This window comes from Capricornis sumatraensis, chromosome 10, assembly GCF_032405125.1.
Source record: "Capricornis sumatraensis isolate serow.1 chromosome 10, serow.2, whole genome shotgun sequence".
NCBI lineage: Eukaryota > Metazoa > Chordata > Mammalia > Artiodactyla > Bovidae > Capricornis > Capricornis sumatraensis.
The window spans coordinates 55,968,060-56,246,619 of record NC_091078.1 but is presented as its reverse complement, the minus strand read 5'-3'; the positions used below and the strand labels follow the sequence as shown (position 1 = coordinate 56,246,619).

At 43.1% G+C, this 278,560-nt stretch overlaps 3 protein-coding genes across 8 annotated transcripts; 1 reads left to right on the top strand and 2 right to left on the bottom strand.

Annotated features, from left to right (window-relative positions):
• Positions 1-60,624: 60,624 nt before the first annotated feature.
• EPM2AIP1 (EPM2A interacting protein 1) lies at positions 60,625-62,605 on the bottom strand. The gene has a single exon (XM_068982990.1). The coding sequence runs from the start codon at positions 62,603-62,605 to the stop codon at positions 60,779-60,781; it is 1,827 nt and encodes a 608-aa protein (XP_068839091.1). The 3' UTR covers positions 60,625-60,778.
• Positions 62,606-63,023: 418 nt separating this feature from the next.
• MLH1 (mutL homolog 1) lies at positions 63,024-147,375 on the top strand. Of its 6 annotated transcripts, XM_068982032.1 has the most exons (19): positions 63,024-63,207; positions 65,497-65,587; positions 67,664-67,762; positions 71,103-71,176; positions 72,763-72,835; positions 73,931-74,022; positions 75,621-75,663; positions 75,793-75,881; positions 78,086-78,198; positions 80,269-80,362; positions 81,453-81,606; positions 85,488-85,876; positions 88,326-88,474; positions 139,983-140,091; positions 141,949-142,012; positions 144,956-145,120; positions 145,390-145,482; positions 145,773-145,886; positions 147,126-147,375. In XM_068982032.1, the coding sequence occupies exons 1-19, from the start codon at positions 63,092-63,094 to the stop codon at positions 147,291-147,293; spliced, it is 2,289 nt and encodes a 762-aa protein (XP_068838133.1). In that variant the 5' UTR covers positions 63,024-63,091; the 3' UTR covers positions 147,294-147,375. The 6 variants fall into 6 exon arrangements, with proteins under 6 accessions (XP_068838133.1, XP_068838135.1, XP_068838136.1 ...); XM_068982034.1 differs by lacking the exon at positions 67,664-67,762; XM_068982035.1 differs by lacking the exon at positions 144,956-145,120.
• A 1,028-nt stretch (positions 147,376-148,403) lies between these two features.
• Positions 148,404-257,091, bottom strand: LRRFIP2 (LRR binding FLII interacting protein 2). The gene is made up of 28 exons (XM_068981625.1): positions 256,992-257,091; positions 233,613-233,756; positions 214,174-214,260; positions 212,890-212,940; positions 207,329-207,385; positions 207,188-207,232; positions 202,032-202,073; positions 200,582-200,647; positions 198,501-198,575; positions 196,982-197,032; positions 196,856-196,900; positions 195,969-196,016; positions 195,449-195,505; positions 193,161-193,229; positions 190,833-190,922; positions 184,388-184,432; positions 182,911-183,027; positions 179,919-179,990; positions 175,200-175,370; positions 166,557-166,649; positions 164,045-164,137; positions 158,925-159,026; positions 158,546-158,678; positions 156,916-156,965; positions 152,222-152,342; positions 150,698-150,777; positions 150,013-150,117; positions 148,404-149,611 (listed from the first exon to the last, which is right to left on the bottom strand). Exons 2-28 carry the CDS (start codon positions 233,700-233,702, stop codon positions 149,501-149,503), a joined length of 2,166 nt encoding a protein of 721 aa, XP_068837726.1. The 5' UTR covers positions 233,703-233,756; positions 256,992-257,091; the 3' UTR covers positions 148,404-149,500.
• Between the last annotated feature and the right edge of the window lie 21,469 nt (positions 257,092-278,560).

Below are 278,560 nucleotides of genomic sequence, written 5' to 3'. Positions count from 1 at the left end.
GCCTTGCAGTGGGGAACCCGTGCGCTGCAACCAGAGCAGCGGCCCCCACCCCGCATGCACAGCAGTGAAGACCCAGTGCAGCAACGAAGACCCAAGGCAGCCAAAATAAAGAATGAACAAAATCTTTTTTAAAAAGACGACATGAAGCTGGGCAGGTGGTGTGCGCTAGATAAGTGGCAGCTCTTCCCACAACCGCAACAAGCGTTACTCTCATTTACCCATCGCAGCAGCTCAGAAGGAGGCACCATTTTCACTGTTCAGATGAGGAAAACTCAGGCTCAAGAAGTTCAAGTCACTTGCTTAAGGATGGGCTAATGGGTGTCCCCAGTTCCGACCCCAGTTCCAAGTTTCTGCCCTTGACCCTGTACTGCATCGCCTACTCATCCAAGGAGTTGAGAGTCCTTCCACTGTCTCCAAAGGTCCTAAAAGCCTCGAAGTATTTTGTCCCTGAGATTGCTATTGCCCACTTACCTGTCTGCGTCCCCTGGGAAGCCCTTACCTCTTTCCTGACTCCTGTTTCATTCATTTGGTAGCCCTAGCACAGAATGGGTACTTAAATATTTGCTGTGTAATGAATTAGAATGCCAGTCCCAGAGAGGCTGCTTGTTACCGATTCTCTCTGGTGTGGCCTGGAGCCCTGCCCACCTGATGGGGCTTCAGAAGTGTTTGCTACACCAAGGTAGTGGACAGGAGAGGCCTCGCAGAGCCTCGAGAAGCAGCTGCCAAGGAGGCAGGGAAAAGGTGGGGGTCAGGGACTTCTTTGGTGGTCCAGTGGTTAAGACTGCTTCCCCTGCAGGAGGCATGGGTTTGATCCTTGTTCAGGGAACTAAGATCCTGCATGCCACACGCTATGGCCAAAAGAAAAGTGGGGATCAGAAGAGATGTCCTTTAGAATTTTCTCTTCTCAAGATGGCAGCAGGAAAAGGAAGGCAGTGGGAAAAGTCTTAAAAAATGAGGACACTTCAGGTGGCTGCATAGGCCCTGCACCTGTGGGGTAGTACAATCTATCAAAAGCCTTCTTGACCAGCACAATCATTGTACAGAGAATAATCCCTGTTGGTTTGTATCATTTCAAACCTTGGCAAGGGGTTTGGGGGCTAGGGAAGCCAACCCAAGCAGATAGAAGGGGTGGCTTATTTTACTTTTAAAATATTTATTTGTCTGTGCTAGGTCTCAGTTGTGTCGTGTGGGATCTAGTATCTCCAGCCAGGGATCAAAACCGGGCCCACTGCATTGGGAGCACCGAGTCCTTGCCACTTGACCACCAGGGAAGGGGAAGTCCCAGTGGCTTATTTTAAGCCCATGAGCTAACTGGACTTTTGAACTGCATTCCTGCACTCACCACGCAGAGCTATTCCAGAATGAGGCATGTTATTGCTAAACAAGTCACAATTAAAAATTCCACCTAGACTTTGCATTAAATAATCTTTAAATTCTATAACTCACATTTATACAGAGATGACAGAGGAGACCGTGAGAAAAAGTTTATATAATTGGTTAGAGAATAAAAACATGTGTTTCTCCTTCAAATACTGCCAGCCAGGTGTCAAATAAATAATTTTAAAGTGGCCATTTTTGGACAACTGGAAACAGGAAACGTCTGTAACAACTGACAAAGGGTTAATCTCTCTCCCCCTCTTTTTTTTTCCTTTGGCTGCACCATGTAGCTTGTTGGATCTTAGTTCCTCAACTATGGATTGAACCCAGGCCCACAGCCACGAAAGCACAGTTTTAGCCACTGGACCACTAGGGAATTTCTGGTACCCCTCTTTTATAAATACCTTTTCACTGCAAGAAAGGGTCAATCTGATCAAAATGTGTAAGGCCACAGACAGAAAATTCACAAAGGAATACAAGTATCTAGGATCACCATCACTAGTAGGCAAAAGGATGAAGAATTAAAATAGTAAAGGGTCACTAGGAAATATTTAAGAGTGACCCCAAATGGTGGGAGCTGTCATATACGGCTTACAGGAGAAATATATTAGATCGCTGATATACTTAGCCTCATAGATGTTCACCACAGTGAAAAACCAGAAATAACCCTAAATATTCCATAATGTGTAACGGATTTGAATCAGTCATAAAACACCCATATGGTGGAACACCACACGGTTATTTTTAAAGTCATGTTGTAAAAGAACATTTAATGATAGGCTACGTTACTAAATGAAAGATACAAGCTACATAAAAAGGCACATAATCCCAAATTAAATTTTAAACACACCTAATGTACTGAAGACATGTCAGAATGTTAACAGCCTCACCACTGGAATTAGGTAGGGTTTTAATTTCCTTCCTTGAGCTCTTCTGACTTTCCAATTGCTAGAAAATGTGCCACCTTCATAATCAGACCATAAATGTTATTAAAATGAGACTCTTTAAGGGCTTAATTTAAGAATTCAAACACAAAACGTTTCCACTGTACTTACAAATACAATAAAAACGATTCACATCTGATTTTTCTCTAGAAATTAAGTGAGCTCTAAATGTCATGAGTAGACATCCAGTGTTTGCATCATCTTACATCTTGGCTTCTTCTTGGTACGGTCACGCAACAAGGGAAAGGGGGATTGCCAACCACAAAGAAAGTCTTTTGCTTCTCAACAGGACTTATTGACAGTTACACCTTCATTACAGGGAAGAATGCTTTATATCGCTGCCTTAGAATGCTTAGAGCTCTGCTGTCGAGTCTTTTTTTTTTAAACAAGTGAGCAGTCTATATAAATAGATGAAACTGTTAAACACAGTGGTAATAATGTACTGTAATGACAGTACTCCTGAGAATGAATCTGTAATGAGCACCTACTATGTGTTTTACATCATCATGTCATTTCCTTCTTACCAGAAGCCCCAGGAGGTAGGCTTGATTGTGTCCCCATTTGACAAATAGGGAAACTGAGGCAAGGAGAGCTAAGGGCCTTGCCATAGTCCCAGGGACAGGGGCGGTGCTGGAATCCAAACCTAGGTGGACTGGCTTCGGGGGCGAGACTCCACTCTGAAGAAACCAGGCGGAGGCTAAACAGTCAGCGGCACTGGCAGGCCTGGATCCATCACAGTCTGTACTTTCAGCTTTTCTGTTTGTTTTGATGTGGACCGTTTTTTAAAGTTTTTATTGAATTTGTGACAATATTGCTTTTGGTTTATGTTTTGTTTTTGGCTTGGAAGCATGCGTAGTCCTGTCCAACCCTTTGCTACGCTATGGACCATAAACCTCCAGGTTCCTCTATGAGACTTCCCAAGCGAGACTACTGGAGTGGGTTGCCATTTCCTCCTCCAGGGGATCTTCCCGGACCCAGGATCGAACCTGCATCTCTTACTTCTCCTGCATTGGAGGGCAGATTCTTTACCACTAGTACCCCCTTGCTCCCTGACCAGGGATCAAACCAGCACTGCCTACACTGGAAGGTGAAGTCAACCACTGGATGGCCAGGAAAGGCTCCTGCACTTTCAGTTTTGTCAGCAGGGCTAACGCTAAAAGATCAGAAGGTAAAGACAGTTTCACAGGGGCAGAGTCTGCTTTTGCTCAGTTCCACTGTATCCCTAGGAGGATTCAAGGTCCAGTTGCTGGGAGGTGGCCAGGGCTGCTTGGCAACAACAGAGGAAGCAGACGTAAGAAAAATGCAAATGTGCTGGCGAGGTTCTGAAACCAGCAAGTTGAAAACAAGGCAGACACTGGTTGCTGTCGTTTTGTGTGTGTGTGTGTCTTTATTCTGCTTTGTCTTTTATTGAAGGACAGTTGATTGTTACAGTGCTGTGTTAGTTTCGGGTATACTGCAGAGTGATTCGGTTATACATGTATATATCTATATTCTTTTTTTTTTTTTAATTCTTCTCCATTATAGTTGCATTGTGTGTATACACATGAAGAGTTCTATAACTGACTTACAGGAGCCAGACCGCAAACAGGGTGGGCTCCGGGCAGCTGAAAGGGACAGAGAGAGAGGCTTTTCCTCTGTCCCTTATCTGGGTACAACATAACAACTTAACAGCAAATTTGTTTACTTTTTTTGTTTCTTGGTGGTGGGTTTTTTTGTTGTTGTTGTTTGTTTGTTTTTGTTTTTTAATTGAAATCCTTTCAAAACATCCTCAAAGTAGTGAACAATCCAAGATCATCTCTGGAAAGCTGGGGATACAGACAACTGCAAAAACGGAGGGCAGAGACAGTGATTTTTAAAACCGACTCCTTCCTGCTCCCACAGGAAGGTGGGCACAGACAGCATGGGCTAAGAATCCAAAGTCAGAACTCATACTCAACTGACTTTGAGGACTACGATGTGCTTACTACTAACAACACCTGTGCGTGTTCAGTCGCTCAGTCGTGTCTTGTGACCCTGTGAACTGTAGCCCACCAGGCTCCTCTGTCCATGGGATTTTCCAGGCAAGAACACTGGAGTGGGTTGTCACTTCCTTCTCCAGAGGAGCCCTTATCTAGGTGAGCCCAATCTAATTATATTAACCCTCTAAAGCAGAAAACCTTATCTGGCTAGAGTCAGAAAGATGCTGGAGAAGATGCTGGAGAAGGCGAGGGAGATGCAGAAGCAGACGTGAAACCTGAAAAAGACTAACCCCATCGGTTTGTGCCTAGAAGACGGAGGGGGAGCAAAGGGGAGGAACGTAGGTGGCCTTGGAAAGAGAGAGAGGCTCCTGGGTGACAGTCTAGTAACAGGAACCTCAGCCCTACAGCTGCAAGCAACTGGATCTTGCCAACAACACGAATGAGCTTAGAAAAGGATTCTGGGCAGACCCTCCTAGCCAGGCAACATCTTGATTTCAACCTAGTGAAACCTGCCACAGGAACCAGACTTCTCACCAACAAACTGTGAGATGATCAGTCTGCATGGTTTTAAGCCACTAAGTTTGTGGACATTTGTTACAGCAGCTATAGAAAACAAATACACATCATACACCAGAATTCCTTCTAAGTCAATGGAAAAAAAAAAAAATGCTAGTGTCAAAAAGACACCAGGGCAGTGAAAAGCAACTGCTGGCACACACAGCAATGGAAAGAACCTCAAGAACATTATACTAAGCAAGAGAAGCCAGACTCAGAAGACTATAGACTGTGGGATTCTATTTGGCTGATGCTCTAGAACTGGCAAATCTGAGAAAGCAGAAGAGCGGTTACCCGGGAAGGAGGGAGGGTTACCGAGTGGAAAGAGGGATAAGAGCACTTTCTGAGAGATGGAATGTTCTCTACGGTGATTGGGGTGGGGTCACACAGGCATATACACTCATCAAAACTCACTGAACAGGATCCTTAAAATCTGTGCCTTTGCTTAGATGCAAATCTCTCATTTTTTAAAAAGCGTTGAGAAAAAAAAAAAAAGCCCTAAGAGAAAATACAGCCACAGGTTTCAAATCATCTTCAACTGCTCTAGGAGGAAACTTGGTCAGATCTAATCAAGTGCCACACACAAAGGGCCTTTGCCCCAGTAGTTCCACTTCTGGGAATCAACGTTGCAAACTGATTGCACACACAGGAAATGGTATGACATTATTCACTGTCTAATTGTTTATAATAATAAAAGACTGGGACCAGCTTGAATGGCCATCAACAGAGGACTGGTTTAATAAATTATAGTGCAGCTGCCCCCACAATGAAGTAGGCACTTTCTTTAAAAAGAAAGGAAAAAAAAAAAAAGGGTGACGATGCTTTGTATTTACTGATCTGGGTTAACCTGCAAAATATATTTGCACAAAGCAAGTGCAAGATAGTGTATACATTACACTCCATTTTGTGCAAAATTTTAAAAGACAGAGGGGAGAGCTAAATAAGAATATATATATTTACATTTGCTTATATATGAATAAAGAAATTCTGGAAGGATGCATGAGAAATAAAATTACCTTTATTGGGGTACGGTGGAGGAGGGAGACCTAATCCACCTTTTCATTGTAACCTTTCTGTATTTTTGATTCTCAAATTACATAAATTTGAAGAGGCTTTAATGCAATAAAAAATTGTAAGTAATCTTCACATTTGAGAAGGCCATTCTAATGATACCAAAAGCAGAAACCACACAGTGATAGCCATGAATTCATTCACTCAACGTTTAAAACTTCTGTACATCAAAAACCCCAGAAAGTAGTTTAATAACACCCTATGCAGCAAGATTATGGATGGAGAATCACTCTCACACACAGCTGATGACAAGACTTAAGTGGTACAGCTTCTCTCTACAGAAATACACTAGCTTTTCACACAGCTGCTCGGAATTTATTCTACAGACATATTTCATTCAAGGACATGAGGATATTAATTGCCACACTGTCTGTCAAAGCAAAAAGGATATAAATCCAAGAGCCCAACAAGTGGAGACATTTATATAAAGAATGTACCACTCAGAATAGAACACTATCATTGTGAACAATAAATAGGGCAGATCCAAAGGAAGAGATGTCAAAATATGCAACGAAGGTGAATAAAGCCAGTTGGAGAACAATTTGTAGAACTTGGAGGGTCTGAGGACAGGTTAGTGTACGTGTATATATTTGATTTGATCTCTTGGAAGAAGACACTAGAGAGACACCTAAGAGAGGAATAAGTGGAGATCTCTGGGGAAATCTGAAAAAAATGGGGAGAAGGCTCCTGAACCATGGGAGAATAGCTTTCTGTTAAATCACCCAGTTTGTGGTCATACAATTTCTTACTGCAGACCTAGGAACGTAATACAATACCTCTCTGAATATGTTCTCAGAATTACTAAAATAGAAAGGATTTCAGAAAGGGAGATGATTGGGCTAAAATTTTCAGAGCAAGGGAAATGTTCTAAGCCAAATCTCCCTAGACTCAGAGATTTGGGGGGCCTGGCCATGGTCACACCGGGGTGAGTACCAGGGGTGAGATCCGGGCTGATTCCTGCCTCCACCCAGCATCCTGGTCTACAGCACCTGTGGGTGGGCAGAGAAGCCAGGGCTAGAACCCACTGTTGCCCGAAATCCAGGAAGGTTCAGGTTAGTGGTACAGGCCATGGCGATCTCCATTATTTCTGTGTGATCCTTGTAATATTTACAGAACCTTTGCTTTGTTTACCCAGCAAAGAGAAAACATTTTGTTAAAAAACACAGCCCTGAGGTTATACAGAGTGAAGTAAGTCAGACATAGAAGCACAAATATTGTATGGTGTCGCTTACATGTGGAATTTTAAAAAAGGTACAAATTAGTTTATTTACAAAACAGAAACAGAGTTACAGATGTAGAAAACAATCTTACGGTTACGGGGGGGGGGGGCGGGGGGGTAGGGAGGGAGAGGGATAAATTGGGAGATTGGGATTAACATATACAGACTGCTATGCATAAACCAGTAGTGACTGGAAAAGCTCAGTTTTCATTCCAATCCCGAAGAAAGGCAATGCCAAAGAATGCTCAAACTACCGCACAATTGCACTCATCTCACACGCTGGCAAAGTAATGCTCAAAATTCTCCAAGCCAGGCTTCAGCAATACCTGAACCGTGAACTTCCAGATGTTCAAGCTCGTTTTAGAAAAGGCAGAGGAACCAGAGATCAAATTGCCAACATCCGCTGGATCATGGAAAAAGCAAGAGAGTTCCAGAAAAACATCTATTTCTGCTTTACTGACTATGCCAAAGCCATTGACTGTGTGGATCACAATAAACTGTGGAAAATTCTGAAAGAGATGGGAATACCAGACCGCCTGACCTGCCTCTTGAGAAACCTGTATGCAGGTCAGGAAGCAACAGTTAGAACTGGACATGGAACAACAGACTGGTTCCAAATTGGAAAAGGAGTACGTCAAGGCTGTATATTGTCACCCTGCTTATTTAAGTTCTATGCCGAGTACATCATGAGAAACGCTGGGCTGGAGGAAGTACAAGTTGGAATCAAGATTGCTGGGAGAAATATCAATAACCTCAGATATGCAGATGACACCACCCTTATGGCAGAAAGTGAAGAGGAACTAAAAAGCCTCTTGATGAAAGTGAAAGAGGAGAGTGAAAAAGTTGGCTTAAAGCTCAACATTCAGAAAACGAAGATCATGGCATCTGGTCCCATCACTTCATGGCAAATAGATGGGGAAACAGTGGATGCAGTGTCAGACTATTTTTTTGGGCTCCAAAAATCACTGCAGATGGTGACTGCAGCCATGAAATTAAAAGACGCTTACTCCTTGGAAGGAAAGTTATGACCAACCTAGATAACATATTCAAAAGCTGAGACATTACTTTGCCAACAAAGGTCCGTCTAGTCAAGGCTATGGTTTTTCCAGTGGTCATGTATGGATGTGAGAGTCGGACCGTGAAGAAAGCTGAGCGCCGAAGAATTGATGCTTTTGAACTGTGGTGTTGGAGAAGACTATTGAGAGTCCCTTGGACTGCAAGGAGATCCGAGCAGTCCATTCTGAAGGAGATCAGCCCTGGGATTTCTTTGGAGGGAATGATGCTAAAGCTGAAACTCCAGTACTTTGGCCACCTCATGCGAAGAGTTGACTCACTGGAAAAGACTCTGATGCTGGGAGGGATTGGGGGCAGGAGGAGAAGAGGACAACAGAGGATGAGATGACTGGATGGCATCACTGACTCAATGGACGTGAGTCTGAGTGAACTCCGGGAGATGGTGATGGACAGGGAGGCCTGGCGTGCTGTGATTCATGGGGTCGCAGAGTCGGACACGACTGAGCGACTGAACTGAACTGATACACAAAATGGGGCTTCCCCAGTGGCTTATTGATAAAGAATCCACCTGCAATGCAGGAGACGCAGGAGACCTGGGTTTGATCTCTGGGTCGGGAAGATCCCTTGGAGGAGGGCACGGCAGCCCACTCCACTGTTCTTGCCTGGAGCATCCCATGGACAGAGGAGCCTGGCGGGCTACAGTCCACAGGGTCCACAAAGAGTTGGACACGACTGAAGTGACTGAGCACGCACACGCACATGAAACAGATAACTAATAATGACCTTCTGTATAGCACGGGGAACTCGACTCAACACACTGTAATGATGATATGGGAAAAGGCTAAAAAAAAGAGTGGATACGTGTATGTGTATAACTGATTCACTATGCTGTACACCAAAACCTAACAATTTTGTGCATCAACTATACGTCAATAAGAATTAAAAAAAAAAATCTCTGAGGGGAGGGAGGAAAAGACCATAGCCCTACGATCTGTCTGTTTTCACAGGGGTTCTCTGAAATTACAAGTCAGTTAAGCAGCTGAGAAAAATCTGTGAATGAAGGCCTTGAATGAAGAGTGCAAGGGGTCAGTGCTGTCAAGTATTGAAATGGACCCAAATCCTTCTCTCCTGCAATTGTTCCTTTGAGTGGAAGGCCAAGGTGCATGCAGCGGGGTCCAGGATCTCGCACGGGCTCTGGGTGCCAGCCCTGCAGGCCCGAGAGTCCCCCTCCCTGGGGGTTTTGGACTGGAACTTTGGGAAAGGTTCCCTGCTCAGGTAGGCAGCTCCAGAGGGGCGCAGCCTTACCCCCCACCCCAACCCTGAGAAGAAAATCCTCTCGGTGAGAGATGACAGTACCTTCACCCACAGAAAGGAGGGGCAGAAGGAGGGCCTTCTGGTGCCCTACAACCCCACATTTCCCTGCCTGAGGCCCACAAGCTCCTTGCCCCTTCCCTGGTTGCCAAAGACAGTAGCAGCCTTCCAGAATCTTCCACCTTTTGCCCAAGTCCTTGGCAATTTTTCTTTCATTGACTAGAAATGAAGGAAGTAAGAGGACTTGCCTATTTCACCCCTCTCTACAACTTCACGTTAGACACAGGTCCCTATCAGGGGTTCTGCCTCCCCCAACCCACCCACCCAACCTTCTGATCACAGTATTCCTTCCTGCATGGCCTGATGAGGCTTCAGAATCCCTTCTGCATCATTCTTTCTAGGTGGCCACACATTCACACCCCAGATGAGTCCTGTGTGCCATTCCCAGTTTGCATAACAAAGACTTGAGCCAGAATGAATTTGTGCATCCAAGCATGAACACTTAAAGTGCCCTACAGCAGCCCGATGCAAGTCACCTGTTCCCCACTTCACCCTCAGCTCTGTCTCCCCTAAGAGGCACGCAGGCCCCAGAACAGCCATCCCCAAGCTGGGTTCACACACCCGCTCTGGACGCATCCTCCCCATCTTTGTTGTTAGCTCTCCCTGCCCCAGACTAAGGGGCTTCCCAGGTCGAGCAGTGGTAAAGAATCCACTTGCTGATGCAGGAGACGCAGGAGAACGAGGTTCAATCCCTGGGTCAGAAAGATCCCCTGGAGAAGGCAATGGCAACCCACTCCAGTACTCTTGCCTGGGAAATCCCATGGACGGAGGAGCCTAGTGGGCTACACCCTATGGGGTCGCAAAAGAGCTGGACAAGACTGAGTGAGTGAGCGCGCACACACACACCTCAGAGTCACCCAGCTCCTGCTCAACTTCTTTATCACCATCAGTGAGACATCCCTGGATCCATCAGATCACAGGCTGTGCCCAGGTTACAAAAGCCCTCCAGGGTCCTAAGGCCCCACCCCCACCTCCTCTCAAGCACGATTTCCATAAAAGTTCCAAAGGACTTTCAGACCTGTGGTCCTCCTCCCCCACAGACACTCTGAACCCCAGCAAACCTGTCACCTGCCGTGCTCACCCCAGCTAAAGTCAACGCTGCTGTTGTGAACATTTCTGCCCAGGCCCTGTGTGTGTAGCTTTTAAAACCGCTTAGGGCCCTGAGTTAGGACCTAACCAGTTTCAACATATTAAATATATTTCCCCCATAGTCCCAGTATTTCAGGCCCTGTGCTAGGTCTCAAAAGCTCCATGCTAGACACTTTTTCTGCTTTTCCTTGTAGACTGAACTCTGAAAGCACAAACTAAATTTTACAACAGTGGTTCCTTTGGACACAAATGTTAAGAAAAGCCAGCCACACAAAGTACAAATCAAAAACAACCAAGATCGTACTGCCAAAGCTGCTGGTTATTGGGGAAAACCAAGGAGAGAGATGTCGACCCAGATTTATAAGCACCTGTTGAAAATCCAAAAGTCAGCAAACAGGGCCAAATGTCACCTGTGATATGACAGTGCCAGGGATTGACAAATGCTAACAGCAAAGAATAATCCTATAAATCAGTGACTCCTAGATTATTTTTTTTTTGACAAACAGCAACCTTTGCACACACACGAAAGAAATCAAAGGGAGCCTAAATAAGGTTGCCAACTCCTTGATTTGCCAAATCAGAATTTTTTCTTAAGTGTACCATCTTAAAAAATAAATAAATGTGTACCATCTGCTGTCTGCATAATTTCACAAGAGACGGAATCTTTTAACTCAAAAAAAAAAAAAAAGACAAGAAAGAATGTAAACTCAGATTAAAGAACTTCATTCTCTAAGGAAGGACAAGCTAAGAGCTTTCGGGCACATTTTAGTCTTGGACAGTATGCAGGTGGTTTGGACCCTGAAAGGCAAATGTTCCAAGTTTCTAAAACCACCAGGGCCCTGGAAGATACTCAAGAAATACTGCTTAAGGGCTGAGAAGGATACATCTCAACTCCTGGCTCAGAAGTGGAGTCTTAATCACTTGACCCCCAAAGAGAAAGGCCATAAGGAGACCCCCCACACCTCCCCGTGGTGGCCAGAGGTGGGCACAATTTCTCCTGTGTGTGCCACAGACTGGCCTGTTTGCACTGTCCTATCTGAATGAGAGCAGTCCTGGGTAGCTGCATGATAACAGGTAAAATTCACCATGCACTTACTACATGCCAGGCCCTGTGCTAAGCTCCTCTCAGACATTTTATCATCAAATTGTTCCGAACAGTGCCAGAGAGGGAGGTGTAATTATGATCCCAGTTTTACGGATCCAGAAACAGGTTTAGTTAAAGAAAAGTGACTTCTCTAAACAAGGCACAAACCTAAGTCTGATAACAAAATCTGTGTTCACAACACCCTGAGAGGTGAAGTGAAGAAAGGGTCGGGGGACTGGGGCAAACAGAAAGGGTGGCCTTGAAAATGAAAATCAAACGCCCAAAACAGTGACTCTGAAAAGCTGGCATTCCAGACTCTGCCTGTAGACAAATGAGGACGTTCCAGAGGGGCGCACACAGGCTGCTCAAAAGTCTTGACTCAGCACCTGTGCTAAATCCAGGCGGCCCAACTACTGCCACAGTCCCTGTATTTAGGCTTCCCACTCTCCCTCAGAGCACCTGGGAGCTATAGATGGTTGTGAAGTGGGAGCAGCCCCAAGGAGGGCACAGCCCCACCTCCACCCCATGACAGCCCAAGGACAAAGGTGCTTTCTCACCTAGCGCAGAACTCGAGTTGGATAACAGCAGCCCAAGCGGGCTCGGCTCCTCATCCCTTCCCACGCCCCTCTGTAATATTTTGCTGCTGCTGCTCTTCATTTGCAAAGTGGTGTCCAATTTTTGCAACCCCCTGGACTGTCACCCTCCACGCCACTCTGTGGAATTTCCCGACCCAAGGATCAAACCCACGTCTCCTCTCCGGTAGGTGGATTCTTTACCGCTGAGCCATCTGAGAAGACCCTGTAATATTTCAGATGCAGATTAACAGCCTCTGTTCCTCCTCCCACCCTTAAGATCACAGCAGTTTTTCTTCCCCATGTCTGAAAAGCAAGACAAACCCACTGGAGAGCCTGAAACACCATCTGCTGGGGCCTGGGAAGGGTCCAGAGGTGCCCAGGAGCTCCCCTAAATAAGAGTCTCACCCAGACAGGGTCCCTGAAAGGCACCTCCTCAAAGGGAGGTACCTTAGCAATGCTGGGGAGATCTGAGTCGCTCTGAAGTTCTGGTACCAGCTGACAGTTTTCTGAAACACAGGGCTTTGCACTTGGTCTTGAAAAAAGTGTGAACTTTGGCCAGGCTGAAAAGACAGCCATCCACTTTCCCAACCTTAAACACACACACACATCCTTCAACTTTCCTTTTCAGCCTTCTCCCTGTTGTAACCACATGATCCCAAATTCATCCGGCCCCTTCCCTGTCACACACCTTTGCAGTCACAAGGCTGGGGCCAGCCCCACAGGGAGGACAAGCGTGCCTCCTCCTTGCAAAAGACCAAGTCCACAAACCTGGGATTCAGTCCCACTGGGCCTATTCCAGGCCTGGGGTCAGGCAGCCAATTCCCTAACCCTCACCTTCAGTTTCCTTAATGCTAAACAGGGTCAGAGTCACCTCTATGACTGGACTTCCTCTTTCCTCAGCTAGTCAGCAAGTATCGAGGACCTTCTGTGTGCCAGGCCCTCTGCCAGATGCCAGGACATGTGCATCAAGAATGACCCAAATCTCTGCCGCCCTCATGAAGCTCACATTCAAGGGCAGAGAGACCTGTAAAACGGGGATTGCTTACAGTACTTCTCTGAGGAATAAATAATACATGAAATGCATTTAACATAGAGCCAGGCTCAACTAATGGTAGCATGCATGAGGGCTAAGTCACTTCAGTCGTGTCTAACTCTTTGCGACCCTACGGACTGTGGCTCGCCAGGCTCCTCTGTCCTTGGGATTCCCCAGGCAAGAATACTGGAGTGGGTTACCATGCCCTCCTCCAAGGGATCTTCCCAACAAAGGGATCGAACTCGCGTCTCCTGCATCTCCAGCACTGCAGGTAGGTTCTTCACTCACTGAGCCCCATGGGAAGCCCATATGGGTAGCATACAAGGTAGCATATTATATTGGTTTAGCACACAAGACTTTTTGCTCACCATTTTTTTTTTCCTTTTTTATAAAACAATATTGTTTAAATATAATTGATGTATAACCTTTTGTAAGTTTAAGGTGTGCAGCGTGTTGATTTTTTTTTTTAAGTGTTTTTACTCTTTTGGCTTAGCCTTGCTGCATGTGGGAACCTTACCTCCCCAACCAAGGATCAAACCCATATCCCCTGCATTGAAAGCCGGAGTCCCAACCACTGGACCACCAGGGAAGTCCCCAAGGTGTTGATTTTATATTTATCTGTTTCAATATGCTTGCCACCTTAGCATTAGCTAATACCTCTATGATGACAAACAAGTATAATTTCTTTTTTGTAATGGGAAAAATTAAGATCTAGTCTCTTGGCAACATTGCAGTTTATAATACAATGTTGTTGGCTATTATCATTATGCTGTGCGTTAACTAGATCTCTAAAACTTATTTATCTGGGAGTTGTTAAAAAAGACATTTGCCCACCTCCTTCCTCATGGCCTCCTGCACATGCCCAGTCCAAGAGGACAATTCCAGGTGGGGTGAACCAGCGGCTACACTCACCTAGAAGAACCTCTACACACGTCCTTGTGGCATGTTTGTATATAAGGAAATGGTGCTCGTCATTATTCTTCATAACACGTGCCCCCTTTACCTGGAATGACCCTCTCTTCTCCGGTGCCCCTCAGTCCGGCCTGCTGGAAGTACCCTCCATTCGTCTGGGCGTAGCACAAAGCTTACCTCCCAGACTTTGTCCAGGGACGGAGGATTCAGGAGCTGGGGAACCCTTCTGGAAGGCTTGTCTGCATGTCCACTCACCCTTTCTCCCTGGGCTGCCTGGCACCGACTCTGTTCTGCCCCTGTTAGCAGTGCCTAGGTCTCACGTGCTTAAATCCTCCATCGGCCAGTATATGAGGTCTACTGGCCCTCAGGGATGTGAGCAGCACAGCTGCCTTGGAAAGCGAAAAAGCAAAAAGAGGTGAGGCCAGGTAAGACGCTGTCAGGAGAACAAAGCGTATATTAGAGACAAAATCTGAGTCCGTATTACAGAGACCTTTAGTACCTGATTCCAGACGCCTGTGAGCCTTCGAAGTTACCAATTTTTGAGCCTCGAGGTAGAGTGGACCCTGATGGACAATGGATGAGGTGATCCAAGGGTGACCATAGGCGAGAACCCTGGGGACTGCAGCTGGACACGAAGCTCACCCCAGTTGACACTTGTGATCCAAGTATTTTCCACAGTAAATAAACTACTCAGTAGTGTGTGGTAATTCTCTATATTTTCTGTTGTGCAGCTTTCCCCCAAATGGCCTGGTTTCCTCTGAACATGCTACCCTATAATGTGCCACTCTGGCATAGTGATTATTATTTTGTATCAAAGGTATTTGAGAAACAGTTGGTGCAGAAAGGACACTCTGACCCTCCTTCCCCCTCTGAAAGCAAAAAATAAAATTTCCCATGGGAAAGGCACCCTCTCTGTACCAGAAGGGTAAGAGGCATCCTTATCAGCAGAGATAGGGAATTTAGGGCGAGAGAGCTGTGTAAACAAACCTTGTTATTTTTTCACCAGTTTATTACCCCAAGCCCAAGCCCCTTTGTCAATGGTCGTTGTTTCTTTGCCTAAAAGGCAGGCATAAAAGCTTCCTGTATCAGTTAGACTTCTTTGAGTCTCATATTTTTACGGCGCACCCATATGCAGGAAATTAAATTTGCTTTTCTCCTGTTAATCCCTTGTGTCAATTTAATTAATAGAGCCAGACAAAGAACATAAAAGGAAAGAAGGGAACACTTTTCTATCCCTGCACCTTCAAAAGGTCATCACTGTTTTCTAAGGTTAGCAATCTTTCTTTTCATTGACAGGAGGACTCAGCACTTACAAGATAAAAACATCTCAATCTAGATGTCATCAGAACTTCAAGCAGAAATAGCTAAATCCAGACTCGGCTTGTCTCCGACCAACACACAGGAGGTCCTACCAGCTCACCAGGCTCAAAGAAGCCAAGACAATGTGCTACGGGGACGCAGGTGGGCACTGATGCTGATGTTCAATGCCCAGGCAAAAGACGGAATTGATTCAGGTAAACCGGGTCAGGGGGTTACAGGTAAGGCTCAGTCACACTTTCAGATTTTCCGCAAAATCAAGGAAACAAAGCAATGCTTACTTAGGAAATCTGAGACAAAGAAAAATGTCTGATCAGGCAAAATGGACAACCTTAGCGACCAAAGGGAAGAATACTAATCTTGGTTTGGGCACTGTGACATTTTGGGGTTTGAAAGATGTCTGTTTACCTGCTTCAATACCTTTTTTTACAGTTTCTTATTTTGCCTTTTTTAAATTTTGTATTGAGATATAGCCTATGAACAGTGTTGGAACAGTTTCAGGTGAACAGCAAAGGGATTCAGCAATCCACATCGCTTCTCCCCCAAACTCCCCTCCCACCCAGGCTGCCACATAACATTGAGCAGAGTTCCTTGTCCTTGTTGGTTATCCATTTTCACTATAGCAGTGTGTAGTTCCCCAGGGGACCAGTGGTTAGGACTCTATATGCTTTCACTGCTGAGGGTGCGGGTTCATTTCCTGGTCAGGGAGCTAAGACCCTGCAAGTGGCACGGTGAAGCCAAAAATTTAAAAAATAAAGTTTAAAACCAAATGTTCTCTCCACCCTTGCCACTGTCCCACCATAGATCTCAGTGGTAACATAAAGAGTCATCTTTGCTAAAGAGACTGTCCATTTCCCCCTAGTTCTTCCTTCTTATAAAGATTTGTCCAAACAAAGATTTCTGGGCCTTAAGAAACTCAGGATACACTTCAAGGAAACTTGTTACAAAAGTCATGAGACACAGTCAGCTGTGTCAGTGACTGGAAACCCAGAGGCAGGGTGCCAATCGGTCAGCTCCACTTTTCTGTCTGGAAAGGCAATGAAAATGTTCTTGGAGGCCAAGGAAAGCACTACCACACCCATGAAAATGACCAGAGGCCCAAAACCCAACCCCGATTCAGTTTTTAAGAGCATCCTCAGGGTCACTTACCTTTCCCACCTAGACAGAGGCTTGCATGCTCTATTTTGCCCACTAACAGAATCTTCATCCCAAGAAGCAAAAATAAAATACTAAGAGGGCACACAGCATAGCAATGGGCCTTTGGTAGCAAGTGTAGGAAAAAAGAACCGATCAACAAAGAGATGTTGAAGAATTCCATCAAGTCTCTTCGGTTCCTGAGAGAGTGGGTGTCTAACGTCAGATCTACTAATTAGCTGTAATGACTACCAGGTGATGAGCCTCAGCTTCTTCATCTATAAAATGTTCACTGCCCTGCTGCTGACCCGGCTGTGAAATTCTGTGCAGAGACTTACAAGAGTCCCCTTTGGAATGTATGAATACAGAGCTCCTGGCAGCCTTTCAGCATTCTCCTTCCTGCTTACTCAAAAAAAAAAAAAAAAAAAAAGACAATGGCAAGAAGCCATTACTCTGCTACCTCCCCAGCACTCACAGGAGGCCCCACCCATTCACTGGGCTCCTGGCAGGCAGGCAGCCTGGTGGGGCCAGACAGATGGAACCAGAGGAACCAGAAGCATCCTTCAGCCTGCCTTTGCAGCCACAACCTCTAGTACTCTCCTTACTCAAGTCTGAATCTCAGCTTCCTTCATGTCTCCTAAACCCATTCATCCCTTCCAGAGTTAGTTCCCAGGGAAATATGAATACTCTCCTCCATCTCTCTGGGGGTGCCCCAAAGAAAGCTTGCACTTGCCACCTCGGACTGATTAGTCAGTGATCAAACCAAGTTAACGGATTATGACTAGGTTTAAAAAAAAAAACAGAATATGGAATAGAATAGAAAATATCACTGTCCTCACTCGGTAGAGTGTAAATATCCTGTGAGGCTCTTCTTGGGGGCTTCCCAGGTGGCACTAGTGGTAAAAATAAGAGACTCCGTTGGATCCCTGAGCGGGGAAAATCCCCTGGAGAAGGGCACGGCAACCTACTCCAGCCAGTATTCTTGCCTGGAAAATCCCATGGTCAGAGGACCCTGGCAGGCTACAGTCCATAGGTTCACAGAGAGTCCCACATGAGTAAATCGACTTAGCACTCACGGCGCTCTTCTTGCAGTTTTATACTGATATATGTATGTGCCTGAGTGCGGTTCTCTATCGTGGATCTTGGTCAGGAAAAGACAGAAAGAAGCTGGAAGCAGTGGGATCTGACCCTCGGGACAGATGCCCCCACACACCCATCCCCGCCTCCATCTCCTGTGGAGGATACAAAGGCCGGCACAGGGTACTCAGAGCTCATGCATCCATCCTGCAATTGTACAAAACAGAGATGACTGCAAAACAATTGAAACAAACTTCTGACTCTCCTCCAGGGTAGTACTTCCTATAAAGCACAAAACAGGATAATCCACAGAAGACCAAGCAATCCGGGTAACAGTCTTGCCTCAGAAAGGTGCCTGGCACTTGGGAAGCTCAGCGCCAGGCAGGGGCAGAACCTGGGTGCTGAAGGCCCTGGGCTCCCTGCTTTCCTCCGACGTAAAGACTGACTAGGTCAACAACAACTGGACTGGGGACTAGAAACCTCAGAGCCCACCCCTTTCTCGCTCCTCTTAAAAAAAAAAAAATTTTTTTTTTTTTCAAATTGTACATCTCCCGATAAATTTTGCCTAGTATGAACCAAAGCTTGCAGCCTCCTAGAATCGCCCCTAGCCGGGAATCCGGCTGAAGAAAGGCAGTTTCAGCCAGGTGGCTAATGCTCCGGGATCCCAGTAGGCGTGCGGCGAGGGAACGAAGTGCATCTCCCAGGCTCCAGGCTCTGAGCCCGCTTTTGCAAACGCTCGAAAGCAGAAGCCTGGGTTTTTGGGAGTCCGCCTCTGAACCCCGGGCCCTAAGTGCTATCCCCTCCTTCCGACTCTTCTGGCCGAGGACGGTGGGCCTGAGGCAAGCCCAGCTCACGATCGGGCGGGCTGGGGAAGAGGCCTGCTCGGGGCTGGATTCGCCAACCTCCTCCAGCCAGGAAGCGGCCAGCACTCCCCTAAATTCCCGGCAAATCCCGCCCCGCGCCCGGGAGCCTGCCAGTCCGAGGAGTGCCCCGCGGGCGCGTCCGCTGGTCTTAACATTCGCGGCCCCTGGGGTCTACCGGAGGAAGCGGGAGGCGGGCCCCGGAGCCGCAGATTTGGTGCCGGGGTGGGGACGTGGCAGGCCGCGCGCCGCCGCAGTCCTGTCGCAACGCGCGCCCCTTCCCCAGGCGCCAGGAACCTGGGAGCCGCCCCCCTACCTCCACCTCCACCCCCACCCCCACCCCGCGCCGGACCCCGCGCAACAGGCCCGCGCCTGCACCTAGAAGAGCGCAGGGACCGCCTACCCCAGCGCGCGGCTGCCTCCCCTCCGCCCGGGAGAGGCACGGCTGAAGGCCGGAGGCGCCCCCCGCGCATCCTGCGCCTCTACGCACCTAGTTACCCGTGCGTCCCACATGGCCTGCGCCGCCGCTGCCGCCTCGGGAGCCGCTTCCCCGGGGACAGACTCAGCGGGCGGGGTCGCCTGCTCGCGGTAGCTCGGCCCCCTCCGCTGCGACGAGCGGGGCGGGGGCGCGGAGACCCCGGCGCGCGGCTGTATGCAGCCGCAGACCTATTCCAAGTTTCCACGTAGTTGCAAGGGCCCGAAAACTGTCACGTGCACGTCGCCGCTGGGTGGGAGGGGGTGTTTGTCACCGTGTGTTTTAAAGAGGCGTTTCGATGTCTCCCATCTCGCGGACGAGCGCTCCAATGGGGTGGCTCTCGGCCACCTTTGGAACGAGTGCTTCGAGCCGTGCACCTCGAGGGACCGGGCGCGCGCACACCCCCCTCCGACAGGTTTTGGTCTCGGTGACTTTTCACATGAAATGGTCAGCCAATGGCCTTGAGCCCCGCCCCCGGACCTCTCGTCCCCTCCAACAAAGAAACTAGGGGGACAAGCCCCGGGTAGATGCGCCTCGTGCCCATCAGCTCCCACTTACTACCTGCCCCGATTGAGTCTTATCTTGGACATGGAGTACTTCTTGTGTGCTCGGCCTTCCATTCTGGGGGTGCTGGTGGAAAGAAGCCGGCAAGGCCCCGACATCTTGGCGCCGGTGGAGGAGTAACCCTCTCACTGCAGGAGGGAATAGAAAGGAACCTCCTGGAAGGGCAGTGGTCCCCGAAGGAGTTGGGGGGGCGGTTAGGACGACCTCAGACTGCATTTCCCTGGCGCAACAAGCTGCACAGCCTCCTACCCATCGCCTCTGCTTGGTCCTCAACTTCTCGGGGACTGGGATCCCTTTCCTCCACGCTGGGGATTTGGCCCAGAGAGCGGAGCCTGCAGCCCTCCCTTGAGCCTACTGGGGCCTACACTGCCTCTTGGTGATTCTCACACCCGTCTGGGGGAGCACTACAACCGAGGGGCTTGAACCAGAGGAACGGTAGAGTTTTCAGTGAGATAAGGAAGATTTGGTGACCCATGGACCCACCTATGGATGTGAGAGTTGGACTGTAAAGAAAGCAGAGCCCAGAAGAATTGATGCTTTTGAACTGTGGTGTTGGAGAAGACTCTTGATAGTCTCTTAGACAGCATGGAGATCCAACCTGTCAATCCTGAAGGAAATCAGTCCTGAATATTCATTGGAAGGACTGATACTGAAGCTGAAACTCCAATGCTTTGGCCACCTGATGCAAAGAACTGACTCACTGGAAAACGCCCAGAGGATGAGATGGCTGGATGGTATCACCGAAGCGATGGACATGAGTTTGAGTAGGCTCCAAGAATTGGTGATGAACAGGGAAGCCTGGCGTGCTGAAGTCATGGGGTCACAAAGAGCCGGACACAAGTGAACGACTGAGCTGAACTGGGCACACCTAAGGCACACAGCCTATGGTACTTCTCTGCAGCACTTCTTCTGAGTCAAAAAGTAGCCTGTCAGTCTAGCCAGTGTTCTCTGTGCTTCTGTAATCTTACCTCCTCCCATTTCTTCTGCGCATTAATCTCCCCAGACACCGAATCACATCACATACAGTTCAAAAACTGTCAATGGCACCTCTATTGCCCTTTAGTAGCTGGGCACTTGAGACCTTCACAATTTTACCCTACCCTTCCAGGCTTAGCCTCCTCATACACACTCTACCCCAGTGGTTCCATGAGTTGACTGCACACTGGAATCATCTGAGGGTCTTTCAAAACTACTGGTGTCAGGGAATTCCCTGGCAGTCCAGTGGGTAGGACTCTGAACTTTCACTACAGAGGGCCTGGGTTGGAAAACTAAGATCCTGCAGGCCTGTCATGGGAGGGGTGAGTGGAGGGCAAAATAAAAGAAATTACTGATGTCTGGCCCCTTCTCCTACTTAATCTGATTTAATTGGTACGGGGTATGATATGAGCCTGGGATTTTTAAAAGCTCACCTGGTGACTATGGTGGTGGTGGTTTAGTCGCCAAGTGCTGTCCAACTCTTTGGCGACCACATGGACTGTAGCCTGCCAGGCTATCCATGGGATTTCCCAGGCAAGCATACTGGAATGGGTTGCCATTTTCTTCTCCAGAGGATCTTCCCGACCCAGGGGTTGAACTTGAGTCTCCTGCATTGCAAGTAGATTCTTTACTCCTGAGCCACCAGGGAAGCCCCCTGGTGACTATAACATGGGGCAAATTTGGGAAACAATGTTAGTCTCCAAATCATTGAAGCTGTTTGCCATTTCCCAGACATCATTGGTCCTTTCACTTTTAAGAAATTTGACATATCCTTTCTTCATTTCCCCAACATCTCCCAGTTCTGCAGTTAGGAAAGGCCCATGAAACTTCTTCCAGCATATCTCTCTGTCTCTGATGTGGGTTTTTTTTTTTTTGCCAACTGCAGGGAATCACTTTTTCCCAGGAGGCCTAGCCAAGTTCTTACAACAAGGAGGGCAAGCCAGGAGATTGGTGAGTGCAGAGAGTTTAAAAGATGCCTCTAAATTTTGATGCTTTGACCAGTTTCTATAGCATCTCAGAATCTTTTTGTCATACTTCTTCTGTTTCTTTTACCATAGTCTTCAAAACAGTCACATCAACTTTGTTCTCAAGAGTTGCCTTCCTTTTAAAAATTGTTTATCTCTCCCTACTATTTTTATGTCTTTGTCAAAATTATTCATTCTCACAGTTAAAAGGGTAGTCCCCCCTTCCACCTGACCTATCCCCCTGGGGGCCACAAACCACTTTTACCTCTGTCAGTCATTTTGATGGCTGTGTTCATGTCCTGAAAAATGCTCCATTTCTTGTTGTTGTGCCTGTTTTTTTTTTTTTTTTCCAGTTTTGTTCATCATCAAATAATTTTTTTTTAAGATTGTACTTGTCTGAAAACCTTCACTCTCAATATCGTTTGGCTGGGTATAGAATTCTAGGTTGGAAATCATTTTCCTTCAGGACTTCAAAGCTATTATTCCAATGACCACTAGCTCTCACTATTGCTGTTGGAAATTCTGAAAGCATACAGTTACCCAATTTATGTGACCTCTTTTTCTTTTAATTTTATGAAACACTCAAAATCTTTGTATCCCAGTGCTTTGAAATTGCACACTGATATTCTGTGATGTGGGCCTGTTCTTCCATCCACTGAATACTGAGTAAGTTCTTTCAGTATTTCAGGCTCTTTGATTCTTGGAAATTATCTTAAATAATTTTGTTATTTCTTCTCCTTCATTTTCCCTATTCTCTCTTTTGGGGAACCCTATTATTCAAATATTGGACTTCCAGGGTTGATCCCTATCATGCTGCTGCTGCTAAGTCACTTCAATCGTGTCTGACTCTGTGCGACCCCATAGACGGCAGCCCACCAGGCAAGGACACTGGAGTGGGTTGCCATTTCCTTCTCCAGTGCGTGAAAGTGAAGTTGCTCAGTCGTGTCCAACTCTTCACGACCCCATGGACTGCAGCCTATCAGTCTCCTCCATCCATGGGACTTTCCAGGCAAGAGTACTAGAGTGGGGTGCCATTGCCTTCTCCGGATCCCTATCATAAAGTCCCCTAATTTTCAAGCCACTTCTCGCCTATTTTCCATCTTCCTGGGGTTTCTATTTTTTTTTTTTCTCTAACCTCTGAGAGAGTTCTTCTGATCTTTCTAAATGAGGTTTTTGTTTTTTAATTTCTGATACCACATTTGATTTTTCCGAGAGCTCTCTCTTATTCTGCAAGCATTCTTTTAGTGGTCCCCATTCTCTTTTCCATGATTACATACCTTTTCTAATTTCCCTGCAGATATGGTAGCTTTTGTTTTCTCTGCATAGGCTCTGTTCCCTGAGTTCCTTTTTCTGTTTCTGCTTTTTGTTTTGTTCTCCTTGTTATGGATTTTCCTCAGATGGTTATCAGTTCAGGATTAAGAATGAGGGAACTAGATGTGCATTAACAGAGAACAACTGAATAAACCATGATATACTCACGCCATAGAGAACTATGTATGCTTTTGAGTCATCAGGAGGATCACTATTAAACACTATGGGGTAGTGGGCAGGAAATACTAAGTGGGGAAGAGTAATAAGGGGAGGTCAATATTTTAGTGCATGAGCTTATATTTTCAAAACAATGGAAGGAAAATAAAAAACTAAGACAAAAGATTACCTATAAGGGGAAACAGAGTAGAGGGGAAAGACAGGGAACCTAGGCTTCTTTAAATATACCTTGTTTTATAGTTTTGGCTTAGAAACCAAAGGAACCTTGAATATCATTGAAAATTTAAACCTAATTTCTGAAAAGTAGTTTCTAAAATTGAAACCATACTGTAACAAATTAATGTATATCAAGTGGGTAGCACCACCAAACAAAAATTATTTCAAATGACTTTAAAACAGACTTGTTTTCCCTAAGGGAAAAAAGAACCAGCGGAGAAATCTTGACTTTCATAGTCTTACATCCTTATTAAGTAATATTGGTATGTTTTACAAAAATTCTTAAAAGCATTTATTTAGAGACATTGCTTGGAAATATCTTTATTACCCAGTAGTGTGTATAAATTAGAATAAGCAAATAGTCAATTACAATCAATTTCATTCAGAATCAAGATTTTCAGTGTAAGAGAAAAGAAATACAAACATAAAATCAAAGAAGTTAGGGAAAGTTGTATAAACTGAAAACTAAAATGGAAATATCAGAATGAATTTGAAGTTTATTGTCTGACTCTGTACATTCTCTTCATCTTTGATGTGATGCATTATTGCTGGGCTTAATAATAGCAGGCATCCCTGACACACAGGGATAGTCAAAGCTATGGTTTTTCCAATAGTCATGTATGGATGTGACAGCTGGACCATAAAGAAGGCTGAGCACCAAAGAACTGATGCTTCTGAACTGTGGTGCTGGAGAAGACTACTCCCTTAGATTGCAAGGATATCAAACCAGTCAATCCTAAAGGAAATCAACCCTGAATATTCACTGGGAGGACTGTTGCTGAAACTGCAGTTCCACTACTTTGATCGCCTGATGCAAAGAGCTGATTTATTGGAAAAGACCCTGATGCTAGAAATAATTGAAGGCAGGAGAAGAAGGGGGCAACAGTGAATTAGATGATTAAATAGCATCACTGACTCAATGGACATGAATTTGAGCAAACTCTGGGAGACAGTGAAGGACAGGGAAGCCTGGTGTGCTGCAGCCCATGGGGTCACAAAGAATCAAACACGACTTAGCAACTGAACAACTGGCACCCAGGAGGCACTCTCTAAACACCATTTCTTTCTACAAGGAACCAGGACTCTTTAAAGAAAATCATTGATTCCAGGATGGAGAATGAAATGTACAAGTTGAACCTGGTATGTTTTGTTGTTCCACAAAGCAAAGAAGCTATCAGAGAGAATGAAAATGAAGAAAGCTTATGTGAATTATAGGATCATTGTTGTTTAGTCACTAAATCCTGTTTGACTCTTTGCAGCCCCATGGACTGTAGCCTGCCAGGCTCCTCTGTTATGGGATTTCCCAGGCAAGAATACTGGAGTGGGTTGTCATTTCCTTCTCCAGGGAATCTTCCCAGAAAGAGGTTGAACATGAGTCTCCTGCATTGGCAGGTGGATTTTTTACCACCAAGCTACCAGGGAAACCTGAATTATAGCATACTATCAGACAAAACGCTGGACTGGAAGAAACACAAGCTGGAATCAAGATTGCCGGGAGAAATATCAATAACTTCAGATATGCAGATGACACTACCCTTATGGCAGAAAGTGAAGAGGAACTAAAAAGCCTCTTGATGAAAGTGAAAGTGGAGAGTGAAAAAGTTGGTTTAAAGCTCAACATTCAGAAAACAAAGATCATGGCATGCAGTCCCATCACTTCATGGTGTGTCAGACTTTATTTTTTGGGGCTCCAAAATCACTGCAGATGGTGACTGCAGCCATGAAATTAAAAGATGCTTACTCCTTGGAAGAAAAGTTATGACCAACCTAGAAGCAGAGACTACTTTGCTGACTAAGGTCCGTCTAGCCGAGGCTATGGTTTTTCCTCTGGTCATGTATGGATGCGAGAGTTGGACTGTGAAGAAGGCTGAGCGCCAAAGAATTGATGCTTTTGAACTGTGGTGTTGGAGAAGACTCTTGTGAGTCCCTTGGACTGCAAGGAGATCCAACCAGTCCATTCTGAAGGAGATCAGCCCTGGGATTTCTTTGGAAGGAATGATGGTAAAGCTGAAACTCCAGTACTTTGGCCACCTCATGCGAAGAGTTGACTCATTGAAAAAGACTTTGATGCTGGGAGGGATTGGGGGCAGGAGGAGAAGGGGACAACAGAGGATGAGATGGCTGGATGGCATCACTGACTCGATGGACGTTAGTCTGAGTGAACTCCGGGAGTTGGTGATGGGCAGGGAGGCCTGGCGTGCTGCGATTCATGGGGTCGCAAAGAGTCGGACACAACTGAGCGACTGAACTGAACTGATCAGACAAAGCAACATGTTATTGGAGTCCTTGAAGGAGAATCAATGGAGAAAGGAGCAGAAAGCTTATTTAAATAATGACTGAGAACTTCCCAAATCTAGGGAGAGATTTAGATATCCAAGTTTATGAAACTCATAGGTCCCTAAACAGATTCGGCCCAAAGAGATCTTCTCCAAGATATTAAAATAAAACTGTCTAAACTCAAAGACAAAGAGAATATTTAGAGTAGCAACATAAAAAATTCTCACATACAAAGGAACCCTCAACAAGCTATCAGTGAAACTTTGCAGTCCAGGAGAGAGTGGATGATATATTAAAAGTGCTGAAAGAGAAACTGCCAACCAAGAACACTTTACCCTGCAAAGCTGTCTATTCTTCAGCAACAAAGGAGAGATAAACTCTTTACCAGGCACACAAAAGTTAAGGGAGTTCTTTACCAATAGATCTGCCTTACAAGAAATGCCAAATGGTGTTTCTCAAGCTGAAATGAAATGATGCTAAATAGGAATATGAACATATAAAATAAAGGTAAGTATATAATCAAATCCGGAATACTTTAGTACCATAACACAATGGTGTTAATAACTTAATTCTAGTATAAATGTTAAGGGCTTCTCTTGTGGCTCAGAGGGTAAAGCATCTGCCTGCAATGTGGGAGACCCAGGTTTGATCCCTGGGCTGTGAAGATACCCTGGAGAAGGAAATGGCAACCCACTCTGGTACTCTTGCCTGGAAAATCCCATGGATGGAGAAGCCTGGTAGGCTACAGTCCATGGGGTTACAAAGAGTCGGACATGACTGAGTGACTTCACTTTCACTTTCATAAAGGTTAAAGAACAAAAGTATTAAAAATAACGGAAAGATTGAGGGCAGGAGGAGAAGGGGATGACAGAGGATGAGACGGTTGGATGGCATCACCGACTCGATGGACATGGGTTTAGGTGAACTCTGTGAGTTGGTGATGGACAGGAAGCCCTGGCATGCTGTGGTTCATGGGGTCACAAAGAGTCGGACACGACTGAGCGACTGAACTGCTTGACAGTTGACCCCTAACAGTGAAGGTATTAGGGGCACCAACCTTGCACATAGTCAAAAATCCACATATAAGTTAAGTTGGCTCTCATATCTAAGGTTCCTCTTTATCTGAAATTATGCCTCCACATATTCAACCAACTGCAGATTGTGTAGTAGTACTTACTATTGAAAAAAGCCATGTACAATTGGGCAGCAGGTACATGAAAATGTGCTTAATGTCACTAATCATGAATGAAATGCAAATCAAAGTTACAGTGAGATATCACTCCTCACTGGTTTCTGTTAGAATAGCTGTCATCAGAAAGACAAGAGACAAGTATTGGTGAGGATGTGAGAAAAGGGAACACTTCTGGACTGTTGGTGGGAATGTAAACAGTATGTAGCTTCCTCAAAAAACATAAAAGGAGAACTGTATGATCCAGCAATCCCACTTCTTGATATTTATCCAAAGGGAATGAAATCAGTATATTGTAGAGATATTGTATGCTCATATTCACTGTAGCATTATTCACAATAGCCAACATAGGATATGGATAAAGAAAATGTGGTAGATAGATAGATAATGTATAATGAAATATTATTCAGCCATAAGAAAGGTCACTGCGGATGGTGACTGCAGCCGTGAAATTAAAAGACACTTGCTTCTTGGAGGAAAAACTATAATCAACCTAGACAGCATATTAAAAAGCAGTGACATTACTTTGCTGACAAAGGTCCATCTAGTCAAAGCTATGGTTTTCCAGTAGTCAGGTACAGATGTGAGAGTTGGTCCATAAAGAAGGCTGAGCACCAAAAAATCAATGCTTTCGAACTGTGGTGTTGGAGAAGACTCTTGAGAGTCCCTTGGACTGCAAGGAGATCAAACCAGTCAATCCTAAAGTAAATCAATCGTGAATATTCATAGGAAGGACTGATGCTGAAGCTGAAGCTGCAATACTTTGGTCACTTGATGTGAAGAGCCTACTCATTGGAAAAGACCCTGATGCTGGGAAAGATTGAAGTCAGGAGGAAAAGGGGACAACAGAAGATGAGATGGTTGGATGGCATCATTGACTTGATGGACATGAGTTTGAGCAAGCTCTGGGAGATGGTAAAGGATAGGGAAGCCTGGCGTGCTGCAGTCCATGGGTTCGCAGAGTTGGACACGACTGAGCAATTGAACAACAACAACATAAGAAAGAAGGAAATCTTACCATTTGCAAAAACACAGATGAACCTAGAGGACATTATTTCTGTGAAATAAATTGCACAGAAAAAAACAGATACTGTATGATCTTAGTTATATGTGGAATCAAAACAAACAAACAAACAAAACCCAAACCCATAGAAATAGAGAGTAGAATGGTGGTTAGTAGGAGGAAATGGGGACATACTGGTCAACTCTTTCAGTTACAAGTTCTGGTGATATAACACACACCAAGGTGACTCGAGCTAACAATACTGTATTGAACGCTTGAGGGAATTCCGTGGTGGTCCTGTGGTTAGGACTCTGAGCTTTCACTGCCAAGGGCTCAGATTCAATCCCTAGTTGAGAAACTAAGATTCTGTTAGCTGTTCAGGATGGCCAAAAAAAAAAAAGAAAGAAAAGAAACCCACAATAAACACTTGAAATTTGCTAAGCGAATAGATCTTACACATTTTCACCACACACTCACATACACATAGTAGCTACATAAGGTAATGAATGTGTTCATTCTGGTAATCACTTCACAAAGTATACGTATATCATGTACATCATGTTGTACACTTTAAATATGAACAGTTTTATCTACCAACTGTACTCCAACAGAGTTGGAAGAATATTAATTTGAAGGAGCAGAAAAGTCACCTGGCAAGAGCACCCGTGTACCTCTCTCATCCGAGTCTGTAGTTTGTCCCTTATTTTAGTGTTTTCAGGGCCAGAGCCTTGAGCCACATAGCTTTCTGCTTTTCACATGTGGTTGGTTGGATTTTTGATTGGTTCGGTTGATTGAAAGAATATAAGCTCTTTTTTCTTGAAAGTGTCCAAAAGCTCACTTCCGTGACCTTGAAAAACTGAAAATTGATGGGCAAACTGGGGAATTAGGCCAGAATCATCACTGTCAAAAATATCGTGAACACAAATGACAATTGAGTGCCTAGGAGCCACAGTGGCCACTAAACCAAATCAAGACACAGACCCAACACAAATAACTAACCAAGCAAGAAAGACAAATACTTAGATAAATTATCAGGAACATAGAGTACACTAATAAGTGTCAGCTGATTTTTTTTTTATAAGAGAAGAGCTTACCTAATGAGGAAGTACCATTTATTTTCACTCAATATTTATCAGCATTTATATTTTTTAAGTCTTTATGATAATTAAGTTGTTGTCAAGAGAGTCTGCCAATTAAGTCTGATATTATTAGCTCCATTTTACAAAACGAGAAACTAAAGAAATAAAAGGGCTTCCCTGATGGCTCAGTAGGTAAAGAATCTGCCTGCAATGCAGGAGATCCCAGTTCGATTCCTGAGTTGGGAAGATCCTCTGGAGAAAGGATAGGCTACCTACTCCAGTATTCTTGGGCTTCCCTTGTGGCTCAGCTGGTAAAGAATCCACCTGCAATAAGGGAGACCCTGGTTCAATCCCTGGGTTGGGAAGATCCCCTGGAGAAGGAAACAGCTACCCACTCCAGTATTTTGGTCTGGAGAATTCCATGGAATCCATGGGCTCGCAAAGAGTCAGACACGACTGAGTGACTTTCACTTCACTTCACTTCAAAGAAATAAAAGGTTAAATGGTTTATTAGACAACCAGTTTGTCAAAGGGCTAAGACTAGAGAACACAGATGAATTCAGAATGGACTTGGCTATGCTTTTTGGACTCTGAGTTCTGTCCACCCTGGAATCTGGTGCTGAAGTATGATGTCATTGAAGACCATTGGGGTTATCACTCATTCATTACACATACTGTGTAATGTCTTTTTTTTGGCCATGTAGTACAGCTTGCAGAATCTTAGTTCCCTGACCAGGGATCGAACCAGTGTTTTCTGCAGTTAAAGTGCAGAGTCCTAACCACTCGACCACCAGGAAATTCCTAAAATTGTTTTTCATTTCAGCTTTACTAGAGCTGAGTCTTAGTGTTCTGAAAGTACCAATTAAGTGTCATATATGTCACTAATTTATCTTGCTGACATAGGAGGAGGGGCAGTGTGGACTATGTACAGTCCAACCTTGAAACACACAGATATCTATAGCCACACACAGATACCTACACCCACACTGAGAATTGTACCTTCTCAGAAATGTGTACACAATGAGTAAACCAAATAACATGCTCGATCAAATCCATGCAGCTACACACACAGACACACACACACACACACACAGACAGCATGCTCTGTTTTCATTTCCCCATCTTGAGCACAGCTATTCACATCTGATGGAGAAGGAAGTGGCAACCCATTCCAGTGTTCTTGCCTGGAAAATCCCATGGACAGAGGAGACTGGCAGGCCTCCCTCTGTGGAGTCAGAGAGAGTCAAACACAGCTGAGCATATATACACATTCACTTGTGAGCCCACCAATGCTCCATTCAAAACCCTGACCAGCAGGAGCCACCCTCTCAGTCTCTGAGCCAGCTCTGCAGAGGCCGGCATTTAATCTGGAGGCTTCATGCTCACATTCCTGACCACTGATGACATCGACCTTGAAGGGTCAATCCTGGAGCCTCCTGTCCCCTTAGAACCGTGGTTTTCAACCAGGCATGAGTTTTCTCCCAGGAGACGTTGTGCTTATCATTACTCAGTGGGGGACAGAGGAAGGGTCCTGCTGGCATCTACTGTGTAGAGCCTGGGATCCTGCTAAACATTCTACAATGCACAAGTCAGCCCCTTATGGGGCAAGACTGAGAAACCTTGCCTTGAAGAATCAGGGGACAACTGTCCTGGCCTCAGCAACTTGCTAATAAATCGCTTGGGGCTGATTCCTCTGTGACAGCTGGCCATGGTTTGTGCCACAGGGTCCCACCCCTGGACACAACTGTTGTAGGAAGGGGGAGACCCCCTACAGGGCCCCAAGAGCAGGCTCTTTTCTAACACTCGGAAAAGAATTGTCCGAGGAGACATGTGCTGACAAAGCAAGAGATTTTATTGGGAAAGGGCACCCAGGTGGAGAGCCGTAGGGTAAGGGTACCCAGGAGAACTGCTCTGCTGCGTGGCTTGCAGTCTCGGGTTTTATGGTGATGGGATTAGTTTCCAGGTGGTCTTTGGCCAATCACTCTAATTCAGAGTCTTTCCTGGTGGCGCACGTTATCACTCAGCCAAGATGGATGCTAGCGAGAGGGATTCTGAGAAGTGGACGGACACGCAGTGTCTCCTTTCGACCTTTCCCGAACTCTTCCGGTTGGTGGTGGCTTATTAGTTCCGTTTCCCTTCCCAGGATCTCCTGTGATAAAACAACTCACGCAGATGGTTACTATGGTGCCTGGCCAGGGTGCTTCCCCTGACACGACCACCTGGACTAGACTGGGCAGACATCTGTGGCAACAGCAGCCATGGCCGACTAGCCGGGTCCCAGTGAGCCCAGCTGGTGCGAAAGGGGCTCCGACAGGGACCACAGTGATACTCTGAGCCAGGCCGTTTCTCAGTTGCTGTGAATGAACTCTAGCCTCCAGTTCCCAGTAACTGAGACAACGGTTGAGTAGGGGCTTCCCCAGCGGCTCAGCGGGCAAAGAACCTGCCTGCAATGCAGGAGACACAGGAGACTCAGATTCAGTCCCTGGGTTGGGAAGATTCCCCTGGAGAAGAAAGTGGCAACCCACTCCAGTATTCTCGCCTGAAAAAAATCCATGGACAGTGGAGCCTAGGGGGCGTCAGTCTATGGGGTCGCAAAGAGTCTGACACGACTGAGTGACTACACACGCACAGAGCTAGAGCGGACACCCCGGGCAACTGATAATGGAGAGAAAGCAGCAATACGGGTCAGACAGATCAACCACGTTTATTGTCACTGATAAAACTAAACGTCTATGCCAGATCCAGTTGGCAATGGGAGGGAGCAGGGAGCGCCTCAAAGGGTGGTTTGCCCTGACCTCCTGAACTCCAGGTAGCATGAAGAAATAACGTTGTTTACACAGGCTGTTTTTGCAGCCTGATAATGGCCTTGCTGCCCTCTTCCATGTGGTAAATTCCGAAAGTCTCTGGATGACTCATCTCCATCCTTACCTCCCTTGTAAACCCGGGCTGACCATCCACCAGCCCCGCCTCCCCCTCTTCACCACTTCCTGCTCAGTACTCAGTTACAGCGCCTACCACAATTTACTTGTCATCTACCCCAGACAGCATCCAAATCTAGGATTTTCTTATCTTGTTGGTTCCGTACTCCCAGCTCCCTGGCGCTTAGCTGACACAATGCTTGCGGAATTAACGAGCAAATAAAACGTTATCCGTGAGAAAACTCAGGTCTCCTGGAAACTGCTGGCTGGGGTGGTGGGTCGGGGGAGGAGGGGTATTCGGCAGGATTTTGCCAAGAAATTTGCATTTGAACTTCGCGAAACCGATTTTCACGGGGCGGGGGTGGTGGGGAGGGAGGAGCAAAAGAACAATACAGAAACGAAACCGAAAGCTTTTAAAAGGACCGAAAACCCTGCTGGGTTTTGAGGGTGACGATAGAAGAGGGCGCTGGGAAGACTGCAAGTGAAAGTCATTGGTGCGGGTTGTGTAAGGACGACGGAGGTGGCGCTTCCAGCGCCCTAACGACGGCCACCGCACTTAGGAAGGGCTTTACTTCCTCCCCAGCTAGCGGCGCCCTTGCTGCTTTGGAAATGCGCCACCGTGAGGCCGAGCGTACAGCTATAGCCGGGGACGGGCTGGGGATTTACCTCCACCAGCAGAAACCGGTCCCATCACGTCCTGGCAAATAGTTAGGGGGAAGATGGAAACAGTGACAGACTTTATTTTCTTGGGCTTCAGAATCACTGCGGACGGTGATTGCAGCCATGAAATTAAGACTCTTGGTCCTTGGAAGAAAAGCTATGACAAAACCGAGACAGTGTATTAGAAAGCAGAGGTGTTACTTTCCCTACAAAGGCCCGTATAGTCAAAGCAATGTTTTTTCCAGTAGTCACGTAAGAATGAGAGAGCTGGACCATAAAGAAGACTGAGTGCCAAAGAATTGATGCTTTTGAAGTGGAGAAAACTCTTGAGAGTCCCTTGGATAGCAAGAAGATCAAACCAGTCAATCCTAAAGGAAATCAATCAATCCTAAATACTCATTGGAAGGACTGATGCTGAAGCTGAAGCTCCAATACTTTGGCCACCTGATGTGAAGAGCTGACTCATTGGAAAAGACCCTGATGCTGGGAAAGGAAGAGGAGAAGGGGACGACAGAGGATGAGATGTTGGATAGCATCATCGGCTCAGTGGATGTGAGTTTGAGCAATTCTGGGAGATGGTGAAGGACAGGGAAGCCTGGTGTGCTGCAGTCCGTGGCGTCACAAAGAGTCGAATACAACTGACTGAACGACTGAACTACAACAATGAGCAGAAACCACTCTGGCTCAGCGCTTCAGGGATGCGACTTCAGTGGCCTCTAAATAGAAACACAGATTTCTCTTACAGCAGCTGAGGACAAGCAGAAGGAAGACCACGTGCCACTCATCTCACAATCCGTCATGCCTGCCTCGAGGCTGACTGCTTGTCTCCAGTCTTCCTTCTAACTAGTCTGTAGACACTTTAGAGACAGAGATTTACTCATCTTTGCTTTCCTACAGGGCCTTACACTCTGTGTTTTTTTTTTTAAAAAGCTCTTTTTAGTGCATGTATATGAAGATGATGTCTTAAGCAAATTTGTTTAAAGCTCCTAAAACAAGTCAAATAAGCCAGGCCCCCAAAGGACAAAGACTGTATGATTCCACTTGTGTGAGATACCTAGAACACTCAAATTCATAAAGAAAAAGAAGAATAGTGGTTACCAGAGACCAAAGGGAAAGGAGGAGAAGCAGTTGTTGGTTAATGCTTATAGACGTGATTGGAATGACGAAAACGTTCTGAAATGATACAGAAGGGATTGTGAATGTACTTTATGCTACTGACTTCTACATTTTTACATTATGTATATTTTACCACAACTTTAAAAATGAAAGAAAGGAAGTCTAGCTTTATTAACATCACATAAAACAGAATTTAGGTCAAAAAGCATTGGATAGAGTCACTTCACTCTGACAAAAGTTTCAAGTCATTGAGAAGAATGACTAATTATAAATATGTGTATACCAAATAACAACTTCCATATATGCAAAGCAAAAGTTGTCACACTATTTCTTCAATGAGAAAGTTACATGATCGTGGGAAGTTTTATCAACGCTATATAAGTAACCCGAAAAAAATTCTCCTACACATCTCTAAGGCATGTAAAAAAATGTTTTACAGCAGCATTATACACAATAGCAAAAACTAAAAACAACCTAATATCCATTAGTGGTTTCTGTTGTTTACTCGGTGAGTCCTGTCCCACTCCTTTGCGACCCCATGGACTGTAGCCTACCAGGCATTTTCCAGACAAGAATACTGGAGTGGGTTGCCATTTCCTTCTCCAGTCTATCAGCAGAAGGGATGAACATATTAAAGGAATACTACACAGCAATGAAAATGAATGAGCTGCAGCCTCAGGTAAAAAACATACGGGAACTTTAAAATGTAATGATTTTAAAGTTTTTCTTCCTTTTTCAGCTGGAGCAAGGTTTTATTTAATTTTATATTATTTTATTGAAGTATAGTTGATATAAAGTGCTGTATTAGTTTCACATGTACAACAAAGTGATTCACTTATATATGTACATAATGTGCATTTTTTTTTTCAGATTCTCTTCTCATGTAGATCATCACAGCATGTTGAGTAGAATTCCCTGTGCCATACACTGCGTCCTTGTTGGTTGCCTACATTATATATAGGAATATATAAGATAGATATATACTTACATATAGAAGTATATGTATGTTAATCACAAATCTTGATTTATCTCTTCCCATCACATTTCCATTAGGCTAACCATAAGCTGGTTTTCAAAGCCTGGGAGTATGTTTCTGCTTTGTAAGGTAATACAGTTCGTATCAGTTTTTTGATTCCACCTATAACTGATCACATATGATATTTGACTTTCTGTGTCTGACTTGCTTCACAAGAGATGGTGATGTCTAGGTCCATGCTTGTTGCTGCAAGTAGTAATATTCCATTCTTTTTATGACTGAATAACATTGCATTGTGTACAGGTACAACCTGTTCTTTATCCATTCATCTGTAGATGGATGCTTTGGTGACTTCCAGGTCCTAGCTACTGTCAGTGGTGCTGCAGTGAAGGTTGGGGTGCACTTGTGTTTTCAAATGAGGGTTTTCTCTAGATATATGCCAGTGAATGAGATCGCCCGGGTCCTATGGTGTTTCTGTATTTCGTTTTCTATGTAACCTTCATAATGCCTGTCAGCAATTTACTTTCCCACCTAAGCAGAGGAGGGAGGGCTTCCTTTTCTCCAGTCCCCTCAAAATTGATTTTGCATAGACTTTTTGCTGATGGCCATTCTGAGTGGTGTGAGGTGATACCTCGTTGTGAGTTAGATTTTCATTTTTTTTTAAAATAATGACCGATATGGAACATGCTTTACTGTGATTTTCTGTATTTGAGTGTGAGTAGATTTCCCTCTGAAATTGGATTCTTGAAAGTCTGGCCTGTTTTGCATTGTTTTTCAATGCCCTCTCCCAGGATATTTCTTGAAGGCCCATGTCATTTATAGGCCCTCAACCTCTGTGAAATGCCCCAAAGCGCATCTCCTAAAGTTGTTGTTGAGAGAAACGTCCACACGGGGGCAGCACCTCCTCCTGCCCACCCCTCTGATAACTCAGTCAAGCAGAGTCCCAGAGACTCCTGTGCCTGGGTTGGAAATGAGAATGGCACATACCAGAACAGTACCCAAGGACTCATGTTCCAGTATTTTTACTCCTTAATTTTCACCCCCAGAAAAATCCCAACCCCTGCCAAGCCGAGGTATTGGGGGTATACCACTCGGTTCCTGGTGCATCTCTAAGGAAGGAGGCTGGAAGTGGGAACCCCACCATCTGGATGCATGGAGATCTGGTGACTTTTGAAACCTCTTCTACCCACAGGGCCAGCATCCTTTAGCTACACTAGGCTCCTTTACCTTCAGAAGCCCCCTTCCCCTGGCTTGAGATTGTAAAGTTACTGTTGCCAGAAATGTTGTTACCAGAATTTTTGTCCAGAGGGTACCAGGCACTAGAGGTCCACGGAGGTGCTGTCTGCTGGCACATTCTCTGCAGCTGCCTCTGTCCCTGATACTCCTTTTGGGAAACCAGGACCCTCAGGGTTAACAGAGGTGACGGCATTGCAGGTCACCGAGGTCTCAGTGGAATACAGTAGGCAGTCTGTATGGGTTTTTCTTTCTTTCTTTCTGTTTTAGTTTCTTCTCTCTTTCCTTCTTTTTCTCTTTGTTTTAAATTTTATTTCTTACCTTATATTGGAGTACAGTTGATTTACAGTGTGGCATTTGTTTCTGTTGTATAGCAAACTGTTGCAGTTTTACATATGCATATAGAGTCGGACACGACTGAGCGACTGAACTGAACTGATATTTATTTTAAAACTTAACCTATTTATGTATTTTTGGCTGTGCTGGCTCTTCACTGCTGCTCATGGGCTTTCTCTGGTTGTGGTGCACCGGCTTCTCATTGAGGTGTCGTCTCTTATTGCAGAGCATGAGGCTCTAGGGCACCAGTATTGAGTAGTTGTGGTCACAGGCTTAGTTACCTCACAGCACCTGGGATCTTCCCAGTCCAGAGATAGAATTTGTGTCCCCTACATTGGACAGGCAGATTCTTATCCACTGGACCACCAGGAAGTCCTGTTTTTATTATTATTATCATATAGGTTATTGTCGCGTATGTTGTAGAATTTCCTGTGCTGTTCAGTAGATCCTACTTGATTATCTGTTTCAAACATGTGTATGTATATATATATTTATGTGCACCTGTTAACCTGAGTCTCCTAATTTATTCCTCTCCCCCCAGCTTTCCACTGTGATAAGCATAAGCTTTTTTCTAATCCTGGGACTCTCTTTCTGCTTTGTAAAGTAATTCAACATATATTGGTTTTTCCATGCAACCTGTAAGTGATCACATGTGATATTTGCCTTTCTCTCTCTATCGTACTTCACATGGTATGACGATGTCTAGGTCCATGCTTGTTGCTGCAGTTGGTATGATTTCCTTCTTTTTATGGCCGAGTAATATTGTATGGTGTATACCTACCACCTCTTCTTTATGCACTATCTGTCGATAGACCCTTATCTCACTTCTGTGTCCTCTCAGGTGATAATAGTACTGCAGTGAACTTGTGTCTTTTCCAGTGAGGGTTTTATCCAGTTACAGGTCCAGGGGAGGGATTGCTGGATCCTATGGTGGCTCTGCTTTTTTTTTTTTTCTATGGAACCTTCATAATACATGTCAGCCATATGCTTTCCCATCCACAGCAGAGGAGAGAAGGTTCCTTTCAGCATTGACTGTGGGTAGACCTTTTGTAGATGGCCATTCTTAGTAATACGATGTGGTATCTCGTTTGGGGTTACATTTGTATTTTTAATAATGAGTGATGAGGAGCATGTTTTTCTGTGTTTTTTTGTTAAATCTTATGAGTAGCATTTCCCTCTTGAAATGGATTCTCTAAAGTCTATCCTCTTTTACATAGCTTTTCGATGCCCTGCTCCAGAACATCCTAAACGATGATGCTGTGAAAGTGCTGCACTCAATATGCCAGCAAATTTGGAAAACTCAGCAGTGGCCACATGACTGGAAAAGGTCAGTTTCCATTCCAATCCCAAAGAATGCTCAAACTACTGCACAATTGGACTCATCTCACATGCTAGTAAAGTCGTGCTCAAAATTCTCCAAGCCAGGCTTCAACAGTACGTGAACCATGAACTTTCACATGTTCAAGCTGGTTTTAGAAAAGGCAGAGGAACCAGAGATCAAATTGTCAACATCTGCTGGATCATGGAAAAAGCAAAGGAGTTCCAGAAAAATATCTGCTTTATTGCCTATGCCAAAGCCTTTGACTGTGTGGACCACAACAAACTCTGGAAAATTCTGAAAGAGATGGGAACACCAGACCACCTGACCTGCCTCCTGAGAAATCTGTATCCAGGTCAGGAAGCAACAGTTAGAACTGGACATGGAACAACAGACTGGTTCCAAATAGGAAAAGGAGTACATCAAGACTGTATATTGTCACCCTGCTTACTTAACTTCTATGCCGAGTACATCATGAGAAACGCTGGACTGGAAGAAGCACAAGCTGGACTCAAGATTGCCGGGAGAAATATCAATAACCTCAGATATGCAGATGACACCACCCTTATGGCAGAAAGTGAAGAACTAAAGAGCCTCTTGATGAAAGTGAAAGAGGAGAGTGAAAAAATTGGCTTAAAGCTCAACATTCAGAAAACGAAGATCATGGCATCTGGTCCCATCACTTCATGGGAAATAGATGGGGAAACAGTGGACGCAGTGTCAGATTTTAGTTTTTGGGGCTCCAAAATCACTTTGGATGGTGACTGCAGCCATGAAATTAAAAGATGCATGCTCCTTGGAGGAAAAGTGATGACCAACCTAGACAGCATATTAAAAAGCAGAGACATTACTTTGCCAACGAAGGTCCATCTAGTCAAAGCTATGGTTTTTCCAGTGGTCATGTATGGATGTGAGAGTTGGACTATAAAGAAAGCTGAGTGCTGAAGAATTGATGCTTTTGAACTGTGGTGTTGGAGAAAACTCTTGAGAGTCCCTTGGACTGCAAGGAGATCCAACCAGTCCATCTTAAAGGAGATCAGTGCTGGGTGTTCATTGGCAGGATTGATGTTGAAGCTGAAACTCCAATACTTTGGCCACCTCATTCGGAGAGCTGACTCATTTGAAAAGGGCCTGATGCTGGAAAAGATTGAAGGCGGGAGGAGAAGGGGATGACAGAGAATGAGATGGTTAGATGGCATCACCGACTCAATGGACATGAGTTTGAGTAAACTCCAGAAGTTGGTGATGGACAGGGAGGCCTGGTGTTGTTGGAGTCCATGGGGTCGCAAAGAGTCCCGTACGACTGAGTGACTGATCTGAACTGACTGACTCCACAACGTTTCTTGAAGACCTGTCATTTACAGCTGTTGTTACCGGATATGTCCACAGGGCGGCAGCACTTCCTCTGATAACCTCAGGCAAGCAGAGCACTAGCGATAGTCCTGTGTGGGTTGTATACGAGCGTGGAATGTGCCAGAACAAGACCCAAGGATTTGTGTTCCCGTATTTTTACCCCTTAATTTTCACCCCCAGAAAACCCCAAACCCTGCCAAGCTGATGTACTGGGGTGGACTCAGTTCCTCATGCATCTCTAAGGAAGGAGGCTGAGGTGGGAACCCCACCGCTTGGATGCATGGATGCATACAGGGGACTTTTGAAACACCCTTTACCTGGGGAAGTCCCCTTTCCAGGTCTGGAGATTGCGTTTTTGCCCAAAGGGGACCAGGTGCCCCGGAGGTGCTAATTGCTGGCACATTCTCTGAAGTTCTCTCTGCCCAGGATACTCCTGCCAGGAAACCCAGGACCCTCAGGGTCAATGGAAGTGAGACCATTGCAGGTCACCAAGGCCTCAGGGGGATACAGTAGGCATTTCTTTTTTTTTTTTCATCTTTCTCTCTATTTGGTTTCTTCTTTCTTCTTTTTAAAATTTTCTTCTTGCTTTCTACTGAAGTATAGTTGGTTTACAGTGTTGTGTTTGTTTTAGGTTTAAAGCAGACTAATTCAGGTACACATGTATCTGTTCTTTTCTGGATCTTTTTCATATAGGTTATTGTCAAGTGTGGTGTAGAATTCTCTGTGCTGGTCATTAGATCCTATTTGATTATCTGTTTCAAACGTGTACATGTATGTGTACTTGTTAATGCACACTTGGGTGCTGAGTCGTTTTAGTCGTGTCCAACTCTTTGAGCAACACTGTGGGCGGTAACCTGCCAGGCTCCTCTGTCCATGGGGATTCTTTGGGCCAGAATACTGGAGTTGTTGTAGCCACGCGTTCCGGGAAACAAACTCACTCAGAAGGACAATGCAGACAGTGGAGTGCAGTTTATTACCCCGGCGGCCCCAAGGCAGAGTCTCCTCCTAGCCCAGGACCCTGACCAGCATTTGTGAAAATCTTTTATACCTCATGTGCACGTGTCCACCACCCCAAACTCCTTGAGACTTACATAAACCAAGGAAAATACAATCCCAGTAACCCCATCATTCATGTGCTATAAACAGTCAAACAATTAGCCAATAGTCAATAAGCCCGAGGTTACACTCCGATAGATACAGAAAAGTTTATGGCCTGTCTGGAGGAAAGGGTGATTAGTGTATGTTTTCTTTTAGGCAATGAGTAACCTAGATACGATCTTCAAGGTTCCCCTGTCTCGGAGCGGTGTGTGTGTGTGGGGGGTCTTATCCTTCTGTTGTTTTCATAGGCACTAAACACAGTTCAGAGTCCATTGGAAAGGTGGCCAAGCATGATCAGCCTGAACAGGACCAAGATGGAGTTCAGGCCCTATGAATTCCTTCTTTAGAGTGAGTTGCCATGCTCTCCTCCAGGGACTCTTGTCAACCCAGGGATCGAACCTGCGTCTCCTGCATTGCAGGCAGGTTCTTTACCCACTGAACCACCCACTTGCTGATGGGACCCTCGTAATTTACTCCTCCACCCCTTTCTTTCCACTGTGGTAACCATAAGTTTGTTTTCTAAGTCTGGGAGTCTGTTTTGTTTTGTTAGAAGAGTTCAGTTAGTATCAGTATTTCCATTCCAGCTGTAGGTGAGCAAACATACTTGCCTTTCTCTGTCTGACTTAATACACTTGGTATGATGATGTCTAGGTCCATGCTTGTTGCTGCAAATGGCGTTGTTTCGTTCCTTATCTGACTGGATAATATTGCACGATGTATACCGACCCCCTCTTCCTTATGCACTCATCTGTCGATGGACCTTTTTACACTTCTGTGTCCTCGCTGCTGATAATAGTACTGCAGTGAACATTGGGATGCACGTGTCTTTTGGAGTGAGGGTTTTATCTGGGTATACATCTAGGACAGTAATCCAAGTCTATGCCCCAGCCAGTAACGCTGCAGAAGCTGAAGTTGAACGGTTCTATGAAGACCTACAAGACCTTTTAGAACTAACACCCATAAAAAATGTCCTTTTCATTATAGGGGACTGGAATGCAAAAGTAGGAAGTCAAGAAACACCTGGAGTAACAGGCAAATTTGGCCTTGGAATGCGGAATGAAGCAGGGCAAAGACTAATAGAGTTTTGCCAAGAAAATGCACTGGTCATAGCAAACACCCTCTTCCAACAACACAAGAGAAGACTCTACACATGGACATCACCAGATGGTCAACACCGAAATCAGATTGATTATATTCTCTGCAGCAAAAGATGGAGAAGATCTATACAGTCAGCAAAAACAAGACCAGGAGCTGACTGTGGCTCAGATCATGAACTCCTTATTGCCAAATTCAGGCTGAAATTGAAGAAAGCAGGGAAAACCACTAGACCATTCAGGTATGACCTAAATCAAATCCCTTATGATTATACAGTGGAAGTGAGAAATAGATTTAAGGGCCTAGATCTGATAGATAGAGTGCCTGATGAACTATGGAATGAGGTTCATGACATTGTACAGGAGACAGGGATCAAGACCATCCCCATGGAAAAGAAATGCAAAAAAGCAAAATGGCTGTCTTGGGAGGCCTTACAAATAGCTGTAAAAAGAAGAGAGGCGAAAAGCAAAGGAGAAAAGGAAAGATATAAGCATCTGAATGGAGAGTTCCAAAGAATAGCAAGAAGAGATAAGAAAGCCTTCTTCAGCGATCAATGCAAAGAAATAGAGGAAAAGAACAGAATGGGAAAGACTAGAGATCTCTTCAAGAAAATTAGAGATACCAAGGGAATTTCATGCAAAGATGGGCTCTGTAAAGGACTGAAATGGTCTGGACCTAACAGAAGCAGAAGATATTAAGAAGAGATGGCAAGAATACACAGAAGAACTGTACAAAAAAGATCTTCACGACCCAGATAATCAAGATGGTGTGATCACTCCTCTAGAGCCAGACATCCTGGAATGTGAAGTGGGCCTTGGAAAGCATCACTACGAACAAAGCTAGTGGAGGTAATGGAATTCCAGTAGAGCTCTGTCAAATCCTAAAAGATGATGCTGTGAAAGTGCTGCACTCAATATGCCAGCAAATTTGGAAAACTCAGCAGTGGCCACAGGACTGGAAAAGGTCAGTTTTCATTCCAATCCCAAAGAAAGGCAATGCCAGAGAATGCTCAAACTACTGCACAATTGCACTCATCTCACATGCTAGTAATGTCATGCTCAAAATTCTCCAAGCCAGGCTTTAGCAATATGTGAACCGTGAACTTCCTGATGTTCAAGCTGGTTTTCAAAAAGGCAGAGGAACCAGAGATCAAATTGCCAACATCTGCTGGATCATGGAAAAAGCAAAGGAGTTCCAGAAAAACATCTATTTCTGCTTTATTGACCATGTCAAAGCCTTTGACTGTGTGGATCACAATAAACTGTGGAAAATTCTGAGAGAGATGGGAATCCCAGACCACCTGACCTGCCTCTTGAGAAATCTGTATGCAGTCCAGGAAGCAACAGTTAGAACTGGACATGGAACAACAGACTGGTTCCAAATAGGAAAAGGAGTACATCAAGGCTGTATATTGTCACTCTGCTTATTTAACTTCTATGCCGAGTACATCATGAGAAACGCTGGCCTGGAAGAAACACAAGCTGGAATCAAGATTGCCGGGAGAAATATCAATAACCTCAGATATGCAGATGACACCACCCTTATGGCAGAAAGTGAAGAGGAACTAAAAAGCCACTTGATGAAAGTGAAAGAGGAGAGTGAAAAAGTTGGCTTAAAGCTCAACATTCAGAAAACGAAGATCATGGCATCTGGTTCCATCACTCCATGGGAAATAGATGGGGAAATGCTGGAAACAGTGTCAGACTTTATTATTGGGGGCCCTAAAATCACTGCAGATGGTGATTGCAGCCATGAAATTAAAAGACGCTTACTCCTTGGAAGGAAAGTTATGACCAACCTAGATAGCATATTCAAAAGCAGAGACATTACTTTGCCGACTAAAGTCCATCTAGTCAAGGCTATGGTTTTTCCTGTGGTCATATATGGATGTGAGAGTTGGACTGTGAAGAAGGCTGAGCACCGAAGAATTGATGCTTTTGAACTGTGGTGTTGGAGAAGACTCTTGAGAGTCCCTTGGACTGGAACGAGATCCAACCAGTCCATTCTGAAGGAGATCAACCCTGGGATTTCTTTGGAAGGAATGATGCTAAAGCGAAACTCCAGTACTTTGGCCACCTCATGTGAAGGGTTGACTCGTTGGGAAAGACTCTGATGCTGGGAGGGATTGGGGACAGGAGGAGAAGGGGACGACCGAGGATGAGATGGCTGGATGGCATCACCGACTTGATGGACGTGAGTCTGAGTGAACTCCGGGAGTTGGTGATGGACAGGGAGGCCTGGCGTGCTGTGATTCATGGGGTGGCAAAGAGTCGGACACGACTGAGTGACTGAACTGACTGAACTGAGTGGTGGCTCCATCCTCGTTTTTTTATGGCTCCTTCATAGTTCCCGTCAGCAATCTACTTTCCCAGCTACAGCAGAGGAGGGACTGCTTGCTTGTCTCCAGTCCACCTGGCATTGACTGTAGACTCTGTGCTGATGGCCATTCTGAATGGTGCTAGGTGATACCTTGTTGCTGTTTAGATTTGCATGTATTTAATAATGAGGGCAAATTTGGAAAATGCCAGCAAATCTGGAAAACTCAGCAATGGCCATGGGATTGGAAAAGGTCAGTTTTCATTCCAATCCTGAAGAAAGGCAATGCCAAAGAATGTTCACACTACCGCACAATTGCACTCATCTCACACGCTAGCAAAGTCATGCTCAAAATTCTCCAAGCGAGGCTTCAACAGTATGTGAACTGTGAACTTCCAGATGTTCAAGCTGGATTTAGGAAAGGCAGAGGAACCAGAGATCAAATTGCCAACATCCGTTGGATCATAGAAAAATCAAGAGAATTCCAGAAAAATATCTACTTCTGCTTTATTGACTAGCCTTTGACTGTGTGGATCACAACAAACTGTGGAAAATTCTTAGAGATGAGCATACCACACAACCTTACCTGCCTCCTAAGAAACCTGTATGCAGGTCAGGAAGCAACAGTGAGAACTGGACATGGAACAACAGACTAGTTCCAAATTGGAAAAGGAGTACGTCAAGGCTGTATATTGTCACTCTGCTTATTTAACTTATATGCAGAGTACATCATGTGAAATGCTGGCCTGGATGAAGCACAAGCTGGTATAAAGATTGCTGGGAGAAATATCAATAACCTCAGATATGCAGATTACACCACCCTTATGGCAGAAAGTGAAGAGGAACTAAAAAGCCTCTTGATGAAAGTGAAAGAGGAGAGTGAAAAAGCTGGCTTTAAACTCAACATTCAGAAAATGAAGATCATGGCATCTGGTCCCATCACTTCATGGCAAATAGATGGAGAAACGATGGAAACAGTGTCAGACTTTTTTTCCTCGGCTCTAAAATCACTTTGGATGGTGACTGCAGCCATGAAATCAAAAGATGCTTGCTCCTTGGAAGAAAAGTTATGACCAACCTAGACAGCATATTAAAAGGCAGAGACATTACTTGGTCAACAAAGGTCCGTCTATTCAAAGCTATGGTTTTTCCAGTGGTCGTGTATGGATGTGAGAGTTGGACTATGAAGAAAGCTGAGCACCGAAGAATTCATGCTTTTGAACTGTGATGTTGGAGAAGACTCTTGAGAGTCCCTTGGACTGCTAGGAAATCAAACCAGTCCATCCTGAAGGAAATCAGTCCTGAATATTTATTGGAGGGACTGATGCTGAACCTGAAACCCCAATCCTTTGGCCACCTGATGACTCATTGGAAAAGACCCTGATGCTGGGAAAGATTGAGGGCAGGAGGAGAAGGGGACGACTGAGGATGAGATTGTTGGATGGCATCACCGATTCGATGGACATGAGTTTGAGTAAGCTCCAGGAGATGGTGAAGGACAGACAAGGAAGCCTGGTGTGCTGCAGTCCATGGCGTCACAAAGAGTCAGACACAACTGAACAGCACCAACAACAACCCAGGGGGTCAGCATCCTTAGCTGCCCGAGCTCCCTTACCTGCTGAGCTCCCACCCTCTGTCCGGAGATTGTGGCTTTGTGCAGAGGGGACCAGGCACCAGAAGTCCATGGAGGAGCTGATTGCTGGCACATTCTCTGCAGCTCCTGCTGCCCAGACACTCCTTCCAGGAAGCCCAGGACCCTTGGGGTCAGTGGAAGTGACACCATTGCAGGTCACCAGGGTCTCCGCGGAAGACGTTATACAGTCTATTTTTTATACTTTCTTTCTCTTTTATTTTCTTCTTTCTTTCCTTCTCTCTCTTTTTTTTTTAAACTTCCTTCTTCCCTTATGTGGAATATAATTGATTTGCAATGCTTTGTTTTAGTTGTACAGCAAATTGTTGCCATTATGGAGATACATACATCTATTTTTTTCTAAATTATTTTTCCATGTAGGTTATTGTTGTATAGTTGTAGAATTCCCTGTGCTGTTCAGTAGATCCTACTTGATTATTTATTTCAAAAATATGTATATATATGTATATTTATGTGTACTTGTTAATGCAAACTTCCTAATTTTTTCCTCCGCTTGCGTCTTTCCACTGTGGTAAGCATAGGTTTGTTTTCTAAATCTGGGAGTCTGTTTCTTCTTTGTAAAGTAATTCAACTTGTGTTGGTTTTCAATTCCATGTGTTGGTGATGCCACATGATATTTGCCTTTTTCTGTCTGAGTTACTTCACTTGGTAGGTTGACGTCTAGGTCCAGGCTTGTTGATACAGCTGGCATTATTTCCATCTTTTATGACTGAGTAATATCGCGTGGTGTAAACTTACTATCTCTTCTTTATCCATTCATCTCTTGATGGACATTTTCCACGCTTCTGTGTCCTTGATGGTTATAGTCGTGCTGCAGTGGACACTGAGTTCCATGTGTCTTTTTAAAGGAGAGTTTTATCTGGGTAGAGGTCTGGGAGTGGGGTTCCCGGGTGGCTCTGTTTTTCATTTTCTATAGCACTTTCTTCGTGCCCTTCAGCAATTTCGTTTCCCACCCACAGCAGAGGAGGGAGGGCTTCATTTCCTTCAGTCTCCTCCGTCACTGAGTGTGTGTAGCCCTTTTGCTGATGGCCATTCTGAGGAACGCTTTGTGACACCTTGTTGTGTGTTAGATTTGCTTTGTTAATAATGAGCGATGTGGAGCGTGTTTCCCTGTGGTTTTTTCTGTTAAGGAGGATGACTAGCGTTTCCCTCTTGAAATTGGACTTTTGAGAGTCTGTCCTGCTTTGCATTGCTGTTGGATGCCTTACTCCAGGACATTACATCAAGGCCTACGTCATTTACTGCTCACACCCTCCTCTTAGTTCAGTTCAGTTGCTCACTTGTGTCCGACTCTTTGCGACCCCATGAATCGCAGCACGCCAGGCCTCCCTGCCCATCACCAACTCCCAGAGTTCACTCAGACTCACGTTCATCGAGTCAGTGATGCCATCCAGCTAACTCATCCTCTGTCGTCCCCTTCTCCTCCTGCCCCCAATCCCTCCCAGCATCAGAGTCTTTTCCAATGAGTCAACTCTTTGCATGAGGTGGCCAAAGTACTGGAGTTTCAGCTTTAGCATCATTCCTTCCAAAGAAATCCCAGGGCTGATCTCCTTCAGAATGGACTGGTTGGATCTCCTTGCAGTCCAAGGGACCCTCGAGGGTCTTCTCCAACACCACAGTTCAAAAGCATCAATTCTTCGGCGCTCAGCCTTCTTCACAGTCCAACTCTCATATCCATACATGACCACAGGAAAAACCATAGCCTTAACTAGACGGACCTTAGTCGGCAAAGTAATGTCTCTGCCTTTCTTTCTTTTTTTTTTTTTTAAATATCTCTTCTTTTGAATATGCTATCTAGGTTGGTCATAACTTTTCTTCCAAGGAGCAAGTGTCTTTTAATTTCATGGCTGCAGTCACCATCTGCAGTGATTTTGGAGCCCAGAAAAATAAAATTAGCCACTGTTTCCTCATCTATTTGCCATGAAGTGATGGGACCGGATGCCATGATCTTCGTTTTCTGAATGTTGAGCTTTAAGCCAACTTTTTCACTCTCCACTTTCACTTTCATCAAGAGGCTTTTTAGTTTCTCTTCACTTTCTGTCATAAGGGTGGTGTCATCTGCATATCTGAGGTTATTGATATTTCTCCCGGCAATCTTGATTCCAGCTTGTGCTTCTTCCAGCCCAGTGTTTCTCATGATGTACTCTGCATAGAAGTTAAATAAGCAGGGTGACAATATACAGCCTTGATGTACTCCTTTTCCTATTTGGAACCAGTCTGTTGTTCCATGTCCAGTTCTAACTGTTGCCTCCTGACCTGCATACAGGTTTCTCAAGAGGCAGGTCAGGTGGTCTGGTATTCCCATCTCTTTCAGAATTTTCCACAGTTTATTGTGATCCACACAGTCAAAAGCTTTGGCATAGTCAATAAAGCAGAAATAGATGTTTTTCTGGAACTCCTTTGCTTTTTCCATAATCCAGCGGATGTTGGCAATTTGATCTCTGGTTCCTCTGCCTTTTCTAAAACCAGTTTGAACATCTGGAAGTTCGCGGTTCAGGTATTGCTGAAGCCTGGCTTGGAGAATTTTGAGCATGACTTTACTAGCGTGTGAGATGAGTGCAATTGTGCAGTAGTTTGAGCATTCTTTGGCATTGCCTTTCTTTGAGAGGGGCTTCCCTGGTGGCTCAGAGGTTAAAGTGTCTGTCTACCTGGAATGCAGGAGACCCTGGTTCGATCCCTGGGTTCGGGAAGATCCCCTGGAGAAGGAAATGGCAACCCACTGCAGTACTCTTGCCAGGAGAATCCCATGGAGAGAGGAGCCTGGTAGGCTAAAGTCCATGGGATCACAAAGAGTCGGACAGGACTGAGCGACTTCACTTTCACTTTTTTTTCTTTGAGATTGGAAGGAAAACTGAGCCTCCTCTTAAGCCCCTCTCATAAAGCTGTAGTTAGCAGAAGTGTCCACAAGGCGGCAGCACTTCCGCATGCCCACCCCTCTGATAACTCAGGCACGCAGAGCCCTAGAGACAGTTCTGTGCCTGGGCTGTAAATGAGAGGGGAGAGAGTCAGAAGAGCACCCAAGGACTCGCGTCCAGTGTTTTTACTCCTTAGATTTTCATCCCCGGAAAAAGCCCAGACCCTGCCAAGTCCCTATACTGGGCATGCAGTATTCTGTTCCTGTTGCCTCTCTTAAGGAAGAGGCTGGAGGTGGGAACCCTACCACCTGGATGCGTGGAGATTAGGTGACTTTTGAAACATACTTTTGCTGCACTAGGCTCCTTAACCTGCAGAAGATTCCTTCCCTGGTCTGGAGATTGTGGTTTTGTCCAGAGGGGACCAGGCACTAGAGGTCCACAGAGGTGCTGATTGCGGGCACATTACTCTGCCAGCTTCCTCTGCCCAGGATACTCCTGCTGGGAAATCAGGTTCCTCAGGGTCAATGGAGGTGACACCATTGCAGCTCACCAAAACCTCAGTGGAATACAGCAGGCAGTCTTTTTTTCCCTTTCTGTTTTATTTTCTTCTTTCCTTCTTTTTCTCTTTGTTTTAAAATTTCTTAGCTTATATGGGAGTATAGTTGATTTACAATATTGTGTTTGTTTTATTTGTACAGCAAACTGTTGCACTTTCACAGATGCATATATATATTTAAAGTGAATTAATTTATGTATTTTTGGCTGTGCTGGATCTTGACTGCTGCTCAAGGGCTTCCTCTAGTTGTAGTGAGTGGAGTCCACTCTCTAGCTGCCGTGCACAGGTTTCTCATTAGTCTGGAGCATGTGGGTTCAGTAGTTATGGCGTAGAGGCTTAGTTGCCTCATGGCACGTGGGATCTTCCCAGACCAGGGATAGAACCTGAATCCCCTGCACTGGCAGGCAGATTCTTATCCACTGGACCAGCAGGAAAGTCCTCTCTCTTTTTGGATTCTTTTCCTGTATAGGTTATTGTCAAGTGTGTTGTAGAATTCGCTGTGCCGTAATAGATCCCCGGAGAAGGCGATGGCACCCCACTCCAGTACTCTTGGCTGGAAAATCCCATGGATGGAGGAGCCTGGTGGTCTGCAGTCCATGGGGTTGCTAAGAGTCGGACACGACTGAGCGACTTCACTTTCACTTTTCACTTTCATGCATTGGAGAAGGAAATGGCAACCCACTCCAGTGTTCTTGCCTGGGGGATCCCAGGGACGGGGGAGCCTGGTGGGCTGCCGTCTATGGAGTCACACAGAGTCGGACACGACTGAAGCGACTTAGTAGCAGCAGCAGCATGTATGTATGTATTTATGTGTACCTGTTAATGTGAACCTCCTAATGAATTCCTCCCCCCTAATCTTTCCAACGTGGTAAGCATAAGCTTTTTTTTTTCTTAGCCTGGGACTCAGTTTCTGCTTTGTAAAGTAATTCAACTTGTATGAGGTTTGCGATTCCACCTATAAGTGACCACATATGATATTTCCCTTTCTCTGACTTACTTCACATGGTTTAACGATATCTAGGTCCGTGCTTGTTGCTGTAATTGGTATTATTCCATTCTTTTATGACTTAGTACTATTATATGATGTATACCTACCACCTCTTCTTTGGATAAAGAAGATAAGTGGATGAATGTTCATCTGTCGATGGGCCTTTTTCTCACTTCTGCGTCCTCATTGGTGATAACAGTGCTTGAGTGAACTTTGGGGTGCACCTGTCTTTTTGAGTGAAGGTTTTATCTGGATATAGGCCTGGGAGTGGGATTGCCGGATCCTGTGGTGGCTCCATTCCTTGCTCCTGCTCCCTTCCTGACTAGGACTTTCCTAGTAACTTAGTCATGTTTGGCTCTTTGCAACCCCATGGACTGCAGCACGCCAGGCTTCCCTGTCCATCACCAACTCCCGGAGCTTGCTCACACTCATGTCCATTGAGTCAGTGATGCCATCCAACCATCTCATCCTCTGTCGTTCCCTTCTCTTCCCACCTTTGATCTTTCTCAGCATCAGGGTCTTTTCCAATGAGTCAGGTCTTCGCATCAGGTGGTCAAAGGATTGGAGTTTCAGGTTTAGCATCAATCCTTCCAGTGAATATTCAGGACTGATTTCTTTTACGATTGACTGGTTTGATTTCCTTGCAGTCAAAGGGACTCTCAAGAGTCTTCTCCAACAACATAGTTCAAAAGCATCAGTTCTTCAGTGCTCAGCTTTCTTTTTAATACAAAACCATAGCTTTGACGAGACGGACCTTTGTTGGCAAAGTAATGTCTCTGCTTTTTTTTCTTTTTTTCCAATTGTCTTTTATTTTTGCTTTTTAATATGCTGTCTAGGTTGGTCATAGCTTTTCTTCCAAGGGGCAAAGGTCTTTTAATTTCATGACTGCAGTCACCATCTGCAGTGATTTTGGATTTTCCTAGTTCCTGTCAGCAATTTACTTTCCCACCCATGGCAGAGGAGGGAGGGTTTCCTTTTCTCCAGTCCCTTCTCGTATTGGTTGTACACCCTTTGCTGATGGCCATTCTAAGTGGTGTGAGCTGTACCTCGTTGCGGTTAAGATTTGCATGTATTCAATAATGAACGCTGTGGAGCTTGTTTTTCTGTGGTTTTCTGTTAAAGAGTGTGACAAGACTTTTTATCTTAAAATTCGAATTTTGAAAATTTACTCTAGGTTTATTTTTTGATTCCTTACCGCAGGACATTTCTGAAGACTTTGTGTTATTTACAGCCCCCAAACCTCTGTATATGAAGTGCCCTTCAACGCTTCTTGTGAAGTTGTTGTTACCAGAAATGGCCGCAAGGCGACAGCACTTCCTCACGACCACCCCTCTATTATAAACTCAGGCAAGCAGAGCCCTCCAGACAGTGGTATTCCTGGGTTGTAAATGAGGGTGGAATGTGCCAGAACAGCACCCAAGGTCTTGTGTTCCACTGTTTCACCCCTCACTTTTCAACTCCAGGAAAACCGCAAACCCTGCCAAGCCGCCGTACTGAGCATGTGGTACTCCCTGGTGCACCTTTAAGGAAGAGGGCTGGAGGTGGGAACCCCACCCCCTGGGTGCCTGGAGATCAGCTGACTTTTGAAAACTCTTCCACCCAGAGGGCCAGCATCCTTTAGCTGCACTAGGCTCCTTTACCTGCAGAAGCCCCCTTCCACCGTCTTGGATTGTGTTTTGTCCAGAGGGGACCAGGCACTAGAGGTCCACGGAGGTGCTGGTTGCTGGCACATTCTCGGCAGCTCCCTCTGCCCAGGATACTCCGCTGGGAAATACAGGATCCTCAGGGTTAATGGCGGAGAAGGCGACGGCAGCCCACTCCAGGACTCGCCTGGAAAATCCCATGGACGGAGGAGCCTGGTAGGCTGCAGTCCATGGGGTCGCGAAAAGTCGGACACGACTGAGCGACTTCACTTTCACGCATTGGAGAAGGAAATGGCAACCCACTCCAGTGTTCTGGCCTGAAGAATCCCAGGGACGGGGGAGCCTGGTGGGCTGCCGTCTATGGGGTCACACAGAGTCGAACACGACTGAAGTGACTTAGCAGCTTAGCAGCAGCAGGGTTAATAGAGGTAACATCATTGCAGCTCACCAAGGCCTCAGGGGAATACGTTAGGTTTTTTTTTTTTTTTCTTTCTCTCTATTTAGTTTCTTTTTGTTTTTTCTTTTTAAATTTTCTCCTTGCTTTATATTGGGTTATAGTTGATTTGCAACGTTGTGTTTATGTTAGCTGTAAAACAGACTGATTCAGCTATCCATATATCTGTTCTTTCTTGGATTTTTACCCATATAGGTTATTGCCAAGTGTTGCATAGGATTTTCTGTGCTGTTCTTTAGATCCTATTTGATTATCTATTTCAAACTTGTATGTATGTGTGTGTGTATATATATATATTTTATGTTAACCTCCTAACTTTTTCCTCCTCCGCCATCTTTGCATTGTGGTTACCACAAGTTTGTTTTCTAAGCCTGGGAGTCTGTTTCTGGTTTGTAAAATTGTTCAATTTGTAGCAGTTTTTCCATTCCACTTGTAAGTGATCAAATATAATTTCCTTTCTCTGACATACTTCACTTGGTATGATGTCTAGGTCCATGCTTGTTGCTGCAAATGGCATTGTTTCATTCTTTTGATGACTGAGAAATATGCGTTGTGTATACCTGCCACCTCTTCTTTATGCGCCTGTCTGTCGATGGGCCTTTCTCTCACTTCCGTGTCTTTGCTGGTGATAATAGTACTGCAGGGAACATTGGGGTGCAAGTGTCTTTTCGAAATCGGGTTTTATCCAGATGTGGGTTCAGGGCGGGACCGCCAGATCCCATGGACAGAGATGCGTGGCAGGCCTCAGTCCATGGGGTTGCAGAGTGGGACACGACTAGGCGCCTAACGCACACCTGGTGGCTCCATTCCCCGTTTTCCTTGGAAACTCCATGGTTCCTGTCAGCAGTTGACTTTCCCACCCACAGCGAAGGAGGTAGGGTTTCCTTTTCTCCAGTCCCTTCTGACATTGACTGCTTATAGACCCTTTGCTGATGGCCCTTCTGAGTGATGCGAGGTGATACCTTGTTGCAGTTTAGATTTGCATGTGTTTAATAATGAGACTTCCCTGGTGGCTCAGACGGTAAAGCATCTGCCTACAATGCGGGAGACCCGGGTTCAGTCCCTGGGTTGGGAAGATCTCCTGGAGAAAGAAATGGCACCCACTCCAGTATTCTTGCCTGGAGAATTCCATGGACAGAGGAACCTGGTTAGGCTACAGTCCATGGGGTTACAAAGAGTCGGACACGACTGACCAACTTCACTTTAACTTTCAATAACGAGGAAGATGTGGAGCTTGTTTTCTTGCGGTTTTTTGTTTTCTAATGAGTGTGACTAAAGTTTTTCTCTTAAAATTTGATTCTGGAAAGTTTACCCTGTATTTAAACTATTTTTTTGGTCCACTACCCCAGGACATTTCTTGAAGACCTGTGTCTTTTTTCTGCCTGCAGTGCGGGAGATGTAGGTTCAATCCCTGTGTCGGGAAGATCCCCTGGGGAAGGAAATGGCAACTCACTCCAGTATTCTTGCCTGGAGAATCCCATGGACGGAGGAACCTAGCAGGCCACAGTCCATGGGGTCGCAGAGTCAAACACGTCTTCACTTTAACTTTGTGTCTTTTTTCAGCCCGGCAGCCTAACTGTATTAAGTGCCCTTAAGCGGCTCTTGTAAAGTTGTTGTTACCAGGAATGTCCACACGGCGGCAGCACTTCCTCATGCCCACCCCTCTGATAACTCAGCCAAGCAGAGCCCTAGAGACAGTCCTGTGCCTGGGTTGGAAATGAGAGTGGTATGTGCCTGAACAGCACCAAGACTTGTGTTCCAGCATTTTTTACCCCTTACTTTTCATCCCCGGGAAAACCCCAGACCCTCCCAAGCCGCTCTCATAGGAGTGCAGTACTCTGTTCGAGGTCTGTCTCTAAGGAGGCTGGAGGTGGGAACTTTTGAAACATCTACCCAGAAGGCCAGCATCCTTTAGCTGCTCTAGACTCCTTTACCTGCAGAAACTCTCTTACCCTGTCTCGAGATGTTGGTTTTCTCCAGAGGGGACCAGGCCCTGGAGCTCCATGGAGCTGTTGAGTGCTGGTACATTCTCTGTAGCTCCCTCTGCTCAGGATACTCCTTCTTGGAAACCCAGGACCCTCAGGGTTATGGAGGTGACGCCACTGCAGGTCACTAAAGCCTCAGTGAAATACAGTGGATAGGGCTTCCCCCCTCCAGCCCCTTTTCTTGTAAGAACAAGTTAAATATCATACTTTACATGCAGTTGCGGAGTGAGTGGGTGTTAGTCGCTCAGTTGTGTCTGACTCTTTGCGACCCCGTGGACTGTAAGCCTGCCATGGGATTCTCCAGGCAGGAATCCTGGAGTGGGTACCCCTTTCCTTCTCCAGGGCATCTTCCCAACTCAGGGAGGATTCTTTACCGTCCAAGCCACCAAGGAAGCCTGCAGTTTAGTGTTTCTTAATCACCTATAACATCAGCAAAGTTATATAAAAAAGTGGTGTTTGACTTCTTTCAGTTATTTTTAATATAAAGTACAATGTACCAATAATGGTACATTTAAAGAAGCCCTTTATTATGAGTGCTTTTGCATGTGTGCGTGCTAAGTCACTTCAGTTGTGTCTCTTTGTGACCCTATAGACTGTAGCCCGCCAGCCTCCATTGTCCATGGGATTCTCCAGGCAAGAATACTGGAGAGGGTTGCCATGCGCTCCTCCAGGGGATCTTCCCCACCCAGGCATCAAACCCACGCATCTCTTGTCTCCTGTATTGACAGGTGTGTTTTTTACCACTAGCACCATCTAGGAAGTGTAAGTGCCTTTGGGTTATGCTTAGTATTAGCACTTATTCCAATGCCCTCTCACCCCTCTTCGCCCATCAGTACCTAGCTATTAGCATGTAACAGTAAATTTTAACAGTGTAATCAAATTGGTGAACAGTAATTCATAATCAGGGGAAGTATAAACAGGACCTTACAGATTTCTTGAATTTATCAAGTAGGATTTACTTTTTTAATCTCTAAATCCCTTTCAGGGGTTTAAAGATTGCTATGTTTCAGTAATTATTTTACGCATAGGGCATATTTGCCTCTTATTCCACATACAACAGTAACTGACTTAACGTAAACCGGTGTCATGGCTTGTTACAATGATCTGTGTAGATTGAGTTACTTTCCTCGTGGTCCAGTCATTAGGGCTCTGGGCTTTCACTGCAGGGTTGTGGGTTGAACCCCTGGTCGGGGAATTAAGGTCCCATAGAACCTGTGGCACGGAAAAAAAAAAAATTGTCTACGAAGATTACAACCGCTCTAAGGATGGGGTCAAATAATCTTCAATTTGCCAGCAGTTTGTACTTCAGAGTAGAGTGCACTGGGGGAGGGGAAGGGATAAAGGACATGATGCAAGACAAGGTAGGAAAGAAAAGGGTTGTATGGGTACAGAGCCTGCAGGTGGGCCCCGATGAGGACCTTGGAGCTTCTTCTGTGACAGTGAGCCACCGGAGCATGCTGAGCAGACAACTGGCATGCTCTGATCTACATTTTAAAATACGATTAGTTCGTTGCTGTGTGAATCATTATGAAAGGAGTATGGAGCAGGGCATACACCAGAGAACAGTGGGAAACACGGGCGCACACATCCAGTGAAAGACAGACACCAGAATGTTCGTAGGAACTTTATTCATAACAACTACAAACTGGAAACAACCCAAATTTCCACCAACAGTAGAATGGATTCATAAACTGTGGTCTAAGTCACACGAAAGAACACTACAGAGAACTATTAATAAACGAATCACAATATGGATAACTCACAGATACAATGTTGAACAAGAGTACACAGAATTATTTACATGAAGCTTCAAAACAAATATAATCTCTGGTGATAATGGTCAGAATAGTGGTTATCTGTGGCAGGCTGGGGGTGTGCCTAGGCGGGCAGCAACCAGGGTGCTGGAAGCGTTGATGGGTTCTAGGGTGTACACAAAAACCCACAAAGTGTGCAGTAAGTCTTTGCATTTTACTAACCGTTAAACTTCACCGCAATTAAGAAAAAATACTTTCAAAGAAATTTTGTAGAGAGAGAAATACAGCTATGTGTTAGTTGGTAGTATCATCTTCCAAATATTTTTGCTTTTCTTCCAACACAGGCGGAAGGATCACACTCCTTGGACTTGGTATGGCCATGGGATCTGTCCTGGCCAGTCAGAGTGCTTAAAAGACCTGTAAGTGACTTGTCCTACTTTTTCATTTCCCTAAATGAGCAGCCACACCCTAGGTGATATCCGTTCGGTCAGCTCGAGCCCCAGAATGAGGACCATTTAGAGCATGGATCAGTGAACACTCTCTCTGAAGGCTCACATAGTGAATACTTTACATTTTGTGGGCTGGACACTTTCCTCTGTAAATCCACAACTCTGCCAGGGTAGAGGAAAAGCAGTCATAGATAAGGCAGAAACAAACGGGTAAGGCTGTCTCCTAAAGAAACTGTGTTTAGACGAACAGGCTGTAGGGCACACCTTGCCCATGGCCTTCAACCCCTGACTTAAGAGCACCAGCCCTCGCCAGACCACCAGAGAACAGCTGGGAATTGTGGCTGTTACCGCATGGCAACCTAGCCCACTGATACAGAAATAGGTTCTGTTTTCAAAAAATCTAGAGTACTGAACACTGACTTAGTTGGCAGGTATTCTGGAAGTTGCTGCTGGAGAATGGAAGAAGTGATTTCTGCAGGGTAATGCCTGTTATGGAATGGAAGAATTCCCTGGAGAGAATCTGGAAGGCAGAGAATCTATCTTTAAGACAAGGAAACAAAATACTTTATGGTAGCTGTTGGTCCCATTTGACAAAACAGACAGGAAAGAGATGAACTCAGAAAAGAGTTCATCAGTTTGCAAGCAGAAATACAAGGGGATAAAGAGAGTTCACAAACTCAAGTACTTATTGGGTAGGAAGAGGCTACGTCTCAATTACAGAGAGAGATAAAAATGAGAACTCCTTTATGCCAAAGGTTGAGTAAAAACCAGTTTTGCAGCAAGGATCAAATCACTGGATGACAATCACATTCACTGTTAAAATCTCTGAATTAGTTAATGGGCCTCAGGCTAAAAGTCGAATTAAGAGGGTAACACCAGTTCATCCCTTAAAACTGGAAAAAATGGCTCATGGATAAAAGAGACGAAGGGTATGGCTCTTTCACAACACCTGTAAGCCCAGGTGACCCAGCAAAGAAGTTCAGAGAGGCATGAGACCAAGGAAGCGAAGGAACAGAGCAACTCTCAGCAGCATACAGTGAGCAAACAGCACTTCCGGGTTACCTTCCTAGGGGAGGTGATGCGTGATGAGGACATTCTGCAAGTAGGAAAGCATGTGAGCTGAGTACCTAGTGATCAGAAGGGCTGACTGGGTCCTTCTTCTAGTATTTTGTGAAATTTACTTACTTTAAAATCCCAGAAGAGCCAGAAACCATCTGTAAAGGAAAAGAGCAGGTGATTTTCTCCCAGAGTTGATGCTTACAGAAGGAAAACAGATATCAACTCTTAAGCAGGTATTATCTTTTTCTGGAACCGAATGCAACTGAAGTATTGTTTTAGTCCACTACCAAGTTGTCCAATCTTTCTCATCCAGGTTCCTTTGTAAGCCTGCCTTTAGAAATTAGAAAGAAAGAAAAAATGAAGACTTCTATTATCAAGGAGGTAAAGACAGTACTGCATGGTGGATTATATGAGTATACTTCATTTGCTACTTCAAGTTTACAAGGGCCAATTATAGTGTTTCCTCAACAACATTCACACAGTAAATATTTGAGCCACATGCCACGCACTGAACTCAATTCTAGGAATACAATTCCCTAGTCAGAAAGAACTTAGTTTCATTTTTTAATTGGCAATAGGTTGATAAGTTACCAAGCAAGCAGGTCATGGCAGAACTAGAGAAGGTCAAAGACTACGAAAGGGCTGCAAAGAGTAGAACAAATATTTACTCATCCAAATATTTACTGAAAAGCTAGGCATTGTGCTAAGCATTAGACGGAACAGTGAGCAGGCATATACATGGGCCCCAGGCTTGCAAAGCTCACAGTGTAGCAAGGATCAACAAGGAGGATCAATGAAGTGTGCTAAGTATGTGGCTGGGGAGAAACAGGGTATTTAGCGATGCATAGTAGGGGCACTTAGTCTAGAGGGAATGGATGAAGGCTTCCTGGAGGAAGTGGCATATAAACTGCACCTTTTCCTAAGAGCAGTGGGTGAAGCAGAGGAGTGATGCGGCCAGACTTCTGGAGCAGTCTGGCTGCAGCGTGACAAGGGATCACGACCAGACAAGGGGAGATTGAGGGGCCACTGCTGTAGTTTAGGTAGGCTGATGGCCTGAACCAGGAGAGTACACTGGAGAACTGACGAATGTTTAGGCAACAGACCTCACAGAAAGGTGTGTGTGAGTGGATGTGACGGATGAAGAGGGAAAGGTCAGAGACCTGAGTCTGGGGCTCGGGCTGTGCCAACTGGATGGCTGGCAGTGGTGGTGCCATTTACAGACAGAGGGACCAGGAGAGGAGGAGCAGGTTTGGGGGACAAGGTCAAGGACATGTGTGATGCCTATAAGACAGCAAAGTGGACTTGAGTTAGCAATCAGATACGGGAACCAGGGAAGGTCAAGAAAGGAGACGTTACGTTGGAGTCATTTGTGTACAGTTGGTAACTGAAGGGATGAAAGAAAACAAAAGATCAGCCGAGGAGATGATGTAAACAAGATAGCTTAAAAACAAATGAAAAAATCCCAAGGACACAGATGTTTAAGGGAAAGAGGTGCCTGCAAAGAAGATGGAGAATGCGTACTTGGAGATGGTCTCTCCCCAAAACCAAACTAAGCAAGCATTTCGAGGAGGGTGGTCAGTGGTGGGAAGAGGGTAGGCATACTGACAAGGACTTGGGAAACTTGGTAGAGTGATCAGAGCACAATACGGGACAGCGGGAATACAAATATTTGAAGAAAAACAGTAGGAATGGGAGATATTGGGACACAGAAGAGTTTTTTTAAAAAATAGTACTTACTCTAACTATATTCACTGATATGACAGGACCAGTAACAGCTATTTTATAAAACATAACTTGTAAAGACTGCCATGCAGTTACAGAATTACTTAGTACAGAAAACAGTAAAATACACATTTTCTTTTTACAAACAAGGCTAACTTACATAGCAAATTCTCTATTGTTCAGGGTTAATTTAAAATTCTGGGCTTATATCTCCCCCACAGTCAGTGACTACAGAACTAATTTTATGATCACCCTAAGCAAAACGTATAATGGAACTTCACAAAATGTACAAAACTTCAGTATTTGAGGAACTGGAGTTAGAAAGCCGAAGCAGCTTCCAGGTCTTCTAACTATCCTTTCCATAACGCGCCTGCCAAGTGAATACTCCAAACTGCTGGAAAATTACCGGCAGATGTTTTTGTTCTTTTTTTTTGGTTTTTTAATCTGTTTCTCCAGATGTTTAAGCTTACTCCCTGTTAACCCAAATCTTAACTTGACCATTCTCGCTAAGTATCTTAGTAATATAGAACACTTTCTTTTCTGCCCTAATGTGTGTAATAAGACATATATGGAATTATGTGTAATAGAACAGAGCCCTTTAATCTGGCCCAGTGCCAACTGTTGATTTATAAATGCTACTGTGAGCTACCAGAATCTATCAGGGCCTTGACTGTATCTTACCAGCCAAATCTGGAATGCTGGAATTCATTTCTGCCATCAAATGTTATCAATTAGCCTAACTTGCCCTTCTAATTCTGCTTCTACCGGTAATTTGCCTTCTCCTTCAAAATCAGAATGTACTCAGGTGGGGGGCGGTCTGCTGGAACTTTGGGAGGAGTAAGTTTCTACTGTACTGTGCTATCCTATGCCCCCATGGGGAGGGTGTCATTCATGCTTCCATGCCAGCAGAACTTCCTCCTAATGAATGTCATAATTAAAACCAGTCTCCATTTCCCCCTACCTTCTAAAGGAGGCGATACTGTCTGATTGAGAACCACTGGCAAGATTTTGGTTCTATTTTGATTGCTCAGGGTTCAATTCCTTCTAAATTTGTTTATTCTGGTTCCTTGAATTTGCTGAATTAGTGACCATAGAGACACACACTCCAAGAGTTACGACAGGACTTGAGCACACGTTTTCAAATTGTACTTGAGCAGATCTCTAAGTTGGGTCCTGTCCTTAAATCATTTCACATATTTGGCTTTACCGTAAGATTTTTTAATGGCTAACATAAATTTAAAAATGACTGTTTTAGTCCAAAGCAGGTGTCTCACTAAAAAGTATGGAACTGCTACAATCAGTAAATAAAGCTGCTTCTGGAGAGTTAAAATATTTCCCCTTGTGCAGTCTTAAATACACAATGTGTGAGACAATGGCAGGTTGATAATAAATCCATTTAAAGTCACAAACAACATTTGATACATCACGTTAAAATAAAGGATTGCCTTTTAGCAGATCTCTTTATAAAGCCGTAGCACCCAGGCCGATGGGACAAATAAGCTAAAATAGCTCACACCTCCTGATCCTGCGATGCAAACATCTTCTCTTTCTCATCCTTTTTGACAGGGCTAAACTGTCTAGAGTACAAAAAAGAATGACTAGTGGGCAGCCCCTAAGAGTCTATACTTACCATAGTCTTCTACAGGCAAGCTCATAAAAACGGCACCCGACTGTGAAGCATTCAGGGGAAACTGCCAAAAATTGGTTAGTCTGATCTCCAAACTGTAAAAGCCTCTTAAACCAGCAATTTAAAACAATTCTTGCTCCTCTGACTAAAACTTTACTCAAACTGAGTAAAATCTCCTATCATTATCGCTACCATGGGGCAGGGGAAGGTGAGAGAGAGGAAATATGTCTAAAGTAAGTAAATATATTTACTTTAGATTCAGAAACATGTCTAAAAAAAAAAGTCTCCAACATTTTGATAATTAGACAAAACACCTCTACTGTATGTACGTTCCTCCTTTGCAGAAGCTTCTGCAGTTGCTGTGTGAGTTTCTGCAAACTGGCTCAAACATATATTTAAGAAGCTGATACTTTCAGACTATACGCATCAGAATTTTAACACTTTTTTGGTTAAAATAAGAGCAAAAGCTTCTTCGAGACACCTTAAAAACAGACTTCTGATTCAACTCACATTTTAGTACTAAACTTTTAAAAAAACAATTATATCATAAAAGCAAAAGATAATGACTTTGCCATGAAATTCAGTTTTAGAAAAAAAAGGTATCTGCAGGTGTCAGTCCCACGCTGCCTCGAGATGGGGGAAAAAAAATCTGTCTAAAGCGTGTCAATTGTGATCAATTTTGATGAAGAACATGATGCCTTCCCACAATCCAAATTAGCACACTTGAAAATCAAACAGATGTTTGCTTTTAGAATTGGATTCTTGTTGAGTATTTCAATGTTGTACTACAACAGTTTATGGATTGGATTCATTTCTTCCTCTCACAAGATCATCCCAGCGCGGCTCTATTTCAGTGGTGGCAATCCGAAACAGGGCGTGGAGGTGTTCGTCTGTCAAAGGCTGGCTCAAAGTGTGTTGGTTTCGAGTCAAATATGAAAAAGCCTTTTCACAGATTTTGCTGCTATCAAACAAGGATGCCACCTTACAGGCAACCCCTTTGATAATCGGGTAAGATTCCGCAGACAGTCCAGCATAGAACTGCCCTAAATCTTTGGTTCTGTATTCCTCCCAAAGGTTAGCACTTGCCTGAAGTTTTGTGAGTTCCACCCTTACTGAAATAGGTGCATATTCAGGTTTAAAGCTAAATGGATTAGCAAAAAGCTCTAAGTCCTTCTTAATGAACTTGAGGTCCTTGAAATGTCGCTCAAACTCTTTCTGTAGGCGACAGATCACCCCTCGATACCTCTCAAGATCGAGTATTTTTTCATCTTCTTGAAGATTCTCTTTAAGCTCATCAACCACTTGGCTCAAGGCAGCAAAATGGGTCAGATTTTTTTCTTCGACTTGTCTCTGAAGTAAATTCAGCTTCACCTCAAAGGCACAGATATGGTCAAAGGCAGCGGCAGCGAAGACTTTGTTCACTCTCAGTAGTTCGCTGATTTCTCCAAGGTGGTCCATAATATCCACCAGGAAGCCGAAGTCACAGAGCCATTCCTTGTCTGTGAAATGGACCGTCGTGGCTCCTATCGAGACCAAGAATGTTTCTATCTCTTTTCTTAAGGAAAATATTAGTTTCAAAGTCTTCCCTTTCCTAAGCCAGTTGTTTAGACAGCGTCCGTTAACCCTTTCACCGTGCTCTGATTCAGATTCAGTCAGTAAAGCCTGAAATTCCGGCCGCCTCACGCCTCTGGTCTTAATCAAAACTATCCATTCAGATACGGCATTTATGATCTGATTAACATCCACATCGTAAGAGCTCAACAGTTCCAAGTGAAGAAATCCCGAATAATGGATCACATTCCAACAGTTGGGGCTTACAGCCTTTTCTCTCATGTATGACACCAGTCCTGAGTTCTCACCAATCATCCTCAGAGTGTGGGTCGTGGTCAGTCCAACCATGCGCTGCAGGCTAAGCCCGGCCGTCTGCAGGGCCTCAAGGATTGCCGCCATGAGGGCGCCAACACTGAAGTGATGAGTCAAGTTGATTATGGTCAGAAGCTCTTCGTGCACTTCCAAATCGTGGCCGACGCCGCGGACAAAGACCAGCAGGTAGTTCTCATAGGCCACAAAAGCTTGGTCGTCCAAGGCAAGGGAATAGGCTTTAAAGTCCTTGGCTCGGTTAAAAAGTTGACTGCGTAGATTCTGGTGAATGTCCAGGACCCTCTGCCGCGTGGTCTCTGGAGATAAATCGATGCCATCCATAACGCCTACGTGGTCGGGCAGCACGTCTCTCAGCATCACCGCCATGCACCGGTGCACAAAGTCCCCCTCGCCCCAGCCGCAACCCTTCAAGGCCAAGAGGCGGGCGAGTCCCAGGCCTGCACGAGCTATTCTCTGCTCCGGAGTGAGCGGGGCGGCCTCCGGCAAGTCGCCCCGACGCAGACGCTCCACCAGCGCCGCGCGCTCGTCCTCCGCTACATACCGCTCGTAGTACTCGTGCTCGGCCTCGTAGTGCTGCTTGACGTCGGGTTCGCCCGCTGCTGCGACCAGGCGGCGACAGACCAGGCACAGGGCGCCCTCGCCCTCCGGAGGCTCCACCACCAGGTACCGCTGGGTCCACTCGGCTCGGAACGCCCGAGACTCGTCGATTTCCATTTTGCTCCTCTTGGGCGTCATCCACATTTCACGGAGGCCACAGGAGATGGGCCGACCTCTGGGAGGCCGCAAGCAAAGGGGAAGGAGGAGCAGAAGAGGGGCCCCAAGCACCTCCTCCGCTCTGCGCCAGATCACCCCAGCGGCGGACACCAACCTGGGGCACCCGCGCGTCCTTTCTTATTGGCTGGAGATTTCGTATCCCCTAGCCCCAGGCAGGAGCCAATAGAAAGAGCAGACAGCGACTGCAAACGCGCAGGCGCACATCCTTCTAGCTGCGAGGCGAACGGAAGCCGTGTTAGGGCGGGACTAAGAAACCGGAATCACGGACTTCACGGGCATTAGAGCTGCCCAATCAGTAGCTTCCTGGTCCGGAAGTGACGCTACCGCCCGAGGGTTAGTCTGGATTTCGTCAACAGGATTGAGGGAAGGACGTGGGCAAGAAACTGTATGGAGATTGGCTGGAGGTACTTCCAGTGAGCTTCACGCCGTGATCCGGGATCGTCTGGCGCCAAAATGTCGCTTGTAGCGGGGGTTATCCGGAGGCTGGACGAGACAGTGGTGAACCGCATCGCGGCAGGGGAAGTTATCCAGCGGCCAGCTAATGCCATCAAGGAAATGATTGAGAACTGGTACGAAGGGAGTCAAGGCTTTCTCCAAGGCCACTACATAACGGACCGCTGCTACGGATGGCGCGGACACGCCTCCCTGCCCTGAACCCTAGAATGTGTGGTTGCGGCGGCGGAGGCTCAGGCTGCTGTCTGCTCTCCTCACGTGTCCTCGAGCGTTGTCGCGAGACTTTAGGGTTGTTGGGGGAGCAAGGACAGTAAACCAGTATTGTTTTAATGATGCTATTAACTAAGAAACCCTTTAAAAACTATATATGCAGAAGGTGCAAGTTTTTGAATGTCTAAAAGTTTTATAATTTAAATTCCTTTCTTCTTTCAAACGGTACCATTGGTTATCAGTTTCTTGCTTATTCCTGAAGTCATCCATCTACGTTCAACAGTACAATTCACTTTGAGTTATATTCAAACTTAATTGCTGGGATTTTAGGCGAGAACAGTGAACTTAGGGTTTAATTTGTGATTTTCCTATTATTGCCAGGTTAGTTCACTTTCACTTTTCACTTTCATGCATTGGAGAAGGAAATGGCAACCCACTCCAGTGTTCTTGCCTGGAGAATCCCAGGGACGAGGAGCCTGGTGGGCTGCTGTCTGTGGGGTCGCACAGAGTCGGACACGACTGAAGCGACTTAGCAGCAGCAGCAGCAGCAGTCCCCATTTAGGATTTTTAAAATTAATTTATTTTAATTAGAGGCTAATTACTTTACAGTATTGTAGTGGTTTTGCCATACATTGACATGAATCAGCCATGGGTGTACATGTGTTCCCCATCCTGAATCCCCCTCCCACCTCCCTCCCCATCCCATCCCTCTGGGTCATCCCAGTGCACCAGCCCTGAGCACCCTGTCTCATGCATTGAACCTGGATTGGTGATCTGTTTCACGTATGATAATATACATGTTTCAGTGCTATTCTTTCCAATCACCCACTTAGGATTTTCCTACCCTTTTTGCAGAGTCACTTTGAAGATCCCTTATCTTTTGGGGGTATTCCAGGAATTCTGAAGTTTAGAACTGTCACACAACCATTGTGGAGGGAAGAGGTTAAAAACGTGGAAAGAAGGTTAGGTGTAAACTAAACTTCAAAAAGGACAGAGACTCGTAGTATACCTAAATGTGTCGGATCCTTTGTGTTGAAATGCATTGATGTGGGGCTTTCCCGGTGGTCCAGTGGCTAAGATTCCGACCTCCCAATGCAGAGGGCTGGGGTTCAGTCCCTGGCCAGGGAACTAGATCCCACATGCTGCAACTAAAGATCCTGTATGCTGCAAGCTAAGACCTGATGCAGCCAAATATTTAAAAAAAATGCATTGATGTTAATACAATCCATACGTTAAAGGGGAAAGAAAATGTTCCAGTTGGAAGGTTTGTAAAGGGATTCTTCTGAAAAGATAAACAACCGTGGGGGTAATGAAAGAACAGTGGGTCAGAAAGGACCACCAGAAGAAAGGAAGAGAATTAGAAGGTGGACAAAAGAAGAAGCAGGGAACCTGAGCATTGTCTCTCCTTTTGACTTTACTTACATAGTTGGCAAAGGCTGGCTTTTGTTTCTCCAATTTTAGAATTAACTAACAGCAATTTAAGTGTGTTGAGGTACCGTTCAGGAACACTACACACTGGCTTACACTTCTCTTAAGAAATTTTATATGGAGTCTAGCTCTGCTGTTTTTAATACACAAGTTGAGGTGGCTAAATGAAACTTCAGGGACTCCTGAGTAAGTTCTTTGGTATTTAAGTAACTTATTATCTTATTTCTGAATGAATAATTGTCTTCCTAAGGAGGAGGTAACTTCTCTTTCTCATGTAGCCCCAGGCTGATTTATTTTCTCTTGCTCTATGCTTGTAGGCTATTCTTTGAAGGGGTAATAAGGTGTATTTAATTTTCTGCAGCATCATTTTTTTTTTTCTCCTAACATATCTTTTCATAAAGAGGCTAGTGGAGAAAAACTTACAGAATTTTTTACTTAGTGACATTTTATAAGGGTCATGTAGGATCCTGGGGCTGAATAAAGTTTGAGTAACAGATGGTAATTAGTTTAGAACTAGAGGAGCAGAAATATCGCTGAATGTCCTATTGAAAGTGATGGTTGCCCCCTCTCCCCTTCTCTTCTTCCCCTCCCTCTCTCACAACATGTAAGCTGATAACATTGTGGTCTCAGAGCCTTTAAGACAAAAACACATTCATCAGTCTTGTATTTGTCTGAAATTTGTTCTTATGCCTTGATTCATTTTAAAATATGTGCATTGGAGAGTAACTGCAGACTGATAAATTACTATTTTTTGTTTGATTTGCCAGTTTAGATGCAAAATCCACAAGTATTCAAGTGGTTGTTAAAGAGGGAGGCCTGAAGTTGATTCAGATTCAAGACAATGGCACTGGGATCAGGGTGAGTAAAACCTCAGGGCAGCAGGATGTTTGTGTGCTTCTTGTGTTGCATCTGCAGGAAGTGGTGGAACTTTGCCCTGTTCTGGAAACTTCAGGCTTTTATGGATGGGATTGTTTGAGAACTTCAACACCAACAATAAATATTTATTGAATACCTATTCCATGCCAGGCAGTGTTTAGGAGAGTAAGGAGGTCAGGGATCGAGTCATGAGGCCGTTTAAAGGTTGAGTGTTCTGAGCAGAGAGAACGATACACACAAAAACGGCAAAATGGGAGCTTGCCTGACATGCTGAAGGACTAGCAAGGAGCTTGGGGTGCCTAGAACAGGGTGGTGGGGGGAGTGCAAGAGTAGCAGGAGAGGAGGTCTGAAGGGGAAGCAGGCTGAGCATGCAGGAACTTGTGGGACCTTCTGCAATCTTTGGCTTTTACTCTGGATGAGGAGGGATATGATTAGAACATTTTGAGCCAAGAGGTAACATGGTTTGACAAGTTGTATAAGAACTCCTCTCTGCAGTGTGGAAAATAGACTGTAGCAGGACAGGACAGAAGCAGTGATATTCTTTGTTGGTGATGATGAACAAAGCTCTCAGAATTTGCTGGTGTAGGGAGTAAGAGAGAGGAGTCAAGAATGACTTCAAGGTTTTGGCCTGTGCAAATAGAAAAAGAAGCTGCCATTTACTGATGGGAAGGCTATGAAACAGGCGGATTTGGGAAGATCAGAAATTCATCTGGGGGTGTGTTAAATTTAAGATGCCTGTTAGCTGGATCCATGTGTGAGTTTGAAGTGCAAAGTAGAGGTTTGCGCTGGAGATAAAAATTTGGTGTATTTGCATTTAATGGTATTAAAAGCCATGAGACTCACACGAAGAGAAACTTGACATGATTAGTCATTAGGGAAATAGAAATAAAAACTTCAGTGAGATCCCACTTGACATCAGTTAGGATGGTTGTTATAATTGATTAATTAATAAAAACATTGTCACCATATCCTGCCTGCCATGTGCTTCATACAGTGGGGTGTCACTCCCGGACCTTTCTTCAGATGTGTAAGCTCCCTCATCCATTAAACCTTTGGTGTCTCAAAAAGGAAATATTGGCAAGGATGTTGAGACATTGGAGCTCTTGTACATTGCTGGTGGGAGTATCAAATAGTGCAGCCACTGTGGAAGAAAATTAAACAGTTGCCATATGATCCAGCAATTCCACTTCTGGGTTTATACCCCAAAGAGTTGAAAGCAAGGTCTTAAAGAGATTTGCACACTCATGTTCATAGCAACATATTCATGATATTCCAAAGGTGGAGGCAACAGATGAGTGGATAAGCAATATATGATAAATACATAGAATGGAATGTTATTCATCCTTAGAAAGGAGTGAATTTTTGACAAACGCTATTACATGGATGAACCCTAAAGACAGGATGCTAAGTGGAATTAGCCAGTCACAAAAGGACATATACTATTTGTTTCCACTTACATGGCATACCTAGTGTAGTTAAATCTTTAGAATCAGAAAGTAGAATGGTGGTTCCCAGGGGCTTGGGGGAGGGGGAATGGAGAGGTTTTGTTTAATGGGTACATTTTCCATTTGGGGAGATTTCAGAGTTCTGGACATGGAAGTTGGTGATGGTTGCACAATATTGTGAATGTACTTCATACACCTAGAGAGGGTTAAAGTGGTAAATTTTGTTAATTTTTTTTTACTGCAATTAAATATATCTAAATTTTTAATAAAGGAGTTTCCTAATACAGTAATAATTTTGTACAATCTGTGAGCCTGCATGAGATCATCAAGAGAATGAGTGTGGACAGAGCAGAGGTCTAGGGATGGAATTGTGGATTATCTGCTGTCAGGGGAGCTGAGACAGAAGCAGCAGGCCAGGCTGAGAACCAGGTGAGTGAAGAGGAGGGAGTGCCAGGGCCTCGTAATTCTGGAGCCCAGAGAGGAGGCTCCTGCTGAGTTAGAACTCTTCTCCCAAGAGCATTTTCTTCCTGGAGTCAGTCAAGAAAAGGGAAATTCAGAAAGATTGGGAAAAACGAGTAACATAATCATTTACTTGTTTCTTTGCACCTTGTAGAAAGAAGATCTTGAGATTGTGTGTGAGAGGTTCACCACAAGTAAACTGCAGTCCTTTGAGGATTTAGCTCATATTTCTACCTATGGCTTTCGAGGTGAGGTAAGCTGAGGATTGAAGCAGAGTATAAATATCCTCCTGTGATAACATTTCTGCCATTTGTCAGCCTATGTTTCTCAACAGGTCAGTAAGATATCATACTCTTTACTTGTTCAGTTCAGTTCAGTCGCTCAGTCATGTCCAACTCTTTGCAACCCCACGGACTGCAGCACGCCAGGCTTCCCTGTCCATCACCAACTCCTGGAGTTTGCTCAAATTCATGTCCATTGAGTCGGTGATGCCATCCAACCATCTCATCCTCTGTCATCCCCTTCTCTTCCTGCCTTCAATCTTTCTCAGTATCAGTGTAGTTTCAAATGAGTCAGCTCTTCACATCAGGTGGCCAGAGTACTGGAGCTTCAGCCTCAGCATCAGTCCCTCTGATGAACACCCAGGACTGATTTCCTTTAGGATGGACTGGTTTGATCTTGCAGTCCAAGGGACTCTCAAGAGTCTTCTCCAGCACCACAGGTCAAAGCATCAGTTCTTTGGCGCTCAGCCTTCTTTATGGTCCAGCTGGGACCATGACAGCTGGGAAAACCATAGCTTTGACTAGATGGACCTTTGTTGGCAAAGGAACGTCTCTGTTTTTTAATATTATGTATCTCCAGAGACACCCAAGTCTCCTGATGGAAGAAGACCATACCACCTACCAAGTTTTCTTGTCCCAAATCAGATGTGAATCTCAGGCAATAGTTAGATCTAAGTACCAGTATACCAAAAGTACAGAGAGTGAGGGAGCATGGTACAGGGGGCTGAGACTGGGAAATCACGTGATAAAAAACTTGTTTCCTATAAAGTAAACTGCACAGGGGTAGAAAGGCAAAGAAGGGAGCAAGAATCAAGAGGTTAGGGGGATTTAAGAGGCATATGAGCCAGCTCCAACGTGTAGATATTACTTGGATCCTGATTTGCATAAACTAAAATTTTTTTGAGACATAATTGAACTCAGATTGATTATTTGATTTTATTGAAAAATTACTGTTAATTTTCTTGATATAAAAAGTTTTATGGGGTTTTAATTTTTTGAATCCTAATCTTTTAAATTATATTCTGATATATCTATAAATGAAATTATACGGCCTATCATGGGGACTTATGACATAGAAAATGGATAAAGATACTTTTAAGACTAAAATAACTTATATTTTTATGACAATACTCTGGATATAAAGATATCGTTCAGTATATGTAGGACTACATAAATTATAATGGGTACTTACTGTTCTATTACTCATATGTACTGTAGTCTATTTAAAGGTTTCCTGTTGAACATTTATGTTCTTTGCCATTTTTTTCATGCCTAATGCTCTGGTGAACATTCACATGTTTTGTTCAGTTAATTTTCTTAGGATAAGTTTATAGATATAATGTTTGTGAGTAAAAATATGCATATATTTCCAGTAACTTGTATTAGCTTCCTATTGGTGCTCCCCCAAATGACCACAATCTTAGTGGTTTAAAACAACACACATTTGTTATCTTATGGTTCTGGAGGTAGGGGACATGGGTATCACTGTGCTAAAATCCAGGTGTTGGTCAGGCAGTGTTCCGGCTGTATTCTGGGGGCTTTGGGGTACCAGAGAAACTGTTGGGGGTAGTTATTTGGGGGGATGAGAGGGAAAGAAAGGGAAGGGAATGGAGCCAATTATTTTTGATTTTAGGCCTTTTTGTAGTTTTTAAATTTTTTATCATGTGAATGTATTTTTACTTTGATTTTTTTTCTTTTTTTAATTAAAAGGCAGCTTTTTATGACCCAGTTGCCACAATTCTGATCAAATCCAGGTGGTCTGAAGCACCCGCCAGCTCACAGTGATCCCCAAGTTGTTCAGGAAGGAGTAGCATCAGACTGTGAACCGTGAGGTTCCCCTGACTTCAAGTAGGTCTCAGGTCAGCCCTGGCAAAGCAGTTTTGTTCTGACCTTGCAGCTTCCTGAGTCAGTTCCTAAGCCCAGGGCCTTCTGCAGCCTTAGCCTAGTTGTAGGATATCTTTGGGGTTGTGATTAAACAGGGAAGATTTACTGAGGGATTGCTATGTGCCATCCATGGTTCTCAGCCCTTTGTATGTATTAACCCTTTCGCACTTGACAACTCTGAAAGAGTAGGTTCTGTTATTATTGCCCTGTTTGACATATTGGGAAACTGACACTCAGACTTTAAGAAGTGTGGCTGGAGTGCACAGCTGGAAAGTGGCAGAATGGGGAACTGAGCCCTGGCAGTTTGACTCCAGAGTCTGTGCTGTTATCCTCTTCCCCCAGTGCCTGTACAAAGGCCCCTGAAGCAGCTGGATCATCTGCCAGTGGCTTGCTTTCTTCATGGTGTTGGGTAGTGTTGTAGTATTGGATGTATTTCATGTCTTTCCTTATCAGAATCTCAAAATCATTAAAAAAAAATCAAGTCTCAAAATGGTTTACACATTTAATAATGAAAATTAGGACTTCTCTATAACTTAGATGGTAAAGAACCTGCCTGCAATGCAGGAGACCTGGGTTTGATCCCTGGGTCAGGAAGATTCTCGAGAAGGGAATGGCAACCTACTGCAGTATTCTTGCCTGGAGAATCCCGTGGACAGAGGAGCCTGGTGGGCTATAGTCCTTGGGGTCGCAAAGAGTCAGACTGAACTGGGTGGAAATTAGCTCATCACAATTCACCAGGGAAACCCAGCTAGGACCTGGTAATCTCTGAGCCTGAGCCATGGTCCTTGTTAATGAACTGAAGCTGCCACCACTGTATTTACTGTTTGCTCAGATGTAGTCACATATCACAATGCTTAGGTTGTGTTTTTTAATGCTGTGATGTCCTGTGAAAGGAGATACAGGTTCCAAAGGGCCAGTGAATCAATCTTGATTTTCAGGGGGAAAAATAGTCATTAAAAAAAAAATTTGTTTCATCTTAATTGAATAATTAAAAATTTTTATTTCTAAACATTAAATTGCTTACAGAAAACAGTTTTGAATACAGTTTACAACATGGCCAATTTGGAGTGGTTCCATTATCCTATTTCTGAAGGCAGCTTTAAAAGTGTTAGAAGAAGAAAAAAAAAAAAAGTGTTAGAAGACAAGTCATTGAGAATATTAAATATGCCTATAATTCTACACCTGAACACAGTTGCTGTTAACATTAATTCTTGGTTGTGTTTTCTTTTTGGACTTATATATGTATATATTTTTTCCCCTCTTGTTCTAGTAATTATGCTGCAGATTCCGTTTGATAGCTTCCTTTTTTTTTTTTAACGTGTGAGTTAAAAAACAAAAGAGCCGATTTAGGTAACTTCTCCCTTAATGCAAGATGGGGGTGACCCAGGAGTGGGCGTTTCTTTCACTCCATGTCCTTTCCTTTCTTAGGCTTTGGCCAGCATAAGCCACGTGGCTCACGTCACCATTACAACCAAAACAGCTGACGGGAAGTGTGCGTACAGGTATAGTGCTGGCCTCTGCTTAGCATATAGATTCATCCCGAAACATGCTTTTGGCCTGCAACTCAACGTAATCCTGTCTGAACAAGAATGTTACCTTTTTTTGCCTAGATCTTGGGTACATTTTCTGTCCTCCTTTTGTATTAGTTGATAATCCAAAGGGGTGGTTGTAAGTAATAATTTTCCTTCATGAACTTGTGAAAGGTATGCTGTAACAGATTACAAGTGCCTAGCACCGGGTCTGTTACGCCGAGGAGGGCTGAGTCTTTGGGAGCTGGGATGTCACTCTGCCCCTTGGCCCTTCAGCAGGGCATGGCTTTGGCCTGATTACGCGGCTGTGGGGGGTGCCAGAGGATTGTGACTCCTTAGCTGTCTCTGATCCCCAGCCGCACATGAGTGCCCCTGTGGATTCCTTCCCACAGGTGCCCACTGGCTGTCTCTTGTACTGGCACAGAACAGGAAGGGGATTCAAGGAATCAAAATCATACCTTTGCTCTCATAACCATTGGCCAGTACTACTGAAAGATGGGTATTCAAATCTAATTCCTGCCAAAAAGACTTTTTTGCTTATCATACAGAGTGTTAGTTTATATAGAAAACAGCTTCAGCAGAGGGCAGTTCTGTCTGTTTCTCAGCCCTCTCCCACAGATGATTGTGTGCCGTCATGGATGATGGAGCATTTCAGTCTGCAGCACTTGGTGCTGAAGGGGGTTGACTAGATGCAGATTGCAGCAGCCCTAGGACCTGGCTGGGCTGATACGATTAGAATCTCTTCTCACAAATAGGGGAGGCGCTTGTGAGTGAATGTCTTCTGAAATAGCCTGGGGCACAGGCTCCATTTCTTTGCCTCTGGAGTGTTATGCCCCTGCTTGGAACCTCTCATAGCTCCCCCTGTGTGGCAGGATGAAATCCAGACTCTTCGTCATAGCAGCTCTTGCACTCCCCAGGTGCTCAATCCATCTTCCCAGCCTGTCCCCACAGCTGTGCTGCTACGTATTCTAAAGCTTCTGTGTTTTGTCTATCTTTTCCCTTCCTGGATGGACTTCCTTGTCCTCTCCACTTGAGAAGACAGCAGTCTAGGACCCAGGTGAAGTGTCATCTCTTCTGAGACACTTCCTCCCATCCTACCCCAGGCTCAATGTTTTCCTTCTCTGGACCACTTGGCACCTTGTCCCACACTTCAGGGAACAATCTGTCCCCTCACGAAATCAAGAACCTCCCAAGGCCTGTCTCTGTTTCAGGGTGTTTATAGGCTTGATACATGATAGCCCTTCAATAAATGATTGCATAATTATTGAAAAAATGTTACTGTCATCTTAGGCAGTGTCATAACTTTTGTTTGTAGCCCAGAACTCAGAAACTAAAAATGCAGTAGTTGGTAAACAAACAAAAAAATAGGGATCTTTTCCCCCCTTCTTTGGTACCCATTTAGGATGGTTATGGAAGTAGAAAAAGGGAGGAAGCTGGTAACTCGGACAACATATAACATGGCTATATTTTAATCTGTTGTTGATGTAACTTACTCTTTTACTCTTTGGAGAAGTATCTATTCTCTGTTAGCTACCAGTATCTCTTATGTTTTGTGATAGAGCTCATTACTCAGATGGAAAGCTGAAAGCGCCTCCTAAACCATGTGCAGGCAATCAAGGGACCCAGATCACGGTAAGAATGGCACACAGGACGTGACATTGTTGAGAAAGAGCTTTGTATAAATACTGAAATAAAAGGCAAAATTGTCTCTGAGTTCTCAAAGGATTGATATAATGAATATTTACCAGTTAATAGAAGCCTCAAGATATCACCCTGTAAGAAAGAGAAATGATGATTGATTTTTGTGACATGACAGCCTGCCCACAGCCTCTTTTTTTTTAAGAGGCTGGGAGATTCTTCTATTGAGATGGCAGAAATTGGTGGCAGGATAGCTGCCATTGAAAGAACCTTAAACATGACTCCAGAAGACAAGTCCAGAGTCCTAACCTTGCCACTCAGCGGCAGTGTGTCCAGAGGCAAGTCATTTAATGGCTGTTCATCTTACTTTGCTCCTCTATCAAAGAAAGATGGTACGAGGAATATCTGACCACTCATTCAAAGGGCACTTGAGTGACACAATTGTGTCATTAATCAGGAGAAAGGCTGTTAAGCTGCCTTATTCCTGTGGTGCCATGTTTGGTGTGCTTCTCCTCCAGGATCCCATAAGTCACCCCTCTATCACATTACACGTCCCACCCCTGCACCCCCAGCCCCAGCCAGGGCACATCTGCTTGAAGGCCCCAAGCCCTGGGCTTGATGAGGCAGGTCGGGGGCACAGCAATGAGGAAATGAACATGTACTTTGCATCTCATGTTAAGCGGGATCTTGTACCTGGGACCACCGTATGATTTCCAAGAAGCCCCCAAAGATCTAATAATTATTTCTAGTTTGCAAAAATTTCATACCATGTGGTGTCACAATGGTTTATAAGTTTATCTTTGCCCCACTAAATCCTGTGCTGTTTTGGGCAGGACTGTGTATTTTATTGGTTGTCTTATTCCCAGCACAAGGCAGAGAGCCTGACGTGGAAGTGGACCCCAGTGCCTATCTGAGAAGTCAGTGAGTTAAGTGGGAGGCTTGCTTTCTCTTAAGGCAGCCCTGTCTCCTGCCCCGTCTTCTAACACGTAGAACTGTGCTGGTGGTGAACGTAGTTGGAGTCTCTGCCTCAAGACCATGCTGTATTTCCATATACTGCTGTGAATTTACAAAAATCAACCTTCTGTTCAGGTGGAGGACCTTTTTTACAACATATCCACGAGGAGGAAAGCTTTAAAAAACCCAAGCGAAGAGTATGGAAAAATTTTGGAAGTTGTCGGCAGGTACAGTCCACAACCTGGGCGTGGGTCTCTGAGTCATTCTGTCACCAGAGCAGTGTGTTCTGGTGCTTAGAAATGGAGAAGAGTTGCAGCGCTAAATGGTGAGCAGCAATACCAGCCCGTAAATGGTTTCTGGTCAAAGGTTAGGTCAAGGTTATTCTCTCTCTTTCTCTCTCTGAAAGAGAATAACAGTGCAGGAGGTGTTCAGGCTACATTCTCAAGATGTCTTTAAGACAGCCTAAATGTTTTGAGTTTGTGAAAATAAAACTATAGGCAAGGAGGAGAAAATGAATTCTGGGTTTTCTGTCATGTCCCCAGGAGAGAGCAGTTGTTTGCTGTATCTGTGAAGGGTCTTTGGTGGCAGGCAAAACAGACTGTAGCTAACCTAGGCCCAAAAGAAATTCATTGAAAGGCTAGGAGTGACTCAGCAAGTAGAAGAAAATGTAGACAGCTGCTTCTTGAAGAGGTCAAGAAGCAAGGTGGCTTCAGGGGTTTAATGTAGTGTCTGCGTCCCAAGTCTTTTCATTCCTCTCCTGAGTCTGCTCAAGGGTGTCTTCTGGGAGAGTGCATCTGATTGGCATAGCCTGGGTCCCCCCGTTGTGTGCCCACATCTGTGGGGAGGTGATTTCTCAATTGACATTCTGAGAAAGGATATACAGGTGGAAGGGGGAGAGGTGGTGTCCCAAAGGAAAGAGTAGGGGCTGTTAACAGGGAGAAGGGACCCAGGGCAGGTGAAAACAGTGTCATGTCCAGGATTGACTTAACCTGCGAGTACAGTGGCTGCAGCGTGGCTCCTTGAGCCTGCGAGTCCTTGAGTTGCAACAGAGGTGTGTTACCTATTTCTCAGTATTGCTACAAAATCTAAAGTCAGTAAAACATGTCCCTCTAATAAGGTGGAATGGACTTTGTTAGATAAAGTCCACTTTGTTAATAAAGTGGAATGGACTTCCACATCAAGTTTCTTTGCTTTTTCCCCTGGAGTCATATGAATCAGTATCAGAATGTTAATTAGCTCCTGGAAATAGAGGCATTCTGGATGACTGTTTTGGTTCTAGGTGTGGTAAGTGAACTGTTACTGAATAAGCGCATTTTGCTAGGCACAATCCTTCAGTTCCTGGGGCCCATGGAGGGAGGAGAAGTAAATGGGAGCCAGTGGAGAAAAGGCTGAGAGATCCTGAAGCGGGACCTCGTGGGGAGGAAGACATGGGTGAAGAGGGGGCTGTGTTAGGGTCTTAGAGAGAACAGTACAGGGGGTGTTCAGGCTACATTCTCAAGAAGGTTTTGAGGCCACTCAGATGAGTTTGAAGATAAAACTAGGCAAGGAGGAGATTGTATTGAAATACCCTGGAGTCTAGTCAGCAATGCATGGAAGCAAAAGGGAAACCTATTTTTTGTTCATTTCTGCCACATTTAGCAATGAGATCTTCATGCAGTCTCTGCTGGTTTATTTTCATGTGGGCAAAACATGATATTTGAAGATATTTTTGTATGTACGTATCTTTGTTTAGATTAGTTAACTCCACTGATTTAACTGCAGGGGACTCTTCCTCGTATGGTGCATTTGGCTTCTCTTTTTTACTATTTTGTTTTTTCTCTGCCAGGTATGCAATACACAATTCAGGCATTGGTTTCTCAGTTAAAAAAGTAAGTTCTTAATTTATAAAGGATGGTTATGTATTATAAAAGAAGAAGGATTGGTTTTTGTTTTTTTTTTAAGAGTTGGCTGTGGAGACAAGGTCATGGTATTTCAGTCAGCCCTGTTCTGTTTATCAGCAAGGTGAAACAGTAGCTGACGTCAGGACCCTGCCAAATGCCACCACCGTGGACAACATTCGCTCCATCTTTGGAAATGCTGTTAGCCGGTATGCTGATAACTTGCATTTTTTAAAATCTTCTGTGTTCTGTCACATTATTTTGGAATCTGTTTACATTTGCCTGAAGAGTTTTCTTTAACCAAGTACAGGCTTGTTTTTATGCTTCAGGCTTGTTGTCGTGCTTCAGATTATTTCGTATAATCAGTGCTTCTTGGGTGCACGTCATCTCCTAGGTGGTCTGGCTGCAGATTGTGTGTTCTTTTTAGGTCTCTGTCTTCAGAACATCTCTGGTGTAGAAGAATTCTGTCCTCGGTTGTTCCCGCTTGTCCTGTATTTTCATAATTGTCACTTGGATTGCACGTATTACCACTCAGCATTTATTGATTGCCTCCCATATTCTGGGCTTTGTGCCAGAAGTTAAAGATATAAAGACAAGTAAAATGTTTCTGCCCTTGAAGACTTCCCTTTCTGGTGGCAAGCAGTGTTGTGTCCCTAGATCTTCATGGTCAAAGCCTCAGCAGGAAAATTGCTTGTATTCTCGATTTCTCATGGCACTCCCCTTGATGGGTGAAAGCTGCTGTTTTCAATACATATCCGTAGCTTAATCTCAGGGCTTTGCAAAGCCCAAAGTGTCTGCATCATAATCTGAGGGGACAGTACTAAGCGCCTTCTGTATGCCAGGCAGGCCCCGGAAGCTGGAGGTACACAGATGAATGAGACTGCCCCTGACTTCGCCTTTTCCAACAATCTTAAAAGCGGGAGCAGTAGTCCCATGACTGTTTTCTACTCCAAAGGGGACAAATTACTCACCCTTTGAACAAAACCAGGTTCCTAACTAGAGAACAGTCAATTTGCTTTTAATTACCCTTTTGTTACTAATCAAGTGTTAAAGAATTATTTTTCCAGTGTGCTGCCAGAGCAAACAGAGAGTTCTGTTGACCAAATTTTAAGACCCAGTGAAACTTTTAAGAGCTCCTTGGCCAGATTCTAAGATTCAGAATTAGTTGTTATGAAACTCTTAGAGAGTATAAGAAACTGGAAATCCCACGGAGGAGCAGCTCCCAAAAGAGGTTTCCAGAAAACCAGCCTCTTTTTTGGGGAGAGAGGGCCTGCTGGTTCGCTGTGTGGGGAAGCATGGGAAGCTGTGCTCTGCGCAGACTTGGAGTACACACACTGCCTGTGGAGCATCAGCCATCCTTCTAGCAAGTGTGTAATGAGCTTCTGCTCCTTGCTGGCCACTGTGCTGTGGGGTAGAGATGGGGAGGAGGGAATAAAGCAGGAAGGATTCTTGCCCCTCAGACGACTCATACTCTAATTGGAAAGACACAGGAAATAATTACTCCATTCATTAGTGACTGTGCTCAGTGGCTTAAAGGAAAAGTAAAAGGTGGGGTGTCTCCTGAGATCAGGGAGAGAGATTGTCATGGAAGGCTCTTTGAGGAGGTGATGCCTAGATACGGTGGGTAAGGAGGAATTAACTAGCCGGTGTGTGTGCCAAGTCGCTTCGGTCGTGTTTGTGCGAGCCCATGCACTGTAGCCCTCGGGGCTCCTCTGTCCACAGGATTCCCCAGGCAAGAATACTGGAGTGGGTTGCCATTCCTACTCCAGGAGATCTTCCTGACCCAGGGATTAAACCGGTGTCTCTTATGTGTCCTGCTTTGGCAGGCAGGTTCTTTACTACTAATCGCCACCTGGGAGGCCACGCCAGCAGAGGGAACGTTCCAGCTGGAGGGGCTAGCACTTGGGAGGTCCTCAGGCAGAAATGAGTGTGGCTCATGGGGGGACCTTGTTTCATCTTAATAGGTGCCCCTGCTCCCCGTAAACACACTCTGGGGGGCACCACACAGGAGGCTGTCATGTTCCCCATCAGCAAAGTAAGAGATTCTCAGCAGAGATGATTTCTTTGGAATCTCGTCTTTGGGACTGAGTTACTAAGGTACATAAAAGTTTCAGCAAAATAACATCTCAGAACTTGACTTGCCATGTCCCAACAGTGACAGTGACGATTGACATATCATAAATGCTTGAAAATAGTAGCTAGGTGGGTGAACGGATGGCTACATGGGTGGATGAGAGGTTGGCTAGACGGATGGATGGGTGGGCCTGGACGATCTTAATGAACCAAGTCTCTGGGATCCTTGGCAGAGTCAGTTTATGGGAAGGAGCCCTGATTTTTCCAACTCTGATTCTTTAGAGTGTTTGAATTTTCCAGTTTTTTGAAAAGCCTCAAAATTTCTCTCTTTTCCAACCAGAGAATTGATAGAAGTTGGATGTGAGGATAAAACCCTTGCCTTCAAAATGAATGGCTACATATCCAATGCAAACTATTCAGTGAAGAAGTGCATCTTCTTACTCTTCATCAACCGTAAGTGAGAAAGAGCTATGTGGAGAAATGTCTCCACAGGGAACTTTAAGGGGCCATGGAGGAAATTCTTATCCACAGGTTTGATTACACCCAGGGAAACCTTATGCAGAAATGTGGTTTAATTAGGAAGTAGTTACAGTTTCTGCTCTGAGTCTCCTCTGTCCTCTCACACATGCTCAGGGTTGGCTGCCAGTTGTGGAGTCTGGTTCTTGCCTCTGAAAGGATGCCCGAGAGAGGGCATCCCAGTCCCTGTGAGCCAGTGCAGCCTCCTCCCTGCTGGCCTCAGAGCCTTACCAGCAGGCCCAGGGCAGACCTTTGTTCTCTTCTTACATCAAGACCCACTGTTGGAAATTGCCCAGCAGGGCACAGGGAGGGGGTATTTTAGGTGCAGGCAGTGTTTTTTCCTTTTTTTAATTGAAGTATAGTTGATTTACAGTATTGTATTAGTTTTAGGTATACAGCGAAGTGAATCAGTTATACACTTACGTATATATTTTCAGATTCTTTTCCATTATAGGTTATTGCAAAATATTGAATATAGTTCCCTGTGCTATACAGTAAATCTTTGTTGTCTGTTTAACATACAGTGGTGTGAATTGGTTAATCCGATGCTCCTAATTTATCCCTCTTCCTCCTTTCTCCATTGGTATCCATAAGTTTGTTTTCTATGTCTGTGAGTCTGTTTCTGTTTTGTAAGTAAGTTCAATTATAGTAGTTTTTACATTCCACACAAAAGTGATACAATAATTTGTCTTTGATTTATTTCATTTACTATATTGCTGCAAATGGCAATATTTCATTCTTTTTTATGGCTAATATTCCCACTGTGATATATATATATATATATATATATGCACACATAAACGCTTACAAAAATATACACCACATCTTCTTTGTCCACACATCTGTTCATGGACATTTGAGTTGCTTCCATGTCTTTGCAGCTGTGAATTTTGGGTGCATTTGTATCTTTTTGAATTGAAGTTTTCATTTTCTCCAGATGCTGGATTAAATGGTAACTCTATTTTTAGTTTTTTAAGGAACCTCTGTACTGTTCTCTGTAGCGGCTGAACCAATTTACATCCCTACCAAAAGTGGAGGAAGGTTCCCTTTTCTCCACACCCTCTCCAGCATTTATTATTTATAGACTTTTTAGAGGTTAGGTCAGACTCTTATGTATGTCGATCACTTATCTACACACTGGGCAGGCTCCCTCGGGTGGCAGGGACAAAGAACACTCCTCCAGCGTGTCTCAAGTTCAGAAACCTCAGCGGAGGGCCCCTTTTGTTAGGTTACGCAGCACAGCAACATCACCGAGGCAGCTGTGGTGACGTGGTGAGCACTCAGAATAATAGTCTCCTCGCTCATAAGATCACTGCCTCTCTTTCATTGGAAATAAAGAGAGGTGACCCATCCTCTGTTCCACCAGGTCAGGACGGCAGATCGTCAGCAGGCCAAGAGTCTGGGGAGAAAAGAGAGCCGTGTTGTCTGAGAATAGATCTTCCTCTGATTTTAGTCCTCTCTCTCCAGCTTTCATCCTTTTCTACCCTCTCAAGCCTACCTCATCTCCTAAATTACTCTCAGCACGCAGTCAGAGATTTGTACCCCCTGAAATGCCTGGAAAATGCACTTGCCCATAAGTCTCTGTTCAGCTACCCCAGTGTTGGAGCTCCCTGAGCCAGTGTGGCTGCCGCCTCCGCCACCATTCGGCACACCGGCTCCAGTGGTGGTCCTTACCGCGGGGAGCTGGAACTAGTTTTATTCACCAGCGTTTGTTTCCCTGCTTGTAGCCCAGAGTGTATATTTGCAGAATGAGGGTCTGAGCCTGGGCTGCCGGGGAAGGGTGAGGAAGGGGGCAGGGAGGCAGAACTGGCAGTTGCTGCTGCCCTGGGGAGAGGAGGACCCCACGCCCCCAGTGAGGTGCTGGGGGACCATGATGGTAAAGGGGAGCGGATGTGGATGTCACCCCAGCCGTGCTCTTCCTGAGCTGATGTCCTGGCATGGTATTGCTGTGCACCTGTCACCTCACCCTTTAAGACCGATAGGAGCTAACTGCCTTTTATTTTCTAGATCGTCTGGTAGAGTCAGCTTCCTTAAGAAAAGCCATAGAAACGGTGTATGCAGCGTATTTGCCCAAAAGCACACACCCGTTCCTGTACCTCAGGTAAGGCAGCACTGAATTCCTCACCCAAAACTCGTAGGGAAGAGAAATTCTGTCCAGCTATCCTCTCTGAAAGAGCCGTGGACTTGTTAATTATTAGCCCAGTGAGAGTGAGCCCCATACCCCACTGGCACAGGGTGTTCCGTTCTTTTCACAGGTGAAAGGCACAGTTTTCCTTTATTTATTCAATTCTGCTGTAGAATCCCACCGAGAGCCTCCCTTGTGCCAGGCAGTATGTTAGTGAAACAAAGGTGAACATCGCCTTGCCCCTGAACCAAGAGGAACCTGCTTTAACCTGGCAGAGAAACCCTTTTCTCCTACGGGTTTGTCCAGCGCCCTCTACCGGCAACACCTCACACCGCCATGCTCCCTTATCGGAGCTTGCAGTGATAGATGCTGGCTTTGACCTGAGGCAGTAAGCTGATGGCACAGACTCTAAACTGACTTTTGTGCAACATTTTAATGTTAGAAAGTTCTCTCATATATTAACTTTTGTATATGTTTTTATCTCCACATAATACTGAACAGTAAAGTAGGGACCCGTTCATGGTTACATATGGGAGAACCAGTCCTGAGAAGTTAACACATTGTTGGCTGGGGAATTTTTGTGGAAACTGACACCTGTCATTGATGAGTTGTTATGTACATGAATATTGAAACACTCTGGTCTATAAAGTTTGGGTAACAAAAGACATATTAATAGGTTGCTGGTCAGCGAATTGTTAAATGCCTTGGCTGTGAGTTATGGAATGAGAAATTCCGCTAGCTCTGGAGTGATGGTAGTAACAGCTGATGGATGATAAATGTGCCGGGTGCATGCGAAGTGCTTTACATGAATTTAATCCCAGCATGTATTAGGTCCAATTCACAGGCATGGAAATCGAGGCATAGAAAGATGCTGTAACCTACCCGCAGCCACTCAGCTCTCAAGTAGCAGAGTCAGCATTTGAGCCAAGGTCACTCGGATTTGACCTTGAAGTCTTAACTATGGCATCATTTGGCCTCCCCAAGTCTCCTGCCCACCGCAAAGACTGAGTGAATTTCCCCTGCGTTTCTCAGTGTGTTATGTAACTCTTCTCCTTTTTCCTGCCAGTCTAGAAATCAGCCCCCAGAATGTGGACGTCAATGTGCACCCCACGAAGCATGAAGTTCACTTCCTGCACGAGGAGAGCATCCTGGAGCGGCTGCAGCAGCACATCGAGAACAGGCTCCTGGGCTCCAACGCCTCCAGGACCTACTTCACCCAGGTGGGGGCACCTCCCCAGCTCTTTGTCCGGTGCCTTTGCCTCCGAAAATGTGCCTTGTCACCCAGAGCGCCCAGACGTTTCACTGTTGCCTTATAGGACTTTCTACTTCTTTGATAATTTTCTTTTTTTTTTCCTTGGCCATGACCTGCAGCATGCAGGGTCTTAGTTCCCTGACCAGGGATCAAATCCATGCCCCCTGCAGTGGAAACTCAGTGTCTTAACCACAGGACCACCAGGGAAGTCCCACTTTGATAGTTTTCTTTCAGCACCTTTCTTGAACCCAACTCTGAAGGTTCATGGTGTTACCCCTGAGCCTGGAGTCGTAAGGCCTTGAGTTCTCTCTCTGCCTCTTTCTGGGAGCCTTAGACCGCCTTCCTAGGAAAAGGGGCTGTCTGAAACAGAGTGGGGCGCCTCTCCCCTGCATTCCCCACTGGAGACATTCAGAGGAGGCTGATCCCCCATATCTGGGGCAGAGTGTGGGGGCAGGGCCCTGGGCAGGGCCTTTAGTCAGGCCTTGTTACCACTGTGTGACTGACTTTCCCTGACCGCCACATCTCCCTCAGTAAAGATGGAGCTGGTCACCCCCACACCCAAGGACAGTTATAAGTGGTTAGTGAACAGCAAGTGAAAAATGTCTGGTCTGGGACCTGGCACCATTCAACTTACTACAGTTATCCAGGTTCTAAGAGCATTGATTATAAACTGCTCCCCTTCTCTGGGGCCTCAGTTTCCCCATCTGTACAATAAGCAGTGTCTGGTTGCAGCTCTGAGGTGACTGCCCAGAGTAGTGAGAGTGGGTTCATCAGAAGCCAGTGGACACTGCAACTAGAGAAATGGAGCCTTTCCCCCCCTTAAGTCACACTGGGTCCTGCAAGCAGGAAATGGGCTTCTGTGAGCCCTGCTTCTCTGAAAACTTTCAAAATGGCCAAGCAGGTGAGAGCCTCCCCAAGAACATTCATGGTTACCTGCAGAGAGCCTCGACAGGGGGTGGTGTGGGCTCCAGCAGTGAGCAGAGTGCCCTTGGGGCAGCCTCGCCGCCCGGAGACCTGCACACCTGCAGGTTGTTGGGGCCGAGCGGGGGATGTGCGTGAGCCCTCAGAGCGGGTGCTGAAATGGAAGGGCTCTGTAACTCTCAGTGGTTTTCATCCATTGTTGCTGATTCAGCCTCAGTGCCCTTGACTGCTCCCTCCCCAGATACCCGCAGAAGCCCCCTCATGGGCTGCTGGGGTTGCAGCAGAGAAGGATTCCTCCCTTCACTGAGGCACCCACGGTCTAGAGTCCACATCCCACGTGAGAGAAAAGCAGACTAGGGAGGGAGGGGGCTTTTGTCCCAGACTTGAGCCTCAGAAATGTGAAGGAAGGAATGTGGTGCCTGGGCCCCAAGGCTGAGAAGGAATTAGGTGGGCAGAAGGGGACCGGGGTGCACAGGGTGTTTCTGGCAGAGGAGAGGATGAGGATACAGGCCCAACCGGGTGGTGGGGGAGGGCTGCAAGATAACAGGTGTTGAGGATCTGAATGCTCAGCGTGCTGTCAGCATTCTCCATGCTGGCTGCCTGATGGGAATCACCTGGGCCCTCCCCGAACCAGTAAATCTGTCTCAGGGGTGGGTCTGGGCGTCGGTAGTTTTTAAAAGCTTGGCCAGGCATGGGCATGCATAGGTGGGGTTAAGCAACACTGGGCATGTGTGAAGGCCTATGCTCACTGCAGAGTTCAGGTCAGTTCGAGGGGTTTTATCAGCAAGGTAAGGAGTGTAGACTTCATTGTGATGGGAATGGACAGGATCTGGTCTGCATTTTACAGAGAGCTCTGAGGCTACAGCATGGAAAGCGGATGGAAACCCACAGGGACTTGGGCAAAGTGAGGAGGGAACCTGGACAGAGGACGTGCCTCTGATCACTGATCAATAGTTGAAATCTGGAAATACCAGCACCTGGGCCTTGGTTGGGTGGTGGGAAGGGGAGGAGAGGCCTGGAGGAAGGGGTTCACCAGAGTCCCGGGGGCGTCTGTGGCTCTACCAGGAAACGAACCTCTTGACTTCCCTGCTTGTCCTGTCCTGCTTGAGGCAGATTCGTTAGATTCCATTTTATTTCCCGAGATAACTCTGCCTGGGTTCTGACCCGTGTATCTTTAGAAGGAAGGTGGGTTTCTGGATCAGAGGACCCGCCTCTGTCGGTCGGTTCACTGTTCTGGGTGAAGGTCTCCAAACTCAGACTGTCCCCGCTCCCCTGGGGTCCTCAGAACACCTTCTTGCCCTGGCTCCTCACTTTTTGGCCCTGGGTTGCCTTCCTCCTCCTCCCCAGCTTGGACCTTGCACTTCGCTCCTGGGGCCAGGGCAGCAGCAGCCCTGGTTTGCTGGGTTGCTGTTCGGTGTGAAAATTGGGAACCCTGGTGGTGCTTGTGGTTTGTTCCAGCTCCGTCATGTTGGACGAGGTGTTTTACTTTTCTGGACTTTAAAGTGACTGTCTGCCAAGTAGTTTTGTTAGTTTCTGCCTCCCCAAACCCACTTGTGGATTGCACAGGCGGATGAAGTGGGTACATGGCAAGTAAGTATTGCTATGATAAGATTCATCTGGGCTCAGCTGCCGACTGCCTGATTCCTTCACCATGAAGGTCACATTAGTGATTAGTTTCACCATTCCTTGATGGTCATTGCCTGAGCCAGTTATTTCGTTAAGATTGTGAGATTATGATTTTCTTGATTTTATAATTTCTTCTTTATTAATAAACCAATTTTTTCTGTAGCAAATAATTTTTACTCATTAGTTATTAGGTTATCCTGAAGTACAGTTTATGCCAGAAAGAAAAGATAAATGCTGAGTTCTTTGCCTTTGGTGATCAGTTTGTGGGGAAGTGGGTTGGTGTCCTAGCAGTGTCCGTTTAATGACTTTTTTCTCCCTATCTCATCTCTCTCCTTCCTGCTTTCCTTTCTTCCTCTCCATTTTTCTCTTTCTCTTCTAGTATTTTGTCATAGCTGTTAACAAACATCATAATTCAACTAGTTGTAGTTAAATTATTTCATCCTTGACCAGCTGAAACCACTTCAGGCTGGGGCTCTTGTCCTTTTAACCCAATTACTTGAATCTTTGATAATTTCCTTGTTTCTGATAAGATAGGATTTTTGTAGGCTCACTGTATAGTTTCCCAACCCATGTCCTGAAATTGGCCACTTTTCCAAAGAACTGCTTCATTTTAGTGGGGAATGGTATTTAGAAACTATAATCTGGGATTGAGGGGCGGGGGTGGGGGGGCGCTCCTCATTGCTACTGGATGGTTACTGCTTCCAGGCCTTACCAGTGCACGGAAGTAGGAAATACATATATTTAAAAATAGACAGTCAGAAGGTGGTTGCCAGAAGCTAGGGGAGAGTTTCCACTTGGGAGGATGGATGTAGGTGATGGTTGCACAATGTTGTCAATGTACTTAATGTTACAGGACTGTACACATGAAAATGGTTAAATAAATTTTATGTTATGCATATTTTACCACAATAAATCTCTTATGGCAACAAAAAAATGGACAAAAACATGAGCTTTACATGAGTATTTTTATATCAAACCAATTTTTAAATTGTAAGGATTTTGCTGAATTTTTGATTTTATATTGTCTATTTCTGTCTTTATTACTTTTTTGGCCGTGCTGTGTGGCATGTGGGATCTTATTTCCCTGACCAGGGATCTAACCCAGGCACTGGGAACTACCAGACCACCAAGGAAGTCCCTATATTTGTGTATTTTTAATTTCGTACTTCAAATTTTGGTCAGAATTCCTTCTATAATAATTCTGTAGTGATAATTATACCTGGTTCTAGCTTCTGCTCCATTTTGGGGCCTGTACTTCTCTACTTATTTTGAATCTTCCCACCATCTTCTTTTTTGGCACAGACTTTATTGCCAGGTCTTACTGGCCCCTCTGGGGAAGCAGTTAAATCCACAGCGAATGTGACATCCTCATCCAGTGCTGGAAGTGGTGACAGAGTGTATGCCCACCAGATGGTCCGCACAGACTGCCGGGAACAGAAGCTCGATGCCTTCCTGCAGCCTGTGAGCAAGGCCCTGTCCAGTCAGCCCCAGGCTGTTGTCCCAGAGCACAGGACAGATGCTTCTAGTAGCGGGACCAGGCAGCAGGATGAGCAGCAGGATGAGGAGATGCTTGAACTCCCAGCTCCTGCTGAAGTGGCTGCGAAGAGTCAGGCCTTAGAGGACGATGCAACAATGAGGACTGCAGAGCTGGCTGAGAAGAGAGGGCCCTCTTCCAGCCCTGAGAACCCCAGGTATGATTTTGGGGGAAAGGCAGCTGGCCTTCTTTGTTCTTTGATGAAACTGCCTTCTAACTTGAACTGTCACAAACTCCTTGCACCTTCTCTCTGCCTGTTCACCACCTCCGTCCAGTGGGATGGTCCACTGTCTGCCTTTGACCACAGCTTGAGAGTCACCCATCACAGTAGCCTTTGAAATACCTTAAATGTTCATGATTCCAAACATTATTTGAAAACATGTCAGAAAAAAAAATCACATTTATCATTTAATAGTGAATTCTAGTAAAGCCTCAACAGCAGAGGTGGCTGGGAATGGGGACCTAAAATACCTGGAGGGTTCTTCATCCTTCTCCAAGCTGTTGCCACTCCTTTCAGAAGAAGCAGAGTTTCTCAGTTTAAGTTACGAAACTTCCTGAAGCGCATGGGCTAGTGGTGGAGAGCTAGAGAGAGGGGGACAGGAACCGCTGGACCAGTAACTGTCAATTTAATTTTTTAAATTGGAATATATTTGCTTTATAATCTTGTGTTAGTTTCTGCTGTACAACAACGTGAATCAGCTAATTGTATACGTAAACCCCCTCCCTCTTGAGCCTCTACCCCCATCCCACCCATCTAGGTCATGACAGAGCACTGAGCTGAGCTTCTTCTTCTATATAGCAGCTTCCCACCAGCTATCTAGTTTGCTCATGGTAATGTATTTATGTCAAACCTACCCTCCCCTTCCTCCTGTGTCCACACATCTGTTCTCTGTGTCTGTGTCTATTCTTGCCCTGTAAATAGGTTCATCTGTACTATTTTTCTAGATTCCACATATATGCCTTAATGTACAATATTTGTTTTTCTCTTTCTGACTTCAGTCTGTATGATAGATTCTGTGGCCATCCATATCTCTACAAATGACCCAGTTTCATTTCTTTCTACAGCTGAGTAATACTCCCTATATATAAACACATACCACATCTTTATCCATTTCTCTGTTGACGGTCATTTGGGTGGTTTCTGTGTTTTAGCTGTTGCAAGTAGTGCTGCAGTAAACACTGGGGTGCAGGTATCTTTTTGCCTTACGGTTTTCTCGGCATAGTAGGATTGCTGGGTCATATGGTAGTTCTGCTTTTAGTTTTTTAAGAAATTTCCATACTGTTGTCCACAGTGGCTGTGCCAACTTACATTCTCATCAGCAGTTGAAGAGGGTTCCCTTTTCTTCACACCCTCTCCAGCATTTATTGTTCTTAGGTTTTTTAATGATTGCCATTCTGACTGATGTGAGATGATACCTCACTGTGGTTTTGATGTACATTTTTCTAATACTTAATGATGAGCATCTTTTCATGTGCTGCTTGGCCATCTGTATGTTTTCTTTGGTGTTCAGTGTACACTCTGTGGGTGCTTTAAGGACATCTCACTGGAATCTGTAAGGTACGTATTCCTTTCTCAGTGTGTGCAGGCACTGTCCCTGGAGCTCTGGGTGAAGTCCTTTGCCCAAGGCCATGTGTCCACCTGGTGGCTGACCACCAAAACCTTGGCTCTAAATGCCCACTGGAACTTGGGCCTGTTACTGCACCCTGGTTTGCTCATTTCCAAGTCAGTCTAGCAAGACGACTCCTAAGGATTTGTTTCCAGAGGATAATAAAGGATGCTAACACTTACTGAGCATCTGCTGTGTGCCAGATACTTTGCATTAGCTCAGTTCATGATCTTAACAGCCCTGCCGGGAAGTGTGACATTTCTGTTTATCACTTGGGAAGATAACGCTGTGAGCCATTGACTGCACAGCAAAGAAATCTTTTTAAACCAGGAACCAGAGTATATCACTCCTTGCTGAAAACCACTTGGGGTGAAACCAGCCTGGCCACCCCAGCCCATCACTCTCCTCCCCTTCGTGGCCCTTTGGCCAAATTAGTCCCTCGGCGCAGGAGCTCTTTGACCTCTTGTCCCCCAGGTCTCAACTCAGATGTCACCTCTCACCAGAGACAGTCTTTGTCCATTTAATCTAAAGTTCTTTCCTTTTCCCATCATTCTGTTACCTTGTTTTATTTTTGTCATAGCAGTTGTTGCTACTTAAAATGATCTTTCTCCTGTTGCTGTTTGTCCCACTGGAAAGGCAGCATGGTGAGGGCAGGCACCTTGTCGTGGCTGTATAAGGTTGGTATTATGTAACAGTGATGGATGGAGGGCTGAATAAATGAGACGTGGCGAGATCAGCACACTTGCTCGAGGCCCTGCAGGTCTCTGGGCTGAGCCATGTCCAGTGGCCCCTTGCTTGGGCCCCAGAGGTGTCTGAGAAGCAGTATCCAGGAGAATAGACTGATCTGACTGGCTCCCTCATGGGAAGGTGCCCCCCTGCAGTATGTGCAGATTTGGTGCATAGAAGCTACTTCCTTCTCCAAAATGCGAGACAAAACTTGACTGACTTTAAAAACTTTAAAGATAGTGTTGACCTGCCAGTTCTTCGTCTTCTTTGCAGAAAGAGACCTCGGGAAGACTCTGATGTGGAAATGGTGGAGGATGCGTCCCGAAAGGAGATGACAGCTGCTTGTACCCCCCGGAGAAGGATCATCAACCTCACCAGCGTTCTGAGTCTCCAGGAGGAGATTACCGAGCGGGGCCATGAGAGTACGTAAGTGAGGCCGCCTGCGCCTCCCGCGGCCGGAACTGCTCCGGTGAAGGTTTGGGAAATGCGGGAAGCGTGCATGTCCTGATGGTCTCTGCAGCGCGCTGATTGAAGCTTGCTTTCTTTACTAATCCATGGCGGCGTCAGCTTCAAGATCATCAGCACTTGGGAGAGAAGAGAAAAAGTGAGTCTCTGGTTTCAGCCAGAGCGGATCAGTACTCTGGTTAATTCAGGGAAGTCAGAGTAGAGTGGTCTTTTAAAGCGGTGGTCCCCATCCTTTTTGGCACCAGGGACTGGTTTCATGGAAGACAGTATTTCCATGGACTGGGTGGGGGGCGGGGCGGGGAGTGGGGAAGGGGGGATTGTTTGAGGATGATTCAAGTGCATTACATTTATTGTGCACTTCATTTTTATCATTAGTACATCAGCTCCACCTCAGATCATCAAGCATTAGATTCCAAAGGTTGGGGACCCCTGACTTAAAGAATCTTCAGTTTGTTTCTATCTTAGCTAGATAAGGGGTATGCTGTGGCTGAGAGTACACAGGTTCTGGAGGGCCCTAGTTTGTATCCAGGCAGCTACCATGTGTGCTGTGTGACCTTAGCCTTTCTGTGCCTCAGTTGTTCCTTTTCTGTAAAATGAGGTTAATTTTACCATTGAAGATTACTGGTGCTCATTAGAGATAAAATGTAAGTGAAACACTTGGTACAGAGTAAGGAGTCAGTAGTTATTTTTGTATCCTGAAGATAAAGTGAAAAATCATTATTATTTTCCTCAGAAATAGCTTTCAGAACACCCAAGTATAGAGCTCCAGTTGAGTCCCTGTTACTCCTAAATGATGTTTATGGTTTTAGGAATGAAAAGAGGGCTCATCACCTCCCGGGGGTAAATTGATGCAGGGACTGAGGTTTGTGACAGTGACTTGTCCCTAATAGAAGTCCTGACCCCACTCAATGGGTCACAGTCATGCTCTGGGTAGGTCCGTCGTTGCTGGGCGGTGTTGCATCTGAGTCTGTGCAGTTCAGCCCTGTCCTTGCCATTTTTCATCTACTGCACATTTTTGATTAAGCAAGTTACATTTTATAGCAATGTTGAAATTTATCTTAAAATATGACAACCAGGACTAACTTTTAAATGAAATGAAAGGCCGAGGAACAATTCAGGGCCTTTTCCACTGATCCTTAGCCTTATAAACAGCTGTTCTGGCTCAGACGCCCCTTCCCTCTTCTCTCAGTTACCACTCGTTGGAATGAAGAGAGGCCTCAGTTTGCCTTTCCTTGCTAATTCTTTCTCATCTTTGCACTCTGGGCCCTTGTCTGTCTGCATGTGGGGAAAGGCGTGGGGTCTGCTGCCTCGGGAAGGCTGCACATTTCCTGCGATTAAGGCCTTGCCAGTTGTAGATGGCGCTGCCACCTGGCTTCTGACTTCTGTTTCCGTGAAGATTTGTTCCCCTTGCTTCTTTTCCCTCTGTTACTGACTTTCAAGCTGGGAGCTTTTAAAATCATTTTTTAAATAATGAAAGGAAGGTGGGCCATGACTTGATTTATTTAGCAGTCTCCCTCACAGTTGTTTTAATTGACAGACTCCTTCAGATTTGGAATTTACTGAGTTTTCTCTAAGAGTTTGTATTCCTCATGCAAAGCAGGCTATTTAAAAGTTATAATTTCAGTGAATTTCTGAATAGTTGCAAACTATTTTCGGTAAGGTGTAAATCTAATCTATACCAAGTTTGGTTAGGTTTGGAGTCCATTGCTAAGGTGATGATGAATCGAAATGTTCTAAAATTGTATGTTCATGCATATTACCTCATTTAATTCTAGAATAGTCTTGTGAGGGAGGCAGAGCAGATGCTGTTATCTCTGTTTTAAAGATAAAGAAATGGAAGGTGGAGAGATTAGCTAGCCTGGGTGCCTGCTTCGTGGAGGCGGGGGGGTTGTTGCTAGCCCAGCCTGCAGCAGGGGGGCTGGTCCAGGGCTTACATGCAAAACTAGATCAGCTGCTTTAGATCACGTGGTGGGATGAGCATGCCACGTGATCCCTGATCCCTCAGACTGAGGCTGTTTCCAGATGAGCCAGGGCCGGGTTTTCCAGAAGAGTCCTGATCTTGGTGTGGAGAGTAGGGCTGCCCTTTGGAGCCAAGAGAATTCGTTGAAGCTCCTATCACCTACACCATTCCGTAGCCAGTCAGAAATCTATTCACCTTTGTGGGGCATCTTTTGCATGTTCTGTGAACTGGTGCTTCTGTTACAGCCCTTACTTGGCTGTTGTGATGAACACCTGAGACATCTGAGCAAGGGGAGGGAGGGGACCTCTGACTCAGGTCCTGCCTGTGGCATCTGTTTATACAGTCCCCAGCAGGGAAGCTGGTTGAGTACGCGGATCCCTCTGAAGCTCGGATTTGGGGAAATAGGCTAGACCCTGGCTGTACTCCCACAGAGCTATGCCCTGGCCCAGGAAAGAAGTCAGATGCTTTTGATCTTGAGTGGCCTGGGCCAGCTTGAAGCGGGACTTGGATTCCCAGCCAGAGGTTGAGGTTGGGTCACAGCAGTGATAGTGTCAAATCCTAGACACTAGACCAGTGGTCATTGACAAGGCCCTGGCCCTTTGGCTTTGCGGGTAAAGAATTCCCACAAAGACAGAAAGCAGTGAAACAAGTAAAGTATTTATTAAGAGGAAAAAGTTAGGTCCAGGTGGATAAACACAGCTGTACTGACACTGAGGGGACTCAGTCTGTCGCTGAGTCTCGCCCTTGAGGCAGCTGGAATTACTGTTGGGGGCATTTTTTCCGGTTTTTCTTCGGCCAGTCAGTTTGATCTGCCTGGCTCAGAGCCTGTGTTTGGTATATCTCATGTGTGCACACTCATCTGTCAGCCAAGATGGACTCCAGAGAAGAGGTGTAACTTAGCATCACTCCCCTTTTGCCCTACAAGGAGCTTTCTATTCAGGAAGGTCTCCTTTGAGACTGAGAAAATGTGTGGTCTCTTATCTGGGGAGGGTCCAGCCTCCTCTCTGGATTGTCTTGCTATTGATATTTAGGAGTTTCTGTCCCCAGGGAACGAACTTCAGTTGGTCACATCTACCACCTGCCTCAAATCCTCCCTGAGAGACATAGACCCCAAGAAATTTTTATCAGGAGATAGATAAAGGGTAAAACTTTTGTAGCTTCTTAAGCTGGCCAGGGCTTCGTAGACCCTATGTAGCTGGGTTCATGGAGCTCTCTCCCTGTCTCCTTAAAGGGCTCCAGGTTGCTCTTTCAGCAGGGTCTGCTGACTGGAGTCACTCGTCACCCCGTTCTGTGATGCCCCAGAGAGAGCGAACTACTTAGAGAAGCAAGGGCTAAAGACCAGTAATAGACTGTTAAAATCAGACTCAAGCAAGGGTAGGATCTGGTTATACAGGGTCAGCATATCTTTGTTAATCTCTGGCTTAAAATTTAGTATCTTTCTCTATTTCTAAAATAAAAGATCTGAATCTGTTGGTCCCAGGCCACCTCCTTGGACTGAAAGCTCTTAGTTGCAGATTTGCAACAGTATGGAAAACAGTGGTGAAAGTTGTTCAGTTGTGTCCAGCTCTTTGCAACTCCATGGACTATACAGTCCATGGAATTCTCCAGTCCAGAATACTGGAGTGGGTAGCCTTTCCCTTCTCCAGGGAATCTTCCCAATCCAGGGATCAAACCCAGGTCTCCTGCATTGCAGGTGGATTCTTTACCAGCTGAGCCACCAGGGAAACCCACCAACAGAGCACTGGGCAAAATATAAATCAGTATGGCTGAGAAGAGGAAGTTTGTAAGAAAATGTTGCTAAGGAAAGGGTTAGGCAAGAGACATTAGAATTTTCTTCAATTGGAAAATGAACAATTCTGACCCTGTACATTACTGTTCTGAGTCTAGGGTCTCTGGTGGAAGACCATTTTCCTTCAGGAACTTGGTTAAAATTCCTTACGGGATGGACTTGGGGTAAGCAAATCCAGCTTTCCGTCAACTCAGTGGAAGAAGCATGAATTTGTGCAGTGCGAGCCAGAGAGCTCTCTGTTCATCCTGTGGATAAGGGAAAGAGGTATAGAAAAGCTAAGTCAATTAATAGCTTCATTGTAGCACCAGTCAGGCCATAATTGAGTCACCCAGTGTGGGCAGAGAAGTTTAGTAAATTCCAAGAGCAAGAGTGAGAGCAGAGAAGACAATAGTTATCCAAACCTACCAGAACACATCAGTTATTCTGGAAGTGGATTGGTGTACCAGAAGGCAAAAGGAAGATAGTAGCTATTACTTAGCCTAGTGTCTAAGATGTCTTTTTGTCCTTTTTGATTAAGAGGTTTAGGTCTCGGAGTGGCTTATTCATCCACCTGGAATTTTCAGGCTGTCTTGGGTCCTCTGGGTCCTGTAGAGCCGTGCTTCTGAACCTTTTTGGCACCAGGGACCCGTTTCAAGGAAGACAGTCTTTCCATGGACCAGGGTTGGGGGGCAGGGGATGGTTCAGGCGGTAATGCGAGTGATAGGGAGCAGCAGATGAAGCTTTGCTTGCTTGCCCACCACCTCCTGCTCTGTGATTCAGTTCCTAACAGGCCTCAGACCACTACTGCTCCATGGCCCAGGGCTTGGGGATCTCTGCTATACAGACTTGGAGAAAGGGGTGGATTCACAGGGATGATTGGAATGTGGGTCTTCAGGTTCCTGTAACATATTGATGGAGACAGGTTTAATCTGGACAGATGAACCCAGCTGGTGACCCCCTGGAGTTTGCTGTAGGAGTACTCGGCAAGATTTAGTAAGGACCTTTCCATTTTGGGAGTAGCTGGTCACCAGGGGTTCACTTTCTAGGTCTTTAGAAGTACCCAATCTCCAGGGTAACTGGGACTGTCATCTGGAGAGGACTGCATTCTGTTGCCATAGTCTTGTCTAGCCTTCTGGACCTGGCCTAGGTTTATAATGTATCTGAGATGAGCCTGGGTTTCTGGGTCAGTTAGCATGTCCAGAGTAAGGAATGGCCTTCTGTGTGGCATTTTGCAAGGGCTTAACTTAGTGGTAGTTTCAGGAGCTGCCCTGACCCTTGGCAGGCTGTTGGCGGCAGGTGATACCACAGCTCTAACGTTTCCTGACAGTTTGCCCAAGGTTTTGTTTTGAGTACGATTATCCTGTTCCACTTTTCCTAAGGACTGAGGTCTTCAGGACAAATGGAGGTGGCACTTCATTCCCAAAGTCTGCAAAATCTGTTGTGTGATTTTTGTTGTAAACGAAGGTTCATTGTCACTCTGAAGGTGATGGGCAGTCTGAATCTAGGATAGTTTCCTTTAGGAGCACCTTAGCCACTTCAGTTACCTTCTCTGTTCCATTAGGGAAGGCCTCCATCTATACAGTTAGAGTACCTATAAAGACTGGTAAGTATTTGAAGCCCTGGAAAGAGGGCATCTGAGTGAAACCTATTTGCAATCCTCTTGTGGTAAATCCCACATTGCTGGACTGGGCTGACGAGGGGAAGGCTTGACTTTGCCTCCTGGATTATGGGTGGTGCAAAGGGCACAGCCTCGAGTTACTCTTTGAATTGTCTCCAGGAGCCCTTTCCCTGTAAAAACTTGGAAAACAACTATGGGCATTGGATCTCTCCCCAGATGGAGAGAATCATGTCGCCCTTCAGTAATTTTCCAGTGGTTGGAGAAAGGAAAGAGCTGTTTCTGATCTCTGTGTCACCAGCCATCTGTTCCCTTCATTTCCCCCTCTGTTTCCTGCCTAGGTCTCTTCAGAAATTGAGTACCTGGGTATAACATTAGAAGGGGGAAGGGATAGGATTAAAGGCATTTTTGTTATGGACATTAGGGCTACTTTGCTCGCTTCCCAGTCAGCCCTGTCATTTCCTCAGAAAATTTGAGAAGTTCCCTTTTGGTGCCCATGGCAGTGAATGCCTGCTGCATGTTTTGGTTTTTGAACTGCTTCTGTGAGATGTAGAATCTCAGCCTCACATTTTACAGGGAAATTTCTTGCATTTAGAAGTCTTCTCTATTTCCAGATAGCTGTGTGGCATGTAAAACGAAGGCACAGTTTGAGTCTGTGTATAGGTCTATAATTTTTCCCTCCCTTAGGATTAAGGCTCACATTACGGCTCTTAGCTCAGCCTTTTGGGCTGAGGTGTTAGGTGGCAAAGATTGTGCTGCTTTAATACTGTAGTTGCTCACAGTAGCATACCCTGCCCTCCTGACTCCATCTTTAAAGGAACTGGTGTTAGCGCTTCCTCCGTTTTCTATGGCCTGGTCTACAGGTCACATCAGCGGGCACAGACCTGGTCAAGGGTTTTGAGGCAAGAATGTGTTAGCTCTGGGCTTTTGGGGGGCATTAAGGTAGTGGGGTTGAGTGTGTGGCAGATTTTGAGGGTTGGTTCTGGAGAGTCAAGGGGCAAAGCCTGGTACTTGATAAGGCTCCCTTCTAGTTTGCCTGTTACCTCTAAAGTTGCTGGTATTTGGGAGGAGTCTGGATTTCAAGTGGCTGTCCAAAGGCAAGCTTGTTAGGTTTTTCTACCAATAATCCAGTGGCTGCTACAGCCTGGAGGCAGTCAGGCCAAACTTGGGCCACAGAGTCTAGTTGCTTGAAAAAGTAGCCTTTAGGCTGAGGCACTTCCCCTAGCTTCTGTATAAGGACCCCCAAGGCCGTCCCCTGCCTTTTAGCCGTGTACAAGATGAATGGCTTTTCCAAACCAAGGGGACCCAGAGCAGGGGCTCTGGTGAGGGCCTGCTTGATATTATTAAAAGACTTCTCCTGTTCTCCATTCCAAAGTAACAGTTCTGTATCTGGGCTTTTAATGGCTTCATATAGGAGCTTAGCCATTAGTCCAAATCCTGGAATCCAGACTGTACAAAATCCTGCCATGCTCCAAAAAAGATGGACATGTTTTTTTGTCTTTAGAGTACTTAGGCCTAAGATAGTTTGTTTTCTATCTGGAGACAGTTGTCTACTTCTGGAGTGTTAAATATATCCCAGATATTTAACTTGTTGCCTCGTGCCTTTTTCTGAGACTCTAACCCCAGGCCCCAAGGAAATTAGGGATTCCGATGCTATTTGATCTGAAGCCTCCATGGAGGGCCTCCGTGTTAAAATATTGTCCAAGTACTGTGGAATGATCCCTTCTTTTAGGTGCGTCTCCCTTAGTTCCTTTCCTAGGGCCTGGGCGAACAAGTGGGGGTTGTCGCGAAATCTCCTAGACAGTACTGTCCGTGTGTATTGTTGCATTTGGCCTGAGTCAGGGTTAGTCCACCTGAAGGCAAACAAACACTGAGATGAGGGATGAACTGGTATGCCAAAAAAAAAAAAAGCCATCTTTGAGTCTAGCACAGTAAACTGTTTGGTGTCTCCAGGAATCTGGGCTAATATGCTGCAAGGCTTGGCCATAAGGGGATGTATGGGGGCCACTGGATCTTTCACTGCATTAAAGTCTTGAGCTGTACTCTCTTCCCCATTTGGCTTAACAGCTGGCAGAAAAGAAGCAGTGGATGGAGCCTGGAGGGCGCCCAGAGGCTGCGTCTTAAGAATTTAGCTGCATGGGGTTGTAAACCCTTCTTTGCTTCCAGCTTGATAGAATACTGTCTCCTGTTGGGATAGGCAGTTTCTGGCCTAAAGCTGATTCTTACATGTTGGCCATTTGCAGCCCTTCCAGGGATTCCTTTGTCCCATACTGAAGGGTCTGCTGTTTGTAGAATATGCCTGGGAATAGGACTTTGCTCTTGTAGCTGATGTTAGAGGCAAAATAAGGGGCTGCCCAGGTCCTCCTATCCGGAGTATGGCCCTGAGGAAACTCAGAAGGTCTCCCAAGGAGAGGGGTAGGACACTCGGTACAGCTAAAAAGGCACGCGAAATCAACTTCTGCTCAAGTTGGCAAGTGAGAGGCCCAGTAAAATAGTGGGTACGAGCCTTTCCCTCAACATCCATCGCAGTGCAGCTTTTGAAGGAAAGGAGTTCAGCGTGAGGAATCAGGACAGGGTAAGTGGCTCCCTTATCAATTAAAACATCGATTTTCTGTCTGTCATGTCAAGGACTACCTGGGGCTCCTTGATGGAGATAGATGTCTCGTTGTGAGGGGAGCCACCAGAATCCCCGGGCCACCTCAGACGTCCAGCATGGCCATCTCAGGAGCGGGAGCCCTACTTCCCCTTCAGGAAGGAGTGAAGTCTCTCTTCCAGCGACTTGTTTGCAGTCTGGGCGCAGCCCAAGGGGATCTCTCTGACACTCTCGGGTCCAGTGGCCAGCTGACATGCGTTTGCAGCATTTCCCCTGTTGGTGTTGCCTTCGGACAGATAGTTGGACTTTGTTGGTGCCGTTGGGTTGTCCTGAGGTTACAAGGCATGGGTGAGAGCAGTGGCCGTCAGTGTTGCGTGAGCCCTGCCTGTCGTTCCTCGTGTTGGCTTCCCTCTTCCTCCTCAGCTTGATCTCCATTATTAAATACCCCAAAGGCCACCCCTAAGAGTTGGGGCATGAGTGTGGGCCAAATTGTAGCTTCTGGAGTTTCCGCCTAATATGAGGGGCAGACTGGCTGATGAAGTGCTGTCCCAGTAGGGACTGGCCTTCACAAGTGGAGGGATCTATGTTGGTGTATTTTATAAAAGCCTCTGCACACCACATGTGAAAGAAGGATGGACTTTCTTTTTCTTCTTAGGTCATTTCTTGAACCTTTTCATAGTTAGCTGACTTTTTGATACACTTTCTCATCCCTTCCAATAGACATTGGATAAATCCTTCTTAGCTTCTGTTCCTTCCCAGGAATTATAATTCCAAGAGGGTTCCTGATCTGACTGCGTCTCCACTCAGAGCATAATGTTTGGGTTGGTCTCTGGCAAACTGGTCAGTTCCCTCTGGCCTGCTGTCCAGATTCTTTGTTTTTCCTCAAAAGTACAATGAGTAGATGGGACTACTTGGACATCCTTCCAGTTAAATCATAGACCAGAGTGAGGACGTAAGACCATTCAACAAATTCACTAGGGTCTTCAGAAAATGGGCCCAGTTTCTGTCTGTACTGGGCTGTATCAGTTAAAGAGAAGGACATGCACTCTGTCCCTTTTCCATTCGCCACTTCTCTGACAGGGCATAATTTTCCTAAGCCTGCGTGATGGGAAGCTCCACTGTGAGTTACCCCAGAGGGACTAGTCTGTTACTTCTTTGGAGTAACAGAGGGTATGAAGGGACATAGGGAGGTGGAGTTTGGGATTGGTCAGAGGGAGTGGGAGAAGTAGGTGACTCTGAAAAAGTACAGATGCTGTTGTTAGGAGTGGGGGGAGCTAGATTTCCCCCCGAGAGATGAACTTACCAGGGGATCATCTAAAGAGTCAGGAGAGTCTTCTGGTTCCCCAGGTTTTTCATATATGTGCTGCCTAAGCGAGCACATTCCGCAGGGTTTGAATTATGAGACCCATATAGGGCGAGATGTTGGTAAAGGACCATGAAAGCCTGCACACAGGCAATCTCACTCCACTTTCCCATCTTGTGGCAGTAAAGATCCAGTTGCAGAATGGTATTACAATTTAGAAACCCGTTTTCAAGGCATTTTTCTCCATTCCCCAGTTTATACGAAGACCAGGCCCTGCGACAGTAGAATCTGTTGCTCCTTTTTTTGGTTGTTCAGTCGCTCAGTTGTGTCTGACTTTTTGCAACCCCACAGACTGCAGCACACAGGTCTTTCTGTCCTTCACCATCTCCTGGAGTTTGCTGATACTCATGTCCATTGAGTCGGTGATGGCATCCAACCATTTCGTCCTCAGGGAAGCTCTCTCCTTTATTAGCCCTTCAATTAAAAAGTCCACTTCTTAACAATACACTCCAGAGTGTTTCTCCTGGCTTGGAGGGGGATCCTCCCATGTCGAATAGCCTGCAACCAAAAACAAGAGAGCCCTCCTGGAATGGAGTGTGGCATCCTGGAAATGTTGACCAGGAGACATTAACCTGAAGGGGTTTGGGGTGTCCCTGAAATTCTCTTCAAATCTGATGGGATTTCATATGTCTTCTTCACTCTCTGGTTGGTTTCTGGCCCCCAAGATACCCTGCGCAGGGCACCCAACCCAGCACAGCTGGCGAAGGGCTTTTGAACCAGTGTAGACAGGTTGCCAGGACTTCTCTCAAGGATCTGTTGTTTATAGAGCTTATGTCCTATCATAAGCCTTCCTGTGCTGGAGTTCATTCCCTGAGACTGAGCATCTACAAAGTTTATATTATAATTCGGGCTTCTGGTAGTGGCCGGCCTGATAGGCTGTCTGTAGCAGTGTGGAGGCTGCCATGCCTGGAGTGAAGGGGGTAGGGTAGATGTAAAGAGGAATCCTTGGAGAAATTGGAGCTGGGTGCTATGGAAGGTGGCATGGGGTTCAAGGCTTGAGGGCCAGGAAGTGGAGAAATTCTCAAAAGTAAATTTCTGGACATTGAGGTGAGAGACTAGACCCCTGAAGAATCCCAAATCCTTTGTCCTATCTTCCTGGCAGCTAAGATAGAATTGAGGGGACTTCCTGGTGGTCCAATGGCTAAGACTCTGCGCCTCCAGTGCAAGGGGGCCCAGGTTTGATCCCTGGTCAGGGAACTAGATCTAACATGCCACAGCTAAGAGTTCTCACATGCCATAACTAAGCAGCCAAATAGATAAATAAATATAGTAACGGAAAAAAAAAGAATTGGGAATCGTCTGGTTTTGACTGACACAGATGGCGCTGAATTAGGCAGTGGCAGGGATGCAGCTTAGGAATGATATCCAGGAGATCTTTCCATAAAAGGCTGCAGAGAAAAAACATAAGAAACAGACCTTTTTGTTCAAGTAAAGTGGGAAAGAAAACCTTAGTGGAGGTTTCTGTACGGAAAAGTTAGAGAGTGAGAGTGAGACCCCTTGGGCTCCTGCATGGTCGGAAATTGCGTTTCTGCTATGTCCTGAAGGATAGTATCAGCTGTCACCCAAACATTTGAATCTGCGCAACCTGGGATATTCCCCTGCCGTTCCCAGTTTTGCAGGGAAACATAATGCTGTGAGTGGGCAGACGTTACGGCCTGTGGGTCTTAAAAGGGAAGGGGATAGTGAGAGAAAGCAAGCAAGAGTAAAAGCCACAGCTGGGCAAGCTCTGTGGTTTACCTTGACTTCTCAAATTTCCGAGTTTCGGCACCAATTACGATCTTGGGTGGCCTCGGCCTGCAGCTGCTTAGAGCTGGGCTTCGGTTCCCTGGCCAGAGATTGAGGTTGGGTTGCAGCAGGGAGAGCACCAGATGCTCGCCACTAGACCAGTGGTCAGTACTGGCACTTCAGCTTTACAGATGAAGAATTCCCACAAAGATGGAAAGTAGTGAAACAAGTGAAGTATTTATTAGGAGGAAAAAGTACAGTCCGTGTGGATAGACACTTGGGCAGACTCACAGTTGCCGAGGCGTGCCCTTGTGGCAGTTGAATTACTTTTATGGGGCATTTCTTCTCGTTTCCTTGGCCAGTCATTTTGATTTACCTGGTTTAGAGTCCAAATTTAGTTTATATCTCAGGATCCTCCCATATGTGGGTATGCATCTCTTAGCATCTCCTTCTTGGAGAAGGAAATGGCAGCCCACTCCAGTACTCTTGCCTGGAAAATCCCATGGACGGAGGAGCCTGGTACAGGCTGCTGTCCATGGGGTTGCAAACAGTTGGACATGACTGAGCGATTTCACTTCACTTCATCTCTTAGCCAAGATGGATTCCACCCAAGAGGACTATGGGTAGTGAACATCAGTTGGCATCTCTCCCCTTTTTGACTTGCAAGGAGCCTTTCTGTGCATGTATAATTGGGGAGGTCTTCCCTGGTGGCTCAGATGGTAAAGCATCTGTCTACAATGCGGGAGACCTGGGTTCGACCCCTGGGTTGGGAAGATCCGCTGGAGAAGGAAATGGCAATCCACTCCAGTACTATTGCCTGGAAAATCCCATGGACAGAGGAGCCTGGTAGGCTACAGTCCATGGGGTTGCAAAGAGTCAGACACGACTGAGCAACTTCACTTTTCACTTGGGTTCAAGAATGAGAAATATGTGGTCTCTTATCTTCTATCTGGGCAGGGCCCTGCCTCCTCTCTGAGCTTTCCTGCTATGCTTGTTTTGAAGTTCCAGTCCCCAGGGAATGAGTCTCCTATCGCTTTACCCTGCAGGAGCCCATCTACTTCCTGCCTCACTTTCCTTTAGTGACATTTTTAGTTGCATTTATTCATGTAGTTATTTCATTATAGTGCCGGGCAGAGTGCCTGGCTTGGGGACTCAGGAGCTCTTTATTGAAGGAGTGATTGGGAAGAGCCTCCTCAGAGGGGAAACCCTGGGATGTCAGGGTTGAACGCTCCATCAGACAACCCTCTTGAGTCTGTATTTATCCATCCCTCATGAATACACTTTCAAGCAACAAGTGAGGTTACTTTCTGGTCCAACATCCAGTCACCTGTTCCATGGAATTAGGCTCATCCTGGATTAGTAACAACCAAGTTACTTATTGCCAGTCACGTAATTTTGATCCATTAATTAAGGAGGATGAGGCATGTCGTAAGTTATTTGCTAACACTTACATCAGAAAATGTGCTTACCATTTTATCCACAGCTTTATCTTCTTGGTCTTTGGTGCACAGTCCTGGGTCTTAATGTATACACTCTTGTATGTTTGTCACCAGATGACAGGTTCTTTTGGTTCAAGAAGTCTGCTCAGCAGACATTTATCAGATGTCTTCTCTGTACAAAGTATGCTGTGCTGATCCCTGAGGCAAAAAGCCCACTGAATAAGCTCAAACCCCTGACTTAAAGGAGTCCATGCTGTTGTGGGAGGTGTTTGGTAAATTGCCGGCTGAGACATAAAGGTTGAATGAGGGACATTCTGGGACAGAGACAGAAGGCCATGTCAGCCAGGGTGACATTTTGCCTGGGAGGGCTGCTGGATCTGCTGAGGCAGGGCCAGAGGCCCTGGGCCTCGGGGGCTGCGGGCAGGTGAGAGCTTGCTCCCAGAGAGGCCCTAAGGAGCCGGAGGACTGCTCGCCCTTCCTCTGGGCACCTTCACTCGCTAGTGCTCAGAGATATGTGCTCAAGATGTAGGGTGCCCTTGTGAACGTGGATGTGTGGTTTGGCTTTGAAGCACAGAGGATTTGGTCGCATCTTGGTGCTGGTAGAGTGATAGGGAGATGCCCTCAGACCCCCAGTGCTGTGGGCATAACTAGGGAGGAGCCCTGCGTGTCTTCCTTGCCGACCTCTGGCCTGAGTAGAGCCCTGCCCCCGGCCAGGCTGCGCTTTGGTAGCTGTGGATGCGTCAGAGCTCCCATGAAAAATGTGTATGGAAAAATCTCTGATCCTTTTTTAGTGGATTACACTGCTTCTCTTTTCTCCAGTGCCTCATTATTCAAGATTATTTGATGTTCTCCAGCTTTTAAAATAATTATTTTCCACCTACGCAGAACATCCTGTAGAGACATTGAGTTTCCAGTGGGAACAGAGGGGAACACTTATTTTAAAATTGGGAAAATAAGCCTCTTTTGGGGAGGGGGAGCAGAGAGTGTTGCAGAACTTATGTAACAGTGCAGGAACTCACATGTGGTGCCTGAGTTAAAAAAAATGATGTAGAGGCTTATTGCCGTCCCTAGACCCTTGCCCTATTGTCTCCAACCCCTCTATTCCCCTTTTTAGTGGTGGGGCTTTTACTTCTTTCATTAAATGTATATTTATGTACTGAGGTGCACAGGCACTCAGATAAATTAGTAGATGCAAAATTGTGCTTATAAAACCTAGGTGGGAGCTACAGGGGAAAACATGAACAACAGCGGTGTTTAAAGAAACAGCGGTGTCTAACACCACTGCTTAAAGAAGCGACACCAGTGTGCTGCCTCCCCGTCCCAGCTTCTCCCTCCTCTCTTAGGGTAGCCATGACCTTACGTTTTGTGATGATTATTTCCTTTCTTTTATTAGAATTTTACCACCCATGTTGGTAGCCCTACAAAACTTATTGTTATACAGATTTTTAAACTTTATATAAAGGGAAATATACTGTATTTTTCTGCAGTGTATATAAATACGCACACACATTGCTAAAATTCATCCATCTTGCTACACTCTGGTTTGCTTTTTCTGTTTGTGATAGATTCCACTTTCTGATTCTGCCCTGTGTTTAATCATTCATTCTGCAGTGGAAGAACATGCAGGGGACTTCAGAGCCCCACCTCTGCCTCTCAGACCCCATCCCCTTTCCTAGACTTGGGCAGATCCTGAGCTTGGCACACTGGCTGGCAAGCTCTGTGTAGGGTAGACACACAAACCGGCTGGCTCCTAAAAGTGACAGTTTGTCTTCCAGATGGGTTGCTAAGTGTGTGGTCCCTCCAGCAGTGTAGACAGTTGCTTTGCTTCAGTTTTTCTCCAGTGTTTGATATTGTCAGGCTTTTTACCAGTTTCTTGGTAGTGAAATGGGGTCTATTGATAGTTTTCATTTGCACTTCCTCAGCCATTGATAAAGTTGACTTAAGTATTTCCTCTTGGTCAGTGCCTGTTTCTAGCTTTCTGCCCACGTTTCTGTTGGGTTTTTGGTCTTTTCTGATTTTATGAGCGTTTTATATAATGTAAACGTTAATAAGTTATATGAGAACATCTTCCTTCAGTTTAGGGTTCATTGGTGTATATTTTTTTATGAATGCTTGTGTGTGTGTGTGTGTGTGTTGCTCTGTTGGTCCAACTCTTTGTGACCCCATGGACTGTAGCCCACCAGGCTCCTCTGTCTATGGAATTCTCCTGGCAAGAATACTGGAGTGGGTTGCTATTTCCTTCTCCAGTAATGAATGCTCCCCCCATATATATATAATTTTTTTTTAAATTTTATATTGGAGTCTAGTTAACATGTTGCGTTAGTTTCAGGTGTACAGCAGAGCAGTTTACGTTCCCACTAAAATGTAGGAGGGTTCCTTTCTCTCCACACCCTCACCAGTGTTTATTGTTGGTAGACTTTCTGATGGCTGTTTTGACTGGTGTGAGGCAGTAGCTCATTCTAGTTTTGATATGTATTTCTAAGCAATACATATCCATGTATATGGAGATATATATATATCCATATATATATACACACACACATATATATCTCCTTGGGTGGGGGTATATATATGGATGTATATACCTCCTTTTTCAAATTCTTTCCCAATTTAGGTTATTACAGAGTATTGAGCAGAGTTCTTTGTGCTATACAGTAGGTCCTTGTTGGTTGGTTGTTTTATATACAGCAGTATGTACATGTCAGTTCCAAACTCTCAGTCTATCTTCCCCCCAATCCTTCCCCTTGGCACCCATAAATTTGTTCCCTCAGTTTGTAAGTCTGTTTCTGTTTTGTAAATAAGTTTATATCATTTTTTTTAGACTCTGAATATAAATGATATCATATGATATTTATTTTTCTCTATCTGACTTAGTATGCTCATTTCCAGGTCCATTCTTGCCCCTGCAAATGGCATTATTTCATTTTTTTTAATGGCTGAGTAGTATTCTGTTGTCTGTGTGTGTGTGTGTGTATCACATCTGTATCCATTCATCTGTCGGTGTTTAGGTTGCTTCCATGTCTTGGCTATTGTAAACAGTGCTGTAGTAAGAATTATGGTGCATGTATCCTTTTGAACCATGGTTTTCTCTGGATGTATGCCCAGGATTGGGATTACTGGATCATATGGTAGCTCTATTTTTAATTTCTTAAGGAACCTCTTTTAGTTTCTTAAGGGCTTCCTTGATCATTCACCTGGTAAAGAATCTATCTGCAATGCAGGAGACCCCGGTGCGATTCCTGGGTCGAGAAGATCTCCTGGAGAAGGGACAGGCTACCCACTCCAGTATTCTTGGGCTTCCCTGGTGGCTCAGCTGGTACAGAATCTGCCTGCAATGTGGGAGACCTGGGTTCGATCCCTGGGTTGGGAAGATCCCCTGGAGAAGGGGATGGCTACCCACTCCAGTATTCTGGCCTGGAGAATTCCATGGGCTGTATAGTCCATGGGGTCGCAAAGAGTAGGACATGACTCAGCAGCTTTCACTTTCAAGGAACCTGCATACTGTTCTCCATAGTGGCTATGCCACTTTGCGTTCCCACCAAAGTGTAGGAGGGTCCTTTCTGTCCACACCCTCTCCATCGCTTATGGTTTGTAGACTTGATGACCATTTTGACTGGTGTGAGGCAATAGCTCATTATAGTTTTGATTTGCATTTCTAATAATTAGCGATGCTGAGTGTCTTTCCATGTTCCTCTTGGCCGTCTGTATGTCTTCTTTGAAGAAATATCTATTTAGGTCTTCTGCCCACTTTTTTGATTGGGGATTTGGGTTTTTGATGCTGACTCACATGAGCTGTTAATTTTGGAGATTAATCCGTTGTTGGTTACATCATTTGCAAATATTTTCTCCTGTTGTGTAATTTGTCTGTTTTGCTTATGGTTTCCTTTGCTTTGCAAAAACTTTTGAGTTTGATTAAGTCCCATTTGTTTTTATTTCTATTACTGTAGGAGATGGGTTGAAATATACATTGCTCTGATTTATGTCAGAGTGTTTTGCGTATGTTTTCCTTTAAGAGTATTATATAGTATCCAGTCTTACTTTAAGGTTTTTAATCCATTTTAAATGTATTTTAGTGTATGATGTTAAACAATGTTATAACTTCATTTTTTTACATGTAACTCTCTAGTTTTCCCAGGGCTGTTTATTGAAGAGACTGTATTTTTTCTCTGTTGTGTAGTCTTGCCTCTTTTGTCTCAGATTAATTGACCATAGATACATGGGTTTATTTCTGGGCTTTCTCTCTTGTTCCATTGATCTATATTTTTATTTTTGTGCCAATACTATATTGTTTTGATGACTGTAGTTTTACAGTATAGTCTGAAGCAGCTTCATTTTTCTTTTTCAAGATTGCTTTGGCTATTCGAGATCTTTTGTGTCTTCACACAAATTTTAAGATTTTTTTGTTCTAGTTCTGTGAAAATGCCATTGGTAATTTGGTAGGGATTACATTGATTCTCTAGATTACCTTGGGTAGGATAGTCATTTTTACAGTACTGATTATTCCAGTCCAAGAATATGGTATGTCTTTCTGTTTGTCATCTTTGGTCTCTTTCATCAGCATCTTACAGTTTTTGGAATCCAGGTCTTTTGCCTCCTTAGGTTTATTCCTAGGTTTTTGTTTTTGTTTTTTGATGCAGTGGTAAATGGGAATGTTGATTTAATTTCTCTTGCTGATTTTTTTGTTGTTAATGTAAAGAAATGCAACAGGTTTTTGGGTGTTTATTTTGTATTCTGCAACTTTACTGAATTCATTGATGAGCTCCAGTAGTTCTCTGGTAGCAACTTTAGGATTTTCTATGTTTAGTATCATGTCACCTGTAAACAGTGGCCGTTTTACTCTTTTCTAATTTGGATTCCTTTTATATGTATTTTTTCTTATTGCTGTCGCTATGACTTCCAAAACCATGTTGAATAAAAGTGGTGAGAGTAAACATCCTTGTCTTGTTCCTGACCTTAGAGGAAATGCTTTCAGCTTTTCACTGTTGAGCACAATGTTCGTCGTTTTGTCGTATATGGCCTTTATTATGTTGAGGTATATTCCCTCTGTGCCTACTTTCTGGAGAGTTTTTATTATAAACGGGTGTTGAATTTTGAAGGAACCATTTCTGCGTCTGTTTGGATGATCGTGTTTTTTTCCTTAAATGATTCATTTTCGGCTGTACCGTGCCTTCGTTGCTGTGTGGGCTTTCCTAGCTGCAGCGAGTGACAGCTGCTCTTCACTGTGGCACCTGGGCTTCTCGCTGCGGCGGCCTCTCTGGCTGCAGAGCATAGGCTGTAGGCACGCTGGCGTCAGTACCTGTGGTTCGTGGGCTCAGTCATTGCGGCTCCTGGGCCCTTGTGGCACACAGGCTTAGTTGCTTCTCAGCACGTGGGATCTTCCCGGACAAGGGATTGAGCCTGTGTAGCCTGCATTGGCAGGTGGATTCGAAACCACTGGACCACTAGGGAAGTCCTGATTATATGGTTTTTGTTCTCCTATTTGTCAATGTGTATCACACTGATTTGCAAATATTGAAAAATCCTTGCTTCCCTGGGATAAATCCCACTTAATCATGGTGGGATTAAGCTGCCACCTGGCAGCTCAAACAGGAAAGAATCTGCCCACAATGCAGGAGACTTGGGTTTGATCTCTGGGTCAGGAAGATCTCCTGGAAAAGGGAATGACTACCCACTAAGGTATTCTTGCCTGGAGAATTCAATGGACAGAGAGGAGCCTGGTGGGCTACAGTCCATGGGGTCTGCAGTCCGTGAAGCACTGGCCAGGACTCAGTGACTAGAGAGAGAGATGGCTCTTTTCATGTATTGTTGGATTCTGTTTGCTGGTATTTTCTGGGTGACTTCTGCATTTATGTTCACCAGTGATACTGGTCAGTACTTTTCTTTTTTTGTGGTATCTTTGTCTGGTTTTGGGATCATAATGATGGTGTTTGGGGGTGTTTCTTCCTCTGCAAATTTTTGGGAAGAGTTTCAGAAGGATAGGTGTTAACTCTTCTCCAAATGTTGTGATAGAATTCACCAGTGAAGAATTCACCATTCATGTGATCCTAGACGTTTGTTTGTTGGGAGCTTTTTAATCAGTTTCATTTTCAGTACTTGTGATTGGTCTGTTCATATTTTCTGTTTCTTCTTGGTTCAGTCTTGGGAGATTGTACTTTTCTCAGAATTTGTCCGTTTCTTCTAGGTTGTCCATTTTATTTGCATATAGTTGCTACAAGTAGTCTCCCATGATCCTTTGTATTTCTGCGATGTCTGTAACTTTTTAATTTTTTTAAAATTATTTACTCGTTTATTTTTCATGACATGGGGTTTTTGTTGCCATGTGCAGGCTTCCTCTAGTCGTGGTGGCTTCTCTTGTTGCAGAGCACAGGCTCTAGGTGTGCAGACTTCAGCAGCTGCAGCACGCGGGCTCAGTAGACGCTGCACACAGGTGCAGTGGTTGTGGTGCACAGGCTTATTTGCCCCAAGGCTTATGGGATCTTCCCAAACTGGAGGTTGATCGCCTGTGCCCTGCGTTGGTAGGTGGATGCTCAACCACTGGGCCACCAGAGAAGGCCCTCTGTTGTATCTTTTCCTTTTTCGTTTCTAATTTTATTGATTTAAAGCCTCTCCCTCTTTTTCTGGATGAGTCTGGCTAAAGGTTTATCAGTTTTTTTAATTTTTTCAAAGAATCAGCTTTTAGCTTCATTGATCCTTTCCAGTTCTTCTCTGTTTCGTTTATTTTTGCTCTCGTTTTTATGATTTCTTTTCTTCTGCTAACTATGGATTTTGTTTGTTTTTTCTCTAGTTGCTTTATGTTTAATGTTATGTTGTTTATTTGATATTTTTCTTCTCTCCTGGAGTAAGATTGTATTGCTATAACCTTCTGTCTTCGAACTGCTTTTGCTGTGTCCCATCAGTTTGGAATCACCATGTTTTCATTGTTATTTGTCTCTAGATATTTTTTCATTTCCTCTTTGATTTCTTTAGTGATCCATTGATTGTTTAGTAGCATATTATTTAGCCTCCATGTATTTGTGTGTTTTTTTACAGGTTTTTTCCTCTTGTGGTTGATTTCTAATTTAATGGCATTATCAACTCAAAAAAATGCACAACATGAGAGTTGCAAATTTTTTGGGGCCAAATGAAAACATAGCCTCGGAGACAGCATTTCAGGTAGTTATGAGAAACTGCTCCAAATAGGTAGGGGGGGAAGGTCAATATATATGTGATTTTGGTGAATGGGGATTACATGCAGTCAGTCACATATTTTTGCAGAAGGTCTTGTGAGGGTTACTGATAGTCACGAGGAGCAGACGTCACCATGAAGGAATTTAGTGCTTTTCTAGATATGAGGAGATGCAAGAACTGGACTCATAAAATCAGCTCCTGAAAATACCTAATTATCTGAAGGCCTGTTCTGCCTGTTTTTCTAGAGAACAGAGTGTCTCATTCCTGATGCTCCATCCTGAACTCCCTTCCAGGGGTGTTGAAGGTCAGCAGCACATGATTTAATCCTTGTAGAGGCAGATGGCAAGTGCCCATGGCAAGTGCTATTTTGTAGTTGACAGGCTCCTTCATGGTAATAAATTCGTTCCATGGTGCTAGGAAGGTGCATTCCTAGATGGTGAAGATTTTGATGATAGACTACTCAATGTGGTCTTACGAACAGTAATTAAAGATCTCTGGACCACTCATCTCATCCTCTAGTCTTTATTGGTCCAAGAAAAAAATCCCTCTTATTGCATCTTCCCATATCTGGAATTATACTAGTACAGTCATTGATCACATACAGAATTATATATTTGATCAACTGCTTCAAGTTGCCTCAGTGTGTTAGTCATTAAGTTGTGTCTGACTTTTTGTGACCCCATGGATTGTAGCTGGCCAGCATCCTCTGTCCATGGGATTTCCAAGGCAAGAATACTGGAGTGGGTTGCCATTTCCTTCTCCAGGGAAGTCTTAAAACCCAGGGATCAAACTCGGGTCTCCTGCGTTAAAGGTGGATTCTTTATCATCTGAGCCACCGAGCCACCAGGGAAGCCATCATTATCTTTTTGGAGGCTCAGTCACACATTTGGTAACACAAAAAATGCTAATCTTGTAAGACAGGCAAAATGCCAATAATATAGCTAATCACTTTAATAGAGTTGTAAGTAAATATTTAAGCCAAGAGCTCCCCACACCAAACTGATTGTTGAAGAGCTTGTCAAGACTAGGGTGTGGGTCACTTAAAGCACAATTCTGATTTTTCATATGGTTCCTTAAATGTGTTGTATGAAAGGATTCATGAATGAAACACAGCATTCAGTTTGAATTATGGCACAGGTATGTCCCTGAGATGCTGTAAGGACATTACAGGTAATGTAAATTTTGGTTTTCTCATCGTACAGACCTCAGAGTTCAACAGGCTCATACCCTAGTACTGTCACTTAAAGCCTGTTGAGTAAATGTTGTTAAGGCTTTGATACGACCGATTACATTCTGCAGTCCTATTGAAGGCACACAAATAGTTGTTAAATGGTCATACGAGTGGCATACAGATCTCTAGACTGGCTGGGGTCATCTTTGAATTGTTATGTATATGACATGTCCATGGGACATGTAGGGTACATTTTCCTATCCATCCCAGTGGAAGCCAAGGCCATAAATTAGTACCACAAATCCACTGAGTTCCATTACTTGCAACCCAGTGACTCTCTGATTGTCTGACTCAGTTCCACACCAATCATTGTCTCTAAGGGTAATCATATGTAGGCATTGTTCATAAGGCACCCAGCCAAATTTCCTACTGCTACTAGGCTTAGTTTGATTCACCCTTAGTATGATTTAATTGTTCCCAACATAGAGGAGCTTTTAAACTTAAATGATAATATAAATCCATCCCATAATTGTGGAAGGTTTCCTCTTAATAGATGACAAGTTGCAGCTTTTGATTGAGATTTAGCTCGTTGTTCTGATTGAGTTTGAGTGACACTAAAGGAAAATTTGTATCTGTGGCCAGGGTCAGAGTGGGTATTATTTATTTCATGAGTAGCCTGAACAGGATTGGTCTTACTTCTAAAATAAATTTCCTTATGGCTATCCAGTCAGAACCTTGGAAGGGAGAAATCTACCAGGGTAAGCCAGAAGTAGTTGACATAGGTAATTGGCCACAAACCCAATAAGTAGATTGATTTTTAAAATTAGCATAGGATGGTGCCCATGTTAGGAAGACATTTGATTCATATGCAAAGGTCCAGGAAGTCAGGAAAACTATAAATGATCATACGTGTCAGTTCCAGCATCTTGGGTAAGCTGTCTGCTTCGCATGTCGTCTTCTCATCCTGGTGTGAGTATGTTTTCTCCTTTATTTAAGCATTGTTTTAAGGTGAGTTTGAGGTCAGCAGTCCTCTCTACAGACCAGTCTGTCACAGGGCCCCTTTTTAAGTGGAAAATGTAAATCCAACAGTCAGTTTCCTTTGGTTTTGCTGCACATGAGCTAGTTAAGTGTGCCTGGTGAGGGCCTCTCCATCTGGGTTGTAGTGAGTCCTTTAAATGACATCTTTTCCAATATACATAATCTGTTTGCACATCATGGGATATCTGGTCTTCATCCAAAAATAGATTACTATGATAAACTTCAGAAACAAGCTTAAAATGCTCTTTTAGGAGTTCAGTTAAGCATTTACAATAATATAACATGTCCCCTTTTAATAATATATGTTCATAAAATCCTTCATCTAGTCTCATTGGTCTCCCAGCGGTAATTTCAAAAGGATACAAAGGCTGTTTCCCAAAGGAGAATTGATTTTAGGTTGAGGAAGACCAGTGGAAGGGGCTTTGGCCAAGGTAAGGAATAAGTATCTAGATTTTAGCCGATTAGTATTTACTTATTTATTTTTTCCAGTTGATTTTTAATTGTTCCATTTGTACTTTCTTCTAGCCTAGAGGCCTGGGGGTGGTATGTACAGTGGAAATGCTTCATAATTAGCCCAATTTTGCAAATTTTCTTGACAATTTGTGCAATAAAATGGGCTCCCCATCACTATATATTTCTACAGGGACTCCCCAAATGGGAATCACCCTGGTATTCGTTTGCTTGCCAGCTGTGCATTTGCTCTTCTGTATGGAAATGCCTCAGCCCAGTGAGAAGGCATGCAGATTATAACAAGTACACGCTGGTAACCTCGAGAGGGGCCACTTGGATGAATTCAATCTGCCAAATGTCAGACGAGCCGGCAGATAATGGAAAACTTCCCTGAGAACTATGTAATGGCTTTCCTGAGTTGTATTTTGGATATTTTGTGCACCTAGAATAAATTTTCCGAGTTATAGTGAAGGAGTGCTTCCAAAAATACTGTTTTACCCCACCCTACTGTCTTAATCTGAGTTCCAGTGAGTTAGCTTATGAATTTATTATAAAATGGGGTATTGTATGCTAAACAGAATACAGCTTTCCATTTGGGCCTATCCAGAGCCCTTTGTTGGAGCCAAACCTTACTCCTTTTTGTTTTCATGTTTCCTCTTCTCCTTTTGGTGCTGTTTTTAAAAATTTAGCAGGGTGTCAGCAAGGTTATTGGGAGGCTGAAAAGAGAAACCCACTGTTAGTTGACTTATCATTTTGCAGAGCTGCCATCTTGGCAACGTGATCAGCTACGGAGTTCCCTTTTGCTTCTGTGGTGTCAGTCTCTGACTTGATACCTTGATGATAGCTAATGCACTTGGTAGAAGAATTGCATCCAGTAATTCTGCATCTTGTCCCCTGAGGAAGTTAAAAACCCTCTGTTTCCAAAGCATGCCAAAGTCATGTGCTACCCCAAAAGCGTTGTGGCTGTTGGTGTAAATATTACGGGATTTCCCTTGCCAAGTGTTAGGCTTTTGTTAGTGCCATTAATTCAGCTTCTTAGGCAGAAGAGATGTTAGGTAAGGGACCATTCTCAAGGATTGGTACTGGAGAAACAGCAACATAACTAGTACCAGTACATAACTGGTACTTTCCATGAGGTCCTCAGAGATATGAACCATCAGTGAATGATATAAAATCAGGATTATCCATCGTGCTTTCCCAGAGGTTGATCCTGGGAGATAACAGATTGTCAGGTAAAACAATACAATTATGGTTTTCATCATTAACATCTAATTCCTCTGGTAGCAAGGTGGCTAGATGAAGCTTGTTGTGTCTGTGAAGAATTATATTTGGTGAGAGCAAGATAGTCTCATGGGAAGTTAATAGACTTGCTGAATAATGTTGTTTGTGATGAATGTTTAGTAAGACTTCCACAGGGCGAGGAACAAAGATGGTCCAAGAGTGACTCATGATTATCTCCACTGTGGTTGGACACAGCACAGCTGTCCCTGTGACAGCCTGGAGACGAGGGGAGCGGCCCCTGGCTGCTGAACCTAGCTTGGCTGTAATAGCCTGCTGGCTGGCAGTGAGGGCCGTGGTGCTGGGCTAGTGCTCCCAGTGCAGGCCCCTGTTTCGTGAACAAAGAGGAGGAAGGGTAGGTCATAATTTCAGTGCCTCAGGGCGGGGCCTTGGCTAGAAGTTTTTTTTTTTTTTTTTTTAAGAACTTCATGGCTTCAAAATGTTCTGCATTTCAGCAAAGAGGTTCAGGTTGGTCTTGTTTGAATAGATTATGTACTAGTTAAGAAATGAAGGGTGGTGTCATCTGCATATCTGAGGTTACTGATATTTCTTCCAGTAATCTTGATTCCAGCTTATGCTTCTTCCAGCCCAGCATTTCTCATGATGTACTCTGCATATAAGTTAAATAAGCAGAGTGACAATATACAGCCTTGACGTAGTCCTTTCCTGATTTAGAACCAGTCTGTTGTTCCACGTCCAGTTCTAACTGTTGCTTCCTGACCTGCATATAGGTTTCTCAAGAGGCAAGTCAGGGGGTCTGACCATCTCTTTCAGAATTTTCTACAGTTTATTGTGATCCACACAGTGAAAGGCTTTGGCATAGTCAATGAAGCAGAAATAGATGTTTTTCTGGAACTCTCTTGCTTTTTCGATGATCCAGCGGATGTTGGCAATTTGATCTCTGGTTCCTCTGCCTTTTCTAAAACGAGCTTGAACATCTGGAAGTTCACGGTTCACGTATTGCTGAAGACTGGCTTGGAGAATGTTGAGCATTACTTTACTAGCATGTGAGATGAGTGCAATTGTGCAGTAGTTTGAGCATTCTTTGGCATTGCCTTTCTTTGAAATTGGAATGAAAACTGACCTTTTTCAGTCCTAAAAAGCCTCTTGATGACAGTGAAAGAGGAGAGTGAAAAAGTTGGCTTAAAGCTCAACATTCAGAAAATGAAGATCATGGCATCTGGTCCCATCACTTCATGGCAAATAGATGGGGAAACAGTGTCAGACTTTATTTTTGGGGGCTCCAAAATCACTGCAAATGGAGATTGCAGCCATGAAATTAAAAGACACTTACTCCCTGGAAGGAAAGTTACGACCAACCTAGATAGCATATTGAAAAGCAGAGACATTACTTTGCCAACAAAGGTCCGTCTAGTCAAGGCTGTGGTTTTTCCTGTGGTCATGTATGGACTATCAAAAGAACCCCAATTTGACCATTTTAGGTTGAGATCTCCTTTAGTTATAGTTTCTGCATTTCACTAAGTACTTACAAATATGAGCTCCAGGTATGAGCTTTGTACATGTTGTACATGAAGCTGGCTTGGGTGTTCGTTGGAGATTTGTTTTCTGATGCCCCTCATTTCTATGTTTGAGAGAGTCTATTTCCCATTTTAAGTTGAATTTGTCAGGGGTAACATTTACTAATGAAGTCGTGTGGTGGGTCAGTGTGCTGTTTGTGAGCTTAACTCCTTTGGGAGTCACCTTTGAGTCGTTTCAACCCTCTTCTTTGTCTTGGTTTTTCTCCCTTGGACAGTCTTAAGACCACCGTAGGTGCTTGGATCGCTGAATGGCCAATTTTTATTCATGACTCCTGGTGAGCAAGTATTTCAATTAATGAGTAGTTTTCCTCATGTGACCCCTGCATGGTTATGAGGACGCTGTCTCCACCATTCCTGTAAACTTTTCAGTCTCCTGAGAAAGCCATAACTGGCGGAGAGGAGTCTTGTTCCATTTCTTCAGAGTTCACTTTTTTTTCGGGGGGGGGGGGGCTTTGTGTTTTTTTTTTACTATAAATTTATTTATTTTAATTGGAGGCTAATTACAATATTGTATTGGTTTTGCTATACATCAACATGAATCCACCATGGGTGTACATGTGTTCCCCATCCTGAACACCCCTCCCACCTCCCTCCCCATCCCATCCCTCTGGATCATCCCAGTGCACCAGCCTCGAGCATCCTGTATCATGCATCAAGCCTGGTTTGGCGATTCATTTCACATATGATAATTTACATGTTTCAGTGCCGTTCTCCGAAATCATCCCACCCTCGCCCTCTCCCACCAAGTCCAAAAGACTGTTCTATACACCTGTGTCTCTTTTGCTATCTCGCATACAGGGTTATTGTTACCATCTTTCTAAATTCCATATATATGCGTTACTGTATTGGTGTTTTTCTTTCTGGCTTACTTCACTCTGTATAATAGGCTCCAGTTTCATCCACCTCATTAGAACTGATTCAAATGTATTCTTTTTAATGGCTGCGTAATACTCCATTGTGTATATGTACCACAGCTTTCTTATCCATTCGTCTGCCGATGGACATCTTGGTTGCTTCCATGTCCTGGCTATTATAAACAGTGCTGCGATGAACACTGGGGTACACGTGTCTCTTTCAATTCTGGTTTCCTCAGTGTGTATGCCCAGCAGTGGGATTGCTGGGTCATAAGGCAGTTCTATTTCCAGTTTTTTAAGGAATCTCCACACTGTTCTCCATAGTGGCTGTACTGGTTTGCCTTCACACCAACAGTGTAAGAGGGTTCCCTTTTCTCCACACCCTCTCCAGCATTTATTGCTTGTAGACTTTTGCATATAAGCCATTCTGACTGACTGACCACCATTGTGGTTTTGATTTGCATTTCTCTGATAATCAGTGATGTTGAGCATCTTTTCATGTGTTTGTTAGCCATCTATATATCTTCTTGGAGAAATGTCTGTTTAGTTCTTGGCTCATTTTTTGATTGGGTTGTTTATTTTTCTGGAATTGAGCTGCAGGAGTTACTTGTATATTTTTGAGCTTAATTTGTCAGTTGCTTCATTTGCTATTATTTTCTCCCATTCTGAAGGCTGTCTTTTCACCTTGCTTATAGTTTCCTGTGTTGTGCAGAAGGTTTTAATTTTAATTAGGTCCCATTTGTTTACTTTTGCTTTTATTTCCGGTATTCTGGGAGGGGGGTCATAGAGGATCCTGCTGTGATTTATGTCGGAGAGTGTTTTGCCTATGTTCTCCTCTAGGAGTTTTATAGTTTCTGGTCTTACGTTTAGATCTTTAATCCATTTTGAGTTTATTTTTGTGTATGGTGTTAGAAAGTGATCTAGTTTCATTCTTTTACAAGTGCTTGACCAGTTTTCCCAGCACCACTTGTTAAAGAGATTGTCTTTTCTCCATTGTATATTCTTGCCTGCTTTGTCAAAGATAAGGTGTCCATAGGTGCATGGATTTATCTCTGGGCTTTCTATTTTATTCCATTGATCTATATTTCTGTCTTTGTGCCAGTACCATATTGTTTTGATGACTGTGGCTCTGTAGTAGAGCCTGAAGTCAGGCAGGTTGATTCCTCCAGTTCCATTCTTCTTTCTCAAGATTGCTTTGGCTATTCGAGGTTTTTTGTATTTCCATACACATTATGAAATTATTTGTTCTAGCTCTGAAAAATACCATTGGTAGCTTGCTAGGGATTACATTGAATCTATAGATTGCTTTGGGTAGTATACTCATTTTCACTATATTGATTCTTCTAATCCATGAACACGGTATATTTCTCCATCTATTAGTGTCCTCTTTGATTTCTTTCACCAGTGTTTTATAGTTTTCTATATATAGGTCTTTAGTTTCTGTGAAAGTGAAGTCACTCAGTCATGTCTGACTCTTTGTGACCCCGTGGACTGTAGCCCACTAGGCTCTTCCATCCATGGGATTCTCCAGGCAAGAATACTGGAGTGGGTTGCCATTTCCTTCTCCAGGGGATCTTCCTGACCCAGGGATCGAACCCAGGTCTCCTGCATTGCAGGCAGACCCTTTAACCTCTGAGCCACCAGGGAAGCCCCCTTAGTTTCTTTAGGTAGATATATTCCTAAGTATTTTATTCTTTTCATTGCAATGGTGAATGGAATTGTTTCCTTAATTTCTCTTTCTATTTTCTCATTATTAGTGTATAGGAATGGAAGGAATTTCTGTGTGTTGATTTTATATCCTGCAACTTTACTATATTCATTGATTAGCTCTAGTAATTTTCTGGTGGAGTCTTTAGGGTTTTCTATGTAGAGGATCATGTCATCTGCAAACAGTGAGAGTTTTACTTCTTTTCCAATTTGGATTCCTTTTATTTCTTTTTCTGCTCTGATTGCTGTGGCCAGAACTTTCAGAACTATGTTGAATAGTAGTGGTGAAAGTGGGCACCCTTGACTTGTTCCTGACTTTAGGGGAAATGCTTTCAATTTTTCACCATTGAGGACAATGTTTGCTGTGGGTTTGTCCTATATAGCTTTTATTATGTTGAGGTATGTTCCTTCTATTCCTGCTTTCTGGAGAGTTTTTATCATAAATGGGTGTTGAATTTTGTCAAAGGCTTTGTCTGCATCTATTGAGATAATCATATGGCTTTTATTTTTCAATTTGTTAATGTGTATTACATTGATTGATTTGCGGATATTGAAGAATCCTTGCATCCCTGGGATAAAGCCCACTTGGTCATGATGTATAATCTTTTTAATGTGTTGTTGGACTCTGATTACTAGAATTTTGTTAAGGATTTTTGCATCTATGTTCATCAGTGATATTGGCCTGTAGTTTTCTTTATTTGTGGCATCGCTGTCAGGTTTTGGTATTCGGGTGATCCCAACAGTTTCTATTACGGCCGCCAAATTGAGGAAAAGTGTCAGATCAGCTTCTTGCCTACCCGTTCAGTCAAGACCACTCACTGTCCTACAGCTGAGCAAAACTTGGTATCTTTCAGCCGAGCCCCCTACCCCACCCTCCCAGTATCTTCCAGCTGAGAGGGCAGGTACTTGTTACACAGTGTCACATAAAACTCAGAATCATCAGCCAGTGTGGGAGATCTGAGAACTGTAAGAGACTTAACTAAATTCATCTGGACTCTCCAAGGAGACAGAGGGGTACAAGGGGCCACTGGTGGTACCCAGGCTCTAGTTCCTCATAAAATTCAGGCAAAGGAGGGAAGTCCACTCTGGGTCACTGTGTGGGTTGCCATAAAACTGTCAAATGCACAACATGAGAGTTACGAGTTAAGTTTTATTTGCGGCAAAATGAGGACTGTAGCCTGGGAGATAGCACTTCAGGTAATTCTGAGAAATTGCCCCAAAGAGGTAGTGGGGAAGGTCAAGATATATATGACTTTGGTGAAGGGGAAGTACATGAAGTCCAGTTATTTTTGCAGAAGGTCTCCTGAGGGTTACTGCTAGTCACGAGGAGCACATGTTACCATGAAGGAATTTAGTGCTTTTCTAGATACGAGGAGATGCAAGAATTGGGCTCATAAAATGAGTTCCTGAGCATAATCTAACTCTCTGAAACCTGTTACGTCAGTTTTTCCCCAGCACAAAGTGCCTCATTCCTGATCTCCACCCCTTACTTCCTTCAGGGGGTGTTGAAGGTCAGCAACTGCAGCCCACGTGACTTAATCCTTACAGAGGTGGATGGCAAGTGCCAGTTTGTAGTTGACAGCATTGTGGTCAGAAAAGATGCTTGATATGATTTCAGTTTTCTTAAATTTGCCAAGGCCTCCTTTGGTGGCCCAGCCTGTGATCATTCCTGGAGCGTGTTCCTTGTGCACATGAGAGGAATGTACGTTCTGCTGCATTTGGACGGAATGCTCTATAAATATCAGTTAACTCTAATGTGTCATTTAAGGTCTGTGTTACCTTGTTGATTTTCTGTGTGAATAATCTTTCCATTGATGAAAGTGGGATGTTAAAGTCCCCCACTATTATTGTATAATTGTCGATTTTCCCTACTATGGTTGTTATTATTTGCCTTATATATTGAGGTGCTGGTATGTTGGGCACATATATATTCACAGTTGATACAGCTTTTTCTTGGGTTGACCCCTTGATTGTTTTGTCGTGCTCTTTCTTTGTCTCTTGTAACAGTCTTTATTTTAAAGTCCCTTTTGTCTGATACCAATATAAAATATTGATATAAATATTGATACCCTAGCTTGCTTTCCATGGAATACCTTTTTCTGTCCCCTCACTTTGTATGTGTCCCTAGATCTGAAGTGGGTCTCCTGTAGACAGCGTATATGTAGTCTTGTTTGGTATCAATTCAGACTGCTTGATATATCAGTCTCTGTATAAACAAGATTGTTTTAAATTGCTGGTGTTTTAATTTCAAATGCATTTCCAATATCCTGCATTTGTCCAGTGTGCTTTTCTCACAGTTGCTGGTTTTGATATTATATCTGCAAGCATCTGATTTCCTACCTTTTATTTTACATTTGCCTTTACTAGCGAGCTTTTCTGTTAATGATTTTCTTGTTTCTAGTTGTGGCCTTTTCTGGCTAGAGAAGTTCCTTAAGCATTTGTTGCAAAGCTGGTCTGATGGTCCTGAATTCTCTTAGCTTTTGTGTGTCTGTAAAGTTTTTGATTTCTCTGTTGAATCTGAGTAAGGGCTTTGCTGAGTAGACGACCCTTCGTCGTCATAGGTTCTTCCCTTTCTTCACTTTAAATATACTGTGCCAGTCCTTTCTGGCCTGCAGAGTTTCTGCTGAGAAGTCAGCTGATAGTCTTATAGGAGCTCCCTTGTATGTTTGTTGTTTTTCCCTCATTGCCTTTTAATATTTTTTCCTTTGTCTTTTGTTTTTGTCCATTTGGTTGGTTTGTCTTGGTCTGTTCCTCCTTATGTTTATCCTGCCTGGGACTGTCTGCTTCCTGGACACGGGTGATTGTTCCCTTTCCCATGTTAGGGAAGTTTTCCATTATTTCTCAGGTCTTTTATATATTTCTTTTCCTTCTAGGATCCCTATAATGTGAATGTTGGTGCATTTAATGTTGTCCCAGAGGTTTCTTAGACCTTTTTCATTCTTCTTTCTTTATTCTGTTCTTTGGCAGTAATTGCGACTATTCTGTCTTCTCACTCACTCGCCTGTTTTCAGCTCACTCTTCTTCTGCTTCAGTTATTCTGTTATTGATTCCTGCTGGTGTGTTTTTCATTTCAGTGATTCTGTTGTTCGTCTCTGTTCTTTAGTTCTTCTAGGTCTTTGTTAAACATTTCTTGTGTCTTGATCTGTGTCTTCATTTTCCCCAGATCATCTTTACTGTTGATACTCTTTTTCCTCCAGTAGATTGCCTGCCTCCACTTTGCTTACTTGTTCTTCTGGGTTTTTATCTTGTTAATTCATCTGGGACACATTTGTCTACTCTAATTTTGTCTACCTTCCTGTGATTTTGGTTTCCATTTTGCAAGCTGCAGGGTTATAATTTTTTTTGCTTCTGTCCACCCCCTGGTGGATGAGTCTTGTCTAAGAGGCTTGTGCAGGCTTCCTGATGGGAGGAGCTGGTTCTTGCCCCCTGGTAGGAGGAGCCCACTGGTGAGTGGAGCTGGACGTTGTTCCTCTGGTAGGCAGGACCACGTCAGGGGGTGCGTTTATTGAGCAGCTATGTGCTCAGGAGGATTTTAAGCAGTTTATCCCAACCTGTTGGCTGCTTAGCCTGAGGCATCCCAGCACTGGAGCCTACAGACTGTTGGGTGGGACCGGGTCTTAGTGAGAAAATGGCCCCTTCCAAGAGGGCTCACACTGGTGCCTTCTGTGTCCTTGTCCGCACAATGAACCACAACTGCCCCCCTACCTCTGCTGGAGACCCTCCAATACTGGCAGGTACATTGGGCCCAGTCTCTTATGAGGTCATTACTTTTTTCCCCTGGATCTTTGTATACTTGAGATCCTGTGCACACCCTCCAAGAGTGGGGTTTCCATTTCCCCCCGTCCTGTGGAATTCCTGTGATCAAACCCTGATGAACTTCAAACCCAGATTTTCTGGGGATTCCTACTTCCATTGCCAGAGCCACAGGTTGGGAAGCCTGATGTGGGGTTCAGAACTTTCAGTCCTCTGGGAGAACTTGTGGTGTAATTATTTTCCAGTTTGTGGGTTGCCTGCCTGTAGTGTGAGATTTGATTTCATCACTATTGTGCCCCTCTCACTGTCTTGTTTTGGCTTTTTCTTTGGATGTAGGGTATCTTTTTTGACAGGTTCCAGTGGTTTTTTGTCAGTGGTTGTTGAGTAGTTAGTTGTGGTTTGGATGTTGCATTAAGAAAAGGTGAGCTCATGTTCTTCTCTGCCATCTCATCTCCTTGATTCCTTGTACTTCAGTTACTCCTTGGTGTAAGAATGGCTGGGTCTGCAGTCACTCCACCTTCCTTTGGAGTCTCCTTCAGCTTCTCCAGTTCCTGGGCAGCTGTGTGTGTTCAGTTCTCTGACAAAGGGCTCCAGGCTCTGTCGCCAACACCTCACCCCAAAAAGATGCTAGTGGGCCAACTGTGCCACTACCTAGGCAGCGGCTGGGCACTCTAGATCGTGAAGGCTTTTCCATGAACAGAAATTCTTAGATTTAATGTGGGCAGATTTTATGAGTTTATTACATGTTGGATTTTTTTTTTAAATGAAGTATAGTTGATTTACAGTGTTGTGCTAATTTCTGCTGTACAGCAAAGTGATTTGGTGATATATATATGTTCACTCTTTTTTAATATTCTTTTCCGTTGTGGTTTGTCATAAAATACTGAATGTAGTTCTCTGTTCCATACAGGAGGACTTTGGTGCCCATCCGTTCTGTATACAACAGCTTATGTTTACTCACAGCCTGTCGCTCCCTCTCTCCCCTAGCCCCTCCGTCTTGGCTCACAGGCCTGTTCCCTGTATTCAGGACTGGGCTTCACAGGCAGGGTCATTTGTGTCATAGCTGATACCCCACGTGTGAGCAATGCCAGGAGCTGTTTGTCTTTCCCTTCCCAGCTTGCTCCACCGAGTGCGATGATGTCTGGTTGCATCCATGCTGCCACACACGCATCATGTCATTCTTTTGTGTGACTGAGGAGTGTTCCATTTTACGTGTGTCTTCTCTATCCTTTCATTTGTTGATAGGCATTTGCTTCCATGTCTTGGCTATTGTAAATTGCGCTGCTGTGAACATAAGGGTGCCATGTATCTTTTTGGAATAGAGTTTTGTGTGGATTTAGCTTCCCTGGTGGCTCAGATGGTAAGAAATCTGCCTGTAATTCAGGAGACCTGGGTTCGATCCCTGGGTGGGGAAGATCCGCTGGAGAAGGAAGTGGCTACCCACTCCACTATTCTTGCCTGGAGAATTCCATGGACAGAGAAGCCTGGTGGGCTGCAGTCCATGGGGTTACAAAGAGTCAGACATGAGTGAGCGTTTCGCATACACTGATGCATTAAGTCTCCACTCTTGACCACTGGAAGCAGAGTTGCTGGGTTCAGGGTTTGGCACACCTTGAAGGTAATGTCCAGGATGTTTGTTACAAGAGTCTGATATCTTGTTAACTTTCTGCTGGTCAGCCAGTGATGTCCTTTGACTTCCAGCACAGATTGTACCTGATGAGGGGTTAATACATCTAAGTGTTGTCACAGGGTGAGCTTGGATACCTTATTAACAAGCAGGGCTACTACTGCCCGCAGCCAGCTTGGCCATCCCAGGGCTGCAGAGTCCATTTGTTTTGGAAAGTAAGCCACAGGTCTCTGATCCAGTCCCAGCTTTTGGGTCAGGATGCCTACTGGCTAATCCCGACCTCTTCATGCACATTTAGGGTAAAGGGCTTTCCCACATTTGCAAGCTCCACTGCTGGTGCTCTGTTAAACTCAGCCTTTAGAGCCTCAGAGGCCCTTTAGTTTATTGATGGTCCTTATTCTGTTAAAGGGGTTCCTTTCTCCTCCTTTTAGGGCCTCATATCAGGGTTTAGCTATAGGGCTGTCATTTAGAATCCAGATATGACAGAACCCAGCTGTCCCAAGAAAGCCTTGGAGTTTCTTGGTGGTTGGAGATGGTATGCACTAATTGCTGTTTGATCTATGGCCAGGGTTTGTTTGCCCCTGCGGTCAAAACAAATCCTAAACATTGAACTCGTTGCTGTGAAATCCGAGCCTTGGTTGGAGAGACTTTTATCCACTTTTTGCCAGAAAATTTAGGACCCTATCAGTATTTTGATCTGAATCACTGCTTATCAATGTCATCAACAGATTGTAGCAGAGTTCTCTTCTCAAGGCTCAGTTCCCTTGATTCCCTTGCTAATGCATTTCCAAAAAGATGGAGGCTGTCCTTGAAACCCTGGGGAAGCACTGTCCAGGCATATTGGTTAGCCCCCAGGGTGTCAGGGTCCCTCCATTCAAAGGCAAAAAGGCATTGAGAATCTGAATGTTGGGGAATCCAGAGAAATTCATCTTTGTCGTCCAAAACAGAAATCCTGGGTGTTCCCTTGTTGGGTGAGGAGAGTGTGAGGGTTTGGCGCCAGGGGGTAAAGAGGGATGACCCTCACTCACTGCTGCTGAGTCTTGCACCAGCTGATACTGCCCGGCAGGCATCCGGACAGGAAGGATCGGGGTGCTGCAGGGGGACTGGCAGGATCTGAGGAGTCCTGTTTTAGGAATTTGCCGAGCAGTAGTTGGAGTCCCCTCAGGGCCTCAGGCTTCAAAGGATATTGTCTCTTCCAGGGGTGTTTTCCTCAGGTCTTAAATCTTATTTTTTATTGGGGGAGCACATTTTGCCCTTCCTGGCACTGAGGTATCCCAAACTACAGGATCTACTTGTTGTCAAATCTCCTGAAGGATGTTGTGGGGGATATTTTGATGCCCACCAGGTGGGTCATCTGGGGTTGCTCACATATGCATTCTCTGTTTGGATTCTTTACCTCCTTGGACTTCATCCCGTCCTAAGATTATGTAGCAGATCTCACCCGAGGAGGGGGACTGGGCATTCTGGCATGTACAGAAAAGAGTGAGTAATGACAATCGACCCGACGTTGCAGGCACGGGGGAGGCATAAATCACCTTACCTTTAGCTGGCCAAGTCAGGGCAGGTATCTCCAGTGTCCACTGGAAACCGCTTTCTTACCTGCCACATCGAAGAAGTCTCTCTGGAGTAATGAGGGTGGACAAGTGGGATGTGGGACCGGTCAGGCACCTGAGCCTGTCAGTTGGGGTGTGGAGATCGCTCACAGGGAACTGGGGCCAGTCAGGGTCACCCCTCTGGCATCCCACAGGAGGGTTAGGATAGCCCCCCTCCCGGTGCCCCCCTTTCAGACAAAAGGCGTGACTGGTTCAGACCCAGGTGGTTTCTTGGTGGTGTGTCCAGCCTTCTCAGGCCTCCACGGTCCCCTCAAGGTGGTGGGTGAGTCGGAGCCACCAAAAGCTCTGTTTTCTGTATTAGCCTCTTATCTTGATTGGCCTCCTCCGTTAAGTCTCGGTTGTTATAGACCTTTACAGTGGGGTTTGGGCCCAGCCTCAAGTTTTTGTCATTTTCTCTGGATATCAGGAGTAGCCTGAGTGATAAAATGCACGGCCAGTAGTGTCTCCCTTAAGACTCAGGGTCTGTATCGGTGTCCTTCCCGAGTGTCTCTGTCACTGGCTCAGGAAGACTGCTGGGGTTTCATCTTTTTCCTGTGTAACCTCTCAGGCCTTATAATTTACAGGCTTTGGCACACCTTTTCACTCCTTCTGATAGACAAGTAATGTAATATCTCATCCTAGCCTGGCCTACACGATTGTCACAGTTGGATTGTGGGTCATGTTCTGGAGTTACATACCCGCCCCCTCCTCCGCACCCGCCCCTCCACCTGATGGATTGGTGGCCAGTAGGCCATCTGCTGTTTCCCTGGCCTTTTTCAGTATATGCTGCTTTTCATCCGGGGTGCAGCAGTGGGCCAGAATAACCCTGATGTCCTGCTATGTGTGAGAGAAAGCCAACCCCAGCCTGAGAAATTTACCCCTAAACTTGTCAGGGTTCTCTGAGAACCTGGCAAACCTCTCCTTGCAGATTAACCCGGTTCCTTTAAGATCTCTCTTTGGGGATGCCCTCCAGGGGCCCCTTAAAGCATCCCAAAGTTAACTGGAAGTCAGGAGAGTTTCATTTAGAATTTGCTATTTGAAAATTCTGTCAAAAAGTTTTAAAACACCCAGGTAGATAGGATCATAGGTTTCTGTGAAACAATCCTTACTCCTTGAGCTAAGGTGGGAAAAAATAAAAAGTCGATGTAGATCACTTAAAGGCACAGGAACTCACACCATCTGTTATCAAAAGGGCATCCAGGACAGCTTTTGTTCTCCTGTGAGAGAGACCAGTCCAGTCCTACACCAGTCTGCTCTTAATAAAATCCATTTACCTAGTTAAACTTAATCCAACCTTAGAAAATCCTGACCACATACAGAATTCTTTTCTCATTGCTCCACTTCTGCAAATCCTCTGCCACTTTCTATAGCTATACATTGTGTCGTATTCTCTCCCCATTCAGAGAGCCAACTCCATGACAAAAGCATCTTTTTTCCTTTAAACAAAATCTGTTTCCACTCCCCAGACTTCCTTTTCTGAATGCACACATCCTACTTTTCCTAAGCAACCATGAACTGACCCTTGCATTGGCATTCATTCCGTTGTTGCTGTTCAGTCACTTAAGTAGTGACTCTTTGTGACCCCATGAACTGCAGCACTCCAGCTTCCCTGTCCTTCACTATCTCCCAGAGTTTGCTCAGACTCCTGTCCATTGAGTCAGTGATGGCATCCAACCATCTCAACTTCTGTTGTCCCCTTCTCCTTCTGCCCTCACTCTTTCCTAGCATCAAGTGGTCTTTCCCAGTGAGTCAGCTCTTTGCATCAGGTGGCCCAAGTTTTAGAGCTTCAGCTTCAGCATCCGTCCTTCCAATGAATATTTGGGGTTGATTTCCTTTACAATTGACTGGTTTGATCTTCATGCTATTCAAGGGACTTTCAAGAGTCTTTTCCAGCACCATGATTTGAAAGCATCAGTTCTTTGGCACTCAGCTTTCTTTATGGTTCACCTCTCATATCCATACATGAATACATGACTATTGGAAAAACCATAGCTTTAACTATATGGATCTTTGTTGGCAAGGTGATGTCTCTGCTTTTTAATGTACTGGCTAGGTTTGTCATAACTATTCTTCCAAGGAGCAAGTATCTTAATTTTGTGGCTGCAGTCACTGTCTGCATTGATTTTGGAGCCCAAGAAAATGAAATATGACATTGTTTTCGCATTTTCCCCATCTATATGCCATGAAGTGATAAGACTGGATGCCATGATCTTTGTTTTTTGAATGTTGAGTTTTAAGCCAGCTTTTTCACCCTTCTCTTTCACCGTCAAGAGACTTCTCTTCACTTTCTTCCATTAAAGTGGTACCATATGCATATCCGAGGTTGTTGATATTTCTCCCGGCAATTTTGATTCCACCTTGTGGTTCATCCAGCCAGGCATTTCGCATGATGTACTTTGCATATAAGTTAAATAAGCAGAGTGACAATATACAGCCTTGATGTACTCCTTTCCCGATTTTGAACTAGTCTGTTCCATGTGCAGTTCAAACTGATGCTTCTTGACCTGCATACACGTTTCTCAGGAGGCAGGTAATGTGGTCTGGTATTCCCATCTCTTGAAGAATATTCCACAGTTGGTTGTGATCCACATAATCAAAGGCTTTAGCATAGTCAATGAAGCAGATGTTTTTCTGGAATTCTCTTGCTTTTTCTGTGATCCATTGGTTGTTGGTAATTTGATCTTTGGGTCTTCTGCCTTTTCTAAACCCATCTTGTACATCTGGAAGTTTGCGGTTCACTTACTGATGAAGCCTAGCTTGAAGGATTTTGAGCATAATCTTGCTGGCATGTGAAATGACTGTAACTGTTCAGTAATTTGAGCATTCTTTGGCATTGCCTTTCTTTGGGATTGGAATAAAGACTGACCTTTTCCAGTCCTGTGGCCACTGTGAGTTTTCCAAATTTGCTGGCACACTGAATGCAGCACTTTAGCAGCAGCATCTTTTAAGATTTGAAATAACTCAGCTGGAATTCCATCAGCTTCACTAGCTTTGTTTGTAGTAATGCTTCCTAAGGCCCACTTGACTTCACACTCGAGGATGTCTGGCTCTAGGTGAGTGATCACACCATCGTGGTTATCTGGGTCATGAAGATCTTTTTTGTACAGTTCTTCTGTGTATTCTTGCCACCTTTTCTTAATTTCTTCTGCTTCTGTTAGGTCCTTGCTTTTTTTGTCCTTAATTGAGCCCATCTTTGCATGAAATGTTCTCTCGATATCTCCAGTTTTCTTAAAGACCTCTCTAGTCTTTCCCATTCTGTTGTTTTTCTCTGTTTCTTTGCATTGTTTACTTAAGGCTTTCTTATCTTTCCTTGCTATTCTCTGCAACTCTGCATTCAGTTGGATATTATCTTTCCCTTTTTCCTTTCCCTTTCATTTTTCTTCTTTTCTCAGCTTTTTGTAAGGCCTCCTCCAACAACCACTTAGCCTTCTTGGATTTCTTTTTATTTTGAATGGTTTTGGTCACCACCTCCTGTACAATGTTAATGAACCTCTGTTCATAGTTCTTCAGGCACTCTGTCTAGGCACTCTACCAGATCTAGTCCCTTGAATCTATTCGTCACCTCCGCTGAATAATCATAAGGGATTTGATTTGGTCATACCTGAATGGCATAGTGTTTTCCCAACTTTGTTCAGTTTTAGCCGGAATTTTGCAATAGGGAGCTGATGGTCTGAGCCACAGTCTGCACCAGGTCTTGTTTTTACTGACTGTATAGAGCTTCATCTTCAGCTGCAAAGAATATAATCAATCTGATTTCAGTATTGGCCATCTGGTGATGTCCATGTATAGAGTCATCTCATGTGTTGTTGGAAGAGGGTGTTTGCTATGACCAGTGTGTTCTCTTGGCGAAACTGTGTTAGCCTTTGCCCTGCTTCATTTTGTACTCAAAGGCCAAACTTGCCTGTTACTCCAGGTATCTTTTGGCGTCCTACTTTTACATTCCAGTTGCATATGACTAAAAGGACATCTTTTGGTATTAGTTCTAGGATGTCTTGTAGGTCTTCATAGAATAATTTAACTTTAACTTCTTCAGCATTAGTGGTTAGGGCATAGACTCTGATTATTGTGATGTTGAATGGTTTGCCTTAGAAATGAACCAAGATCATTCTCTCATTTTGAGATTGCAACCAAGTACTGCATTTCAGACTCTTTCGTTGACTATGAGGGCTACTCCATTCCTTCTAGGCTTAGCTCAGTTGGTAAAGAATCTGCCTGCAATGCAGGAGACCCAGGTTCAGTTCCTGGGTTGGGAAGATCTGCTGGAGAAGGGATAGGCCACCCACTCCAGTATCCTTGGGCTTCCCTGGTGGCTCAGCTGGTAACAAATCTGCCTGCAATGCAGGAGACCTGGGTTCAATCCCTGGGTTGGCAAGATCCCCTGGAGAAGAGAACGGCTACCCACTCCAGTATTCTGGCCTGGAGAATCCATGGACTGCATAGCCCATGGGGTTGCAGAGAGTCAGCCATGACTGAGCGACTTTCACTTTTCGTTCCTTCAAAGGGAGTCTTGGCCATAGTAGTAGATATAATGGTCATCTGAATTAAATTCGCCTGTTCCTGTCCATTTTAGTTCACTGATTTCTAAAATGTCAACATTCACTCTTGCCGTCTCCTGTTTGAGCACATCTAGTTTATCCTGATTCGTGGACCTAAGATTCTGGGTTCCTCTGCAGTATCGTTTGCAGCATCCAGACTTAGTTTGTCCACCAGACTCATCCACAGCTGGATGCCATTGCCCCTTTGGCTCAGTCTCTTCCTTTTTTCTGTAGCTGCTTCTCCGCTCTCCCCAGTAGTATATTGGACACCAACCACCCTCGGGGGTTCATCTTCCAGTGTCATCTTTGGCCTTTTCATACTGTTCATGGGGTTCTCAAGGCAAGAATTCCATAAATTGGTAGAAAACATCTCGAGGTGGCACCGTACATCTTTAGTTTCTCTCTCACAAGACGAAAGTAGATAAATTTAGACCTTTTTAGCAATTAATGTTCCAGTATTTTATCTTATTTGAAATTGCCTGGATATTCAGTTTATTTCTATTGTTTAACTTATTTTTAAACTTACCAAAATTTGGAGGGAGTGTTTTAGATGAAAGTTTTCAAAACATGATTAGTCTTAAGGGGTTTACTGGAAAGTTCTTATCCCAGTTACCTTTACTTCCAGATTTAATCATATCAGATTGTTTTCCCTGTTGACAGATTTTATAACGGAACCGCTGTGCACTTACTCACCTCTAGTAACCCTCGGCACAGTGAGAGTGTTACATTCAACATTGATGCCTCTAAAGACAGCTCTGTATTGATTAAGCACACAGGGTTAAGCCAGACAAGCCAGTTTCTGTAGAACCAGAGATCTCATAGTTCTCCCGCTTGAATTTAAAATGTACCTCTCCTTTTTTCCCCTTAGTCCAGGGGATCGGATCAATCCAGGGCTTGCTGAGAGCACAGACAGAACAATTACATAGCAGAGGGCGAGGGAAGAGATGCAGGCCCCTCCAGCTCAGGCAGGAGGGGAAAATGCAGGCTCCTCTCTTTTCTTTCTGTTCTTTAAAATCCTACCAAGTACCCCAGGGCTGCCGTGTGGGCTGTGCTTGTATTTCAAGGCTGAAGTGCTCCACCGTGCCCAGTGTCACAGAGACTTGCAGAACAGCTGGACAGAGAGAACCGTATCACAAAGACAGCAGTCACAACACTTAAAGACACAAAAAACTTTCAGGATAAAGGGGCCGGTGGTGTAGGAGTGAGGACTGAGGAAGAGGTACAGGGAGGAGGGGCAGAAAAGGCTGAAAAACAGAGAGGGCTGTTTCTACCCGCCCCTGCAGGTGGGCTCAGGCACCAAGCAGTGCTTCCAGAAAGGGCCAGTGAAGGAGGGGGCGCCCTGTCCGCTGCCACCCGATGGCCAAGCCCAGACACCAGCCCATTGTTTGTTGTCTGTGGGACTGCGACCCAAGGGTGGGGCTCTGACCGCGCAGTGTGGAGCATACAGCAGTCTGCTGCTGCAGCCTCTTCCCAGCAGGGCTTCTCGTGGGGGCGGGAAATAAAGGTGACAGTGTTGGGACAGTCAGACTTCCAGCCACTACACGACCCGAGGGTGGAACCTCTGTCTCTCTCCTGAATCTCAGCGGGAGCCCTCTGGCCCGGGCTCCGTGCAGTGTGAAGCGAGCCTTTCCACCTCTGCTTGTCACCCGCCAGAAGGAGCAGGTCTCACAGGCTGAGAGGAGGGATGCTGTAGCTGCCCGACGTCCACCCTTGGGAGGGAGGACAGAGAGAGAGAGAGGAGATTTCAGGAGAGGGAAAAGGACAAAGGCGGAGGGTGGCGTTGCCTGAGTGAGGTACTGAGGCCCCCAGGGGCCAGGAAGGCAGCCTTAAAACGAGGGGATGCTGAAACAAGGGGTCAGGTGGCCACTTGTCACCCAGGGGCAGCTGCATTCCTGGTCCCAGAGGGGCCCAGATCCTCTCCCCAGAAGGGGACGGGCCCCATGTTGGGCACTGCAGAATATGTTGCCAACCAGGGTTCTTGGCCTCCTTGATCAGAAGCCAGATGAAACATTCAGGTGCGGCCTTCTTGGGGCTCCTGCTGCAGCGGGGATCAGAGGGACACAGACAAACAGGTTCCCTTGGGCCCTCCCCACTCACTTTCAATCTACGGGTGTCCTTTGCCCCAAAGTGGGGCTCTTGTGGGCAGCCTGTTGTAGGCTCTGGTTTCTTAATCAAGTCTGGCACTCTGTGTCTTCTGATTGGAGCATTTAGTCTGTCAACTTTTAACGGAATTATTGGTAGATATGCATTTATTGCCATTTTAACCTTGTTTTCCCAGTTGGTTTTGGATTTCTTCTTTGTCCTCTTTGTTTTTCCTGTTGTGGTTTGATGGTTTTCTTCTGTATTAGGTTTTCTTCTGTATTATACTTGTGTTCTCTTCTTGGTTTATGAATCTCTTGTATGTTTTTCATTTGTGGTTATCATGCTTTTCAAGTGTTAACCGCATCCTATATCTGCTTGCCTTAGGCTGAGGGTCTAGCACATTCTAGGAAATGAACAAATACATATACATTTTCTTTCCTCCCTCACATTTTATGATTTTGATGTCCTTTTCTGCATCCTTATGCTCATCCTTTTGATGTTTTCACAGTGGTAATTATTGATACTGACCAGGGTTCTTAGCCTTCCTTAATCAGTGGAAATTGACTGCAGGCCAGATAAGAAATTCAGGTATAAGGCTTTATTCAGGCTTCTGTGCCGGCTGCAGGAGTGAGTGAAAACAAATAACACGCTCCCTCGCGCACTTGCTCCCCAAGTGGGGGACAAGCTTGTTCCTTATATGGGGTGAAGGTAGGGGTGTGTTCAGGGGTTCAGTGGGGGGTGGCTTAGGTGGTTTTGCCCACCTCTCTGGTGGTGTTGAGTACACTGAGGGCATGCACAGTACCTGCTTTTCTCGAGACACCCAGGTTTTGTTCTTGGCTCTTCAGAAATAACATCTTTTTTTTTCTTTTTGCCTTTGTTGTATCTTTTGGTCCCGAATTTGCCCCAACTGTACACACACAGGGTTGTTTTTAGTCCCAAGTATTTGGTAGCTTGAGGAGAGGTGTGTGCAGGGCCAAGCTTTGCAACACTGCAGCAAAGGGTCCCAGGTCCCAGGCCTGTCTCATGACTTTCACAGATGGCGTTTTATTTTTTTGTTTTTAATCTGTATACTGGCTTATTTAGGTGATTTGCTTTCCAATTGTGAATTTCTATTCTCTACAGATTCTTACTTTTCTGTTTAGAGAAGACCTTTCTATATGTTGGGCTTCCCTAGTGGCTCAGATGGTAAAGAGTCTGCCTGCAATACAGGAGACCTGGGTTCGATCCCTGGGTCAGGGAGATCCCTTGGAGAAGGGAATAGCAACCTTCTCCAGTATTCCTGCCTGGAGAATCCCATAGACAGAGGAGCCTGGCGGGCTACAGTCCATGGGGTTGCACAGAGTCAGACATGACTGAACGACTAACACTTTGAATATCTCTTTCACGATATATTTAACATTGCTATATTCTTTTAGTTTCTGGTTGTCTGAGAAATTGTCTTTCCTATTCTAAATGATAATTCTGTTGGGTAGACTTTCTTAGGTTGCAGATTTTTCCCTTTCAAGACTTTGAATATATCTTGCCATTCCCTTCTGGCCTGCAACTTTTCTGGCTGCAACTATCAGAAATCAGCACCCCACTCCAGTACTCTTGCCTGGAGAATCCCATGGGCAGAGGAGCCTGGTGGGCTGCAGTCCATGGGGTCGTGAAGAGTTGGACACAACTGAGAGACTTCACTTTCACTTTTCACTTTCCTGCATTAAAGAAGGAAATGGCAGCCCACTCCAGTGTTCTTGCCTGGAGAATCCCAGGGATAGGGGAGCCTGGTGGGCTTCCATCTATGGGGTTGCACAGAGTCAGACACGACTGAAGCGACTTAGCAGCAGCAGCAGCTTTATGGGGGTCCTTGCTGCCTTTGTTTTTCTCTTTCTACCTTTGTAATCTTTTTGTTTTTAACTTTTGCCATTTTTTCAAACAGTATGTCTTAAGTTTACTTTGTCTGAGAGCTTCTCTGCTTCCTGTACCTGAATATCTGTTTCCTTCTTCAGGTTTGGGAAGTTTTCAGCCATAATTTCTTCAAAAACATTTTCAATCTCCTTTTCTCTTCTTCCCCTTCTGGAATCCCTATTATCCATAGGTTGGCACCCCTTTGATTGTCCCATGGGTTTCTTGTGGGCTTCCTCGGTGGTGCCAGTGGTAAAGGATTCCCCTGCCAGTGCAGGAGATGCAAGAGTCGCGGGTCTGGTCCTTGGGTTGGGAAGGTAGGAAATGGCCAGCTCCGGTGTTCTTGCCAGGAAAATTGCACGGATAGAGGAGCCTGGCGGGCTACAGTCCATGGGGTGACAAAGAGTCAGACACGACTGAGCGTGCACGCACTAGAATCTACCGGGTTTCTTATATTGCTTTCATTTTCTTTTAAAATTTGGCTTTCTGTCTGCTGTCCTGAGTGGGTAATTTCCATTATTCCAATCTTCCAGGTCACTTTTTCATTCTTGTGCATTATTTATTGTGCTATTCATTGCCTTTAGTTCATGAGTTTTCTGACTTTTTTTGGCTCCGCTCTGCAGCTTCTAGTTCCTTTTTATAGTGGTCTTCATTTCTGTTGACTGATGTGGTGGTTCTGTCACCGTGTGGTGCCCAGCTCTTTGCACACCCGTGGACCACAGCATCCAGGCTTCCCTGACCCTCACCATCTCCCGGAGTTTTCATATGCACACTCATGTCCATTGAATCAGCGATGCCATCAACCGTCTCATCCTCTGTCCCCTTTTCTTCTTCTGCCTCAGTCTTTGCCAGCATCAGTTTTATCCAGTGAGTCAGCTCTTCACATCAGGTGGCCAAAGTATTGGAGCTTCAGCATCAGTCCTTCCAGAAGGGTATTCAGGATTGGTTTCCTTTAGGATTAACTGGCTTGATGTCCTTGCAGTCCAAGGGACTCTCAAGAGTCTGTTCCAGCACCACAGTTTGAAATCATCAGTTTTTCGTCACTCTGCCTTCTTCAGTGTCCAGCGCTCACATTCGTACATGGCAACTGGGAAGATCATAGCCTGGATTATGTGGACTTTTGCTGGCAAAGCAGTGTCTTTGCCTTTTACCACACTGTCTAGGTTTGTCATCGCTTTCCTGCCGGGAAGCAGTTGGCTTCCAGTTTCATGGCTGCTGTCACCATCCACAGTGATTTTAAAGCCCAGGAAGAGGGACTGCGTCAGTGCTTCCACCTTTTCCCCTTCTGTTTGCCATGAAGTGATGGGACTGGATGCCGTGATCTTAGTTTTCTCTTAACATTGAGTTTTAAGACGCATTTTTCACTCTTCTGCTTCACCCTCATCAAGTGGTTCTGTAGCTCCTCTGCAGTTTTCTTCCATTAGAGTGGTATCATCTGCATATCTGAGGTCAGTATTTCTCCAGGCAGTCTTGATTCGAGATTGTAACTCATCCAGTCCAGCATTGTGTATGACGTGGTCTGCACATAAGTGAAACAAACAGCCTTGTCGTACTCCTTTCTCAATCCTGAACCAGCCAGTTGTTCATACAGGGTTCTAACTGTTGCTTCTTGACCCACATACAGGTTTCTCCGGAGACAGGTAAGATGGTCTGGTGTTCCCATCTCTTTAAGAGTTTTCCACAGTTTGTTATGATCTACACAGTCAAAGGCTCCAGTGTAGTCAATGAAGCAGATGTTTTTCTGAATTCTCTTGCTTTCTCTGTGATCCAGCGAATTTTGGCAATTTGATCTCTGGTTCCTCTGCCTTTTCAAATTCAGCTTGAACATCTGGATGCCCTTGGTTCACATACTGCTAAAGGCTAGCTCGGAGGATTTTGAGCATAACCTTACTAGCATGGGAGGTGAGGGCCATTGTCTGGTGGTGTGAACATTCTTTAGTTCTGCCCTTCTTGGGAATTGGGATGAGGATTGACCGTTTCCAGTCCTGTGGCCACTGCTGAGTTTTCCAGATTTGCTGGTGTATTGAGCACAGCACTTTCACAGCATCATCTTTTAGGATTTGAAATAGCTCAACTGGAATTCCATCAGCTTCACTAGCTTTGTTTGTAGTGATGCTTCCTAAGGCCCACTTGGCCTCACACTCCAGGATGTCTGGCTCTGAGTGAGAGAGCACACCACCATGGTTATCGGGGTCATGAAGATCTTTTTTGTACAGTTCTTCCGTGTATCCTTTCCATCTCTTCTTGATCTCTTCTGCTTCTGTTAGATCTTCACCATTTCTCTCCTTTATTGTGCCCGTCTTTGGATGAAATGTTCCTTTGATATTTCCAGTTTCCTCAAAGAGATCTCTAGTCTTAGCCTATCTGTTGTTTTCCTTTATTTCTTTGCATTTTTCATTGAGGAAGGCCTTCTTGTCTCTCCCTGCTGTTCTCTGGAACTCTGCATTTAGTTGGGGGTACCTTTCCCTTTCTCCCTTGCTTTTTGCTTTGTTTCTTTCTCAGCTATGTGTAAAGCCGCCTCAGATAACACTTTGCCTTCGTGCGTCTCTTTGGGGTGGTTTTGTTCGTTGCGTCCTGTACAGTATTACAGACCTCTCTCCATGATTCCTCAGGTGCTCTGTTTACTAGATCTAATCCCTTGAATCTTTCTGTATTTATCACCTCCACTGTATATTCATAGGGGATTTAAGTCATACCTGACTGGCCTAGTGGTTTTCCCTGCCTTTTTTAGTTTAAGTCTGAATTTTGCTATGAGGAGCTGTGATCTGAGCCACAGTCAGCTCCAGGTCTTGTTTCTGCTGACTCTACATAGCTTCTCCATTTTTGGCTACAAAGAATGTAATCAGTCTGATTTCGGTACTGATCATTTGGTGATGTCCATGTGTAAAGTCGTCTCTTGTTTTGTTGAAAAAGGGTGTTTGGTTTTACCAGTGTATTCTCTTGGCAGAATTCTGTTGGTCTTTGCCCTGCTTCATTTTGTACTCCAAGGCCAAACTTGTCTGTTACTCCAGGTGTCTCTTGACTTTCTACTTTTGCATTCCTGTCCCTTATGCTGAACAGGATATCTTTTTTTTTTTTTTTTTTTTGGTATTCTAGGTTTTCTAGGTCTTCATAGAACTGATCAACTTCAGCTTCTTTAGTATTGGTGGTTGGGGCATAGACTTGGATTACTGTGATTTTGAATGGTTTGCCTTGGAAATGAACTGAGACCATTCTGTCATTTTTAAGGTTGCACCCAAGTACTGCATTTTGGACTCTCTTGTTGACTCTGAGGGCTATTCCATTTCTTCTAAGGGGTTCCAGCCCGCAGCAGGTATAATGGTTGTCTGAATTAAATTCTCCCACCCCCGTCCATTTATTTCACTGATTTCTAATATGTCAGTGTTTACTCTTGCCATCTCATGTTCAGCCACATCCAATTTACCTTGATTCATGGATCTAATATTCCAATTTCCTATGTGGTACTGTTCTTCACAGCATCTGACTTTACTTTCGTCACCAGACACACCCACAGCTGAGCGTCATTTCCTCTCTGGCCCAGATGCTTCATTCTTTTTGGAGCTATTAGTAATTGTCCTCTGCTCTTCCCCAGTAGCATACTGGACACCTTCTGACCTGGGGGCTCATCTTTCAGTGTCAGATCTTTTTGCCTTTTTACACACTTCATGGGGTTCTCACAGCTAGTGTGTTGGAGTGGATTGCCATTCCCTCCTCCAGGGGACCATGTTTTGTTAGAAGTCTGCACTGTGGCCCAGCCATCTTGGGTGGCCCTGCACGGCACGGCTCACAGCTTCGCTGAGTTACACAAGCCCCTTTGCCGTGACAAGGCAGTGATCCTTGAAGGAGACTTCTGTCAATAACCTTTCTTAATTCCTTGAGTGTTTTCATTATCTCCATTTTGAAATCGGTGTCTGTTAGGTCTTTTTCATTGTTTGCTCTTTCTGGGGATTTCTCTTGATCATTTAACTGGGAGTGGTTTCTCTGCTTCTTCATCCTCTTGCTCTGAGTTAAGGAGAAACGGTTATCTCTGTTGGAGCAGGAGTCTTGGGGGCTGTTTCTATGTGGGCGTTGCCGTGTAGCTTGTGCCGTGTAGCTTGTGCGGGTTTACTATAATGTGAGGGCTGTTTTTATTTTTGTGTGTTTGGCTGAGCTGGCGTGCAGGATCTTCAGTTGCAGCAGATGGGGTCTAGTTCCCTGAGCAGGGATTGAACCGGGCCCCCTGCGTTGGGAGTGCTGAGCCGTAACTGCTGGACCACCAGGGAAGCCCATGAGGCTGTTCTCAGAGTGCGCCTGTTGACTCTTTCCTCAGCATGTGCTGGGCGTTCTCCCCTTGATGCAGGGGGTGTGCAGATGCGGTGGCCGGTGCCAGGTAATGGATTTTTCAGTGGCAGTGGTGGCTCGTGCACAGCCCAGAAGCTTTGTGATGGGAGTGGAGGCAGCATATGACCGCCCCTGGAGGCTGGGAGGGGGTGGCCCACAGCTTGACACTGCTCCTGCAGCCCAGGGGCGGCGGCGACTAGTGACGGCTCCCGGAGCTTGTCCAGCTACCCGCAGCCGCACGCAGGAAGAAAGGCTGTGATGGTGGGGCCTCCCCTCTGCCATGCGCCCCCACACAGGGGTGCCTGGCCTCTATGGCGCCTCAGGCTTCTTCCTCAGAGCCCATCGGGTGTGGCCACACCAGACTGCAGCGCCTCGTGCTGTGTCCACACAGCGCCCCCCGGCCCCATCCCCAGGCCCGCTCTCTGAGGGGTGCAGAGCCGTGGCACTGACCATCTGAGCGGGCCTGGCTGTGCTGACCGCCACAGACCAGACCATGCTCTGCTCCGCTCTGAGGCTCTGAAGCTCCCCCTCCATCCTAGCGATCTCCCTGCTGGTGAGGGGACTTCCCAGCACGCAGGACCTTTCCTCTTTGGCAGCTCCCTCCCTGGGGCACAGGTCCAGTCTCATTCCTTTCTTGCTTTTTTTTTGTCCCTCTCGGTTACATGGAGATTTTCTTGCCCTTTCAGAGGGCTGAGGCCTTGTGCCAGCGTTTAGTAGATGCTCTGTGAGAACCCTTCCCGTCTAGATGTGTCTTTGATGCACCTGTGGAAGGAGATGAGCTTCGCCTCCTGGTGTTTCACCACCCTGGATGGCTCCTGTATCACACGGTGACCTTTTCATCTGTTTAGGGAATTCCTTCTCACTCCGGGATAATTAAATCATTGCTCTTTTGTTAGCTCCTAAAATGCTTATACGTAAATCTCTTGTCCACCTGGGATTTAGTTTTGGTATATGGTGTTATATTCACAGTTTCTATGTGTCTGATTGCTCCATATTACATTGTTAACTCTCCGTTTGTTTGAATTTATCCAGTATTTTTTGCTCATAATTCTTTTCCTCAGACCTTTCATGGTGTATGGACCTACTTCCTCTTTGAGTGGGGCCATGGATGGAAAGCTTTTTGTTTTGTCTAATCCATCTTTATTTTGATAAGTTTCTTTGCTGGCTTTAAAATTTCAGAGTTGCAGTTACTTTCTCTAAGTGCATTGAAGGTGTTAATCTACCGATTGTTGGCTCCTCTTATTGTTGAAAATTCAAGTGTTAGTCTTTTTTTTTTTTGGCCTCGCTGTGCAGCTTGCGGAGGTCTAGGGATTGATCTGGCACCGTTGGCCGTGAAAGTTCGGAGTCCTAACCGCTGGACTGCCAGAGAATCCCGTCAGTCCTGTGTTTTGTTACTTTGTGGTGGTCTCCTCTGTCTCTTGAGTGCCTTTAAGGTCTCTCTTTGGTATTCTGTTTGTCTCAGGTGTAGATTTTGTTGGGCTTCCTGGAGCTGAGGCTTGGTATCATTCATCACTTTTGGGACGTTCACTGATACTTTATCTTGAGAGTCTTCAGTTACTGTCTCTCCCTGTTTCCCAAACCTTCTCCAATTTTAATTACATATTTATTTTCCTTCACATTGCTTAAGCTTTCATGTTTTCATGTCGTCAGTCTGTGCTCCTGACAGTTCCACCTTTTAATGGCCTTGCCAGCTTTTTCCACTCTGTTCAGTTGATCTTGATTTTTAAAGATGTATTTACTTCTGACTTTTTGACTGTGGTGGATCTTTGTCGCAGCACGTGCGCTCTCTGCGGTTGTGGTGAGTGGGAGTGAGTGGCGTCCAGGCTCCTCGCGGTGGTCTCTCTTGTTCCCAGCACAGGCTCGGAGCGCGCAGCCGTCGTTAGTTGCAGCACGTGAGCTCAGCAGTTGTGGTGCAGGGGCTTGGTTGCTCCGTGGCACGTGGGATCTCCCTGGACCAGGGATCAAACTGGCGTATTTGACTGCATTGCAAGGTGCATTCTCAACCACTGGATCACCAGGGAAACCTGGATCTTTATTTTTAATTTCAATTTTTGTATTTTTTATTTTTAGACATTTTGTTTGTTTTTTTTTTGAAATCTCTGTGATCATTTTTTAATATGAACTTTAAAAAATTCTGATTTTAATTGTTAAGGTTGAGTCAAAATAAATCATTTTCCCCATTGTTTACCATGAAATTCTTACCTTTATCCATTAGTATATTAAAATACAAAAGACCTTGTGTCACATGACCTTGCCAGGGTGCAGATAAAGACAGTTCTACTTTTTTCCTTTCATATTTTTACACTGTTTGCTTTCCTTGCCTCGCTACAATGTTTAGAACCCACAATACAATGTCAGATAGAATGAATGAGCGTGGGAGCTGTTATCTTTTTCTGTTTTGTGGAAAGAATGCATTTACTGTTTCAACATTAAACATGATGCTCCTTGGAGGTTTTTCTTTGATAGGTTTTTCAGATTAAGGAAGTTATTTTCTATTCCTAGTTTGCTGAGGGATATTTTTTTTTTTTTTACTGCGCCACACAGCATGTGGGATCTTAATTCCCCAACCAGGGATTAAACCTGCACCCCCTGCGTTGGAAGTGTAGTCTTAAACCAGTGGATTGCCAGTGTTAAGACAGTCTCTGAGAGTTTTTATTTAAAAATTGTTGTTGTCAAATTCTCTTTCTGTGTCTGTTAAAATGATTATTTTTTCTCATTTATTCTGTATGGTGAGATTTTCCAAATGCTAAATCACCTTACGTTCCTGGCCTAATCTCGTCTTGATTACATTATTTCTTTTTTCATATTGCTGAACTTAATTTGCTAATTTTTTGTTGAGAATTTTTGTATCTGTGGCCCACAAGGATATTGGTCTAACTTTTCAGTGTTTTCTCGTATTAGGGTTAGGGTAGGGTTATGCTAGCCGTGTAAAGTAGGGATTACTGTCTTCCTTTATTTTTGGAAGTTTACGTAGAGTTGTTTCTGTTTGTTTTTTCTTCCTATTTTTTAAGTTGAACTATAGTTGATTTCAGGTGTACAGCAAAGTGATTGTTAAACACACACACACATTCTTTTTCAAATTGTTTTCTGTTCTAGGTTATTACAAGATATTGAAGATAGCTCCCTGAGCTATAGATTAGGTCCTTGTTTATATCTGTTAATCCCATACTCCTAATTAACCCCTCCCTACCCACTTTCCCCTTTGGCAACCATAAATTTTTTTTCTATGTCTGAGTCCTTCTGCTTTGTAGAAGTTCATTTGTAGTATTTTCTAGATTCCACGTATAGGTGAAATGAATTTTGTCTTTCCTTGATCATTGTGATAGTCTGCGACTTACTCTGTGTTTTAATACCTCCTAAGCACACTGACATGCTTACTGTTTTATCATCTTTACTGGAATTTTCAATCTTTAAAACTTGGCAGATACTGACTTTGTGATTTCTTCTGGGTTCTAATTCTTGGTGCCTAGTTTTGAGCACAGAGGTCCTGGTTCTTTACCTGTGAGGAATTATTTGAAGTCTGAATTGAAGATGAATTTCTCCAGAGAGAATTTGCATTTGATTCTAGGAGGGACCTAGAGGAACAGTCAGCCCTGGAATCAGTTTAGATTAAAACCTCCACAGACTTTGCAGGCAGCCTGCTTCGCGTGAATCCTGGCTGTAGAAGGGGGCACGTGACCGCCTGTCAGCGTCCCCATCCCACCCCATTCCTAGGCTGTTCAGAGTCTGCACAAACCGAAGTTCCTGAATCCTGCAGTTCCTCTGGTGTCTTAGTTTATAGAGCGGTTCAGAGCTCTTGTTACTTCTCTGGCTTCCTGCTTTAATCTTTTGGCAATTTCTTGTTGCATTTTGAAAGATCCGGTTTGAAAGATTAATTCTATCTTATTCCTTCTTTGTGTGTGTTTTCAGCAGGAGTTTTCCACATCTCTAGCTCTGGTGCTTGGTGCTCTGGGGTGCAGGGAGGTGTTGGTGGGGGGCTGCTCCTGACCTGTGTCTTGTTTTCCAGCTCTCCGGGAGATGCTGCATAACCACTCCTTTGTGGGCTGCGTGAATCCTCAGTGGGCCCTGGCACAGCATCAGACCAAGTTATACCTTCTCAACACCACCAGACTCAGGTAAATCGGTACAAACGAGAGAAACACAGAGCTGCTAGGAGGGTGGTCCTGGAGACAGAGGCAGGAGATGCTGGGGAGAGCAGGGTGACAGGTGGAAAGGGCCCAGCTTCAGAGGCAGACCCATGCGGCTTCTCACCCAGGCCCAACATTTACCATTTATGTGACCGTGGGCAAGTCACTTTGATAACTGAGTCTTGGATTTCTCTTCTGTACAAGTGGGGTATCACCATTAATTCACAGGGTTTTGTGAAGGTAAGATGACGTGCTGTGAGCGGGTGTTGAGAGCTTGGAGCTGGTGGGGTATTCCAGCCTGTGTGGTGTACAGCAGGGGCTGCGGGCTGCTCTGCAACACCAGCTCTCAGCTGCTCAAATCCAGCTGATTGGCTTTAAAGCTGGGATCAGGTCCTGTGACGCAGGGGCCGATTGAATTCAAGTAGTGGGGGAGGGAGGGCTGAGCCCCTGGGAGACTTTGAGGGAGAAACCCGCCTCTAATGGGCCACTGCGCTGAGGAGGGAGATCAGATCAGTGCGGCCTCCAGGGCAGGGGAGGGAGGCAGGGGAGGGGCGAGAGGGCCTGACACCACCTCTCCTTTCAGCTTTGGGATGGAGCCAGGGCCTGTTCCAGCCCTGAAGAGCCAGTGGGGTCCATGAGCACAGGATGGGCCAACTCGGCAGCGCCCTTTGCCCAGCACGCAGCTGGTGCCATTTATAGTTGTCTCCAGGGATCTTGGAGGACGAGCTCCTGTTGAGTCTAGAGCCTCTATTAAATATGATCTCGAATCGGTAGTTCAGGTGGACGGTGCTGCCACCCTCCATCGCTGGACACCGTCACTTGGCCGTCGTGGGACTCTGTCCTGCTGAGATCCCACGTGACCTCCCTGCGCTAGAACTGCCCCACCGGGAGCTTGCTGCCGGCACACCTGGCCTTGGGTGCTGGTGACTCCTTCCTCCTAGGCTCGGAAACCCTTAGTGAGCTCAGCTCAGGGCCACTGTCCTGAGAAGCCGTGGGCTCACCCAGTGAGCTCTTACTGGTTATTGGGGATCCTGCTCCCTTTGTTTTTTCTTTGCCAGGAAATCTAACTGCGTGATTTCTAAGATGCCAAATCACAATTGTTTCGGTTCTTTCATGATTACAAACCTAGGCCAGTCCTAGAATCCTAGCTGCTGATAAATGGGAAGAGTTTCCCAGCGAGCGTGTGAACCGGCTGAGCGCAGGGGTTTTAGACTTGGCTTCTTCTGTCCCCACTGACTGACTCTGACCCGGGACCAGCCAGCAGCTCTCCGGGTACCTTGGGGTCCCTGCTGCCGTGCTTTGCCTACTTGGATAATCTAGTCTTTAAACAAGACCTGTGTGGTGCAAATTTCTTTCATAACTGTGGAGTACAGTTATTTCAATTCTGTGTTTCTGCAGGTAGTTCAGTATATTGTACACTTTGCAGCTGCCTAAACCATCCCCCATGCAGCCCGAGTCTGTCCCCTGCCCTCCCCGTACAGCCCATATTTCTAGATGGTGGGTTGTAAAAGAAACGGTTTATACGATTCTTTGCCAGTGGGGAAAAGTGAGCAAAAACTGCTTAACTTCGTCACCACTGGGTGTCAGAACCTTTTACTGCACCAGGAAGGTGGGGACAGAGAGCGGTGTTGGCAGGGCAGGTGGTCTCAGTGCTGTGACCGAGTGCGGAGGCCGCTGCCTCCTGGTGGTGCAGGTCTCAGGACTGCTGGAAAGGCCGCCGTGAGGTAGCGCGTCTTCACCCTCACCGTGTCTCGGGTTCCCTCTCCCATTTTGTCCCTGCCCCTTGGCTCTCAAGCACAGATTCTGCTTTTCCTTAAATTAAAGTCACTTCATTTTTGTTTTCAGTGAAGAACTGTTCTACCAGATTCTCATTTATGATTTTGCCAATTTTGGTGTTCTGAGGTTATCGGTAAGTTTATTTCCTGCTTCTCATTTCTGAGAGTTCAACAGCTGGTCATTTCTGAAAACAGCCCTACCCTGTTATCTTATTTGTTGTTTATTAAGTGTTTTAAAATGTGATTAGAATAGTTTATGTATGAGTTGCATATGGAAGTATCCTTATAATAGTTTTATACAAAGCAGAAGTCATTTGGTAGCCAATTTAAATGTTTATTATTATAGAAACTACTACATATCTACTTAAAACTTAAGAGATAGAAGCAGAAATAAACATTCTCTAAAGCCCACAACCCAGACACAATCCCAACTAACATTTTAATTTAGAATTAAAACTCATACTGTCCATGTAGTTTTGTATCTTCTTTTTACATGTGACATACAGAAAAGCCCTCTGGAATTTTTATTGGGATTGTGTTGAGTGCATACTATAGATCAATTTGGGGAGAAAAATCTATTTCTTAATAGTCACATTTTTTGGATACTATTGAAAAAGGCATTTTTGAAAAACTGTCAATTGTTTGTTGCTATTATAAAAGTACAAGTGTTTTGGTAATTCTCTCTTGCAGCCTTGTTAAACTCACTTATTAGCTGTAGCTTTTTTATTGATTCCAGCAGATTTTCTAGGTATATGACCATAGTATCTATGAGTAAAGACAGTTTTATTCCTTCCTCTCCAACCCCGATGCCTTTTCTCTCTCTTGCTTGAAGAAGCTAAGTCAGGCTAAACGGAAGTGGTGAGACTGGAAATACTCTTATTTTTAGTCTTGGGGAGCGTTCAGTCTTTGACCATGAAGTATGTAGGTTTTTTGTAGACGGCCCTTAGGGTGGCTGAGGAAGTTCCTTTCTATTCCTTGTGTGCTTCAGGTTTTTATTCAGGAAGGGAGGCTGAATTTTTTTCAGATGCTTCCTCTGTATCTGTTCAGATAATTGTATGGTTTTCCCTTTTTTAGTTTGTTGGTATAGTGAATTACATTGATTGGTTTTCATATTTTAAACCAGTCTTGCATTCCTGGGATAAGCCCCGCTTGTACATGATATGTTACCCATTTTATATTTTACTGGGATTGACTTGTTATAATTTGTTCACGACTCTTAACATCTGTATTCCTGCAAGACACCAGTTTGTGGTCTAGGGTTCAGCCACGTCCGATTCTTTGTGACCCCATGGACTGTAGCCCACCAGGCTCTTCTGTCCATGAGCTTCTCCAGATGAGAATACTGGAGTGGTTTGCCACTTCCTTCTCCAGGGGATCGTGCCAGTCCCGGGATCAAACCCCTACCTCTTGCGCCTCCTGTATTGGAAGGTGGGTTCTTTACAACTAGCGGCACCTGGGACGCCCTACTGGTTTGCAGTTTTCTTATGTGGTGTCTGGTTTTGGTATCAAATACTGGCTTCATGGAATGAGTTGGGAAATAGTTATTCCATCTTCAGAAAGAGTTTACAGTTGTTTATGCTTTAAATGTTTGGTAAAATTAATCAGTTGCAGCCATCTGGGCCTGGAGATTTCCTCATAGGAAGATTTTTAAGTAAAATTTTTAGTGGTATAGAGCTATTCATGTTAGCTTTGAGGGGCCTTCGTATTAAGTTTAAAAATACTTGTCCATTTAAGTTTTCGAATTTATTGGCATAAAGTTGTTCATAATCTTTTTTATTGTTCTAATGTCTGTACATCTGTAGTGATGTAACCTCTCTCATTCCAATATTGGTAATTTATGTCTTCTTTTTAACTTAATCAGTCTGACTAAGGTTTGTCATTCTGGACCCAAAGAACTGACTTTGGTTTCAGTGATTCTTCTGTTGTTTTTCTGATTGCCGTTTCATTGATATCTGCTCTCATCTTTCTTTTCTTCTACTTAAAGTGCTGTAAAATTTCCCCAAGTGCTGCTTTAGCACACATTCGGATAAGTTTCCATTTTCATCCAGTTCAGAATACTTCTAAATTTCCTTTTGATTTTTTTTGACCCTCACATTATTTAGAAATGTATTATTTAGTCTCTTATTTACTTGGAGTTTTCTCAGAGATCAAGTATTGATTTCTAATTTAATTCCATTTTTGCAGAGAACATATTTGAATCCTTTTACACTTACTGAGACTTGTTTTATGGCCCATAGTATAATCGGTGTTGGTAATATTCCATGTGCATTTGAAAAGAATTTGTGTTCTGGTCTTGTTGAGTAGAATGTTCCACAAATGGCAGATGTCTCAAACTGTTGGTGATGCTGAAACCTTGTATATACTGATTTTCTGTCCACCGGTTCTGTCACCTGTTGGGGAAAGGATATGGAAGCCTCCATGTAACTGTATGTTTCTCTTCACAGTTCTGTTTTATTCTTCATGTATTTTAAAGCTCTGTTACCGAGTACATAAATGTCTAGGATAGCTAGGTCTTTTTGTTAATTGACTCTTCTGTTGTTACGGAAAAGAGCGAGCAGTGCACTGCGGGTCTGTAACATGTGAAATGTGTTAATGTGACGACAGCAAGTGTTCAAAGGGGAGAAATGGATGAAAATGGAGGCGTACTGTTTTCCACAACAGATTCCAGTCTCCTTCCCAACAGATGATTTACCTGAATGTCATTTGCTTTAACGTACTTTCCCTCCCCCTTGCTTTAGTAAAGCGGTAGGAAGAAGTGATGGCTCAGCCTTGTGAGTTTCTGGAAATACAAAAGCGAGGTCTGTAAAGCTACACAAAAAGAAGTGCCTTCCCATGGCTTTGCCTTTCGCAGCTTTTCAGCAGGTCTTTGTTGGTGACGCCTTCTTTGTTGAAATGGCCATTGGTGAGGAGGACAGCCTTCTTTTGTAGGTTTTCAAGGGTTTTCTTCGGGGGAATTGAGCCATGAGTGCTAGATTTGTGGCTTGTCGCCTGCTGAGGTGGCAGTGGCCTTGTGGGAGTTCAGGCAGTGTTTGGAAGCCCTGTTAACGCTCGCTCCTAACGTTCTTGCCCCTTCCTAGGAGCCAGCACCGCTCTTTGACCTGGCCATGCTTGCCTTAGACAGTCCCGAGAGTGGCTGGACAGAGGAGGATGGTCCCAAGGAGGGACTTGCTGAGTACATTGTCGAGTTTCTGAAAAAGAAGGCTGAGATGCTTGCAGACTACTTCTCTCTGGAGATTGATGAGGTGGGTGACAGCTGTTTTTGTCTCCCTTGTAAGTCCCCCTTGATCTCTGGGACTTGGTTTGCTGTGTTCAGTTGGTGAGCAGACCTAAAGAGCAGGTGGCTCTGCTATGTGCCAGCAGAAAAGGCGCTCTCAGCATTTGCCTCTGCTACCCCCAGGGCCCAACCTGGTCGCCGAGAATAGCAAGTCTGAGGACAGGACCTGGAGCAAGCACCAGGGAGATGGGATTGGTTTAAACTCTAACAGCATGATTTCTTGTCCCCCTTGTCCAGGAAGGGAACCTGGTTGGATTACCCCTTCTGATCGACAACTACGTGCCCCCGCTGGAGGGTCTGCCTATCTTCATCCTCCGACTGGCCACAGAGGCAAGTGATGGAGCGCATCCTGATGGCAGCCCTGTGGGGGGATGAGTGTCGGGGCGCAGGGGGGTGCGGGCTTGCAGCTCCCCATTCATCTGTGATGCAGAGGAAAAGGGTAATGAGGCTAAGGCCCCTCTCTTGCCCACCCACCCCAGCAGTACTCAGTAGCTCCAGTCTACAGCTTTAATGCCTAAAAATCATGCGTACTTTTTAAGTCATCTGTTATCTCATTTAGAAATGAAATGTGTTTAAAGCATGTACATATGTTGACGTATTGAATTCTCTCTTTGGACCAGGTGAACTGGGATGAAGAAAAGGAATGTTTCGAAAGCCTCAGTAAAGAGTGTGCGCTGTTTTACTCCATCCGGAAGCAGTACGTGTCTGCAGAGTCAACCCTTTCAGGCCAGCAGGTATGAGGGCGACACACACTGGTGCTCCAGAACTGGGATGGCCCTCACGCGAGCCCGCCCCGCTCTGAACTCCTGTGATCCAAGGCACATCAGCGTTAGCACAGTGGTCGGCTCTTACGAATTTTATCTCCTTCTGAAATGCTGCTGGAAGGTACCTCTAGAGTGATCTCACTGTCAGATGTACAAACAAGCCATTGTGGTGAGAAACAGATGGGCTCCAGGGTTCGGGGGCCCATGTCCCCACTGTGAGCCTGGAGTGTGCGGCCACAGCCGTCATATCCTGGTCAGTCCCCACCTCTCTGGCGTGCGCCCCACTCTGCCTCTGACACTGCTGTGCCAGACGGACCTGGCTGTAGTGAGCCAGGTCCCTAGCTCTTCTGAAGGGAGGTCCCTGGGTTCTTCCTGTTTCCATGTCAGATGACAGCGCTTTTCAATCTACAACTATTTCGGAGGGTTTGTTTGGGTGAGGAGAGGTGACTGAAACACAGGCACACCTTAGACATTTTGCGAGTTCCGTTTCAGACCGCTGCAATAAAGCGAGCTGCACAAATCTTGGGGTTTCCCAGTGCATATAAAATGTTATGCTTACACCATCCTGTGGTCTGTTAAGTGCAATATATAGCATTGTGTCTTAAAGCCAGTATATATGCCCGCATTTAAAAATGCTGCTGCAGAGATGCCACCAATAGACGTGGTGCAAGGTTGCCAGAAACCTTCGTGTTTAAAAACCCACAACAGTCTGCAAAGTGCAGTAACACAAGGTCTGCCTGTGTTGTCTGCCTGTGGTGTCAGACGGACATGTAGTCACTGTAGCCACATAACCGTCTTGGTGACGGCACCCGTCCTCTGAGGTGATGGGCTGTGCTCCATTCCAGGGCTGAGGATGGTGAGGGACAGTTGCGTGGTGTGTTCAAAGGCTCCCAGAGCCTGTGTGATTTTGGAGTGTACGTCCTGCTGCTGCTGTTCAGGCGCCACAGTCAGGAGGAGACATTGCTTTAGATGCTGCTACAGTGAGCACAGTTCCTGAACGGAAACAGCTTCCATGGGGGGAAGCATCACAAGAGCCCTGGCTCTTTCTCTTCCCCGCTCTCGTTGCTGTGCTCAGGCCTGCGGGATCCCTGAGAGGCTGGCCTAGCAGAGAGAATTCTCAGGCATGAGGTCACACAGCCCCAGATAAGCCACCACAACTCCCCAGGCCTGGCGTACACGGGGATGTGGAGTCTACCTTGTCTCTTCCAGAGTGAAGCGCCTGGCTCTACTGCAAACCCCTGGAAGTGGACTGTGGAGCACGTCATCTATAAAGCCTTCCGCTCCCACCTACTGCCTCCAAAACACTTCACAGAAGATGGGAACATCCTGCAGCTTGCTAACCTGCCTGATCTGTACAAAGTCTTCGAGAGGTGCTGACTGTGGTCGTCTGGGACTCTGGGATGGTCTGTTCTTCCTTTTGTGTCCTGATGTCGGTAGGTGGAACTTTCACCTCACGCATGCCTTCTCACTAGGCGCACTGCTTCATGTGTGGCAGATTGACTATAAATAAATAGCCAAATTTGTCCTGAGCATGATTAATTTCATTGCAAATGAAATCCATTTTTACCTAGTGTATACCTGATTGTGTTCAAGACTCCCAAAAATAGTTTGAAAGCCTCCTGGACATCTGATAAGAAGTCTAAATGACCTTGAAAATTTTATATAGATCATGCATTGATTTCTTTTTATATTCTGATGAATTTCTAATATCAGGTGATAGACATTATGTTTTTTAATGCTTTTAAAAGGCACCTGAGCCTATAAGAGACTCTGATGGTGTTGTCAGTTCAGCTTCCTGCACGGTCAATCTATTAGTACCTTTAATAACTAATTAGTGTAAAAAAAAACTGAACAGTCCTTACACAGTGCGTAACAGGCATGAGTTTTTAAGTTAGCCTACTTTGTTAATGGCTATCAATAATACCAGCATATGATAAAGGCATTTCTAGGCATTTTTCTTTGAAGGATGTTATAAAAATACAAACTTGAGTTATCTGCCATTAAAAATAAATGTGCAGTCAGCACTGGGAGGAAGAATATCTGTAGTTTGGAGGTAAAGTCCAGCTCACAAGGCTCAGTGAAGAAATTTCTGCAGAAAAGAACAGAAGAATCTTATCTTATGAGAAGTGGAGCCATTCCATTTGGAAAAGACAGGGACGACAAGGATAGGCTGCTCTGGGAGGAGCAGAGGCTGAGTGAGCATGGGTGGAGAGGAAGAGGGACTCCAAGGCCTCCAGCTGGACCACACAGTATGTCGGTTCCAGGTATGGGATTCTAGGATGAATCTGCATCTCAGAACACGCCTCGCCACCGCCCACTCCCATATACCACCTGAAAGAAAACTTACAGGAAATCACCTCAATTCAGGACATTGGTTTCCATATTTTAAAAACAGAGATAGATAATTATTCTAAAGAAGAGAATAATTATTAGAGATCTTATTCATATTTAAGTTAACTTTATTACCTAGTTTCATGTCTAATTTTATCTTACGTGGCTTTAATTCATTAGACTTCCCCCGTATTTTTTGTGTAAACACGTTGAAGATACAATAATCATTTCCATAAAACCACCTCGATTCTGAGAACAACAGAGAATCACAAATACTGCAACATGGCTACACACTCCACGGCAAAATCCTCTTGAACTGGGTACCTTTAAAGATGAAACCAAAGTTCTTAAAAGAAATTCTATATTTCAGATAATTTTTCCTTAAGGAGAGCAGAGGGGTTGAGCTCGGAGGGGCGTGACTGCCACGATTTGTTTTAAAGGCTCCTTTTAACAGAACGAATGTGTCAGTAGCCGACTGTAGTCAGCAGAAGGGTGTGTTTAACAGACTCTTGAGGCCGACCTCCGCCTGCCTGGCCTGCCCGCCCTCCTGCTCCATCAGGCTGGTCTGAGGTTTCATTCCACAAATAAGCAGCAGATGAAATACTTTACAAGATACAGCACAGCTGATGTGAAGACTAAGGACCCTACTCTTACTTTAAGAGCAACAGGCCCTGGGCGCCCCTGCCCCATGCAATAAAACAAGTTTTATATACACTCCCCATTATCCTTTTCTAACATTTTCTTATATAAATTTAAATATCTTACAAAAAAGGCTTTTTCCTCCAAACATACAAATTTGAGTGAAACATATATTCCCCACCTGTGAACTTGTTTCTTCACTAAATATAAACGCTACCTGATATTAAGGGTAAGTGTCTCTTGGCCCCTGGAGATCACTGTAGTCTGAATTGCACCGTGGAGAAGGCACTTGTGTTTCTGAGGTCTCCAGGAAGTATCTCAGCGGGGGCCGAGCCGCTGTCCTCCAGAGCCGGGCCCAGTCACTGAGGTGGCTGGGGAAAAGTGGTGAGTAAACTTGATTCTAAAATTACGGAAATAAAAAATAACGGCATGGACTAGTTCTCAGTCTAGAATCAAACTACACACACAGTGTTCATTCATGAAGATTCAAGCCTGTTTCATCCTCTCATAAATTAGAAAATACAAAGGTGGCTATCTGAATGACAAAGCTCAAACAGTCCTGAAAGGGGTCTGCGTCCGGGCCGGGGGGCAGCCCCTCGGGGGCGGGCGGGGCCCTACTGCTGGGCCAGCAGCGCTGTCCTGTTGGCCTTCATCTTCTCCAGCCGCTTGGCCAGGTGGCTGTTAGTCATCTCCATCTCCTCGATCTTGTCCAGTGCTGTTCGGAGCTGCGGACGGGAAGACAGCGGTTACTTCTCACGGTCAGAAACAAAGCCCGCACAGGCTTTCCTCTGCACTCTTGGGGAGATGGAATCACTGCCAGGCGGGGTGGTCTTCACTTTTTTTTTCAGCCAGCCAGAGGTGTGAATCAGTGGTGTCGAGAGACAGGGCATACAGACATAGACCTCATCTAAAACAAAAATGAAACCTTTTTCTCACCAGCTGAGCAAAACATAAAAGTAAATGGCAGTCCCCGTGCAGGTCGGAAACCAACACAGAGTATAGGATCCCACTGCTGTGTCACTGAAGATTGGAGCCAGGATGAAATTCCTTACACAGCAAAGAATGTGTTTCCAAAGGAGCTTTTCTTTTTAGGAACGTATCTCAAGAAGCATAATAAAGTAAGTACCTCTCTTTGTAGCTTCCTCTTCTCTGCTTTCAGCTCATCCTCGACTTTCTCTGCATTCTCAGCAGCGGTTTTGTATCTCAGCACCTGCCCCTCCAGGCGGCTGATCTGTAAACACAAGAACAGTTCTGAGGGGCTGCCACTAGGAGCCACCGGTTTTTCTGCAGCCAAGATGCAAACACGACGTCATGACAGATTCCAAGTAAGCTAACACTAACGAGCCCCCTCAGGGCGAGTCAGAGGTCCTCTCAGAACCCAACTGCTATTTATAAACCAAGAACTGTCATCCCTTTAGAGGATGAGCTGTGCAGTCATTACAGGGCCAGTTTCCCATGTTCGGTTTTATGACGACTACATTGTTTAAGAGCCACAGTGACATCACGGGAGGAGACGCCCCGAATGGAGAAGTCATTAGGCTTTCTGAAATGTGCAAGAAGGGAATATATTATAAAGTACCATCTTCTTGAATTGGCTCCAAGAAATGGAAGTATAGCTTCAGTCTTCCTTCATAGAGAAGGCTGAAGTTCCCTGTGGCTTCTCCACTTTAATATGGAGCTTTTCTACAGATCCAACTGCAGAGACAGCTCAAAGAAACCTAGGCACTCACGGGGTTAGCCGCTGATGCAGGAAGCAGGTGTGTTGTCAGGGGGACTGATAGCACTTGGCACCACACACAGGAAGGACTTACACTTTGCTCCAAGGTGGTTATATCCTGTTCCGCTTTTGAAAGCTTAAACTTGTATTCACTAATTTGTCTGTTGGCGTCTCCTAGAAGAGAAGAGAATAATAAACCTCTTGCAGAGATGTAGGTGTGACGAGAGGCAGTGAGGCCCGCCTGCTGCCCGGGAGAGGGCTGTGCAGTGCAAAGCACACAGGCAACCGCAGCAGCTCCCTGCACCCCAGTCCGGGCACATCTATGCCCCAGGACGCTCCAGCACTTGTACTACAGCACCTAGAAGAAATTCTGATGCGTGCAGGTAGAGCTCGAAGCAGGGAGCCCCGCTGTGAAAACAGCAGGGCCCCTGCCTGCGTCCCCGGTGGCCCCACGGCCGGGGCCCTTGTCCCGGCTCCCCTGACCCCAGGCACCCTGCTCTCCACAGCAGGGCCCCTACTCCCACCTCTGATCTCTGAGTCTGACCCAGCCATTAAGGTCCTCAGTTCTCACCTTCTTCATGACCCTCCATAGGTAACGCTTCTCCTTCCTTTGTTGCATTTTTTTTGCACTTAGGACATTATCATGTTTCCCTAACATTATACAGAACATAGGACAACACAGGTCCACGTGTATGTCTCAGCTGTTTGAATGGACCTCCGTTTCCAGCTAAGTGCTCCGGACATAATGTATGCTTAATATTTACTGAAATAAATGCTTTTCAGTAGTATGTTGTGATAATGCGTTAGGGATAGAGCTGGGAATCATTAGCTGTATATCTGACCTAGAAGCAAACTATTTAAAACAAGAAGTTTAGAAATCCTAGGGGAGAAAAATTCCTTCCAGCAATCCAAATTTAACAAAAACATTAATGGCAGTAAGTTCTAATTAAGCCTTTGTCCAAAAAGGCCTACATGGCCTCACTCAGAATATGTAGATGGAAAGGTCATGGAGGAACCAGTGTTTTAAAATAAGTTATCAGCAACGCCTTATTCAAACTGGAAAAACAAAAGTCTCCCCTGTGTGGATTATACATTCTCCATATACAGATGTCTCCCTACTGCGGAATACTGGGAATACAGTAGGTGTTTTACAATATTCAGTAATATGGAGTCAAAACCAGAAAGGCAGGAAAACTGAATTTAGGTAAACTGAATGGACCTTGTGGCCTGTTTTAAATTCCATCTAATAAAGTTAAGACTATTTCTGGGAAAATTCTGAAACCACTCTGCAGTGGTGTGAGTTAGTTCCGAATATATCCCTTCAATCATCTAAGATAAACTCCCCAGAAAAACTTATCAGTAGGAAGGGTGCTTACAGATGACACAGGAATGTGAAAAAGGACAGTGTCACGATGTCACTAGCTGCAAGATGTCCTAGAAATCATGCCACCCAGAAGGGGAGAGCACCACCCAGGAAGCACGCCAGCTGGAAGCAGGCTCTCGGTCTGTGACTGACTGGGACAGCTTTTCTGGTCTACCTGAGGGCTAAGCTTTGGAACCACAGGCTCGAGCAGCCCGCGCACAGCCCACCCAGGGGAGCGTGCCGGCCCAGCCTTACTCTGCATCTCGATGAGCTGCAGGTCCGAGCCGTTCTGGAGCTCTGCCAGGTCGCCCGCTGTGCCGTCGCTCCTGGGGCACTTCTGCCGCTCCTCCTCCAACTGCAGCTTTAGTTTTCTAATCTGAAGAGGAAGTAAAGGCTCATCAGTGAGATCCAGCCTCAAATGAAACGGATGCTTGGCCCTGTGGCCACACCTTAGAGTAAGGCCACAGATGATTCACTCAGAGACCCTCTCCACTGTGCTCAGGTGCTGGAGGTCGGCTGTGACCAATGTTCAAATGGAGTGAGCTCCAGGACCAGGGGTCCTAATGAAAACAGCCATAAAAAGAGCCATATTTCATTATTTGTGTTCATCTGTAGAAAAGCACATCTTTGGGTATTTCTAAATTTTTGTTTAAAATGGAAAATCCCACGGCAGTTAGATGTTTCTTGTTCTGATTTGAGAGTGAAGTCAAATATTCTTATTTAGAAAGCTGTATACAGAAGTAATTGGAAATGTATTTTTGAGTTTGGCTATAAAACTTACCTTATTTTACCCAAAATAAAGGCCATTTATAGCAGCTTACTCATTAATAGCCCCAAACATGAAACTGTTGAAATGTCCATCAACAGAAGGATAAAGCAAATAGTGGTCCATGTATATACAATGGAATCACTGCTTGGCGAAAGCAGCAAATATACCGCTCACACATGCAGCAAAACGCTGACTTTCAAGCTAAGCACATGCAGCGCAAAAACTCCAGCAAATACAAACTGAAGAGACAAAAAGGTACGTTGGCGGTTTCTGGAGAAGGGGAGGAGGTGGGAGAGGAAGGAAGGTTTGCAAAGGGACACAGGGACTTGGGATTTCTGCATGCTTTTACCATGCTGATGGGAGTGAGGTTTCACAGGTTGCTGTCCCCACAAAGTTCGTTTAAGCCCAGTGCCTCACAGTGTGATCTTATTTTGGAAACAGTCACTGCAGAGGCTCTCAGTTGAGATGAAATGATACTGGAATAAGGTGGGCCTTGAGTCTGGTATGCCTGGGGCCCTTAATCAGAAGAGTGCCACATGGCCAGAGGGGAGCCGTGTGACACAGAATGCTGTCAACAAGCCCAGGGGCCCAGCGGCCCGCCGTCTAGAAGAGAGGCCTGGGAGGCCCCCACAGGCCTCCGGAGGAGGCCGCGCTGCTGACACCCCTCCCTGGGCTCCTCGCCTCCACGCCGGGGGAGCCCCCTGCCCTGCGCCGCCCATCCTGCGGTGCTCTGTCACGGCGCCCTTGGAAACTCATCTACGGGTGTGCATCTGCACATTTTAAGTGTGTGCCCAGGTGGCGCTAGTGGTAAAGAGCCTGCCTGCCAACACAGTGACATAGATGCAGGTTCAGCCCCGGGGTTGGTTGGGAAGGTCCCCTGGAGGAGGGCATCGCAACCCACCCCAGTGTTCTTGCCTGGAGAACCCCCTGGACAGAGGAGCCTTGTGGGCTCCAGTCCGTGGGGGTCACACACAGTCGGGCACGACTAAGCACACACAGCAGCTTGTTTTATGTCAATTATAACCTATCTTAAGTTTTTTAATTTATAAAATAAACTAAAAGATAAACTTGAGGGACTTTGGATTGGGAAAAAAAGAAGGTCCAGCTGGAGACAGCAGTCCCGTGAATGGAAAATAAGATTAGACGGACAGAGATGAGCTGAGGGCAAGCCCTCTAGCCCACCCTGCTTCCAGGCTGCACGGCTGGGCCTGGAGCCTCAGGCAGAAGATGGGAGGCGCTCTCTTTAGAGTTCTGACGAGCCTGAAATACAAGTCCAGCACACCCACATCGAAGGTTCCCAACCAAACAGCCAGCCACATCAAGCTTTACAGAAACTCGGGTGGGCCCCACCAACAAGCTGCCCACCAGCTTTGTAGTAGTCTGCTTTTAAACAGAAAACTAAGTAAATCTACATAAAAGAACATCTGGAATGAAACAAACTACGCAAACAGAAAAAAGTAAAGGGGAGCAAATCAACCAGGCTATCAATATCGTCCAAGATAAGAGAAAGTGCATCCTTGAAATGACTTCAGAACTACAACTCAGTAAAAATAAGGCTAAGTTGAGAACATCTTTTAGAAAGCAGAACACATGAGATGAAAGGGATGGAAAACCAGCAGAGAGAGAGTATCTGGCTTGAGGTCTATTCCTTCCCCCCAAATCAGAAATCAAGGCTCCCCGAATGCCTATAACACTTACCCCAGAGACACAGAAAGCAGAGCCTGCTGTCCTCGTCCGCACGGGGCCACCTCTTGGGCCAACCCCAGGCCTCGCCATGCCTCCTCAGGTCAAAGGTGAGGCTGTGTGCTCAGAGCGTCGACCGTCCTTAGCTCCATCCCTGGGGGCACTGGACCAAGTCTGCCCACCCCACCATGGGGAAGGGTGAGCTAGGCACCAAGACTGAACCCATCCTTTCCGACAGCTCTGCCCTTTCAGCCACGACATCACTACCTGCCTCGGGGCAGCCAGGACTAACTCATCTTCCCTGCCATTCCTCCTCGTGTCCATCTCAGGAAGGCCACCCTCCCTTCCCTGTGCTCGTCCCCAAAGGACCCTGGACGAGTCCGACTCTGTCCTCACTTCCTAACCTTCCCCAAAGCCCCACTCTTGTGCTGCCCCCTCTGGTTACCTTCTGTCATCAGCAGCCCCTCCATCCCCTCTGCAAGTGCCCATCACCCCAGCCTGCTCCCCCTGAGGGGCAGCTTCCTCGGCAGCCCCGCGCCCCTGCTGAGCCCGAGGACGGATCAGGGTCCCCTGCTCTCCTTGCTGTTGCGTACTCGTCTCCCTCTGGCTCCCCTGAACTCCTAATGCAGCTCCCAATCACATCTCTGCTTTACAAATGCTCATCACCACCATCACCCCGCACTCTCGTCACCACTGTAGCTCCTAACTCTCATACCCGCAAGGTTATTCCCGCCTGAATTGTTGGCAAATTCAAAATCCATCTGGGCAGAGGATCTCTTAAAATCAATCCCTCCGTTTCTGGAACAAGGATCTTGCCATCTACCCCATCCCACCTGCAGCCACTTGCTCCGTCATGTACTAGATCTCTTGACTAGACACCAGCCAGCCCTACTCAATGCAGTCCCATGCATCTTCTAACCACTACTCTTGATCTTTCCAGTTCATTCTCTCTGCACCCAACTCCAAAAATCCTTCCACCCCACGGGCTGCTGCTGCTAAGTCACGTCAGTTGTGTCCAACTCTGTGCGACCCCATAGACGGCAGCCCACCAGGCTCCCGTCCCTGGGATTCTTCAGGCAAGAACACTGGAGTGGGTTGCCATTTCCTTCTCCAATGCATGAAAGTGAAAAGTGAAAGTGAAGTCGCTCAGTCGTGTCCGACTCTTTGCAACCCTTGATGTCTTCTTGGATTTCCTATAAAGCTCCTTACCCAGCTTAATCTCAAGGCCCATCATCACTCTGGCATATGTCTGCCTGAGTCTCCTCACCTGGTGAAATCTAACACTCTGCCCACTCCATGCCTACACCTAAGCTGCTAAATGTGCCTGGAGAAACTAAATGCTTTCACACAAAACACCAAACCGCATCACTGAACTTTCATAATACTAGGGAGAAAGGAGAGTATAGGCCAAGCTTCCAGAGGGGAAAAACAGGTCACAGATAAAAAATCAAAAATCAAAATGTCCTTGAAATTCTCAATAGCCAAACGCAGGAAGGCAGAAGACAATGAAGCAATTTCTTTGAAAAACAAGATAAATGCAAATAATTACAACAAAGAAGTCCATACGCACACCAAACTGTTAATCAAATAAAGGGGTAAGGTGACATTTTCATTCCTGTTAAGAAAAATTTATTGCCCCCAAACTGTTCTCCAGAAGCTTCTGGGGGATGTACCCGAGCAAGAGAATGGAGGTGGAGGGAGGGAGGCCTAAGACACCGCGGAGTGGGGTCCAGCCTGGAGCTGTACAGGCAAAGGGAACTTCAGATGATGAGTAGGGTGGTAAGGTCTCTGTCCCCAGGGAGTGAGCCAGCATGTTCCGAAGGGCTGTGCCAGACGCGCCAGGAACCAGAAAATGAGTGTGGACTGAGACTACTGCTGGAGAGTCTGCAGCTCTGAGAAAGCCGGACATCGGAAACCAGGCATGCGACAAGGCAAGCCACGTCCTGACCTAAGAGGGCCACGGAGACGTGAAGGCGGTGAAAGGAGCCCCAGAGCACACCCTGGGGTCCCGCTGTGTGCAGTGTCTATAGGCTTCTGATGACATGGAGCGACTGGAGTCACTGTCCCTTTGTGGGGAGGGAGTGGGGATGGGAATACAGATGTCAGGCAGGGAGAGGGGATGAAGGAAGTGAAGTCCCCACTCTCCACAGAGGGGTGTCACCAGGACTGCCTTAAGCAGAACGGCCGAGAAGCAATGTAAGCACATCACACAGAAGCAGTGCGCGTCACTGCAGTCAGCTAACGGGGCCAAACACGAGATCAGGGCTGGGGCCTTCTGTCTTAACAGGCTTACAGAGCTGACTCCCTAAGCTGTGTTCCTAGAAAGACTAGGAGACAACAGCGGTAAATACGACTTTTTATCCTTCAACTCGTACTTGAGTAGTGATGTCTGAAATAAGCACGTCTTTCTAGTGCACATTTTAATTTGCTCACATTTTGCCACATGGTTTAGTCAGTTATAGTTAAGATTACCCTCCCATGAGAAGAATGCCTTTACCTGTGATAGCAGCTCTTCCTTTTCCCCAGCGAGTTTTCGTAGCCTTACGTCTAAAACAAATGAAAAGTTTGTAATGATGTAGTATATAAACAATTTAAAATAATTCTTCAAATTCACAAATAGCAAACATCTGATAAACAATTTACCACTTTGAGTATCAAAAGACATGAAGGCTTTAATGATGAAAGGAAAAGTACTAGATGATTCAGGACATATTTCCACACAGTCAATGTTTATCAGGCACTGAGTACAACATTTGCTCCCAAGAGCAGTGATTTTCCATGTGAAGACAGATGCAAGTACAAAGATCATTTCCTTGTTTCAAAAATTTGCAAGTTTTACCAGGAGACAATCCCTTTAAAGCCAAGGGTACCCCCACAGGCTTTTAAGTCCTTAGAATGAGAAAACAAACTGGGAGAAAGAACAGGGCTGAGAATGAGCCTGAGGGGGGTGCTGGAGCAAAGAACGCACAAGAACACAATGCCAGCAGCAGGCAAGGCCCACAAAGCCTGTGTGTGGGGGGGGTGTGGGGCACGCTCTAAGATGTGGGCTGGCAAGACTCGGCAGAGGCTCCACAGCAGGACCACCAGGCTGCTCCTGGCCTTGGGATGCCGACAGAGGACGGGCTCCCCACAGTCAACCACAGTCACCGCCAAATGCTCCAGCTGCCCCCACGAGGCAGGGGAAACCCTGCAGCTGCCCGTGGCCGCGCTCGCCCATGCTCCGCGCATGCTCCACTGTCAGACGGCCGATGGTTCTGCTTCCAGAGTTCCCTCCTTGAGAGCGGGCCCGCCGCTGTCATATACACATTCCTCTAGTAAACTGACATATATATGAAAACTGAAAAGGAAGAAAGCTCACTTTTAATAAAAAAGTGGCTGATGCTACAGTATCCACCTGTGCCATCCTCTAGGCCTGGATTCTGAGTGGACACAGCAGATGGGCATCTTCCTGAGGGTAGTGTCATTAGGCTCTCAAAGCATCGAGTTTAAGTGGCTTAGCCTTTAACACATTACTGACTGGAAACGAACGCTGGTGGCTGGCAATTTGTTATGTAAGTGACTATTGAAACGCCTCTGTCAATAACATTCAAGTAACCAAAGACCTATTAATAGTTCCTGGTCAAAAAGCTGGTAAGAGGCTCAGAAGCCCTGCTCTGGAATAACAGTCCTCTGACAACTTTTGGTCGTCTGTTTGTTGCCTTAAGAAGTGCGGTGGCAAAGAGCTACAGAATCCTGGCGTGAGTCAAAAGACAGAAAACCAGATGCTCCCGGAAGAAGAAACTTCGAACACGCTCAGGAAGCCACTGACCAGCCCTCTGGCTCCCCAGGACAGGTGTGCTGGATTCTCTCTTCCTAGAAAGTAGTGTTTAAATGGCAAAGCCACATACACACACCCACACGCTTCTGATCAGGGGCCCTACCCCCTAACCCTCACTGCCTGGCAAGGGCCCAGGTGCTGCTTTCCCAAGGTCAAGGATGTCTGAAGACAGCGTGCCCAGGTGTCTTCCTCTCAAGGATGTCGAGAAGTCTCAGACTGCCCTGGCTTTTGTTTTCCAAGAGAGGATGTGACCAGGTTGATGTCCAGGGGGACAACACGAACCCCAGTCAACACAGCGGCAGTGTCTTACCGAGCGGCCCTTCCCCCGCCGACTCCAAGACCTGGGCGGCTTCCTGAGACACCACGGTGATGGCCCCGACTGCGGGCTCCTGGTGGATGTCGCCGTTGGGAGTGCCGTCAGGGATGATGACTAAGCCGTGTTTCTGCGGGGAAGAAGAGACCCAGTGTCTCAGCGGAGCCCCCAGGGAGGCAGGAGGCGGCAGCACGGTGGCCCTGTGATGACACACGCCTGCTGCGGGGACCCCTGGTCAGCACCAGCCACACGGAGTCCAGCTCTGCGGACGGACTCGCTCCTCCCGGCTCCGGGCGGGAAAGCCAACGACGCTCTGCGTTCAGGAGGCAGGGGGACAGGGCGGCAGGAGGAGCAGAGCGGCGAGGAGCTCACGTACCTCTCCCGCCTCCACCGCTGCCTTCAGCCTGGCCAGCTCCTCCCGGAGCGCGTCCCGCTCGCTCCTGAGGCAGCCTGCGTGCTCTTTCAGTTTCTCGAGGGCCTGGTTTGGATGGGGCAGCGGGAGAAAGGGCACAGAGAGAGCAAATGAAAGGGAGCAGAGCAGGACCTGATTCAACTTCAAAGATAAAGCGTCAGGGACAAGGAGGCCTTAAGAGCTTTGGACACAAGCAGTTAGATGTGGAGGGGACACAGAGTCCTATGCATCTAGCTTCAGAAGAAAGTTTTGTAGAAAGTGGTTAATCGTGTGTAAATCTGGCAAAGCATGCTTAGCACATCAGGCAAGAAAAACAAACCCTTTTTAGTCAGTGAAAATAAACAGAGAAGGAAGGTGAAGAAGAAATAACACTAAAATAAAGATTTCCTGACAAACCTCCTAAGTATGCTTTTATTTGGTAGTCCAAAAACCCACATTCCATGTTAAACTGAACTAGTATATTCAAGAATATACTTGATTTTTTAAGAAATAAAAATAGGTTCTGGAATAACCAGTATAATGTATTTTAATTAAATACTGGCTGCAGTAATTGTTCTCTACATCATATGGTAAAATACTCCTCATATACCACTCAATTAAAAATACCCCCCCCAATTCTCAAAGATATGTTTTTGTTAATTAAATGCAACTAATGGTTATTTGCTTTTCTGATATATGTTCAAAATGTGAAAAACTGATGAAATAAACCCAGCCCACTTATGGCAGGCAGCAGAATATGGGTTTGCAAACAGGCCATTGAGTCCTGGCACCTACTAACTGACCCGTGCCTCAGTTTCCTCACCAGAAGAAAGGATGATGCCAGCACCACCCACTGGCCCGGGCTGAAAGAAGTACTCAGCACCAGCACCCAGCAGTGCAGAAGACACAAAGGTTCAGGAAAAGCCGGCCTGGGTTCCGTGTGTATTTTCCCTGTTGCTGCCTCCAGCTCACAGCTGTCAGAGCTGAGGACAGCAGAGCAGAAGCAGGAGCGCGTCTGTCACTTTATGTCATGAAATAGTCCAGACTTCAAAAGCCGCCCAGGTCAAGCAGTGTGTGCAGACATCTAGCAGCTGGGCTATCTGACAAAGCCTTTGTCTGCACATTTGTTCCCGCGTTTAATGTTTTCAACCAGAGTTCCCATTCGTGCAAGAAGCTGAACTACAACAGGTAACTTTCCTCTTGGTTTACAGAATCTAGAAATGGGCCAACTGCTTAGTTACTCATTGCTGAAAAACTGGACAACTTTCTAAATCATTATAATCCTATTTTCCAACCAGTAAGTAAATAAGGGATGATGGCAACTGCCATTTGTGTAGCTCCAGGTCTTAAAATTGATGTTTCTCATATATTTTTATATTTAATTTTTCCCTTACATACCCTGTACTTTTCTTATCCCCATTTCACAGATCAGAAAATTGAGGCTCCGACAGGCTACGTTTTTAACCCAAAGTCACAGTAAGTGGCAAAGCCATAAAATGAATCCACTTTTTTGGTTCAAAGCCCTTGCACACTCTATATGTCCCATCACCCCGTGAAGGCCACAATCGTCTTCCCTTTCTGTCACCCCGGATGCTACTGGAAAGTAGTTCACAAGACAAGTCCTATTCCTTCTTTGGCCAAACTGCAATGTGAACGTCCAGCTTCCTCTTTCAACAACTGACATTCATACTGTGTGTCGAGAGTCTGCCTGTAAGTTAATACAGTGCATTCCTAACACCACAAGGCGTTTAGTCTAACACTTCAAGCCAGTATTATCACTCTGTTACATCACTAGCAAGGACATTAGGACAGCAAAGCCCAACATTAGGACAGCAAAGCCCAACACCACCAGCCCATCTGTGGCAGCCTGTCCTCTCTGGGCTGGCTGTTTCGGGTTACAGGAGCCCACGTGCACCGTTGTGCCATGCATCGCCACACACACCTGTGGCGGCGGCCACTCACAACATGCTCGATTAACAACACTGGAGCAAACCTCCCAGGAACAGACCAACTTGAAACTCGAGTTCTAGCAAATGGTAGTACATGCCGTTGGTTCCTTTTCCCAATCTTACAGCAGACTGTATCTTTACTTTTGGACTTTCGTATTTCACCTTCCCATAATTATGGGTGGGAAAATAAGATACATCCTGCAAATCCTCCCATCTTACCACAGAGCTTGAAGGCCACTGAAATACCTTATAACTGGACCAAATGTATTCACACTGGATCTGAAATCCTCTGTATTACCCGACCATATAATTACTACTCTTGTGCTTGTCTTCCGTAAGTGTTCCTACAGTAGATTTTTTTAGGGTAAAAAGTACATGCTTGCGGAGCTTTAAATAATTTTTTACCCCTGACCTAACCTCAAATTCTAGGGTCAAGAAGGCCAAAAGGCTGAACTTTTGGACGACAGGTTATAATTACATATAGGCACAAATATCTTTAGTGAGAATGGGAGTGAGCCTTGTGTGAGGCTGTAGGGACATACAAGCCCTTCACATATACCAATCTGACACATGACCCCTGGGTGCTCAGAACGACTCTGGTGCTAGACGAGCAACCACTAGGGTCAATGAAAGAATTAAAGCAAACTGAACTGAAATTAAAACTACATGAGAACAAGGGCCATGCTCCTTCATGGAGCTACTAAATTTAAATCTTGATAGTGAAGCTAGAGACGTGAGATACCAGGTAGTCACAGGTCATATTTAAAATGCATCTTTTAAAAGTCAAGGGAGGACCACCTCACACACATTATGATGGCTACTACAAAAAAAAGAGTGTTGGCAATGATGGAGAGAACTGGAACCCTTGTACAGTGCTGCTGGAAAGGTAAAATGGTGCAGCTGCTACAGAACACAGTATGGTTGTTCCTCAAAAAATTAAATTACCATATAAAGTAGCAATTCCCCTCCTGGGTATGTATCCAAAAGAAATCACCAGAGAGATTTGCAAACTCATGTTCATAGCAGCGTTACTCACAGCAGCAAAAAGATGGGAGCAACCAAGTGTCCATCAACAAATGAATGAGTACACAAAATGTGGTACAAACATACACTGGAATATTATTCAGCCTTAAAAGGAAGGACTTCTGACATAGGCTACGCCATGTCTGAACCCTGAGGACATACGATTAATTGAAATAAGCCAGTCACAAAAAGACAAATACTGTATGATTCCACATATAAGGTACCCAGAGTAGTCAAATTCACAGAAACGAAAGTAGAATGGGGGCTTCCAGGGGACGGAGGAGGACGCCCTGGGGAGGAGTTGTTTAATAAAGTTCAGTTTCAGTTCTGCAAGATGCAAAGAGGTTCTGTGGAACCTCCAATGTGAATGGACTTAATACCACCAAACTCTTCACTTAGAAATGATTTAAATGGTCAATTTTATGTTATTTTTTGTATGTTACCAGAACAACAACAAAACAATTTTTTAAAGCAAAAGAGGGACAAACTTTTGATGCATAAAGCACTTTGGATGAATCTTAAGGGGAATTATTCTCAGTGAAAAAAATGTAATTCCAAAGGGTTACATATGGTGCTGCTGCTGCTGCTGCTAAGTCACTTCAGTCGTGTCCGACTCTGTGCGACCCCATAGACGGCAGCCCACGAGGCTTCCCCGTCCCTGGGATTCTCCAGGCAAGAACACTGGAGTGGGTTGCCATTTCCTTCTCCAGTGCATGAAAGTGAAAAGTGAAAGTGAAGTCGCTCAGTCGTTCCTGACTCTTCATGACCCCATGGACTGCAGCCCACCAGGCTCCTCCATCCATACGATTTTCCAGGCAAGAGTACTGCAGTGGGGTGCCATTGTCTTATAAAATATTCTTAAGATGACAAATTATAGAAATGGAGAAGAGCAGTTGCCAGCACCTGGCATGGTGATGCTGAGGCAGCAGATACGAGCACAAGAGAGTGACAGGAGGGACCTCTTACAGTGATGAAAATGTGCTCCACCTAGACTGGATCAAGATCAATGCCCTGACTGTACTATAGTTTTACAAGATGTTACATTTTGGGAAAACTGGATAAAGGGCATACAAGGTCTCTGCATTATTTCTTACAACTGCATGTGAGTCTACAATGATTTCAAACATTTTTTAAAAGTTTGGGCTACCCTGGTGCTGCTAGTGGTAACAAACCCGCCTGCCAAGGCAGGAGACGGAGGAGACACGGGTTCAGTCCCCGGGTCGGGAAGATCCCCTGGTGGAGAGCACGGCAGCCCACTCCAGCATTCTCGCCTGGAGAATCCCACAGACAGAGGAGCCTGGCAGGCTACAGTCCATTGGGTCGCAACGAGTCGGACACGACTCAGGGGCTGAGCCCCACCACCACCAGCTAATTTCAAGCAGAACACGACCTCCTTAGGTCCTCAGGCCAAAGGCCTCCTCCTCTCTTTTCCCCCATCTCCCCTGACAAGGTGAGTCTCAGGAACAGAGCTCCTATGCCATGAGGAGGTTGCCAGTCAAAAGGCTACTGGGATGAACTGGCAGGAATGTTTTCAGTCTCCGGAGTACTTGGGATCTACCTGAAGGGCTTAGCAAAAAGGCACTGAGGACTTCTTCCTTATCTGGGCCCCTGCCCTGGGGAGTTATGAGGATATAATTAGAGGTGACGTCACAGTTTGGCAGAGCCAGCAAAATCTTACATTCCTATCCACTTCCGTAATTAAAATGATTCTAATCTCTTCCGATTTTATTCACCAAAGATTTATGGGATGTTAATAACTTCTCCCCTACCACCCCCTATCCTCTGCTGCTTCTCCAGACTGTTACAATGTAAGAGTATCAAATCACCCACAGAGTTTGAATTAAATGCCTGTAGCTGTTTCTGCATAAAAATCTTGGGAAAATAAAGAACAACTTCCTTAGAAAGCTCCTGCTTGTACCTTTAACAAGCGCAGAGTCAGCTGGAGAGAGTTCTTTCCAGGCATAGGATCGGGTTTTCCCAGGGAACTTTCTGCCTTCTGCTAGTTTATATTTCACTCTGTATAAATGCTCAAAGATAATCAAAGGACAGAATTTTAGGAATCTCTAGATCACATTTACGTTGGCCTGTTCCCTGTCTGTGAGCTTCGGGCCAAAGCCCAGTTCCACCTCATACCCTAATGCTCTTATCTTTCCAAAGCAGCGTCTCCTGGAGTTCGAACACCTCTTTTGTCACGGTGTCTATGTTCTGCTGCATACGCTGCTTCTCCTGCAGAGGAAGAGGGGAAGAGGAAAAATAAAAGAGCAGGAAGGAAAAGAGGATGCGGTGAGAGGGAGGGAAGCAGAAGAGAAAGAGAGCTGATAAGGAGACTGAACAAAAGGAGAAAGTCTGTGATGAACAGGGAAAGCAGGAGCTGCTTGCGGGAAGGAAGGATGACACGCAGCGTCTAGGCGCCGTGACTCCCACTGGCCTGGTGCTGGGACAGCCAGCGAGGGGACTGGGGACAGCTGTCCCAGCCACAGCCACGGCAGCCAGCCAGTGGGCTTCTGCACACGCCCAGCTAGCTCCACACGTGTGCTCTTCTGCTCATGAATGCCCTTCCTCAAACATGGCACACTCGCACTTCTAGAGAGGGGAAGCCAGACCTGCTCATGAGCACGTGACCCCTATCACTGACAACAAGCAGGAGTTTCTGAACTCTATTGTTTTAGGCAGAACTGAAAAAACCATGAGCGGGACACGGCTCAATCATTCTGAATTTCCTTTAGGAGCACCTATGACAGCAGGAACATCGTAAGTTACAAATGAACAACAGCAGTTTTTAGAAACACTTGAATTTCAGCATTCAGCCATTCTTACCTTTTGAGTAGGCAGTGATGCACAGTTTATACCCTCTTATACTTAGCAGGTTTTCTTTTCTGCATTACTGGTAAATTATCATCTCCTACTTTCCCTACTTACACATCTCTCATGTACTTTACCGTGTGGTTCTCAATTCTAAAGACCAAAAAGCATTATTTTGGATAGTCAAGATTCTTCAGTTATAAGTAAATGTGTATATTAACATCTGGTGGTGGTTTAGTCACTAAATCGAGTCTGACTCTTGCGACTCTACGGACTGTAGCCCTCCAGGCTCCTCTGTCCATGAGATTTCTCAGGAAAGAATACTGGAGGAGGCTGCCATCTCCTTCTCCAATATTAATGTTTGAAGGATGTTAATTGTAAACAAGAAAATACCTAAAACTAAAGTTTGTATACCCAGCACCTTAGGCTTTTAAGTTAGAGACCATACTGACAAGCTGTAAAAGTCAAGCATTAAAATTCCTCTTAAATGCAATCATCACATTCAAAATTAGAACACTTAATCAGTTCTAATGTAAGTTACTGAATTTGAGAAGCAGCGCCCAAAGCAGTTTTACCATTCTTTTGAAATTGTAATGGGGAAAAATATATATTTTAACTAGAAAAAAAAGTAAGTGGCTGGCATACTGACACACAAAAACAAGACGACAAAAAAGGAGAAGAAGTCACACATTATTTTTAAATGCCAGCAGGACACAGAGTTTGGATAATATACTTCTTGCCATATATGGAAAAACTAAGACAACTAACTCCATATGTAACCTGATATTTTCAAAGGGTTATCTGTGTTTGCATTTAGAATTCACAAATTCTACCCGCTTTCAGCAAGCGAAGTTCAGTTATTCTCAAGAATGACAGAAAAAGTAACATATATCCACAAATAGAATCACTTCTTTTCCTCGATTAAATCATTTTTAAAGTCATTCGCTTGGGGAGAGATTAAGTGAGTCACATCAGTGGGGGAAGAGAAAAAGGAGAGGGAAGAAGTAGGGGGGAGCGGAGTTCTGAGCCACTAGGGACATGGATGAGCTGAGTGTGACACACGAGAGGCATCTCAGGGTCACTGGGGCGGGCCTCCCTGACATCGCCACGGCACCGCTGCTCATTAACACCAGACGTGCTGGGAAAGCACGCCGAGGAAGCAAGCGGGAGTCAGTCCCAGCAAACCTAACCCCGTATTTATAAAAAAATGGCAACCTCGGAGGAAAACCACATTTAAAGAAAAACAGAGATGCATGCCAGGTAGCAGGCCCAAAAGGATGAGAACTGCTGTCAAAGGTTTCCTGAAGGCCCACAGGGCTCCCCTCCTAGGACCCTGCCGTGGTCCTAGAGCTCCTTGCCAGGGGGAACCTGAGCCGCAGCCTCAGCCAAGCTTCGCCTTCTGGCTCCCACCAGGCATCCAGACAACTTCTTTTCATTTAGCCATTTCAGAAGTGCACCTACCTGAGTGAAGATCAAGCTTCTTCTTCCCCAAGAATCATGTCCCCAAATATAGCACTCACTACATTCCCAAGGACCATGGTATCCTGCAGTGTCTCCTTTTGCCCACTTCCTAAGGTATCTTTAGGGGAGAACATGCTTAGGAATAAAAGACAGTAACAAAAGCTCCTGCTATTAAGAAGAAAATACTTAGAGGGCTCCCAGTATTAATTTTTAAGCCTGCTCTCTGTTTCACACTTGTAAAATGTTAGGGTGCAGCCAAATGTGAAGAGACAAGGACAGGGTTTGTGGCATTTTAACCCCCTTCTCTCCCAACACACATGCCCTCACTCCACTCAGTGCATTTTCTCCTCAGAAAAGGTATGTCCACAGTTCCCACACGTACCTCAATTAGCTCGTCTCTCTGCCGGAGGCCTTCTTTAAGCTCATCCATCTTGTGCTGGAGCACGCTACACATATGTTTCTGCCTTTCCAACTCCTGTTATTAAAGAAATGAGACGGTTAACAGAGACGGTGGCACACGACAGACTGGAACAGCTACAGTGTAATAACAGAGAGGCTGCCTGTGACCCCACACACACGCCTGCACTGCCATGCACTGTAACTTAGAAAACTTCTGCATTCTATGGAAAGGCTCAGGAAATTCTCAATTTTCATCTCATATGATTACACAGCTAGAAAACCCAAACTAATCAATGGCAAAATTACTTTGAATAATGAAATGACTTAGTAAAACAACAGGCTATAAAATTAACATGGAAAATTCAAGAAGTGCCACAGATGAAAAAAGAGAGAAGATACAAGAAACACACCATCAAAAAATAAAATACATACATGTAAATTTACAAGATATACCCAAAATATAAATGAGGAAAACATTCCTGGAAGACAGAGAAGTAGGACTGAACCAATGGAAAGGCATACCATATTCTTGAATAAAACGATGCATCATAAAAATATAGGTTCCCCCTGAAATAACCTATGCAGCCCAAATAAAAATACCAACAGGTTCTCTCCACAGAGCAACATAAGTTGATTATAAAGTTTATTTGGGAGAAAAATAAGAAAAAATAGCTGGAAAAACACAAAAAGAAAAAGAAAGCTAACCTTACTAGATATTGAAACATTATTATACGGCTTATATAATTAAAACTATTGTAATGGCTCATGAATACAGACCAATGGAATAGAATAGAAAAATCCAGAAGCAAGCCCAATTACGTATTAAACAACAACAAAACAAAAAGTGGTTCAAATCAATGAGAAAAGCTAGGCTTTTAAATTAGCAGTGTTGGCATAACTGGATATAAACATGGAAGGACAACACTGGAACCAAGCTTCACAGTCTACAGCACAAGAGACGCGCAGAAAGAAGAGGGAGAGACAGACAGACAGAAGAAAGGGAGCTGGAAGCAGCCGCAGAGGAGAGACGAGCGCATCGCTCCACCAAGCAGTGGGTGGAACACTGCTAACAAACAACTCCGAAGTCCACGCACGAGACGGTGAACGGGGCAGAAAAACTGGACTAGGTAAAAATGTAGAACTTTTGGGAAATTCCCCGGAGATCCCGTGGCGAGGGCTTCGTGCTTCCACTAGAGGGCAGTGGTTTAAGCCCTGGTTGGGGAACTAAGATTCCACAAGCAGTTGCAGGGGCGCCAAAACAAAACAAAACAAAACAACAACGTTTGCAAAAGCACTAGAAACAGCAAAGGCAAGCGACACGTGACTACAAAAGACTGGCTACTAAGCCACACCAGAGACAAAAGGATACCACCCTTTCATATAAAGAGCCTTGGAAACTAGAAATAAGGAGGGGAAAACCCACTATTATTAGAATAGGCTAAAAAAAAAAAAGGGACAGTTCACAGAAAAACAAGTACATTGCTCTGAGTATGAAAAGATGCCCATACTAAGAGAAATGCAAAATAAAACTGTGTTTCTCACCAAAACACCAGTAAAAGTCCCAAACTTAACAATATCCTCAGGGGAAAATAGCATGGAGAAGGACAGGCCCACTCTTACAGTAAGCGGGAATACAAAACTGTACAACCCTGACGAAAGGAGAATAATTCATGTCCAGCGGGGTTACCAGGCCTTCTGATCCAGCAAACTGATTTTTGTGACTCGCACAGATACCAGCAAAAATACAAAAAGACCTATGCAGTACATTGGTTTTGCAGGACTATTTTGAAGAGAAAAAGACTGCAAACAACTCAAATGTCCACTAATAGGAAACTGGTGGTACAAACTGTAGTATAAGTGATAAAAAAAAGAAAGAGGAAGAGCTCTCATCAGGTGATAGAGTCAAGATACAGAAAAATAGTACAGTATGCTACCATTTTCTAAGAAAGGAGAAACACAAATGTATTTTATATTTTGAATGGGGGAAAAGGTCTTCTTAGGATTAAAAAGAAAATGGGAACATAAACCACTGAATTAAAAAAATTCCCTTAAGGAAGGAGAAAAGAGGGATGAAGAGAATGAGACAAAAGACTGACTTCTTTCAATTCTTTTTTGTTACTGATTTGACTTCAGATCTGTGTAAATAATTCACAAATTGTAGAAAAAAATTTCATTGTGGAAGCAACCTAAGTGTCCATTGACAGATGAAGGACAAACAAAATGTGGTACATAAATACAGTGGAATATTATTCAGGAAGAAAATCTCGTCACACGCTATGAACATGAATGAACCCTGAGGACAGTATGCTAAGTAAAATAAGCCAGCAACAAAAAGACAAATATGGTCCGACTTATATAGGTACCTGGGGGAATTGAGAAAGCAATGGCAGCCCACTCCAGTGCTCTTGCCTGGAGGATCCCAGGGACGGGGGAGCCTGCTGGGCTGCCGTCTCTGGGGTCGCACAGAGTTGGACACGACTGAAGCGACTCAGCAGCAGCAGCAGCAGCAGCAGGGGGGGGTCCAACTCACAGGGACAGAAAGTAGGGCTGCTGCCAGGGGCAGGAGGAGGGGCGGGGGGCAGGAGGAGGGGCGGGGGGCCGCACAGGGGGCGTTTAATGGGTACAGAGTTTCAGTTTGACAAGATGAAAAGTTTTCGAGGGCTGTTACACAACAATATGAATAAACATTAATGAAATGCACACTTTAAAATAGTTATGATGGTAAATTTTGTTATATTTTTTTTTACCACAATTAAAAGTAAAAACAATTTCATAATAAAAAATTTGAAAAAGCAATTCCTAAATACTGAAAAGAAAATGTAGTGAACCTAGCTATATGTATCCAGTTAGTGGTATAAGCACAGAGAAAGTATTTCAAGTAACTTTAAAAACAATGGTTGTACTATATACAGCCTAGCAGTAAAATAACAACCAAACACAAAAAACCAAACATGCTTTTAACTATTTTCAGTAATTATACTGCTAGTGGTAATGCTGGTATTGCTATTCTAGGTACTGTGGAATAAAGCGATGAAAATAGAATATAACAAAATCACTCCCATCCCAAGTGACTCTGAGAACTGGGAAGGGTAGTTTCAGAAGGAGATACGCATATGCAAAACAGAGAGGTCAGGTAAAAATCCTAAGTCTGAATATAAATTAGCACTATACACACGTATTGACTTTAAAAACAAGAGCATTCCCCATATACACATCACCCTCATACAGCGCTGAAAAGGTCTAGAGGCAGTCGCCAACACTGGCACGCACCCTGAGCACCCACACTGCTCCAGCGAAAGAGAACCAGGGCTCCTTGGGCTAACAGCTGATTCAGGTCTGCAGCAGGAAACGTACCAGACAAGCCCTGAAAACTTGCTTACGCTACACAGCAAAGATGCTATCACAGCCAATCAGACTCAGGTCGAAATTACTTGGGAATCAACCTGAAGATGTTCACTTTAGATAAAAGTGGGACAACTTGAAAATCAGTAAGAATAAAGCTACAGTGGATGGAAACCATCAGACAAACTCCTGCCTTTATGATGGTTTTCTAAAAATAATTAATAATTGGTCACTGTGAGAGGATCCTAAACAATTTCTTATTTTGAAAACTTGTAAACAAAGGAAAAGAGTCATGCTTTTATCTTGCCTTTCCTCTGTAAACTGTTTCACTGAGTAATAAGGGATGAGGGGCAATTTACACTAATAAATAAAGCAGAGTCAAGTGAAAAGACAAGTCATGGAATGGGAGAAAATATTTGCCAACCACGTATCTGATAAGGAACTTGGATCTAGAATATACAAACTCTAACAATGCAATAACACAAAGATAATCCAATTTAAAAATGGGCAAAGGATCTGAACAGACATTTCTCCACAGATGTACAAACAGTACACATATCAAAATATACTCAAAATCATTAGTCATCAGGGAAATGCATTCCAAAACCACATCTCCTCGGATGGCTAGGAAGAAACGCAGATAAGAACAAGTGTTGGTGAGGATGTAGAGAAATCAGAATCTGCACACACTGCCGGAGGGAATGGAAAACGGCGCAGCAACTTGGGAAAGGGTCTGGTTACTCCTTAAATGTTTAAACACAGAGCTGCCAGATGACCCAGCAATTCTACTCCCAGGTATAATATTTAAAAGAAAGATGAATGTTCCCACAAAAAACCTGTACACAAATGTTTATAGCAGCATAATTCATCACAGATAAAAAGTGAAAAAAATGTCCATCAATACATGCATGGATAATCATGGTCTGTATCTATACAATGGAATATTATTAGGCTATAAATCTGAATGAAGTACAGATGCATGCACCACACAGATGAACTTGAAAATATTAACCAAAGTGAAAGAGGCCAATTCTAAAAGATTACACAGTATATGACTCCACTGATATAAAAGGTAACTAACTCTACAGGGACAGAAAGTAGAACCAACAGTGGTTACTGAGGGCTGAGGGGCTGAGAGCGAGAGGATTGCTGAAGGGTACGAGGCTGCTTTCTCACGTGATGAAGCACTCCAAAATTGGCTGTGGCTGCATTTGTCTGTGAAGACGCAAAATAACCCACTGAACTGTATACTTAAGAAAGATGAAGTATATGGTATGTGAATTATATCTCAATAAAGCTGTTTTAAAACAATGATGGAAAAATAAAAGAAAGCAGTAAAGATAAAAACAGAATGTCATTTTGCCACCCCTAATCAACTAGTGGATAAAGACACCCTGTTCAGTATCACAGAGATGCCCTATACCTGGACCTCCTGAAGGGAAAGAACCTATGAAGTAGACTGAACCCGCATGTGATTAAACCTCTAAATCTAACTATTTATAGGAAACACAGAAGAAAAATGAGCATAGTCAAGAACCGTGTTAATGAAACAGCAAAATCCCCAAGACTGTCAGAAACTATTAAGACCAGCAGTCCAGTTTCTTCAACCCATAAACTGCAAAAAAGAGAAAAAGAGGTGAAAGGAAGCCTGTAAACAGAGATTTGTAAGACATGACAACCAACTCCAAGGTGTGGAACTCATCAAGACTCTAAGCATAAAAAAGAAAAATCATCTATCACATTTGAAACAACTGAAATTTTAACAATGACAGGATATATAGTATGAAGGACTTCTTAACTTTTCAGATGTAAAATGGTCTTGCCATTATATTTTTAAAAAGAGAGGACAGTTTAAATTCATATTAAATTCAGGAATATCCTGGTGGTCCAGTGGTTAGGACTTGGCACTTAATACTGCCCAGGATCTGGGTTCAATCCCTGGTCAGGGAACTAGGATCCCACAGGCCATACAGTGTGACCAAAAAAAAGTAAAATAATAAACTCACATTAAAATATGGGACTTGGTTCAAACAAACCGAGTGGGGGAAGTGGACTTGGGAACACTGGCTATGCACTGATGGCCTGTTTGGGGTCAGTGATGGGTTCAGGAAAGTTCATGATGCTCTTCTCTCTTTTTTTTTGCAGGGGGTGGGGGAGTTTGTTTAAAATCTGCAATAAAACATTTTGTTATATCTCAGATAAACTGAAAAAAAAAAAAAAAGGAAAGGAAAGAAAAAAGAAAAATAATTCCCTACTATAATGCAGACATTCCTAACCAGGCATTCTGTCCCTAAAGTACAGACACAATATGTAAGACGCAGTTACCATAATCCCAGCAGAAAACACAGAAAGACATTTTGAAAGGTGGCATGAATATTGTTGTGTAAAGGAAACAGGAACATCTCCTGTGTGAGGCAGTATCTGTTTAGGAGAAGAGACGCTGGGCTGAAGGTACATCAGAGACAGACATGCCCACAAAGTCTTCTACATCACCGTATTTGAAGCAGATTTCCAGGGCATTAAAAAAAACACACAGACTTTTCAAAATCAAAAAGCACAAGATTTAGAAACAAAAACAAACTGAAAAAAAAAAAAACAACTCTATGTATACTAAGACATCTCTATATCCTAGAAAATTATAGGAGGGAAAATGAAGCTGGTTAAAACAGCTTATCATAGGGATTTTTTTTAATGCTCAAGGTCATTGGAGAAGATAGAAAGATAAGAATTCATTTTAGTACTGACCATTCAATACATAGCATGAGCTTTTCTTCTAAATTGTTAGAAGCAAGAGCCAGAAGCAGACATGACAATGTGTGGCAAGGTAGAAAGAGAGTCCAAGGGCTAAGAAAAGTACCATCGCTTGGACTCTCCCAAACTGGCTGATGAGATACAGGAAGAATCAAAGAGGAACCCATCTACATCACCACCTAGTCAATGAGCCACTGTCATCAAGGTGAAAATACCCAGAAACCTCTACCACCTTATCTAGATGCAAGTCTTCTTATCCTAATGTTTTTGTTTGCAGACATTATTTCTTCCGAGGAGTTTAAGGGAAAATCCAGCAGAAACTACAGAGTTCCCAAATACCCCTGAGCCCCCTCCCCACTCCCAGAACAGCCTTCCCCCACTATCAACATCCTAAACCAGAGGGACTATTTGTTGCAATCAATGGGCCTGCACTGACATGTCATGGTCACTTAAAGCCCGTAGCTGACATCAGCGTTCACTCTCAGTGCTGTGCATTCTGTGAGCTGTGACACACGTACAGTGTATGATACAGAGTAGCTGCTGCTGCCAAGTCCCTTCAGTTGTGTCCGACTCTGCGACCCCATAGATGGCAGCCCCCCAGGCTCCCCCGCCCCTGGGATTCTCCAGGCAAGAACACTGGAGTGGGCTGCCATTTCCTTTCACTGCTGCCCTAAAAATCTCCTGCACTCTGCCTCTTCAGCCTTCCTTCCCCTAGTTCAGTTCAGTTCAGCTCAGTCGCTCAGTCGTGTCCGACTCTTTGCGACCCCATGAATCGCAGCATGCCAGGCCTCCCTGTCCATCACCAACTCTCGGAGTTCACTCAGACTCACGTCCATCGAGTCGGTGATGCCATCCAGCCATCTCATCCTCTGTCGTCCCCTTCTCCTCCTGCCCCCAATCCCTCCCAGCATCAGAGTCTTTTCCAATGAGTCAGCTCTTCGCATGAGGTGGCCAAAGTACTGGAGTTTCAGCTTTAGCATCATTCCTTAAGGAAATGGCAACCCACTCCAGTATTCTTGTCTGGAGAATCCCATGGACGGAGGAACTTGGTAGGCTACAGTCCATGGGGTACCAAAGAGTCAGACACGACTGAGTGACTTCACTCACTCACTCTTCCAAAGAAAACCCAGGGCTGATCTCCTTCAGAATGGACTGGCTGGATCTCCTTGCAGTCCAAGGGACTCTCAAGAGTCTTCTCCAACACCACAGTTCAAAACCATCAATTCTTCGGTGCTCAGCCTTCTTCACAGTCCAACTCTCACATCCATACGTGACCACTGGAAAAACCATAGCCTTGACTAAACGGGCCTTTGTCTCTGCTTTTGAATATGCTCTCTAGCTTGGTCATAACTTTTCTTCCAAGGAGTAAGCGTCTTTTAATTTCATGGCTGCAGTCACCTTCCCCTAGCCCTGCTGCAAATACTTCGTAACACTTTGTGAAAGTGATGAAAACAGACTGGAATGAGCATTTTCAGTCTTCAAGAAATCCCTATAGAGTCTACAGTAATAATGTGGGTCCCTTAGAGGTTATATTAACACCTTTTCTCCCTTTATTATGTACAAATACAGATTGTTATTGCTGCTAACAATTCACCAAAGCACATTTCCTAAATTCTTTTTTCTTTTTTTAATACAATGTACTGCAACTCATTTCTTCACAGTAATACCCATCTGTCCTCTGCTTGGGCTGATTTCAGCACTTTAAAAAAAATCCAATACGCTTTTAAGGGAACGCAACTTGTTTCCTGCGGCTGTCGAAAGGCAAAACCAGGCCTTGGGCAGTGGCCTTTATTTTCCATCTGCACATTTTTACAACATAGCTTACAAATCGCTAAAGAAAACATCTGCTGATTTCTGATCCACATCTCCACACTGCTGTTTCCAAATAACTGGTTAAAGACTTCTCCCCAGTCATTTAGAAAACAGGTTCTCTTGAAAAATGAGAGAAGTAAAGGAGAGAGAAGAGAAGAAAAAAAGAAAAGAGAAAAAAACGAGCCATCTCACTGAAAGCCTTTGGAGCTTTGTGGAGTTCCAGTTATAACAGGAAGAAGTAATTCACTGTAATTGTCTAATTAAGAGACAGAAAATAAAGATAAAATTTGAACTGCATTCTATTTTCAGAAACTAAAGGAGGTGATAAGTTTCCCCTTATGAAAATAAATTAAGTCTTATAAAAATTAAAAAAGGAAAATATTCCAGGAATGGCAGTCTTATGTTCTGTTGATTTCCTTGTACCAACCGGTTTTGAGGGAAATACCACTCCCTGGGACCTTGGCCTCTTCTATCAAACCCAGTTCTTAAAAATTTTTTTTAATTCTCCTTTACTCTTCATCGATAATAACAACCATTCACTGAACACATACTATGTGCCAAATAAACACTTTACAGTCAGTAATAGTCATTAACCCCTCACCACAGAACTATGATGTAGGTATTACTGGCCCCATTTTACAGAAGAAAACAGTAATTTTTAAATAGCAGGTTTTAATTTTCTGACCCCAGAGAAAGGCATGATGTAAAATGAGCAAATTACCTTTGACTTTTCTTCATTTTCTCTATAAAATTCCGCCATCTGTTCCTCCTGCTCTTCAATAACATCCTTGAGGGTATCTACTTGGTATATCAAATTGTTCTTCTCATTGTCTAACTGTGCATTGGAAACCATGGCTTTCTTGTATTTTTCTTCCACTTCAGACAAAGACTCCTAAATGAAAGTCAGAGTCATCAGTCTACCATCTCAAACACAGTCATCACCTATAGCCCCGGCACAAACACGTGAAGATGCATTTTTGCAAAATACAAGCAGTCTTGGAAGCTCTCTGTTTAGTAGCATGCACATGAAACAGGAGGATGACAATAAGCCGAGAACGCCATTATAAGCACTTCATGGGCTCCCTGCTACCCAAGGAAACAAAACCAAGCGGCACTGTAGCCTCTGAAAGACGAAAAGGCATGCAGACAACATGTGAGAGTCACAGTGCAAAAGTCACAAAGCGAAGATTCATCAATGTTTTCAGAAACGTTACTCCTGTAGTTTTCAACAACAAGCTATCTGGTACGCTGAATGCAATGACAGGGAATATAGCCTCTTTTTATATAAGCAAATTTCATACTCCTTCGAATTTCACCATTTCTTGGATCTGTGTTTTCAGTACTTTCCTGTTCTGCATAATATTAATAAATGTATTCACATTTCCTCTGGAAATTATTCAAATATTAGCCATTTAAAATAAGCGACACAAAAACAATTATTTTTTTAAAAAAGAGCTACCAGGGGAATTCCCTGGTGGTCCCGGAGTGGTTAGGACTCTATGCTTTCACTGCAGGGCCTGGGTTCAATCCCTGGATGGGGAACTCAGATAACACAAGCCCGGCTGTGAGCCCCCCTCCCCGCTCCCAAAAAAGTGCTACCACTAAATGTCTAAATTTTTATATACTTCAAAGTTTTCTGCCTAAAATAGCTTACAGTCTGTTTTTAAATAGCTGCTTCTATTTTGGTAGATTACTATTACCTAGCAACATTTTTAAAGCTAAAAAGAAAAAACATTTCACATAGAAAAAGTCATCACTTCTGTATTTTAAGATGCTGATGCAAATGTTAACAAATAAAAGAGCAATGATATTTGAACTGAGGGTTCTGAGAGTCCAGAAACCTTTACACATTTATGATTAACTGATATTTGACAAGGGTGCCCAGACAACTCAGTGGGAAAAATAGTTTTTTTCATAAATTATGTTGGGGCAACTGAGATCCACATGCAAGCAAATAAAGGTGGACTCCTACCTCACACCATGCCCCAAAATTAACTCAAAATGGATCACAGTCCTAAATTAAAAGCCAAAATTATAAAATTCTTCCCCCAAAACACAGAAGTAAATCTTTATGACTTTGGAGTAGGCAGTGGTTTCTCAGATATGAAATCAAAAGAAAAAAGCAGACTTCATCAAAATTAAAAACTTTTATGCTACAAACTATATCATCAAGAAAATAAAAAAGACCATGCAAAAAATGTGAGAAAACATTTGCAAATCTTATATCTGATAAGGTACCTGTATCTAGAATATATAAAGAACACTTAGAAATCAAGAATTAAAAGACAGACAATTCAATTTTGAAATGGGAAAGGATTTGAACAGATATTCCTCCAAAGAGAGTATAAAATGGTAAGAATATAAAAATATTCTTAATATCATTAGTGATTAAAGAAATAAAACCAAAACCATAATGAGATACTACTCCAGACTTAATAGGATGGCTATTAACATAATCAAAAAGAGAGATAACAAGGATTGGTGAGGAAATGGAAAAACCAGAATCCTCATACACTGCTAGTGAGAATGTAAAATAGTGCAGCTGCTTCGGGCAGAGTCTGGGAGCAAGTCAAAATGTTAAACACAGAGTTGCCATATGACCCAACACTTCTATTTCTAGGTAATCTGCCCAAGAGAAATGAAAAGATATATCTTTACAAAAAAACTGGACACAAATGTTTACAGCAGCATTATTCATAATAGACCCAAACTATAAACAATTCAAATGCCTATCAACTCATAAATGGATAAACAAAATGTAGTAAATCTATACACTGGAATGTTACCCAGCAATTTTTACATGTATACACACATACATACACACACACACAGACGCATGTTATGACATGGATGAATCTTATGACATGGATGAAAACATTAAGTAAAAAGTCAATCACAAAAGACAACACTGACTAGTGGTCTGGGAGTGAAGGAATGGAGAACTGCTGATTAGTATGGGGTTTCTTTCTGGGGTAATGAAGATACTGTAAAACTGGTGATGTCTGTGCAACTCTGTGACTATGCTGAAAAAAAAAACAATACACTGTACACTTTAGGTAAATTTTATGGCATGTGAATTTTATCTTAATAAAGATACACAAACACACAAACACATACACTTAACTGTTTGCAAATCAGGAGTATATTAATGTTTTGGGGTTTTTTTCCAGAAAAAATGAACAAACTTTTAGGCCAACCCCATACAGTGCAGAATTTAGAATGATTCTGATCCATCTTAGAGACAAATAGCAAAAAAGAAAAAAAAGAGAAAAATCCTCACAACTCAGTCCCATACAAAATGGGGTGTGACTGCATGAACACCAGAATCTGAGGCAGTTTAAGCAGCAGCTGCAAGGATACAACATATAAAATGAATGGAAGTTACTTTTCTTTAAACAACAGACCACAGAGGACTAGTTTAAGTGTCAAGGTAGTTTTAATGATTTTAATCTATTTCACACCAGTGATACCCATAAGGAATTAGTTTACTTAAATGTATCTTAGGGAACTGATTTTCAGTGTAGGTTCTAGACTAGAAGCAACAACAGTATCTAGGATCTGGCTAAAAATGCAAATTTTCAATAACCCCATCCTAGACTTTTTGAATGAGAAAATCTGGGAGTCCAGCAATCTGTGCTATTATTGAGATCCAGGTGACGATGGATGGAAGCTGGAGTGGGAAAACACCCCTCACAGGCAGACATACTTGAGAATAATGTCATAAGCAATGACCTAGCATTCTTTTTTAATAGGATATAAGTACATTGACAACCACTGTGCTTTGACCACCAACTGGATGATTTCGTAAATGATTTTTTTTCTTCTGTTTAAAAGACTCATTTCAAGGATAAACACAATCTGAAGTCAAGTTCAATTATATACTAACTATGAATTAAGAAAAGGGGTCTTATCTATTCAGAGTTTCAAATAAGGTGAATCTGTTTTCTGTATCCTTCAATGCAATAATGGTAGGTCAAAAAGAGGAAAATGTTCAAAATAAAATGAAAAACAAGTAAGAATTCCTCTGAATCATTTGCTTTCCTGATACATTATATTACATTCAATACTTTAAAATGAATGTACTGATTGAAAAGTCCTGGATTTGTTCCCTTGATCTAAGATACTTCCAATTCATAGCTCCAAAACTTGAAGATGAGAGCAAAAAGGCTAAGGGAGCACATAGGCACACTAACTGGGATTCTCCTGATGTTCGCCAATGCCCATACGTGGCTGTCAGTGGTGTCCAGGCGTCCCAGGAATGCTCTCCACAGGCCTTCCCACCCTTTCTGGTCCTGAGTCTTAACTGTGTGCCCTCTGGGCCACAATCACCTGCATGAAGGTTTTGGCTGTTAGTTGGCCCAAGTCCAGTCATGCTAGGGCAGCTGAGCTTTGCCTATTAGGTTCACACTGTGCTCCTGGGGCACTGCCCAAGTCACCTTTCTGAACACCTTGTTTACACATTTTTAGAGGTCTGGTGTCTATTTCTATGTTTAATAGGGAACTACCTGTGTTCAGAGAAACTTACAGTAATTCATAATATCAGACCTGGACTTCTTAAGAAAACACAGGGAAGAGCATGATAATCAAGTGCCATTTATAACTAAAAGGTCTGCCACACACCTACACTTCTATGGAAAACTGGTAGCCATTCTTGCTACCATTTAAAAAGTGAACGTGTTAGTTGCTCAGTCGTGTCTCTTTGTGACCCCATGGGATATAGCCAGAGCCCGTGGAATTCTCCAGGCAAGAAGACTGGAGTGGGTAGCCGTTCCCTTCTCCCGGGGATCTTCCCAACCCAGGGATTGAACCTGGGTTTCCTCATTGCAGGGAGATCCTTAACCGTCTGAGCTACCAGGGAAGATTCCTATTTAAATTTACCTCCAAATTCTTTAAGGCACTGAATGTGTGTAACCCTTTTTGACCTATATGTAAAAACAACACCAAAACACAGTCCTCATGCTTCAGGGTCCTTCCACCACAGGGGTTATTTATGGTAATGCTCTCTCTCTCTCTCAGATGTTTCTTCCTCCTGTTTCTAACACTGACTGAATTTGGTGACAGAAATAGGCAATGCTCTTTTATTTAACTTGGAAGAATTTTAAGGTTTAATTCTCAATAAAAAAATATTCTTAGAACATTTCTTAGGTTTTTGCCTAACTCAATTTTGTAAGGCTAAGATACAAGGGATATGTAAGTATTCTACAAGGTTTAAAAACTGAGTCCAGCTATCTTTTGCTGAATATTCCACAAACTACACCACACATGTAAATATCAGCAGAGACTGGAAGTTCGCCTTTCACTGCAGGTTAAGCACATGCTTGAAAGACAAACACTGTTAGTAAAGCCATGTGCAGTGGGGTTAAGAGAACCCGTGAAACCACCGTTACTGACACTTCTGCGCACAGACAGCATGCTTGGGCAGCAGAGAGGGCCCTGATACCTTTAGTTCTTTAAGCCCCTGCATGTATCTCCCTTCTACATCCTGAATCTGGTCCTTAAGGTCATAGATATCCTGCAGGACATAGGAATGAACCATTGCATAAAACCACACGCGCAAAGTCTCAAAGGATTCATGAAAATGTGAATTACTTCTGAATAGACCAGACCAAAAGAAGAGAAGTCACAGTTCACAAACGTGACTGCCACTCCAAACATCGCAGGTGACGGTGGGGCTGGGGAAGGCCCTAGAGTAACCAATTCAACAGAGTAAACATTTTCTTGGCATTGACTCCTGTTGAAGCAATATTAGTAAACGGGGGCAGGACTGTGTATGGACAAAAGCTATAGCTTGTAACAGTTTTTAAAACACAATTTTGAAATTTGTATAAAGCATTTAAATAATTTTGGTATAACACTTCACCGAGAACTAGTAAAATATGTAGCAAATTAATTAGAAGCTGAAAATTTTACTGAGTTATGCAGAAATATTTAAAAAAATGTAAAACTAGGTATGAACAAAGGTGTCTTCCAATGACTTGGTTACTGCCCACAATTCATTTGGGAGAAAGAGAAGTAAAGGGAGGGAAATTAAACACAAACCTTTTTAAATACAATGTCAAATGAGACAATCTATCCTGAGGACATCATTTAAATGATGAGAAAAGTCTTTACTCCAAAAGTTACCATAATCCTTATAAAAAAAGTAAAGCAGGTCAAATTTTAAATGGAAAATATTGTCTCCCTTGTACCCAACCTTGCTACATATGATCTATTCTGGATGGTTGATTCAGGTTGGAAATAACAGCTACAGGCCCTTGAACGTAACTCTACAACTACAGGCAGGAACAATGGCCCACTGCACAGAGTTACATTATATCAACATTTCCCCTGCCTCTTCACTCCCTCCCCAGTGGGCTTGTCTTTACTTCCTGGTTCCCTCAACAGACATTTATCAAGTGCTTATGCTGCGCTGTGCTTAGTCGCTCAGTTGGGTCTGACTCTTTGTGACTCCATGGACTGTAGCCCGCCCAGCTCCTCTGTCCATGGGGATTTCCCAGGCAAGAATACTGGAGTGGGTTGCCATTTCCTTCTCCAGGGGAACTTCCCAACCCAGGGATCGAACCCGGGTCTCCTGCACTGCAGGCGGATTCCTTATTGTCTGAGCCACAGAGAGTGCCTACGAGGAGCCAGATACTGGGACATACAAGCTCATTTCCTTCCAAGAGGCTGTAAATGGCGAGCATAAGCTGAGTCCGAAGCTGGAAGGCCCCATCCTCCTGTCTTTTGCTGGACTAGAAAACAGCACTTAAAGGCAAGAACTGAGCTTATTTACTTTGCACCCCCCAATGCTTCTGCCTGGTACTAAGAGCTCAACAACACTGGCCCCTTCAGAGTCGGAGCCAGCATGACCTGGGCCGCCTCCTGCACAGCCACTGCCGCTGCAGCAATCCTCCCGAGCCTCTGCTAATCCTCAGCCCGCTGTACAAGCTGCCCGTATCACACACCAGACTCCTGCTCCTGACCCAACTCCAATCTGATTCGGTCACTAACAGTCCCTCCCTCCTCCTCTACTGTGTCGGGGGAAGGGGCGCCCAACTCCCCCCAATCTTATCTGGACATTCCTCTCACCCACTCAGGCACTTTCTGTTATTCCTCTCGTTTCTTAACTTCAGTCTCTCTCTACTGGCTCAATCCAACCAATGAAAATAATAACTAAGGCTGCCTTTAAAAGAAAGCAAAAACCCTCTCTTAACACTGTCTATTGACCAATCAACTTCCAGCCTCCAACACTCTTCAGAGGAAGCTGCCTGCATTTCCTCCCATTACAGTTTTGACTTGCTCATCTCCTCCCCACTGTTCAACCACAGAGGAACAGTTCTTGCCTCCAAGGTTTCTTCCAGCCTGTGGTCAACCTTTAGGAATGCAAATCAGAAAGCACCGCTTCCCTGCTTCATATCCCACTGTGGTCAGGGTGAACCTGAATTCCTTCCAGTCGGCCACACAGTGTTCTGGGGTGTGGCCCATCATTACCTCTCTAGCCTCCTCTCTCACCCATTACGAATCCTCACTTTCCATCCTATCCTCTGGCAACTCTGCCACCCAGGTAACCTTCCGGTTCTCCGAATTTATCAGAGAACACCTTCACACTTCGGCTTCTTTGCCTGGTTATTCTTTACTGTTCCTTAACTCCTTGTCTCCTCAAAAGCCTTTCAGTATCTCTTCCAGTTTAGACGATGCTTCTCTGAATTCCCTTCACAGCCTTACTCTTGCTACTATGATAGCCACCACACCACCTGGGTTTACTGGTTTATATCCACTTGTCTTCCATGTGAAACAGTGAATTCCTCAGGTTTCCAAAGTATGTTTTACTGCCTGAACCTATGGGGCTCGATAAACACTGAATGAATGAATAAATGCAGTTTTTATTACTACCCTTGCCCCATTCCTCACAAACAGCATGCTCAGCAAATAGACATTCATAGACATCTTGAAAGGGTTATTAATGAGACTGGAGGCTCAACTAACGGGTTAAATGAGCTTTCATTACTCAGGTATTTCTGTCATTCCAAATATTATCATACTTGTCTTATCACGAAACTCTGAGAGATAACTGTATTCAAGGGCTCAAAAGACTAATAATCCCCAAAGTCTGGTTCCCTGTACATCCACATATTTTCCATCTAAAATGTGGCCAATTATTTGAAAGGATGACTTTTATATACATTAGAAAGTTTTTCTGGCATTTGTAAACTAGAAGAGCTCATTCCAAATACCATCAAATGTTCAGGAAAGAGAACAGAAAAGAATTAACTAATCTCCTTCCTTTCAGACCCTAGTCACATTCTTGAACTGTATTAACAATTTTTTTTTAAAAGAACTCATACTTCTTTCCTTCCTACTAAGTCACATTAAATGTTAAATGGTTCTAGTATACTACAAAGAAGCCAAAAATAAAAAATATTTATAAAAAGCAAACCAAAATGGTGTTTTACCCGCAATTCACTTAATGAGGTGTCTGGGTCTATTAAGCTGCTGGTATCCCCGCTTCCTCGCCTGGATGAGTTTCCACTTAGAGGGGTCGTCGCTGAGGCGGAATTTCGAGATGAAGGCTAGAGAAAAAGATAGATGACACTTTTAAGTCTTAGTTCTTTAAAAATAAATTTGCTGTGGAAACTAAAAGTGGGGCAGGGTGATAGGAAGAGCTCTAACACAGTGTGGATAAGAAGTCACCGAATGTAGTCCACAAGCAATTTAGACTGGCCTTGGTGGGGAGAAGGGGACAGGGGTTACCCAGAGATGCGACCAGACCTACTCAGCACAACTGCGTTTGCTCACTCTTTTGGAATCTAGGATTCATAATCACTAAGAAGGAAATAGTTCATGTGAAGAGTTGTCTGTTTTCTAAGTTTATCTTTACTGTACTGTAAACAGCGCTGGGGTGAGGACATCAGCTGGATTTTGAACAGTTTCAGAATGCTCTGTTGGTATGCTAATTATTAGGTTCCTGAAGCTGCTTCTTCAGAAACTTTTCTTTTCCCAACACTTTGTTGATAAAAGCTGGAGACACTGTCTGCAGCTGAGAGCAGCAGCATTTTCCCCTCAGCTGTGGATGATGCTCCTGAATTAATAAACGGCAGAGATTTGGGCAGACAATTCAGCAGACAACTAGCCACATGCGGTGACTGAGCACTTGGAATGTGACTGGTCCAAACTGAGAATTCTTTCTCAGGTGTGAAATACACACCGGGTTTTGAACTCTTGATGTGGAAAAAAGAACGTAAAATATCTCACTGATAAGTTTTCATGTTGATTATGCTTAAAATATTTTGGACACTGGGGTTAAATAAAATATATCATTTGAATTAACTGTATCTGTTTCCTTTTACTATTTTAGTGTGGCTGCTAGAAAATTCACATGTGGCTTACATTTGTGGCTTGCACTACATTTCTACTGGACAGAACTGGCATATCATTCGGAGCATAGTGAAAAATTAATCCAGATAATTTCCTAGGATGACTTTCTAAAAATGTTTCTAGAAGAAAGTTAGAGACTTTTTTTTTTTTTTAAACACAAAGCAACTCCTTAAAAGGAATTATTTCACTTCAAAGAAATAATTTCTCTATTCAGGAAAAAAGAAAGAAAACCTTCAGAGTCTGTCACCACTATTCCTAAAGACACTTCCCCATTTCCAGTGTGTAATGGTTTCTTCTCAGGGTGAAATTCTAGAGGACTGAAAATCAAAAGAGCAGCCACAAGTTTAAGAGGTGACATGCAAGGAAATAAAATGCAGTGTCTCCTCTTTTCCCAGGGCTTCACATGATTCAACTGCAGAGGAATCTGGGGGTCAAGGACAGGAAGTAGATGAAGAAAGGAAGAGTAACTCCATGAGTTAAACTGTTGTAAAATCAAGAATAGTAGTAAGCTGGTGACCTCAACAACTTAATTTCCTTAGGAATTTACATACTCACCCTTGTGTAATTTTCAGCATACTGTTTATCAGATTTTTCATCCAACTAGAAAAGAACAGAGATAAAAATCAGAAAAGATGTTGAGCCTTTCGATTTTTTTAAGGCGGAAGAAAAAAAGAAGTGACACCATTTGGGTTCTCCAAGTTCAACTGATACTTGGATCCTTAAAAGTAAACATACTAAAACTGAAATAAAAGTTGGGACACAGAAGACAAGATGTTAACTTCAATTCTTATTCAAGGAAGACAGAGTAAGCAAGCTATCCTTATGAAAAAGGTTAGAACTTTTGCATAGATTTTTCTTTTCATGGTATTTGAAACAATTAAAGAAAACTACACATAAATGTAAACTCTAGCATTGCAAAAGTCACACACACACACAAATACTCATACATGTCAGAAGAAAAAGTCTGATAAAAGCAAAAGCCAAAAAACTTTATTACATTATTAGTACACAAGACACATAGATAAGGCTAGCACACTCAGCCAAAACAGTTCAGACTGGACTACAGCATGTTAAATGTATCCTCAAAAAAATTTCTCCACAGTCTGAGGATTTGCTTGTATGCTTTTTGTGTTTGCTTTTTAACAAACATGCACAAGTATCTAAAAAAAGAAAAAAATCAAACAGCACAAAGGGCATGTGCTACCCTCAAGGGCAATCTACTCCCAAGGCTTTACAAAATTCTAACAGTGGTGTCCCAAATACATCCCATATGTTCTCTTTTCCCTCACCATGTTTCAGAGATTAGAGAAAGTATTTTTCTTCATGGTATTTCTCACTCCCTGACCCCATGATACTTATTAATCTACTATATCTGATCTCTCTGATGTAAACTTCATGTCTGTACGTTCTTTTCTGTATTCCTAATACCAAGAATAGCACCTGGCATACAGAAGGACTAAAAACTTGTCAGAGGAATGAATAAATGAACTACACTTCTTCTGCACCTACAGACTGACCTCATTTAACAGCTGAGTAGTACCCTACTGTCTGGAGATAGCATAACTAGTCATCCTCTCTCTCACAGACAGGCCTTAGGGTCATTTCAGTTAGTGTTTCAAGAAGAGAAGTACCTTAAAGGTCTCGCCTAAAAACTCTGACTTTATAGCTGAGCAAAGAGATATTTTAGATCTTGCTGAAGGATGAACAACTAAATGCCAGAGCTGGATCCAGATCTCGGTTTTGTCAATTTTTCCCTATTATTTACTTGTATAGACTGTCCCGATTACCACTAGGGAGAAAAAAAATCACAGAGAAAGTTAACTAAGTGAAAATATACCCAGACCCCCAACTTCTAGACCAATAATCCTTCCAGCCCAATCTAGAGAAGAGATTTGAAAACTGCCCTCAGTTAATTATTAAAACACAAAACATCATTATTTCTGGCTCAGTTCAGATCACTTCACTCTAACTTCCTCATACTTGAAAGTTTTCTTTTTTAAAAAATTACATTTATCATGTTCATTTCCTGTCTCAGTAAACACCTTTTTCTGTAAGTACTAAATCAGAACATAAATCCTGTCTTAGCCTTTGAATTATTTTTGCTGCTTCTTACTACAATACCCTTAAAAAAGAATGGACATGACTTCATTTTGACTTCTTAAAACCACATATGAAAGGTCTTAAAACAAACAAGCAATAACAATAGTTTTTCATGTTGGCAAATACTGCCATAAGAAGGAATTACCTTCCTCATGTCTATACTAGTAAAAATTTATTGCTTAATATTTAACGTGTTACTCCTCAGAACAAAAGAAATACTACATCTAAATAGACGGCCTCATTCTCCTTAGAGTACCTTCCAACTCTCTTCTCCTAATGAGTTAAAGAGATAAACAGGCAGCATTCAGAAACAATCTTCCAGGTCCATCTGAAATTCTATCCCTTAATTCGCTCTCAAACAAATGACCCCCAACCCATCCATTTTTTCACAGGCAGACACCTGAGAGAAATCTTACAATTCAGAGGGGGCATCCGTGACCTAGTCGACCACAGGGTTGAGTCTCCTGCTGTCACTATCCTCTGACAGAACTGCCGCAACCCAGGCTGGTCACGCGCCAAACTTCAGGACTGCGGAGGCAGCGAAAGCGCTGAGAGCAGCCCCACCGCAGCCCAGTTAATTTTGGCTGCAGGGACCTGGCCAGAGACTCCCAACTTCTCCTCATGCCACGTTATGCGCAGCCTTCCATTTAGACAAAAGCTAGCTGAATCCTGGTGTTCTAAATGCCCCAGGAGGTCTACTTAGCTGCACTGCAACAAGAAGCTAGTGTTCAAAATGACAACCCAAAGACTCCACCAGATCCTGGAAAGGGTCTTAAATGGAATAAAATGGAGTCATATTTAATATGCTAAGGTATAAACGAAGGAAACGCTGCTGGTAAAAGGGTACAAACTTTAAGCTGTAAGACAAAGTCTGAGGATCTAATGTAAAACATGGTGAGTATAGCTGATTTTTCAAAAATTGTTGTTTATGAATAACATGGAAAAAATGAATATGTAGTAATATGAAAAGTCAGAAAACAAAGGCTCTATGTATAGTATTATATGGTCAGAATTTTCTAAAACAAGCAAATTAAACTGAGAAAGAAAAGAATACTGAAAATAAATCATTAGTAAAGACCTCAGAACTTGCTTATGAATACTGACGACAGCTTACTACTCTCAAAAACTTTCAAGTACATTCCTAAATAATTAAATATGTATTTTTCCAATCAAGAAAAGGGTTTCCTTGATACTTGGAAACGGAAAGCTAGCTAACAGGCTTGTAATATTTTACATTCGTGTTAATCTGCAAAGAAGAGCACATGATGGCAAAGTTCACTGTTGCTTTCAAGAATTTCAAATTATCAACCAGTAAACAAAGTGTCAACTGTCATCTTTTCTATATTTTGGTGATAAATGCCTTTACCTTATCTATGTCTGGGAAATCTGAAAATGCTTTTAACATCATAGAACACAGATTGTTTCTCTTTAAGTCTAAACTCCATGATTATCTGTGGAAATTAGCACATTAAAAATATTTCTTAGAATACATATCTTGTCAAATCTTTGAAACCCTCTGTTTTAAAGAAAGGTATTTCTTATTCTCAGATGAAGAGGCCCATTGGCCTTGTCTCAGCATATGACTACTGTGACCGATAATTTTGTCCTACTAAAATGGTAAAACATAACAGAATCTTTTTGAATGGAAACAGAATTTTAACTGTGAATACATTTTAATACAGTGATTTGAAAGGGTTGTTTAGAAATAGAAAGAATTGTTTAGAAATAAAGATGCACTTTGTTCTAAATTATATTTCTTTTTTAAAAGGACACTGGAGATTTGATGTAACTGAGCTATGCACATCTGATATGGAGAGCCACTTTCAGCAAGCAGCAACCCTTCTGTCACCCATATCATAAATCTAATATAATGTGTGATCAAGAGATAAGAGTATTAAGGCATTTGAACAAACTTTTTTTTTTTAAGGTATAAAATTATAATCCAGTGAAGTATTTATAGTATAGTTTGCTTATGCTTCCCTGGTAGCTTAGCTGGTAAAGAATCCGCCTGCAATGCGGGAGACCTGGGTTCGATCCCTGGGTTGGGAAGATCCCCTGGAGAAGGGAAAGGCTACCTACTCCAGTATTCTGGCCTGGAGAATTCCATGGACTTTCACTTTTCTTTGCTTAAAGCAGTCACTGGAGTCTAATCCTTTGTTAACTTCTAATTTATATGTATATACTGACTTGATAATGTTATTTAAAAATTCTATTTGGACAAAACCCTAAAAAACAGAAGATCCAAGCCTCCAGCTACAAGGATGCTTTTTTCAGGAGCAGTGGTAACTACTGGTTTGCCCTTTGTTCCTCACATTTTCTGAGCAATATTAAACTGGCTTAGGTCTTCCTGTCCCTCTCCCAGCACCTCAGTAAATCTTTTTAAAATTGTATTTAGTATAAAATGTAGTCCATAGGCATTAATGAGGAATTTGTTCAAAATGTCACAGGATCATATTTAATAAGAAAATTCCTTTATAGATCATCGCTTCATGCCAAATTATGCTGTCCTAAAAATGCCCAGACTGAAAAAAATACATTTGCTTGCTGAATAAAAGTGAGTACTTCATCACTTAAAGAAAAAAAACCCAAGATATTTCACATAAAAATGCAGATTTCAGCTTATCCTTTTAAAAAGCATATGTGTGAGGGAGGGAGTGCGGGGTGGAGAGCTTACCAACATAAAGTCCACTTTTTGTTTATAATGAGCTGAATTACAGTATAACCTTTAGAGGAAATTATTAGACTTTTTTTTTTTTTTTTGCTCCAGAGAAGGGACCAACATATACATGCATTTTAGGCTGTGCCAAGAGGCAAAATTAAGGATATTACATAGGTACTTAGACAACCATTCAGGAAAAAAAAAAAATCACTGCGGCTCATAGGCTATAAAACAGAGTGCTGGCCAAGTTTACCAACTAACGCTCTAGAGAATCCTGTGCTTATGTTATAAGGCGCACAGCATGACTTGGTATACATAGGCATAGCCTATATGGGGGCTTCCCTGGTGGATCAGTGGTAAAGAATCCTCTTGCCAATGCAGGAGATGCAGGGTTTGTCCCTGGATCAGCAAGACCCCCAGAGAAGGAAATGGCAACCCACTCCAGTATTCTTGCCTGGGAAATCCCATGGACAGAGGAGCCTGGCGGGCTACAGTCCACGGGGTTGCAAAAGAGCTGGACACAACTTAGTGACTAAATTAACAACAAGGAGCTTATATACATGTGTATCAAATCCAAATCATTAGTTATATACCTTTAATATGTATAATTTTTATTAAAATGTGTGGATAAATAAAAATAATTACTGGGAGAAGAGTTTTATTTAATTACAAGCAGCAGTGGAAGACTTTAAAAATAAAGTCAATCTTTTCACTTCTGTATAGTTACTAAAATAAACTGCGAAGGAATAAACGTAAGGAGGACATAACCAGTAATTCAGACATCACATTAGGTGCTAAACGGATTCAAAGTTTTCAAGAGAAAGGGGGTCCATAATAAATTGATTATATCTATGAAAAAACAGGTTAATAAGCAAATTAATAAAATAGGCAATATTCCAGGGGAAAGACCTGGGAGCCAGTCTTCTAACTTGGGTGCAGAGAGATTCTTTGATCTGATGAAAGCCAAGACACGGGCTGTTGCTCAGCCAGCTTTGAGAGCCAACAATCTGGAATACTTGAGGACCACACTTAGAACTGTTTTCTAGGATCAGTCACTCAGAAGTAGCTATTTAAATACAATCTGTGATGTGCTAAATATAAAGAACTATCTCTTCATTAAAAAAAGGGTCTAATTTTTTGTTAAGAAACTCTGCCTCATCTGCTTGAAAGAGTTGATAACTAGAGCAGTTATTGGTTCAAGGGCAAAACAACACAAAACAACACTAATGTCAGCAACAGAGAGAAGGTGTTACACAGACAGAAAATCAGGCTGTTATATACCAGGCAGGCAGACATCTGCTGCTGTGGGTTCCTTCATTAAGGTAAATGCCTCCAGGCATTTCTACTGGACACTCTTTCCTAAATGCAGTTCGCAATGAATGTGAGGGCTTGCCAGGCGGCCCAGTGGTAAAAGAATCTGCCTGGCAATGCAGGGAATTCAGGAAACACAGTTCGATCCCTGATTGGGAAGATCCCCTGGAGGAGGAAAGGTAATCCAATCTAACATTTTTGCTGGAGAATTCCATGGACAGAGGAGTCTAACAGGCTACAGTCCATGGGGTCGCAAAGAGTTGGCCATGACTCAGTAGACAGCACACATAACGAATGTGAAGGCAGCGGGCAGGCACTTCTTCAAACACAACGCCATAATCCAAATGCTCAAAATCTATTCGGATTCTTCCCAGTTACGGTGAATTAGTGACATTTTACTAAGTAGTGTATTTTATTGTTCAACCTTCAAAGTCCACCTAAAAATTTATAGATTCACCAAAAGGAAAAGAGAAGAAAAATTTTAAGACCAATCAGGAATATCTAAATATGGGAAATTAGAAGGGTTTAAGGAGTTTTTATCCTTTTCTTAGGTTTGATAAGAAATAAGAAAAAAGAAACAATAAATAAGAAAAAAGTTCTTAACTAGAGAGGCATACTGAACGATTTATTGGGAAATGGCATGATGTATGGGATTTGCTTTAAAATAATTCAGGGGAAAATAAGGAGGGAAAGAGGAAGAAATAGATGAAACAAAATTGGCTAATAACTGTTCGGGCTGCTTCTGGAAAATTTCCATAGGAAAAAGTGTTTAAAAAAATAAGAACATATCAATGTATACATTTTGAAACAAAACAAAAAACTATTTAATGCTAGTGTACTCAAATAAATTAAATTCTGATTTTAAAATAGCTACTGTATTAGCTGTTAGTCACAAGCCTGAGACAGTGGGTCCCCATGCGCTGCACTCACGCTGGTCAGATCTGGGATGCTCACATCATCCACGTCAGAGACGACGCTCCCCCTACGATTGGAGCGACTAAAATAATCAGCGGCAGAAACCTTTCAGTTAGAAAAAATGAGATGCTTTAAAATTAAGAAGAGAGAGAACAAAACGATAACATTGTCATATGAGGGGAAACCTTCTTTTTTCTTTTTGTTGTGTGATAAAGTATCAAGAAATGAAATGAGGGAAGTGCTGTGATTACCCACTCAAGAAGGTAAGAAAGAAATGTAAAGGGCTCCAAAATGACTTCACAGCTCCCTAAAATAAACTCTTCTTAATTTTAGTCAGAGTTCTGTGCTACAGAGATCACCATCTACTGCCTGAAGAGGAGCATCACCCTCATAACGAGGGATTCTAGGATAGCATTTACCTAAAGCCTCCACTATATTCCACAAATGTATAATGCATTATAGCTATTGACTCTGCTAAGCACATATATGCGGAATGCAGAACCACCTGCAGAGTATTTATTGTGCCTTTTACCCAGTTTCCTCTTTTTCATATTTCTCAGGACCAGGAACTGTACAACAGAACAATGAAGGAACTACAGTGGCCTCTTTCTGGTTCCCTAAACACAACAGTCTCTTCCCACCTTAGCTGTTGGCACTGGCCTAAGAACTCTCAGCTCAAAAGTCACCTCCCTTGGAGACGCCTTCTCTGATCACCCCATCCCGAAGGGACACACACTCCACTCAATGTCCTCTATCATATCACCTGCTTTTTCTCTTCACCGTCTCTGGGTTTACTTTCTCTTTTTGTTCCTTCCTTTACCAGTTTTTCCCCCCTATTTCTTTCATTAGGATGTAAGCTCCATGAAGTCAGCAATCTGGCCTGTGTAGCATTATTCCCAGCCATTAACACAGTGCCTCATATATAACTGGTACTCACTCCATAAGCATTTGTTGAATTAAAAAACAATGAACATTCTTTTCTTTTTATTGAGGATAATTGCTTTAATCAATGAACATTCATTACCTCACTCATCAGCTACTGCTTACCTCAGTTCTGATTTTCTTGCTCAAAAACTCTTCTCTTCCAGAAAGGAATCTGGAAGCCCATGCACACAGCTGCCTTCTTTAAGGCTTACAAATATGAAGTTTTATGAAGAGCTGAGATGATCATGCAATAGTATTCTTGTTTACAGTAACAGTAATGCAACTTAAATTTACATATAATACTATAAAGGTACCCACTATCTCAGAATTTTGATAGTTCATTTACGTCATATATTAAGCCTCCCTACAAAGATAGTGATTACATGCTCATTAAATAGGTAAAAATAATGAGTAAAGGAACCACTATTAACACAACTAACAGGTGGGAGCAGCGGTCCAAGCCCTGCCCTTTCCACCCCACCACTTGCCAGGGTGTTTTCTGGTGTCGGGGACTGTTCTCTCCTCTTCAGCCGTGATGATGAGCATTATCTGGCTTGCCAAGGAACCAAAACTGTCTTAGTTCAATCACTGTATTTCTGGCAACAAAGCTCACAAACTCTTGCTGTTACCCTTTTCTATGAAAAACTTGGGTTCACAATCTTTCACAAAACATGACTCAAAGTAAATGGCCTTCTAATTTCTTAAAGGAATTATAGCCTCTATAGCCTCTCAGTTATTGGGCTCTCTTTTTTTCTTTTAGCTCTAAGCTGACACACCATTCTCAAAGTAATTTTCAAATCAATTCTTAATAAAGCAAAAATGTCATCAGCTCTCTGTAAAATTGCTTGTTTCATAAAAAAACCTGAAATCATATAATTTATATTCTAACATAGCTATTTCTTACCTTTACAATTGTAATTCTAGTTGAATTCTAAGACAGTATTTTTAAATTTTGCCATCAGCAACTCAAAAAATTCACAGGTCTTAAAAGACATATAAACAATAGTTAAATACATAGTGAAGAAAACTACTAATTAATGGCAGCATGATTTGTAATCCATAGTAATGAGTTTTAAAGAATGTGGAAACATTAATCTTGTTTGAAAATTTTTTTGTTTTTGGTGAACTGTGCATATGCATGCATGTGCATAAAACAGCAACAAAGAATAAAAAGTGAAAATCTGTCAAGTACATAATGACTAGCACATAAGAGGTGTCATTAGGAAAGTTTACACAGCCCACTGAGAAAATGTATTCTCAGGAATACATTTCTGAAGGTAAATTATTCATATAAACTAAATTTGAAGAAAATGCTCATTTCAGCAAGTGCAAATTTCAGTTTGCAATAGATTTCATGTGATCACACAGTGTTGCAATTTTAAAACTTATTAGATGTGTTTGCATGCAAAACATGCTCACCACGCTGTCCCTTCGCCCACGGCTGGCGCAACCAGAAGACGCAATGCTTGCAGTGTCATCGTCGATGAACTATGGATATTAAAAGTAGATAATGACAAAGATGCCCTTTCACTATAGGTATATGGTCTTCCCGTGACCATAAGGACAAGAAGGCAGGCTTTGGGAAACACGCAAATGCTCTCTATGAGTATTGATTGCAACTAGCACCACTACTGTGCGCCATTAAACCAAAAAGCTGTTTTGAGGCATAATGAATAATCACCAAAAACCAAAAGATAGTTCGCAAAAGCACAAAGATTAAAATAGTGTTTACCTTTTAAGTTGAATGAAAGAAAAAGGGGGGCAAAGCATGACTCTACTAGCCAAAACCTGCTAGGGACCTCATGCTTTTTAAACCTCTAGGCCCTCTGGGACCCACTTATTACAATGAATTATAATCTTATAATTCATTAAGTCAATAAATACACTGTCTTTCAGTTTGAGAGAGGAAAAAAATCATCTTCTCAAATGAAATAATATGTCAAACACAGAACTTCCTACACCGAGGACACTGAAATGACGATCCCTGCTGTCCCTCACTCACTCCTGCGCAGCACATCTCCATGTGTCCCTCACGCTACTGCGCGGTCCCCTCCTCCGTCAGCAGCAGTGGGACGCACCTGCAGTGTGCAGGCTGCCTCCATTCTGACTTCACCAAGGAGCCATTCTGGCATCACTGGGGGAATAACTCTGAGTCCCAACTTGCAAATGAAATAACATGTAGGCAGCACACAAGGACAAGATTCTACACTTTCCCTGAAAACATTACCATAATCTTTTTTTTTTGGGCAAGGGACCATCACAGTTGGGACACTAAAAATGACATCAGGCTCAAGAATTGCCAAGTGGAATTTTATTACCAGGTGGGTTAAATATAAACTTCCTCCTGTGAAAGAGCATTTATCTCCTTAAACATCCCTTTAATAACTTTTTGTTAACTGTAAGAGTGGAGTCCTTGATAAATGTCACTTGGAAATGGCAGGGAAAATGAGTCAAACTTATACATAGAGAAAAGTCCATATAACTTGTCTGCTCTACTCTACAAAGTAACCTATGCTGACCTTTAAGAAACTGCTTAATAATTTCTCCAATTTTAACACCATCAAGAATAACAAGGTGGTTCCTAAGAAAGTCATAATTTGCTATTAAAAATAGTAATTAGTACAGTCTTTTTGGTGGGTAATATGGTAATATATAAATGTACATACTCTTTGGTTCCCATCATTTCATGATTAGCAATTTACCATGCAGATCTATCTACTAAGTACACAAAAATATATTTGTATAAGCATGTTCATTGTACAAGTATCTGTTGTAGCAAAAATCTGACAACCTAAAAGCTCATCAAAACGGGAGCAGTTTTTCAAATCGACAGCCCAGGCACTAACAGAATGATGATACATTGCCATTAAAAAAAAATGTGCTGACATAAAACTAATCTCCAAGAGGCACTCAGTGGAAATAGAAAGGGACATGACTTATTTTTGAAAATCTTTTAAATGTCCCCCCAAAAAAGAATAAAATAAATCTTTATATACTAATTTGAAAAGATACTGTGAGTAAAGAAAACAAGTTAAGCATCATTATGTACATGAGTCACTTGCATACTGTTCAAACACAGGACCCTCGTACAGACATAAAATATCTCTGAAAAGTTATACACAAACAGAGGTTGCATTCGGGGGACAGAAACAGGAGAAAAGGGCCAGAGGACTTTTACTTTGTACTTTCCTTAAGCTAATATTACATTTATAAATTTAAAACAAGTGTTAATACTCTAGAAAGACTGGGTAATTAGAATCATCCCAGTTTCGTGTTTTATGTAGCAATTTTTTAAAAGTTGATATATTTTTTCTCTCACTCCACTGATCGAAGGGCTAGGAAGCAAGTGGAATGGTTCAATGTATAAAGGAGAGATGAAAAGGAGAAAGAAAAAGGACAGGGCAGCTAACTCATACCCTGCATTACCACCACTGGGGGAAAAAAAGAATTTCCAAATGACAGTTACAAAAAAAAAATTCTAATGGCACTAGATTCAGACTCATTTAAGAATTATGTGCTAAGTCACATTCATACAGAAACCACCAATTCAGACAAATTAGTTCTTGAGTTTGTGTACTGAAGGAAAATGGCAATCCATGCACAAAAGGGTGAAACACACCACACCCTCGATATTCTGAACTGTGAGTACAGATTAATGAACCAATCAGAAGTGTCTACAGAACATGCAAAGAGACCAGGCAGCTCACCACAGGACTGCTTCGGGATGAACTCGTTCTTGATGAGTGAAAACTGTATTCAGATGGCTATAAAGTTTCCAAGAAGACAGGTTTTACAATGACGATCAGCTCCTTTTCCCGCTGGGAATACATCCGTGCCCCTGGACCTGACTCAGCCTGGTTCCCAGGTGAAAGTAACTGTTACTTCCCCGGCTGGAGGCCTACTGCACTCCTACCCTCATGACCCAGCAGCCCACAGCAAGAGCAAGGAGAGAAGAAGGGGGTGCCCCGAGAAGCGCTATTCTCATCCTCTCCCTGAGGGACTGATGAGCCAGAAAAGAGGTTTCTCTGCTCGTACAGCCTTCACACTTAAGCCTCAGTTTGCAGCAGGCACTTTCTCACAGCCTGGGGGAGAGTCACAGTTGACAAGCTGATGGGTCTCACAGCTTGGAGAGTTATTACAGGTCAGATTAAATGGCTTTTTCTTTCTAAGTAAACTGTGCCCACCTACACCTCGCCCTCCTCACCACCTCCCCCTGCTTGGACTTACAGTTCGAGAACTGTAAGGGTTATATAATCCACCATTATACAATGACACCTGAAGAACAAAGGAAATGCCATTTAGCCATTCAGCGTCAAAGTTATTTTCAAAGTGATATAACTTCTTCAAAGTACTCAGTTCCAAAAAAGCTGAAGAATAGTGTTTAAGTGCACAGCCTCCCGAGGTGATAAGACTCATTTATGTCTGCATAAATTCCTGCATCAGCCTCAGTAAAGCTTCAGGCTCACACTTTATTTCAAACAGCACCACTGGTTACAGCATAGCCTTTCATCATCATGTTATGAAATTAGGAGAACATTTACCAATTTATTCTCTCAAAAGAGGGAAGAAAACAGGTAAGAAAGTGAGGTACAGAAAGCTTTGCCCAGTGTCACGATAAAATTAAGCACAAAGCCTCAGGTTCCTGGTCACTAGAAGAGGCCACAACAAAACAGCCTGAAAGCAACCAACTCACCATCGCACATTACACAGAGCTATTGTTTTGGCTTTCGAGTCAGCTGGCTTCATTAGAGCCGAGTATTGATGTGGCCAAGGCCACAGCTGTTCCCCTCCAAAAATACGACATCCCATGCCTAGGCAGCCATCTCATACAAGTATGCAAGTGGAGTGGAACCCATGCAAATCCACCTCCTCTAGGAAGCCAATTCTAGGCAAGGGCCCACAACAGCCAGCAGTATCTACCACTGTGAGGAGAACACGCTCATTTTTACTCCCCGAAAGTTTTGTACTATAAGCACAGGCAGCACATTTTGCGGTACACACAGCACCGAAGCCACGTGTCCTTGGCTATTTTGGAGGAAAGATGTCAAGCTAGAGTCAGCATCATGACAATGGCTCCTCCAAGAGTACATACATTGGGAGTGGGAAATACAAACCAGACTGGCGCTTCTCAGCAGACCAGAATTTACAGTGGAGGAGGCCTATGGAGAAAGTGCACGATTTAACCCGAAGGAAAGGAACCGGCAGCTCTGAAGGCACCACACTCTGCAGGAAGTACTAACCCTGTAGCTCTTGGATGTCGCCAGAGGGTCGCTGTACAGGGAGGAAGACTGCTAAGAAACGAAAACAAAACACAAGCAAGAAAAGAAAGGGAGAACTGGTCTCACAATCATGAAAGCAGAAAGCTTATGCTTATTTTATATTCCATAATTCATCAGTAATTCCTAAGTGTTTAAGGCAGTTAAGTGACACACAAACTGAGAAAAACTTAACCATTAGAAATCTCTTTAACTATCAATTTTAAGGGATCAGAAAGAAAAACACTTGGAATGGTTTTCTATAAATGTGTTTTAAGTCCCACTGGTCTTTGAACATTAATGTCAGGCGATAAGAGGGCCACCTAGAAAATGCTCTGGGGACAAGGGCCACGGCACAGGGAGCGTGGCAAACCGTGACCACGTCGCAGTAGTTACCAGCAGCTCCTGTGACAGCGAATGGGCTTATCCTGATTACCGGGGAGCCAGGTAATGAGCTCTGAGTTATTGCTATAAACACTCTTTTCCAAGTGGATTAGAAAACCTATATTTCAGAGTGAGCCATGGGCAAAGTGCCTTAGTTTAATTAGATAAATTATACTGGTCACAGTGAATCCATGCATTAAACAAGGCACAGCATTATTTTAAAAGGAATTAAATCTTTTTCCTGATGTCATCTCAGTACACTTTCAGTTCTTTTTCATTAAGCCCAATCAGACATGGAAAATAAGACTAAATCATGTATGCAGGTTTTGACAACTGAATTATTTTAAATGCACTGCGTGCCATATATTTAATATGTTCTAAATGTACGGCATGCCAAATGCCTTGAAAGAACAAGAGATTCTCACATTACATAATTACGTTCTTCTCATCACGTATTTTTTTGGTCGTGCTGCTCAGCTTGTGGGATCTTAGTTCCCCAACCAGGGACTGAACTCAGGCCCTGGCAGTGGAACGCTGAGCCCTAACCACTGGACCACCAGGGAATTCCCTCTCATCACACTTATAGCTTATATTTCCACATGTACACTTTTAGTAAAAGCACACACACCGTGATATGTATTGATGCCTACAACTTCTTTTGAAATGTGCCCTTCCCAAAAAGATGGACTGATGGAAACACAGTGGGACAGTCAGACAGATAATTACACGATAAAGGAAATACAGTAAAAATGTTAATTGTTGAATCTGAGTATAGGTATGTGGGTGGTTACTATATAATTCTTTGAACTTTTTTGTAAATGTAAATATTTTTCACTTAAAAAATTGGAAAAAAATGGTACTTATTAATAAATGTTGTAAATGTAAATATTTTTCACTTAAAAAATTGGAAAAAAATGGTACTCATTAATAAGTGTGGTGATTCAATAGTTACCATCATTTAAAGAAACACTCACACAGACAATGTGAATTCAGTTATCACAAACCTGTACAAACACAGCCATTCACAGATTAGTCCTAACTAGTCAAAATGCAAAACAGGGGATTAGAAATGTGTTAAAGTTGGATAAAACAAATAAAGCCAAAAAATCTTGTGACAAACCCGAGAACAGTAGGCAGAGGTGGGTTTGCTATGTCTAAGACTGCTATAGTTTCTTTGGTCAAAGTAGAGGCCACTCTGCAAAAAGCAAAATCAAACACGTTTTTCTTAGGTTAAATGCTGTTAACCTAACAATAATGACAAAATTGGATATTCCCAAATTCCTTCTCTAAAACAATGATTTTAAAGATCTGAATTATATTAAGTCAAAGTCAAAATAACAGCGATTTCAAGTCTCTCAAAAAAGACTAATATTAAAGGTTAACTTTCCAAACCAAATCATTGCTATTTTTTTTTTACTTTAAAAAGAATATAAACCCTCAGATAAAATAGAAAGGAAATAGGAAGTGAATTATTCTCATGTCACACTTAGGAATGTCCTTGAAAAACCCAGGATGAATGGATAATTACCACTTTTATAATCTATTTGGAAACATTACAGAAATCATTAAAGCTATTTTTTTTTCAAAACTCCTAATTCCATTGTTTGTTCAAACAAACTGATCAAATTAAATTACCACAGAAAGAGTGTGAGCAGTAAATATGGTTTGGTCTACAGCAGGTTCTTCTTCAATATACGAAGGGAAGCAATTACATTATTGTGATTGCTTGAGGGGGGAAAGAAATCATCTAAACAATGTCAGCCATCTTTTCTGCTCAAGGTTAAGGAAGCCCAGGCAATCTCTTACTGAACGACGGCTCCTCCACTGTTGACACTGCAATAGGGGACAGCCCTCCTCCCATTGCAACCTTGCCCTGCCCGACCTGCCTGCACCACACCCTCTGAGAGACACCATGACTCACTTCTCCCCAGAGCTCCCAATACTCCACCTGCCAGGGCCTCTCACTAATGTCCTCCCGTTTCATCCTCGCCTCCTTCCTCATTTCTACCAGCCAAGGGTTCCCACCCCTCTCTCCACCTCACCAATGGTCAGAGCCCTACCCTAGGGAGCCCTGAGTTAGCAAGGAGCTTGGGCTGCACTTCCTCGGCCAGTGCTGCTACAACTCAACAGGGAAGAGGTGCTCCCAGCACCCCAAATGGGCACTGTAGACATTTTTTTTTTTTCTCCACAGCAATGCCATTTAGCAGGTTGGCTGGAATGGAGAGCACTATTAGTCCTACAGTTTAATTACACTACAGGTTGAAGAATTTTCTGCAAGACAGCATGGGAATTTTGCCATCATAAACTTTGTTGTTTCTACCAGAACATTAATTTCAAGTTCCTCAAATCTATAAAAAACAATCATTCAGAATGATAGCTACATGTGAGTTTGGTACTGCCTATAATACCACAACTGTGCTTAGTCGTTCAGTCGTGTCCGATTCTTTGGAATCCCATGGACTGTAGCACACCAGGCTTCTCTGCTCAGAGGGATTCTCCAGGCAAGAATACTGGAGTGGGCTGCCATGCCCTCCTCTAGGGGATCTTCCCAACCCAGGGATCGAATCCAGGTCTCCCGCATTGCAGGCAGATTCCATCTGAGCCACCAGGGAAGCCCAACATCACAACTAAATCAACTCAAATATCCAAAATAAGTTATAAGAATCTCACTAAACCTATTAAGGTACAGTCCTCCAAAGGGCAATTCATAGATGAAAATACAGTATTAATGAACTGAGTGTGACACTTTCCTAACTCTAGCCACCAGGGTTAGCATACGTTAGTGAAGTGAAAGTCGCTCAGTCATTTCTGACTCTTTGTGACCCCATGGACTGGGGCCTGCCAGGCTCCTCTGTCCATGGAATTCTCCAGGCAAGAATACTGGTGTGGGTATCCTATCTTTTCTCCAGGGGATCTTGCCGACCGAGGGACCGAACCAGAGTCTCCTGCGTTGCAGGTGGATTCTTTACCAGCTGAGATACCAGGGAAGCCCATCATATGTTAACTTGATATTAAATCTTGTACATGAACACAAAATTATTTTTAAATAAGGCTCTGGTAAGTCATGTTTCAGTACATTATCAGGTTTCAATAATGCCTGAAGAGCACACCAATGCAGTCATAATTCTTAATTTCCCTGAAAGGATCAGTGAATTTTACAACCACACAAAATACGGTGATATGAGACACAACAGAACTAACCAGTGGGTCTTTATGAGAACCAGAAGATCTCTTCTTCATTCCGTAAGAGTGACTGTAAGAATGATTCTGGAAGTAAATATTGATGTTAACTTTAAAGATCATATAGTGAAGTCTTAAGATAATTTAATAAAGTGCGTCTTAAAATCATACGTGGAAACAGGCCCACATGAGACACAGTAGTCTACACGCATGCTCTCCATTTCCCTCCTGCTAGTGGGAAACAGGCTCAGGCACACAGCCTGCCACACACCAGCATCCCCTCAGCCCCCCGTGCCACCCAGCTCAGTGTGGAGCCAACTGAAAGCTGAATTAGGGCTCAGAACCAGCAGGCTCTAAGTGGGGGCCTTCACACCACACCTCATTTGAGTCTCCGCTTCTTTAAAAAAGTATGAGTGACAAGAGAGGCCACTTCCTTTTGCAGTCCTCCTTACTTAAAGGCCAAAGAGCAATCCTGTGCATCCACCAAAGCACGATGAGGACAGAAAATGTAACACTGCGCTGCCCGAGACAGTCCTCCTAACCCGAGTTACTGGTCCCACGGCAGGCGCCGCTCAGCGGAGAGCAGCCTACACAGTGTGGCCCGTCTCAAGCAGCAGCAGTATCATTAGATAATAACCGGACATCCTTGGATGTAACTTCTAGGAGTCAGAGCCAAGTGCATGTGAGGACAGCAATACTACTAAACAGGACAACTGGCAGATAAGAAGTCCAGTGTGGATACGCACCTTTGGTCTGAAAGGAGGAGATGCAGCTAGAAGGGGCCTAGCTATCAACAGCCTGCTCTACACACATCACCTGAAACATGCACAGCTAGATCCTGAATCAGTGATTACAAATTCATTTTCCTTTTTTTTTTAAAGTGCATATCTTTCTTTTAGACATTATTACTCTGAACATAAGAGCTGTGGCAACGTATGGATACATTAACCCAAGAAAAACACACTACAAGTAAACTTCCTTGGCCAAAATGACATGCCATCAAAAATAAACCAAATGAAGCAAAAATGAGTGGACGGAACTGATGTTTCAGTTGTCACCTGAATCCTTTCACACCTGCTGGCTTGTGACACAGAACATAAAACATAGCAGGTGTAGTTGTAAAACATGCTGCTGTAGTTCAGTACATCTCAAAACACCGCTGGAAACATGTCTTCCAGGGCAATGAGTATGTGTCAGCTGGGTGACTCATCATTTTAAGAAAAGATACTACTACCAATCTTAGTCCTGAATAGGAAAGCAAAAAATTTTTATATGATCCTGAGATCCTACAAGGCAAAGCTATTCAAGTGCTAAATCATGCCACAACTGCACACTAGAATTTGCCGTTAGTCATATATTTCCCCCAAACATCACAACAGACCCGTGAAAAAGTTAGACATCATCTAGGATTAGCATCACCAATTGTTTATAAAGTGTAACTAAATTTAACACAAAGTCATGCAATACATACTAATGATGAAAGTCTTGATGATCTATCCTTAAGAGCATCATACTGGATTTCAGGAAAAGGTGAAAGTTGGTTGTATTCCCAAAATCAGAAATACAAAGGCGGGGGGAAGCAACATTCATAAAATTATGAAAAATCCAGCACTACTTTAAAATCCCCAAATTATTAAACATAACAGCTGTGACATGTGAATTAATACTCTCCCCCTCACTCTTTCCTAGTATAGGTTATTGCTAAACTATATGTACAGGAAAAACTTCATGTTCTCATTCAAATACAGAATTTATAATCAGTAATGTTCAGATGATTCACCCCAGTACACTGCAGCACAGAACACCCAAGGAAGCCTTTAAATACAGGAATTAAGCATCCTAACTGTCTGTGACCATCACTGTCCATCATGTGAAACGTGGCAAAAGCAAGTCATGGAGAAGCGATGAAGCAGGAACACATAGCTATGATGAAACTTACCAAAAAAAACAAAACTAAAAGACAAACAACAACTGCAGCATTAAAATGGGGAAAGTTCCCTTGGATCTGCTTGTGCACACACCTGGAAAACACTCCTTCTCAAGAACTTTCCCTATGAAAAACAGTGAACAAAGCTAGAAACTCGGTCAGAGCAAAGTGTGGAATGGATAGTATACATATAAGTGGCATGATATATAAATCAAAGAAAATAGATATAAAATTTATGACAAGACCAGAAAACCGTATTTCCTGTAGGGTCTTTAAGAAAACAATATGTTTAGCACCACATGTCAAATCCAAGAAACCAAATTAAATAGTAACTAACTACTCAGATTTGTGTTTTCCTAATTTTTTTAAGCATTCTTGCCCAGAAGAGCAATGTATAAAACAAAAGCAATGAACAAGTTCCTCAGGTAGTTTGGTAAAAATATCTTTCTTTTGCAACTCTTATACCCATTTAGGATCTTAGGGAACACTATTCAGAAACCTGATCTAAAGTAATGTTTTTCTAAATGTGGACTGCAACTCATTAGTAGTTCATAAAATCAATTTATGGGTTCAACCAACATAAAAAAATATGAAATACTAGAGTGGATCATGTACAGTAAATATTATTTTTGTAAAATTTGTTTCTGTATTTTTATACACTTATATACATACAAAAACAGGCACATCTCTGCATATGAATATTGGATTACAGTGTAAAATGTATTCCTGTCATAGAGGCTGCAATTTTAAAAAGCCTAAAATAGACTAAAAGGTAAAATTTTAAAGTAGAGTTCTAATAAAGCATTAATATAATAGTTCAGACAGAACAAAGGTTTCAATTCATGCTTAATGAGATGATCATTCACAAAAAATAATGCAGAAACTCCCCAAAATGTATTTTATAAGTATAAGGCTAAGTGGTATAATTTTATCACTGGCAAGATTAACTTCAGATAAAATGATATTGCAGTAAATACTAAGAGGTACTGAAGCAAAATATCTGCATTTGCATACTTTTCTTGTATTATCATGAAAACAGAATATAAAGTGTTACTACATGTGTAAAAAAAATCTTGTTTATCCAAAATTTTCTAAAATGCCTAATGGTGTGCATTTGGTAGTAAATGATGTGCGTGGTAAAGTCACTGTGGTGAATGACATTTCACTGAAAATAAAGTTCCTTCTCTATGAAAGTTTTACCTGCGACTTCTCTCAGTTAACAAAATACCTTTTTTGTTTTTTAAAAAAAACCCATGACCAAAACATGTATTACTCAAATCACACATTCTTGCATATAGGCTATTCCATCCTCCCAAACAGGTAAGTTCATTGAAGGAATCAGTCTTAGTTCTCATCCTCTCTGTAACACCTGGTCTTCTGCAAAAGCATAAGGTTTAACAAGTTGAACTGAAAATGATCTACTTTGATTTTCTTTTTCCAAAATATAATGCAGAGCTCAGATAGTTTTAGTTTATCTATTTATTCGGCTGCGCGGTGAGGCTTGCAGGATCTTAGTTCCTTGACCAGGGATGCAATCTGGGCCCCAGCATTGGAAGAGTGGAGTTCTAACCATTGGACCACAAGGGAATTCCCTCAGTTTTAAAAACTGCTGAATCTGGTAGGAAAATCCACAACTTGGACATCCCAGTCACTACTACTGGTTGGACACCCGGTGAACAAAAAGAATCCTCCGGTATGTGACAGTTGGCATTTATGTTGTTTAAAAGAAATGATTCATCAAAGAAGAGAGAACTGAAAATATTAAGGGCTCTAGCTAAACAAAATATTTCCAAACTTGCTATTATAAAAAGTATTAAAAAGCAGGCTACAGAAACAAAAGTTCGGCCAGTGCTTGTTTCTGTGGGAATGGGCCTATTGCTCAGGCCCCCGGGGCGCTGTGAGTCAGCAGCGAAAGCACAGTACTAACGCTGCACATTTCTCTGGCTACACGCCATGAGGTCTTCACTGCTGGGTATACGGGCTCTGCTCCAACGTGTCCCCGTAACGTCCTTCGATGGGTTCTTCCACAGAATTAAACAGTGTAGGAGTAAATGACAGAATAAAAAATTCCAAGCATATTAAAATTAAATTCATTAAAATTATACTAAAGCCACTGATAAATAGGAACTAATAAAAAACAACAGTGAAGCTCTCCACCAGTGAAAACTGTGATGTATCCCTACCACTCTGATTCAAGATTACCTCATTTTCTAATTTCGGATCTCTTCCTTATAGTCTTCTTGTATTTCAATACATAAAAGCAGTGACCAAGCAGTCAGTCAGAGTTTTTTTTTTAAAGGTAGATTGCTTTTTAAAGAAGCACTGTTTCAATTCTAAACTCAGGGCTTTGATTTAATCTTCCTTCCCCTTACCTACCATCTTGAACCATCTTGAACTATCGCTGCTCTTTTTATACAGAAAGTCTATAGCGTTGATACCATCTCTAACCCCACATAGCTTTAGGCAGGACACCTTTCAAAAAAGGCAGTTAACTGGACAAAAGCAGAGATCAAAGTCCAAAGAATGTGGCATGAAACCATAAACACATCTTCCTCATATCCAAGTACTACTAATGTTCATGTATCAAATACAAGGTTCAAAAGTCTTAGACTTTTTAATATACAGCTCATAAGTTTAAAAAAATAACTAGAAAAGAAATACCGAAACCCCAAGTAATATAGCAAACCCCCATAAAATTCAGGTCAGGGTTTTAAGCCATCACATATATTTTTACAGAGAACACAAGTTGTCTACATTTTCGGTATAATGTAGATGGTAAAGTTATTCTAAAAGGCAATAATTTGATGAAAATTTAAAACTCCCAATATTATTAAGTTGGAAAAAAGAAAAAACTTATCTCAAATATTATTTTTTATACTGTTATTAGTAAGCTTTCATTTCCAATCAGACATTTCTAAGAAAGTCTAAAAATTTAAATATTCTAAATGTACACTAACAGTAGTACTAAAGTCTCTACAAGGTAAAAATTTTTACTAATCTTGAAGTTCACAGACTGCTTTTTAAAAATATTAGTTTTACTTTTTGCTACATAATAGCAAATTTTCATAACTACCATAATGAAATAAAATACCATTTGAGTTCTAGTTATACCTTAAATTTATTTAATGATGTAATTTCCATGAAATGAAAATCAATCTCACTTTATAGACACTGAGTAAACAATTCCTTATTTAATTGCAGATTTATTTTTTGTTTGTTTACAGATTTGTTTTAAAAACAAATTAGGTTGAACTTGGATGGCCTTACCATTAGGTTAAAGTAATATGTAAGTTTCCCATGCATATTTACAAATAACCAGCTTGAAGACTGTGAACTTCACACTATGAACATTACAATAAGTCATATATTTTTTAAAAAAAGGTGAGATGGGATTATTTTCAAAGCCCTCCAAGCTCAACTTTTAAGCTTTTGTTAACTCCCTGTGAGAAAAAAAAAGCACCACAAATGTCTCTAGGGAGAAGCATGACAAATTTATTATCTTAAAGCTCTTTTCCTTTAAAATCATTCTTAAACCACTAGTTAGATTTCTATAAAGGCTTTTTAATATTCTCTTAAATCTAAACTTTTATAATCAACCAAAATATTTGATTCAAGTACTAGCTTACTAATTTATTCTAAAATGACAGTAGATTATATTCACCAATGAGAAATATAACCACTCCTGGGAACAACTGTACATTCAGAAAACATCATCTCGCCTGCCATTCGATTTAGTGCATATGCATGTGCAAAGTTTATGGGAAAAGCTGCACTCAGCCAATATGCTACAGATTGTAACAAAAGGAAAATTATCTAAAAATAAAACATGGTCTTAAGAACGTAAGTGAATTAAAAATATATATATATAACCAGAGTAAAAGACTATTTAAGAATGCAAACATATCAATAACTAGTAATACCAGAACACACTCAGTTTAATACAGTGTATTTTCCAGATAGGAAAATAATACAAGATAGGAATATTATACAAGATAGGAAGAAAACTAGACCTGGGGATATTAACAAATATAGATCTTAACAAGAACAGAATTTTACTGATGAAAAAAAAATCTAGATATTAGCACATATACTATATTAATAATGTACAAATTAAAAGCATTGCTCTAAGGCAATGTGCTTTAAGCACAATTCATTAAGAACAGAGATCAGCTTTTTTGGCACAATATGCAAGCCTTTAATGAACAATTTCTCATTTATTTTGATTTACAATGATGTACACTTAAAACTTGAGACAAACTACAAAATATTAATCAAAATATTGAAGCATGATCATTTCTATAAATATGGTAAGACAGGCACTTTAAAATTCTACTGAATAAAACTATAATTAGTCACCCATGCCCCCAAATAATAAATTTCATTTAAAAATTATCATTTAAAAAAATCTGAAAGTAGGAAAAATCTGAAAGTTAAAACCATGCAGGTGTTATTTTATAAAATCAACCTTATTATTTTGTGATTATTTTTCAAAATCAAAAGTCCTTTTATAGAAAAAAGTAAATATGCATGTTAATAGATGAAAATATTTATGATTTTAGAATTGATTTACTTATAATAATAATTTGAGAGAAAATATCACTTTCTAATCAAAAGAACTTTGCCAATATTTTCTCTGTTTTTTAGAAAAGACAAAGGGATATAGCTTTGCTATTAGGGTGTAAACAACTTAAAATACCAACCCTGTGACTGCCAAGACTTCGAATGGACAATGCATCCTCAACTCCCTGATAAGATAAAAACAACATAGTAAAGGTGTGTGAGTGGCTGCAGCGAGCTGATGAGGAAAAGTATCAGAGGCAAGTCTGTAGGTTATTACAAACCAGAGAAGGACGACGATGACTGGATCTGTGCGAATACCTGGCCCTTTCCGACTCTTCCTGGGAAAGGAGAAAGTACATGGACAGTTAATTACTGAGCAGAGGGCTGCCTATCAGAACTGAGCACAGAGGTGAGTTTCCTCAAAGCTGAGTTTGGGCAGTCACATCCCTCCCTCAGTTGGAAGGGAAGTAGAAATCATCTCAGCAATGTTTTCATTTGAACAAGTGTATGTATGTCTGGCCATTTGTAGAATGTACTTGATACATGACCAAGAGAGCTCAATATACCAAGATAAAAATAAGTAAGTATACATAACCAACAGAAATTGAGGTCAGCATTAGAAGCAGACTTTGATCTATTTCTTTACGATGTTAGTTTATGCAAGGCAGGAAGAAATGTTTATTACAGATGTAGTTAATGGTGAAAATGTATTCTTTTAAAAAGGTTTGGGTTATAATTTTGTGCTCATTGCATAAACTTTTTTTCTTTTACCACTCTATTGGGAAAGCAAAGAACAACTAAATGAAATAGCCCCTGACTGTGTATTGTTAATATGGAAAACTACTTATGAGAAACTGAGTAAATACTTTAGAGTTGATAAAGTTGCTTCAGAAGCTATGCCTTATGAAGACTGTAAAAACAAAACACATACAAAAAAACCCAACTGACTAAATAAATGTAATTCTAATTTTTTCCATATTCAGCTATTAGCACTGTGGCATTAAGTACTCAGTCATGTGAAATTAAATGACTAGTCCCTAGAACCTAATCAACTGTAAGAAACTTCTGATCTTTCAGAATTTCAAAGTTTGGATTGTCAATTCGAATTGACTAAGAATCTACACACAACTGGCCAACTGGGTTCACAGGTAATCGACACCGCTTTTCCCAAAACACACCAAAACTTCAACACCCCATGACAAGACAGCACAATCATCACGCAGATGGGATAATTAGATGTGGCTCCGCCTGATCATTCACTGTGAATCCAGTGACAGCAATTCAACTGAAACACCGCAATTTAGTGTTTTGTTTTGGTCATGATCTTTGAATACAATTCCAAAAAACGCCTGCTTGTCATATGTTGTGTACACTGGTGCATCTGATCAAATCTGTTCAGAAGTCTGTTTATATGTACCAGGATGATTCAATAATTCAATATTCAACATGGTGTTCTGATCTTTAGGAATTCATCACTGATTCACGGTTTTGTTATGTAATAGACACATGAAATCTGTAAGAAGCCAAGCAAGTTTCTTTCCTCTCTTTGACTATCAGGTGATGTATCACAAAACTTTGGGGGGCATGAGTGTTAGCCCAGCAGGGTAGGTACAGCTTACTAAGTGGTAACAAGTTCTAGGCTAGTTAGCTTTGTTAGTTGAAGTTAATTCTGTGTGCCCCCTCCTACTGTTATTTGGGGTACCAGGGGGACATATCATTACAAGGTTTAATGTTCAGTTTTCTCTTTATTCTACCCTTTCTTTTCATTCCACCTACCACACAGGCGCACTTTTAAAAACCTGCCTCTAAAGAGCACATCCCATTAACGATGCAGCAAAGACAGATGAATTCATATTTATCCTTAATTATGCCTATTATAAAAATAACTCTAAATAACAACACAGTAAGTATCGGAATATCTTTAGATTTATACAGCTTTCTTTTTAGCACCATTTGGGGAAAATGACCTAATGAGTTCAGAAAACTACAGAATAAAATATAAGCCCATACAGGCTGGCTAATTTAAAGTGACAGAATACAGTTTATTCCATAGTCATAAACTACACCTGAAACCAGCACTATGCAACAGGCCTTTCATCAGCAGTGGAAATGCGCTATGCTTGTGCTATCTGATAGGCAGCCACCAGCCACAGGTGGCTACTAAGCATCTAAACTGTCAGAAGTGCAACTGAGGAACGAAATTTTTAATTTTTATCAATTCAAGCAAGTCGAAACCTAATTACCCACATAAGGCTAATGGCTACCATATGTACAGTGAGGCAAGCTCAAAGCAAATTTTTATTACACCAAAAAGACTCCAAGCACATATTTTACTAAGAGTCTGCCATGGAACACTACTCTTCCACAAAAAGGCAGGCATTCCACGTGGTCTTTAACTACTGCCTTTATCTGGAATGCTACCGCACAGTGGCAAATAGGGAGAAACAGAAGGGAACCCCCGTGTAAACGAAAGGCCCCAGCACCAAATATAGAATTATTTTTAAGAGCTAGAGGATCCTTAGAGGTCATCTAGTCTGATCCTTTCATTTTATAGTACATAAAACAAAAAACTGCATCACAAAAAGGTTAGGGGTCAACAAAGCTGGAAAGCTGGACCAGCATTCAGATCTTCTGACTCACCATACCACTGAACCAATCAAGACACTGTCCTACACTGGCCAAATCCAGATTTAATTACACAGAAAGAACATGAAGAAAGGGGCAAGGTATCCTAATTTTGTACTCTGGAATACAAAGAAAGCTTCATTTCCCAGGTATTTCTAAAGGCATATTAAAACTGCCAAAAGGCTTTTTTAAAAATTAATCACCAGAAAGTCAATAGAAAAAGATTTCATCAATGTTCTTAGGTACCATTTACAAGGCAGACTATCCCTCTCTTCCACAGTTCAGAAGACAAAATATTTTCACTGTCTTGGGAATCCTTATGAGTATAAAGGATGAATGAACAGGACAATGCCTTCAAAGAGGGGTATCTATCTTTTACGCCTTCCTGGAAAATTATGTTTGATACATTTAAGTTAGATAAATGGAAGTGAAACATACCCTGTTTTCAAAAGTTCTCTTGAAGGTTTTTTTTTTTCTTTTTTTAAAGCTCACAGCCCTCTGAATACACCTGGACATATCTGACAATAAATATTTGATTCAAGGGTGGAGCTATCCCCCTCAGTTTTTTTAAAAATTAATTCACTTTTTTAAATTGGAGGCTAATTACTTTACAACACTGTAGTGGCTTTTGCCATATGGTGACATGGATCAGCCATGGGTGTACATGTGTCCCCTATCCTGAACCCCCCTCCCACCTCCCTCCACATCCCATCCCTCTGGGTTGCCCCAGTGCACCAGCTTTAATGCCCAGTTTCATGCATCGAACCTGGACTGGCGATCTATTTCACATATGCATGGTTCAGTGCTATTCTCTCAAATCATCCCACCCTCGCCTTCTCCCCCAGAGTCCAAAAGTCTGTTCTTTATATCTGTGTCTCTTGCTGTCTGGCATATAGGGTCATTGTTACCATCTTTCTAAATTCCATATATATGTGTTAGTATACTGTATTGGTGTTTTTCTGACTGACTTCACTCTGTATAATAGGCTGCAGTTTCATCTACCTCATTAGAATGGATTCAAATGCGTTCTTTTTAACAGCTGAGTAATAATATTCCATTGTGTATATGTACCACAGCTTTCTTATCCATTCGTCTGCTGATGTACATCTGGATTGCTTCCATGTCCTGGCTATTATAAACAGTGCTGCGGTAGACACTGGGGTACACGTGTCTCTTTCAATTCTGGTTTCCTCGGTGTGTATGCCCAGCAGTGGGATTCCTGGGTCGTATGGCCCCCTCAGTTTTAAATTAGGAAACTTCACAAACTGCATTTGCTCTTTCAGATTCCCAACACAACACTGCTTCAGACACCCAGTTTACAGACAGCAGTACTGGCTAACCTAAGACTATCTGGGGGCCCAGAAAGACACAGGCCCTTTCCTTCTTGGTCCGTCCACCTCCCACTCCACCATTAGCACACAGGGCACCCTCGGATCCCTTTGAATTCCAGCTCTGCCAACAACTAAAGTTGTTCACTTTGCCAATGCTTTATCACCTACCTATAAAATGGAGAGAGTGGATCTGTCTTACAATGGGGACTGAACACGTATGTAAAAGGTATGAATGAGCACAATGCTGGCACACAGACATGCACTCAACATGAGCTTCATTCCTGAGCCTCATGCTCCCATGTTCCCTATTCAGATCCAACAGCCCACTCACGGGCAAAAAAGTGCTACAATTAGGAGAAAATTTTAATATAGGAAGATTCTTCCTTCTAGTCATTGATAACCCAATTGTTTGTCTATGCATTATTTACTATAAATTTATTAGTAATGTATACACTGTGATGCTCACATGCCAACTGCTATGATAAGTTCATAGACAGAAAGCAGCCAGAAATACAAGGATAGGATAAGAAGTTAGAGGAAGAATCAGTTTGAACAAAGTGCCAGAAAGGGTCGGAATGTTAGTTATTCTATCTGAAATTAAACCCCACCTTCTCTGCCTGTCCAAATCCTACCTATTATTAACCCAAACTGCTCCTTTCAATGTAAGAATTAAATATTAGACTTTTAACATAGGCTTTTCCTATTTAATGCTTTGATCTGTCCTAAGATATTAAAATCCTAGGCAATTTAATTTGAGAACTATAATACATAATTAATTATAAGAGGAAATTAATATTTCCACTTTGGCAATTAAGAATTATTTCTCTTAACTCATGCAAAAATATTCTTAAGACATCACCAGTAATATTAAGCCAGTTACATGCAGAAGACACTTGAATTATAAAATAAGCTAGCTTTAATAACAAGAAAACACACACATACATGAAGAGTTGCTTAATTTTAAGTAACCAAAATCTTTTCTCTCTCTTTTCTTTTTTCTTTTTTTTTTCTCTCTCTTTTCTAAAATATCACAATGAGAAGTACGTAAATATAATCATAAATATTTAAATTCTGGTTATACCTTAAAATGCTATTCTAGAAGGGATTTGCTTATGAAAGTTGCTTGTTAGGCAGCAATTAAACAGTGGTTCTTAACCTCTTAGGGATCACAGACTCCTTTTGAGAATCTGATGATAAAATTCCTGTGGCCATTTTCACATGAAAACATACACATACTCAAAACCTGGCATGAACAGTCCTTACCCCATCCCCCAAGCCTATTCACACACCAAGCTCGGAACCCCTGCAATCAGAGGCAGCTAGGGCACTTAGCAACACTGACAAAAGCTCAAAGTTAGCAATGACTTACAGTAACTCATACATTACTGGCTGCAATTTGCTCTTGCAGCTAACAAATTTGGGAGTGACAGTGTAAGACTTGAAAGGAAACTGAGAACTAACAGCATAAAAGTAATTTTCAGAGGGGATGAAAGAATGACTTGGTTCATCTTTCTATGAAGAACCTGATATAGCTTTTTAAAAAAGAGAGAAAAGAAGAAAGGGGCAGGGGAGGAGAAGGCGGGATGGAGGGGGTAGGCAAATTTTAGGGACAAAAGAACAAATCCACAGAGAGAAAACACATTCATCTACTCAATCTTTCTTGGTCAGGAGCGTTTATGAGATGAGCGTGAGGCTGTAACTACAACGAAAATGGCTGGACTCCGAACACACATTTGGTCCACTACAGGCAGAAGAGACACTCGCTGACCTTTAGGTTCAAACATGGCAAACACTCCCACTTGGCAAATGATTAGTCAGTGTTTTACTTTGAGATTGCATATTTCAGCAACTGATCACAACATGCAGGGCAGGCGATTCCGGCCTACCAGCCACTTCTGAATCTGTCCCCATTTCCGGTCAAAGGAATGGTGAGAGTGCTGCAAATGCAAAAGTTTCACAGACTCAAGTTTCCAACACACTGCCTGCTATGGAAAGTCTTAAATTAATCACACACATTTGTCCTGAAAGGCAATGACTGTTAATTCAAAGTCACACATTCAAAATACACAACATACTAAGCTAAATATGTTCAGTCTGCAGCTTACAAATAAAACTTAAACTTAATAACTCTATTCTTACAGTTCACTACAATTTTAGGAGTATAAAAGACAGTGCATTGTATTGTACCATTTCATCTCAAGCCAAGAACTGCATTCAATATTTGAAGCTATGAGGTAAAAAAAGAAAATTAGCAATACATTAACTGCTTTTGGCTTTGTTTTTGAGCTGTGACAATATGGACTCTATACACATCTCTTTAACTCATTAACAGAAAATTCACCACAAACCTCAAAATAAAGTGTTTAATATTGCCCTGCAGCTTTTCTCCCCCTTTGAACTAAAACATCAGAAATGGTTTTTATGGGAACTTTCAAAGTCAGGTCAATGTCAGAAGGAAAGAGTAAAAAAGAGTATTTGTTTTCTTTTAAAGCAGCCGAATTTCTATATGTCTAGTTAGAAATTTTTTCTTTTTTGCTTTTCCCAGTGATAATTAAAACAGATGGAAATGTATTAGCCATACAAAAGTGTAACATAAAACTAATCATAATGCCACCACAGATAAACCAAAGTACTGAGAGTGATCACTTCTTTCCAGTAGTTTTTGATCTATATATGGATACTAGTTTTCGTTAACACAAGACTAGAGTCCTAAAAGTGCTATAATTGTGGGATTTTTTTTTTCCATTTTCTTATACGGAGATTTTCCTCCATTATTAAGTATGCTTACAAACTATAAGGCTGTATGATTTCACAGAGCTTAACTATGTAGGTATCACAATATAGTCAAAATTCTAGGAAATTTAGGGCTATAGTAAATAATTCTGTCATCTCTAAGCCTTCTCTGGCTATTATGAGGACTTTATAACACAACAGTAACTTATGACAAGAGGTGTATAGGTGTCTGCTGTTAATTTCAAACAAATATTGCACTTAACTTGCTGACATAGAATGGCTCGTCAAAACACATACATCAAGTTACTCTATTCCCAGTATTTCAAAAGGAACCAGGTTTACTTCAGAAGGAAACTAGCCACGTATTGATTTTGGGCCGGGGCGGGGGGGGGGGGGGGCGTGAATAACACAAAATCAGGGTTATTTCCCCCAATTACCTCTTTTTGCTGCCGTTCCAGTTCTCTCATGCGGATGTCTCTTGCCTCTGCCCGGGCAGCCCGTTTTGCTGCCAGTCTTGCCTCTGCCTGAAAAGTAATAGAAAGATTCAGCTTGATTTAAAAACCAGTGCCTCCAGCACCACACCTCTAGACCAGCTTGGAGGATAGAGAGCCCAAAAGAGTGGGGACACGGGGTTGTCCACCAGCAGCCTGATGGCCTCTTCAGTATACACCCCCTCCATAACACTTCTTTTTCTAGTCCCAGAGTCTCCTGACATCTGGGCCTTTATGCACAACTGTCTGACTTGATGACATATTCAAAACAGTTTACACTGTTCATTGTAGGTTTCTCCAAACTTGCTTTTTCCAGAATTTCTTTCCCCATCAGTTTAATCATACAAATTAGAAATGTCAGGGCTGGCTGGCCCCTATTTCACTGTGGGTATCGCCAATATTCACTCTCCAAGTGCTGTCAATTCTTGACCAACTCTTAGGTTGAGTTTCCCTCCAACTCATCTCGCTTTCTTTATGCTCACTATTCCCGCTTATTTCAGGAACTCTTCCTCTCTCTCTCTCTCTGAGATATACTTCACATGCCATCAGATTCACCACTTAAAAACATACAATTCATTGGGTTTTTAAGTATATTCACAAAGTTGCACAATTATCATTACCATCTAATGATACTTTCATCACCCCAATACCCATTACCCAACTCCAGCCCCTGGCAACCATCAGTCTACTTTCTGTCTCTATGAATCTGCCTCTTCTGGACACAGCATATAAATGAAATCATATAATAAGAACTCTTTATCTCTTGGACACTGCAACTGCCTCCAAATCCATCTACCTGACTCCAGACTCGACTCTACAATTCATCGTCTATGTGGTTACATGACTGCCAGTCTGCCTTACAAAACACATTTCTGATCAAATCAATCATTTTGCTCTGTAAAATACTCCAGGAGCTCCCCCTCACTCACTGTTAAAGCAAAAATTCCATAGACCAGCACAAAGAGAAGACAGGAGACGAACAGCAAAAACAGAGATAAAGTTTCTCCCAGTCAGTTCTCTGCCTTTTTTCCCCCAGTTGGCCCCAGCTTCACCAGTTGCATCCACCCCCCTCCATTCCTGGACCCCATCTCCTGGGCTGGGAGATTCAGCCTCTCTTCACAGACTGTTTGCTGGCAGGAGGTATTCTCCCTTCTCTCTCATTCAGCGACCACACTACTTTCTATTAAGAGTTCCTCCAGCCCCTCTGTCACTATGCACACACCCCTACTGTGACTTATTACACTGTGTTAAACATATTATATGGTATTAAAGCTTCTGTCGCCCCGCAACTTTCATGCCTCGGTGTCTGCTAAACAAATAAGACATTTCCAGGCCATGGGCCAGTGTATCAAGGAAATGAGGCAACAAAACAGCCTGATGTACCACATGAAACTAAAAAATCTCTGGTTTCTCTGGGAGTGGTTTCCTGGGTTCTTGGCCGCATTGTAACTCTGATTCAGATCCCTCCTCTGATAAGGACAGAAGCTGCTGCTTCTCTTGTTCTGATAATATTTGGCCCAAGTCTCACAGTAGGAAGGCTTCCCAGCTAGCACAACAGTAAAGAATCTACCTGCCAATGCAGGAGACACAAGAGACGTGGGTTCCATCCTTGGGTCAGGAAGATCCCCTGGAGTGGGGGCAAGAATACTCTAGTATTCTTGCCTGGGAAATCCTATGGGCAGAGGAGCCCGGTGGGCTACGTACATGGGGTCACAAAGAGCTGGACACAACTGAGCAATTAAGCCTGCAAGGCACACTCACACTAAGAAGAGACTCAGCCAAGGTTTAGAAGGATCTACTGTGTGTAAGCACTACACTGAGTGCAAAAAATACAGAGTAGGACATGCCACTTCTGCCTAAAGACTTCACAGTCTAGCTGAGACAAACACACTGCTTAAAAGAAGGACACCTGCAGGAAGGGGCAATGGGTTTTGCCAGGCAAGGTCACAGAAGGCCTCTAAGAAGTACAGACAGTGTTAAGAGTTACTACTTACTTAACTATCTCGATTTTGGCATTTTCCTAGTCAGTTTTACATGTGTTTTAGTAGCAAAAACCCTGCGAAGTGAATTGCAATCTACCATCCTTAAGCTCTCACACCCTCATCACCAGAGCAATTAGATTTCTCACATGAATTTTCCAATGGCCTCTATCTTTAAAACACCTACACTCAGACTTCCCTGGTGGTCCAGTGGATAGGAACTCACCTGGCAATGCAGGGGACACGGCTCAGTCCCTGGTCAGGGAAGATTCCATATGCTGCGGGAAACTAAACTCCTGCACCACAACTACCGAAGACTGCCCTCCCAGAGCTGATGCTCCACAACAAGAGAAGCCTCTACAGTGAGAAGCCCTCATCCCGTCATGAAGAGGGGCACCAGCTCACTGCAGCTAGAGAAAGCCCACTCACAGCAACGAAGTGACCCAGCGCGGCCAAATAAATAAGTAGTTAATTTAAAAATATACCTATACTCTCCACCTTCTTTCCCCCTCTATGAATGATCACCACCTTCTTACCAGAATGTGTATTTTACAAAAGACTTTAAGGCTAAATTATGCTTCAGCACATAATAAATACATCTATACTTGCAGCCTCCCTTAGAAATTTATCAAGAATGCTGATTTAATCCTTCTGATATCTATGGCCAATTCTGCACAATCTATTCTAAAATGGGAGTTCTCTAACCAAATGGAATTATAAATAATTGAAATTTATTCTCTAATAAATTCTCTTGCACAACAAAAGGGAAGGGACCTAACTGCTGTACAACAGAAAGACCACGGGCTTCAGAGCCACAAACATACCCTTCTCTTTGCTACTTAGGCAACTCTAAGCAAAACTTGGACGTTACCTCCCTTGGAGATAGTATTAAATATAGCAAGCTTTAAGAAGATAAAGAGGTTTCAAAACTACTTTATCTGTTTCTTTCTTATTCATTGCTTCCAGGTTCCTGATAGCAGGAATAGCAAGGGGCCAGCGGTCACTCCAATCTGGTAAGACAAGAGGTGCACTCTATTCTTACACTGATACATTTTTACTTTTTTTTAAATTATGAAAGTATGATAATACATTTATAGGAGACTTGGAAAACACAAATTACAAATAGTATTACAAGCATTTTAAATAGATAAATTAAGATTTTTAATTGGAGTTTCAAAATCAAATTCTCAAAAATTAATAAAATACATAGAAAAGTGGAAAGATATAATAGACCTGAAAAGCACCGTGAACCAATCCAATATAATTAGGATTTATACAATTTTCACACAACAGCAGGATACAAATTCTATTCAAATTCCCATAGATTATAAACCAGGAGACACTGGAACATATCCAGGGACATAAAACAAGGTGCAAAAATTTCCTGGTCTAAAGGTACTGTAATCATACAGAGTCTGTTCTCTTAACACTGTGGAATTATGCTAGAAATCAATATCAAAAACATCTGAAATTAACCCCCATATTTTCAAGTGCAATATGACATTTACCAAGAGAGATCTCTGACTCAGCCACTGAAAGCCTCAATAAAGTTACAAGACTGGAAAAACACAGAGTGTGACTGCAAAGAAAGCATTTAAAGGAGAAATTAGTATCGAAATGAGAGCTTAATGTCAAAGATACTTTAAAAAACCCATGTATACGGAAATTAAATGTCCACTTAAATGATGAGTGTGTATAAGAAATCATAACAAATAAAGTTAGAAAATATGTGTAACAGAATAAAAATGAAAAGAGAATTTATCAGAATTTGCTGCATGCAGCTAATGCTGCTCAATGTAACTAAATATAACGTGAAATTTTAAATAAGGTATGAAAACAAATAATAGATCCTAGCAAAAAATTTTGTAAGATTTGAATAAAACCTGTACTTTAGTTAATAATACTGTGAGGTGAAGCGAAAGTCACTCAGTCGTGTCCGACTCTTTGCGATCCCATGGACTGTACAGTCCATGGAATTCTCCAGGACGGAATAATGGAGTGGGTAGCCTCTCCCTTCTCCAGGGGATCTTCCCAGCCCAGGCAGGTCTCCAGCACTGCAGGCAGATTCTTCACCAGCTGAGCCATAAGGGAAGCCCAAATAATACTGTGAAAGAGAAAGTGAAAGTGAAGTCGCTCAGTCGTGTCGAACTCTTTGCAACCCCATGGACTGTAGCCCGCCAGGCTCCTCAGTCCATGGAATTTTCCAGGTGAGAGTACTGGAGTGGGTTGCCATTTCCTTCTCCAGGGGATCTTCCCAACCCAGGGATCGAACCCAGGCCAGGGATCAAACCCAGGTCTCCCGCACTGCAGGCAGACACTTTACCGTCTGAGCCATCAGGGAAGCTAAAATAACACTGTATCATATGTTAATTTCATGTTTGTTTGTTTACAACAGTATTTCTTTATATTCTCAGAGCTGGATTAGAAGTTTCAAGTCTCATTCAAAAATTTTTTTAAAAATCACTAAATAATAAGCTTTCTAGACTTTTAGCCATAATACTAAGTAAACTGATATATGTTGAAACAGTCAAATTATAGGTACACAAACCACACTTCAAAGTAGCACACCAGCACCTTCCCCTCAGGATACAATTGTGCCAAAGAGCTACCACAGCTTAGTTTTAACCCACTCTCACAGGTACAAAATAAAAAAGATAAAACAATAAAGGACCACAAGGATTGAATTAAGTTCAAAACAAAGGTTGGTTAATAAAAATGAAACACAGAATCACCACTTGACCCAATAATTCCACCTCTGGGTACATACACAAAAGAACTGAAAGTAAAGACTCAAAGAGATGTTCACACACCAAATGTTCATAGCAATATTACTCATAAGAGCCAAAAGGTATAAACAACCCAAATGTCCATCGGCAGATGAATGAATAAGGAAAACGTACACACATTTTCCATACAATGGAATATTACAAATCCTTTAAACAGGAGGAAGCTCTGACTATATGCAACAACTTTGATGAATTTTGAAGACACTGTTGAGTGAAACAAGCCAGACACAAAAGAACAAATATTAAATGCTTCTGCTTATCTCAAGTTTCTAAAATAGTGTGCACAGGGATAGAAAGTAGAACAGTGGTGTCCAGTGTGGGAAGGAGGGGATGGGAGTTGCTATTTTAACAGGTACAGAGTTTCACTAAGGATGCTGAAAAAATTCTGAGGATGGGCAGAAGTCATGACTGCACAGCAGTTTAAATGTACTTAATGTCACTGAACTGTACACCTGAAGATGATCAGAATGATTGACTTCATGTTATGTTTATTTTACGACAAAAAAAGGTTAGTTAATTTAAAAGTTAGCATAAGACATGAGTGAAATCAGAAGTATTCAGGAGCCTAAATCATGGTCTTTTAGGCTGATATGACCCAAACTTTTAAGTAAGGTTAATAGGAAAATTCAGGAACTGGAAATTCAGGTTCAGAAATTACCTGCAAATCTAGTAAGCACTGGACCAGGTTTCTAAACATGAACATTCCGAGAAAGACAGTCGAGAAGTAACGACCAAGCTCTGGCAATGTATCAGGACCCAATTCAAAATGTACTAATTCTGTAAAGGGGGGATCCTCACCTTTGCTCTTAATATTTATAAAACTGAACAGTGCTTTGAGAATGATCTTCATAGAATCAAAACTCAAAACTTTCAAGATGACAGAAAAGATGAGACCTCACACTAATATTACCACCATCATTTGGGCACTTAGCAAAGCTAGATGATTATTTTCCTTTAATTCACAAAGTAACCACTTGAAGTACAGAAAGATGAAGTAATTTGCCTGATATCCCCTGGCCAGCAAGTACTGGAACTGAGATCCAGATCCTAAGAATCTGATTCCAGTTCACGCTCTTAACTACGTTGCTACAACTTATATCTTTATATCCCAAGTATAAGAACATATCCTTAGGCAAATAATAAAAGTTTACTTTGGATGAATTATCCTATGATTTTCAATTTAGCATAGACTCTCTCTTTTCTGTGAAAAGGTACTATTCTGGTTCTCTTTTTTCTTTGACCAGGACTTTACACCAAATGTAGTCGATCTTCTTTTGTTACACACAGCCTTTCTTCTCGTTTTTTCACTCCCCATTTTCAACTATCGACCAACAAGAATGACTCAAATCTTACATCTCGGGCTCTGACCAAAATCAAGACTTACATTTCTAACTGTCTGGTGGATCTCTTGTCATGCACTAACAGTGGATAAAAGCAACCTCATCCCCATGAATACTCTATACTTCCGTTTTTCAGTCTCCAGAAGTGAAACCCTTCTTGAAAACTCAGCCTCAGGGATTCCTACTTCTTAATCAAACTTTCTTTATACTATCCCTTGAATCCAACCTTTAATTTTCCTTCCAAGCAGGTCCTTACCACTTTCATCTATGATACTAATTCTAACTTCACTTTCTCCATTCCCACTCTCCTCCTATCCCTGCTATTCCATATTACACACTGTTAAATTCACCAAAAACTGACTCATTGGAAAAGACCCTGATGCTGGGAAAGACTGAAGGCAAGAGGAGAAGGGGACGACAGAGGATGAGATGGTTGGATGGCATCACTGACTCAATGGACTTGAGTTTGAGAAAGCTTCGGGAGGTGGAGATGGACAGGGAAGCCTGGGGTGCTGCAGTGCATGAGGTAGCAAAGAATCGGACACGACTGAGTGACTGAACTAAAGTCACCAACACCCAGAAGTATCCTTACACTGTTACAATTTTAAATTTGGATTCTGCTACTGCCTAGTCAAATAAACACAGGCAAATGGGCTAAAATAAACTCAGTGTGGCTCCCACTGGCATCCCAAATCAGAAACTCAACCAAGGCCAATCCTATTCTAAGTATCTGTCCTGTGGGTCTACAAGTCAAGCAGGCTCTATCCCACCCAATGGACAGTGCCCTGTTTCCTTGGAATATAAACCCCATGTCAAATTTCACTGTAAACTATTCTAGGGGGAACAATGTTATATTCATTTAAAAAAACAGTTTGAATCCATCATCCTAAGAGTCAAAGGCAAGAGTTTACTATACAGCTATATAACAAGGTAAATATATGTACAGCCATGTAAAGTTATATAACAATATACACATAAAACATAGATGGATGTGTCTATATACGGAGACACACACACCCTCCCTACTATGATGTGAACTCCACCCTCCCCAGGGACCTTGCCTCAACTATCTGATCTTTCTCCTGCCTGCACTCTCTCCCTCTATTGGATTGTCCTTCTCATCCTAAGTAGGTTAAAAGTCTCTCCTATCTTTAATAAACAAACAAACTAATGGGGAGTTCCCTGGTGGCCTAGAAGTGAGGATTCCGGGCTTTCACTGCCATGGCCCCGTTTCAGTCCCTGGTTGGGGAACTGAGAGCCCATAAGCTGTGCAGCCAACAGACAAACTGTCCCATCCTGGATCGACTCTGTCTCATCTTCTCTTGGAGATGGAGAGGGCTAACTATTCTCTCACCTCCCTCCTCAGTCTCTTCAAATGACTGCTTCCTGGCTTCTGCCCAAATCATTTCAGGAAACTCCTCATGCTAAAGCCACTCATGACCTCTGACTACCAAACCCAGTGGAATTTTTCTCTTCTTGTCTTGCTTGTCCTTTCTGGATTTCCCATATCACTGCCACTCCGCTCCTTCTGAAACACTCCTCTCCGGGCTTTCTGCAATGCCACTCTCCCCTGGTTTTCCTCTTGACTCCCTGATCTACCTTCTTCAGAGTCCGACATGGGCTACTTCCTGAAACTTTAATGTAACCAAAGCTTCCAGACTTCATCTCACTCTCTTCACCCTATGTCCACCCTAAGTTCTCCCCCTGGGTGATAGTGAGTCTGCAAACCTCTGCGTCCAACACAGACTTTTCTTTCTCAGTCCTGACACAATTGGCTGTCCCATTGGAACCTCAGATGCAAAGCATCACAAACGGAACTTATCTTTCCCTTAAAGTCCCTCTTCCTCTTATATCCCCATCAGTGCTCCCATTACCCCCAAAACCAAAACAAAGGATCGCCATAAGGCTCCTCTCTGTTTTTAGCCTCCATCCACACCCAGTCACTATATCTCAGCTATCTATTCCATCAAGATTCTCTCTCTACCATTTCTTCAATCCAAATTTCCCCCTCCTTTCCCACCGTCACTGCCTGAATTCAGGCTCTCATCACCTCTCCCGATGACAACAAAGCCTCCTGACTCATTTTCTCCCTACCAGTCACTCTACATGGTGGCTAACTCTGGAAAAGGTTTTACCCTTCAGTGGCTCCCCTCAGCTGCCCCAATAAAATGTAAACTCCTCAGCATACAAATCCCATCCTGATCAGGCCCTCTGGCCTCTCCAACATTAGCTCCCACTCCCTCTAACCTCTCTTCAGCCAAACCAAGCTGTTATTCTGGCAATTCCCCACATGTTCTAGTTGTTTCACACCCCCATGCCTGAGAACACTTAGAAAGTGACACAAAAACCCATAAAATAATACTGTTCCTAATGATACGTGTTAGAACTTTCAGAAGAGGAGCAGGAAGGCTACCTCAAGATTCTACTAGAGTGGCTCCCTGCTGGGGTAAGGGAAGCGGAACTAGGATGAGGGATGAAAGAAAAAGGGCCCTAAACTTCGTTTATGATGTCTTCTCCCTTCCTTCTTCTCTTTTTAGGAAAAGGTCTGAAATAACTGTCCCAAAAGGATAGCATCATTTACTGTAGACTCATGGATACTTACACTGTTCCTAAAACCTTTCTGCATTCAACCTTTTTCAAGAAGAACAGAACATGAAAACGCACTCAAATGCCTTTAAAAGAACAGAAACCTCTAGCTTTTGAAACTTCTGTCCCACTATCATATGGGACAGTTTTAAAGGGAGGCAAATTCAAATTTCATGGTCAGACATAAATGCACTGAATAGAGGCAAACGTGCAACTGCCAGCCTGCATGTACATCCATAACACAAAATCCACGCAACTGGCATGAGAAAGAAAAATAAGGTGTGTGTGTGTGTTTGTCCCTCAGCTATGTCCAACTCTTTGTGACCCCACGGAGCCCGCCAAGCTCCTCTATGCACGGGATTTCCCAGGCAAGAATACTGGAGTGGGTTACAGTTTCCTTCTCCAGGGAATCTTCCTGATCCAGGCATCAAACCTGGGTCTCCTGCATTGCAGGTAGATTCTTTACCATCTGAGTTATTTAGGCCTTTACAGACTACGCTTTAATTTCAAGAAATCTGAAATACAAAATTATACAAAGTGAAACTGTCTGTCAAGGAAAATGACTAATTCAGGTAACTAGGTCTCAAGAGTTTACCGTGTTTAATTTTGTTTATTCTTCCATGACACTCATGCCAAAAGAACACTGAAAGACAAGCTGAGACATAATATTTATTGTGTTGCTATGGTTTCCAAATTAACAAATAAAAATCATTACTCAACTTCCTAGCAACTTCCCTTTAGTAGAAAATCTTGGGTACCATTTTTCTTAATTTGATCTTACAATATCAACTTTTTTTTTTAAAAAAAGCTTTTGGTAGTTGAAAACCAACTATATAAACTTTCCTGGGCATAAATAACAATATTAGATAAAATCTAGGGAATTTTAATCCATTTTCTTCTGATGTCTAACAACTGTATCTTCTTTTTATTCAGAAATCTTCTGACAGCAAAATATTCTTTCAAAATGAGAGAGGAAATTTAAGATTACAGACTTTACTACTGAGGTTTGAATACAATCTAATAAATAGATAGTACAGGAAAGCTGAAACTTTGGCTCAGCAATGACATGTCTTGCCAAAGGAAAATGTGATTCACAGTCCCAGCAGAAATACTCTGTGTATGTCTTGGGGACTGGGGGTGGGGGTTGCTAGTAATGGCTTTATATTGAGGATAATGATACTGTGCTATCTGAATTTTTTCTCCAAATGCCTATAAGTCACAGGAATGGTGAAGATAATGACAATGAATTTTATACCAAACATATTTTAGTCACACTGACACAAAACTTCAGGCCCAGTAATCCTCCCTTAATTCTGGTTAGAGAGATAACTCCAGGAACACTGACACCAAGAGGAACGCTGGCCATCACAGAGCCAGGGCTCTGGACTGCAGGGGGAGGGGTTCCCCAATCACACCGGCCCCCTCCCTTTGCCTTAATTTCAGTAGATAAATGGGAAAAAAAAAATGAAGACAGGTACATTCATGCGCTAATGCCACTGGAAAGATTCCTAAATGACTAACAGTGACAACTCTTTCAAAGCATTTGTCTAATAAAAACATTAAGTACAGGACTTCCCTGGTGGTCAAAGATTCCGCCTGCCAATGTCGAGAAAATGAGTTCCATCCCTGGTCTGGGAAGACCCCACAGGCCGCGGAGCAACTAAGCCTGTGTGCGCCCCAGCCGCCGAAGCCTGTGGACCTAGAGGCCGTGCTCTGCAACGAGAGCAGCCACCACATTGAGAAGCCCGTGCGCCCCACCGAGAGCAGCTCCTGCTTGCCACCACCAGAGAAAGCCCGGGCAGCAACCAAGACTCAGCACAGCAAAAAGTAAAGCAAAACATCAGTGACTACAAAGCGGCAGAAGTGTTTAAGAAAACCCTTAGCTGGGCAGAAATGGGAAGAAAAGCATTCATTTTTCATAACTCTGAAAAGTTAACTCATATTTCATAATCTTTTATAAATTTTGTGTACCACCACTGAGCGTATTAAAGAAGAGTAATTCTGCCTTCTGTGGAGTTAACTTTTCAGACAAGTCCAATTGGGACAGAACAGTCTGAACCAAACACAAAAGGATGATCAAAGAAAGTGTCAGCATTAGGAGGACTCGAGATATGACCTGGAGTTCTTTAGGGCTCAGCCCGAGGAGGGCCTGTCCTCAACTCTACACTTTCTCTCTAGACAGTCTCATCCACAACTCATGATTTCAATCACTTTCTACATGCGCACAAGTCTCAGATGTGTATGTAGAGCCCAGATCCTCCTTTGAGCTCCTGACCCAAACCCTCAAACTGCTTCTTCAAAATCTCCACAGACACATTAAATACCACACAGCCTAACATAAATTTACGGTCTTCCCTCTGCAGACGTCCTCCACACACTAACGCTGCCTACCATCCGACCGGATGCACAACCCCAAGTCCCCCGCCCTGCTACCCAACCACTGCCACTCACTAAGCATCTTCTCTGTCTCCATTCCAACCATCTCCCCTCATCCCCACAGTCGTCACTTTAGGCCCGGCCACCGCTGGCTCTCATGACTCATCTCCCTGCAACCACTACAGTCTCTTTCTGGTATTATTAGTAATAGCATCTCCAACCCACAGCAAAGTCATCTTTTGAAGGCACAAATCTGATCACATCATACCCCTACACAAGATCCTTCATTTTTCCCCTTTCCTCTTTAGAATACAGACCAAAATCATGTTAGGTTCTCAACCTAAGCCTTACTAACATTTGAACCAGAGAATTCTTTCTTGGGCGGGGGGGAGCTGTGCTGTGCACTGTGGCATTTTTAGCAATATCCCTGACCTCTCCCCACAAATGCCAGTAGTGACGGGCAAAACTATCCTCATACGTTGTCCACTGTTTTCTGTGGGACAAAGTCACTCGCTGCTGAGAGCTACCAGCCTACATGGTCTGGCTCCTGCCTGCCTCTCCAGCTGCTCTCCTTCTTGCTGTCCATGTCAGAGTTAACAGCGATATCCTGGAGGCGCAACAGTTGGAGTGTAGGAGCCCACGTGCACTTGTCAGCCTGACGCCTTTCTATGCGACCTTGAGCAAGTTACCTCACTTCTCCATGCCTTGGGTTAAGCATGGATAAAATGGAAACAGCAGACCACCCCACAGAGTTATCAAGAGGATTAAGTCTGTTTAAAGGGCTCAGAACAGTGCCTGGTACGTAATTAGAGCTCAGCAAAAGTCAGCTGGTGCTATTCCTTGAATTCTCCATATCTTTCGGCCTCAGAAGCTTGTCCCATGTTCTTCCCTCTGATTGTAAAGCTCTTCCTGGAATCTGAGAGCTCCTCCTAAATCATTCCACTCCTCCTTCAAAACTCAACTGAAAGGGCACTTCCTCAGGGAAGCCTTCCCAAAGCCATCAAACATGTCAAGTTCCCCATCACACACTCTTCAATAAAATCATTTACTGTTCACTCAAAGCACTTAGCACGGCTGTAAATAAATATATTATTACGTTTGCTCAATTTTAAGAATGCCATTGGCTGTAACATACACTGACAACCACAGCTTTCAAGACAGAAATTACAATATTAAGTGTAGACATTAATTTTAGGGTCAATTTTTTCCTCTAGCATCTAAGCTCTATAAGGAAAATGACCACGTTAGACCTGTCCATCCCATGTCCTTAACTAACACAGCACCTACAAGAGTAGATGCCCAATAAACATTTACTAAATGAATGACACTCAAAATTCATGTTTCTAAAAAAACTCACTTTATTCTTAAATGAAAAATGGTATTAATACCCATAATTATTATTAATTATGGAAATTTTTTGCATTTTAAGAAACTGCTATCCTTGACAAAAGTTTTTTATCCTTAATTCAACACTGCCTAAAAGTGAACAGATGACTAGAACAAAACAGCAAAATAACTATGAGGAAATAAGCTCTATCAAGCTATCGTGGCTGGTATTCCATAAAACAGTAATGCTGGACAGTATTTTTTAAACTAAGCACAGTTCTTCCCTTTGTATCCTTCTTCTCAGGCTGCTAATCCATAATCAAACTTCTGGTTCTCATTACTAGATGGCTGGAATCTACCATTTTAGGTAGCAAAATAATAAAATCCAACCAACTGTCCATCAACAGATAAGTGAATAAAGAAAATGCAATACATACATACAATGGACTATCATTTATCCACAAAAGAAGGAATTAAGTTCTTTAAAATGGAAGAAAAAGAGGAATGAAGTTCTGACACTTGCTACAACATAGATGAATCTTGAAGACATTACGCCAAGGAACCAGAAACAAGAGGACAAATATTGTATAATTCCAATTATATGAAATATCTAGAATTAGACAAATTCATAGGGACATAAAGTAAATTAGAGGTTACCAGCAGCTGAAAGAGGGGGCAAAGGAGTTATTGCTTAATGGTTACAGAACTTCTGTCTGGGGTGATGAAAAGATTTTTGAAATAGACAGTGGGATCGTTACACATATTTTGACCACAGCTTAAAAATTAGTCATGTAAAAACCATTGAATTGGTATGCTTCAAATGAGTGAATTACATGTTATGTGAATTATATCTCAATAAAGCTAGTGTTAAAAAAAAAAGAAATCCAAACATTCTAGCAGTGAAAAACGGTAAACAGCCATAGAGTTTCCTTTTGTCCTTAGTATTACAAATAGGTTTGCACACAGAACATGTTTACATGCAAACTCTGCTCAACATGACAGTCTCCACACGCTTCATTTGCTAGACTCTAACTCCTATAAAAGATCAGTTTCTATGCTTGTCATTGAGTCTGACTTCAATTTATTTTCTCTTGGCTGTGTCGGGTCTCCTCCGTGGCATGAGGGGTCTCTGATCTCTGTTGTGCTTGTAGGACCTTTCTTAAGTTGCAGCACGTGTGAATGCTTAGTTGTGGCGTATGGGATCTAGCTCCCTGACCAAGGATGGAACCCAGGCCCCCTGCCCTGGGAGTGCAGAGTCTTAGCCACTGGACCGCCAGGGAAGTCACTGTCCATGATTCTCCAGACTGAAGAGAATTGTGTAAGATGAGTATGAATTTTGACGGGGTCCTGAATCTCAAAAGAAATCACAGAATTTTAGAACCAGAAAGACTTTCGGATCATCAGGCTCAAAAATAAGCAACATTCTGATGCCTGACATTTGAAGGGAAGTGCAGACAACATGTTTTCATCATTTCAGCTATACAACAAGGAAAGCAGTAATATTCCAGGCTTCAGTGATGCCGTAATCAGACTGCCTGCAGACCCTTGAAGACCCTTCTACTTCTCAGAAACACTCACTGTAACACTCACGAAACTGACTGTGGCAAGGCGGCATAACTGGCTTTCATCCTTCCCTGTCCTCCCTTTCAGAGGCTAGCTGCCTAATGGTCCCCAATTTGATACACTCTGTGCTTTTAGGTAATTTTCACTGACAGGCAACTCTCCAACTGCACTTTCCCCAAACCTGTGGGACAATCAAAGTCACACAAGCAAGAAAGGTAATAAGCATCCAGATGGGCCTTCTGACACCCCAGAGAACCTGTTGGGACCTCCCCCAACACCTGCTCTCACGAGCGCCATGACAGATGTGCCCTCCCGAGAGAGCAGCAACACACCTACCACAGCACAGCAGGACTTCTAGATCCATCCACACTCGTCCTTCACAGAGAAGTCTCCAAACATTTCAACATTTTCAAAAATCCATACAGGTTTTACAAGATAAAAAGAATCCTGGAGATAGATGGTGATGACGGTTGCACACGTGACTGTACTTAAACCCACAGAACTGCACACTTAAAAATGGTTACAGTGGTCAATTTTATGAGTATTTTATAACAATTTTTTAAACGCACTCAGTTCCACATGTTGGCACACAAATTATTCAGTGTGCAGAACATAATCATGCCCCTTTTTCCTTTTCTCCTCCCTCCTTCTAGTTGTCTGATTTGGTGCCAACTGAGAAGCATGGAAACTTGAAAGAAAGTAAGCAGGTGGAAAAAGAAGCTATTTTTGTTTATTTATGGCATGCCTTATCTATCTCAAAAAACAATTTGAAGTGAGGAAAGACAAATTAAACTCTTATGATTAAACTTTTAAAAAAACATTAAGCTATTTGTCATTTTCAGTTGTTACGAGGGTTCTGTTAGTTTTTATTCTTAACCCAACGCATTTGTGTGTGTGTGTGTGCGTGAAAGGATGATCCTATCAGAGAAAATAAAGATTGGGGACTATCTATAAATGCCAACCGTCCAGTGTACGAATGGACAATGGAACTGGCTATGAAAACCTGAAAGAGAAAAAAGAATCATAAAGGATATATGAAAGAATTATTAAGATTGCTAAACCTATTTCCTCTAAAGTTTCACAACAACTGCATCACACGGTAGGCATTCATTCTTACAAATAAAGTCGTGAATCTTAAAAGTAAAAACTAGTCCTTTTAAATTTCAAGGTTTAAGCTGACCAGATCATTAGAGTTGGAATATTCATGTTCAGAGTTTGGAAGACAGAAATGAAAACTAGGAATAGTGGCCTCTTAAACTTTTTATAAAAACAATTATTGTAACTTTAAATATAATAACTGGATTAAACTTAGTTATTTCATAGCAAAGTAATAAGGTACAAGGAGGAAACAACCTGTAAGTAGTAAAAAACTGATCATCCAAGATGGGTTCTTCTGTGTACTTTGCTTCATGGTTCCCATGACTGGCCCATACATGAAGGAGCATGTCTGTGTATCTGTATGCGTGTGAGCACATGCATGTGTATCTGTGTGTGTGTGTATTTAAATACAAACTTATAAGCTCACCCTCATAGATTCAGATTTAGCAAGTATGGGGTAAGGCCTTGTAATCTGTATACTGAAAAAGCAACCTGAGAGATTCTGATGATCAACCATGTTTTAGAGTTCGGTTCTGTTCAGCTCAGTCGCTCAGTCGTGTCCGACTCTTTGCGACCCCATGAATCGCAGCACGCCAGGCCTCCGTGTCCATCACCAACTCCAGGAGTTCACTCAGACTCACGTCCATTAAGTCAGTGATGCCATCCAGCCATCTAATCCTCTGTTGTCCCCTTCTCCTCCTGCCCCCAATCCCTCCCAGCATCAAAGTCTTTTCCAATGAGTCAACTCTTTGCATGAGGTGGCCAAAGGACTGGAGTTTCAGCTTTAGCATCATTCCTTCCAAAGAAATCCCAGGGTTGATCTCCTTCAGAATGGACTGGTTGGAGAATATTTTACTTCTCACTTCCTATTTCAACTTATTAAGAAGGAACAAAATAGCCTACTGCAAGTCTAACACCGTGGTAAAGTTCATATGCACTATTTAAATGTGACAACAGTTCTATAATACAGGAAAGGAAAGTGAAGTTGCTCAGCCATGTCCGACTCTTTGCAACCCCATGGACTGTAGCCCACCAGGCTCCTCCGTCCATGGGGTTCTCCAGGCAAGAATACTGGAGTGGGTTGCCATTTCTTTCTCCAGGGGATCTTCCCAACCCAGGGATCAAACCCAGGTCTCCCGCATTGCAGGCAGATGCTTTAACCTCTGAGCCACCTGGGAAGCCCCTATTATTCCCGTTTTACAGTTGAGGAAACTGAAGTCCACAGTAGTTACTTAACAAGATTACTTAACCAGCAATGAGTACAGCCAGAATTCAAAGCCATGCTTGTAACTCTCCAAAGCCCAGCTCTTCTGGAAGTAGTATGATTTGGAAGAATGAACAACAGCTTTAAAAGCCGAGTTTGAGTCCCAGTTTTGATACATTTCAGACATTAATCGTTCAGTTTCATCTGTTTCCTCATTTGTAACTAAGGCTAATAACAACATCTACCCTGGGCTTTGGCCACCTCATGCGAAGAGTTGACTCACTGGAAAAGACTCTGATGCTGGGAGCGACTGGGGGCAGGAGGAGAAGGGGGTGACAGAGGATGAGATGGCTGGATGGCATCACCAACTCAACGGACCTGAGTTTGAGTGAACTCCGGGAGTTGGTGATGGACAGGGAGGCCTGGCGTGCTGTGATTCATGGGGTCGCAAAGAGTTAGACACGACTGAGCGACTGGACTGAACTGAGTGATCCTGGGCTTACCTGGTGGCTCAGTAGTAAAGAATCTACCTGCCAATGGAGGAGACAAGAGTTCAATCCCTGATCAGGGAAGATGCCACATACTGTGGAGCAACTAAGCCCATGTGCCACAACTTCTAAGCCTGTGCTCTAGAGCCTGCAAGCCGCAACTACTGAGCCCACGTGCTGCAACTACTTACGTCTGCATGGCCTAGAGCCTGCGCTCTGCGACAAGAGCCACCACCACGAGAAGCCCATGTGCCGCAACTAGAGAGCAACCCCCGCTCGCTGCAACTAGAGAAAAAGCCCTCGCAGCAACAAAGACCCAGCACAGTCAAACTAAATTAAAAACCTTTTTTTTAAGGAAGAGTGTCTGTCCACTTGAAATGGCAGCCTTTAAAAAAAATTCTATCCTAACTTATAGGGTTATTTTGAGAATCAAGATGTGATCTGATTTAAAATCATGAAAAGGTACAGAAAAACAAACTATTAATGGAGAAGAGGGAGAACACTAAAAACAGCATGGCACAGACTTCATTTGAATTTGTTATTTGAATCCAAGTTCTGCTATTTCCTAGCTGTGTGACCTTAGGGAAGTTACTTGTCTTTTCTGTGCAATCATTTCTTCATCTGTAAAATGAAGATTGTAATAGAACCAATTTCAGAATTCTGTGGAGATTAAATGAATTCAGTTCAATTCAGTTGGTCAGTTGTGTCCGACTCTTTGCGACCCCATGGACTGCAGCACGCCAGGCATCCCTGTCCATTGCCAGCTCCTGGAGCTTACTCAAACTCATGTCCATTGAGTTGGAGATGCCATCCAACCATCTCATCCTGTAGTCCCCTTCTCCTCCCACCTTCAATCTTGCCCAGCATCAGGGGCTTTTCAAATGAGTCAGTTCTTTGCATCAGGTGGCCAAAATATTAGAGTTTCAGCTTCAGCATCAGTCCTTCCAATGAATATTCAGGACTGATCTCCTTTAGGATGGACTCGTTGGATCTCCTTATAGTCCAAGGGACTCTTAAGAGTCTTCTCCAATACCACAGTTCAAAATCATCAGTTCTTCAGTGCTCAGCTTTCTTTATAGTCCAACTATCACATCCATACATGATCACTGGAAAAACCATAGCCTTGACTAGACGGACCTTTGTTGGCAAAGTAATGTCTCTGCTTTTGAATATAGTGTCTAGGCTGGTCATCACTTTCCTTCCAAAGAGTAACCGTCTTTTAATTTCATGGCTGCAGTCACCATCTGCTGTGATTTTAGAGCCCCCCAAAATAAAGTTCATTTTAAATGCTTAGAAAAGTATTTGTCACATAGGAAGCACTCAAGGGTTAGATGCTTGAATGATACCCAATTTTGTAAATGAAGTATCATATCCAAAAAAAGAGTTAAAATACCTAGTGACAGTACAAAAAGAGCCTAAAACATACTGGGATTTTCTCCCTTTATAGAAATCTGGGTATGTAAATCCCTCCAATTTGGGGATCAAATATTCTGAGTAGTTTCAATTTTCAACTAAACTATGTGGCTTCCAAAATATTTCATTCAAGTAAATTCTTAAGATCATTGTAAAGTGTTAGCCAATGCTTCATTTTAAAATATCTTTTTCCTTTTTATCTAAAACTATCTCACCAATTAAAAAAAATAATTTTGTTAAGGTATTATCACAGTTTTATCATCAGATTTTAGAGAACTTCCCTCTGCCTCAAATATCCTCCTACAAAATTTGACTTTTAATTCAAAAGCTGAGTAGCTTACAAAAGGAAAAACCTAACAATGAGCTAAATCCAAAAAAAGTCCGTGTGATATGTCAAAAGGAAACAGCACTAGTTTTACATGAGTTATTTACTAAGAATAACAAAGAGGAAGTGATGAGCGAACAATTCGCACCCAAAGAATACAATCTGAAAATGCTCTAAGTGCTTCTTCTGCCAAGGCAGTATATGATCAGGTCGGCAACTGCAGACAGAGTCTGAAATAAAGTTGGCTCCTCATTGAGAAATCACAGCTGGGAGTTATCTGACATGTCCAATATGCAACAGGAAATGCTGCCAGAGAGCTAATAGGTGACACTCCTTTCCTTTTTGTCCTTTTTTCTGAGTTGTCAACAAACCAAAACAAAAATGCTCCAGAAGCTCTATTACTAGCTAAAAGTTAAACACAAAAATTCCATTGCAGTTATTTAAAAAACTGCTAAGATGCTGAATCTGAGCAGACACCAAATAAGGTCTGTTTCTGTCAACAATTATACAGTGCTTCCTGGAATATATTAACAGTAGAGTCCAAATGAGCATTTCTATAATAGAGCTATCTATCATATCTTCAACATTCTAATTACCTTAAGCTTCAATAATGAAGATTAATTATAAATTTCAAAACATTAGGACAAGTCCCTGGAGGTGAACTAAACCACAAAAATAAAATGAAAAATTAATTTTAGATAACTTGAATAAATACCCAAGTAAAGAGACAGTAACTGCATTTTATTCTAATACACTATTTTGGAGGCTATAGTTGACATCTAATTCATAGTAAACATTCTAAACTAGCTCAATGAATGAATCTCTGTATTTCTCCCCCCCAGCATCTTTACAACATTCTCTTTCGTGCATCTCAGTGGGGAGGGGGGTTTTCTAGACATACCTCTCTGGCAATGCTGCTCAGAGCTTCATCTTCTGCAGAAAATCGGTCTTTCACAGGTGTCCTCTTCCTTCCAGAACCAGGAGTCCCCATCTTGTCTTCTAAATAGTCTTTAAACAATGAAATGTGACTTCACTGTTTTCAGCCCTGAAATAAAAAAAAAAAAACAGAATAATTTGGGATGTTTCTCTTTATATAGTTTTACTACTCATTTATACTTTTAACAACGAGAAACTATATTTATGTATCAATTACTGAAATCAGTCACCACTTTGTCTTCCACTATCAGTTTTTTCCCAAATAAATTTTAGAATATTTAAATTTATACTGATTACTAAACCTCCTATGCTTTTCACCATATTATCCACAGCAATCGATGAGAACGTATTACATTAGCTTCAGAAAACGCAAACAGCAATAATTTTACTTAACAGTTTCAAGTTACTAGAGCTATTTCTAAAATCTATTTCCATTCTAGAGAGAAAAAAACATTTCACAGAAGTCTTTCAGCCTAAGACTTTGAGAGCACATATTCAAGAAAGTTTAATACAGAGCCTTAAAGCTACAAAGGCAAGTTGGCTTTTAGTGTAAATCAAGAAACAATTCCACTTAAACCACTGTTGTGTAGTGGCTAAGTTGTGACCAACTCTGCAACCCCACAGACTACAGCCTGCCAGGTTCCTCTGTCAATGGGATTTTATAGGCAGAAGTACTGGAGCGGGTTGCCATTTCCTTTTCCAGGAGCTATTCCCGAACCAGGGATCGAACCTGTGCCTCCTGCATTGGCAGGTGGATTCTTTACCACTGAGCCACCAGGGAAGTTACCACGTTAAAAAAAAAAAGGTTTATTATTCTGCAATTAGCAATAAACAACAATATCTATTGTTCAGTCTTTAAGTCGGGTCCAACTCTTTGCGATTCCATGGACTGCAGCGTGCCAGGCTTCCCTGTCCTTCAATTTCTCCTGGAGTTTGCTCAAACTCATGTCCATTGAGTCAGTGATAACACTCTAACCATCTCATCCTCTGCTGCCTCCTCCTCCTTTTGCCTTCAATCTTTCCCAGCATCAGGGTCTTTCCCAAAGAGTTGGCTCCTCGCATCAGGTGGCTAAAGTACTGAAGCTTCAGCATCAGTCCTTCCAGTGAATATTTAAGGTTGATTTCCTTTAGGATTAGTCTTCCCTGGTGGCTCAGATGGTAAAGCGTCTGCCTGCAATGCGGGAGACCCGGGTTCGATCCCTGGATTGGGAAGATCGCCTGGAGAAGGAAATGGCAACCCACTCCAGTCCTCTTGCCTGGAAAATTCCATGGACCGAGGAGCCTGGTAGGCTACAGTCCATGGGGTCACAGAGAGTCGGACATGACTGAGCGACTTCACTTTCACTTCCTTTAGGACTGACTGGCTTGATCTCCCTGCACCATAGTTCAAAAGCATCAATTCTTCAGTGCTCAGCCTTCTTTACAGTCCAACTCTCACATCTGTATATGACTACTGGAAAAATTGTAGTTTTGACTATATGGACATTTTTCAGCAAGATGATGTCTCTGCTTTTCAATACATTGCCTATGTCTGTCATAGGTTTCCTTCCAAGGAGCAAGCGTCTTTTAATTCTGTGGCTGAACCCACTGTCTGCAGTGATTCTGGAGCCCAAGAAAATAAAGTCTGTCACTATTTCCAATTTTTCCCCTTCTATTTACCATGAAGTGATGGGACCAGATGCCATGATCTTAGTTTTCTGAATGTTGAGTTTTAAGCCAGGTTTTTCACCTTTGCCCTTCATGGATCACAGTCTTGTGGCAAAGGGGCTTGCGTAACTCAATGAAACTATGAGCCATGCTGTGGAGGGCCACCCAAGACGGATGGATCATAGTTCAGAGTTCTGACAAAACGTGGTCAACTGGAGGAGAGAATGGCAAACCACTCCAGTGTTCTTGGCTTGAGAACAAGCCCATGAACAGTATGACAACCAACGTCTAGGGCAACAAATCCTGAATGCCTGCTATTGCCAGGTAGGTACTATGGGAGGTGTTAAAAATACAGTGATGAACAAAACAGTGATGAGATAGGCCAATGACTAAGAATATGTCTATGGGTCTATTATTATTGTTATTATAAAACAGATGTATTTCTACAAAGGAGAGAAGAAAAAAGTCATCTGCTAGGATTAAATAACAAGGACGATAAAGACCATCTGATCTTTCTAGCACAGGGTATCTGAAATTGAAGACACTAGTGAGAGAATGCATCCCAAATTACATGACTCCTTCTCTCCTATACACATTCCTGGGCATGTAGCTTTTTAAATGAAATATCCATTCGTTTTTTCCTAGCTTTAACAAAATAAACTGGCGAGGGACTTCCCTGGTGGTTCACAGTGGTTAAGAATCAGCCTTCTAGAATGCAGAGGTCGCAAGTTTGAGCCCTGGTTGGAGGACTGGGATCCCACAAGCCATGGAACAACTAAGCTCATGAGCCACACTACTGAAGCCCCCAGGGCGTAACTAGAGAGCCTGTGCACAGCAACAGAAGATCCCGCGTGCTACAACCAAGGCCCGACACAAGTAAACAGAATAAATAACACATAAACCGGCAAAATTTCATTTGACAAGAAGCCACAAAGAAAATCTCAAGTAAAGTTTGTCCTAATAGAATACACTACTGAACATATTAAAAGTATAAGTGACTTTAATGTATTGGAATGAACTTACTTGATCCAAGCAAAATAAAACAGAACTCATCAATTCATTCTGCCCAAAAAAGTTCTCTTTGCTGAAAATTCAGGCCATTCCTAGCTTAGCTGACTCCGTTTTTTTTTATTCCTACACAGCTGGCCTGTTATGTTTGTCAATCAGAATGAAGACTGATAATAGTTTTATTATTCTGCCACAGAAAATATACCTCTATACAAGAAAGTCCATGCAGTCCATGGGGTCGCAAAGAGTCTGACATGACTGAGCGATTGAATTGATGTAAGAAAAGGATCATTTAAATGGAAACAGAAGGGAAAAAAATAAGAATGTATATCTGAAGGCAGCACCTGATTAAATCCTAGCCACAAATCAAGACAATTTCTGGAAAGCACAGACGATTTTTTTTCCCCCCAGAAATCTGCCATCATTCTTAGCTTCAGCACCATTTTAAAGATCATTCACTTGTTTAATAGTAATACTGTATAAATACCAGTCACCCACTGAGAGAAAAGCAGCATGCAACAGAAGGTTCCTTTTCAGACTGGAGTGACAATTTAGCTGATGCTCTGTGGGATCATCCAATATTTGCCCTTCAGCCGACTGTCCAAGAACTCACTGAAAGACATTTCATAGAAGTGGGATACAAAACATAGGCATTTTCCAATTCCAGACACACAAAAATAGAGAAGAGAGAAAGATTTGGCTGGAACTGTAGCAAAGTTTAACAGTAGTTTTGTTAGAAGAGTGAGTTTTTTTCTTCTTGATTCTCTAAAATTTCAATAGCATTGGGGGGAAAGAGATGCATTTTATAAATAAAAGCTTTCATATCAGAGAATAAACTGGCCCCAAAGTGGATTGCACCCAAATCAGGCCCAATATGCTACCCAGCTGAGACACGCTATCTGACACCAACACCAGTGGCATGCTTTTGAATAGAGGATTTCTTTTTCCTGTTTTCCTATAATCCATTTTCCTTCTTTCTCAACTAAGACTCTGCCTTAGACCTTAGAGCTGCCAGGATATTCCTTAGCACACAGATTTACATAAATAATTATCTCTTCTAGGGGGCTTCCCTGGTGGCTCAGTGGTAAAGAATCTGCCTGCCAATGCAGGGGACATGGGTTCGAGCCCTGATCCAGGAAGATCCCCACGTGCCATGGAGTAACTAAGCCCGCGCGTAACTGCTGAAGCCCGAGCGCCCTAGAGCCTGCGCTCTGCAACAAGAAAAGCCACTGCAACGAGAAGCCAGTGCACTGAAACAAAGACCCACACTGCCAAAAAAACATTACATAAACCAAAGTTTTAAAAGAATGATCTTTTCTTACAAATGCCTAAAAACCAAAACTGTTTCAACAAGCTCCAGGCTAAGCCACCCTGAGAGGAAGTCGACAGCGAAAAGGACAGAGGCGCAGGATCACAGGGAGGAAGCGGAGACGACTTCCTGTCTCCCGTGTCCTCTGAGAGCCATCTACGAGGGCTCCCAGGCATTCTCATGCACAGCTGGCCAGATCCCGCCACCTTTTTCATCTGCACGCGAGGCAGATCAGTCATTACCTATTTCAAAAAAACAACTGAGGGCTTTTGAAAAAATTACTTTGTTTGTATTCTGTAAGGAGACATCCTTACTGACGTCAGAAAAATGTAAGGTTTTCAGTTCCAATGCAACCATCTTCTAATAACTCTGGAAGAGTCTACATCACCGACAGGGGGAAGCCTTAAAAGAAATAAGGATTCTGGCATAGACAATAGAAAACTACTTTTCAATGAAATGACAAAATTAAAGATAGACTCGAAGGTGACCTCAAATAAATTATTTCCAGTTTCTGATTCTAAAGGATTCTAAAGTAAATTTCTATTCCAAGGAGGTTTTCTCAAGAACAGTTTTCTTTGGGAGCCATGTTAATTTCTTCCAGCTTTTCCTTAGTGCTATCAACCAAACCCAGAGCTAAACGTTTACACCCCCTGACAAGAACAAAACTGCCTGCATTTTTGTGAACTCCTTTATCCAACGTCAAGTTGATCTTCTCCAGATGGTTTTGTCATTAAGTATTTGTCTACCTAAAGGAAAGAAAGGGTGCTGTGAAATATAAACCTTCCAAAACAGATAGATCAATAAGGCTTTCTCTTCTCCAATAAGCTTCTCATGCAATACATTTCTGAAAAACAGGCATTTTGCCACATTAAGTGCATTTCAATCATGATACAGTTCACTTTTATGAGAACAGAATATCAGTGTGTCATATGCTAAATATAGCACACGTAGTTCTGGATCCTGATGGCTGCAGTTCCCTTATATCGTAAGTATTATATTTCATCATAGAGAATTCAACATACTGGCGTTAAGTCTTTTGTGTCAGCATTGTCATTACAGGTAACCCAAGTCCATACAATAAAACATTTGGTAGTTACTTATAAGCAAATCCCAAGATCCAGAATGGCACCTGAACTGAAATTAGAGCGACTGGAGCTGCTGCCACTGGATAAGATTTAAAGCCAGAGGCTCTGAGCTGGTTGCGTGACCAGTTGCTGCTCTGCTCTTCCCACTGCCTACGCCTTCCTTCCTTCACCCAAAGAACAGAAATAACAACTGTCCCCACTATCTGACATGGCTAATGTTGAGGCTCAAGTGAGTTAAGATAAATGCAAGCACTTAGCAGACAAAATGTTTCAAGTGTCTTGAACTAACTAGCTCTTTTACATATTTAGCTTATGAAGCTGACAAAAGGGCATTCTAGCCTTTCTTTAAAATTTTTTATTTTTAACTAAACAAAAGTATCCTCAAAATTGCTTCTACCAGTATGCTTCTTGTGATATCACTGGCCATGCTAAAAAACATTTTAAGGTATTCTGTGGTATTCAAAGTCTTTTTTGGAAAATCTGAATGAATACACACGTTCAGAGTTATAACTGTATAATGTGTGTTGGTCACCTATTAGAATACAAAATGACTTAGAAAGACAAAGATCATTAAATGGTACACTTAAGATCTGTGCATATATCTCTATGCACCACCTCAAAAGAAAAGGACCTTCAAACAAATACTGACCTCTAGTCAATGATGCACATACTGAAACATTTAGAGTTGAAGTGTACTGATGCTGCTGCTGCTAAGTCGCTTCAGTCACGTCCGACTCTGTGCAACCTCATAAGACGGCAGCCCATCAGGCTCCGCCGTCCCTGGGATTCTCCAGGCAGGAACACTGGAGTGGGTTGCCATTTCCTTCTCCAATGCATGAGAGTGAAAAGTGAAAGTGAAGTCACTAAGTCGTGTCCAACTCTCAGCGACCCCATGGACTGCAGCCCACCAGGCTCCTCCGTCCATGGGATTTTCCAGGCAAGAGTACTGGAGTGGGGTGCCATTGCCTTCTCCAGAAGTGTACTGATACCTTCTACTTATTTTGAAATGCATCCAAAAATAAGGAATAATGGATAGAAAGAAGAATGGATAAAGGACAGTATGGGTGACAACATATAATAAAATATCAGTAGTAGAATCCAGGTGGTAGGTACAAGAGTGTTCACAGACCTCTGTCAACTTTTTTTTTTCAGCTGTGCCATGCAGCTTGCGAGATCTTAGTTCCCTGACCAGAAATCAAACCTGGGCCCCTGCAGTGCAAGTGTGGAGTCCTACCTACTAGACTACCAGGGAGTTCCTCAACTTTTTTGCATGTTTGAGATTTTTTTTATAGTAAAGTGCTGGGAAAAAAGTAACTGTTTGACAAAGGTAGATGACTACATGAACAAGAGGCATGGTAACTGGGAATTGCAATTACAAAATCTTGCTTTGAAATAAAAAGGAAGGCAGAGGTAATCACAGTATAGAAGAATACCAATAGTTATGTATACATTAGAAAGATTATGGGAAAAGAAGAGAACATGAATTTCTGGACTAAAAGAGAAAAAAAATGGAGGAGGGGGAAGGGCACAAAGAGCAGGGGGAGGAGAGGGGGACAGGAAAACCAAGGAAGGAAGGGAGGGATTGCAAAGACATCAATTCTGAAATATCTAGATGAGACCATTACCCAGAACCCACAAAAGCAACAAAAGGAACACCCAGAACTTGAGGCAGAGTGAAAAATGAAAAATACATATATAAGGCAAAACTGGAGGGCCTGGTAGGACAAAGAAAGAGAGATACTAAATATAAACTAAATCTCAGGAAAAGTATCAGAACCTATAATGGTTAATTTAAACTCATCTTTTATAAATACAAGGCCTATAAAAGGTCAAGGACTCGTATAGTCACATCTCTTACTTCCACATTCAGTCGTCCTAAGAACTGCCAAAAATGTTTTTTGAAGTCTAATATTTTGAATATATAGTATTCTTATATACCCAATACAACCAATAATCTTTCCATTTCCTCTTTTCGTAAGAGTACATGCCAGGGGCAAACTTCCTTCCTTGCTAACAATGTTATTCAATAAGCGAACTCTAACGGGCTGTATGTTCAACATGATTTATAATACCACATCATCAACTGTGCAGAGCCTAAATCAGGAAGATGTACTCTTACCAACTGCATTCTCAGTCTGCCCTAAGAAGTAAACCATGTTCACTCTTACCAACAGCTGCATTCTCAGTCTGCCCTAAGAAGTAAACCATGTTCAAGTAGTACCATTTGAATGGACTCCTTTCCCCACACCTTTAATTATCTCAGAAATGTATGGTCGCATGTTCAGAGACTGAATGGGAAGGAGAGAGAAAATTACATACAATTGAAGATAGGTCCCTCTTAAAAGTGTGAAATAGAGCAGAAAACAAGAAAACAGCAGAAGTACTAGGGTTAAAAATAGAAGCTCAGGTGACCAAAAAAACCCCAAACAAAAGTGATAAAATCCCAAACAAAGGTGATAAAACCCCAAACAAAGGAAAAATGTAGAAGTGTGAAACAAGGATATGATTTTCTAATGTAATATGAAGGAGATTCTAAAATTAGGAAATTTTAATAAAAGAAATCATATACCTTTAATTTTTCCCTTTTCAATGAAGATCTACTGAAAATTTGCAAGGCACTACGTACATACTAATCACTGCCTTGTAAGTGGAAGAAAGAGTACAATCAGAAAATTAATATTGTAAAGAGGTCAGAGAGAAGGTAGCTATACCATTTCTATGTATTCTTTCCTTTTTTAAAATCAAATAATTATTTTATTTATTGGCCACACTGCAGGGCATGTGAGAATTTAGTTCCCTGACCCATGCCTCATGCAGCGGAAGTGAGAGTCTTAACCATTGGACATCAGGGAAGTCCTGTCTACATACACTTTCACTATTCAGAGAATGGTGTTCTCTGAAGCACAAAGGTTTTTATTTTGAGGAAGTCAATTCATCTATTTTTTCCTTTGGTTGTAAGACTTTGACGGTGCATAGCTAAGAAAGCACTGTCCACCCCAAGGTGACAAAGATTTACTCCATTTTCTTCTATGAGTTTTATAGCTTTAGCTTTTACATAATCAATTCTGAGTTAGTTTTTTATACGGTGTGACGCAGGGATCCAATTCATTCTTTTGCATGTGGATATCTACTTTTTCCAGTACCATTTGTTTAAAAGACAGTTCTTTCCCTCCTGAACTGTCTTGGTACCCTTGTTAAAAATCAACTAAATATAAGAGTAAAGGTTTATTTCTGGCCCCACAATTCCATTCCATTGATTAATATGTATATCCTTATGCCAGTATTACACCGTCTTGATTACTGTATCTTTAGAGTACGTTTTAAAATTAGGAAGTATGAGCCCTCCAACTTTGTTCCTCTTTAAGACTGTATTGCCTGTTCTGGGTCCCTTATCTTGCCATATAAATTTTAAGATGGGCATGACTATTTCTGCACCAAAAATTGAATTCTGCACTGTCCAAGATCAATTTGTACAGCAGTGTCATCTTAACAATATTAACATTTCAAAACATGAACATGGAATGTCTTGCCAGTCATATAGATCTTTAATTTCTTTCTCTAACATTTTGTGATTTTCAATGAACAAGTCTTGAACTATTTAAACATCTTTTCCCATCACAAGGGTCATTTTAAAGATCAAGTGGATATGTTGAGTATGTTTTTATAAACTGTAAAATGTTTCAGAAATACAAGGTGTAACTGATAAAAAAAAAAATCTGAAATCACAATAGCAAAAGTGACAAAGCGAAACTCAGAAGTAAATCCCGTGGCGAAAGTTAATCTCGGTTGAGCCACAAGTGGGTGGGTAGGTGGGTGGGGAGCTGGGTATTTTCAAACACAAATCTAAACCTAAATCTAATCTAACACCAGACCTACATACTTTGTAAGAAGGCATTTTTCTCTATTTCCAATTAACTAGATATGTTCAGTTCAGTTGCTCAGTCATGTCCGACTCTTTGTGACCCCATTGACTGCAGCACACCAAGCCTCCCTGTCCATCACCAACTGTCGGAGTTTACGCAAACTCATGTCCATCGAGTCGGTGAGGCCATCCAGTCATCTTATCCTCTATTGTCCCCTTCGCCTCCCACCTTTAATCTTGCCCAGCATCAGGGTCTTTTCAAATGAGTCAGTTCTTCGCATCAGGTGGCCAAAGTATTGGAGTTTCAGCTTCAGCATCAGTTCTTCCAATGAATATTCAGGACTGATCTCCTTTAGGATGGACTGGTTGGATCTCCTTGCAGTCCAAGGGGCTCTCAATAGTCTTCTCCAACACCACAGTTTAAAAGCATCAATTCTTCAATGCTCAGCTTTCTTTATAGTCCAACTCTCACATCCATACATGACTACTGGAAAAACCATAGCTTTGAATAGATGGACCTTTGTCAGCAAAGTAATGTCTCTTTTTACTATGCTGTCTAGGTTAGTCATAGCTTTTCTTCCAAGGAGCAAGCATCTTTTAATTTCATGGCTGCAAACACCATCTGCAGTGATTTTGGACCAAAGAAAATAAAGTCTCTCACTGTTTCCATTGTTTGCCCATCTATTTGCCATGAAGTGATGGGACCAGATGCCATGATCTTCGTTTTCTGAATGTTGAGCTTTAAGCCAACTTTTTCACTCTCCTCTTTCACTTTCATCAAGAGGCTCTTTAGTTCTTCTTCACTTTCTGCCATAAGGGTAGTGTCATCTGTATATCTGAGGTTATTGATATTTCTGCCTGCAATCTTGATTCCAGCTTGTGCTTCATCCAGCCTGGCAATTCAGGGTGTTAAATAAGCAGGGTGACAATATACAGCCTTGATGTACTCCTTTCCCGATTTGGAACCAGTCTGTTGTTTCATGTTTAGTTTTAACGTTTGCTTCTTGGCCTGCATACAGATTTCTCAAGAGGCAGGTCAGGTGGTCTAATATTCCCATCTCTTAAAGAATTTTCCACAGTTTGTTGTGATTCACACAGTCAAAGGCTTTGGCAGGGGAGGGAGGTGGGAAGGGGGTTCAGGATGGGGAACACACGTACACCTGTGGCAGATTCATGTTGCTGTATGCCAAAACCAATACAATATTGTAAAGTAATTAGCCTCCAATTAAAATAAATAAATTTATATTATTTTAAAAAAGGCTTTGGCATAGTCAATAGAGCAGAAGTAGATGTTTTTCTGGAACTCTCTTGCTTTTTTGATGATCCAACGGATGTTGGCAATTTGATCTCTGGTTCCTCTGGCTTTTCTAAATCTACCTTGAACATTTGGAATTTCACAGTTCATGTATTGTTGAAGCCTAGCTTGGAGAATTTTGAGCATTCCTTTGCTAGTGTGTGAGATGAGTGCAATTGTGCGGTAGTTTGAACATTCTTTGGCATTGCCTTTCTTTGGGATTGGAATGAAAACTGACCTTTTCCAGTCCTGTGGCCACTGCTGAGTTTTCCAAATTTGTTGGCATATTGAGTGCAACACTTTCAACAGCATCATCTCTTAGGATTTGAAATAGCTCAACTGGAATACTATCACCTCCACTAGCCTTGTTCATAGTGATGCTTCCAAAGGCCCACTTGACTTTGCATTCCAGGATATTTGGCTCTAGGTGAGTAATCACACCATTGTGGTTATCTGGGTCATGAAGATCTTTTTTTGTATAGTTCTTCTGTGTATTCTTGCCATATCTTCTTAATATCTTCTGCTTCTGTTAGGTCCATATCATTTCTGTCCTTTATTGTGCCCATCTTTGCATGAAACGTTCCTTTGGTATCTCTAGTTTTCTTGAAGGAGATCTCTAGTCCTTTCCATTTTATTTTCCTCTATTTCTTTGCACTGATCACTGAGGAAGGCTTTCTTATCTCTCCTTGCTGTTCTTTGGAATTCTGCATTCAAATGGGTATATCTTTCCTCTTCTCCTTTGCCTTTCACTTCTCTTCTTTTCTCAGCTATTTGTAAGGTCTCCTCAGACAACCACTTTGCCCTTTTGCGTTGCTTTTTCTTGGGGACAGTCTTGATCACTGCCTCTTGTACAATGTCACGGACCTCTGTCCACAGTTCTTCAGGCACTGTATCAGATCTTATCCTAGGTATGAAGCAACATTAAAAAGAACTACCTGTTCTCCTATTAAACTTACAAGGGTGTGTTTTCTTTCTGAAATATGTGTAATTATAACTGAAATACTTTCATGAAAAAAAGTAAAAATCAAAATATGATAGAAGAATAAGTTATCTGCCAATTAGAACAAAGAAGTAACCATTAACGTTACCAAGTCTTGGGTAAGGCATCAGTGTTCAACTCTACATGTTTAGACCAGTGCAAAATTCTTTGAAATTCTGGGTTTCTCTTTAGATCCCTATGATTCTTCCACCATGCATTCACCCATTGGGGGAAAAATAGTGGTGACACAAGGTACTTTTATAGCAGAAACGAAGATGCCAACATTTCCCTTCTCTTGGGCCATGCTGGTCAGGTTTGTGTAGCTTAAACTTGTCTTGCTGCTGCTGCTAAGTCGCTTCAGTCGTGACCAACTCTGTGTGACCCCATAGACGGCAGCCCACCAGGCTCCGCCGTCCCTGGGATTCTCCAGGCAAGAACATTGGAGTGGGTTGCCATTTCCTTCTTCAATGCATGAAAAAATAATTCTCTGAAATGGTAGGCAAGGTACTGATTAGGCTCATAAAAGGAAGAAGTCAACAGATAAAATATGATGTAAGTACAGTGTTCGTGAGGGAAGGATTAGAAAAGAGAGCACAGCTGTGAGAGTCGGTGATCCATGTGCCACTCTAATCCAAAGACACAGGCAACGAGGGCCACTCCAGACACATTACTTCTGCTCGTAAGAGATGCAATACCAACACTTGGTGGGCTCCTTCTTATAAAAATGAACAGACCCTCCCATACCTACTCATCCACTACCCCCAACCCCCCAACACACACGCTGACATTTGCACACACAAAGAAAAAGAAATCATTAATAAAATATCTTCCCTGGGACTTCCCTGGTGGTCCAGTGGCTAAGATTCCACTCTCCGACGCAGGGGGCCTGGGTCTGATCCCTGGTCAGGGAACTAGTCCCGCATGCCACAAGCAAAGACCCCACATGCTGCAACTAAGACCCACTGCAGCCAGACTAATTCTAGAAAGTAATGACTTTCCTGAAGTTCAGGCCATGAGTCACCAGATTCAAAAGGCCTACAGAAGGCAATCTACACCAAGGTATTTCACAGGGAATTCTTATAGTTAATTACAAGCATGGGAACAAAAATGATTTTACAAGTTTTCCAGGAATGAAAAGATCAGGTCACAGATAAAGGATTGACAATTAGAATGGTTTCAGTCTTCCGGGAACAAAAATAATTCTGGCAACAAGAAGACAATAGAGTGATGCCTTCACATTCCTGAAAGAAAAGTACAGACCCCCGTGTGGCTTAAGCTCAGCCACACTGCTCTGTTCTCATGCAAGGATGCTCGGCTGTGTGTGTGTGTGTTAGTCACTCAGTCATGCCCGACTTTTTGTGACCCATGGACTGTAGCCTGCCAGGCTCCTCTGTCCATGGGATTTTTCCAGGCAAGAATACTGGAGTAGGTTGCCATTTTCTCCCCCAGGGTCTATTCTCAAACTTGATTACAAAAGACTTCAGGCTACCCACGTTTTCAAAAAATTTATCTTTTACACCCTATGTTAGTAAGTTACTAAAGGTACCTCTCTAATAAAAGAGAAAATCAAAAAGGAGGAAACATAGCATACAGGAAATAAATCCAAGACGGAAGAGGTGAACGGGATCAAGCCATCCCAGGGTGATGGGCATCCCAGGAAGAAAGCTACAGACTGAAGCAGCCACTGGTTCCAGAGACATAATAGAGGGCGGCATCGCCCAAATCTCCACAGCCTTTGAGACTTCTTTTTAATATGAGCTGAGCTGGCCCTGGCTTTTAATCTGAATTTAGTCTCTCTTGACCCCATGCTGATGAAGTTCCCATGGTTCCACCCTCAGCTGCCTAGATGGGAGGGAGGCCATATTTCACACCATGGATATATTCCACTTTTACCTACTGCTAACAGATAGAGCAGGAAGAGCCTGAGAGAACAGCATACTTCCCCAACCATATTTCTTCTTGGTACTTAATACCTTGTAAAGACTTCAGCTCCACCAGGTGCCCTGACTGTGATGAGTCTTAGGGTTTCTCAGGACTTATTAGCAAACTTTCCCAAGGACTTAGCAGAAAGGACTCAAGAAAGACTCTGTTCAGCTCATCTGCTCCTGTCAGCCTTCATTTAATAGTAGCAACATGGACCTTTCTGTTCTTAACTAGGTTTATATTTGCCATTCAGTTTTTCAAAGCTGTCAAAATAGATACTACCTAGGGATAAACACTATGGTAGAAATCGGCCTACTGTTCATCGAGTCATTTCCCTTTTTGGCTCACAGTTACACTACATTTCTGGGGCTTCCCAGGTTGCACAGTGGTAAAGAACCCATTTGCAATGCAGGAGATGCAGGAAACTCGGCTTCGAACCCTGAGTCGGGAAGATCCCTGGAGAAGGGAATGGCAACCCGCTCCAGTATTCTTGCCTGGAGAATCCCATGGACGGAAGAGCCCGATGGGCTACAGTCCATGGGGTCTCTCAGAGTTGGACACGACTGGGCAACTGAGCACACACACGTGATACATTTCACGACCTTCCTCGCATGAGGAGCAGCTATTCGACTGAATTCTGGCTCATGGAATGTGGACAAAAATGACGTACGTACTAGTCCAGGCACACCAAATGTGCCATGGAACCCACCACGCTCCCTCTCTTTGCCCTCAAATCTGTCCGCCAGAGGCAGAGAGTTCAGCACAAGTGTGACCCACCACGCTCCCTCTCTTTGCCCTCAAATCTGTCCGCCAGAGGCAGAGAGTTCAGCACAAGTGTGAAAGTCTCTGAGTCCCATGGAAAAGCAGAGTCACTCGACGAAAGTGGTCTCGGTCCTCAGGTGACCGAGTGGAACCAGCTACTCCTTTGCCAGTGGGAGTGAGAAAGAAGCTTTACTGTGTTAAACTACTGAGACTTCGGTGTTGTTTGTTACAGTAGGTTAGCCTAACCTGACAGACACAAAAAGGTGATCAAACCATTCAGTTTCTCAAAATTAAGTCACAAATTGACCAGAAATACATATTTGGAGGAAGGTATGTGATTACAGATCAAGGCAGGGAATGGTTCCAAAAGAGTTGGTACCATGTAAAATGGGATTATGATTACTGGGAGGGGAAAGAGCTGCCATTTAAGAATATTTACAGGAAACTTTGAGGATACTGAATGTTCAACTTCTTGGTCTAGGTAGTGAGACCATAGGTGCTTATTTTATTATTCTTCCTGAAACTGAATTTTTGTTTTCTATTTCTCTATAGGTATTTCACAAATAAACCACAAATTACTAAATTAGAAAGAGTAGACATGTGAAAAATCTATTGGAGCATTTGGGGAAAATAAGGTGACTAGAAAACCCTCTCCCCCTCCAAAAAAAAAAAAGGTCCTTAAATCTCAGGGTAGGGGGGAGGGGTGAGAAAGAAAGTTAAACAAGAAAGGAAACAATCATGATATTAATTCTTGGCTTAAGTTGTAAATAGTATCTAGTTATAAGGAAGACACAACTATCGATTTAAAATTGCAAAACTAGAATGTTGCACGGAGAAGTAGGAACAAATAATGAATAAAATACTACAAAACAATGATTAAAAAACAGCAGTTTTCCACCATTTGAAGATACTCAAGTGCACATATTTTTTTACACTAAAATAGGTTTATCAAATACGTGCTTTCTGTAACCAGTTATGGCTGATGCTATGGTGGTTTCCCACTCTGGTTTACATCTTTGTGTGAACAACTCCCTTGGAAACTGGGCAGAACTCATGACTTGCTTCTACCAACAGACTATGACAAAGGTTTCAAGACGTCATCCCCATGATTACATCATACTACATGGGGCCGTCTAGCCTGTAGAATCGCCTTGGGCTTTCCTTGATGCTTTGATGAAGTGGTCAGAACATCCGAGGGTCAAGAACTTCAGGTTGCCCCTAAAAGCTGAGAGCAGCCTTTAGGAGCTTGAAGACAGCCTACAGATGACCGAGCAATTTCTATTAAGCAAGAAGCCTCAGTCATAATTTCACAAGAAAATTAATTCTGCCAAAAACCCAAGTGAGCTTAGAAGCAATTTTTTTCCCCTAGTTGAGTCTTCAGGTGAGAATACAGCCCAGCCATGAAACTGTACTGCATGAGCTGATTGCAGTTTCATGAGACCCTAAACAGAAGACAGTTTAACTTTGCTCAGACTCCTGCCCCCAACAGGAAAAGTTAGAGGAAGTGGACTTCAAAACTAAAAACTTTTGTGTATTAAAGTACACTATCAACAGAGTAAAAAAAAATCAACCCGTGGAATGGGAGAAAATATTTGCAAATCATATATCTGATAAGGGATTAGCATGTGGAATATATAGAGAACCCCTGAAACTCAACAACAACTACAACAACACATTCAAAGACGGACAAAGGACTTGAACAGCTGCTTCTCCAAAGATATACAAATGATCAAAAAACACATGAAAAGATGCTCAACATCACTAATCATTATAGAAATGCAAGTCAAAACCATAATGAGATAGTACCACTTACCCACTAGAATGGCTACTGCTTTTAGAAAGAAACAAAGAGGGAGAATCTTTGACACAAGTGTGTCAAAGATGCAGAGATATTAGAACCTTTGTACACTATAAAATGGTGCAGTTGCTACAGAAAATGGTATGGCAAGTCTTCAAAAAATAATCACAAAATTATTATATGATCCAGCAATTCCACTTATGGGTATACATCCAAGAGAAAAGCAAGCAGGGCTTCAAACAGATATATACTTGTGTTCAAAAGCATTATTCACAGGAGCCAAAAGGCAGAAGCAACCCAAAGGTCCATCAACAGATGAATGAACAAAATATGTTATATATCTATATATGATAAAATATTATTCAGCTTTGAAATCAAGTGAAATTCTCATACATGCTACAACATGGATGAACCGTGAAGACATTATGCTAAAGGAAATCAACTAGCTATTTTATAAGACAAATACTCCATGAGTCTACTTACATGAGGTGTCTAGAGCAGTCAAATTCATACGGACAGAAGGCAGAATGTGGTTACCAGGGGCTGGGGAGCAATGAGGATTACTGTTGAATGGGTGGAGAGTTTCCCTCTGGGAAGAGGAGAAAGTTCTGGAGATGGATGGTGGTAATGGCTGCACAGCAACGTGAATGCTGTTGTGCAGCCATTACTTTAAATTGCTGAAAATGGTAAATTTTATGTTACATATATTTTACCACAATTAAAAAACCACTTTGGATAGAGAGCAAAGGATGAGTGTAGTAAGACAGCAGGATAGAATCTTCTCATTTCCTTGACTATCCACCTGGACATGGGGAAAAACACCTCATCTAAATCGGATTTCTTGGGACATCCCGGGTGGTCCACTGGTCAAAAGTCCACCTGCCAATGCAAGGGACACAGGTTTGATCCCTGGTTCAGAAATCACATGGCCCCCCACATGCTGGGGGGCAATTCAGCCTGTGGGCCACAGCTTCTGAGGCCTGTGCTCTAGAGCCCACGCTTGTGCCGAGAAGGCCACACCACAACTAGGGAAGGCCGGTGTGTGGCAACGAAGACCCAGTGCAGCCAGAGGTAAATCAATAATTTGTTTTAAAATGGGTTGTTTTTCTATTTTTAGTCCCATAATCTTTGGATCATTTAGCAACAACATGTATGCTTACTAATTATGTTGTGATTATACAAGAAACAACACAATAAATACAATGTTGTTACCATGAGGGATTAAACCATTTAACAGAGAAATAAACACTTCAACATCCCAATTCCCTGCACACAGCATAGTTTAACTGCTCCTAGCTGCTAAAATGTTTCTATTGAGAAAAGTGGGAGATGTAGAAAGAATAACAAAGTGATCAGAACAACTTAAAAGTTAAATTTGTTTCCTAAAGCTGTAATTTTATATCCAAACCAGTTACAAATTTCCTGTTCCTAGTGAAGGAAAACTAAGATGGAGAAGGTTCAAACTGAAAACAATGGGAAAAGATGACTGTGATTTTTAAAGCAGGATTTTAATAATCTACTTCTGAGAAAATAAAAACACTGTGATAAGCTCTTGAACTTCAAGGTTTTCCCAACCTCTTTTCTGCTCTCCCTCTGCTCTGCTCTCATCTCACTCTTTTTTTTGGAGAAGGGGAAGGCAGGGAAGGGATATAACAAGATAATAGGAACATGACAGATAACAAGAAGAAAGAAGAGAGAAAAACAGTGATTATTTTTTCTACTCACACTGAATACTAAATACATCCTCATCATCAAATGCTAACAATCCAAATTTCTGAGGGAAAGGAAAAACTCAGTTTTCTGGAGTGCCAGCCTACTCTAAAGCAAAAGAAAGGAAACCGCCTGCAGGTTTTGCATCTCTAAATGCAGCCTGTGTGCCAAATTCTGCAAACCACCTCCACTCTAACCAAGGATTTGGATAAATACGGTGACATGAGCCTTGATCAAACAAGTGGCACGCTAAGCTCTTTAACAGCTTTCTGGCCTAAGAAGCTCTGAGATCAGTTAAAGAACGTCAAACCCAAGCACTTTACTCACTAAGTACAGAAACACCAAGGTTTCATGAGAAAACATCTGGTACAGAAAGGCAGCTATGCTGGAACACAACATCTGGTAATAAACCAAACATTTAGAGTGAGAAGTTTCTGATATTATACATGGGGCTGCACAGTTCTATAGGAAGAAGAGAATGAGAATTGGGGAAGAAGCTTATTTTCCTGCATAAACTCAATAATCCTTTTTAAGGTCTCTGAACTGGACTACTATTTCAACTCGGGGCATGGCCTCCCTACTGGGGTAAGAGTAATGTTTTCCCCTGGTGTAGAGCATTAGACGGATCCTTGCCAAACACTCAGAACCAGACATGACATCAAGACTGCGCTCTTCCTTGTGCATTCTTCTACAATGCTGCCCTTGTTAGCTTTCCTTAATCAAGCTCAGCCCGCACAGAGGGAAAACAAGGAACCCTGGATCTTAGACATGCACGCTAAGCACATTTTCACCCCCAAACTGAGCCTTAATCTTCCGAAGGCAAATGTCCTTCATAAGCTCCCTCCTCTGTTGCCATCTTCCTAAACCGCAGGCCTTCCTGACTTGCAGTGGGGCCAGGACAGATTGTGGTTATGTGGTAGGCTCTGTCAGTAGAGTTTTGACAAGGCCTCAAAATAGACCCTGGGCACGGGCCAAGGAAACTGCCACTCACAAGTTCCAACTTTGTCCTCATGCATTAGCTCCCCAGCACTTCCTACCCGCCCCCGCCCCTGCCCAGTCTCTTCTTTCAAAAGAGTAAAGATTCTTGAACTCCTGCTAGTCTTGAGAGAGCTGTATAACACTGAAATTAAAAATGAAAATCTTCCTTATTCTGCTCAGGAACACTTTGCAGAATAAAGACTAAATCTGCACCTACCTTCTGCCTCGAGAAATTAATCCATCAATAGCATTCTGGTTTGTAAAATGATTTTGGATCTCAAACCCCACAGAGGTTTATTTTATTATAAATAGATTAGGATGTGGAAGGTAAAGGAAGCGAAAAAATAGGTCACTTATTTCCCATGTGACTAATATATGGCAGCAGACTTCTGCAGGGCAAGAAGTGAAACTGTGTATGTTTTTAATTGATATTGGTCATAAAATCCTAAAACAATCAAGCTACTACAAAAGGCACTCATTTAACTAGTATTACCAAATACAAATGAAGCAGCCTGTCTATGACAGCACAGTCTTCACAGTACATTCCTTCTGCCTTTACCAGTATGAACAAGATCACCCAGCTGTCACTCAAAGGTGTTTAAAAGTACCTTATAAAATACACTTGTAGTATATTTTCAAATTGCAAGGAGTAGAAAGGATACAAAGTAATTAACAGCTCTTTTCTCCTACAAGGTTAAGAAGAAAGGTAATTTCTATTATAAAATAAATCCCAATATAAGCTTGAAATAAATTTTTAAAATTTCACAATTTAAGTCCCAACCTTGCACTCACACTTCCAGAAGTAAATTCCATATACACACACACTGTAGCAAAGGCTTATATATGAGCTGTTCATTACAGCAGTGTTAGCAGAAAGTTAAAAACAACCTTGTTGTTGCAGTTTAGTCACTAAGTCGTGTCTGACTCTTTTATGACCCCATGGACTCTAGCCCACCAGGCTCCTCTGTCCATGGGATTTCCCAGGCAAGAATACTGGAGTGGGTTGCCATTTCCTCCTCCAGCGGATCTTCCTGACCCAGGGATGGAAATCTGCATCTCCCGCATTGACAGGCGGATTCTTTACCGCTGAGCCACCAGGGAAGCCAAATGTCTTGAACAGGGAATGTTAAACTGTGGGAAATGAGCAAGTTTTGTTTCATATACATTAGACAGGTCAGCTAGTCTTTCTTGAAAAACAGACGGACATATGTGCTAATATAGAATGATGTCTAAGACACATCAAAGGTCAGAATGAAAGGGACAGGGCATTTTTTTTTTCTAAACACAGGAGATTATATATGGAAGAGAAATTTTGGAGAGACACACAGGAAACCATTAACCGGAAACCAGCGCTTGGATTACGGAGTCGGGTGGCAGAGGGAGTCAAGCCTACAAGTTTATCATGGAAAGGAAACTTCCTTTTCACTATGGGACATTTTCTCTTAAAATGTTTTATCAATTTTAAAAAGTTCTACAAACAACTACTGAAGCCAGAAGGGGAGCACTCTCCTTCAGTGGATGCCAGTTTCCCACCTCTTCTTAATCATCTGAACTCTTTCTTATCTACCGCTCTTCCCATCTCTGCTGCTGCTGCTGCTAAGTCGCTTCAGTCGTGTCCGACTCTGTGCGACCCCACAGACAGCAGCCCACCAGGCTCCCTCATCCCTGGGATTCTCCAGGCAAGAACACTGGAGTGGGTTGCCATCTCCTTCTCCAATGCATGAAAGCGAAAAGTGGAAGGGAAGTCACTCAGTCGTGTCCTACTCTTAGTGACCCCATGGACTGCAGCCCACCAGGCTCCTCCGTCCATGGGATTTTCCAGGCAAGAGTACTGGAGTGGGGTGCCATTGCCATCTCCTTCCCATCTCTAGACCAAAACAAAAGCACACATATGGAGCAAATCTCAGAGCTTCCACAAGAAACAGAATCCCTTCTCCATTCCCCCAATCAAAACAGAGGTAAAACAGAACAAATGAAGGAGCGTCAGCATACAATAAACCCAGTTTTTAGCCCAGTGTTGGATTCCTTTAAGTCTGCCTTTATTTATTGAAGGCCAAAAAGTTTTTAAAGTGAAAGCACAATGTGCAACACAAATCGTTTCTGATGGTGCCCTACCATCTTAAAAAGAAAAAGTGGAGGAAAGGGCAACGTTATTTTACTCACAGGGTGAATTTTGCTCAACCCTTCTTTCTGAAGTTTTACAAGCTGAGTTTTGAATAATGGTCATAAACTTTTTACTGTATTTCTAACTGAATAAGGTGGTACGTATTTCCGGTTAAAAGACCATCTCTCCATTCAGATTCTCCAGAGAGAAAGCAAAGGCAAAGGTCTATGCAACCGCCTATTTGTAGGTACGATGGAAAGTGAACCTGCGGTGAGGACAGAATGTGTTTCCTCTAAAATGATCCTCATCAACATTCCCAACATGGTGCAGGGAGATTTCTCCCCCACTCCCCCATATCTTTGATTCTGTTCCTCTTCACACTAGGAGCAGGGTAAACAATTCACAAAGAGCTTTGCGAGAAACTGCTCCCTCTCATTTCTAGTAAAGATCTGTTGTTGTTTTGAGAGAAAAAGAATCTACTTTGCCAAACATATTCTCTGAATCAGTTTTTCCCTTCATTGTGGAGATGCTTAAATCCTGACCTAAGAAGGATTCTCTTACAAATCTACCCATCAGGACTGTCAGTTCGGGTCGTTTCCACAAGGGATTTTCCAAAAGGGAATCTCTGTTCAACTGGAAACTGAAACTCACTATTAGCTGGACAAAAATCAAAAGCAATATTAGGGAACACTCTGAATATAAGAATGGATATCCAAGGAAATAAAATGCCAAAATTTAGTTCAAGAATTAAAAGAATTTACTAAGCAAGATCAACAGAGCAAATTTACCATTACTTAATAACTGATAATTAACTATAAAGTTCTTTATAAATCGACATAAAATAAGCTGATTTCCAAAAATAGAAGAAATCAGGGCTAAGAGTATCAAGAACTCTGTGATTCAAAGTCATTTTGCTTAGCAACACTTTAAAAGCCAAAAATGATCAAGTTACATTCCAGTAATAAAAAGTTATTTCTAATTTAAGATGAATTCATTCCCATAATGAATCACTACTTTAATATACACTTTCTTCTATGACAGAACTGAAAGAGGAGCTCTGTATAGTCTTCCCAGGTGTATCGGTGGTAAAGAATCCGCCCACCAGTGCAGCAGAGGCAGGTGAGAGAGAGCCCTGGGTCAGAAGATGCCCTGGGGGGAGGAAACGGCAACCCACTCCAGTATTCTTGTCTGGAGAATTCCACGGATTGGACTCTGGAGTCTGGTGGACTAAAGTCCGCTGGGTCACAAAGAGCTGGACACAACTGAGCACGTATAAAGTCTCATTCCACCTTTTTAAGGGCAGATTTTCCCAAATGGGTAAGGTCTTTCCCTCAAAAGACTGCTTGTTCTCTGTACTGCAGATTCTTTGAGTGAACTTTTTCCTACCTTAATGATGGTAGCTGTCCTTTTCACTGACATTTATTTTGTTTCTAGACATTTATCTTCCTGGAGTGGGTAGAATCACAACAATCCACTTAGGAACTAACTGTTCTAAATCCTAAAGCTTCTGCAAAAGTCCACTATTTGTTTCTCTACCATACTTCATGATAATAATTATGAAGCAACAAACCTAACAAAAGCCTCAATGCAACACTTCCTAGGAGTGAAGGTATCTAATTAAACAGGCAGTAACAAACCTCAAATTTTCCTCTATTCCAAGTTTAAGAACCCTATCAATGATTCATTCACACAGCGAGTGACCTAACTTCCTCAATGAATCACACTTTCTGAAATTCTTATTCTACATGAGTATAATAGTCATCATCTCTACATGTGTTGAACACAGCATGAAGTTGGTTAAACTAAGTTAATTTTGTAAGACCTTCAAACCACAGCGAACCTCAAGTCCCTGCCAAGTAACACTTATCTGCAACACTTTGCCTTTTCCAAAAATTGCACCTCTCCAAACAGATGCATTCCCAAAATAAACATTTAATCTTGAAACACTTATTTTAAACACTAATTAAGACCTGATTCATCCACACCCTGCCCTCCATCTCTCTGGTTCCACTACCGCATCCCCATTCTCCTCCCATTGTGATGCCGTGAAAAAGTAATGGATCCTGTTATCCTCACACTCATCCTTCAATCAATGAACCTACACTACACTTTTTCTTTTTAGGGCATAAGTGCTGAGTCATTAAATGGAAACTCTAAGAAAAAAGAGCTACAAGCAGTTTAAGTTTAGGATCCCATTATTTCTCTGGCCAGGTCTCCACAGCCTGATATTTGTATATCCCACGGTGAAAAAAGCAAAGCAAACACTTGAACTTTTTTTCCCCTCCCCGTCGAAGAAAGAACAAGAGATGGGCTTCCTTAGGTCCTTTGGCTTCCAGCAACATACCCACGGGCGCGAGAAGCAGGCCCGGCTGGAGCTATATAACTTAACAATCTGGGTGTGAATAACGCCTGGCCGTAGTCAAGCATTAACCCTGACACTCCTAACAAGCGCCTGTTCTGCTCCTGCTTCATTCAGTTCGGGTCAAGGAGGAAGGGAAAAAAAAAAAAATCCCATACAAGCTCTACGCCCTCCACCAGCCTGACACCTTTCCCCGGGTGGCCGGCCGGGGACAGACCGAGGGAGTGGTGAGTCGGGGAGAGGGAGAAGGAGCCCTAGCACCCAAAGAGCAGAGACAGCGGCCCGAGTTCATTTCTCCCACAATGGAAGTATCGCCGTCCCCGCTCGCGGATCGAGGCTGCGCGTTCGAGACCCGGCGTGATGCCCGAGGACGCCGCAGGCAGGGGGCGACCTCGACCCCGGGGCCCGCTGGAGGGGGCCTGGCCCCCAGCAGAGGTCGGCGGCAGCGCGGACTTCGCCGAGCTGCAGAGGCCGGGAAGCGGGGGCCCCGCTCCCCGCCAAGGCTGGCGGGAGGAGCGGCCCTTACCTGTGTTCGGGCGCGGGCTGTGGCTGCGGGCGCCGCCGGGAAGGGCCGGAGCGCGGCTCGCCGACCGGGAGCCTGCCGGAGCTAAGGGCGAGGGGCGCGGAAGCTAGACTCGGTTCCAGGTCCCCGGCCAGGCGGGCCGGGCAGGACGCGCGGCTCCCGGCGCCTACGGCCGGTTAGTCAGTCACGCCGGTGTCCCCTCGCCGCCGCGGCTGAGACAGCGGGAACCGGCCCCCGGGAGGAGCCGCAGCCCGAGCGGCGGGCGGCGGAGGCGGAGGAGGGGCGGGGCCACAGGGTCGGCGACCCGCTCACCCGGAAGTACTTGTGGTCGCGGCGGCGCGCGCTGTGCGACGGGCTTGACCCCCCGCGGCCGGCTGCGTGCCGCCGCAGAAGAGACTGGGGACCCCGAGTAGGGTGGTGGCTGGGGCGGCCTCCTGAAGTAGTTCCTCCAGGCCCGCGCGGTCCACCCCGCCCCTCCGCCCCCAGGACGGGGGTCGGGAATGTGAACTGATGCGCGTGCCCGTTGGCGGCTACCCCTTCCTCGGTCACCTCTAAACTGTCCCGCCTAGAGGGCTTGGGTGAGTGGGCCGGGGCGGCAGTTCTAACCGTTGGAACGTAGGTGGGTGGGTGCGGTCGAAGCGCTGGAAGCTTTATTTCCAACATGAATGATTTTGAAATGATTTCCGGTGAAGAATGCTGGGGGCAGGGCTGGGGGGAAAAGAGAGTCCGTTCAATATGTGATGGATTCGGAGCTGTCATTCAGTCCGAGAGTCTCAGTCGAGATCCACCAGCTTCAGGGCCCTGGAGAAAGACCAGAGGTCCTGCTCTTTGGGAAGCTCATCTTCTAGTGGGGTGGACGGATTTAAGCAAATAAGGTAATGACAGATTGCGGTGAGACTCCGCAGGTGATACACAAAGTGATGAGAGATCCTGTAGGCGAGACCTCTTCTGGCAGGAGAAGACCTCCAGAGGGAAGTGGCAGTTGGGCAGCCTCCTGAGAAGAAGGCACAAAACACTTCGATACAACTTTACATCCAGGACAGTAGTAGGTTCCAGGACCCGCTAAATAAGCCCATGATTCCATGTTAAGAACCTGGCTCGAATACCTTCTAAGGGCTGTTTGTGTGCTGCCCACCCCTGCGATTTCAGAAGGCTTGCTCACCTTTCAGAGTTCATGAGGGCTGGAGTGCAGCACTGCGAGGGAGGCGTGGATTACGGAACTGTGGTCTTTAGGCAGAGAGACACCAACAGGTGGCTTCATGGCAGGAGGATTCTCATACCATCAGCCTTGGAAAGACAGTCTCTAACCTCGCGCTCTTTTCTCTTTCCTTGTCGCTGTTTTTCTCAGACCTGTGAACAAATATTGAAACTTGTTTTTACCTGGGATCAAGAGGGGCTTAATGTCCCCAAAAGATCATACTATGTTACGATCTGAATAAAAGGATTAATGACGTGTTTTGCTAACTCAGTTAAACTAAAAAGCAGACTTGCAAGAGAGAACCTATTCAGGTACCTGAATAATACCAATAATCCAATAATGTTTATTAAGTATTAGTTTATATGACTGCATAATTAATGGAAAGACTGTTTGGAATGATATTAGGATTGGAAGGGACTTCCGTGGTGGTCCAGTGCTTGAGACTCCGTGCTCCCAATGCAGGGGGTCTGGGGTTCAGATCCATGGTTGGGGAACTATTAATAGATCCCACATGCCACAACTAAAACATCAGGCATATAACAATAACAAGGAAAAAGATTCTTCCAGCCACAGCTAAGACCTGGTGCAGCCAAATAAATACTACAAATACGTGTGTGGGTGTGTGTGCTCACACAGTATTGGCACAACATTCTACTAAACTCTTAAATATATTATCCCTTTCAGTACTAGGACAAACCTTGAGATATGGGAATTATTATACCCATTTTAGTAACAAAGTCATTGAGATTCAGGGAAATAATGATTTGCCTAAGGTAACAAAACTAGTAGATGAGAGAATGTGAAATTTGAACCTGAATTTGAAACTCTCGTCTTTCTGGCCCCAATACCCCTTTTACTTTATGCCGTGTTGCTGTAATTTTAATATTTAAGAGGGAAATATAAACGAAGCATCCAGCAAAGCAAATGTCTATGTTGCTCTTGTAATTTTATTATGAAAGTATACTTTAAGGTAAAATGCTATAAGGCAATTTTGGAAATTCTCTGTTTTTATTTCTCCCACAGTAGGATATTTGCCATCTGTTACCCAAAAGAAATATTTCACTTGTTTCACATGTGTCTTTTGAAGGCTCCCAAGAATGTTCCGATGCTAACATTTTGTTATTGTAAGGGGATCCTTACTAAATGCATCACTCTGAACTGTTTCACAAGCAGTCTTTCCCTGCACATTCTTTTCACCAAAAATATGTGTTCCCAGATCTTTATGGAATATTCTGACATGTGAATGCCCCCAGGTCTATGTGAGCTAGCTGCTTTAGGGACATAGTAATAGATGAAGGAAAAAGTTTTTTTAAGCAATGAGGTGGTAGGATTTGTACATTTTTGTTCATTTCATATCAAATCCTTCACATTTTTCTTTGATGATGTCAAGACATAAAAGTTTTCCTTTCTCAAGAGCAGATACTCATTTTTACGGTTTTCACAAAATTGACTTTCGCAAACAATGCTATGTTTCACTCTACGCAGCTCTCTGGAAAACATTACTTCAAACATTAAAAATAGGATGCTACTTTTCAGAGCCCAATCTTTTTATTAGTAAAGTGTATGTATGTAAGCACACATTGGAAGCATTTTTAAAATTTTTAAAACTCCTTACAAACCTGTGGAAACCTAGCAAAGCAACTGTCTTTGTTTACATTTATTTGCTTTACGTTCTGTTTCCAAAAATGCTTTCTTATCTAGACTTACTACTTTTTCTTGCTTTCCTTTTTTTGGTGAGGAGGGGAATTATAGACTCACAAGAAGTTACAAAAATAATACAGAAAAGACCTCTTTACTCTTTATCCAGTTTTCCCCATTGGCAGCATCTTATATATCTATAAAACATTATTAAAACTAAGAAATTGACATTTCACTGTCTTTTGATTAGTAGTTTCTTTCTGTGTTTCATCATATTAAAAACTTACCATTTTGCAACAATTCATTTTTGGTATATTTGGCTCTTTTCTCTTTCCTAAATTAGCAAATGATAATATTAATAAGCTTGCCACAGTGCTTGTCTAGAATTACAAGTTTACTAAAAAATTTTGTGAGTCAGCACACTTAAAATGTGATTTATATGTAAGATTTTTGCTTTTTCTGCTTATATTGTACCATATCTTCCTGCCCTAATAAACCTATAAATTTATACAACTTGAAAATGTGTGTTTTAATATATACCCTCTGACCACTGAAATATTTGCAAAGAGATTTCTATTAAGGAATGCGAAAGTTCTCATTTGACAGAAAAGGGAGAAAAAGTTTGTAAACATCTAATTATTCACATGAGAATGCTATGATCTGTTGGTTCGGAAGCCATATCTCATGGCTAATTCTGACTCCATTTGGATTCTCCTAGAGAGAGCAGCTCATCCTTTCCTCTACCAGACAGCAAACAAAGGAAAGAGAAGTGTAATTTCCTTTCTTAAGTCTCAGTGATGTAGGAAAGGATGATGAGAAGGAAGAGTTTGGAGTTTCGTGTTGTTCGGTTACTAGGTCGTGTTCAACTCTTTACGACCCCATGGACTGCAGCACGCTAGGCTTCCTTGTATCTCCTGGAGTTTGCTCAGATTTATGTACACTGAAGCAGTGAAGCTATCTAACAATCTCATCCTCTTTTGCCCCTTCTCCTTTTGCCTTCAATCTTTCCCAGCATCAGGGAGTTTGTCGTAGGTATCAGTTTTGTATAAATGCCTCATCGCGATGATCAAGTGATGCTCTTCTGTGTTGGATGCTCTGTAAATGAGTAATCGAACATGCTTCGCGTTATGGCTCATTTACCAAACTTACTTGCCTACTGTGTACCAGGCACCCCAGTTTCGCACTGCTAACATAGGAACACAACAGGGTCTATTTTTAAAATGAGTATTAAGCTCTTCCTATGTGCCATCTATTTCCCAGATGCTAGGGATTCAAGGAGGAGTAAAAAGAAAGCTGTGTGAGAAGAAAGTCTTCTCTCATGAAACTTACTGTCTGGTAAAGGAGATAATCACACAAAATTCACTCTATAATCCTCAGGTGTTACTAAGGGTAGGTATGTGGTGCCTGAGGGTGAGGAGGAGGTAGAAGACCCCAGACTGAGAAGCTGCAGCTGGTCTCTTGCTGATGCTTCGAGATACGGCACCAACAGGAGCACTGAGCCCTGAATGGGTGCATTCTCATGGGTTTCTTAGTCTGACACACGTGCAGAGAAGGCCCTCAGTCTAGCGGAAGGACAAAGCAGGCAGAAGTCACCAGCTGGAATCCATCTCGGCTGCGAAATTTGTGCCCAGGACCAAGTGAGATGATGATTGGACAGAACTCCCCCCTCCCCGAAAACTGCCCCTGTGTTAACAGTCTAAGCCGACCCTGTTGGGGGCAACTCACTCCAAGCTCACCTGTGTGCTCCCTCTATACGATTTTGTTTTTTCCACACATACTTTGTTTCTTCCATGCGTACTGTGTTTCTAATAAGTGCTTTTATCTTTTTCACAGTCTTGGTCTATTTTCTTTCATCAAAGGAAACAAGAGCTGAGGTCCTTCTTCCAGCTTTTCACCACCAGAATCAAGGGCATTAAAGAGTGGAATTCAGTCTAACCTGAGGTATCAGAAATGACTTCTAATAAGAGATGCTCTAAGCCAAGATTTCAAACCTCCTCAGAGTGAACTCAGTGCAGAAGTTGGGGAAGAGCAAGGAAGACCACAAAGACCTCACAGTGGGACAAGCAGAGTCCCAGGGACTAAAAAGAAATGAGGGAGATGATGCGAGATGAGTCCAGAGAACTAAAGGGCCACATGCAGGGACCTACAGTCTTCCTAAGGATTCTTATCGTCATTTTGAAAGTAACACAAACAAATTGGAGAGTTTTTAGTAGGAATGACACGATCAGACTTTGTGTTTTTAATGATCACCTTGACTTCAGTGTAAAGAATTCAATCCTTAAATAAATATGTCCTCGGTGCACACTACAGGCCAAGTACTGGTCTGGTCCTGAGTCCACAGCAGTGGACAAATGCGGACTCCGTTTTTGAGGATCTCATAGACAACACATAAATAGTACATAAGGTGGTGAGAAGTGCTCTCAAGAATATTGGAACCCAGGGACTTCCCTGGCAGTCCAGTGGCTAAGACTCCACGCTTCCAGGGCAGGGGGCCCAGGTTCGATCCCTAGTCAGGGAACTCGGTCCCACGTGCAGCAACTATGACTTTGCATTCTGCAACTAAGATCTGGTGCAGCCAAATATTAAAAAAGAATATTGGAACCCAGGAAGAATAAGAGGGTTAGGGTCTAGTTGTTTTATTAGTTTGAACCATATGAAATTATTGCTCTCTTTGCATCTTTTTTCTCTTTTAACCTCAGGATATTTAGTTTATGTGGCACAGCTGAGTAGAATAACATTAGAATTACATCATTCAACCTAACACTTAGAAGAGTCAGAGAAGTTCTAATGAGGTGACCCAGAGGCAAGCCATGCAAACTCACAGCAGGGAGAGCCTCAAGCAAAGGGACAGCAAATGCAGAGAATGTACTTATAGTGTCTGAGGAACAAAGAGGAGGCCAATGTGGCTGAAGAGTAATGGACAAGAGGGAAGCTTGGTAGCAGGGGCCAGAGTGTGCTGGGTCTTGTAGACCATGGTATGAAAGTTGCTTTTCTTCTCTGAATGAGATGAGCTGTTGAGGAATTTTGACCAGAGGAGCTGCAAGACCTGTCATTTTAAAAAGGACTGTTCTGTTCATGGTAGATTTTAGGAAGCCAATATACAGATGGATCACTGTAAAATCTTTCAACTTTGCTGTGTTTCAAGTTTTTCTTAATAAAATGAGAAGACTTTCCTCTGCTGGATTGTAAACAGACTTTGGTTGTGGGGGGGGGGTGGGGAAGGAGGATGAGATCAAGAAGACCCATACTGCAATAATTCACACAGGAGTGGAGACAGAAAGAAATGGTTAGATTCCAAATAAATTTTGAAGATAGAGCCAATAAACTTTGCTTATAGAATGGATCCAGATGTGAGAAAAAAAGATAATGCTTAAGGTTTTAGACCTGAGCCACTGGAAGGAAGGGGTTGCTATCTCCTGAAATCTGGAAGGCAGTCTATTCAAACAGATTTGGAGGAGAACACTTTTTGGACAAGATGAGTTTGCAATGCCTATTGGACATCTAAGTGGAGATATCAAATAAGCAACTGAATATACAATCAGTAATTCACAGTAAACATCAAGATAAAGATATAAAGATCAATGCCTTGAGAATTAAATGGAAATACTCAGTTGAGCCTAAGGCCGGTGACTCATGCTGTTCTGGGCTAGTTTTATTTGTAGGTAGTTATCAGTTACTTTGTATTACCATTCAGAATATTTATATACATTACTATGTTCTGTTCACCTATATGCATTACTATCTGCTATTCACAGTTTTGTTTTTTAATCTTGGTCTTATTTAAACAGATTATACATTTCTTGAGAAAAGATCTATTTTCTCTTGCACACGTCACAATGCCCTATCACAGACATTTTATAATGCTCATACAGTAAATTATTGGAATGTAGAGTTTGCTGTTATCATAAAGCATCCATTTTCTTACAAATATTTAATTTGGGCACTTGTAGCTCTCCTATGAAAATAAGGGTGGAATTGTGATTTTCAGTCTATTGCACCTCCAAGCCCATATCAGGTCAGATAAGTAAAAGAGAGCCTTCTTATGCGACCTACTTAAACTCAAAAGCTTTTGCACAGCAAAGGAAACAAAATGAAAAAATACCCCAGATTGGAAGAAAATATTTGCAAATGATGTAACTGACAAAAAAAAAAAAACCAACCTACAAACAGCTCATTATACTTAACAGCATCAAAATGAACAACCCAATCCAAAAATAGGCAGAAGACCTAAACGGACATTTCTCCAAAGAAGACATATAGATGGCCAAGGGGCACATGAAGAGATGTTAAACATTGCCAATTATTAGAACATCGCTAATTATTACTGAAAAATGCAAATCAAAACTACAATGAGGTATCATCTCACACCAGTCAGAATGGCTATCATCAAAAAATCCACAAACAAGAAATACTGGAGAGGGTGTGGAAAGAAGGTAACTTATCTTACACTGTTGGTGGGAATGTAAATTGGTACAGCCACTATGGAGAACAGTATAGAGGTTCCTTAAAACACTAAAGGGAGGGTTATCATATGACCCTGCAATCCTACTCCTGGGCATATATCCAGAGAAAAACATGGCCGAAAAGGATACATGCACCTCAATGTTCTTTGCAGCACTGTTTACAATAGCCAAGACATGAAAGCAACCTAAATGTCCATTAACAGAAGAGTGGATAAAGAAGACGCTGTACATAAACACAATGGAATATTATACAGCCATTAAAAAGAGTGAAATAATGTCACCTGCAGCAATATGGATGAACCCAAGATTGTCATTCTGAGTCAAGTAAGTCAGATAAGCAGAAACATTGTATAAGATACCTTATATGCAGAATCTAAAAAGATATGACACAAATCAACTTGTTTAAAAAGCAGAAACAAGCTCACAGACCTAGACAAGGAACTTACGGTTGACGGAGAAGGATGGGGGGAAGGGATAGTTAGGAAGTTTGGGATCAACATGTACACACTGCTATATTTAAAATGGATAACCAATGAGGACTCACTCTGCTCAATGTTATGTGGAAGCTGCAGCCTGCCAGGATCTTCTGTCCATGGGATTATCTTGACAAGAATACTGGAGTAGGTTGCCATTTCCTCCTCCAGGGGAATCTTCCTGACCCAGGGACCGAAATTGTGTCTCCTGAAGCTTTTGTATTGGCAGCTGGATTCTTTACCCACCTAGGGGAGAAGGGATACATGAATATGTATGGCTGAGTCCCTTTGCTGTTAACCTGAAACTATCACAGCATTGTTAACTGGCTGTAATCCAATACAAAATAAAAAGGTTAATTTAAAAGAGAGCCTTCTTAGAAAAAAGAAAGGCTCAGCTCTCCTTCATGTTAGCTTTAAAACTCAGACTTCATGTGATAGCAAGACAGTTCCCAACAAGTTCAAGTATACATGTACCCAGTCCAAGTCCAGCAAGAAAGAGATCCTTCCCTGTAGTCTTGGATTCATTAATGGAACCAATATGGCTACCTGCCCATCCCTTAACAAATTACAGAGCTTGGAAAATTCTGTGCTGTGATTGGCCAAATATGAGTCATACACTTTACCTCTGGTTCACCCAAAGAGCATGGACTATAGAAGAGGAGTGCTTCTCCAGAAGGAAAAAACTGGATCACTGTCACTGAAATAAGGAAATGGATGAAAAAAAGTCAAAGTGTTAGTCACTTAGTTATGTCTGACTCCTTGTGACCTTATGGACTGTAGCCTTCCAGGCTCCTCTGTCCATGGAATTCTCCAGGCAAGAATACTGGAGTGGGTTGCCATTCCCTTCTCCGGGGGATATTCCTAACCCAGGGATTGAACCCAGGTCTCCTGCCTTGCAGGCAGATTCTTTACTATAAGGAAGTGGACTTTGTTGTTGCTAAGTCCTGTTCGACTCTGCAACCCCAAGAACTACAGCACAGGCTTCCCTGTCCTTCACTGCCTCCTGGAGTTTGCTAAGATTCCATCCATTGAGTTGGTGTTGCTATCTAACCATCTCATTCTCTGCCGGCCTCTTCTCCTTTTGCCTTCAGTCTTTCCTAGCATCAGGGCCTTTTTCAGGATGGATCAGTTCAGTTCAGTCACTCAGTCGTGTCCGACTCTTTGTGACCCCATGAATCGCAGCACGCCAGGCCTCCCTGTCCATCACCAACTCCCGGAGTTCACTCAGACTCGAGTCCATCGAGTCAGTGATGCCATCCAGCATCTCATCCTCTGTCATCCCCTTCTTCTCCTGCCCCCAATCCCTCCCAGCATCAAAGTCTTTTCCAATGAGTCAACTCTTCGCATGAGGTGGCCAAAGGACTGGAGTTTCACCTTTAGCATCATTCCTTCCAAAGAAATCTCAGGGTTGATCTCCTTCAGAATGGACTGGTTGGATCTCCTTGCAGTCCAAGGGACTCTCAAGAGTCTTCTCCAACACCACAGTTCAAAAGCATCAATTCTTTGGCGCTCAGCCTTCTTCACAGTCCAACTCTCACATCCATACAGGACTACTGGAAAAACCATAGCCTTGACTAGACGGACCACAGTCGGCAAAGTAATGTCTCTGCTTTTGAATATACTATCTAGGTTGGTGATAACTTTTCTTCCAAGGAGTAAGTGTCTTTTAATTTCATGGCTGCAATCACCATCTGCAGTGATTTTGGAGCCCCCCAAAATAAAGTCTGACACTGTTTCCATTGTTTCCCCATCTATTTCCCACGAAGTGATGGGACCAGATGCCATGATCTTCGTTTTCTGAATGTTGAGCTTTAAGCCAACTTTTTCACTCTCCACTTTCACTTTCATCAAGAGTCTTTTTAGTTCCTTTTCACTTTCTGCCATAAGGGTGGTGTCATCTGCATATCTGAGGTTATTGATATTTCTCCTGGCAATCTTGATTCCAGCTTGTGTTTCTTCCAGCCCAACGTTTCTCATGATATACTCTGCATAGAAGTTAAATAAGCAGGGTGACAATATACAGCCTTGACGTACTCCTTTTCCTATTTGGAACCAGTCTGTTGTTCCATGTCCAGTTCTAACTGTTGCTTCCTGATCTGCATACAGGTTTCTCAAGAGGCAGGCCAGGTGGTCTGGTATTCCCATCTCTTTCAGAATTTTCCAGTTTCTTGTGATCCACACAGTCAAAGGCTTTGGCATAGTCAATAAAGCAGACATAGATGTTTTTCTGGAACTCTTTTAGCGAGGATCAAAAAACAATGCATGCTACACCTAGAACTGAAAAGGCCTAAGCATTGTTACTTTCTTAAGCACTTGAAAGAAGTTAGTAATGCCACGCAGGCACTTTGAATCTCTTCTGATTCTGTCTACAATACTGCATGTCCCCCTGAATCATTCAGCTGTCACATACTCACTTGTCACTGCTGAATGAACCTCAACCAAAAGTAAATGCACGAACCTCAAAGTTAACAAGCTGGAAGGGTCAGTATCTGAGCACGTCACTTTCCAGGATACTCCCACCAAGGCACTGCAGGTAGTTTCTTGTCCCGCAGTACTTTCCTATTGTCAGCCTGCCTGAAACGTATTCATTTGCCCTCAGTACCCTGGAGGCAGGGTGGCTGCTAGCTAAGGTGCCTGGGAAACCACTGCAGAGGCAAGTGACAATGAATCAGCTTATTCATCTTCTAGAAGGATATCTACATAATGTAGAATCTTGAGAGCAAAATGTATCTACAGATATGTCTTTTTAGCTTCACCATTTCCATTTCTTTCTATACTAACAGGTTACCCCTCTGCCCCCCGGCCCCTCCGCACCACCTCCCCACCCCCACGCCCCCGCCCCGGCTGCAAGATGATCTAACTTGTTTGGCTTTTTTTTTTTTTTTTTAACATTTTAGTTCAAATATTGCTGCAGTAAATGGATAACTTTTGTGTAAAGGAAATGTTGACTTTACCTATGAGTCTGGAATTTGGGTCCCTCCTCCTCTTTGCTGCTTTCCTGGACACCAAACATCACATTCTCCGTCTTAGGACCTCCTTCGAGTTGGTCATAAGACTGGCAGAAAATCAAGCCAAACCTAAATGAATGGTTGTTGAAGTTACTCTCATATCCTGGAGCTGTGTGTGTCACAAAACAGGCTGCTTTTATTGAGAAGCATGGTTCTGATCAGACCCATTGCTCTGCGGTCCTGTTCATCAGAATTTCATGTTTGGAAGCTGGATTGGGGTCTGGTCAGTTTTAAATTTTCTAATGTGGGAAAAGGTAACATAGGATAGTGTTAACCACGCACTAGTAAACAGTATGTTCCAGATGATTTAAATATTGTTAATGCTGTACGTAGAGAATTACAAGAAGAGATACCCAAATGTTAACCTTAAGGAATGGAATTATCAGTTATTTAACTTGATTGCTTACTTTTCAAAATAGTCCTAGATGACATGTACCACATCTGTCTCAGATAAACTAATTTTTAGAGAAAGAATAGTTTATCATACCAATATCCCAGAGTCAAAATATGCAACAAATACAAGTGAAAAATGCATCTAATTGTGCTTCTCACAGCTCAAAACCAGTGTGGATCTTTTTCTTCTTGTTCTTTTCTTCTAAAAAAGCAAACCATGTCCTGGATTCTTGGGAGTAAATGAAAAATGCAAGTATGGCTCCTGCCCTCCCAGAATTAACTAGCTAATTAACCAGCTAACTTTCTAGTGGAGAAATAAGCCGACAGCAAACCAAGGGTGTTATAGTCGACAACAGTTTTATGCATCCCTCACCAAAACACCCAACCCTCCTTCTACAGAATAAATTCTGTCCTTGGCACATCAGGGCTTCTGTCACAGCTCATATGGTAAAGAATTCCCCTGCAATGCAGGGCACTCTGGTTCGATTCCTGGGTTGGGAAGATCCCCTGGAGAAGGGATAGACTACTCACTCCAGTATTCTTGCTGAGCCACTTCCCTCGTGGCTCAGCTGGTAAAGAATCCTCCTGCAACGTGGGAGACCTGGGTTTGATCCCCGGGTTGGGAAGATCCCCGGGTTGGGAAGATCCCCTGGAGAAGGGAAAGGCTACCCACTCCAGTATTCTGGCCCGGAGAATTCCATGGACTGTAAAGTCCACGGGGTCGCAAACCGTTGGACGCGACTGAGCGGCTTTCACTTTCACTCACTTGGCACATCAGATGACAAGCGTGTTGAACTGTCTCATGGCAGCACCTGCTGCTGGTCAGTGCTTCAGTCTGAGCCTCATCCCTATCGTTGTGCACAGGGCAGTTTTCAGTTATCGGCATTGTTCAATTACTCAACTATTCACACACATAGCGAACAAACTTAGGGTCACCACAAAGAAAGGGGGATGGATGAGTTAAGAGGCTGTGATGTGTAAAATAGATAACAACAAGGCCCTACTGTAGAGCACAGGGAACTATACTCAGTATTTTGTAATAACCTACAAGGGAAAAGAATATGAAAAGGAGTATATGTGTAACCGAGTCACTGTGCTTTACACCTGCAACTAATACAACATAATAAATCAACTATACTTCAATTTTAAAAACAGAAGAAAAAAATGATTCGAGTGCTTATTCGCCCTTATTTTACAAAAATAAAAGTCCAAACACTAGTTACAGGAAATGTAGATTGTATAAGTGTAATTTGAATGATACAAAGATGAAATTGTTAAGTGTGCCAGAAGGAGTGAATCTCTAGCCTCAACCAGACAATCAGGCATTCAAGATTGTAAACAGAGTCAAAGAAGGAAGAAAATCAGAGAGCAAGAAAATCCTGGAAATATTCATTGTTAAATGTTGTAGCTAGAAGTTTAGGTATGGTTAGAGATTTTGATCTCACGTCTTAGCTCTGTAGGAAAGGAGTCCTCCTAAAACGAGTAAGTTTGTTTGATTTTTAGATACATTTGCAGAAATGCTTTATGTTTGAAAGTTGGAACTGCCTTCGGTTTTCACCATTGGCTGTAGAATGTATTCTAAAGCAATTATCACGTCAGTGATGTTAACATCCACAAGTTTATAGTGATACTAATAAAAGAGAGAACTTACAAGCCATCTATAAGTTGCTATCGTAAGTGGCTAAATTATATATTAATGGTAAAAGAAGAGGAAGAGTAAAACATGCATTCTGCCTTTCTTGGACAAATCGTATTTTAGAGTAGCCAAAGAGTTGTTAAGGAAAAGTCCTTCTGTATGAAATATTTCCTACTAATAAATGTAAAAGAAATGATTTTAAAAATCATTTCAGAAACTAAAAATATATATTTAAATAACAGTCATCAACGGCTGCTAAAACCATCGAAAGACTGATGGATAGAGTTTTAACGGATGGATTGGGGGGACAACACCTGGACCCACTGATCAATGTAACATCACTAAGAGTTGAATAACCATACATCATACACGTCCTAAGGTGGTGCAATCAAATATATACTGTGTCATCTACGAAGTATTTTTGCCATTCCCCCAAATACTTTGAGTTTGAATCCAATTGTCCTACAAACATATCTATCAGTTTATGAGGAGAAGGGAGAATGAACAATTTAGGAAAGTGTCAAACAACACCAAGAAAATGTAGGACAAATGAGAAGATTTCCTCAATAAAGAAATTTACCTTAATAGGAGATTTAGACAGCAAACAACCAAATAGACTATGTGAATCCTGATTTGGCCAATCAATTATAAACAGATGTTTCAGACGCTTGTGAGCCAGTGGGGAAATGTGACCAAAGGCTGGATATTAGATGATATTAATATTAAGGAATTATTAATTTCAAGGTTAGTCATTTGTCAGTGTCATAATGGTATTGTGTCACAAGCACACAGTGGCGATGTTTTCTAAAGCAATCTGTTGTCTATTATGGACATAAAATGAATTAAGGGTGAAATCCTGTGATCTCTAGGACTGCTGTTAAGATACTTCAGAGGGAAGGGAGAAACAGCAGGACAGATGAAAGAAGTTTAGGTGAGGGTTGAGAAGGGTTCAGACTCGCGATGGGGAGTTCCTTGGTGGTCCAGTTGCTAAGACTCTGTGCTCCCAATGCAGGGGGCTGGGGTTTGGTCCATGGTCTTGGAACTAGATCCCACATGCTGCATCTGAGTTTGCAAGCTACAACTGAAAGATCCTGCATGATGCAACAAAGATCAAAGATCTCGCGTGTTACAACTAAGATCTGTGCAGCCAAATAAATAAGTAAATAAAGATACAATGTTTTTAAAAAGGCGGAGTGATGGGTTTATGCTGGAGATGGGGTATAATATTACATTCTCTATATTATGTGTATGTTTTATATTTGCTATATTAGGATGTGAAAATTTAAATTAATAATGCATACATACAGGCTTCAGGGCAGCTTATTTCTGTACCTGACTTGTTACTTGGGGAAGAGATTGAGTGATGAATCCAAAGAACTATTACACTGGGATCGCTCAGTCATTGTGGGTGTACCTATCTAAATGTGTAACCCCAAGGGAAGGAGCATCTCCCTTTCTTTTTTTGAGGAACCCCTGAAGGGAACCACAGCAGGAACAGCCACTGTGAGGACAAGACCCTCAATCCAAATCACTTCTTTTGGATGGCCTGTGTATCCACAGATGGCCAGAGGAATGGTCGCTGAAGCCCTCCCCCACACCCGGGGATGCAGGTATAATTATCTCAGACTGGGGTGTTCATACATGGGCTTCCCTGCTGGCTCAGTCAGCAGAGAATCTGCCTGCAATGTGGGAAACCTGGGTTTGATCCCTGGGCAGGGAAGATCCCCTGGAGAAGGGAATGGCATACATATAAGGTATAAGGACATTGTGCTTGAATCCTGCGGGCAGCAGTGGACACTGACAAGACCACTTTCCAAGGGCACACCTTTGGAATGTTCCAGAGTCAGCAATGACACCAGGTTCCTAGCTGTTACAGCAGTGGGCTAACACCTTTCAGAGCAGTCAGCCCTGGTTGCGGTGGCTGTGATGCCTAGATGCAGGGAAGGAGGTGGAGCCAGGAGAGAAGGGGAGGTCTGGAATTCCCAACTGACTTAGCCATGCGGGGCCGGTGCTGACCAACCAGAGACACCCCTATGGTGAGACTCAGCGTGTTTGTCAGCTGGTGAAGCAGGATTTACTCATCACCCAGTTCTTGAATTACATGATTGTATCATTCATTATATTCCATGGAAATGACTCTGACCAGACTTGGTGGTGTGACTAGGATACTCCTCCCACTCCCTGTCTGTTGTGCAATATTGGGCGGGTTGACCTTCTTTAAACTAGGATAATAATATCTTGCCTTTCTACCTCCTGGGTTGTTGTGAGGCGCTTAAGAGATAATATATGGAACTATAAATTTTGTGAACTATCAAACAGTATTCAAATATAAGGGATCATTATGGCCATTAAGTGACCAGCTGATTTACATCTTAAAGTCACTTACTTTTTTAATTCTCTGCTGAAAATAAATGTTTAATTAGTATATTAGATAACAAGATGGTCAAGAAACAACTACAGAGAAATTTAGCTTATAGTGTGATCTTTCTGTGTTCTCCAATGTGACGTAGGAATTTCTGGAAATAAGAAAATTTTAGGACTTCCCTTGTGGTCCAGTGGTTAAGAATTCACCTGCCAAGGCAAGGGACACAGGATCAATCTCTGGTCCAGGAAGACTCCACATGCCGTGGGGCAACTAAGCCCATTTGCCACAACTGCTGAGCCCACGAGGCCATGGTCCACAACAAGAGAAGCCACTGCAATGAGAAACCCATGCGCTGCAACGGAAGAGTAGACACCCCCGACCACCACCTCTGCTCTTCACAATTAGAGAAAGCCCACAGACAACAGCAAAGACCTAGCACAGCCAAAAATAAACAGAAAACCTTACTCAGGTAATATTTTATAGTTAGATCCTGAATACATGCCCATCAATTTATGAGACAAATAAGTTGCTGTGTATATTCTACAAGTCACGCTTATTATTTTACAATCTCAATTTCATAATATTTCTTCTGTTCAATAATGTATAATAAACAGGGAAACTAGGCCAGGGTTGGCAAACTATGGCCCATGGAATAAATCTGGCCACCATCTATTTTTGTATGGCCTGCAAAGCAAGAACCATTTGACTTTTGGAAACTTTAAAACAAACTCAAAACAAGAATATTTTATGACATGTGAAAATTATATGAAATTCAAATTTAAGTGTTCATTAATTGGAACACAGCCACACCCACTTATTTATGTATTGTATGTGGCTAAAATGAGAGTAGAGCAGTTATGAGAGAGACCATATGGTCCACAAAGCCTAAAATATTTACTATTTGGCTCTTTACAGAACAGTTAAGGAAAGATATAAGCATCTGAATGCAGAGTTCCAAAGAATAGCAAGAAGAGATAAGAAAGCCTTCTTCAGCAATCAAAGAAATAGAGGAAAAGAACAGAATGGGAAAGACTAAAGATCTCTTCAAGAAAATTAGAGATACCAAGGGAACATTTCATGCAAAGATGGGCTCGATAAAGGGCAGAAATGGTATGGACCTAACAGAAGCAGAAGATATTAAGAAGAGGGGGCAAGAATACACAGAAGAACTGTACAAAAAAGATCTTCACGACCTGGATAATCATGATGGTCTGATCACTCATCTAGAGCCAGACATCCTGGAATGTGAAGTCAAGTGGGCCTTAGGAAGCATCACTACAAACAAAGCTAGTGGAGGTGATGGAATTCCAGTTGAGCTATTTCAAATCCTGAAGATGATGCTGTGAAAGTGCTGCACTCAATATGCCAGCAAATTTGGAAAACTCAGCAGTGGCCACAGGACTGGAAAAGGTCAGTTTTCATTCCAATTCCAAAAAAAGGCAATGCCAAAGAATGCTCAAACTACCACACAATTGCACTCATCTCACATGCTAGTCAAGTAATGCTCAAAATTCTCCAGGCCAGGCTTCAGCAATACGTGAACCATGAACTTCCTGATGCTCAAGCTGGTTTTAGAAAAGGCAGGGGAACCAGAGATCAAATTGCCAACATCTGCTGGATCATGGAAAAAGCAAGAGAGTTCCAGAAAAACATCTATGTCTGCTTTATTAACTATGCCAAAGCCTTTGACTGTGTGGATCACAATAAACTGTGGAAAATTCTGAAAGAGATGGGAATACCAGACCACCTGACCTGCTTCTTGAGAAATCTGTATGCAGGTCAGGAAGCAGCAGTTAGAACTGGACATGGAACAACAGACTGGTTCCAAATAGGAAAAGGAGTACGTCAAGGCTGTATATTGTCACCCTGCTTATTTAACTTCTATGCAGAGTACATCATGAGAAACGCTGGGCTGGAAGAAACACAAGCTGGAATCAAGATTGCCAGGAGAAATATCAATAACCTCAGATATGCAGATGACACCACCCTTATGGCAGAAAGTGAAGAGGAGCTAAAGAGACTCTTGATGAAAGTGAAAGTGGAGAGTGAAAAAGTTGGCTTAAAGCTCAACATTCAGAAAACGAAGATCATGGCATCCGATCCCATCACTTCATGGGAAATAGATGGGGGAACAGTGTCAGACTTTATTTTGGGGGGCTCCAAAATCACTGCAGATGGTGATTGCAGCCATGAAATTAAAAGACACTTACTCCTTGGAAGAAAAGTTATGACCAACCTAGATAGCATATTCAAAAGCAGAGACATTACTTTGCCGACTAAGATCTGTCTAGTCAAGGCTATGGTTTTTCCAGTGGTCTTGTATGGATGTGAGAGTTGGACTGTGAAGAAGGCTGAGCACCGAAGAATTGATGCTTTTGAACTGTGGTGTTGGAGAAGACTTTTGAGAGTCCCTTGGACTGCAAGGAGATCCAGCCAGTCCATTCTGAAGGAGATCAGCCCTGGGATTTCTTTGGAAGGATTGATCTTAAAGCTGAAACTCTAGTACTCTGGCCACCTCATGTGAAGAGCTGACTCATTGGAAAAGACTCTGATGCTGGGAGGGATTGGAGGCAGAAGGAGAAGGGGACGACAGAGGATGAGATGGCTGGATGGCATCACTGACTCGATGGGCGTGAGTCTGAGTGAATTCCGGGAGTTGGTGATGGACAGGGAGGCCTGGCGTGCTGCAATTCATGGGGTCGCAAAGAGTTGGACCTACTGAGCGACTGAACTGAATGGAACTGCGAATAGAGGATTCAAAGGGACAGAGATGAAAAAAAAATTTTTTCTTGGATGCTAGCTCTGTCTTAGGATAAATAAACCTGGGGTATATGAACTCAAATTATGTATATGCAATAAAGGAAATCCTTAGTTATGGTTATAATATGCAATTGACCAATTCTGAGTCAATTAAAAAATTCTATCATATAGTAAGTAAAATGCAGATAAATGGGATACAGTTACATTGTTAAAAATATGTTCTCATTTTTCTCAATGTTGATGTCAAAATAAAGAGAACAGGACATAGTGTATTTATCCTCTAACAGAAAATAGAAACCGACTTTGACAAGGGAAAGAGGAAGTTTATTGGAAAGAGGCTTCTGGAACAGTTCCAGAGGAAGGACAGGAAACTGGTGAGCTCCAGGTCGCCAGCAGCAAAAGACCCTGGTCCTGCTCTCAGAGCATTTCCACACGGTTTCAGGAGGCTTCTATTTGAAGTTGGGAAGAAATAAGCTGATGGGCCCAGTCTGTGGCCGTGGAGGCCAGGGATGGAGTAATGTGAGTGGGAGTTTACTGGAATCCCATGGTTGGAATAAAGGAACAAAGAGGACGTGAAAGGGGAAAAAGGATGCCAGGCAAACAAAATCTGACAGATGTTCTCATTGGGAGCTTCTCAGGAAACACAGGCTTTAATCCCAACTTCAGCCCCAGATGAGATGTGAATAAGTCATCTTGTTGTGTGGCAGGGGTATTTACATTTTTTGTTAGTATAAAAGGAGGGCCACAATTAGACCCACCTGCCATAAAACTATTCCTTGGTCACAGTACATAAAATTCCAACCCTCAGAACAAAATTTTTAAAGTTAAAGAACAATCCTTCCAGAGGGTCAAATTAAAAGACAACTGTGTAGACACTATCACCACTTCTATTCAACACTGCACTAGTTTTTTCAGCCAGTACAAATCTTAAGAAAGTGAAATAGCCAAAGAGATTGTACGGAAATAAAAAAGTTATCATTTTTTTTTTTACAGAAGGTGTGATTGTATGTATATAATGCTAAAAAAATCTATCAACTATTGCAAATAATAAGTAAATTTAGCAATGTCACTGAATCAGGGTCAATGTACAAAATTTCATCTTATTTCTGTATCAGCAACACAATAACAACAAAAACAAAATGAAATTTAAAAAATGGTACCATTGACAAAAATAGCATAAAAACATTAAATATGTAGGAATAAATCTGACAAAAGATGTGCAGCCAATTTCCTCAAATTATCTATAAATTAATTCAATTTCAGTGAAAATCTCAGAAGAGCTTTTATTTTGGTGGAAATCAATCAGCTGACTCTAAAATTTATAAAGAAATGCAAAAGGTGAAGAATAGCTGAGGCAATTTTGAAGAAAAACAAATTTGGAGGATCTCTGTCTACTAGAATGGCCAACTATTCTAGTTTGCCAAGTTCTGAGGGGTTTTCTGAGATGCAATACTTTCAGTTTTAAAACCTAGAAAGTTAAGTATGTAAAATTACCATTACATATTATAGTGTTATATGTCAATTATACCTCAACAAAAATGTGGGGAGTGGGGGACTACAATGTACTGGGAAAACCCCAAGGATTTAGTATAGAGCTATCGTTATTAAGATGGTATGATATAGGCACGTGTATATAAAAAAAATAAACAAATGAAAGAGAACAAAGGGACCAGAAATAGACTCATACATATATTACCATCAGATTATGACAGATGGCGTAACAGTAGTCCTTTTGGGAAACGATGGTCTTTTCCATAATTGGTACTGAATAAGTGGCTATCCATGGGGGTGGTGGAAGACACTTCAATTTCTAATTCAACACAAAAAATAAGTTCCAGACGAATTATGTTTCTAAATATAAAAGATAAAACAATAAAGCTTTTAGGGAAAAAATAGGAGAATGTTCAACCATGACACAGACAAAGATTTTCTAAATAAGATACAGAAAATGCTAAATATAAAGGAGAAACTGGTAAATTGAACCAGATTAAATTTAAATGTTTGTATTCATTAAAAATATGTCTAAGAAAATGAAAATTCAAGCAAGTCACAATGAGGGAAGATACATATGATTTTTACCTATAAGTTGTTAAGTTGCTAAGTTGTGTCTGACTCTTTTGCAACCCCTTGGATAAGCCCACCAGACTCCTCTGTCCATGGGATTTCCCAGGCAAGAATACTGGAGTGGGTTGCTATTTCCTTCTCCTGAGGATCTTCCTGACCCAGGGATCGAACCCACGTCCCTTGCATTGGCAGGCAGATTCTTTACTGCTGAACTACCAGGAAAGCCCAAATATATGTGGTGTGTGTGTGTGTATATATATAATACATTAAATTTATGTCATTATAATTATATAAGCACATTTATATATGTTATACATATATTTGCATTAAATATTGTATTTAATATTTAATGTTCATGTTTATATCTAACACAAAATTATGTCATATATAATAAATATATTTTTATGTATAAATCACATATACCTTCTCTCACTCTGTATATGTGTTTTTATGTGTGTATATCTATAAATTTATATATCTATACCTATCTTATCTGTTTATATAAACATTACACATAAATATACATATACACCACTTGTTAGGTATATATCTGCCAAAGGAACCATATACAGAATATATGAAGAGTTCCCATAAGTCAATAATAAAAAGACATATGAAATGGTGCTTGACTTCACTAGTCATCAGAGAAATGCAAATTAAATTCTCTATGAAAGAATACTATATGTCTACCTGAAGAGCTAAAATGAGAAAGACAGACAATACCAAGCACTGACAAGGATGTGGGGCAACTAGAACTTCTATACATTGCTAAAAGCAGTATCAAGCATACAGTCATTCTGGGAAGTTCTTTGGCAATGTCTGCTAAAGCTCAACGCATTCACACCCAATGACCTACAGATTCCAGTTCTGGGTACATACCTAGCAAAAATTTTCCTGAAGGAGTTTAGACCTGGGGTCACAAACTCAAATGCATACAGAGAAAGGTCAGGCAAGTAATATCAATTACTGGCCAGAAGGACATTTTCAGCAGAACTGATTCAAGTGGACACATTAGACACCCTTTGGCATGTCTGCCCCTGAAACAGCCCCTAAGCATGTCCAGACTCAAGTTTCTGCCCAGCCCCCCTCTCAATGGCTTATTGCTCTTAGGTGGACACCTCACCCACGCCAGGTGCCATGGATACATCTGGTGCTCTGCCCAGGTCCTCCTGCCTGGTGGGGCACCATCCGCCATCTGCTGTGCACGGTGGCTGCTAACAGCCCACAGAGGCCTCTTCTCTTGGATCACCTTGATCCAAAACGCTGGAGAAATGACGCCCTCTCCTGAAGGCAGCCCATGGTCAATAACTGATGCATGTGGGGGTATGCAAGCGGGCTCCATGCTTTGAGATGGGGTAACTGCAGGGCTGTACGCTCTCCAGATTCCACAGTGAGATCAGCCTGAGACTAGACTTGCACCGCTTTCTCTTGCTCTGTCCTGCTTCCCTCACTGCCTATCAGCTTTCTCCTGACAGCGTCCCCCCAATAAGTCACTTGCATCAGCACCCAAGGTTAGTCACAGGGCCCATAACATGCTCTTTCCCCAAGGAGCTGAGAGCCTGAGACAGTCCCAT

Bases quoted from the DNA above. Each gene is read 5' to 3' on its own strand.
- EPM2AIP1 (XM_068982990.1), bottom strand. From the start codon at position 62,605: ATGTGGATGACGCCCAAGAGGAGCAAAATGGAAATCGACGAGTCTCGG.
- MLH1 (XM_068982032.1), top strand. From the start codon at position 63,092: ATGTCGCTTGTAGCGGGGGTTATCCGGAGGCTGGACGAGACAGTGGTG. The intron at 75,664-75,792 runs GTAAGTTCTTAA...TCTGTTTATCAG, and splicing joins TTGGTTTCTCAGTTAAAAAA to CAAGGTGAAACAGTAGCTGA. The intron at 142,013-144,955 runs GTAAGTTTATTT...GCCCCTTCCTAG, and splicing joins TTGGTGTTCTGAGGTTATCG to GAGCCAGCACCGCTCTTTGA.
- LRRFIP2 (XM_068981625.1), bottom strand. From the start codon at position 233,702: ATGGGGACTCCTGGTTCTGGAAGGAAGAGGACACCTGTGAAAGACCGA. The intron at 190,923-193,160 runs GTGAGCATGTTT...TCTAACTGAAAG, and splicing joins GTGGGCGAAGGGACAGCGTG to GTTTCTGCCGCTGATTATTT. The intron at 184,433-190,832 runs GTGAGTGCAGCG...GTTCTTTTCTAG, and splicing joins GCATCCCAGATCTGACCAGC to TTGGATGAAAAATCTGATAA.